Source organism: Brachypodium distachyon, chromosome 5 (genome assembly GCF_000005505.3).
Source record: "Brachypodium distachyon strain Bd21 chromosome 5, Brachypodium_distachyon_v3.0, whole genome shotgun sequence".
Taxonomy (NCBI): Eukaryota; Viridiplantae; Streptophyta; class Magnoliopsida; order Poales; family Poaceae; genus Brachypodium; species Brachypodium distachyon.
In genome coordinates, this window is record NC_016135.3 from 12,046,201 (window position 1) to 12,326,854 (window position 280,654).

The 280,654-nt window shown below is 47.1% G+C and overlaps 25 protein-coding genes, 7 long non-coding RNA genes, 1 other non-coding gene and 1 pseudogene across 56 annotated transcripts; 20 read left to right on the plus strand and 14 right to left on the minus strand.

The window, feature by feature from the left end:
• Positions 1–2,592: 2,592 nt before the first annotated feature.
• Positions 2,593–3,323, minus strand: LOC112269218. The gene is made up of 3 exons (XR_002960725.1): positions 3,207–3,323; positions 2,752–2,842; positions 2,593–2,629 (listed from the first exon to the last, which is right to left on the minus strand). It is a non-coding gene; the product is annotated as an uncharacterized LOC112269218 (long non-coding RNA).
• A 17,239-nt stretch (positions 3,324–20,562) lies between these two features.
• On the plus strand, positions 20,563–21,647 carry LOC112269217. The gene is made up of 2 exons (XR_002960724.1): positions 20,563–21,067; positions 21,138–21,647. It is a non-coding gene; the product is annotated as an uncharacterized LOC112269217 (long non-coding RNA).
• Positions 21,648–21,968: 321 nt separating this feature from the next.
• Positions 21,969–52,168, minus strand: LOC104585321. Of its 9 annotated transcripts, XR_002960719.1 has the most exons (6): positions 51,720–52,168; positions 48,718–50,050; positions 48,488–48,552; positions 23,175–23,286; positions 22,889–23,043; positions 21,969–22,228 (listed from the first exon to the last, which is right to left on the minus strand). XR_002960719.1 is itself a non-coding variant. In XM_024455430.1 (4 exons), the coding sequence occupies exons 1-4, from the start codon at positions 51,924–51,926 to the stop codon at positions 28,727–28,729; spliced, it is 396 nt and encodes a 131-aa protein (XP_024311198.1). In that variant the 5' UTR covers positions 51,927–52,162; the 3' UTR covers positions 28,563–28,726. The 9 variants fall into 9 exon arrangements, 1 of the variants encoding a protein (XP_024311198.1); XR_002960721.1 differs by having other exon boundaries at positions 21,969–23,040; XR_001404667.2 differs by having other exon boundaries at positions 21,969–23,043.
• Positions 52,169–59,562: 7,394 nt separating this feature from the next.
• On the plus strand, positions 59,563–62,162 carry LOC100826191. Its single transcript, XR_138513.4, has 3 exons — positions 59,563–59,760; positions 61,402–61,488; positions 61,602–62,162. It is a non-coding gene; the product is annotated as an uncharacterized LOC100826191 (long non-coding RNA).
• Positions 62,163–69,835: 7,673 nt separating this feature from the next.
• Positions 69,836–71,898, plus strand: LOC100838557. The gene is made up of 6 exons (XM_024456021.1): positions 69,836–70,338; positions 70,466–70,661; positions 70,750–70,848; positions 70,951–71,185; positions 71,286–71,361; positions 71,468–71,898. The coding sequence occupies exons 1-4, from the start codon at positions 69,986–69,988 to the stop codon at positions 71,023–71,025; spliced, it is 723 nt and encodes a 240-aa protein (XP_024311789.1). The 5' UTR covers positions 69,836–69,985; the 3' UTR covers positions 71,026–71,185; positions 71,286–71,361; positions 71,468–71,898.
• A 385-nt stretch (positions 71,899–72,283) lies between these two features.
• LOC112269457 lies at positions 72,284–73,912 on the minus strand. 2 transcript variants are annotated; one of them, XM_024456237.1, is made up of 3 exons: positions 73,822–73,912; positions 73,397–73,686; positions 72,284–73,294 (listed from the first exon to the last, which is right to left on the minus strand). In XM_024456237.1, the coding sequence occupies exons 2-3, from the start codon at positions 73,655–73,657 to the stop codon at positions 72,881–72,883; spliced, it is 675 nt and encodes a 224-aa protein (XP_024312005.1). In that variant the 5' UTR covers positions 73,658–73,686; positions 73,822–73,912; the 3' UTR covers positions 72,284–72,880. The 2 variants fall into 2 exon arrangements, with proteins under 2 accessions (XP_024312005.1, XP_024312006.1); XM_024456238.1 differs by lacking the exon at positions 73,822–73,912 and having other exon boundaries at positions 73,397–73,733.
• Positions 73,913–77,323: 3,411 nt separating this feature from the next.
• On the plus strand, positions 77,324–80,297 carry LOC104585565. The gene is made up of 3 exons (XM_010242493.1): positions 77,324–77,629; positions 77,744–78,244; positions 78,327–80,297. The coding sequence occupies exons 1-3, from the start codon at positions 77,324–77,326 to the stop codon at positions 80,295–80,297; spliced, it is 2,778 nt and encodes a 925-aa protein (XP_010240795.1).
• Positions 80,298–93,908: 13,611 nt separating this feature from the next.
• LOC100839171 lies at positions 93,909–94,545 on the plus strand. Its single transcript, XR_732993.3, has 2 exons — positions 93,909–94,156; positions 94,236–94,545. It is a non-coding gene; the product is annotated as an uncharacterized LOC100839171 (long non-coding RNA).
• A 2,026-nt stretch (positions 94,546–96,571) lies between these two features.
• On the plus strand, positions 96,572–98,442 carry LOC112269359 (replication protein A 32 kDa subunit B-like). 4 transcript variants are annotated; one of them, XM_024456023.1, is made up of 9 exons: positions 96,572–96,812; positions 96,931–97,050; positions 97,161–97,252; positions 97,321–97,362; positions 97,490–97,567; positions 97,665–97,737; positions 97,826–97,896; positions 98,003–98,068; positions 98,167–98,442. In XM_024456023.1, exons 1-9 carry the CDS (start codon positions 96,738–96,740, stop codon positions 98,312–98,314), a joined length of 765 nt encoding a protein of 254 aa, XP_024311791.1. In that variant the 5' UTR covers positions 96,572–96,737; the 3' UTR covers positions 98,315–98,442. The 4 variants fall into 4 exon arrangements, 3 of the variants coding, with proteins under 3 accessions (XP_024311791.1, XP_024311790.1, XP_024311792.1); XM_024456022.1 differs by having other exon boundaries at positions 96,931–97,033; positions 97,141–97,252; XM_024456024.1 differs by having other exon boundaries at positions 96,931–97,033; positions 97,141–97,252; positions 98,172–98,442.
• A 2,860-nt stretch (positions 98,443–101,302) lies between these two features.
• Positions 101,303–104,796, plus strand: LOC112269231. The gene is made up of 3 exons (XM_024455468.1): positions 101,303–101,533; positions 104,393–104,470; positions 104,568–104,796. The coding sequence occupies exons 1-3, from the start codon at positions 101,359–101,361 to the stop codon at positions 104,777–104,779; spliced, it is 465 nt and encodes a 154-aa protein (XP_024311236.1). The 5' UTR covers positions 101,303–101,358; the 3' UTR covers positions 104,780–104,796.
• A 713-nt stretch (positions 104,797–105,509) lies between these two features.
• LOC112269232 lies at positions 105,510–106,821 on the plus strand. Of its 2 annotated transcripts, none has more exons than XM_024455469.1 (4): positions 105,510–105,933; positions 106,022–106,278; positions 106,409–106,484; positions 106,577–106,821. In XM_024455469.1, exons 1-4 carry the CDS (start codon positions 105,844–105,846, stop codon positions 106,643–106,645), a joined length of 492 nt encoding a protein of 163 aa, XP_024311237.1. In that variant the 5' UTR covers positions 105,510–105,843; the 3' UTR covers positions 106,646–106,821. The 2 variants fall into 2 exon arrangements, with proteins under 2 accessions (XP_024311237.1, XP_024311238.1); XM_024455470.1 differs by having other exon boundaries at positions 106,421–106,484.
• A 3,087-nt stretch (positions 106,822–109,908) lies between these two features.
• LOC100839481 lies at positions 109,909–114,115 on the minus strand. Its single transcript, XR_002960751.1, has 8 exons — positions 113,892–114,115; positions 113,697–113,804; positions 113,477–113,584; positions 112,533–112,767; positions 111,731–112,409; positions 111,192–111,649; positions 110,795–111,032; positions 109,909–110,705 (listed from the first exon to the last, which is right to left on the minus strand). It is a non-coding gene; the product is annotated as an uncharacterized LOC100839481 (long non-coding RNA).
• A 477-nt stretch (positions 114,116–114,592) lies between these two features.
• LOC100827025 (acetyl-coenzyme A synthetase, chloroplastic/glyoxysomal) lies at positions 114,593–120,785 on the plus strand. Its single transcript, XM_003579618.4, has 18 exons — positions 114,593–115,268; positions 115,639–115,785; positions 115,876–116,031; positions 116,125–116,247; positions 116,331–116,499; positions 117,260–117,342; positions 117,512–117,613; positions 117,699–117,787; positions 117,902–117,992; positions 118,123–118,236; positions 118,664–118,740; positions 118,970–119,048; positions 119,143–119,211; positions 119,285–119,460; positions 119,556–119,612; positions 119,721–119,811; positions 119,906–120,004; positions 120,243–120,785. The coding sequence occupies exons 1-18, from the start codon at positions 114,960–114,962 to the stop codon at positions 120,426–120,428; spliced, it is 2,217 nt and encodes a 738-aa protein (XP_003579666.1). The 5' UTR covers positions 114,593–114,959; the 3' UTR covers positions 120,429–120,785.
• A 2,416-nt stretch (positions 120,786–123,201) lies between these two features.
• LOC100839786 (7-deoxyloganetin glucosyltransferase) lies at positions 123,202–125,182 on the plus strand. The gene is made up of 2 exons (XM_003581127.2): positions 123,202–123,697; positions 123,796–125,182. The coding sequence occupies exons 1-2, from the start codon at positions 123,202–123,204 to the stop codon at positions 124,764–124,766; spliced, it is 1,467 nt and encodes a 488-aa protein (XP_003581175.1). The 3' UTR covers positions 124,767–125,182.
• A 562-nt stretch (positions 125,183–125,744) lies between these two features.
• LOC104585322 (probable carboxylesterase 15) lies at positions 125,745–127,120 on the minus strand. The gene has a single exon (XM_010241549.3). It carries the CDS (start codon positions 127,048–127,050, stop codon positions 125,995–125,997), a length of 1,056 nt encoding a protein of 351 aa, XP_010239851.1. The 5' UTR covers positions 127,051–127,120; the 3' UTR covers positions 125,745–125,994.
• A 3,207-nt stretch (positions 127,121–130,327) lies between these two features.
• LOC104585323 (heparan-alpha-glucosaminide N-acetyltransferase) lies at positions 130,328–139,719 on the minus strand. The gene is made up of 13 exons (XM_010241551.3): positions 139,530–139,719; positions 139,162–139,370; positions 132,724–132,861; positions 132,520–132,601; positions 132,332–132,408; positions 132,128–132,234; positions 131,899–132,010; positions 131,680–131,796; positions 131,407–131,498; positions 131,240–131,306; positions 131,052–131,130; positions 130,722–130,957; positions 130,328–130,622 (listed from the first exon to the last, which is right to left on the minus strand). Exons 2-13 carry the CDS (start codon positions 139,321–139,323, stop codon positions 130,596–130,598), a joined length of 1,296 nt encoding a protein of 431 aa, XP_010239853.1. The 5' UTR covers positions 139,324–139,370; positions 139,530–139,719; the 3' UTR covers positions 130,328–130,595.
• LOC112269233 lies at positions 136,825–139,154 on the minus strand. Its single transcript, XR_002960752.1, has 2 exons — positions 138,799–139,154; positions 136,825–138,718 (listed from the first exon to the last, which is right to left on the minus strand). It is a non-coding gene; the product is annotated as an uncharacterized LOC112269233 (long non-coding RNA).
• A 2,941-nt stretch (positions 139,720–142,660) lies between the features above and the next one.
• LOC100827330 (chaperone protein ClpD2, chloroplastic) lies at positions 142,661–148,443 on the plus strand. The gene is made up of 12 exons (XM_010241552.3): positions 142,661–143,653; positions 144,192–144,361; positions 144,453–144,682; positions 144,779–144,887; positions 144,974–145,104; positions 145,708–145,809; positions 145,888–146,169; positions 146,259–146,380; positions 146,460–146,754; positions 146,857–147,090; positions 147,455–147,688; positions 147,890–148,443. The coding sequence occupies exons 1-12, from the start codon at positions 143,046–143,048 to the stop codon at positions 148,199–148,201; spliced, it is 2,829 nt and encodes a 942-aa protein (XP_010239854.1). The 5' UTR covers positions 142,661–143,045; the 3' UTR covers positions 148,202–148,443.
• Positions 148,444–149,041: 598 nt separating this feature from the next.
• Positions 149,042–149,115, plus strand: TRNAN-GUU. Its single transcript has one exon. It is a non-coding gene; the product is annotated as a tRNA-Asn (tRNA).
• Positions 149,116–150,596: 1,481 nt separating this feature from the next.
• Positions 150,597–153,624, minus strand: LOC100827945. Its single transcript, XM_003579621.4, has 6 exons — positions 153,180–153,624; positions 152,597–152,712; positions 151,484–151,610; positions 151,171–151,325; positions 150,975–151,037; positions 150,597–150,900 (listed from the first exon to the last, which is right to left on the minus strand). Exons 1-6 carry the CDS (start codon positions 153,495–153,497, stop codon positions 150,879–150,881), a joined length of 801 nt encoding a protein of 266 aa, XP_003579669.1. The 5' UTR covers positions 153,498–153,624; the 3' UTR covers positions 150,597–150,878.
• Positions 153,625–155,773: 2,149 nt separating this feature from the next.
• On the minus strand, positions 155,774–157,134 carry LOC100827631 (momilactone A synthase). The gene is made up of 2 exons (XM_003579620.2): positions 156,982–157,134; positions 155,774–156,893 (listed from the first exon to the last, which is right to left on the minus strand). Exons 1-2 carry the CDS (start codon positions 157,020–157,022, stop codon positions 156,110–156,112), a joined length of 825 nt encoding a protein of 274 aa, XP_003579668.1. The 5' UTR covers positions 157,023–157,134; the 3' UTR covers positions 155,774–156,109.
• A 467-nt stretch (positions 157,135–157,601) lies between these two features.
• On the plus strand, positions 157,602–162,171 carry LOC104585324. Of its 3 annotated transcripts, none has more exons than XR_002960852.1 (3): positions 157,602–157,919; positions 158,069–159,809; positions 160,412–162,160. It is a non-coding gene; the product is annotated as an uncharacterized LOC104585324 (long non-coding RNA). The 3 variants fall into 3 exon arrangements; XR_732994.3 differs by having other exon boundaries at positions 157,610–159,809; positions 160,412–160,577; positions 161,829–162,171; XR_001404868.2 differs by having other exon boundaries at positions 157,611–159,809.
• Positions 162,172–166,604: 4,433 nt separating this feature from the next.
• Positions 166,605–168,690, minus strand: LOC100840389 (forkhead box protein C1). The gene has a single exon (XM_003581129.4). The coding sequence runs from the start codon at positions 168,110–168,112 to the stop codon at positions 166,934–166,936; it is 1,179 nt and encodes a 392-aa protein (XP_003581177.1). The 5' UTR covers positions 168,113–168,690; the 3' UTR covers positions 166,605–166,933.
• Positions 168,691–176,086: 7,396 nt separating this feature from the next.
• On the minus strand, positions 176,087–180,863 carry LOC100828249. 2 transcript variants are annotated; one of them, XM_010241553.3, is made up of 10 exons: positions 180,489–180,863; positions 180,320–180,389; positions 180,116–180,240; positions 179,731–179,839; positions 179,597–179,660; positions 179,414–179,469; positions 178,780–178,887; positions 177,916–178,068; positions 176,570–176,740; positions 176,087–176,426 (listed from the first exon to the last, which is right to left on the minus strand). In XM_010241553.3, the coding sequence occupies exons 1-10, from the start codon at positions 180,755–180,757 to the stop codon at positions 176,193–176,195; spliced, it is 1,359 nt and encodes a 452-aa protein (XP_010239855.1). In that variant the 5' UTR covers positions 180,758–180,863; the 3' UTR covers positions 176,087–176,192. The 2 variants fall into 2 exon arrangements, with proteins under 2 accessions (XP_010239855.1, XP_003579670.1); XM_003579622.4 differs by having other exon boundaries at positions 177,916–178,065; positions 180,489–180,862.
• Positions 180,864–180,963: 100 nt separating this feature from the next.
• LOC100840698 (UPF0496 protein At3g19330) lies at positions 180,964–184,626 on the plus strand. Of its 3 annotated transcripts, none has more exons than XM_010241555.3 (2): positions 180,964–182,394; positions 183,369–184,626. In XM_010241555.3, exons 1-2 carry the CDS (start codon positions 181,247–181,249, stop codon positions 183,379–183,381), a joined length of 1,161 nt encoding a protein of 386 aa, XP_010239857.1. In that variant the 5' UTR covers positions 180,964–181,246; the 3' UTR covers positions 183,382–184,626. The 3 variants fall into 3 exon arrangements, with proteins under 3 accessions (XP_010239857.1, XP_010239858.1, XP_024311401.1); XM_010241556.3 differs by having other exon boundaries at positions 183,372–184,626; XM_024455633.1 differs by having other exon boundaries at positions 180,968–183,576; positions 184,158–184,577.
• A 487-nt stretch (positions 184,627–185,113) lies between these two features.
• Positions 185,114–188,828, plus strand: LOC100840998. Of its 2 annotated transcripts, none has more exons than XM_010241557.3 (7): positions 185,114–185,955; positions 186,089–186,185; positions 186,263–186,316; positions 186,394–186,485; positions 187,659–187,894; positions 188,056–188,229; positions 188,325–188,828. In XM_010241557.3, exons 1-7 carry the CDS (start codon positions 185,246–185,248, stop codon positions 188,420–188,422), a joined length of 1,461 nt encoding a protein of 486 aa, XP_010239859.1. In that variant the 5' UTR covers positions 185,114–185,245; the 3' UTR covers positions 188,423–188,828. The 2 variants fall into 2 exon arrangements, with proteins under 2 accessions (XP_010239859.1, XP_003581179.1); XM_003581131.4 differs by having other exon boundaries at positions 185,117–185,955; positions 186,041–186,185.
• A 588-nt stretch (positions 188,829–189,416) lies between these two features.
• LOC100829251 lies at positions 189,417–191,389 on the minus strand. Its single transcript, XM_003579625.4, has 2 exons — positions 190,468–191,389; positions 189,417–190,119 (listed from the first exon to the last, which is right to left on the minus strand). The coding sequence occupies exons 1-2, from the start codon at positions 190,934–190,936 to the stop codon at positions 189,914–189,916; spliced, it is 675 nt and encodes a 224-aa protein (XP_003579673.1). The 5' UTR covers positions 190,937–191,389; the 3' UTR covers positions 189,417–189,913.
• An 11,971-nt stretch (positions 191,390–203,360) lies between these two features.
• On the plus strand, positions 203,361–208,165 carry LOC112269257. Of its 5 annotated transcripts, none has more exons than XM_024455528.1 (5): positions 203,361–203,473; positions 203,646–203,783; positions 203,873–204,135; positions 204,235–204,305; positions 204,376–207,674. In XM_024455528.1, exon 5 carries the CDS (start codon positions 205,701–205,703, stop codon positions 206,625–206,627), a length of 927 nt encoding a protein of 308 aa, XP_024311296.1. In that variant the 5' UTR covers positions 203,361–203,473; positions 203,646–203,783; positions 203,873–204,135; positions 204,235–204,305; positions 204,376–205,700; the 3' UTR covers positions 206,628–207,674. The 5 variants fall into 5 exon arrangements, 4 of the variants coding, with proteins under 4 accessions (XP_024311296.1, XP_024311295.1, XP_024311294.1 ...); XM_024455527.1 differs by having other exon boundaries at positions 203,873–203,980; positions 204,074–204,135; positions 204,235–207,674; XR_002960801.1 differs by adding an exon at positions 207,947–208,165 and having other exon boundaries at positions 203,873–207,871.
• A 1,723-nt stretch (positions 208,166–209,888) lies between these two features.
• Positions 209,889–213,808, plus strand: LOC112269427. The gene is made up of 8 exons (XM_024456151.1): positions 209,889–210,795; positions 210,896–211,034; positions 211,115–211,243; positions 211,325–212,021; positions 212,397–212,499; positions 212,596–212,631; positions 212,706–212,993; positions 213,080–213,808. The coding sequence occupies exons 4-8, from the start codon at positions 211,815–211,817 to the stop codon at positions 213,688–213,690; spliced, it is 1,245 nt and encodes a 414-aa protein (XP_024311919.1). The 5' UTR covers positions 209,889–210,795; positions 210,896–211,034; positions 211,115–211,243; positions 211,325–211,814; the 3' UTR covers positions 213,691–213,808.
• Positions 213,809–244,294: 30,486 nt separating this feature from the next.
• Positions 244,295–245,777, plus strand: LOC100842204 (acyl-CoA--sterol O-acyltransferase 1). The gene has a single exon (XM_003581134.4). The coding sequence runs from the start codon at positions 244,625–244,627 to the stop codon at positions 245,672–245,674; it is 1,050 nt and encodes a 349-aa protein (XP_003581182.1). The 5' UTR covers positions 244,295–244,624; the 3' UTR covers positions 245,675–245,777.
• Positions 245,778–251,067: 5,290 nt separating this feature from the next.
• Positions 251,068–252,396, plus strand: LOC100842519. The gene is made up of 3 exons (XM_010241558.3): positions 251,068–251,413; positions 251,534–251,920; positions 252,012–252,396. The coding sequence occupies exons 1-3, from the start codon at positions 251,408–251,410 to the stop codon at positions 252,063–252,065; spliced, it is 447 nt and encodes a 148-aa protein (XP_010239860.1). The 5' UTR covers positions 251,068–251,407; the 3' UTR covers positions 252,066–252,396.
• Positions 252,397–257,459: 5,063 nt separating this feature from the next.
• Positions 257,460–259,126, minus strand: LOC100842822 (arogenate dehydratase/prephenate dehydratase 6, chloroplastic). The gene has a single exon (XM_003581136.4). The coding sequence runs from the start codon at positions 258,970–258,972 to the stop codon at positions 257,758–257,760; it is 1,215 nt and encodes a 404-aa protein (XP_003581184.1). The 5' UTR covers positions 258,973–259,126; the 3' UTR covers positions 257,460–257,757.
• An 8,092-nt stretch (positions 259,127–267,218) lies between these two features.
• LOC100829551 (arogenate dehydratase/prephenate dehydratase 6, chloroplastic) lies at positions 267,219–268,896 on the plus strand. The gene has a single exon (XM_003579626.4). It carries the CDS (start codon positions 267,430–267,432, stop codon positions 268,687–268,689), a length of 1,260 nt encoding a protein of 419 aa, XP_003579674.1. The 5' UTR covers positions 267,219–267,429; the 3' UTR covers positions 268,690–268,896.
• Positions 268,897–272,158: 3,262 nt separating this feature from the next.
• LOC100829862 lies at positions 272,159–278,014 on the minus strand (annotated as a pseudogene).
• Positions 278,015–280,654: the final 2,640 nt, after the last annotated feature.

Below are 280,654 nucleotides of genomic sequence, written 5' to 3' on the forward strand. Positions count from 1 at the left end.
AAACGTGGGCTAGTGTGTTTTCTCTCCTTAAAAGGACCCAGAGCGGAATCCTTGCAGATAGATATGCGGCACATCCCACGACAACCAAGTTCCATTCGATAGTGCAAAGCAGGATCAGCGCGTGCGCCCCGAGACGCACGAGAGGGATCGATGCGCGGCTGATATGATCTTTCTGACCCTGTTAAAATATGTTTTGTGCCGCACTGGTGTCATTCGAAACAGTGGGCTTTGATACGGAGAAGCCTTAGCCTTATCCAAGTTTGACTTTGAGTCCCTCGCATTGAGAAATATCTAACTTTGGGTAAATCGCCATTTACATTCTCTCTAATTTCAAACGTCCTGTCAAATTATATTTACCGTGGTTTGAAAATATTTGCACCTAGTAACAACTAAATTTTGCTCTTCTTTTTGCTCAACTAACAGGACAAATATTTTCATCTAGTACCGATATGTTCCTTCACTTTCTTAATTAAGTCAAGCTTTGTTCTTGTTGTTGGCCAATCAAACAACGCACATCCAGACTATGCGCGCCGCACCAAGAAACGCAATGCAAAACCTTCTGCTATTCTGCATCCTGAATCAGCGCGGTTCCTGCTGCCACAGCTACTGTCATCACCAAACTGCCTATGGCTCTCCATCCAAGCCTTCAATCGTGCAACTCGTCCTCAAGAAACTCTAATACAGTACTAGAGTAAATTCTATTTTTGACCCCCAAGTAACAGTTTTTTGACAGTTTACATCTTATTTAGTAAAAGTTGTGCCACTAATGACCTCATTTAAACTTTTTTCAATGATTACCATCACCGGTCAAAACCTCCAAAACTGAACCCTAATACAAACAAAATCTGACTACAGTTTGCAAAGTACACTTAGTCGCAGTTAAGAACGTACATCAATATATCGAAGTGTCGAGCAAGAACAGAGAAATACAATATTTCCGTCAAATAATATAGTTCAGATTTATCCAATGTTGGTGAAGATGGTACTTTATGGCTCCTTTTTTAATAAATTGATCCGCTTCCATTAGATTTGTTGGCGCATGGGAGAAAGATGCGCATGAGTTGGCTTGCCAAGTCCGTCTGTAAAGTAGGTCCTACTTGTCAGAACGGAGGAATTCGGATTAAAAGGTTAAATGAGGTCATTAGTGGCATAAGTTTTACTAAAGGGGTGAAAAAACCGAAATCTCGCTAAATGGGGTGAAAGTTGTCAAAAAATGAAAATTGGAGGTCAAAAAATGAAATTCACTCTTAATACTAATTAGAAGCAAAACAAAAAAATATGTTAAAAGTTTATTTCGGTGTCTCGGCTCATGCTAGAGCTAAACTTCGATCGGTCCACTTCCCTATCCACTTCGGTTTAGATGATGACATGACAGCAGTTCCGCACATACAACAATCATGTGTGTCGAATAGAAGAAATAAACAAAATTTAGAGAAGCGAGGCATGTGCCCCAATCTCAAAACTTTATAAAACTAAATATCATCGTTATTTACATTCGAGGAACCAAACTTATCCAACATAAGTAGTTGTGAGATTTGGTTGTGTGCTTCCTTTGACGCAGAGACCGGTTTTTCTTTTTCATTTTTCCAAAAATAAAAAAATGGAATTGAGAAATCAACCTTATACCCACGTGATTCCCTTGATAACAGAAGATGCATCCACATGATATGAACTAGAAGGAGAGGCGCGGAATGAGTTTGCATTTCTTTCCGAGGTTTTGCTTGGTGTTGTCAGAGCGCTGTCCTTCCGTTCCGATGGCATGCAACTCCGTTCCATATCAACTGACTTTCTATTAAATGTATTTAGATATTTTTAGACATAGATATATCTATATTTGGACAAATTTGAGTCACTTTATATGGGACGGAGAACTTAATATGGGACGGAGAGAGTACATACCCATCCTATTAAAATGTAGGTGATAAATATAAGAGCACATCATGGCACGACCGAAAGCATTTTGTGTGCCTTCATATTTTAGCAAATACACTCTGTATTACGAACACAGTAGAAACATGTGTTTTAAGCATCATATGTATAGCTTGACAAATATACATAATGAAATTCAGCTTCTATAAAGTTCTCAGCTCTTGCACCTAAAAAAGATACCACCCTATAGAAGCGTAAAATAAAATCAACTTAAGGCATAAAGAAGCTTTAAGTACACTTGCAGCTGTAGTATGCTTCTGTGATGAATCATGCTCCTTCTCAAGGGGCTTGAGGCCCTTTATGACTAACAAAGGATCAAGGTATTCACCGGAGTAAATTCTTTTGAATGTCCACACAATATGCAACTTTCAAATGATTGTAGAGATGAAATGAGCATTTCTATTGGAAAATAGACTACACCGTGAACATTTCCTTCTGCATTGCCATGCCATAGCTTTCCCTGGCAAGAAATCCAAGAATAGTATAGAAGATGAGTTACATGTGAACTAACTCATGGATGGAGATCTTACATTGAATTATGGCACAAAATTGGCAAGCACCAACAATGCCTTACCTAAGAACCAACTACTTAGCCATTCTAAGAGGTAGAACTGTTTTAGAACGCCAACCTTGTGAATTGCCATTTTTTATAATATTCCCTCTGACAATGTTTGATCCCAGCTGCATCACGTACTGAAGGCTTCTCATTGAATGGGATAGAACTAAGATTTCAGTTTGCACAGAATGGAGCTGGATATGTGCAACCGTCATATAAATTTGAAAATACATTAAACACCATATTAGTTATTACAGATGCTGTACCTGTAGCAGTTCTCGTCCCGATCAAATATTATCCTGCATTTTGCATGATGGTTTGCACATCAGCGAGATCAACATTTACCAACTTGGGAACCTGCAAAAAAGAAGAACTGAACTTCTGTAAAATATATCCCTCTTACTGTTCAAGTTAATTCTTCTTCCTTTCGTGATAGAAGGGTTGTATTCATAACACCACTTTTGTCATGGCATCTTTAATTAGATACCATCAGAAAACATCTTGTGTTTGAGATTTTTTTTTCTTTTCTTCTGTTTGCATGAGAACCCAACAAGTTATGGCATGGACTGGACTATTCCTTATTAAAAAGTGGTCATCTGCATGTATCCTAAATTCCTAATTAAAATAACCAAAATAACAATATCCTGGAGCAGATCCCAATCCTATGCAGAAGCACATACGCATTAGCTGAACAAATGTCTCAGGTGCAAGGACAATGTACCTTGCAGCAACACCGATCAATGTAACTTTGCATCTAGCCATGTGCTAAACATGATCCTGAAATTGCAAATATATTAACACGTGTGGATATAACTATGGACAAAGTGGCTAGCCGATTAAATCCCAAGAAGATGAGATTAGTTAAAATGAATGCACAAAATGCTAGGTGGGTTATACATAGTATAACAGCTCCAGGACATAAAGTGCAACATCTTGAACCTTGCTCTACCCATAAATTTAAAACAGAGACTACACTGCAATTTGTAGTGAACAGGTAGGGAAGAAACTGGGTTTTAATCACATTTCCCAGTCTAGAATCGAGTAATCTGCAATCGAAAAATATGTATGCTAGCCCATTCTGGTTAACTTATTGTAGCTTGTGATCGTTATATTATGCAATGAAGAAAACTATTAGAACGTGTTGTTACTCCAATATGCTACCATATATGCATATGATAAAATGCATGACTGAAAATATTTCGTTGGACTAAAATGCACATACATGATGTTTGCCAACGATTGATGACCGAGCAAAAGGGAACAAACCAACCAATGAACTCGCTTCAATGCATACTAAACAACCATATCTCTAAACTTTAAGAAAATATATTAACACTCATAATTACCTTTTTCTATCCAAGTACTTGTCCACATAATTTTCTAGAAGTTCAAAGCAATATTTTATACAATACAACATTATGTCATATATCTTTTGTGATAAGTTAGAAACCACAACACATAATATCCACATCTCTCATCCAGGAGATTAGTTTAGACGGCTGTCAGTTTTCAATACTGATTTACAACTGAATGTAAAAGAGTGCACCAGGTTCTTGCATACACCAATGAAGAACCTCTCTATGACTCTATCCGTAGAAATAAAAACTGAAATCCTTGAGGTTTTGTATTAACAGAACTGCTCAAGAGCTTTGCATCAAAAGGAGTACAACATCATTCTACAAAAGAGAGTACATTACCAAAGAAATTTCACAGGCATCATCAGTCAAAGATAAATGGAAAACCAATTCAAGATTTTCTATTTTCTTAGCTACACATCTGATGAAATAAAGCTCGACATTAAGTATGCTATGTCAAGTCCTTTATCAGCATACTAATGAGAACATTCTGAAGATGGGAAATTCACTTCAGACAATAGTTTCTTACTCTTCTCAGCCCAGATACCTATGCCAAATGATAATTTAACTGACCTCTCCTTAGTTTGGCAAACTCCAGGACAATCAGCACTACCTTGAATTCTTGAATTCATCAGAGCAAAAGTAATTTACCACACAAAGAGATTAACTGAAATACCTGCACCGTGGACTTTGTGTGGGCATGCACCTCGATCATTTCACACTCGCAGATGAACTTGAACGCCGCACAAATCAACCATCTGGTTTAACCCTACAAAACTATTTTTAAAAATTTAGATGCAACAATATTCACCACAGTATTAACCATCTGGTTCAGCCCTCCAAATCCAAAAGATCAACGCCTCGCATAGGACAGAGCCGCACAATGGCGCTCGAAGAAGCGACCGAATCCATGACCACTGAGGTGCGTCCAAAGAACAGCAAGCATTAATGTAGCGGCAGAATAAACGGTGCCCAACATAGCACACCAGAACGACAGCCCCCATCAAGACGATTTGAATCAGATCAATTAGATCAGAGGCACGCATGCCAAACTCCATCCAGAAGAAAAGACAGAAAAGAGCCCCATGGAGGGGGCAATCGGGGATCCGGCAAACTCTGGCCGGTCCGGAAGCACGGCGAGCACCAAGCCAGGCCACCGCTCCAACGAAAGAGCACATGATGCAAATCAAAACGCACACCGAGAGGAGAAAAGCGTAAAGAACATGCAACACGCACCATCAAATCGGGGGAGAAGACCAGCGCGGGCAGCTGTGCACACGAAGGACGGCCAGAACAGGGGCAGCAGCCGCCGGGGCAGTGAGGAACCGGAAGACGCCGACGCCGCCGCCTACCGAAAGAAAGGACGGAAGAAAGAGAATGCAGGAAGAAAGAGTAGGCGGAAGAAAGCCCAGGAAGCCCACACTGCCACACGTAGTCCTCGAACCGCCGCGTTCGTGAGGACACGGCGACACGTACCCAAGACTTACCGTCATTACGATAGACACACTGACAGGCCGACCCACCCTACACGGAAAATCCTGCGCGGAAAGCCGCAGGGCGCTAAGAGCGCGAGGATTCTGCCCGGGCGTAGAGATTGTAGGGATTCTCTGCAAATTCAGGTCTTGCGCGAGAGCGACGAGTGCGAGCACCTCGCAACAGACCAGAGCTTCAAGCGTGGTCGGGTCGGTGATGTAAGGGAAGGTCCAAGCCGAGGATCCCTGATGAACACCTCCTGCATCTCTGCACACTGCTGCTGACCCCTTGTGCTGGCCCTTGCCCCTTGGCCCCCCTATGTCACCCCGGCGACTACTTCTCACCCTTTCCTATTTGCCGCAAAAGGCACTGATAATTGACTGCAAAAGGGTGCAAACATTGGTAACATTTGATCAAAGTACAAAATTCAGTGGCATACATGAGCGCATCAAACTTAGGATAAAATCACAAACTGACATTATCCAAAATCACACACTAACAACAACTGAGAGCAGGGGATCACACACTAAAATCACACACATATGGATCTCCATACCCTTACTACACGAACAGCAACCTAGGAGCAAAAACGACTGCACACAACGCATCCGCACATCCGCTCGCACATAGCGCTCGATCTGTGAGATCTCCTCAGAGCCAAACAAACCAGAAAGACAAAATCACATGCAAATGCATTTGCTTGCAGATTGCACTAACTGAATCCTTGGAATTGCACCTCCCAAATTCATGCAATTATAGTTGGGACGGGGTGAAAATTAAAAGATATCCATGTAAAATGATCAGAACAAAAAAAAAATGCAAATTAACACCGATGTTGCGGATACCAAGAAACTGATTAGTAGCACTCACTGGTTGCAGGGGGAGTGCAAAACTAAATACACATTCAAAAGGCATCGTTGCTGCTAGCAGAGACATGGATATTGCACTAAATAGAAGCTATAATTGCAACATTTAAAAAATAATGCAATAACAGTAGTCCAGGGGGTGCAAAAACCAAAAAAAAATCCTATAAATTTGTCACAACAACAAGAACCAAAAATCAAAAGCGCTGTTCCTGTATGCAGAAGGTAAGCGGATTCCACTAACTAGAAGATGTAATTACAAGACAAAATTATGTATTGTATTTAGCTGAGAGAAAGAACCTGAGGATAGACCAAAAAAGATCCCTGCAATTGCACATACCAAAAATCATGCAATTATAGTGCTGGGAGAGTGCAAAAAAAAAATCCCTGAAATTGATCAGAACCTCAAAAAAATGCTGATCCAAAAGAGCGTCTTTATTGATAGCAGTCACTATGCATAAGTAGGAGCTAGAATTGCATCCTTTGAAAAAATGATGCAATTACAGACAGTTGCCAGAGGTTGAAAAAATTACACCCTTTCGAATGTACTGTTGCTGGTCGCATAAACCTATGTAGTTGCACCAACTACAAGCTAAAATTACAACTTTAAAAAAAGTATGTGAAGGTGATTGAAATCCTGAAAAGCTAATAGAGATCCCTGTCATTAATCATAACTAAAAATAAATAAAACTGCGGAGATTGCACTAACTAGACACCTGTGATTGCACTTGCAAAATTCATGCAATTGTAGTTGCGTGGGAGTGCAAAACTAAAAAAATGCCTGTAATTGATCGGAACCTGAACATTCAAAATGACGATGTTGCTGATAGCAGAAACTATGCATGTTGCACTCGTAGAAGCTCGAATTACACCATTTAAAAATCATGCAAAAACAGTTGTCGGGTGGTGCAAAACCCATAAAGATATTCCCCACTAACTAGAAGCTAAAATTGCAGCAAAAAAATATAGACATTGCACTTACTATACACTAGAATTGCACCTCTGAAGCGTGTGCAATATATGCAAGGGGAGCAAGAAAACATATATTTGGGGCAGTGATAAGCAATTTAAGAGAAAAAAGAAATGAAGAGGTAAATGAAATCTGAAATTCCCTTTAACCTCACTAAAAAATAACACTAGATTGTTGAAGAAAAAAGCAATTAAAGGCCTATGCTGAATGATTATAAAGAGCTTAGACCCTACCCTTCAAACCCCAATCAGGGGCGACCCTATACTAACCATACAATTACATTACAAGTTACAAGTCACACAACATCAAACAAATCATAAAACCCCAACAGTCAAATCTACGAACAAACTCCCCCCTAAAAAAGCCAAGTAAATTCATCTCGTTCAAGGTTATATGCATTCAACGTTAAATCACCGGGTTAGAATCACAGACTAACTGAAAAAATCCTCATAAACTACAACCAACGTTAAACAAATCTGAAGCAAAAGGACAGCCCAAAACCAAACACCTCTACCAGCGCACAAAACTCACGGGAATCGAGCGCAAAATAAAACAGCACAACTCCGGTACGCATAGCTATCGATTTGTGAGGTGTCCTCCCAAAAAACTACCCGACCAAACCCCCATAAACACAGCAGCCGCGTGCGGAGACGAGGTAACATGTCCCCTAAGACCCAAACCTCAACGCAGTACTTTCAATACATGGTTTGCTTCCTGCAATTCAACATAAATAATTGTTTATGGGGGTTTGGTCGGGTAGTTTTTTGGGAGAGACGTCCATGGACGATCCATTCCCGAATCCACGGGAACTCGACTCAGAGGGACCCATAGAAATGGACCTGGTGCCGCTAATCCTCAAAATCCTCAAAGCAGCCCACCCATGATGGTTCATTGAATTAATTGTTTTGCCTTACATCTAACAAAACATTTCATATATCCAAAGGCATAACAATATCATAATGTAGTTATTTCTCCCGCGATACTACCATAGCTTAGCATTCAACTACAATCGATGGCAATTTTGGTAGCAAGGTAATGCCAAGGGTAAAACTATACTACCTGGGATTTATAGCTAGCATAGAGGTACGATTAATAATCTTAATGCAACTAATAAAACAACTAGTGCATAGTAACATATTTAGGAGAATGATCAAAGTGAACTTGCCTTGTCCAGAGTTGTAGTGGTTATCACACTCTTCGCAACAACAGGGATTACACTCCACACAATCTAAAATGAAAAAAAGCATACACACAATAAACCCAACATTCAATACAAAATCATGCTATGATGCATATGCCATGATAATGCACACTTGGTTACTTTTAATGTAACAAGTTTTGTTTCTGTTTTGAAAAGCTTCTCAAAAGATTTGGACAGAGTATACAATAATAAAAGAGGTAATTAATATGCATGAAACAAGGATACGATTTAAATTAAAAGATTGTGTGGTTTTTGCGACATAGAGCAAGATTTAAACTTGTATGCCATTATTATTCACAAAATAATTTCTCTTCTGGTCCTAATGGACAGAGAAACATGCTCAAATAATTTTACAGCAAGCTAACATGCTCAAAACCATTTTGAAATAATTCATTTGAAATTTAAACCATATTCAACCATTCTGTAATTTTCTTCTGGCAAAGTTGTTCAAAATTGAAATTGGACTGTGCCAAAATATTCTACAAGTTGTGACGATTCCAGAAAGGTGCGGATCATAATTTTTGGACAAGCGGTTTAAAAGTTATGATGCTTTGAAGTTACATGGGTTTTTCAGCAAAAGTGCAATTTTAATTCGGCCGAAAAATAAAAAATGCTTTGCCACGTGGCGTCCTGGGATTGGTTGGAAGCCTGGGTTTTCCCTGGGCGGCGCGAGCTCGCCGGAATTGGAGGCGATGGCGGTGGTCGGGCGGCGGACGGCGGCTATGCGGCAGACGGGCGGGCGGCGCGGGTGACGCGGGCGAACGGCGGCGCGGCGGGCAAACTCAAATCTAACCGCGTCACTGTGTGCGCAATGAAGAGAGAAGAGAGGGGAGGTGATCGGCGGTGTGAGGAGCTCACCGGAGCGGCGGTGACGGCGGAAAACGGCGGCGGCAGGAGTGAAACTTCGGCGAGCAATTACTTGCAAACCGAGGCGCAGTCGAGTGAACAGTTTTGGGGAAGTGGAGGAGAAACGCGAGTGCTTCGGGGTGACGGGCGGAGATTTGGAGATGGAGGCTCAGGCGCGAAGAAAACGGAGATGGAGTCGTGGGCGGACTCGGGACGTGCTCCGCGTGGACTCCGGAGGCAGTTGGGGAAGAAGACTGGCGGGGCCCGCCGGTCAGTGGGAGCGTCCGGGCGGCTCGGGTTGGGTCCGGTTCGGCCCGGTTTTTTTTTCCTTTTTTCTATTTTCATATGATCTAATTTCTGGAACAAGAATTTCCTCAAAATAAAATATTTAAAAATACATTGGCCTATAAAATGGCTTTTAGGGCCCTTAGGCTATCAAAATAAATTATTTTTCAAAATGATTTCAAAAGTAAACTTATGGGATAGCTTTATATATGCATTAATCTCTTTTTATACCAATACCCTCATGGGTTAAAACACAAATGCTTGAAAGCAAGATCAAAGCCCAAAATCAAATAAAAGCACTTTTGAATAGGGATTCTCAGGGTAAATTTTAGGGTTTTCAAATGTGATCAAATGCAAAGGTGACATGATGATTATGATATGCAATGCATATGAAGAGTTTTGAAATTTGGGATGTTACAGCCGCGGTATGATTGCCGCCGGCGAGGGTTCGTGGATGCGTGTGGGATGGGTAAAGTGCAGGGAGAAGAGAGAAGAGACAGGGAATATTTCTGTTTCTATTTCATCGTTACCCCACCGAGTTTTCCAGCGTTGATTATAGCCTCCCATTCTTGGCCCACTGGAACAAGAACACACACGGCAACATCAGACGACTCAGGCATATCTGTATGTGTTACACTGTCGCCCCCTTGAATTCCAACTTGCCCCCAAGCTGATGCCGAAGGAAAACGTTGCCGGAGCACCGTGTAGTCTTCCCACGTAGAGGCAGATGCTGGTAAGGAAGTCCACTGCACACGCACCTGAAGAACAGCTGCATTGCCCTTCTTGCTCAGCCGACGCTCCAGAATTTCTTCAGGAACCACGTCCATAGTATCAAGCTCCAACGGCACAAGCAAGTCAGTAGATTCGGCTGTATAATTTGGGGTGAAGGGCTTGAGCTGAGACACATGAAAAAAAAAGGGTGAATGAGACTATGAGCTGGTAACTTAAGACGATAAGCAACTTCCCCAATACGAGCTTCCACTTCAAAAGGACCATAGAACTTGTAAGCCAGTTTGGGACAGGGGCGATTAGCCACAGAAGACTGAGCATAAGGTTGCAACTTCAAGTAAACAGAGTCCCCAACTTGAAACTCACCATGGCTACGATTCCGATCTGCATAAAGCTTCATAGGAAGTTGAGCACGTTCCAGATGATAACGCAACATATCATAGCAGTGTTGCCTGTTCTGCAGGAAATCCTTAACATCCACATTATGAACATCTTGCAGATCAGGAAGCATCCCATACTGTGGTTCCTGGTGGTACAATGCCTTAAAAGGAGAACAACCCAAAGACATGTGATGAGAAGTATTGTACCAGAACTCTGCTAAGGGAAGCCAATTATACCAATTCTTGGGCTGGGCATGAGTAGCACATCGCAAGTACATTTGGATGGACTGATTCACCTTCTCAGTTTGCCCATCACTCTGTGGATGATATGCACTGCTCATCTGCAACTTAGTAGTCATGAGAGCAAACAACTCTTTCCAAAAGTTACTAGTGAAAACTTTATCGCGATCAGAAACAATGGAGTTGGGCATACCATGTAATCTGACCACAGTCTGAAACACAACTTTAGCTACTGAGAGAGCAGTATATGGGTGCTTAAGAGAGATAAAGTGGGCAAACTTAGTGAAACGATCAACAACAACGAGAATCACCTCATAGCCTGCTGATTTAGGTAAACCATCAATGAAATCCATGGAGATATCTTGCCACACAACTTTAGGAATAGGAAGGGGTTGCAACAGACCTGGAAGCTTGCAATGTTCATGTTTAGCCTGCTGACAAACTGAACATTGTTTGACAAAATCTTGTACTGCTTGTTTGAGGCCAGTCCAAGCAAAAAGCTTTTTAATTCTGTGATATGTAGCATGAATGCCAGAATGGCCACCCAAGGCACTAGCATGAAATGCTTCAATCAACTTAGTCTGAAGGCCAACATTGGCACCCACTCAGACTTTGCCATGCAACCGAATAAGACCTTGATGTAAGTGAAACCCCTCCTCATTAGTACCAGTGACAGCCAACTGAACAAGAATCTCCTGAGCTTTGGAATCAATAGCATAAGAATTTAAATCTCTTGAACCCAAACTGGAGTACCAGCTGATACAACTAACACAGAAAACACATGTCCCACTCTAGAAAGTGCATCAACCACCTTATTATCTTGGCCCTTTTTATAGTGAAAACTGAAATTAAGTCCTACCAATTTAGTCATAGTTTTCCTTTGTAGATCTGAAGTGAGTACCTGATCTTGCAAATGGCAAAGACTCTTGTGGTCAGTTTTATCATAAAAGCACCACGAGCCAGATATGGTCTCCATCGATCAACAGCCATCATAATTGCTAGGAATTCCTTCTCATAGATAGGAAGTTTCTGATTAGTGATGCTGAGTGCCTTGCTGTAGAAGGCCACTGGATGTCCCTCTTGCATTAGAACAGCCCCAATGCCTATTGCACAAGCATTTGTCTCAATACAGAACGACTTGGTGAAGTCAGGCAGAGCTAGCACAGGTGTCTCACACATAGCTTTCTTAAGAAGATCAAAAGCTACCTGAGCTTGCGCAGTCCAAAGGAAACCTTTCTTCTGCAACAGAACTGTAAGAGGTTTGGCAAGCACACCATATCCTTTCACAAACTTCCTATAATACCCAGCAAGACCAAGAAAGCCTCTAAGTTCCGTGACATTGGTGGGGGGTGGCCAAGCTAACATAACTCTTGTTTTCTCCTAGTCAGTAGCAACTCCTTTATCTGAAATGATGTGGCCCAAGTATTCAAGCTGGGACTGAGCAAAAGAGCACTTACTGAGCTTGACAAAGAAATGGTGTTGTTCTAACACCTGCAAGATTGCTGCCAAATGCTCTGCATGTTCAGATAGGGACTTACTATAAACCAATATGTCATCCATGAAGACAAGCACAAATTTCCTGACAAAAGGAGCAAAAACTGAGTTCACCACACATTGGAAAGTAGCAGGAGCATTAGTGAGCCCAAAAGGCATCACCCTAAACTGGTACTGCCCATGATGGGTTTTAAAAGCAGTTTTCAACTCATCTGCAGGAACCATTCTGATCTGGTGATAACCTGCCCTTAAATCCATCTTGGAAAAGACTGCAGTGCCAGCCAGCTCATCCAACAATTCATCCACCACTGGCATAGGAAACTTGCTTTTGACTGTGATGCTGTTCAATTTTCTGTAATCAATGCAAAAGTGCCAACTGCCATCCTTCTTTTTTACTAACAGGACTGGAGAGGCATAAGGGCTGAGACTAGGGATAATAGTGCCTGCCTGAAGCATGGCAGTCACCTGTTTCTCAATTTCATCTTTCTGAAGAGGAGAAAATCTGTAAGGCCTACTGTTCACTGGGACAGCATCACGTAGGAGGTGAATGGCATGGTCAAACGCTCTGTGAGGAGGAAGAGTGGTGGGCTCCTGAAAAAGATGCCGGTATTTATGGAGTAATGAGGAGATAAGCTCTGGTAAGTTCTCACTAAGGTGCAGAGTGTCCTGTTGTGTAGCACAAAGTTCAGCAACAGCCTAGATATCATTGCCTTTGATAAGTTTAACAAGTTGGTCCATAGTCACCATTTGCAATTCTGCTGGTGGAGTGGGATTAATACCCTGTAACCTGATCACATGTCCCTGGTAAGAGATCTCCATCCATTTGTGCTACCAATTGCAAGACATGGTGTGCCATTGTTTCAACCAATCCATGCCCCAAATGCCATCATAACCACCTAGCTGAAGAATTCTCATATCATGTGAGAAGGTATGGCCATCCTGCCACCACTCAAATCCTGAAATCTTCTCTGTGCAGAGCAAAGTATCCCCATTGGCCACTTTAACTCTTATGTGTGGCAATGGTGTAGTAGTAAGGTGCAACTTTTGCACTATTTGCTTGTCAAGGAAACTATGAGAACTGCCTGAATCAACCAACAACAACAACACTTGATTGCCAACCAATGCCCTCAATTGAATAGTGTCAGCACCTGAAGCTCCTGACAGTGCATTCACTGAAACATGGCAGTCTTCACCTTCCTCACTATGCTGGCCCATCACAAGTGCATCTAACACCTCATCTGACAGAATTTCAGTAGCGGCCAGAGCCTTGATTTGAGCACCTACTGGTGTACATTGGTGTCCAGGAGCAAACTTCTCACCACATTTGAAACAAAACCATTAGCGCGGCGATAGTCCTTGAGCTGTTTGGCCTTCCATAGTTCCCCTTTTTCAAAGCTCTGCTGAGATGGTGCAGCTTCCCCAGACTCTGGGCGGGCAAGAGCCTTCTTATGGTAACTCTTTCTAGTCCAGTGTTTGGTGCGCTCAGTAGCACTTTCCTGAATGGCAGCAAAAGAAGCAACCACTACCACAGTATCAGGTAACTGAACTTCCACCGCTGCTCTGAGCTCTTCCTTCAGACCCAAAATGAACCTCTGTACTAACATCATGCCTACAATGTGGGGATCATACAACTTAACCTGGTACACAAGCATATGAAACTGCCGCTTGTACTCTTCCACAGTGCCAGTTTGCTTCAAAGTTAACAACTCTCGCGTTTTATCACGCTGCATATTGCCCTCAAACTCCAAGATAACTGCAGCTGAGAAAACTGACCAAGTGTGCCAAGGACATGCCTATTTGTACGACTGATACCAATGAGCTGCATTCCCACGCATGTACATTGTAGCAGCAGACACCTTAAAACCCTCAGCAATGTTGTACAACTGGAAAAACGTGTTGCAAGTATCTAACCAAATCCTAGCATCAGTACCATCAAATTTTGGAAAATCCATTTTAGGCATCCATGTGCGCTTTGTCTCTTCACTACCATCTCCTCCTATCTGTCCACTAGCAACACCTGATCCAGCATCTGGTGTAGGGGGTGGAAAGGTTACCTTAGGGGCTGAAGGAATAGCACCCTTCGCTGGCAGAGGTGGCGACTCGTACGGCATCCCAAAAGGCATACCCATGATACTCCTCTCCTGCTGCTGCGGCACATGCAACGGCGGTAGTCCCGAACCTCGCGGAAGGCAAACTCCCGTCGTCTGCTCCTCCTAGAGTTTGTTCATCGAATCCATGGTCAGATCCACCTTGACCTGCATTTGCTCCAGCGCCTCCGCATGTTTGCCCAGTTTCGCATCAATCTCCCCCAAGTGATTGTGCAACTTCTCTACCGCCTCCAACTTGGTCTCCATGGAGGAAAACCGTGCCAACAACGCCTCCTTCAACTCCTCCATCGCATCCAACACAAATCGAGTTTGTGCGGACGGTTTGGAAGGCTTTGACGGCGCCGTAGCAGCTTCCTCTGCACAAATCCAACGCCGATTTCGGATTTACAGCGAGCCACCGGGGTGTCTCACAACCAATCGGTCGATGTTACTGATGTTGTGTCGAGTAGTGAAGCGCGAGCGGCGGTCTAGGCTCTGATACCAAGATGTGATGGTCCTCAGCCGCCGCGGTATGATTGCCGCCAGCGAGGGTTCGTGGATGCATGTGGGATGGGTAAAGTGCAGGGAGAAGAGAGAAGAGACACGGAATATTTTTGTTTCTATTTCATTGTTACCCCACTGAGTTTTCCAGCGCTGATTATAACCTCAATCGCTCAACATTACAAGGCCTCCGGCCAAACACACACAAGCCCATTCTTGGAACGAGAACACACACCACGGCAACTTTAGATAGCTACATCAACATCAGACGACTCAGGCATATCTGTAGGTGTTACAGGCGCTGTGGGAGGCGGGGGAGGTGAGGGCTCTCGGGCCTCGGCCTGTGTACCACGAGGTGGGTGGGGGAGATCAAAGGACAGGGAAGGGAAGAAACAGAAGGGACTGGGGCACTGTGGATAAGGTGAAGTGGAACAGAAAAAGACACAAAGTCAGTACGGGTTTAGCTTATGACGTGTTTGGAAGTCCTCGGCCAAACGAGTATTTCACGGAAAGCCGACAAGGAATTCCTTTAATAACCGACCGTTATGATTCTTTACAACAACTCGATGAATTTAGTAGATCTTTTTAGGAGGCCCTCAATGACCATAGATCGAACCTATCCTATTTTTATAGTGCGATGGCTGGCTATTCACGGACTAGCTGTACCTACTGTTTTTTTTCTTGGGATCAATATCAGCAATGCAGTTCATCCAACGATAAGACATATGAAATAATATCTACCTAAAATAATATGAGTTGATTTGTATTTTTTATTGTATCTATGTTTTATTTATATATTAAATAAAATAAGGAGTCTATTGATTCTCTCCCAATTGGTTGGATTGTAGGGGCGATGATTTACTTCACGGGCGAGGTCTTTGGTTCAAGTCCAGGATGGCCCGGCTGCGCTAGGGAAAAGAATAGAAGAAGCATCTGACTTTTTCATGCATACTCCACTTGGCTCGGGGAAGGGGGGGGGGGATATAGCTCAGTTGGTAGAGCTCCACTCTTGCAATTGGGCCGTTGCGATCGCTCATGTCACGTTGAGGTACTGCAGAAAAAAGAACTGCAAAATCCGATCCAATTTTTCGTAATCGATTAGTTAACATGGTGGTTAACCGTATTATGAAAGACGGAAAAAATTCATTGGCTTATCAAATTCTCTATCGAGCCGTCAAAAGGATTCGGTGCCATCCATGGATCAAATTATTTCGTGGATTGGATTTCACTTGCCTGTCTACGGTTCCTTTGCGTGTACTCGAGATAGGTGTTTTGTATAAATGTTTCGCCGTATTATTAAGTATTCTCCTTTAGTTTTTTTCTCTATCTAGAAGTGGAATAGAATAACCTGGTTGAAGGGTAATGATCATACGTCTGTAATGCATTGTATGTCCCAGAATAGGTCCTATTCTTCTACCCTTTCCGGGTAGTCGATGGCTATTCACAGCTACTATCTTGACACCAAAGAAGAGTTCGACCCAATGCTTTATTTCTGTCTTAGTGAATCCTGATTCGACATTAAAAGTATATTGATTCTTTCCCTATAAACGAAGACTTTTTTCTGTAAATATTGCGTATTTGATTCCATCAGAACCCCCATTTACCCCCATTTATACCATTTAAGGATACATAAAGCAGATTTTTTTTACTTTACCTTTACTATGCTTTTTTACTTTACTATACTTTTGAACTTAGACTTAGAACACTAACAGGTAAAATTTGAGATTTTTATTAATTAAAAGAAGTCAGTTAATTCATTAAGGTTATGTTTATATCATGTATGAATAGCCAATTCTCAGTAGAAGGTTCCCTCGGAACAATTATTATATATTTCAAGTTATTTCGGATTTCCTGGGAAACAAAGTCATAGGCATGTAAGTTAAGAGCCAGGCCAACTACGCCAATAGCACTCATCCATAAACCAATGGGGGGGACAAATAGCATAAAGAAATGTAACCAACGTTTTTTGATCATTTCTCTTTAGCAAAGAATGACCTTGGTTATCAAAGGATTGAACAACCGGGATCCATTTACTTATGATACCTAGTTGGCATTGATAACAAGGATCTAATGAATTATGAGTTTAATAGATCCTCTTTAGCAGAAAGACGTATATTCCTTGCTCATTATCAGACAATCACTTATTCCCAAACCTCGTGTGGGGCTAATCGTTTTCATTTACCATCTTATGGAAAACCTTTTTCGTTCCGCTTAGCCCTATCGGGTATTTTAGTCGCGCGGTACCAAATCGAGGCAAACTCTGAATACTAGATATGCAAAATAACAGGGGTCAAGGTCGGCCAGTGAGACGATGGGGGATAAGCTTCATCGTCGAGAGGGAAACAGCCCAGATCACTAGCAAAGGCCCCTAAATGACCGCTCAGTGATAAAGGAGCATTCTAGTGATCATTTAGACAGCGTTCTCCATGATCATTTTCAGCTTCTGGGTGGCCTTAGTGGTCACTGGATCATTCTGACTATTCTCAAAGTCTGATATGGCATACAAAATTTTATTCATCTCTGCACTTGTATTTGCGATCTTATCGTCGATACATGTAAAAGCCTGCGAAGAGGAAAACGTTGTTCCCTGTGAGGAGTATAACCATGCACTAGTTTTTTTTACAGGCCTGGTGATATAAAATCCGAAGAGGTATAATATTGCAGTGGAGTAAATCATTCAGGCGGTATATAATTTTAAGGGGTATAACCAGATTCTTTTTTTTTCTTGCAGACCTAGTTCGAAGTAAACATTCAGGGAGTATGATTTATATGGAGTATAATTTGAATGGAGTATAATTTACATGGAGTATAATTTGAATGGAGTATAACCAGCTTTTTTTATTGCAGACCTAGTAAACATTCAGGTAGTATAATTTAGGGAGTACAATGTACAGACCTAGTAAACATTCAGGTGCTATGTAAACATTCAGGTAGTATAATTTAGGGAATATAATTTATATGGAGTATATCTTACAAGGAGTATAACTCAGGTAGTATATGTTTCAGGTAGTATAATTTAGGGAATATAATTTATATGGAGTATATCTTACAAGGAGTATAACTCAGGTAGTATATGTTTCAGGTAGTATAATTTGAATGGAGTATATCTTACAGGGAGTACAATTCAGGTAGTATATGTTTCAAGGAGTATAATTAGAATGGAGTATATCTTAAGGGAGTATAATTGTTAAATGAAAGTCGAATGGAGCATACTTGCAGAGGGTATAATTCGAATGAGTGAAACTTGCAGTGAGTATTGGATGAACTATTAATTTCTTACCTTCATTCCAATGATGTCTGAAATTTTATTTGATTTAAAATGGGACAACACAAATTGTGAGATGGTTGATACACGTGGTTGTCTGCCGACTGAACTAGGAGTCCCATTCTTGTAACTCTGAAATGTCTCTTCAGCTGGTCGCAAATAAATGCTAGGCTGTTCCCTCAGCTTGCATTTAAAAAAAAAATTAATTAGTAAAACAAAAAAGCTAGACAAGTCATGCATGCCATTTTCTGTTGTGGAGTCATTACCTGCAGCTTCCCATACTGGGGGAAAGGGGACCCAGGGATTATCTTGCCTTTTATGTCCCTCGCGATCATCCGGCTTACAAGGGGATCATCAAAAGCCGCAATGCGAGGGCTAGTGTTGTAGTCAATGGTCTCCTTCACCATCTGAAGACCATAGAATTAGTGTGATGTCCAATTTAAACTATTAAACAAATATGGAAAGTACAAATAGCACACCTGCAGGAATAATATGCACCCATTAATTGATACTTGGAAGATCTACGAGATCGCTTGGGCATCTGCTTCGAAGATTTCATGAGGTCATCAATGACAAACTGAGCCCAGTTATACCGGCAAATATTATCGACATCGGCCACCCTTCTGATGTACCGTGTAGAAATGTTGTTAGCGAACGACTGTGGCGTCAGGAATTTGGTGATAACATAAAGAATGAATGCTGCCTTGAAAGATCTCTGATCATTACATGAAAGAGGGCTTGCGTGTTTTTTGGTTAATATTCCCTCAATAAATTGCACGGTGATTTTTGAGAAATCTGAAACACCAAAAATTGCACAGAGTATTTCCTTATTCTTCTCTACTTCTTCTTGTGCACATAATTCAATAGCATCCCCTGCACAAGGTATACCCAAAACTGTGTTGACATCCTTCGAGGAGAATGGAATCAGTTTGTGTGGTTCGATTTGGATTGCACAATCTGCCGGGTCAATTTTGCTTAGGAGCCAAGCACCAAATTGCCTGTTCACCTTCAGCAAACTGAGATTCAGGAAGCTGCCAAAGCCCGTTTGACATACCAGTTCCCTCTTTGCATCATCAAACTGATTAATTATATTTACTACACACCTTGGCTGGCATCGCGAGTTTATTTTGATCTTGGTAGGCTTTTCACTTCTCAAGTTTCTGATTGAGCTCTCATGGCGGTATTTATGCAACACATGTGTTGCGCTAAAGGACAATATACTCCTTGGCGGCGTGGAATATTGATATGCTTGGGAATATTGATATGCTTGAGACGGCGCGGACAGTAGCCATGCTCCGGCTCTCGTCACTGTCCTTGTTACGGCGCGTCATTGTGCAGTCATCCGACACGACGACGTGAGCAACGACTGTTTTTCCGTCATCAAAGGAGCGTTGCTTTACTTTAGACCACACGATCAGGATAAGGCCGTTGGTATATCCCGGCTCCAGCCGAGATAAGATAACTCGTGCTTATCCTGCAATCACATGAGACAAGGTGACGCCGGCATACCTGCTAAAAAGTCGGCTTAATGGTGCCGCCCGACTTGCTTATGCCAGTCTTGTTCTTGTTTAGCCGGCCAATATGTGTCATCATGACCCTACACGGGATCATCTCCCGACATCCACGGAACAGTACAACACAAATCAGTTTAAATTATCACTACTAGACGAGGATAAGTCCGTATGAATTGGAGACATAGGAAAAAATGAAGTGCAAGTGTTGCAAAGCGATCTAAGCGTGTCCGAAGTGTGTTGCGAACAACAACCCATATACATCCTTGAGAAAAAATTTAACTCAAATTTGTCCACAATATGAATGTATCAACAATTTTGTATCGGAAGGAGTAACTACCGACTGGCTCATCCACAGCTCATGATTTGTTTTTCCTCGCCTCACCTTTTCATCCCCAACGGTCACTGACGTTCGCCATTGGGAGGCACAATGCCAGAACCGAGCTAGGAAGAAAATATGTTTAACGTACTCAATCGCGTCAAGTTGTAGCAGTGCTCCGATTTGTCATGCATGAAAAATAGAGGAGCTAGCTAGTGGTCTGGATAGACAGTAGGGCTATTTCTCCGTCGATCCAGTAGCCTCTACTCAGCATTCACGGAATCTTTGATGAGCTTTTGTATTGTACGGTGGTCTCTTTGATATATGTCGGCACTAACTTATGCAAATGTCCACAAACTCTTCCCGATGTGTGGATACGTGACGCTATTTTTTCTTTCGATAAAGGGAACATGATGCTTAACTGTTGGAGTAAATTGAGAAAAATCTCAGCAACGAGTACTATGCAAAGTTTGAAAGAGGCGGAGTGTGTTTTCATTCACTCCCTTTAAGGATGTGTATAATAGACTTAGTTGACTGTTGAATTTTTCAGAAACATGCCTTGATAAGATATCTTGCTTCTCTTGGAACCGTCGTTATCTTAAAGAGTATACTCCATTTTAAACCTTGTCTTTGTGAATGTCACCTCTGAATCCCTGAAATTGGCACTTATACTCTTGATCCCGGTCAATAGGCTCTAAAATGTGTTTTCCAAACAAACATGGATTGTTCACGTGGCACCATGGGACCCACACATCAGTGACACCACATATATCTTCGTCCTCCTTCCATTCTTCCCCAAATCCAGCCTGCAACTCCCTGCTCCTCCCATCGATGCTCGCTAGCCCGCAGCTCCCTGTCGTCCCGCCGATGCCTGCTGACCTGCTCACACCCCCCACCCTGCTGCTGCTCCCAGGCGCTCATGCCCTCCCGCCCTGTCCTGCGGCCGCTCCCGTGCGCTCCCGCGCCGCCTTGCCGGAGCGGAGAGGGCTTCACCGGCGGCGACCGGCCTGATCTCCCCTCCGACCCTCTCGCCCGCGCATGCGCCTGCTTCGTCGACGAGCAGGTGAATTCCACGACTCCATCGAGGTCGGATCGACACAAATTTAGATGTATGTTGTTGGCGCTGTGGGCAGACGGCGACCAAGCGCGGGGGAAGTTGGCGACGGAGGCGAACCTGAAGCTCCCGGAGGAGCAGCCAGCTGCCAGAGCCGGAGGGGAAGAAGATAAGAATCAGAGGCGACGTCGTCAGATCCCTCTACATCGCCATCAGCTCGTTTGAGAAGATGGCCGGGGTGCGGCTGCATTGCGGAGGAGGACCGAGGCAAAGCATTGCCGACGGCGGCAGGAATGTCGTGGGACAATGACCTTGTCTTTGGTGTTCATGGCTTGGGGCCGGCTGGGTTCCCTCGCGTCACCCACTGGCAGCACCGGCGTGTTCATGGACGCGCTGCCGAACGCCGTGAAGCACTTCCATTTTGCGACCGAGCCATCTAGCGGCAATAACTCAAATCCCAGCCTCTGTCTCGCCACATCAGTAAATCCAGCCCGCAACTCCTATTTCATCCTCTGTAGACCGGGATTTAAGAGTATAGGGTGTCAATTTCAGGAATTTGGAAATCAAGATTTGATATTTCCAACCTCTACAAAGACAAGGTTTAAAATGGACTTTACTCTATCTGAAAAGAAGCAAAGGCAAACAAACAATTCGGGCGGGCAAACATATATGCATCTCCTCCTAGCTTGGGCCTTAAGACTTGATCCTCACAGCAATCACGATAAAGATCAAAGAAATTGAATCACTTGATCAAGGAGTTGGTGTGCTCTTGCTACAATGCTCATTAAGGACAACTGTCGAAGACAAAAACTAGGAATCTCAGCCCTTCACCTCGATCTACTGAAATGTTCCGGCAAAGAACATTTATATGTACAAAGCACATGTCAAAAAAATTGTCACATGCATCCAATTCATAAACACAAACTTACTCATGATTCATCGAAGTCTCGCATACAATATATGCATTCATCCATATGTGAAATATAATTCAAAAACGAAATACTACTCATACCAAACCCCGTGGTGCAATGGCTATATAGACAAACTTATCTTTGGACTAAAGATGAAGAGCCTAGCCAGTTGAAGAGTGCAGTAGCTTTGAATTGGAGACATCATGAAATCGGCAGGTGCTCATGGATGCACCCAATGCATGGCACTTCCTAGACAGAGCTATGAGCGATCCAAGTTAGTTCAGCGGTTCATTGAGGTACGTTGGTACAGAGCAGCTATCATCATGGTTCAACTTGAAAGGGGATAAGCAGGAGAGCTCTAGAACACCGAAGGACACAGACGACAAGTTTATCTCCATATAAAACCACTAGTACTTCAACAGACCGAAACTATTTTGCTGAATTGTGTCAACAAGAACAAATTTCTAGGTCTAGACGACAGAAACGATTACATACACTTTATACAGGATCAAGCTCCTCACCAAAAGAAGTAAAAATACACCAGTTGGAGATTCATAGTCAGATGTAAACGGGCAAGTAGACATGTAAACTGGTCTACGGATGAGATGAAGTACTGTTTGCATAATAAATTAATCAGTACAAAGAGAAGAGGATCAAACCCGGCCCAAATGATGGATGTGTTCCAGCTATATATTGTGTAACCAACAATTACATGGTCGTTAGCTTAGGTGAAGATGAACAGACATTCATAACTCAAGTTTACAGTTCATCCATGCTAAAGGATTTGACCACAGATAGAATTTTGAACAATCGATCTTACAAAAAGTGTTAGAATATATGGCATGCCTTGCTCTTACAAACAAGAACAATTAGAGAATTCAAAATGCAAAGCATGGAGAGTGGGACATAGTTAACTTACAATAAAAGCATGAACGCCTGGGCTTCAAGTTAATGTGCTCCCGAGGTATGCTGCCTACTCAAGAACCGTCTCATCGATCTCTTCATATTCAATGGTAACTAACTTAAGGTGCACACTTGCAAAGCATGATTGTTCCATCAGATCATGACTTCCTTCTGTCCCCATTGTGTTAAAGATAAAGTCCAATAGGGATACAAAAATTAAATATGTAGTGTCATCAGCATAATCATGCATATATTGCGCCATTATAGATATATGAAGAACATCACACGCTGAACATATATACCTCAACATTATAAAAATGAAGCGCGAGCTCCCCAAAGATCAGACATTGTTGGAGAATGGAAAGTAGTCCATGTAGGTCCACAACCGCACACCAATCCGTTGAGCAGCATAGTCTTCAATTTGAAAAATACAGGGCAAGATCCCTTTCATAGATATACTAGACAAATTGCACAAGAATTTAAAAAACTCGCAGACTAGCTATTGTCTAGCTGAATTAAGTTGACAAACATATAATCAGAAAAACTAAAACAAATATCAGTAACTTATAGATTCTATGGTAACCAGAAAGTTCATCAAATGATAGTTTATGCCACTTGTATATGGGAAGACATTGTATAGCATGGCTCAGGATATCAGAAAAACAGAAAACGGATCATTGCAAACTCAAATACAAATAATAATGGCTTGATAGCACAAAGTACACATGAATAGTTCAGTGTCTTAAAGTGTAGGTTTCTACTCCCTCGGATCCTAAATTGTTGTCGAAATATTACATGTATCTAGATGTTTTTTAAGAATAGATACATCCATATTTGGGCAAATTTGAGTCAAGAATTTAGGATCAGAGGGAGTATTTAGTAAAAAACAGCAACAACAACTGTTCATAACTCATGGTGCATGGTTAAGTTCCTTTGCATCTAGACGTACTGACCATGCAAGCAAAGTGCTCAACTCTGAAGCTATAATGAAATTAATAGTAACTGATCAATCCTACATTCCCAAATTACACGACGTTCAGAAGTTTGAAAAGTACAAACCACATTTTAAGAATGCTTTATCATTATAATCCCTAAACTTAATAAAGTATGTGTTTAGGTGATACAAACAACAAACAAAATTAACCAATGAAATAGCAAACAATGATAGGAGTGGAAACAATAGTAAATATGATAACAATTTTAGGATGAGATATCAACTCCAGATGGATAGCATTCGACAAGCCACTGAGAAGCACACTCTGATAATCGCCAACAGGACAACCAACGCAGCTTTCGTCTGTACAATCTCCATGGTCTTAACTGTTGATGTCTATCCTGACGTAAGTTGTTTCTAGCAATGGCATGTTTTCAAGAAAACGAGTCCTGCCTTGAAACTCATCAGATAGAAGTGCATGTAGTAAAGACATATCATGGTGCAGGAATCAAATCCCGAATCTCATCATCTACGTGACATATAGAAATGCTCAAATGTTATAGCAATTTGGATAACATGTCCTATGTCCAAATGCCACATTCTTCCAAATTTACATCTTTTAGTAGACGCAAATCGGGCGTATCCGCAAAGAAATCAACAAAATGAGTATCTACTTTTATTCTGTCACCAATACCGTTGTAGACTTTGATTTCAAGCACCTGAACCTAGCGCATTGGAGCTTACTAAATCCACATTTCTATGTATGGATATGCGTGACGGGCGGCATCTGGATAAGGACTGATTTGGCAGTGGACAAGGGGTGACAGTTCGTGATGGAAAATCAGATGGTTGAGGAACTTGTTGTATTTTTGAGGGCTCTTCAATCATGTCCCGGGTCCGGCATAACAGAGGAGAAGGCTGGTCGTGGACCTCCAGAGGTGGTGCCACCGGCGGGACAACACACAGTTCCACACAACCCCATTTAATTTGGGGGCAACAAGGAGAGCACTTGCTGCTCGAGCTCATTGGGAAGGGTGTTGATGCAGTCCTTGCCACTCTACTCAGCTCCTCTCTTGTTGTTACACCCTTGCCCATTCTGTCGAACAGGGAGGATCTCCATGCAGGAGAGGAGAAACATGAGAGGACCAAGCGAAAAAAAAGGAGAAGAGTCCCCATTGATTTTAAGAATATCCAGAACCACAAAGTGAACGCAAATAACAGCTCTGGCAGCTAGAAGCTACAGGGCAGACGAAAGACTATTATGGTGGCTAAATTGACAAGCCTGGAAACACCTCAATATATGGGCTAAGCAGATCGTTCCGGCCTTTGAGGGGGGCTTTTCATTCGCTGGATTGTTGAAACGTAGGAAAAGAAAGAATGCAGGATCAAGGTTTGGTTGTGCACAAGAAAAACGTTGGATTCTTTCAAGAGGTTGGAATGGATGTAAATTTTTCTATGAAATCTAGTGCACACGAACTAAACGATGGTTTGCAATCCTATGAATCAAACGATGGACTTAGGAAAAATTCAAAGGACTAGAATCCTCCAAAAATTCTTTGGATAATAGAGGCCTTGAACGGGTTTCCAATTTATTTTCTCTTATCAATTTTTTCTTAAAACATATATAATTGAGTGCCAGACCTTGAGGGGTAACAATGTCATCCGTGATGGGACGCCAAGGAAAAAAGTCTTGGATGTAGGGATCTCATGCGGATCCACGGACAATGCGCGCATGGTGGTAGTGGCAAATGCGACTCTGGCCCAAGTCGCGGCGACCGGCAACATGCAGATCCTGAATGATGGAGAGAGGAGAGCATACCAAGGAAGAAAACCTCTCGGATGTTAGGGCCCAGGGAGGGGCTGTTTAGATTGAAGGTCTTCTTCCCGAAGGCGCTGGAAGATGCAAGGTTATACTTGGGGGAGATGAGGAAGATTGGTCGAGGGTAAAGGAAATTGGAGGGTTGTTGGATCTAGATGCAAAGGTGAACAAAATTGACACACGTGCATAATAGGTTGTTCCGAAGTTTTTTAGATGCTACCAAAATTGGAACCCTCCTCTTTGTTATCAAACTTGAGGTACACAATTGACTGGAAAGAAGAAAACGGTCACGTGCGTTATAGGTTGCTTAGAGAGTATCCTCTCGTTATTATTATAGATTGTACTTTCTGCCAGTTTCTCATTTTGGTGGCATAGATAAACAACGGAACAACCTGACAGTTTTTCCTTTCCAACCAATTTTCTTGGCCTTTCTATCTAGATCCAACAAACCACTTTCTTTTGTTGGGATTTGCACTTTGTGCGAGATCCGCTGAGATCACGGGCCAAACTCGGCTTTGCCTCCATCACCATGTGCACTTTGTGCAAGATCCGCTGAGATTACTTCACCTGAGGCATCTGTCTTTAGCATCCCGTCGCGGCTGCCACATTGCTACCCCTTCTGCCTCAAGGTCTAGCACGCGATTATGTTCTACAAAAAAAATGTTAAGTGAAAAGAAATCGGAAACCATTCAGGGCCTCTTTGATCCAAAGGATTTATGGACGATTCTAATCCTCCAAATTTTCTCCTACATGCATTGTTTGATTCATAAGATTGCAAAACATATCATTTTTTTCCTTAGGGTTCATTTGCACAAGATTTCATAAGAAAAATTCCATCCATTCGAACCACTTTGAAATAATTCTATGTTTCCTTATGCGCAATGAAGCATTATTTGAATTTTATAGTATTCAAGATAACATATATATGACTCGTTGATCCTACATTTTTTTTTCCTTTTCCTAGGTTTTAAGAATTCTGTGAGTCAAAAGGCTCTCAAAGGCCGGTGTGTTTTGCTTAGCCCATATATTGAGCCCCGCAGGCTGTTGGAGCTGTTGACTGCCTGCACTCAGTGGTCTCAATATTCTTAGTCTCAACGAGGTTTACTCCATTTTTTTCACTGGGTCTTCTTATGTTTCTCCTGTCACGCGTGCAGATGCTGGGTAAGGGGTGTAAGAACAAGAGAGGAGCTGTTTGGAGTGGCAAGGTCCGCAATAGGGCCCTTCCCCATGAGCTCCTTTATCAAGTGTTCTCCTTTGTTGATGGCAGATGGGGCCATGGGGACCGGTATGCTCTTCCACCGGTGGCGCCACCTTTAGAAGTCCAAGCCGAGCCTGCTCCTCTCCTTTGTCAGACCTGGGATATGGTTCAAGAGCCCCCATAAATACAACAAGCTCGTCAACCATCTGATCAGTCCTTATCCAGATGGGGCCAATGACTCGGCCTGGACGAGAGCCGGCCCGAGCCCGGCTCGGCCCGAGCTCGAAGATGGCGAGCCAAGCCCGATTCAAGCCTGGAATTGAGGCTCGGCTCGGGCCTGCAAGAACCTCGGGCTGAGCTCAGGAGCTCGAGGAGCCCAACAGCGCAGCACAGGGGTTCGCCTTTGACATCATCAGCGCTGTCATCATCTTCCCCCCCGGCGCGTGGTGGCGCGCGTGGTGGTGCTGGTCAGAGGAGGCGGCGGCGCAAGCTAGGGCAGAGGTGGCAGCGGCTCCGGCAGAGAAGGAGCGAGGGGAACAAGAGGAATGAGGAGATCGAGGACCGGGATGTGCCGCTAGGGTGGGGAAAAACCTAATCGAGCCTGAGGACTAGGCTGGGCCGCTGGGGTGGGAAAAATCCGTGGGCTGGATGCCTGGGCTGATTATTTTTCGGGCTTTCACGAGCAGCCCAAGCCGTGCCGGGCTCGACCCGAAATTAAAATCAGGCCCAACTTACATGCTTGGCTCGGGCTTTGGGGTACGGTGGGGCATCCAGGACGACTTGTGACCTAGGAAGCACGGATACGGGGATATCGCGATATATATATATATATATATATTAATTATCAGAAATAAAGGCTGAAGAAGACAGGAAATAAGCAATTAACATTAAAAGAGGCAATCAGGCAATGGTCGAAAAGATCACAAGTTCACGGTGGGACTCACACCCTACAACCCAGCCAAAAGGCCCCACAAGTTCACAAAATAACAGCCCACAAGGCCACAAGTTCACAAAATATGAGCAGGCAATCATGCGATCATCCAGTAGGCAGTAGCTAATTAAATTAAGGAATTGCGATTCACAAAAAACAGCAGCAATTAGCAGCAGGCCAGTAGCTGAACCTCTGGTTGCCATGGCCTAGACACTGGACAGAGAAAGGAGAAGGAGAACCAGAGAAGAAAAAATCAGAGAAAGGAGAAGTGGAGAACCGGAGAGGATCAGAGGAGAGAATTAGAGAAAGGAGACTGGAGAAGAGAAGAGGGGGAAGAAGGGTGGTGAATCACCTGCAAGCTGCAAGCTGCAGAGGAAGAAGCGCCGGCGGCGTCGGTCCGGCGGCGGCGCCTGGGGTTCGGGAGTCAGGACTAGGGGCACAAACACGAAGCGTCGAAGCCTAGGGTGCCTGGAGTCGGGTTTATCCCCTCCGCATGGGCTGGGCTTATTTCCAGTCGGGATGGGCTTTCCCGTATCCAGCCTGTATCCAGGCCGAATCGGAATTATTTTATTTATTTTAATTCGGAAAAATATCAGATACGGGCAAAATACGTATCGGGCCGTATCCGGACGTATCCCCGGATCCGTGCAGTATCAGACACGGGTACGCCGATTTCTGGCCGTATCCGCGTTCCCTAGCCTGTGTGTGAGGAACCCGGAATTAACTTCCAGACCCTCCATGTGTTTAACTTCATCAGTCCAGGATCAAGCTGATGAACACATACAAAATGAGTACTTGCACAACAAACTAAAGATAAAATAAACTTTACTATAAATATGCCAAAAGACTTACAAAATGCAATGTCTCATGACATCAATACAATCAGAAAATCAACGGAAATAAAATGCGTAGAGACTCTATCTCAGCCACAGGTAATCGAGGTAGTCCACGTGACCTCACGTCGGGATCCTCCTAGTAGTTGTAATCGGCATCCTCATTTTCATAGAGCTCTGAATATCAACAAAAATGCAATGCGATGAGTACATTACGTACTCAGCGTGCCCCCTCGGAAACCTGAATAACTACATGTATGGCTTCAAAGGAAAGCTATATGGTTCTTTTGCATAAAAGCGATTTTATTTGAAATACAATGATATTTTTGATGAAAACGATTTTACACCAAAACAAGTTTTATATGGTATCCATCCAATGACGTTCAACAACGACACCGAATAAAAGCGGCGACGGGATCCTCATGACCTGGCGGCACAATCGACCTCTGTCGATCGATCAACACACTCACACACCAACACGAGAAAATAGAGAGATGACAGGTAGATGACCCAAAGTGCCACTTCACTCGTCCATTAACCGCGGACACGGCTATTCGAATAGTTTTGACTCTGCAGAGTTTGTACACTGGACCCACATGAAACCGACGTGTTACCCCGCTGCTGTCCTCCCGTCGGAGTAGCAATGGCGTTGATTACGTGACCTTTCAATCAACGATCCTTGGTATTGTCTCAGCCCGCTAAGGTTTCCTACTCGAAGGTGTGTACATCCACCTGCTAAAGGCCCCTCTTGCGCCAAACAACGGCTGCAGCCGCTAGGGATAGCAAGTCCCTCAAGTCTCCACGAGACCCAATCCACCACTTGGCCAAGACGCCACCAATTCACGCTGACCTAGTTGGTACGCCATACCCATATAGGCATGTGGTTGCACTTGTATGGTGAAGTAAGCGGAAATCAGGCATTTTCCCTTATAAGGTACAACGGCAACCACAAACTTGAGGGACTCCAACCCACTCCACCAACAATCCGATGCCGCCATACCCTTGGTAAGTTAATCAGAATAGTTTTAAAACACACCATTGGCACTTGTCTCACAAGCCCGACCACACTCAGCATCCAACATGCTCACAATAATTCAGTTTTAAAAGAATAACTCACACTTGAGATGACATACTCCAAAGAATGTGAACTAATTTATTAAGCAAGGCAAAGCAATTCTACTTTGTGCAAGAATACTAAATAAAACTATTCCAGGTATTAGGAGAAAGGCGACAAGCAGATTATGGCATCATGGTAGTGTCAATCGACACACTAGCTATAAGAATAAAATAGCATGCATGTTTATAAAACAATTAAATAACTAACTAATGCCCATTTGAAAACATAGGTGAAATATGTTCAGAGAGAGAGAGAGAGGGGGGGAGGGCATGCCTCCGTTGATGAATCTTCTTCTTCAACCTTTTTGTCATTGTTCCACCTCGTCACTCTCTATCCGTCGTAACGATAACAAGAACAAACAAAATAAATACAAAATCGATAAAGCCAAACGAAATAGAAATAAGAGAGCGAATAGACAACGAGGTCAAGAATATGTTTGGAAAAGGCTAGGATCAACTTGGATAGGATTGGATGGTGAGATAGATTCTAACAAAGATAACTATATACCCGAAAGGAAGGATATATCTGATTGGCCATACCCTTTAATTAGCATCAAAATAAATACTAAAGTATAAAGCTAAGCACTCTAGGACAAGGCAATACACATTATCATGCTAATTCGCAAGTAACAATCAACTCCTAACATACTACGAGTAGAGATAATAACATCTAGCATGCATGCAGCAGGAAATGAAAGGATTATAAAGCTGAGCTTGCTCTCCACACATGATAAACATATAAAAAAAGAACAAGGTATAATCCAAGGCTTGGTCAAATACAAAGCATGATTTCAGAGGTAAACAATAAATAATCAAAGCAGATAAGTTATGAGTAAAGCATGTCAACACGATTCTATACAAGTAAAACAAAGCACATAATCTATGCGAGTACTATGAGCATAATTACAACTAAGACATGCATCTTAATTATATTCAACTTTATAAATGGAGGTATCTGCAAGCAATCATCTACCTGATGGAAGCCACAACAAACAATGCTATCATGTGAGAATAATTAATAGGGATAAAGCATTCTAGAATATATATGCTCCTTCAGTGACAATAGGCTATCATGTGATAATATGGCCATATGCACCATAAAGCACTAAGCATCATGGCAGCAAGCTATTGGACAAGGAAATAACATCGCATATATACAGGAACAATTAACAACTAACATGTATCACTAGAAAGGAAGAGGCTAACCATGGATAAGCATACCATACTAATTAAGCCAAGTCAAACTACAACAAAGTATACTAAGTACTCTATATTAGACAAGCAATAAGAAAGCGTGTGCATATTCTTTCTATCTATAAATACAACCAACAACATGGCATTGGAATTGTACAAGCATATATACTCTCTGTAATACAAGCAAGGAATATATGCAAACATGAAAGCATGGCATATGAACAATATGCAGAGCACCAAAACACCTAAGTATACTGTTGGAATGGTACCATAAGATAAACAATAGTATATACATTAACAAGCACTTCTATACACTAAACATGGTATTCATATGGAAACAATAATGGTAAAAACAAACTAGCAATCCATAAATACTCAGAGAATTATTGACAGTACTTGTAAGCATGCAAAATCTATATAAATAACTAAAACAACTATCATGGCTGTGCATAAACAAAAACACAAGCAAGGATGCTACTTTTTATAAATTCTAAAAACTAGCTATCTAGGCATGTGTATACAAACTTCAGAAACATTTGTATAGCAATACAATTTGTCACGTATGCTAGGAATACTACAAGCAGCCCATGACATAAATCTAATCCGCAGATATAGAAGATGGCAAACATATGCAAGAATGACCATTCTATTAATGTGTGCAAAATAATATACATCTAGCAAAAAAAATATAAATATGGTTGCATTGAGTAACATGTTCAGAATACTCATAAATGTATCTAAAATGCCACACGATGCAGTTTAATGCAATGGAATTCATGCATATGAATTTTTGATCATACCAATGAAATACAATGCAAACATTTGCCTTTTAAATAATAGAAGACTTGCCTAAGAAAAGAGATTCAGAAGTGAATGTCTAATTAACATGGGTGAAAGTAAGACTAACTAATAACATGATCTTAAAGACAATTAAGCATATTTTTTACAGAGCAAGAACATGTATGATTAAAATGACTAATGCACATGAGATAATGACTTTGCAAATCCTAGTATCTTCAAATCTACCTGTCCGAAAAATGTGAAATTATTTGTATGCAAAGTAAATGAATGCTATACCATGATACACACTGTAGATGCAACAGATTTCAGCCAAACAAAATAAATCTAGCAAAAAGATGAAATCAGCCAATTTGACTCTAAGCAAGATAGGCTGATTTGAGTTTCTGAGTCCCAACCCTAACCGATTGGTCTAGGACCTCTACCCAGTGCTAATGGCGTCCAGAGATGGTTACTAAAGCAAGGAAACAAGATTTGATCGGTGGAAAATATTTAGGAGTCAACGAAAAAGGATTTGGGGCTGTTAGATCAATTGGTCCAGGATTAATCCTCTCGAATTTGTGGATGGGCATGGGCTGGGTGAAGAAGCATTCAAAAGGATGATGGTGGGATCAGATTCTCACCAATTTGATGAACACGCAGTATATCAGAGAGGAGATAATTTGCTGGTTGTTGTAGTCGATCAGGAGATGGCTTCGATCTGCAGTACTCCTCTTCTCTCTTGGTGTGCAACGCGCTTGTCCTTCTCTTCCTGTGCGTACTGCTCCTGGTCGTTGCATGGCTGCTGTCCCTTGTCATCTTCCTCGGTGCTTTACCATGGGAGACCTTCGGTTGAAGAGTGGAGAGAGGGAAGAGGAATGGCCTGCGTGTTGGGGGAAATGATGGAATGCAATTATGCAACCGCTGCTTTGAGAGGAGAGGGAGTGGCGTCTTGTCGTTCTGGAGACAGAAGGCAGGAGGCAGGAAGGAAGATAGAAGCGAGAGAGATGGAGAAGAGACGCAAGTGTGGGTTGGGGTGGTTCAGCCTTCCGTTGGGCTGGGTCTAGACGTGAGGTTGAGAGGGAGAGAAAGTTAGGCTAAGAGGGAATTTCACCCCAAGGCTAAACAGAAAAAAAGAAATGCTTTTCCTTTTATACAAAGCTAGGAAATCAGATGAACTTCAAATTAAATACCAAATCAAATTCTGAAAATACCAGGAAAAATTTAGAGATGCATATTTGAATATGGAGAATTAAACCAAACAAATATCGATCAACTAAGAGCAAGTATAAATCAAATTTATATTCCAGTCGGTGTTAAGTCAATTTAAAACCAAAGAATCGAGAAATTTCCAGGGAAGCTTTGTTTAATTCAAAGAAATTTTCAAGTAGTCTTTTTTAGGAAATGGATTTTGGAACTCCGAAAACCAGTATGTTACACTGTGACGCTTACCCAAACATGGAAATGTGGATTCAGTACGCTCTAGTGCGCCAAGTTCAGGTGCTTGAAGTCAATTAATGGTTACAATGGTATTGGTGAGAGAATAAAAGTCGACATGCCTTTCGTCCCACAATTTGGGTATCTTAAATGATCACTGTGTTGATTTCTTTGTGGATATCTCCAACTTGCCGGTATTGGAGGATCTAACTCAGGAAGAATGCAGCATTTGGATGCTAGAGATGTCATCCATATCAGTACTTTGTCTGAGCATTTCTACCTGTCACGCAGATGATGAGATCTGTGTTTTGATTTCTGCACCATGTCTTAGTTCACTTCTTGACGATTTCATGTCAAGATTCCCTTGCTTGAAAACATGCCATTGATAGAAACAGCTTGCATTAGGCTGTAAACCGAACTATCAACGTCCAGCCACACGTAAGATGTTTCTAGCAATGACATGTTTTCAAGCAAGGAAACCTGCCTTGAAAATGGTCAAGAAGAAGTGAAGTAAGACATGGTGCTATCCTTGTTGCCGGCAAATGGGGCTGTAAGGACATGTGCGCTCTCCTATCGGTGATGCCACCTCTGGAGATCCACCCCAGCCTACTCTCTACTACAACGGACCAGGGACATGGTTCAAAAGTCTAGAGAAATACAACAAGTTCGTCAACAAGCTGATCTTCCTTCGCGAACTCTCACCTCTTGTGAACTGCGAAATCAGTCCATATCCAGAAGAGGCCCATGACGCATAACCATACATGGACATGGATTCAGTACTTTGTAATTAGACAAGTTCAAGTGCTTGAAATCAATGGTTACAATGGTATTGGTGACAAAATAAAATTCGACATGCCTCTCATGTCCCAACATTTGAGGAACTTAAATCTATAGTTTGTTGATTTCTTTGTGGATATCTCCGACTTGCCGGTATTTCTGGATCTAAATTTGGAAAAATGCACCATTTGGACGCAGGAGATGTCATCCATATCGCTACAACGTCTGAGCATTTCTACATGTCGCGTAGATGACGAGATCCGCATTTTGATTTCTGCACCATGTCTTACTTTACTTCTGCTTGACGATTTTCAAGGCAAAACCCCGTTGCTCCATTGCTAGAACAACTTATGTTAGGCTGTAAACCAAACTGTCGATATCCAGCCTAATGTAAGATGTTTCTAGCAATGACATGTTTTCAAGCAAAGGAAACCTGCCTTGAAAATGGCCAAGAAGTGAAGACATGGTGCAAACATCAAAACGCGGATATCATTATATACGAGAAATGTAGAAATGCTCAGACACTGCTGTGATATGGACGACATCTCTTGCGTCCAAATGCCGCATTCTTCCATATATAGATCCTCCAATACTGGCAAGTCGGAGACATCCATAGAGAAATCAACAAAGTGAAGATTTAAGATCCTCAAATGTTTGGCGGAAGAGGCATGTCAATGTTCACCACTAACAATGTAACCATTGATTTCAAGCACCTGAATCTGGCACATTACATCATACCAAATCCACACGTCCATGTATGGGTATGCCTCATGAGCCTCATCTGGATACGGATTGATTTCACAGTCACTAAGAGGTGAGAGTTCACGAAGGAAGATCAGATCATTAATGCACTTGTTGTATTTCTCTAGGCTCTTGAACCATGTGCCCAGTCCAGCATAGCTAAGGAGGAGGCCGGGTGTGAACCCCTAGAGGTGGCGCCACTAGCGAGAGAGCACGCGTGTCCGCACAACCCCATCTGCGGGCAACAAGGAGAGCACTTGCTGCAGGAGCTCGTCGGGACGAAGTGCGCAGATGTTCTTCACTACTATAGAAAACCACATCCGTGATCCCCCTCCAGTGGCGGTTAAAACGGACCAAAAAACACACCGCCACTGGAGGCCTCTCGAGGCATCCACGAGCGCCACCAGTGGCGGTGATAGTCACCGCCATCACCGCCACTGCTGCCCAACCACCAGTGGCGGTGATTATTGTCCCGAAACATGTCACCGCCACTGGTAATGGCCATGGAAACCTTAAAAACCACCAGTGGCGGCCGTAAAAAAGACCCGCCACTGGTACACCATCCGATACATGATGGTATTACTCAGTCTCAGTGCCCTTCCCTGAACCCCTTAAGCACCGTCCGATCACTCGTTTAGAACTCAACCGGAATGGGGAACGCACTGAGCACTAAGTAGTAACCACCGGTAGGTGGTGCGGCGGAACCCTTTTTATGCTGGTCGGAACTCCTGTAAACTAGCGAGGTGGGATTAAAGTGGGAAAACTGGTGGGAGAGCACCAGTGGTGGGTCTAATATTACCCGCCACCGGTGAGTCCTCCAATGGCGGTTTATTTTTCTGCCCGCCGCTGAAGGTCACCAGTGGCGGTTTATCCGTAAACCCGCCACTGGTGACCTGTCTATATATAACCCCTGCGCGAGCCCCAGCTGGTCGAGCTCGCGCGTTTGTCTGGACCAACTGCGGCTCTCTCCTCACTGGCGCCGGCGAAGCCCTGTCAAAATTTGATGGCAGCGGCCGGAAGGTAGCTCTCCCCCCTTCTCCTTCCTCTTCCTCTCCCTTCTTCCTCCTCCTATTCTTCTCCAATTTTGCAAAATGGCCATTAATGGTGCCTTGGCCGCCGGCAGGAAATTCGGCCCCGATCTCTCTCCGGTGGCTCTCCCGGACTGCCCCCGCTGTCTCTGGAGCTCCCCCTCACCCTAGTGATGATCCTCCCTCTCTCTCTCGCTTTAATTTTGCTTGGATGAGCTCCCTCTCTCTCTCTGCAGTTCTCTATCTAGCTCTCTCTCTATATATAGCTGCTTATGGGGGAGCTTAGCCCCGAGGGTTAGCCCTAGGGTTAAGCTTAACCTCGGGACCGGTGTACGTGCATGTTCAAACATATAAAATGTGTGTGGACACCGGCTTTCTTGCCGTGTATTTTCTTATGTGATGTGATACCGGCCGTCGTGCCGATGTGGGTGGGGGTAATTTGTTTTTGATGCAGGCATCGATTTTCATAGTGCAAAATGCTATTTTTTTAGCAAATGTCATGCCAAAATTTTCCATTTTTGTCGATCAAGCTGATTTGTTTATTTTAAAAAAAATTGTGTTGTAGCTCGATGGGCCGTGCTTGGATGTACGAGGACAGGTTACGTGTTGAGTGGATAGAGCGGCTGAAGACTTTTGTCGATGCTGGCGTGGAAGATATGCATAGGAAAGAGGGTGATAAGATGTGTTGTCCCTGTGTGAGATGTCGGAACAACAAGTTGTACGAGCCAGAGGATGTGGAGATGCACTTGCTCATGCGGGGATTTGTGTCAGGTTATTCAAGGTGGACTTCTCACGGGGAGGATGGCATTGAAGTAGATGACGGCATTGTGATGGAAAACATGGAGTCTGACAACCAGCCTGGTGAAGAAACATACCGTGGCGAGGTTCCAGTACAGGACGTTCCAACCGGCAGGATGGTTGAAATGCTGAACGATCAGCATCTGCTGAATCAGTTGGATGACCCCGAGGATAAGAGGGTGTCCCGTAAGTTCGAGAAGCTGAGGGAGGATGCCGAGACACCGTTATATGAAAATGCCGGCGTGGATAAGAGTGTGCTAGAAGTAACGCTCGAGCTTTTTGCGTATAAAGGCAAAATACAACATCATGGACTCGAGATTCACAGAGATTCTGAGTTACCTACGTACGGTACTTCCTCTGGGCAACAAGTTGGCTAAGAGCACGTACGAGGCGAAGAAAGTTACATGCCCACTCGGGTTAGAGGTTATCAGATACCATGCTTGTCAGCTGTCCAGTATGCAAAACATCCCGATACAGGAAGAAAGACCCGAATCCTGACGGCGGCGAGGAGAAAGAATTGAAGTGTGGTGCGGCGGCAAAGACGGTCTGGTATCTCCCATGTGGCACTAGGCTGGAGCATTGGTTCCAGAACGAGAAGGAGGCCAGGTGGTTTATCTACCACGACACAACTGTTGGGTTCGTTGCATAGGAAACAAAAAATTTCCTACGAGAAGTGCGGAAGAAAACCCAAGAATATATATACTAGATGTATTCAACGAGAGGGATCATGAACACCATACCCTCGTAGACCGCTAAGCGTTACGATCACGAGATCGTTGTTGGTGTAGTGGAACTTTCAATGAGATTAATCTCAGTGCCGAACGGACAGCACCTCCTTGGTATCCACACGTTCAGCTTCACGTCGTCTCTTCCTTTCCTTGATCCAGCAAGCGAGAGGGAGAGGTAGATGAGATCCCGGCAGCACGACGGCGTGGTGACTATGGTGAATATCCCCACGGGCAGGGCTATGCCGTGCACGTGAGAAGAGGAGGAGAGGAGGGCTCAGGGGAGAGAGATCCAACTGAAGACTTGGTGTATGCTCCCCCTTGCCACCCCCCCTCTATTTATATAGGGGTAGGGGAGGGGGTGGCCGGCCAGATCTGCCCCCCTTTCCAAAAGGGGGCTGGCGGCTAGGGGAGGGAAACCCTAATAGGGTTTCCTCCCCCCCCCCCCAAGTTACCCTTTAGCCCTAGGGTGGGCTGGCCGCATGGGCCTTGTGGGGGGCAGCCCCCTGGCCCATTAAGGCCAGGGTACTCCCTCACAAGCCCATGTAGCCCAGGGATAGGTGGGCCTCAAGGTGGAAACCTCCGGATCCCTCCGGAACCTTCTAGAAGCTTCCCGGTCAAAAACCGGAAAATATTCCGAACTTTCCGGAACCTGAAAACAACTTTCCATATATAAATCTTTATCTCCGGAACATTCCGGAGCTCCTCGTTACGTCTAGGATCCCATCCAAGACTCCGAATCATAATTCGATATCATCATCATTTATCTCATCTAACCCAAGCAACATGAAACGTTAAGTGTGTGACCCTACGGGTTCGAGAACATGTGGACATGATCAAATATCAATAACCAATAGCGGGACCTGGATGTCCATAATGGTTCCCACATATTCCACGAAGATCTCATCGGTTGAACCACTATGTCGAGGATTCAATTAATCCAGTATCCAATTCTCTTTGTCTCGCGATATATTACTTGCCCGAGATTTGATCGTCGGTATCGCCATACCTAGTTTAATCTCGTTACCGGCAAGTTCTCTTTACTCGTTCCGTAATATAATACCCCCGCGACTAAACACATTAGTCGCATGCTTGCAAGCTCATTAGGATGTTATATTACCGAGAGGGCCCAGAGATATCTCTCCGTCACAAGGAGTGACAAATCCCAGTCTTGATCCATACAACCCAACAAGCACCTTCTGAGATACCTGAAAAACACCTTTATGATCACCTAGTTACGAGATGACGGTTGATGCCCACAAAGTATTCTTCCGGTACTAGGGAGTGGCATGATCTCATGGTCTAAGGAAATGATACTTGACATAATAAAACATAAACAACTTAAACTTAAGTGACACGATCAAAAGCTATGTTTAGGTTTGGGTCTGTCCATCACATCATTCTCCTAATGATATGACCTCGTTATTAAATGACAACACATGTCTATGGTTAGGAAACCTTAACCATCTTTAATCAACGAGCTAATCTAGTAGAGGCGTATTAGGGACACGGTATTTGTTTATTTATCCACACACATGTATTTGAGTTTCCAATCAATACAATTATAGCATGGACAATAAACATTTATCAAGAACAATGAAATATGATAATAACAAATTTATTATTGCCTCTAGGGCATATTTCCAACAACGACTCAGGCGGATATCGATCCTGAGGGTGTGTACCGCAGATGCGGCTCAATGGAGGACTCTAGACGACGAATTCCCCGAGTTCGGCGCAGAGCCCAGGAACATCAGGTTCAGGATGACTACGGACGGGATCAATCCGTTCGGAAACTTGAGCAGCAAACACAGCACATGGCCGGTAATCCTGTTCATATACAACCTCCCCCCGTGGCTTGTCATGAAAAGGAAGTACATCCACCTATCAATGCTCATACAGGGCCCTAAGTAGCCTGGAGCTGATCTGAACGTGTATCTGGAACTGCTGAAGGATGAGCTCAAGGAGCTTTGGGAGAAGGGTCGAAAGGTTTGGGACACTCATAAGAAGGAGTTCACCCTTCGAGCAGCTCTCCTGACATGTGTGCATGACTACCCGGCGAACGGGAACTCATCGTGCCAGTCAACACATGGGTACAAAGCGTGCACAAAGTGCAGGGACGAGACAGACGGGTTGTTCCTGCCAGAATAAAAAAAGATTGTGTACATGGGACACCGTAAGTGGCTGGAGATGAAGGACCCGTCGAGGGATGATAAGAAAAACTTCAACGGGAGGGCAGAGAGGCAGCACAAACCGAGGAAACTGACTGGACACGAAGTATACGAAATTGTCAGGGACCTCAAAGTCGTGGCCGGGAAAGCACAGCCGGCTGCAGGTCCAGATGGTGGCGGCCTTACGTACAAGAATGGTGCTGCAACTCACGCCAGAGGTCGAGCCGTTCATCGACATGCACATCGAAGAACTTCGAAACCTCAACCCTAACAGGAATGATGATTGAATCCAGCAAAAACACAATTCTACATTCGCCATGTGGCTCAAGGATCTTTAGTATCCGAGGGCTGCGGCGAATGAAGATGAGAAGATTGTCCAGAAGTTGTCACGGCTTCCCGACCGCAACGTCGTGACATACCAGCCGTACACAATGAATGGGTACACGTACTACACCAAGGCTCAAGACCGTAACAGTACGTACCAAAACAGCGGTATAGTGCTCGTAGCTGAGACAGGGACCGACAGCGAAGGCCAGACTGAAGCGTACTACGGCGTGGTCGAAGAGATCTGGGAGCTTGACTACACCTTCACCACCATCGCCATGTTTCGCATCAGATGGGCACGCGATGTCAAGCATGAAGATCATAGGTTCACAACTATGATTCTGCCAAAAGAGATTCCCCGTCATCAGGTGAACGTCAAAAGAATCTCGGCACTGCATGAACCATGGCAGTTTGCTTCCAAATGCAAACAAGTCTTCTTCGTAGAAGACCCGATAGCAAAAAACCGCGTAGTCGTGAGGAGAGGTAAAAGGAGCATTGTTGGGATCGACGAAGTAACTTCACAACAAGACTATGAAGGTTTCCCCGATCCCACGACCAGGTAAGAAAAAGAGGTGGCAAGACGGACGATCCAGACAAGAAAGAAGTCAAATTACCCACACAAGACGGGGCCTACGCCAGAAGCAGCCACGATGAGGTTCAAACGTATAAGAGGAAAGAGAAGACAACAAAGAAGAAAGACAAGATTGTCCAATAGTTCACTATTTGTGTAATTTTGATCAATTATGCTCGTTGATGATTTTCAATGTAATTTGAATTCTAACGAGGTTTTAATCTTAACTTGTTCAAATTTGAAAACAAATGCCGTAAATTTGTTCGCAATATTTTTCTACTGTGAATGCATATTTGATGCATATTTATTTGCTTGTTTCATCATTATAAAGAAGAAAAAAAAAGTTTTTAAGCCCGCCCGGGTCAACTAGGCTGTTCGGGTTCCGGCCCAGCCAGGCGAACTCGGGAGCAGCCTACTACCTACTAGGCCAGAGTGGACCCGGGCCAACGGGACTGTTATCCGAGCCCACAAAGAACAGTACAGGCACCGGGCCCAAGGGCCAGGCGAGGAGCACAGGAGACCGGCGAGAGAACTAATCAGAAGCTGATGGGAGAAGGGTGGAAAGCCTTATATGCTGGTCGAACCGCTTGTAAACTAGCGAGGTGGTACTAAACTCCCACCTCGCCTCGCGCGGAGCCCGCAGAAGGACACCAGTGGCAGTTATTACAAGGAAAACCGCCACTGGAAGGGGACCAGTGGCAGTTATTACCAGAAAAACCGCCACTAGAAGGAACACCAGTGGCGGTGATTTCCGTGAAACCCGCCACTGTTGTGTGCTACCAGAAAAGGAGGCAAAAAAGATTTTTAGCCCGCCCAGTCAACTAGGCTGTTTCGGGTTCGGGCCCAGACAGGCGAGAACCCGGGAGCTGCCTACTACCTACTAGGACAGAAGAGCACGGGCCCACAGGGCTATAATCCGAGCCCACCAGTGCACACAGAGGGTACCGGGCCCACAGGCCAGGCGAACGGGAGTAGAGGAGAGAGAGCGGCATTTGATTTTATTCGGAATCTGCAAAGGGAAGGGGAGGAAGCTATTTATGCTAGTCGAACCGCTCGTAAACTAGCGAGGTGGGACTAAACTCCCACCTCGCCTCGTGCGGCAGCCCGCACAAGGGGTACCAATGGCGGTGATTACAGGTAAACCCGCCACCGGAAGCAGCCACCAGTGGCGGTGATCTTCTGAAACCCGCCACTAGTGAGAGCTACAGGACTTAGGGATTTCAGAAATCTTGTCCAACTCACCAGTGACGGTTATTTTCCTGAAATCCGCCACTGGTAATGATTTCAGAATGCACTATTATAATCCTATTATATTCTCTGCGTTCCCAAAAAATATAGCGGTTGTACTTTTGGGTGTATAGTAATATTGTTTGTTCCCGATACAAGTTTTAGACATTAAATCATAGTATTTCATACAAATTTCTGTGATTATGTGTGATTTTGGTGCTAATTTAATTCCATAAAATTCAATTTTCATCAGAATGAGCTGAAACTTGGCATGGGAACACCTCTCAGTCCAAAGAAGCCACATGGAAAAAATCAAGCCCAAAGTTGTTATAATGTTACCATTTGGATGTTGGCTTAGAAGGTATAAGAGATATCTACCTAGATGATCCCAATATGTTATTCTTATGGGCTTCATTTGGAATATTGACACCGAACATCATATACAGGCATATTGTTGTGTGAGCAGCCTCCATGCCAAATATCAGACCATTCTGAGCAATTTTGTAATTTATAACAATTTTTAACCATAGTAAACACTACAAAAGCATAAATATTTGAATTTCAGCAATGTATTTAGCATTGAAATCTTTAGTGAGACAAGAAATAATTATTATACACTTGAAAGTATAGGTGGCATAATTTTCAGAGAGACATAGAATATAATAAGAATATAATACTAGATCCAAAATAATAACCGGTGGTGGGTATTTGCAATACAACCGCCACTGGTGCTTCGAACAGTTACCAGTGGCGGGTTTTTCACATACCCGCCACTGGTGGGTCGCCAATGGCGGGTATCCGGAAATACCCGCCACCGGCGGTCTCCTGCACCTGTAACCCTAGGAAGGTCTCCAGTGGCGGGTATCACGAAATACCCGCCACTGGAGACCCTCCCCATATATATTACAGGGCGAGACTTGACGAAATTTTTCGTATCCGAAGCACGCGTCTTCTCGACCAGCAGCGCTTCCTCGAGCACCCCGACGGCGAAGCGCTGCCCAAATCTCGCGCCGCCGCCGCCCTTCTCCCTCGCCTCCCCTCCCCTCCCTCGCGCCTCCCTCGCCGCCGCCCTTCTCCTCACCTCCCTCGCGCCTCCCTCGCAGAAACCCTAGCCGCCGTCGCTGCCACCATGTCGGAGTCGCAGAAGGGCGACAGCGGGGGGTCGCAACGGACGACGAGGAGTGGGAAGCCCCTCGCCCCGCCGGCCCCCCCGCCGGCCGCCGGATCCGGCGGCCCCGCCTTGCCGCCGCCCGGCCCGCATCGCCGGGGGCGCGGCCAGGCCACCTCGACGCCGCCGCCTCCACCGGCCGCCTCCGCCCCGCCTGCCCCAGCCGCCTCCGCCCCGGCCCCCTCCGGCCCGGCCGCCTCGGCCCCAGCCCCCACCGCCCCGGCCGCCTTTGCCCCCCGGCCACCCCAACCCCGTCCACGACCCCGACTCCGGCGACGGTATGGCCTCTCTCTCCCTTGCTGTTAATTAGTGTTAGGGTTTATAATTTTTGAAATTTGAAGTTAATTAGGCTTTTTAATGTTTAGTTCAAGCTATTTAGGGTTTAAATCTTGATGTTTATGTTTACTTCTAGTTACTTAGGATTTTGTATGTTTAGTTCTAGCTATTTAATGTTTAAATTAATCTTGATGTTTATGTTTAGTTCTAGTTACTTAGGATTTTTAATATTTAATTCAAGCTATTTAGGGTGTAAATCTTGCTGTTTATGTTTTTTTTCTAGTTACTTAGGCTTTTTAATGTTTAGTTCTAGCTATGTGGTTGCTGTTTATGTTCGTTATTGCTGCTCTTGGTGCAAAGATTGATACACGCATGTGATCTCGACCATCGTATTAGTTGATATGAGGAATGTGGGCCCGGCCATCGTGCCGGGTCGTTGAGAAGGGTCCGGCCATCGTGCCGAGAGGGTATATGTGGGTGGGAGTTTTTTTTATGCAGGTATAACATTCGGGTAGACTCATTTGTTGTTTTATAGCAATGGTCATGCCGAATTTTTCTTGTTTTACAGCATAGGTCATGCCGAATTTTTCTGTTTTTTTAAATTACTTTTATAAGTGTTGGATAGGAACCTCAGGCTCACGTTGAAGAGGTGCCTGAGCAGCCACCGGTTGTGGCGGGACAAGTCGAAGAAGAAACGGGGTCTTCGTCCTCGGCCTCGGAAATTGCCATGAGCGAGGAGCAGCTGTTCCTTGAAGGAGCCGAGGAGCAGCTGCTCCTTGAAGGAGCAACTAACGAGGAAGAAGCCCAGGGCGAACAAGGTGCGGCGTCGACTACTTAGTCGAAGTCCAAGCGGGGGGTGAACAAGGTGCCGACGGAGTCGTGGGTCGTCACCAAGCTGAGCAAAGAAAACTACCCGGAGGAACCGGTGGAGGCCGCAGAAAAATTCTCCAACACATGCAACACCATCGTACGGGTACGCACTCGGATCTATCAAAGATGGAGCGACGTCCCGAAAGCTGTGAAGCAGGACTGTTACGAGGCGGCATGGAAGCGGTTCGTGCCTGCCAATGATGAGATCAGGAGACGGTTGGAGTGGCGGATGCACCAAGCCATGAGGAAGGGCCAGAGCACGTGGCAGTATAACTGCCGGAAGCTCATCGGCAAAGACTGGAAGACAGAGGTGAACAAGCACTGGAAGGGGATCTCGGAGGTGACTGGGAGAGGTTCAAGGAGTGGGTCAGGTCAGATGAATTCAAGGCCAGCCAAAAATGGTACAAGGAGCTTCGTGAGAAAAGGCCCTTCGACCACCTCCTCGGCAGTCGTGGACGCCCCGAAAAGGAGAAGGTGTGGGCGAAGGAGGACGCCGCATTGGACCAAGCCGGTATACAGCCGAGGGTCCCAACTTTGCTTCGCGATGAGAGCTCCAGCAAATGGATGCGGTCGTCCATGACCGCAAATTAGTGGGCGGGCTTGGAGCCTATGTCAGAGAAGCAAGAGGCTGCACTCGTAAGGCCTCGTCCTGACATCTTCTTTTATCGGTTGGGCTTCTTATACTCACATATAACATTAACACCGAGCATGTTGTTTTTTGTATACAGGGTGCAATGGCAGAGTGGGAGTCGGATGGCTCCCACTCATCTATCAACCAACAGTGGGATGATGCCATCAGCTACGCTCTGCAACGAAATGAGCACGAGGGCCATATGCGAGGTGTCGGTTCTGGGCCCTTTCGCAAGCAGATGGCGAAAGAGCAAGGTTCCCGCAAACGCAGAAGGGCGTCCAGCAAAGAACAGAGCTCAGAGGAACTAGATGAGAAGATCCGGGTGTTGGCGAGGGAGGAGCTCAGGAAGCTCATGCGGCTTGCAAGGGACCAGCGTGACGTCGACAACTTCATCGATCACGGTGTTTTCCCGGAGGCGCCCATCAAACCAACCCCACCCGCATCGGATCCGTCCCCGCTGCGGAATAAGACCACCTCATGTCCCGGCACCGAGTGCCAGCTTGACCCGCTTGGGCCACCCGACGAGAACCTCACGGTAAGCCGGCTACACATGTCCATTAATGATGTTGCCATGTTTGTCATGCGCAGAAGGGCATCAAATGCCGGCTACACATGTCGACGGTGGGGAACCCTCTGGGCGTGCGCGGGTTGCTGCCGCGTACGGCCGTGGTGCACCACGTGACCCTGCGAGACGACATGGTCAGGGTGCAGGTGGACTCCGTGCTCAGGGGCTTCAAAGACGAACCCGTCCCTTATCCTCCGCACGAAGAGGCGACGACCCTAAGGGATTGCGTCAACTCCTACCTCATCTGGCCTAGGAGGTTGGTGGTCCTCGCTACGGAGTCGTCTCCATCTCCGTCCCCCCGCCTCGGTCCGTCTCCACCCGCCCGGCGCGTGACGTCTCCGTCGCTGCTTGGCGCCTCACCCGGTCCTTTTGACTACGAGCCTGCGGAACGAGACTTCTCACCTGCGGCGGAGTGCAGCGACGACAATGCAGGCGAAAATCCTCCGTCGCCGCCCAAACCCGAAGCCCCGAAGCCATCCGCACCAAGACCCATCCCTCGGAGAGCCGCAGCACAATCGGCCCCGTTGGAGAGCCGTCCAAGTGCCCCTGCTGGGATGCAGGTCCCCTAGAAACCGGACAGTTCCGATTTCTTGAGACGCAGGAAAAACAAAAGGGGGACAGGCGGCAAGGCAAGCAAGGGCTCCTCCAAGGAGGCGAAAGAGTCGTCTTCTACGGGAAGACAACCAAAGACCGCGCCCCAGATAGAAGGGATTTGGGAAGAGCGGCTAGACATTCTGAAGATGTCCACCCACCCCCGTGTTGGAGATAGATTGCCTGATGGGTCTTATTTCGTGGACGGGCGATTCTCCCAATTTTTGTTGTTCCACCCCACACAACCAATGGTGACCCAGGATGACCAGCATCGCCTGCCACGGGAGATGCAAGAGCTCCATGATAAATACATGAATGTGGCATCATCAGGCACAGACCTCCAGAATCTGGAAATCAGGGTTCGAGTGCCAAAGCATTATGGCTTCTTCGACTCCAATACGGGGGAAATCTAGAAGGAAAACGACGTTACCTTCGGCATTGACTTCCTCGACTTGTTTCACCTCTTCAACCGCAAGTGCCTCGACAACGCCATATTACGACTGTGGTGTGTACACTACACGAGAGAGGCCTATAGGGTGAAACAATATGGGATGGCCGTCACCGACCCCCTTCTCTTCAACGCCACTTTGCTTGGTCCAGACCCATTGTTGGCCGAAAGTAGAAGGTTGGCGATTGAATACCTCACTCAATTCATCTTGAAGCACAGAGACCGCCGTTTCGTAATGATATTGTACCATCTACAGTAAGTTGTTTTCAATTCGCGTGAATACATAAATCTTTTTCCGTCGGAAGAATTGCTTGTTATATTATTTGGCTAATACAATGTGCGTCCTTTTGTGAAACAGCGGCCATTGGGTGACAATCGCCATCTGCCTCGATATGGGAGGGATCACATATTTTGATCCACTAAGACGCAAGGGGAATGAACCACAACGCGACTTTGGGCTGATCAAATATGTCATCGACTCAGCCTATCGCGACGCGGTGAAATGGTACGGGATGAATGGCTTCAGCCGCAATCCTGACGCTCTCCTCAGGCACAATTTCAACTTCCCCTGCGAGCAATAGCCTGAAGGATCCGTCTACTGCGATTACTACTGCGCGCACAGTATTCAGCAGATGATCAACGACTTCAAGCCGAAGGGGAAGAAGACCTTCGAAGAAGTGAGGAATTGGTTTCTGGCCAACACCGAGTGAGGGCACAACTTTGAACTTCTCGTGTACGAGATCCAGAAGGACATCGGCGAAATCCTCAACAAGGAGGTCCTCAAATCGAGCGGGGATTACTACGGCGGCGGGATTGTCGCCAAAAGTGGCTAAATTGTGTGGAATACTTTTATTTGTGGCTCATTCTTCCAAACACTTTGTATACACATGCATGTGACTTGAATGTTTAACTCGTGTGGAACTTTGTAATATATTTGCTGCTATTTCTGTTTCTTTGGTGTTCTATATTGTGCTGCTGTATTCCTGCTATTTCTGTGCTACAGGAATATTCATTTTTATACATAATTCTTTTTTTTTTCAGAAAAAATAGTACCAGTGGCGGTTAAAAGCCACCGCCACCGCCACCGAACACATAGCAGTGGCGGTTAGACACCATCGCCACTGGGAAAGGTTCTAATGGCAGTGGCCATAGACCGCCACTCGAAAATGTCCACCATTGGTGATCTCGGAGCAGCAGTGGCGGGTATTTCACCTGCCACCGGTGACGAAATCTCCAGTGACGCAGAGTTGGTGGCGGGCGTGATCACCGCCACCAACCCAATTTTTTGACCGCCACTGGAGGGGTTTTCTGGAGTAGTGCTTACACCCCTTAGCCATCATGCCGAACAGGGAGTATCGAAATGCAGGAGAGGAGAATCATGAGATAACTAAGCAAAGGAAGGAAAGGAAAACTCGTAGGGAGTCTAAGAAATCTAGAGTTTCAGACCACACAGTGGAAGATAGTCAACAACTTCTGCTGCCAGAAGCTGCGAGGCAGACAAAAGACTACTCCGATGGCACAACTAACTAGCATGAAAAATGGTCGATATATGGCCTCATGAAAATGCGATGTCCTTCTAGACAAGAAAAATGCAGTATCACAGCTAGTGTCATGCTATCTTGAATACTGCAGGATTCAAACGATGTTTGATTGTGTATAGGAAAAACATAAGATTCTTTCCAAGAGGTTGGAGTTGATGAAAATTTTCCTATGCAATCTAATGGAAATAAATCCTAAGGAATTTTTTTTGTGGTTCGCAATCCTTAGAATGAAAGGACGAGGTATGAAAATCCAGAGGATTAGAATCCTCCAAAGTCCTTTGGAAATCCTTTGAATCAAACAAGTCCTGAATGGGCTTCCAATTAGTTCTCATTTAACATTTTTTTTCCTTGAGGCAGAAGGGGCAATGGTACACCAAGAACAGAGGCCTCAGAAGAATGATTTGATGCTGATCCGCGAACAACCTTCGCTAGGTGGTGGAAAAAATGAGAGTTTTCACCAAGATGCAACGACCGACGACATCAGATCGCAGCGGTAGAGGCGAGAGGGGACCACACCAATTAAGAAAGAAAACAACTTTGGAGATCGGTTAGGGTTCCTTTAACTAACATCTACTTCGTTCCCCTCCATGGCCCATTAGCATCAAAAGTATGGAACCTCTTTGTGATTCGGATATGGATTGTTGGGAAACATAAATTTTCAAACACTAATAAAAAGGAATTTTGGCTATGGATATGATAGTCGTAACATGCATTTGCAAATGTAATAAAATGAATCAAACCTATCATCCATCAATGGTACCTGCTTATGCACTATGCAGTTCATACATGAAATCTTTTAGCTCTAGAATTAATGACGTGAAACAGTTAAGTTTAAGTAAATAATTGCAGATCGAACTAACGCAACAAGAAAATAATATGAATTTAATCCACAATTAGAAAGCTATATATGCATTTGCAACAAACCTCTTTCATGTCCTCCACCAGATTTTTCAATGCTTCCACACCTTAAGCAATGATGACGCCCAAACCTTCATTGCATGCATCACATTTGACAAGATAATTAGTACTCCAACCTGGAATTAGCAACTCAACCAAGCATACTATTTCCGGAAAAATGCTACCACTGTAAGTGTATGACACAATCCATTTGATCTGTAAGCTCATAAATGCATTTTTTTTTTCAAAAAGAATACCTGTCTGGGACATGCAGAATAACCTTCCTGTTGAATTCGATGGTACCTTGTATTTTATCCTAACGTGCTGCGATTATTAGCTGATTTGGAGGTAGTCTCCCATCAAAAGTATTATTTGCATTTAGTAGATGCACGATAAATCAAATTAGTTCAATATCCCGGATGGAACAAAACCCACTGGTTTACACAAAAGAGTAGATATGATTTTACACAACAAAATGAAGAACTGAATAATTATTTTATGTTCGGTATCAAAGATGAGACAGGATACCATTTGAAAATCATAGACATTCATAGGGAAACATGAAGAATCCAGCTTCACCTCTAGCCGGCACCCTGAAAAATGCTTTCGTCGCCTTTCTTAAAATGTATTGTTATTATCTACTAGTACCAACCATGACTAGTACATCAACCCTGACGTTTGTGTTTTGTGTCGAGCAATGCCTCTGCCTCATACCGCCATCTTAAGAATTTTGTTATCAGTTTATTGCTTAACGTCCCTGTTTTTGCCCAAGTGGAGTCATGTGTACGCATACCAATCCTAACTGATCTTTCTTTTTTTGGAAGGAATCGAATGATCTGAACTTCCTAAAAACTTCAGAAAGATTGCAAATAACCCACACCCTCTCAAAATATTAGCAACCTGGGTACCTTTCCTTGCACCAACAATATACAGAAAAGGGACCACAATGTTACAGTGGATAATTTCTGATCAATAATCATCTTCCATTGTGTCTATACATGAAAAGCTTTCTAATGCGATAGCATTAATCGTTCAATTCAAAATATGGGTAAAGTTAATATTTGTCTAAATTCAATGAAGATGCCCATAAATGAGCTGGCATAGCACAAGAATGAAATAAACGGTATTCTAAATTCTTGCTGTGAAGAGTATTTTAACCTTAAGAGAAATGCAAGTAGTCTTTTGATACAACTTGAGTATGCAGCAAAATTTGCAAATCAGACACATCTATCATCACTAAGTCATAGATTTTTTGGATAATCTCCTGAAGTGGCAGCATAAATCATTGAACTCATGCTCTCCTAGAACATATATTTTGAAGGAAACATGACAGTGTTCAGACCGGTAACAGCATCCTGGCGGTTAGTCCGGCAAAGGGGAAACATTGTTGCCGAGTTTTATCGAAAAACTAATGAAGGAAAGTTTGCAAACTAAGCAGAGAAATAAATGCCACCACTCCAGAAATAAAGATTAGAGATAGAAACAACACCATGGCAAGGCGCACATTTTAGTCACCATCAGTGGTTGAAGCTGAGTCTGGCGCTGGAGTAGATCGAACCAGCTGCTCCGGGAGCCTCCCGAAATTGAAGCCTTAAAGTCACAATAAGTTAGGTTTCGTGATCTCCTAGTCGGTATTTAACATGCATCTTGACAAAAATTTCTTCATAATCCGGAATAAAGCCAAAAAATCTGATTGCAGGTCAACAGCTAGCCAAGCATCAAGTGTGTTTCAGGCTTAGTCAGTAGGGGAGATGGTAGCATGGCTATCAAATCCTGTTGAGAAGAGCAAAATAATGAGGCACCACTATCTAGAAAGAAGTGCAGGACCATTATATCCTTCCTGGATGGATGAGAAGTGATACATTTTTTGATCTCTCACTAGAGTCTGAAGTTCAAATTGTTACAACAGAAAAAAAGCACAATAATTGGAGATTCCGAGTAAAAGAAATGGGAGAAAAAAAATGCGATTGAAGATGAGAACAGTTATAATTTCAACCAGTAATTAATCCATGATCAAAGAAAAAAAGGGGAATCAAACCCACCAAATGGTTTTGCATGGATGACTACAGCATTATAGGCACTGTGAGTCAATGACAATTTACGCCAGCTCTTGTAGACTTGTAGTGTGCCACCAGCAACTACAGATTAACTAGAAGAACTCCATCAGCTTGCAATCCATCTCTATTAAAGGATGATGGACGTTCAATATGTATGGATTGGTAAAGGGTGTGTGTGTCATACACCCTAGTTGATGTTGACATCTGAGAATGTAGAAGTTAGAAGTTCTTTGTTTCAGAAAGGAAACAACTCAGAAATTGCATTACACAAGACATATGAAGTTGATACAATACTTGAAATAACAAAAGGCAACTGCGAAAGCAACAATAGCGAGTTGGATCGGTAGCAGCTAGCAAGGGCATAGAACTTAAAGTTAATTATAGTCTTGCAGATGGACTTCACACAATACTTGAAATAACAGAAGGATATCCTGATCGGTATTAATTTAGTGACAAATTCAAAAAAGAAAGAGAACACATGAATTGTGCTAGGACCACGAAAGAAGGAAACATAAACAATAATGATACGACAAGAACAACAAATGTGCTCTATCAAAAGTCATTATAACCTCTCAAAAATAAAGTTATCACAAGATGGAACTAATGCAAATGAATGCACCGCCAGCCTTCACATGTACATCATCAATGATCTTAACTACCCCCTATACATGGATACATATATATACAGACTACCCCATCATCACTTGAGTCGATCAAATAAGTTTCGTCACATGTTAATCCACCACACTTCACATTTTGAAGCCACGGCTATTTGTTTTGAAAATTTTAACTATGTTAAATAGGTGGGGGACATATCCACGTGACACTGCTACATATATCAGTTTAAATTATCGCTACTAGAATGACATTGAGAATAAATATATATGAATAGGAGACACCGGGAAAAAATGAAATGCAAGTCTTTCAGAGTCAGCTATGCATCTCAAAAAGTATTGCGAACAGCCGCAAATTTACATCCTTGGGGACTAGATTGCAACTGCCCACTGGCTCATCCTCAGCACATGAACAAACGTTCATATTTGCAGCTTAGCAGCTCTATTGCAAGCTCCATGAGGATTTGTTTTATGTCGGAGTAGGAAAATGAACCTGGTTAGGGTTTATAAAAACATGGAAACCCATCTTGATTTGATTGAATACATCTGTCCTCTACGTCAGTGAATCGGTCAAGAAGAATTTAGCACCTTATAAAGGATTGGTCCAGCGAGTAGAGTTGACTGATAGATGCGGCTGTGTCTACAGGCTGGGGAGGGGTAGGCCCAGAGTGGACACGAGCCGAGGTCGGCGTCGACGATCCTGCTCGGTCCGAGGCTGCCGGCGAGATGCGCGGAGCCAGGGGCGAAATCAGCGGCCGACGGCGGGCACGCCGAGATCGGGAACGAGATGTGCATGTGAAGGCTGCCGGCTCGGGGCAGCAGGAGCGGCGGCCCCTGCGGAACAGCGGAAGGGACGAGAAATGCGAGGACGAGATGCGAATTGTTTTTGTTTTTTTTTTTGAGAAAAGGAAGAGATGCGACTATGCGAGGAAGGCTGGAACTGGTCTGGAAGAGACGTGGCTGCCGGAGGGCCAGGACGAGCGATGTTGGGCTGCGGCCTGCACAAAATTGCACAATTGCCTATTGGGCTTCCAGCGAATTCAGCTCGCCGGCACAAAATTGCTCGATGGGCACGTAGTTTTCGATGACAAGAACTCACCATCACTGACTCGGTTTTTTTTTTTTGAAACGGGACAAATTCAATTACTAAGAAATGAGTGCCGTATTACAAAACTGTCGAGTTACATCCTGCTCCAGAACAGGGGGCAGGCCAACTGACAATCACGTCGAACAAGAATCTCTAGCGACCTGAGCCAGGCAATGTGCCACCGTATTGTCGACTCTAGAGCACCAGAGAAGTTTGTCGTTGCCAAACAACGAAAGTGCATGGCGAACCTCCTGATAGAGGAAGCATAGGCCAGAACGGTCGTCCACCGATTCCCGAAGATGCCGGACTAGAGATTGGCAGTCACTCTCCACAATGAGACAAGCATCCTGATGTTCCAAACACGCTCTGAGGCTTGCCAAGCAAGCACTAGTTTCTGCCTCCAGGGCCGACGAGCAGTTACCCAGAGCACCCCAGGCTGAAGTGATAAACCCTTCCGTTACTGCACCTCAGGGCAGCTCCCCAGTAGGACTCCCCCGAGGCAGGTAGGAAGCCCGCATCAAAATTCAGCTTCAGGCAACCTTGCTCAGGCGGCTTCCAGCGATCAACCGGACTTGGCCTGGTGTCTAGAGCAGGTGTGCTGTGACGGTGCACAGACATGGCCAGCTCCTTTGAATCAACCGGGATGTCGAGACACTGGAGCAGCACATCATCATCCCCTTTAATGTTTTCCATTGCCTGGGAATAGCAGCTGATAAACACAGCAGACTCTTCCACAGGAGCTCTGCCGGATCCGAAAATTGAGTCATTCCTGAGGTCCCAAGCTCTCCACCATAAGAATAGCAATCTTTGTCTGGTGAGCTCGTTAACAAAATCAAGGAGCACCAGGACCCAATCCTTCCCGGTATATCTGAGCTTTTCTTCCGGCGGGAGCTGCCAAACCTGTCTCATACGTTGCCGGAGGCCGATTGCTTTGGGGCATTCCATGACAGCGTGAAAAGCATTTTTGTTTCCCTTACCACAGATTCCGCAGGTTGGCAGCGATTTTTTGATCCTTTTGCTTCTCTCTTCTTGTACAGCCAGGGCATTTGTCGCTAGTCTCCACCCAAACACTCTGACCTTCGGAGGGACTCTGGCCTTCCAGATTGTGCTCCAGAGCTTCCTCTCTCCACTCGGGCTCGCACTTGAACAGCCCTCCCTTTCCTCAGTCACACAGTCCATTGCAAGCTGGTATGCAGACCTGACGGTGAAGCTGCCTGTCTTGTCAGGGACCCAAGCCAGCACGTTATCTTGTGGGGTTTCCGGGAGTTTGAGCAACAGGATGGCATCGGCGTCATGGGGATAGAAAACATGGCGAATCAGATCCTCATTCCACCGGTGATTAGCTGGATCAATAAGATCGGAGACGCGACGCAGACGTGTCTGCGAGGCCCTTCCAGAGACTCGGAAGTTCCCTCTCGGAAGCCAGTTATCACGCCAGATATCCACCGATCTCCCATTCCCAATTCTCCACACATACCCTTTCTTAAGCAGGTCCAGAACGTGGGTTATACCTTGCCAAACAGAGGAGGAAGATCTTATAAAGGCAGTATCAAGGAGATTCCCGTGCGGGAAGTACTTGGACTTGATGAGGCGGGCGCAGAGGCTGTTAGGTTTTGCAAGGAGCCGCCAAGCTTGTCTTGCAAGTAATGCCTGGTTGAACTTTTGCATGTCCCTGAAACCGACGCCGCCTTGACTCTTAGGCCGAGTGAGCTTGTCCGAGGATAACCAAGGAACCTCTCGTCTGTCATGTTCGTCACCCCCCAGAAATTCCTTGTAAGGTGTTCCAACTCTTCGCACAGCCCATTAGAGAGCTTAAAGACACTCATGTAGTACGTCGGTAAGGACTGAATCACTGATTTGATGAGCACTTCCTTTCCCCCCGCTGACAAGTACTTTTCTGCCTAGTCGTTCATTCGCTTAGTTGCCCTGTCTTTATCGTTTGGAAAGAGCCATTCTTCAGTCTACCTTCGGGAACCGGGAGCCCCAAATATTTCTTGTCAAAAGTGGTAGAGGAAATATTCAGGATAGCCGCGATTGCAGCACCATCCTGGGGGCAGCAGTTCTTTCCAAGCAAGAGAGAACACTTGCTCGGGCTTAGTAGTTGGCCAGTGCCCTCCTCGTACTGGTGAAGAACTTGTTTAATAACCTGTGCTTGATCAGTGGTGGCTTTGAAGAACAGCAAACTGTCATCCGCGAACAGCAGATGGGATATACCCGGACCATTTCTCACAATCTTCAGTTCCCTTAGAGTAGCCAACTCGATTGCTCTCGAAATCAGACATGAGAGACCATCTGCAACAAAAAGAAAAAGGAAAGGCGAGAGCGGGTGACCTTGCCTTAGTCCCCTCGATGGCTTGAAACGATCGAGGATGTGGCCGTTAATTCTCACTGCATATTGGACCGAAGTCACACACGTCATAATCCAGGAGATCCATCTCTCATTGAAACCCAACTTCCGAAGCGCAGCCTCCAGGAAAACCCAATCCACCCGGTCGTAGGTTTTGCAAGGTCGAGCTTGTAGGCACAGAAATTGCCGCTCTCCGAATTTTGCTTCAGTGCATGGATGCATTCGAAGGCAATGATAGCATTATCGGTTATCATTCTTCCAGGGATAAAAGCACTTTGGGTACCCGAAATGAGCTCTCCAAGGTGGGGGCGAAGTCTATTTACCGGGCATTTTGAGACAACCTTGTATATGACATTGCAAAGGGTGATTGGCCGGAAATCCTTTAAGCTCAGAGGATTCTTTATCTTTGGAATCAGCACAATAGTGGCGCCGTTTACCCCCTCAGGCATAATTCCAGTGATGAATTTTTTTTTAACGGCTCTTATGATATCCGTCTGCGAAATGCCCCAGTGACGCTGGAAGAAACGGGCATGAAAACCATCGGGCCCCGGCGCCTTCAGGGGCCCGATCTGGAAAAGGGCGTTGCTAATTTCTTCATCACTGAAGTCCCGGCAGATATCTTGATTAATTTCCTCGTCCACCTTCTGTTCTAGCAGGTTGACCAGGTAGTCAGGTCTCACATTGTCATACTTGGTGAACAGAGAAGCGAAATAATCAGTCGCCATCGACTCGATTTCGGCGATATCTTTTGTGATGGAACCGTCATCCCTCCGAAGGGCAACAATGTTGTTTTTGCTTGCTCTCCAGGAACATTTCTTCTGAAAAAAGGAGGTGTTTCGATCCCCCAATTGAATCCAATCAATTCTTGATCTCTGGTGCCATTTCATATCTTCTTTTTCCAACAATTCATCCAATTCCGCCGAGGCTTTCCTACACTGTCTGCGCCCCTCCACATCATTACGTCTCGCCAGCCGCTTCATAGCCGTTCTCTTCTTCTCGATGTTCTTTTTTAGGGAGCCTATGGAGCAGCTGCTCCATTTGTGCAGATGTGACATCACAGCGTTGAGGGTATTGCTAACATCCCCCAGATCGCCGCACTCCGGTGTGAGCTCCAAGCCCTGGTAACTTCATCTGCCAGCTCCACCTCCCTTTCCCAGTGAGTCTCATACCTTCGCGAGGCCTGCTCCCTTCTGTTCTGCCCGGTTTCAGCTACAGAGACGAGTAACGGGCAATGGTCCGACCTAGACGTAACCAAATGTTCAACACCATAAACAGGGAAAATTTGCATCCAAACTGGGCTGGCAACCGCTCGGTCCAGTCTCACTCTTATGCTCTTCTCCCCATCTTGCTGATTATCATAAGCCCAAGCGCCCCCGAGTAACCCAGATCGTGGAGATCACAGGCTGACAGAACATCTCTAAACTCCCTCATCTGTTTTTCGTTCCTCTTTCTTCTCGAAAAGTGTTCAGTTTGCCACAAAACTTCATCAAAGTCACCAACAACCATCCAAGGCTCGGTCCTTATCGCATGCAGCCGGCGGAGGAGCTCCCACATGTGATGCATAAGATGAGCACGGGGCTCGCCATACACAAAGGTGCACCTCCATTTTATTCCGATTGGATCACTGATTATTACATCGATAAAACGACTATTGAGTAAAAGTAAATCTACTTGAACATTCTTATCCCAAAACAAAGCTAACCCCCCACCGTTTCCACTCTTGGTGATAGTGATCACATGTTTAAGGCCCAGCCTCCATTTCAGATTCTCAACAACCTTCGGACGATTGCGAGTCTCTGGCAGGAACAACATCTGAGGTTTATTAGTCTTCACGAGACGCACCAACTCATGAATTGTGCGGGGTCCCCCAATACCCCGACAGTTCCAGCATAGGAGTTTCATTTCTCCTGACGGGCGCATTCCTCCGCGTCCGTCAGTTTGCCAGTGGCCCCAGGGCTGGTCGCCACCTCAAGCTCAAGACCTTCCTGCATGTTCTCTCCTCCTGCTTTGCTCGCCTCAATCCCCAGTCTTGATTTCTTCTGCCTGTCCACTTCCCCACCTGTGTATTCATCTCCCTCTGCACTGCCTCTCTTGCCCAGAATCTAAGTTTTCCCCTGCATTGCCAGAAGCGCCCGGTTCCTAGAATCCTTTTCCATCAGGTTCATAACTGCATCATCAGCCAGTACGGGCCTGAACGGAGGCGAGGCCTTACCACTAACGTGCTTCTAATGCCTGCTCTCTCTGACCCTGGACCACTTGGATTTTTTCTTGTTTGTTTTCTAGGCCACATGAGCAGGAGCCTCCTTCCCAGCCACCTCTTGCTTGTCTTGATTTTTCGCAACAACAGTGAGCTTCCCCACTGCCGCTGCCACATCCGTTACCGCCGCGATCAGGGGGTCTGTGTGTGTGTGTTCTGCAGAGGTCTTGTCTTGCCCTTGCTCACTCGGCACGTTGTCACAGATCACGAGGGCGCCCCCCTGTCTGGCCCACTGTGGTGTACCTCAGTTTCTTCTTCGCCTTTGTCTGCTCCCCCGGCAGGTAAAAGCTGCGGTGATCGTACTTCCTGTACGGAGATGCGATCTGGTCCGAGCAAAAACGGACCGTCTTCTTCTCTTCCGGCAAAAGACAGGACCTGGTGTTGTGGCCAACGATACCACAATAGAAGCAAAAGCGAGGAATTCTTTCATACTTCACGTCATACCTCGTGGGGAACTTGTCATTCTTGCCCTGGATGCATACGCAGCTCTCGATCGGCTTGCTGATGTCGTGCTCGATTCGGACGAGGAGGAAGTCATCCCATATCTTGCCGCGGTTGTCCGCGTGCACCATCCTCACGGGGCCCAGGAGTTCGCCCACCTCCCTACCGGCGACAACGTTCATCATGGGCACCGGGAGGTCAAAAACCCGCACCCAGATGGGCATGGTACGGATTTCCAGGTCGGCGAACGACGAAGTGCCGTCGTACGCAACAACGAGCAGAACATCACCGATGTGCATCCACGGCCCACCCGCCAGCACGTGGAGATAGTCGCCCTCCTGCTCGAACTCGATGATGAAACGGGCGCCGACCAGCTCCTTGTACTCCATATCCCCTCTGAGGTGCCATATCTCCCTCATGCGCTGGAAGAGGCGGAACGAGCTGAAGGTACTTGATGTGATGAAGTGGTCGATGATGATCCATTTGCCCGACATCTCCTTGCGCATCTTGTCGAAGTCGACGACGAGGACTTTCGCCGGCCTTGCAATGAAAGGCCGGCGGTTGGGTGTTTCGTCCTCCGGCGCAGCCCGGATCACTTCACCAGGACGCAGTGGACTGCCCTCCACCACATGCTCCTTCCTCGGGCGGCGGATGTAGTCCGACACCACATCTCCTGCCGCACTCCCCTGGCTCTCCCCAGCACGTTCACCCTGCCCCGCCATGCTGCAGATCCAGGGAGGTACCGGAGGAGTGGTGTTGGCGGCGATCTGTGGTGGGAGGTACCGGAGGAATGGTGTTGACGCAGTAGTGCTCTGAACTGTACCGATGATGATCACGAAGGGAACCTTAAGAAGGCCGAATCTCGCCGTCAGGATGGAAACCAAATCACCAGATTGCAGGAACCTCGCCATCTGAATAGCAGCCGTATCATCGCGATCCGCCATCACCGCCTGAGAACTGTGCTGTGTTCCCTCCGTCAGAACAGCATGATCCTTCTTCATATAGGGAGCAATCACCGGGGAGGAAAACAAGGGAGATTCCACCGCGGGCGCCGCAAAGGCCGTGGATCGCCCATTCAGGGGGTGCCTGGTGGCCAGGGGGGAGCGCCCCACCCCGACATCAGCGTAAATCTTCGGTCTTTGTAGGAGATCGAGCATTTCCTTACGCAGATCGGCTATCTCCGGCAGGAGATCTGTTCCTGGAGGAAAGATCTTCTCCGGATCCTCGCCTCTCTTCACTCTCTCGTGTGCCCGACGGCAGACACACCGAAACCTTTCTCTATCGCCAAGTGCGTCCTCATACGGGCTCTTGACCCTGGTGGCCGCCGAAGGGCCAGGCGTCGCCGGCGTCTTTGCCAGATCCGGAATCTCCGGAGCGCTCATTTTTGCTGTTTTTTCTCACTGACTGGCTCAGTTTTGATTATCAATTTAGTCACCGTATTTCGGAAATCGAAAGTTACGGTGTGTGAACTTGACGAATATGTCATATGCGACCAATGTTTCAATCGGCAAACCTTGAAACACTAATGTTTCAAGTCAAATTCCGTGGCCAAATCATTAAATTCTGTTTCAAACCTCTATAAAACACATCATTTTCAAATTTGTTGTTTTGATCCGAAATTTTTTCTACCAGCTCGCATATTTGTAAGATGAGCCCATACAAAATTTGACGTCCTCTTTTAATTTAAACCAAATTTGAATCCCAATGATTTCTGGATTTTCAAACTTGCTTGAATTTTTTTTAAACTTTTTCTATAGGTGGGAAACACCATCTTAAACAAACCTTTAATTTTTTATCAAATTCTGAGTTCGTTTGAACTACCAAATAGTTTGTACAAATATGAAAACATGTTAGTATAATACTGCTCCTTCCGTCCCATATTAAGTGACTTTCTATTACATGTAACTAGACATATTTTAGTATATAGATGCGTCCATATTTGAATAAATTTGAGTCATTTAATATGGGACGGAGGAGTACCAAGTAAACGACACATTCCCTCCCCCAACCAGGAACCACGCACCTGCGTCCCACTTGGGTCCGGAAACTATCGAGTAACATGGTAGGTGCATACCCGGCTATCGTTGCCGTTATTGCGTCTCGGGATATGCGCTAATTACTCAGATTCCAGTATACCTTTTGCGGGTCCTACTTTGCTTCCAGCCTGCACGCAATCTGTGATCGGCCTATGCCTCGTAGGCTACTGTTGACGATGGGTCCGAGTTCGACTGGATTCTATGTGAAGCGTGTTTGTGTAGCGTTGGGTATCAACAGCTTGGAATACGAAGAATCTCACACCGTCTCTTTATATCCAATCAGAGGCACTGGGCCGAGGGGCATCGCTCGCCCCGGCAAGTGACCTCTCGTATTTCACCTCTACCGCCGCCGCGGTCTCCATCCCCAGTCTCTGCAGGCGAGAATCACCAAGATAGTCCATTGCGGGGAGACGGGATCCCGGTGATATCCTGCTTCTTTCGACCGCCGGACTGCTGTTCAGGTACGGCTCCCCTGGATCTCCCCTCCGGTAGACGTGATGCGTTCAGTTGTCGTGTGATGCTTATTCGTAGATCTCTTTATTCAAAGGCGGAGCGCACAAATCCGGCGTGTTGATCATTTAGCTCTGGTTTTCCTTGTGTGTTTTGCTGTGCTGTTGGTCAGATTTCGAAGGCCCGATGTCTGTATGTGATGCATTCGTAGGTAGTTTCGGTATTTGAACAGGCGCACTCTTTTCGCGTTCATCTGTTGATCTATCCTGATTATCCTTACCAAGAACATGTACAAACCACCACCATGTCGTGCAATTAGGGTAGAGTAAAATGCACCCAAGGTCCCTATTCTTTCTTTCGCGATGGTGTCAAGTAGGTCTCTAATCTTTGAAAATGCACATTTGGGTCCCCATTGTTTGTTAAGTGGTTCATCCCAGGTCCCTCGGCTGTATGCGCAGCTCCGGCCACATGACGTGGCTGCCACCTAAGATTTGGGCCCACACGTCAGGCGAGGACGTGGCGTTGCAATCTTACAGAAAAGTAGAAAAAAAACCGCGTGTGAGTCTCTTGCATTTCACGGTCCAGCCATCCTTTCTCTAGTTCTCTCCTGCATCCTCTCCTCTGCCTGTGCAAGATTTCTGTTAGATTGCAACACCACGTCCTCGCCTGACATGTGGGCCCAAAGCCTAAATGGCAGCCATGTCATGCAGCCGGAGCTGCGCATGCAGCCGAGGGACTTGGGATGAACTGCTTAACAAATAATGGAGACCCAAATGTGCATTTTCAAAGATTAGGGACCTACTTGACACCTTTGCGAAAGAATAGGGACCTCCGGTGCATTTTACTCATTAGGGTACATCTCGTGTATGTCGAGACCAAGAGCATCATGTTTTTCAGGGGAATCAAGCATACCCTAGCAGCCGTTCACAGATACATACATTGGAACCATGATACTACAAATGGCGACCCGTACTGGTTCAGTGATGTATTGACTTCATATATAATCATTTTATTCGTGGTCGATGAATTCATTATTTGTTTCTGTTATGTGGAGTTGGGGAAAACCCAGTCACCTGTCAAAGGTGACTCAATTTTTAAGCACTACCTTGATCTGAATTATTTTGGCAGAATGATGCATGACAGGTAGTTTTGTCAAATCCATCATGACATATATTTTCAATGTATAATTATTTGATATTCTAGTTGTTGACACACTTTATATTAATTTGGACATGCCCATTTTAATAGAGGATGTAGTTGAATTTAGTTATGTCAGGGAAACATTGTTTAGCTGGAATGTCAGCTCTGTTTCATCCAATTTTGGGACATAACTATTGTATCTTACCTACCACGACAGTTCTGTTGGCGAAGCAATATAGTTTCATATATTTACTATTTTAATTACGCATGTAGAATACTGGGTAGCACCTGGTTACTGCATCAGACGTCCAACAAAAAGTGTTTATTGTATTGTATGCCGAGATATTACAAAATAGGCCTAGCCGTTAGAAGAGTTGTACAGAGTAATTGGTAACTAGGGGCGCAAGGAAAGGAGGAACCAGTCAACAGGTTACAAATTTTACACATTTTTCCTTTGAGTCACTGGTCAGCATTTCTACTTGACAATGTTTTACTCTACATACACATTCCAGACCTTTGCCAATCTGGCATTTTATATTGGGCATGGCTTTACCAGACCTTGGGTCCACCAGATCACCTTACCTGACATCACTAGAATGGTAAGCTGACCAGCTTGATAACTCAATTAGTTATGATCGTGAAGGGATTCGTATATTCGTGTCGCATTTGTATTCTTCCAGTTCTAACATCCGCAGTCCACTGTATACTGCAGAGGATATCTAGCAGGGTCGGTACGAATGGACTAGGATCGAATGGTGAGTTCACACTCGTGCGGATGTTTGCAGAAGATGGCATGGAAGACAGAGAATATGACGCTGTGTACAAGATTGCTCGTGGGGACGGACGTTTGGAGATTACAGGAGGATGGCAGCAGTTTGTCCTTGAGAACCCGGGTTGGGGATGTAATCGTTTTCACTTTCCACATGGAATCAACCCCGACTGCTCGAGTCATGAAGATTCAAAGTAACCCGGGTGTATGCATCAAGTGCCAGCTGGGCTTTGACAACTGAGTTAACTAGTGCAGCTATGCAAATAAAAGGTCTGCAGGATTTATGCATGCAATTTGTACCCAACTAGGCCCTGTTTATGACTATGTGATGCTCCCACCATAGCTATCTTTAATTTACAATTGACTATGGCGCCGAACAGGGCAGATGCTATTCCGTATCCTGTCTTGAGTTGAGAGATAAGAAAATCTAGCAGACGAGCAAGGTCTATTTGTGGTTCATCACTGACGGGCAATATTTATTTGGTAAATGTTGTTTACGATTGAGACATTAGTGAAGCAATACGATAGTGCCTTGTGGTTTGTGAGCCGTCGGTCACAATCTTTCCAGATGAGCCTGTGCATCACAATAGGTAATGCAGAAACCATAATCGTGCACTCAGACGCTATGCATTATGATACAGAGCAATATAACTAGTCTAAAAACATATTATACTATTGTTGATTTCGGTAGATTAACAGTTCACGTGTCGCAGTATAACAGTACTGTCTATACGGTTGGTAACGACGTCGGCGAGCATGTTCTGTCCATGAGAAGTACATGGCTGTATATGTAACACATGTCTCGAGTATCAGGCTAATTGGCTGCCGTTGGTCTTGTGTTATCCAGCCCATGGTTACTCGAGGTCCTCGTGTCTGGCATGTGGTGAGAGGTACGTAGCGATTTTTCTGAAGTAGAGGGTACAGCTTACATCTGGAGGGTACCCATTATGATGGCAGATACACCAATTACAAAAAAAAGAAAGATGGAATTTCATTGTAAAGCTTACATTTAGAGACACCCATTACTTTGGATAATGTCGTGCGGTTGACAAATTGACTCCAGGATGGCAACGCACGATTTTATGCAGATGCAACGTCAGTGTGCCATTCAAAGCATATTGGAGATAGCTAATCAACTGAACTCGAAACTGTCACACAAGAGTATGGACAGGAGTACATATTATCGAAGCCATGGTTTACAAGACGAATGGCACTGACACATACCTTCACGAATGCCTTATTCGTGAACAACTTTTTAACCACATACACGAGATGTACCCTAATTGCACGACATGGTGGTGGTTTGTACATGTTCTTGGTAAGGATAATCAGGATGGATCAACAGATGAACGCGAAAAAGAGTACATATTATCAGTTACTTGAAAACATATCTCTCCTGCAACCATATCGATGTGCATTGCTTATTGCCATAGTACAGTGAAGCGATAACAGCTCGAATACGTGTCTTTATTCTAGCTGCGATAGACTTTTGCTTTTAAAAATTATTGATGCCACGGCTCGTCACACTATTTTGAAGGAGTCCAAACCGAATGGCACATTTTATTCAACGACAGAGCGCGCCTTTGCCAATCTGGCATTTTATACATGTGCCACGAGACGTCACGATCGGCTGGATGAACATTGTAACCTGAGGTTGCATGTGGATGGTAAAAAGAACCAATGTTCCTGCTTTGACATCCCTGTTGTTGAGCAGAGACATTTCCCAACCCCCTTTGATCTCAATTCTGTTATCCATTCTGTTTATCTTGAACCAGCTGTCAATCCTGTAATAATATTGTTCGAAGGTTCTTGAAAGTGCCTTACAAGTAGGATCCTCCCTATTTCTGGCAGGCCTTGTGTACCGACACTCAGTGAAATTCTCTGCAGCAGCAACAAGATGTCATGATGTTAAAGGATATTATAACCAGGTAAAGTACGAACTGCACGAGTTGTTCGGTTGGAACAGCCGACAATATTATACAACATACCATCCTTGATATATCTTGGTGCCTAAGCACATGCACCCATGGTCTAGCGACACCAGGCCCCTGTGTCTGGAGCATACAGGAAATCTGGTCCATTTCAGCGACGTCAAGGTGCGTCCCACGGGACCAAACGAGTGAATCAACAACGTTTTTGGTTGTAAAGTCCATGCGGTGGTAAGCTGCAATAAAAGATTTTCCCAAATTTTTAGCGTCTTAGAAAACAATCCTGGTGGTGAACGCCAGAAACAACAAGCTGTGTCGTAGTTAATATTACCGACGCCGTTTATCGGCAGCAGAGGAGTAGCCGAGTCAGGACGAAGAATCTCTACTTCAATACGTCTCGGAGTAGCGGGGACAGTGAAGCGGACAACATCTCCTCTTGACACGCAGTATTGACGCGACAGATCAGTCTACCCCGGGCCATATAAATAAGGCTGGCAGTTGTCGTCAGCAATAAGAGCGATGAATGTAAGTCCTTCAGGTGTAACTAATTCAGACTCCGTGCCGTCATGAAATTCGAAGGTGTCAGGTTTGTCACACGGAACGTACTGCAGAATAAGACAACAATATAGCATGCATCAGTATAGACGAATCGTGGTTCCAGATAACGCTGGATGAGAGCAGGATCTCACGGCATAGTTAATAGATTCGGGGGTGATATAAACCCTGAACTGTTTATCACCGACTGTTTGGTCACCACACGTAATCCCCAGCAAATTGTTGCAGTCGATGCAAGCCATATCTCTTCTAGGTGGCATCCTGAAGCTGGCAGAAGAGAGCAATACGAGTGAGGCAGAGGTTTGGATGAAAGCAGCATAGCCAGCACAATATCATTATCCAAACACCACCGACTAACTAACGACGATACACTATCACACGTGGACTGGTCCAAGGAATTTTTTTAAACTTAGTTTTAAGACACCATAGTTTTTTTTATTTTTATTTTTGTTGGCTGGAGATGTATAATATGTCGTTGTGTCATCACATTCGATAATCTAAAATAAAACTGTATAAAGAAGCAGCATGCAACGATAACGAGTCTCGGTAACCACTGATTTTATCAGTCTGTAAAACGTGAAGCATGCAGGGTATGACAATTTCGTCTCTACTAGGGAGCAGTATATTGTCCATCCAGCATGTGCCAGCAATGGTTTCTGGCGAGAATGTATGGCGGATTCAGAAATCATGTCTTTAAGTCTCCAGTACCAGAACTACCAAATTGAGGGATGGTTGTGCTGCATGCAGCATCATTGGCCTCTATTCAAGCATGACATCCAGCACATTCAGCAATTAGTCACGGTAAAAGAACAAACTATTGTGAAATGCGAACCCACACAGGATATGAAATGATACAAATGACTTGTAAGCGCCGCATGCTCATGTATCTGTTCCATAGAGGACATACCCAGCTCTGACGGATGTGGCATCCATCTGCTGAAAGCAACTAGACGAGTATAGTATACTCGGGATAACATGATTCAGGAGATGCAAACAAACACATCCGATAGCACACAAATACAGATGCTTGTTTATGTGATTAATGATAAAGATCTTGTGAGTATGCGAGCAAATCAACATTCCCAAGCAATGGAATCACAATATACTCTGTTATCCCGCCCTGCAAGCAATTGAACGCAATAGATATCAGCATGCAGGAGGAGATGATGCATTGCAGAGTTACCTGGGACGTGATATCAATGGATGCGGGTGGTTTTTCTCCTTCTACAACGGTGAAACAGAGATACAGAAGTCTCAGAGTATGGTTGTGGGTGAGACTATTGTCTGGTATGGGTAGGATTCCTGGGACAGTCCTCGATCGGGTTGTTATTTATTTGAAGCCCCAGTACTTCTTTTTTTTTGCCAAATTGGGCCCATACAGAATCGAAGCCCAAGTTTACGATAGCCAGACACGTGGCACAGGAGGCCACGGCCTCTATTCCATAGCTTTAATGCGTCCACACAGTGTCGTACTCAGCAGAACTGTCTGCTTATTTTCATACATACGTGGTTAGCTGACCTTGCTCATATCATTTTTCTTCTTGCGAGTTAACAGTTTGTAATCTGATTACGCCACATGTTTGACATTGTGTTATTGAATTCACGCACAGTATTATGCCAGAGAGAATTTCGAATCGGGTTGGTACAGAAGGATGGGTCAGTTAGACAAGAACAAGATCAAGCTGAAGGAGGGAGCATGCGACTATGAGCATATTAGCATTTTTTGGGAGTAGATGCAGCAAGTTTAGGTCATTTTTGAGACAATAATTATGTAACAGAGGGAGCATAGCCGGATGGTCATCTATCCCACCGCCGGCCAAGCGCATTATGTTATATTATGTCTAATCGCGTGATATTCCTGCGAATAGTTGATATGTAACTTACCCATCTTCAAGTTTTAAAACGTAAGTTGATTGTGAATTTTTTCGTGTTGTTGGACCCGTGTCATACATTCATGTCTGGCCGTGTATGGTTGTAATCATTGAAAAAAAATTCCATCACACGCTGAATGGATTGCACCGTGGTCTATTGTGTGACCGATGTCCATCACGCCATCTATGTGGCTCAGATGATTATGCTAGAGTCAAGAATGTCTGGAAACTGCAACTGCATTGTTTTGTTAGGATCATAACTTTTTTTGTATTTTTTTTATTGTAATGTTATAACTACACGTGGTCATACGTGATCCAACCCATGCATTTTCAGTTTGCCCGCCATGAAACCCGGTATATAGGGACCGGCACCCCCTGACTAACTGCTATGTCCAAAGTGTAGACTAAAAGTACATGAAAGACAATGATGGCATATATTTTGTATATTTTTGTACCGGAAGAAAAAAACCGTGAGAAGTAGTCTTGAAAATGTATAACATGTTGTTGTGAATCAACATTCTAACATTTATCTGTACCGAAAATCAATATTTTAATATGAAGGATTATATGTGTTTTGGGATAGTCAGAACCAACTTTGTAGTATACACACATACATACATACATACATACATACATACATACATACATACATACATACATACATACATATATACATATATATATATATAGACATATATATATATATGTATATATAGATATGTCTATATGTATGTATGTATATATATATGCGAAAAGTTATATATGTACGGATACGTAAATGTGTATATGATTTTTATGCACGTGTCCCCCAAGCGGATGGGTTTCGCACCTGTCGCACTACCCATGGACATTTTTTTTCTGTGTAAGGCGCATGTTCTAGAAGGGCCACGCTGCAAAAAAGCCACCCACCGTCCGACCGAACCTACAGACCCCGAGCAAAAACAGTGAATGTGGATGAGCGGCGGCGCTGGTAGGCTACATGGATGCGGGGATCTAGGGTTCCGATTTAGCTCCACCATTCTTAGAACCAACATCTTGCGACCATCAACCTCGCATCTGGTGTCTCTTGCGGAGTACCGCTGAGTCGCGGTCGGTCGATTGGCTCGACGTTCTCGGGGAGGCAACCGCAGATTCTGTTGGTACTTGCCGTCGATTCAGCTTCCCCGACTGCGAGAAGAAGAATCCCCCTGAATATTTGTCCATCCTCACAGTCGACAAGGAAACAGAGGTAAGTCTAATGAACACACAGTTCGGCGATCTAAATTACATCAGATCCTTCATCCCGTTAACCAATTCCCCAAATGCCGTCGGTAACCACCAACTCCGGCATGCTAGTTGACGGATGCCACCGGTTGGATATTTGCGTATGATGAGTGCGCAGATTAGGGAGACGACAATTCGGCCGTAGGTAGGAATTAAGGTCGAATACAGAGTATGCGGCACCGCAACGTCATGATTAAGATATTTGTGTGGCGTAAGGAGCAACGCTAATTGTACAAAAATGACGGGAAGTAACACATCATAATTGTCTGGCACCCAGTATGTAGTATAACTAACGCACGACTATATGTCACCAACATTGTGTATAAATGCCGTTTAATCATTTGATTTCAACTTGGGGTATGTGCATCCATTGATTGTGCATATCTCGAAATCACTTGTTCAGCCACCCACAGTGCATTGTTCAGGGTGGTATGCTGCGGAGTTGGAGCCTATTGACCATCGTTATAGTCACGTGTGTAATTCGTCAATGGCAGCAAACATTCATTCAATTGTTTTTTGTCCTGTATATTTGGCAGTATGTATTTGCATAATGTTTTCATTTTTTTATAACTGTTATGCTGCGTAAATGTAGGGACTTATAGCAAGGCAACTTCAGCTGGATAAGGAAATGGCATGTAACGACGACACCTTATTCAAATGTGAGATCGAAAATGATGATTCAGAAAACATGTTCACGTTTGGGGGTGCAACATCCAGGGGTTCAGTCAAACTGGTGCACAATGTGATTGCAAGCTTCAACCAATCAAAAAAAGATATTGTGAGCAGTGCCAGTGTCAGTTTCAGTGGTCTGCTCTCATTCCCCCAACTCACAAAGTTGAACCTGAAATTCTCAAAGTGGTTGCTTACCAGGGTGGACGAGCCAACGACTTCTATTGTGGTTGACAAGGACCATGTTTACAAATTCTCACCACAAGATGTTCACAGCGTGTTTGGGGTGCCTGCAGCTGGACGTGATGTACAAGACAAGGATCTTGACCGATCTAACGCAGTAGTTAATCTGGTGCGGTCTCGTCTTGGCTTAAATGGGAAAGAAGCTCGTTCATTCAAGGCTGCCCAGGCCATATTAGTAAAGGATTATGGCGAAAAGATGCAACCACATGAGGTTGATGCATTTAAGACTGCATTTGTAGTTTTTATCATGGGTCATTTCTTTGCACCTACATCAAAGCACAACTACTGCAATATTGATTATTGGCCTGCGCTAGCTGACCCTAGCCTAATCAACACTTTCAACTGGGGCAAGTACATAGTAGAAGAATTATGTGATGCGGCGAAGAAGCTAAAAGCTGACATCCGGAAGAACATATCTGTTTCCAACATAACCGGGTGCACACTGTTCTTGCAGTTAAGGAACTGCTCCTGCAAATTGGATATGCAAGTTTCTTATACACTTCTATCCAGTACATGGCCAGTCTAGTACATATCAACAGTTTGTTGTTCTTATCGGCAGGTCTTTTATCTAAACAGTGTGAATCTTGGTGCACTGAACATACCGGACGGTACTTTCCCACTAATAAAGGCTATAACATTAGAAAGGCTCAAGGCAATGATCGCAGCTGATACTGTTCCTAAAGTTGGGCTAAAACATGATATTGAGTTTGGCGCATGCCTTGTCAGCACCAATTCCTTTTTTTTGTATAACACCGTTCAATCGTTCTGCCTTATGATCTATGTTCATTTTATTTGAATTGTCCACGCCCTATTTGTGTACTTCTTAAACGAAGAGCCGAGGATGATTCTTTCAGAAGAACAAACGGGTCGGTATATACCACTCGAAGAGAACGCGTGGGAATGCTATAGAGCTTTGCCATCTGCTCAAACTGTCCAATGAGGTAAAAGCAATGCCCATTTCTATCGTTGTCCATCCTTCAGCACGTATGGCCCGGTACGTGTATGAATGTATATCAAAACTTGCAGGCAGCACCAAGGATATATCAGAGCATGAAGAAACAGAGGGAATACATATTGTATCATGCCCGTCTAGGCAGTAGCAATTTATTCTCTGACACAAAAGATTTGGCGCTGAGGTACGGGAAAAACAAAGATGCAATGATGCCGGGTGATGCAGCTCCGAGCCAAATGTGCAGCGGTACAGGTATTTTTCATATTTCCTGTCCGAACAACCGTGTGTGATCACTAATAATCTTTTTGGTAGTTCGTGAATTTTGTTATAACGAATATATTCTGTGATGTACCAGCTGTTGGCAGTAGCGTACTGACATCATATCCGGATGCATGACAAATGAGACGCGACCACATAAGAAGATATGCACATCAATGTCTTGCGACACATCCATGGTGGATGTCTTTGCTGTCGAGCGACATGGATATTCCGGTCCAGACAGGTCATTTAGACGACGTGCAATGCGAGCTTTCTCTGTTTTCACGGTAGGACACACAACTAGCCCATGGATACACAAATAATGCTGCTGACAAAGGAACTGAAATGACCATGTCAGGAGACTTAGACATGAATTCTACTGATCCGTTGGTCACACCAATCACAAGAGTTTAGAACAGCAAAACAGCCGTCCAATAGCATAGCAGCGGAACATGTGGGAACAAAAAAGACCAATTCCGGGCACTAATAGAGTTCACCCCAAACTTTGAACTTGGGATCGATAGCCCACAAGACGAAGCTGCCACTGCAAATTCGACAACAAAGGACACCACTGATTTACCATGTGATATGAATGAAGTTTTCACGAAGACACCCACCGCTTCAGCATCCGAGAAGCGACCTTCGTACTGGCAGATGGGTGAAGAAGCCAGCAATTATTCGCCAGCATCGATGAACAAATTGTTGCAGAATTTCTTTGCGTTTAGCTACGACACGCAGCTAATGGATGACATCAACCTTAATGCGAAGACTATTGATTTTGAGCTCAGCACTTCACCATTCAACAAGCGCAAGGCTCGCCTCGTACCGGTCGAGTGTGTACCAACAACCATTGTTCCTGAGAGAAATTATCCAGAAGCTGTATGCTCAGACTTCCACAAAATGGTGTCAAGTATACAGTCTGGAACCCCTGCAGGGAAGAGGTAACAATCACATATACGCTTGCAAATGAGCAATTGTCAATGAATACAATGGACAACATGAATTGACAGGTCTTTTCTTGCTGGTGTACCTTATTCAACTTTCTCACATATATTTTGCCTTTTCCAGTCGGTGGGTTATGCACCTCGTCCCTAGCTGCATAGAGGTGAGTGCACAGCACTTGAGCAAGATGTTCTCGGGAGATGTGGACTTCGACCATGACATAGTTAACTTGATGATGAGATGTTTCAAACAAGCCGAAGATCTTTGTGATCAAGCTGGCATCACTCATAGGCGGAAGCATTTTATGGAGTCCAATTTCCTGGTACTATTAATTTCCTTTGTATCGACTATGTAGTTAAATTGATCATACAGAATAAGAAACCTATTAAATGGTTATCCAAAACATGCAGATGAGGCTCCTAGCTGGTGAAGATCCTAACAGCTTCGTGCCAATCCGTGACCAATTCATTGGAGACCATGTGGGGTACGACGTACCAAATTGCAAACTGGTCAGTACTTAAATACTCATATATATATATCAGTCGATGATCGTCTTGACCAGCCGGTAATAATTCCTATATGAATGGCTTACGCTGTACATTTTTCTACAGATAATGCTCCCTGCATATGTTTACGCCATTGACCTGATTGAGAAGAATCTCACTGTATACGAACCTACTATGTGAGGGAGGATGAGGGCAAACACAGAGATCTGCATGTTGACATATGTGCCAAGCTTAAGCAAGCTATGGCAGCAGCTGCAGCAAAGTTTTTTGTTTCATGGAATTTTGATTGGGAAGGGCTTAATGTCAGATTCATATGCGATGGTGCCAACTTGACTGACAGGTACACGAGAAGCAAATTCCCAACCCGACAAAATAGCGATACAATTATTTGAAATTGACAATGCTGATGCACCGGTATCATTTTTCACTCATCTTCACAGCATAAGGTCGGGAATACACACTCTAAACTTTATCAAGTTCTTTGATGGGAGCGAGCACCATGTCCGGATACGCAAGGTCAAAGCAGTTGACATATCTTGTTAAGTAGTCAATACTTGTTGCTTATTATCTATTTGACATCCAAAGGAATAACTGGGCGTGATGCTTTCGGTTTGTCATGTAGGATGATGAGATGAAGCACGCGTCGTACCTGCTTTATGACCTCATGCATCTGAGGGGTAACAACGCTCCTCGCCCACCCGGGTTTATACAAGTGGTGGAGGACTAAATCAACTCTTCTGCGATGACGTCGGGATTTTATCGATGTGTTGTTGCTGGAAACGAACACTTATCTGCATTCGTACAAGTGTTTGTGTAAAAACATGCTATTTTTTCATACTTGTAGCAGCAAGACATCCACTAAATAATTAGGCAGCATGCCTGCTGTAGTGTTCGGAACTTTGTTTAATTGGAGATTTATCGGCCGCATCAACCGCAACCTGCATTCGGTTATCGCTAGCAAATTAGTTTTGTAAGCAGTTGACGATGGATCATTTTCTCTTAACTTTCCTCATGGCGCTATAATCAAGAAGTTGGATCGACATCTCATCAAAAGTTTCGTTTTTGGTATGTAGGTGGTTGTCTGGTATGTGCACTACGTGCCAAAGCTGGGAACTGATTTGGATGTGCATGTTCTGAGATCAAACATATGAACGTTAACATTATGTTACTTGTTTTGCAAGAACATGTTCAAACCGACAGATCGAACACTCATTTAAGAGCACGTTTTCCCTGAAATTTTTAAGATCGAACGGTGAACAAGTTCTAAACAGGATATATCCAGAACAAAAGCCGTGCATGAACATGTTCTTGTTACCCAGCGTCCAAGACCAACTCCAAAGCGCATCGTGATTTGATATAGTACTACCTAATATACTTCCCGCCAAACAGTCACCGATATAATAGGTTGTACATAAATAGAAGCACAACAGCATACCGTTCGAGTACCGGTTTTACATAAATTCAACAAATAACTACATGCATACCAAATTAGCCCCAGCCACTACAACGTCTCACATCGCTTATGAGGTACCACATAATACGTACGGAGAAGTGCTCATCAGCTTCTATGGAGTATAGCTGCATCGCATACGATTAGTTTGATTGCACAACCAGTCCTTGTGCAGTAACAGTTAGAACCCAAAAGGACAAAATAAACCTGAGGAGCAGATACGGAACTGATCGACCATCTGGCCTTCTACAGGAGTTTAGTTCTTATCGTGGCTCGGGACGCTGATAAAGGCGATCAATGGTCGGCGCTGCCTTGATCGGCAACGTCTTCCTGGTTCGCAGCCAGGTTCTGCTGATGCAGCTCCATAACTCGCCTGTCATTGTTCGAATGCACTGCACCTTGATACGTCGGGTTGTTGGCCGGACGGTACTCTGGGAGCAGCTTCCTAGCGTACGCACGTATGCCGCAGGGATTGCATAGTGGCGACTGGCAATCAGGGCCATGTCTCCACTGAACTGATTTCTGTACACCACAGTGCACGCAGCTCTTGTTGTCCCTGTATCTCACCCTGTTCGTGCTACGAAACTAGGTGGAACCCCTGCGCAGAGTCCGCCGACGCCTGTGCGCACCACCGCTCCGTGTTCGCCTCGCCACCGCGTTCGAATCCTCTGCTTCGTCGTCCCCGTACAGATCTTCACTACCGTTAACGGATGTGGCCATGTCGGACGACGAACTGCCGCCGAGACCCGGCAGGTTTCCACCCCAAGTAATGCTTCTTCCGCGATTCCCGGTCCTAGCAGCAACCGAGCTCCATGTATCTCCCTCTGGCACACTTTGCGCAATGGCAAGTGGCGCCGGCGCAATTGGTTCCAGCAACCCAACTTCCAATGGGTCACCAGGAACCATCACTGGCGATGCAAGCAGAGATGACATAGTTGGCGAACCGAAAAGGGTATCTTCGTAGTCATCGATGGCAAGCAAAGTATCAGGATATGGGATCTGTGTAACAAGATGTAGCCAGGACAATTACAGTTAGCGGCAGGAGAAGTCGACATCGCTTGAACTACAGTACTAACAGAATACAAAGCTGAAATATATCACCTCATCATGCAGATCCACACCAATCTCGTACAGGACCATCGCCAGTTGTTCTGGATCGTTCAGCAAGGAGAAGAGAAGATCATCACTGACAAAACCACCGGTTCCGGCAGCATGGGAGCCTGGTATTGGGTGTGGTTCCAACTGCCCATCAGGGTACCCCGTGAGGTTGAGGTAGTCATCGATTAGGAAATCTCTGTTCGGATCACCACCATCTGGGTCATTGTTCCCCGCAGGTGCGGGCAGATGATCGAATCCGGCCATCGGATGCACTCCCAAGCGATCCTGTGGTCCTATCGGGAATAAACGCCGGCAAGTAAGCTGGAGGTGACAAACAGTAGCTAGTACGAACAAGTAGACGTGGAGAGTGTGGAAACCCTGGATCTTCAAAGCAACGGAACAAAAAAAGTGGATGCCCATGTTCTTACCTTCCCGGGGAAGACGATGGCGACAGTCTTCGGCCGAACAAGGCAAAAAGAGGGTGGGAAGACGACGGCGCAAGTTTCTCCAAGACTGCTCTTTTTGGAAAGGGATAAAAGCTTGCTGGACCCATCGCACTATGCGACCAAGACTAAAATACAAGAGTGTACACGCCGACACGCGTCCTTTTTTTTGCACTGCGGCCCTCGAAAACTGTCCTTCTGCCAAGAACATCCTTCTCACGCGTTTGTCGCTTCGGTCCCACTGGCAGTCCTTAAATAATGTTCAGTCCGTCAACGCTACGACTTAAAATTCATTTGGTATTGTTCGCCGACACCATAGCACCGGCGGCGTCCCAAGACATGTGAAATGGTGCCATCAAACATCAGCTGTAAACCCGACTGTGTTGAGCACAACTTACTAGGAAAGATAGACAGTTCAAACACGAGTAGTATCGAAGGTTACGCACACGAGTTCGTCTCCACAAGGAGCAGGTTCAGGAACGAGGAGTGTTGATGAGCTCTCCGCTGCTCACGCCGCGCCACTGGCCACTCCGGCCGTGACGGCCACCCACCTCCTCACTGCCGCTGCGCCCTCTCCACGCGCCCCGGCCACCACGCGCCCATGAGGGCCTCTTCGTCCCCTCGACCCGTCGGTTCCTTCAGTTCCTCTCCCAGACCCGGTGGTCTCTTGCTGTCTCTGACTGGAACTGCTGCTGCCTTGAACTCGTCAACGCCCTCTGCACCCACCCGGTCCTTCAACGATGTTGTCGCCCTGGGCGGTCCGAGCGTGGCTCCCGCTCGTCTGGGGAAGGCTCACTCTACCCCATCCTCTCCGCGCTCGGTCCGGCGGTCCGAGGCACTCTCGCGCCTGTCGTCCATGGTGGTCGGTTCGCTGCCTTCCCTTCCAGCAGCTCCCGCTGCCGAGAATGGAAACCCGTGGATCTCGGTGCCGTCCAGAAGTCGTCGCCCTCCGCTTGACGGGCGGCCGCCCATGCTGCCTGGATCCTCGCGCCTTCCCAGCCGCGCCTCTCCGCCGAGTCCTGCCCGTGCTGCCTTCTTAAGGCGCTTCAGGGGCCGTTGTTTCCGTTGCCTTAGCACGGACCACCGCCGCGCTGCCTGCCGTGACCCTCCCCGCTGCATAGAGTGTTGGTCCTGGGGTCATCTCGCCTCCGAGTCCTCCCGCTGCCATGCTGCCCGCCGGAGCACAGCCGCCGCTCCCGCCCACTCAAGCCTGCCAGTTCACCAGTGCCTGCGCTTCCCCGTCCCACCGCCGTCTGCCGCCATGCTCAGCAGGGCCCTCACCCTGCCGACGCCCCGCCGCTCGGGCTCCTCCCGCTCGGTCGTCATGGCCTCGCGCTACGTCGAGCACCAGGTGTTCATCCTGCGCAACCACGGGGTGCTCGTCAACGCCGTCGACCTGCACCACTCCGCCAGCCCGATCCTCGTCGGCAAGGCGATTGAAGAGGAGCTCGGCATCCAGCCGCACTCGCTTCGTGTCACCCATCACCACCCCGAGGCTTTCTACATCCACTTCGACTTCCCTGCACACCGCGACCGCGCTGTCGCCCTCGGCCGCCTCATCGTCAATGACTCAGCTTTCATCCTTCAGCCTTGGCGTGAGTTGGACCACGGCTCCGTCGAGCGCTTCAACCTCCACGTTCGTGTCGTGATTGAGAAGATGCCCTTGCACCTGTGGTCCATCGAGGGCGCCGAGTCCGTCTTGGGCAAGGATGTCATCGTCGATCGCCTCGACAGCCGCACCTATGCCAAGGAGGACACCCAGCTCTTCAGCTGCTGGGTGTGGTGCTGGAGCCTTGACAGCATCCCCAGCGACCACGTCTTCACCATCTTCCGCAACGGCGCTGGCCGGGTCGAGGAGATGAATGGTTACTCCCCGCCTCGCCGCGCCGTCGCCCCGCCACCTGAGGGTATTACCTTCACTGCCCTCATCCATATCGACCTTGCCGAGGATTGGACTGTCAGGGAGTCTCGCACGCCGTCGAGCCGCCAGAGCGGCATGCCTTCGTCAAGCTCGGAGGAGGTGCCCCCAGTTCCTGCCATCCAGCAGTACACGTGGTTCATGCGCTGTCGGGATGGGGAGGAGCCCCGCTCCGGCGCCCGCCGCCGCCTTCTCGGTCCCTGCAGGGACTTCTTCACCTCTACGCGGCGTGACGATGCCGATGATGATGCCGATGACCGCCGCGGCCCTGGGCGTGGCCTTGGCTCCCCCCGCGCCCTGCCGCCGCGCACCGTCATCTCTGCCCTTCACGATCAGGGCGGGAGCCGTCGCCGTTGCCGCACTCCGGTCAGACAGCGCCGCCGGGCTGCCTCCCCGCCTCACCAGCTCAACGTTGTGGTGCTGCCACCCCCGCCCCCGCTCCCCTCTGACGGGACTCTGCCGCTTCGCCTCGTCTCCATGCCGGCGGAGGTGGAGGTGCCCGTGGTGCCCACGCCACCGCTCTCGCCTCCGGCGCCCGAGACGGCTCTGTCTCCTACTTCTCCAGACAGCTACTTCTCCGCCTCCAGTGAAGACCCCTTGGCCGAGCTGATGGCCGCCGAGCGCCTTGACGACTTTGTTAGTGTGCAGGATAGCGTCGACCCCATGGAGTTCGAGCTGAACGCGTTCTGCAACAAGATCGTGGCTTCCCCGCTGATGTTCTCGCCCACCGGTGGGCTCGGACGCGCCCCTTACAGCCCCTCCCTTCTCAGCCGCGCCTCGCCACCACCCTCTCCGGCCGTCGACGTCGACTCCGAGGCCACTGACGGGGCGCTCCGCGCTCTCTTCGCCGCGCCCCCGACCTCCATTTTGGGTGCCTCTCCGCCCACGCCCTCGCCGATCGCCAAGGAGAAGCCCCAGTTCACTCCTCGTCGTAGTGCTCGCCAGGCTGGGAAGCCATCTGCCACTCCGGTGGCACAACGCGCCACCGCCCGCCTTGCAAAGGAGCTTGCCGTCGTCGAGCTTGGCGACCTGCACCCTGACTCTGCCGCCACTACCCTCGTCCAGCGCTTCAAGGAGCCGCTCCGCGAGGTTGACGTGGACGGCCTCGCCGTGCTGACCCGGATCGACCGCGACGCGCTTCACCGCGCCGCCGCCCGGGCTTCTGCCACTAGAGCTGCCACTCCGGCACATTAGTTCCTGATGCTATGCAACCTTAGTTTGTTTAGGCGACGTCCGGCCTTAAGCCGGTTCTTTAGTAGCTGTGACGTGGTGTCAGTGGACCGACTTCGGAAGACGTCTTATTGGTGGTTTATTAGAACTCGTCTCCGCCCCCTGTATGCTCGGTTGGTGTTTTGCAATACTAGTTCTAGTTCGCTGCCATTTCTTCATGAGTTTGTTACTGTTCCCCCATGTTCCCCCATGAATGACACCCTTTGTCCGATCATGTGCTGGAATGTGCGTGGCCTCAACACCGCCGCGCGTCGCGCTGCTGTCTGCGAGCTAGCCTCGGCCGCTAAGGCTGGGATTTTGTGTCTTCAAGAAACTAAGCTATCTGCGATCGATGACACGATGGCTCGTGAAATTGCTGGCCCCAGCCGGCACTGCTTCATCCATCTGCCCGCCGAGGGCACTCGCGGAGAAGTGGCCCTGTTTTGGAACCCCGATCTTGTCGCCATTTCCAACCCGCAGATGCACTCCTTCTCCATTTCGGCTGTCGTCACCGTGGTGCAGTCTGGCCTTGCTTTCGTCCTCTCCACTGTGTATGGTCTGGCCGACGACGGTCGCAAGGCGGCCTTTCTTCAGGAAATCTCTGACATCTCTCCGCACCAGGGGGTGCCCTGGCTGATCGCCGGGGACTTCAACCTAATCTACGAGGCAAGAGACAAGAACAATATCAACCTTTGTCATCGTCTCATGGGCCAATTTCGCGCTGCCATCGACCTCGCCGAGCTCTTCGAACTGCGCTACTCTAATCGCAATTTCTCCTAGAGTAATGAGCAGCAACAACCCACTTTGGTTAAGCTCGATCGCATCTTCTGCAACGCCGCATGGGATGCCCTGTTCTCTCCTTGTGCCGTCCACGCCCTCTCCACGTCACACTCTGATCATTGTCCGCTGCTCCTCGCCGGTTTTAGTATGCCGCCCCAAAAAGCGCGTTTCCGCTTCGAAAATTTCTGGCCGAAGCACCCGGGCTTCTCCGACGTCGTGGCCTCCACCTGGTTCGAGGAGGTGTCCTCTGCTAATCCTCTCCGCCGGCTCCGTGTCAAGTTGGGTCGGGCGGCCCGCGCCCTCCGCCGTTGGAGCAAAGGGCTTTTCAGTGATGCTCGTTTCCAGCTCCACCTTGCTCTCGAGATCACTCTCCGCCTGGACGTCGCGCAGGACTCCCGTCCGCTCACGGCCCTGGAGTTCCACCTCCGTCGTGCTCTCAAGACCAAGGTGCTCGGCCTTGCTGCCGTCGAGCGCGCCCGCCGCCGCCAGGCGTCCCGGCAAGTGGCTTCGGGAGGGCGACGCGAACACCAGATTTTTTCATATTAAGATCAATTCTAGGCGCCATAAAAACTTCATTCATCAGATTGCCTCCGGCTTCGGTATACACGTTGCCCACGAGGACAAGGTCAGCGCGCTGCATCAACACTTCTCCGACATTCTTGGCGCCTCCTCTCCGCGCGGCCGTGATCTTGCCTGGCAGGAGCTGCACCTGCCCTCTCTCCCGGCGGCTGGCATCGATAACCCTTTCTCCTTGGAGGAGATTTGGGACGCCGTCCTCGATTCTCCGGCTAAGAAGGCGCCCGGGCCCGACGGTTTCACCGGCACGTTCTACCGGTCTTGTTGGGCTTTCATTCGGCTTGATATCCTCGCTGCCTTCAATCATCTGTACCACCTAGCGGGAGGGAATTTTGCTTCCCTTAATTCGGCCTTCATTTTCTTGCTCCCCAAGAAAGCTCAAGTGAATTCCGTTCACGATCTGCGTCTGATCAGCCTCATTCACTCATTCGCCAAGCTTTTCTCCAAGGTCCTTGCTCGTCGTTTAGCGCCGCTCATGGGGGAGCTCATCTCTCCCGCTCAGAGCGCCTTCCTAAAGACCCACTGCATCCACGACAACTTTTTGTTTGTTAGGAACATCGCCCGCGCTCTGCACCGACAAAACAAGCCCACCCTGCTGCTGAAGCTCGATTTTCCGAAAGCCTTCGATTCGGTTTCGTGGGAGTACCTGCTCGAGCTCCTCTCATGCCTCGGCTTCCCGGCCCGTTGGCGTGATTGGATCTCCATGCTCCTCTCCACCGCGTCCTCCTCGGTGCTGGTCAACGGCACGGTAGGTGACATCATCCTTCATCGCCGGGGTCTCCGGCAGGGAGATCCCTTGTCGCCCCTCCTTTTCATCCTCGCCATCGACCCGCTGCAACGTCTCCTCCTCCGCGCTACGGAGCTCGGCGGCCTCTCCCCGCTGCCCCTACTGGAGGCCTCCATGCGCGCCAGCCTCTACGCCGACGACGCCATCATCTTCATCAACCCGATACAACAAGATGTTCGCTGTGCTCTTAATCTAATCGATGAGTTCGGTCTCGCTTCCGGCCTTCGCATCAACATTGGCAAATGCTCCGTGGCTCCGATACGCTGCAGCGACATCGACCTCGACAATGTTCTCTTGACGTTCGCCGGCATCCGGGAGGCGTTCCCTCTGCGCTACCTCGGTCTCCCCCTCTCCCTGGGGCGGGTCAAGGCCGTCCACCTCCAGCACATCATCGACCGTGCCCGAGCCCGGTTGGCGGGCTGGCGTGGGCGTTGGTTCAATGCCGGTGGGCGTCGGGCGCTCTCCAACTCTGTTCTTGGCGCCCTCCCAGTCTTCGCCATGACGGCGTTAAAGCTCCCCAAAAATTTCATCTCCTCCTTCGACAAGATTCGTCGGCATTTCCTCTGGGGTGTCGACGATGACGCCACTGCCGGTGGCAAATGCAAGATTAACTGGATCAAGGTGTGCTCTCCTTTGGATTTTGGCGGCCTGGGCCTCGCAAATTTGAGCTCCTTTGGTCGAGCTTTGCGGCTGCGCTGGCTATGGCTCGAATGGCGTGCTCCCGAGAGGCCATCGGTTGGTACTGCCACTCCCTGCGACGAGATTGACCGTGACCTCTTTGCGGCAGCCACCCGTGTCTCCGTTGGTGATGGCAAGATGGCGATTTTCTGGCACTCAAACTGGATCGGTGGCCTTCCTCTACGGCTCACCTTTCCCTTGCTCTTTGCTCGCTCGCGCCGCAAGTCCTGGTCGGTCGCTGATGCTCTCCGTGGCCATCTATGGATTCGCGACTTGCGCCATGATCGGTCTGAAGTGTTTCTTCTCGAATTCGTTCTTGCTTGGCGAGAGCTGGCCATGGTCACTCTTCAGCCAGATGCACCCGACTCCATCAAGTGGATTCTGACCACGGCGGCTCCTACTCTGCGCGCTCCGCCTACCAGCTCCAATTCGCGGGTCGCGTCCCCTCGCCAATGCCCGAGGCAGTCTGGCGCGTTTGGGCTCCGCCGAAGGCCAAGTTCTTCGCCTGGCTGATGCTTCAAGACTGCCTCTGGTGCGCCGATCGGCTGCAGCGACGAGGCTGGCCTAACTGCTAGTTCTGTCCTCTTTGCCGTCGCAACCTCGAGACATCCACGCACCTCTTCGTCGAATGCCCTTTCTCGAGTCAGCTCTGGTGCGCCGTGGCGCTCTGGCCCAATTGTCGTAGCATCGCCGTTGCTATTCGGGACGCTGCTTCTGTCCTCTCGTTTCGCGATCACCTGATGGCTGCTACTCGCGCTGAGCTCAGGAAAGGCATGAGCTCCCTGTTCCTCCTTGTTTGCCATTCCATTTGGCGCGAACGAAACTCCCGGGTCTTCCACGACAAAGCGCTTGCCCGGCTCCAGCTCGCTAGCTTCATCAAAGACGAGGTGCAGGAATGGGCCTTTGCCGACGCCAAGGCCCTGCGCAAGCTCCTCTGGGAACCCACTTGAGTTCTTCCCTCCTTCTCTAGCTCCTCTTTTTGATTTCTCTCTTTTTTCTCTTTCTGCCTAGGGCAGCTTTTGTAATTACTTCTAATGCTAATACATAGGAAGCCAGCTATCGCGAAAAAAAAAGTTACGCACACTGTATCTGTTTCCATCTTAGTAGCACATATTCCTTTATTTCCGTGGCCTACCCGTATGCTCATGTTTTGCTTTTTTTTCTGGTAGCTGCAGTGTGACGAGGAATTTTTTTTGAAGATGTTAAAGTTGTAATTCCTCTGTCAGTAAATTACTTACTCAAGTTTGATCAAAAATGGTTGTATATTCTCTTGGTCCATTTTGTGAACACATGTAATGCTCCAACTGGAAAATGACAGCCGATGGAGAATTTTTCTTGTTGCGATCCGAACACAAATTATTAAAAACCTCGGGCATACACATGAGTGCACAATGACATCACCCGTGAGACATAGTATTACTTGGATGGCATAGGTAATGCACAGATGTAACATGCTATTATCAATGAAGATAAATTATTGTATCCGACACGTTTTCTCCTTAGATCAGCGGATGACACTTGCTTTGCGACGGATGAACACATACAGTGGATGGCTCGACGAACCAAGATAAAGAAATAATAATGCAGTAAGAATCCATCGGAGGTCATGGCTCCACTGGTATCTGAGATTAATACCTGGGTCACGACACCTCACGATATAGGTGGCATCTTGAAGCTAGTAGTACAGAGCAATATGAGTGATGTAGCGGTTCGGCTGAAAGCAGCATAGCCAGCACAATATCATTATCTAAACACTACTGAATAACTAATTCCAGGCAAACAGTGTCATGTTCTGAGATTAATCCCTGGTAATTGAGATTAAGGCATTCGTGTACCATACGTGAAATAGTGTCATGTTTTGTCATTGCCAATTACTGATTAAATCCTATCGTCTGCCCCGTGCCTTAAGCACAAACCTAAGGTCCGCCCGCTCTCACACGGGTTTCGGTGCCGCTGTGTATGGTGTGGGGCAGGGGTTATGGGGGTTTCTCGACCTGCGTCAGAAAGTGTTCTTCTTAGTGCAAATGGCTATGGAGTTGATTACCCCTTTGGAGGTCAAGTTTTTTTTTATTGCCAATTACTTCGACATTTATTCGTGTGATAGCACCGAGTGCGCCACGCCCAATAAATTTTGTTCAATTTGGTTTCTAATCCGGACGGGAACCCCCGGGATGAAGTATGCTTCCTTTGACATACGGGACTGCGACGACATGTCGCACCAGTGACACCCGGGGTACCACCGCCGCATGACGCGTGGGCCACCTCGCTTACTCTCCGGAAGGATCGCACCCCGGGCAGCACCGCACAAGCTGCCCGGCAAGTCACCAGCCCGGCAGGGCTAGCCGGGCTGCGGGGGTTGCCCTGGAGGGCAGCGAGAGAATTCCCGCCTGGGCGCTTCCCGGGGAGGTCACTGGCCGGGAAGGGCGTTCCCGGGCGTGGGCACCCGTTACAGGAGCAAGACCAAGGGGGAAGGACAACGACGCCACGTGGCCGCTCGGCGGGCTCCCTGTGCGCAGGGCGAGGAGTGAAGCACAAGCAAACATTAAATGCTCCAACAGAAAGGGGATTCCTCGTCCAGTCAGCCTACAGTGACTAGCCCGGTGTGAAGTCTAGGCACGTAACGCCCTAGCTGGAGGGCTACTCCCCATGCATGCAAGCCAGCGCAGTGAGGGCAAACTGCTCGAGCTCTTTGCTCGCCACTTGTTGTCCATGCACCAAGGCACCTGTGGTATCCCCTTGAGTATAAAAGAAGGACCATTGCCGACGGTCAAAGGGTTCGGTTTTCTTTTTTACTAGTTTTGGCCAGAAATAGCAAGTAGCTCTTAGCAGAAAACGAGAGAACGCCCGGGAACTCCCCCGGCAACCTGTAAACCCTTGTTCACTGGCTAATAAGAACGCTGAAGCAGGACGTAGGGTTTTACACCTCAGGGTGGCCCGAACCTGGGTAAAAACGATTGTGTGCATCCTCACGCTTGACATTGGCTTCGCCGGCGATCGCCGGAGCGATCCCCGACGCCCTCTGCCGAACCTAAAAGGGGGTGCCGCTCACCCCCGGTGTCTACGCCCCAGGCTACGACATCTAGCGCCCCAGGTAGGGGGCGCGTGTGGATAGCTCGCCGGAGATCGCCGGCGCCGTCGTCTGCAGCTACATCGGCAACATCTTCTTCACTGACAGGATCAGCCCTCATGCCTCCCAAGCGAGCTGGTGACTCTCGAATTGATCCGCGTGGTGCCCTAGCAGCGCACACGCGGTCACACGATGCGCAACACGCGTCGCAGGGCCAACAGAACCCTGATCCCCCTCGGGTGCAGCAGTCGCAGCTGCCTCCCCCGCCTCCTCGGCCGTCTGCGGACAACCGGCTGAGGGGGCCGGCGGCTCCCAGCACCGAAGCCAGTCGCGCGAGCGAACACGATGCCGCCCACGCCGGCCAGCGAGTTTACTCGCGGGCCGAAGACGCGCAGCGGCAGCTACGCCACGAGCACACCGTGTCGCGAGCGACGCCGTCGGGGTCACACCCTACCCACCCGGGTGCGCTGGAGAATCTGCTGCCTCCAGCCCAAACCCCGGCAAAAGCTATCATCGCCGCGCGGGTCATGGTGCGCGACGAGCCGCAGCAGGGCACGCCGGAGCACGAGGCGTGTGGTGCGGAGCTGGACGCGCTCCTCGCGCTCGCCGCCCAACAGCCGCAAGGCGAGGGCACCCCGGCCGATTCGGGTCGGGGGCAGAACCCGGGACGCGGAGACGCGCCACGCGTCTCGGGGCAGGGAGAAAACCCTCAGGGAGGGCCGGGAGCCGAGGATCCCTTGGGTCCTCGGATTCGTCACCTACCGTCACACGGGGTCATGCGGCTCACCCGGGAGGTGTGCGCGCTGTTGCCGGACATGGAGGCACAGCAGCCGCTGAAGTGGTCGCACGTGCCGATCACCTTCAGCGCCGACGATCACCCAGCCCGGCAGCTGGGTTCAGGGGTTTTACCCTTCGTGGTCTCACCGATCATCAACAATGTGACGGTGACTAAGGTGCTGATGGAGAACGGAGCGGGGTTGAACCTCCTGTCCGCCAAGTTGGTGGAGAAATTTCAGCTGAGAGGGCGCACACGCTACCGGTTACCTTCGGGTCCCGGGAAGCGTTCAGGACCGAGCACCTTGTGTTCGATGTGGCGTACACCCCGTTGCAATACAACGGGAAACAAGGTCGGCCGGCGCTGATCGAGTTCATGGCGGCGACTCATTGCGCCTACGGCGTGATGAAGATGCCGTCCTCCACGTATGGAGTCCTCTCCATCAGGTGCGATCTCAAGGACGCAGCCTGGTGTGTGGGTGAGGTCATCAAGGCTGCCGCCGCAGCCGATTCCGGTGATGAGGACGTCGCCGGAAGCGAAGGCTCATTGCCGAGCGATCACCCCGTAGCAAAGAAGGCCCATGCTACCCCGCAAGAGCTTGTCGGGGGAGGCGCAGGCTCGAGCTCGTGCCCCGGCAAGGGCCAGAAGCTCAAGGAGGAGGCCGCCAAGGTGAAGAAGCTGCCCCTCCAATCCGGCAACGAGGAGCGTACCGTCACCGTCGGTGCGAACCTCAATGCCAAATAGGAAAGCGCCCTCATCACTTTCCTCCGGGAGAACGCCGATGTGTTCGCTTGGGAACCGTCGGACCTTCCCGGGGTCCCTAGGAAGGTGATCGAGCATCGACTCGCGGTGCGTCTAGACGCCCGCCCCGTCAAGCAGAAAATCCGCCGGCAAGCACAAGAGTGTAAAGATTTCATCAAGCTAGAAGTGGACAAGCTTAAAGCTGCGAGGGCTATCAGGAAAGTACTGTACCCCACTTGGTTAGTTAACCTTGTAGTAGTACCCAAGGGGGAGGAGAAACTTCGCATGTGTGTAGATTTTACTGATCTTAACCGTGCGTGTCCTAAAGATCCTTTCCCTATACCTCGCATTGACCAAATAGTAGATTCCACTGCCAGTTGTAATTTGTTGTGTTTTTTGGATACTTTTTCCGGCTACCATCAAATTAAGATGGCAGTCAAAGACGAAGAAAAAACGGCGTTCATCACCCCGGTTGGCTGCTACTGCTACACGTGCATGCCATTCGGGTTGAAGAACGCGGGCTCAATATTCCAGCGTGCTTTACGTGACTGTTTGAGATCCCAGCTAGGCCAAAACATTGAGGCCTACATGGATGATATCGTCATCAACTCAAAGCGCGGGGACTCGCTGATTGATGACCTGCGGGAAACGTTTGATAACCTCCGCAGGATCAAGCTCAAGTTGAACCCTGAGAAATGCACCTAGGTGTAGACTCCGCAGGATCAAGCTCAAGTTCAAGCCAACCCAAAGAAGATAGAAGCTATCAAGAAAATGGAGGCTCCCCGCAGGGTGAAGGACGTGCAGCGCCTCAACGGCTGCGTAGCCGCGCTGGGATGTTTCATTTCAAGGCTGGGCGAGCGCGCCCTCCCTTTCTTCAAGGTGATGAAGAAGAAAGGCCCAATTGCTGGACCCCCGAGGCTGAGGCGGCGTTCCAGGATCTCAAGCAGTACCTGAAGTCGTCGCCGATCCTCGTCGACCTCAAGCCGGGCGAGTCGCTGCTACTCTACCTAGCGGCGACTGACCAAGTGGTCAGCTCGGTGCTAGTTGCCGAGAGAGAGGGAGACCTCCCGGAGGCTGAGCTTGCGGGGCAGGGGGCTGAACTAGCCCCAGCAACCGCCCCGGACTCAGGAACTGCCGTCGAGCCGGCAGCGTCAACACCGCGCAGGCGGCTCGTGCAACACCCGGTGTACTTCGTCAGCACGGTGCTGTGCGATGCCCGCACGTGGTACCCGCAAGTGCAGAAGCTCTTGCTGGGGATCCTGCTTGCATCACGCAAGCTGCGCCACTACTTCCAGGCGCACCGCGTCACGGTGGTGTCGGGATTCTGCCTCGAGCGGGCCCTCACCAACCGTGAAGCCACCGGAAGGGTGGCCGAATGGAGGATGGAGTTGTCAGAGTTCGACCTGCACTTCACCAACACCAAGAGCATCAAGAGTGCGGCTCTGGATGATTTTGTTGCGGAGTGGACTTCGACGGGCGTAGAAGAAGAAGAGCCGGAGACCAGCCTGCCTGGCAAGCTGGACGAAGGCCACTGGATCCTGTACTTCGATGGCGCGTTCAGCCTGCAGGGAGCTGGCGCCGGAGTCATCATTGAGTCATCCACAAGAGACCAGCTGAAGTTCGCCATCCAGCTCGACTTCCTCAACTTTACCAACAACACGGCTGAGTATGAAGGGTTGCTCGCCGGGTTGCGGGCGGCGATCGCCCTTGATATCAAGCGCCTGGTTGTTCGCAAGGATTCCCAACTCGTGATCAACCAGGTTAACAAGGACTACGACTGCCTGCTGATGGTAGCGTACGTGGATGAGGTTCGCAAGCTGGAACGCAAGTTCAAGGGTTTGCGGTTCGAGCACATCAAGCGCAAGGATAACTTCGCGGCTGACGAGCTGTCCAAGTTGGCAGCAGAGTGCCGGAAGGTTCCGGCGGCGGTGTTCTGGCACAGGTAGACTGAGCCTTCGGTTGCCCCCAAGCCGGCTGCCAGGGAAGCCCCCCGGCAACCGAAGGAAAGCCCGCAACAGCGGAGGTCCATGAGCAGGGAAACCCCTCCTTGGGCGGTGGATATCGCCCGCTACCTGAAGGCAGAAGCCCTCCCGGAAGATGATGTTGTCGCGAAACGCGTAGCCCGGCAAGCGCCCTGCTGGACGGGAACCTCTACCGGAGGCGTGCAAATGGAGTGAAGGTCCTCTGCGTGCCCCAAGACGAAGGGCGCGCACTCCTGGAAGAGATACACCAAGGCACATGTTCCCACCATGTGGCCTCCCGGGCTCTGGCCGGCAAGGCTTTCCGGCATGGCTTCTACTGGCCTACAGCGCTAGTCGATGCCGAGCAACTGGTCAAGACGTGCGAGGCATGTCAGTTCCATGCGAAGAAGAGCAACCAGCCGTCGCAAGCCCTGCAAGTCATTCCATCCTCCTGGCCGTTCAAGGTCTGGGGCCTGGACATCGTCGGCAAGTTGCCGAGAGCAATTGGCGGCTACGAGTATCTGCTCGTGGCCATCGACAAATTCTCCAAGTGGGTAGAAGTGGAACCAGTGCGGAAGGTGACCGCTCAGGCGACCGTCAAGTTCTTCCAAGGCATCGTGTGCCAGTTTGGTGTGCCTAACGGCATCATCACCGACAACGGCACACAGTTCACGAGCGCAGCATTCCAAGCCTACTACGAGAGCATAGGCACCAAGATCCACTTCGCATCGGTTGCTCACCCGAGGAGCAACGGGCAAGCGGAGAGGGCCAACGCAGAGGTGCTGCAGGGGCTCAAGACGCGAACCTTTGACAAGCTCAAAGGCCACGGGAAGCACTGGATTGAGGAACTCCAGCCCGTGCTGTGGTCGATTAGGACCACACCTAGCCGGGCAACGGGTGAAACCCCTTTCGCCCTTGTCTACAGGGCAGAAGCGGTGCTGCCCCTCGAGTTCAAGCATGGATCCCCTCGGGTACGCGCGTACGGCAACCATAGCCAACACGAGCAGAGGGTTGACGATCTAAACTTCATCGAAGAACTTCGATGCCGGGCTGCACGCTACCAGCAGGGACTCCACCGTTACCATGACAGGCGGGTCCGTCCCCGGGAGCTCGAGATCGGAGATAAGGAACGAAGACCGGGAACCAGCTGGCTCCGAAATGGGAGGGGGCCTTCCGGGTAGTGCAGGTAACCATGCCAAGGGCTGTCCGGCTGGAAACTGAAGAAGGCTTGCCGGTGCAAAACAGTTGGAACCTTGAGCACTTGCGTAAGTTCTACCCGTGAAGTGGTGGAGCCCGACCCACAGGTGATGCTCCGGCAGCATGCTTCTCGAGATAGTGTAGCCGGGCAACCCCCGATTCTATGAATAGAGATAAGTGTTTTCCTCTGAGTTTCAAGCTGTCTCGATTATTTGCATGTTTTTTCTTCTGTCTCCTGCTTTAGGTGCACCGAAGTCTCGTTCCATCCTTGGTTGTGAGCAGGGGGCTGTCGGAGCCTCGAAAACAAAAACCCGTTGCCGGATCGCTCTGGCACGGGCCCATGCCGTTGCCGTGCTCCCCGCAACGCGCATCACACAGAAGCTGTGTCCTGGAATGGAAGAGTGCTCACACCCAAGTTTGGCATCGACCCTTCTGTGCCCGGGGGTTGGGAGGCAAGAGGGTTACCTGTGCTCTATCTGTGTTGTGTCTTTTTTCGTGCATTTCGAAAGAAAATTGTAGCATCTTGGGCTCAGTAAGAATCTGTCATGCAGTACAAGGACGGAATTGCGCGCACTGTGATGCTCGTGGAGCGCTCACGGGCCGTGTCATTTAGCGGTAGCCAATGGTGCATTGCGACCGCTTCGAGGTTTTTACCGCACTTCAAGGTTCTTGCCGCAGGAGGGTGTCGCCACGTGTGCCGCGGTGACTCGGCGTGCATGGTGGCAAGATTCTTCACCGCGCCTATAAAAGGGCGTGGTGGCCATGGAGCAACTCAGAGCGAAGCTAAGAAGATAGCTGCGAAGGCGAGGGAGGCCGCGGAGGCACGGTGGCGGTGCATGCCATCAGCGCTCAGCGCTGATGGGTGCACTGCCGCCGTGCCCTTCTCGCATCCCTCCAGCGGGTGTTCCTAAGGTGGTTCCGAGGCGAGGGATGCTGCGGAGACGCAGTGGTGGAGCCGCCATCCGTGCTTGGCGCCGACGGCGGCCCTGCCACAGCGTTCCTGCCGCATCCCTCTAGCAAGCGTTCCAGGTGCGAGAACAGACAGCTAAGTGCATGATGCTAGCCACCTAGCTTTCTGACACTTAACATTGGCTCGTTGGTGTGGCTCGAGTCCTGCCTGTGGCTGGGGTGTTAGAAGGACGCTTGTGGGGGGAGTGCGCTCCTCATGCGGCTTGCGGGTTCATCCCGTGGGCGTGTGCTTGGGAGTAGCTATCCCGCAAGCGGAGCGGCTCGCCGCTGCTACTTGACCCCAGGTTGGCACTGCGGGTCCGTCCCGGGTCCCTGGTCCGGTTAAGTGTGTGGCGCGCGAGTCCCCGGCAACACAAGGCATAACACAAGAAGGTCAGAAGATCCACCCCACGAGTCAATTCTGGGAACAAGAAGCAAGTACCAAGTAGAACCAGAAAGCGAAATTCATAGAAACAGTGAACAATTACATAGACTAATAAAACATCAATTGTTCAACTACGCCAAGCACGATACTTGCAGGAATCAAGAACAAAGAGACAAAGATAAAACGAGAACCGGCAGGGGGCGGCGGCGACAAGTTGCCGGGGTCTTCGGTTGGGGGCTCCGCCTCTGGCTCCGGCTCCGGCTCTGGCTTCCTCTGCATCCAGTCCACCACCTCCTTGACGAACCTGCTCACCGCCTTGCAGTGAGTAGGGCCGTCCTCGCTGTCCGACCAGGCGTCCAGCAACGTCTCGAAGGGGAAGTCTGGGTGGTGGAGGTGCACCCGAGGGAGGATCGTCTCAGCGATCTCCCTGGCGCACGAGGCTATCTCCCCGTCGCAGAACTTGGAGATCCACACGTCGAGCGCCCTGAGCTTCCCCACCATGTCGGAGAAGAACGGGATCAGCGTGCCGATGTCCGTGCCGTCCACCTGCGCGGCCTGCAGCTTGAACCGCGGTAGCAGGTCGCACACCGCCCGGGCGATCCCGAGCAGCTTCATGGTTTCCCTCCGGCGCTGCTCCACCAGCGTGGCGTGGTTGCCGCGTGCCAACGCCACAGCCTGCTTGGCCTGGCGGAGGAGTTCCGCTTGCCGCGAGATCTCCGAGGCCTTGGCCACGTTGTCCTCGCCCATCTTGACGAGCCCGCCCCGGGCAGTGGCCAATTCGGACTCGAGTTGGGCGCTCTTTGCCTTGGCGGAATTGAGCTCCTTCTCTCGCTGTGCCAATGCCGCTGCCGCGTCCTCCGCGGCCTTGGTCTGCTCCTCCAGCTTGGTGCGCAGCCCCTGGAGCTGGCAGAGGTAGCTGCTGACCAGCTCGCTCTTCTCGTTGAGGCGAGCTTGGGCCGTAGCGACCACCTCCTCGTGCTCTTTGTTGGCCTTTTCCTGCGCCGCGGCCAGCGAGTCCAGAGCTTGCTGGTGCTCGGCGCGCTGGGCCTCCAGTTGCCGATGGATCGCTGCCTCGAGGACGACCTGCGCTGCGGCTTCATCCCTGGCCTGCCGGGCCAGGCGCGTCTCCTCCCGTAGCCAGGAGAGCTCTTGCCGTTCCCTCTCGACGGCTTGCCGCACTTCGCCGAGCTGTCCCTTCGCGAGTTCGTGGCGCTCCTTCACCTGGTTGAATGAGGTGACGAACGCCAGCTGCTGCTCCTTGATGGCGTCAAGGAACTGGTGCCCCTGATCGTAGATGCTTGTGTCCCAGCTGATTGGGTCCCAAGTCGCCCCGGCAAGGATGCTGAGGTCTGGGCCGGAGGTAGCGGCAGATGACGACGAGGCCCTCGCCGCCACTGTTTGGCCGGGGGGAGCGTCGTCCACTTGGAGCGGAGCCGCCTGTTGGTCCCCTGCCGCAGCCTCCTCCACACCCGCACCCATAGGTTGCGGGGCTGGTGGAGTTGCCGTGCCCCCAGCAGGAGACGCCTCTTGCTGGGTGGCCGCGGAATCCGTGCCTTCGGCCTGCGTGGCCGGGGACGCGCCGCCGAGCCCCGCCTCGGTAGCGACGGTGGGCGCTGCCACTGTTGTGTCCGGCGCGGTGGAGCTTGGCACGGGAGCCGCCTCCGGCTCCTCCCTCATCTCCGCATCCTTGACGTCGGAGTCGAGATCGACCACCGCATCGCCAGTTCTTGCTGCGGGCACGGTGGGGGCTGCGACAAAGAAAAAATTAGAACTTAAAGCTAAATTGAGGTACCCGGTGACGGACGCGAGGAAGCTCTGAGAGAGTACCTTGCGGGGCCGCCGTGCTTGCGGGAGGAGCCTCCTCCCCCTCTGTCCCAGCTTCTGCTGCCGGGCCGCCCGCCGCGAGCTGGATTTCACCTACGGGTCAGGCAGGTGGTACGGTTGCGGGTCAGTGGGCAAAGGAAACATAAACAATGGAACCAGAAGAGGGATCAGTACCTGTTGCCGGCTCCTCCTCCACTGGGATTTGGTCGGCGGCAGGCGCGTTGGCGGCGGCGCTAGCCCCTGCGCTGGCCGGGTCAGCGCTGGCACTGGCCCGGGTGCGCGGCTTCTTGCTCGACACGGCAGGTGGCGAGTCGGCCCTCCCCCTCTTGCCGGCTCCCGTTGGGGTGCCGTCCTTCGGGGGGTTGAGCTTGAACTCGTAGCCCCGGAAGAGCCCCCACTTGGGCGGGGCCGTGGGCGCCCGTGGGGTTGCCGCACCCCCGGTCGCCGCGGAAGCCGCCACGGCGCTTGCGGTCACTGCAGAGGTGGCCGCTGCTGCGAGCGCTCTTGTTCTTCGCAGGATCAGGGGTGCGTCGTCCTCCTCCTCCTCCTCCTCCTTCGACACGGGAAGGACTGCTCGGGTCTGGCAAGTTGACCCGCCTCGTCGCCGGAAGACTCGAGGTCGGGGTCCGCTGAGCTCCGACTCTCCCTCACTCTCCTCGACCACCCGTTTCCCACGAGTTGCGGGTGGAAGGGATCACAGGGTCTGAGCGGGGGATTCCGACATCAGCCCCCACTAATTGCAGCGCGGTTAGCTGCCGATGATGTGGTGCAGCCCCTAGACGCCGGCGTAGAGGGAGGGAGCCCCCGGCGGCAGCTTCGTGAAGGGGGCATCTTTGCCGGTGATCCCCTTCACCCACGCCCGGATAGCATCCGGGGCCACGCTCCCGTTCTGGAGGCGGGGCCACGCCCCCGTTCTGGAGGCGGGTGGTGTCCCCGGGCCCCGTGTACATCCACGCGGGGCGGGAGCGCAGCTGCAACGGCGCGATGCGCCGGCTGATGTAGATGCGTGCCACGTCGAGGTCGGTGAGCCCCGCTAGCCACAGGGCCTTGATCCTCTCAACGATGTGGAGGAGCTCGGCGTCGCAGCTGTAACGGTCCCGCCAGCTGTCGTTGGTCACCGGCAGCTCGGTGGGCGCGTAGATGAACTCCTTGGGTTCCTCCACGCGAACCCAGCACCAGTCCGCGTGCCATTCCTTCTCGATCTTCTTCTCCGACCGGACGATGAACTCAGACTTCATCCGGTCGCGGGCGCGGAACACCACCCCCGACGACATCGCCTCCACCTGCTCGATGCGCAGGTAGAAGTAGTGCCGGAATAATGTCACCGATGGCATTACTCCGACAAACACCTTGCAGAGGAACTGGAAGACGGCGAGGAGGAAGAGGGAGGTGGGGTGGAGTTGCGCCACCCGAAGCTGGTACGCCTCCATGAGCGCGTGGAGGAACAAGGAGTATGGAGGCACCAACCTGGCGAGGGTGAAGAACGCGAATATCCAAAAGTCGTTCTCCTGGTGCTCGGCGCCGGCGGGGAAGATGAGAGTCTCCTCGTACTCGTTGAGCCGAGAGGCGACAGCATGCCGGACCTTGTCCAGTCCCTCGCCATTGTAGCAGGGTCGGAAGAAGGCGTGCGTGGCCCTCAGCGCCTGTTTCTTCTGGTCCTTCTCCGAGATGGGCTTCTTGGGATCCTTCTCGCTCTTGCCGGCCGCGGAACTCTTGGAGCCTTTCCCTTTCCTGGGAGCGGTGGGCGCCATGGGGAACGTGGGCGGAAGCTAGCAGGATTCAGGTGCGCAAGGAAGCTTGGGGACGAGGAGGAAAGGCTGGGGGGCTAAGTGTTTGCTCCTCAGCGTAGCGGTGGGGTCGTATAACGCCCCGGCGATAAGCAACGGCCACATCCGCATCCTACGGGTGTGCTGGGGATAACTACGCTTCAAGAGGGTAGTGCAGGGCGTGGCCTTAACCACCCGTCTTTAAGGGGGGGGGGGGGTTAGGGCGGAAATCTCGCGCCCACTAACGGTAGAGTCCCTGGAGCAGCGCATAGACAGGGACCCGAAACGGCTCGGGACCCACGCGTCGGTTAAGGGCATAGCCCGGCAACCGACCAGGGAAGATTTCACCCGGGAACAGGCGTTGCCGGCCCACGCCCGGGGGCTACTGTCGTACCAGTGGCACCCGGGGTACCGCCGCCGCATGACACTTGGGCCGCCTCGCTTGCTCCCCGAAAGGATCACACCCCGGACAGCACCGCACAAGCTGTCCGGCAAGTCACCAGCCCGGCAGGGCTAGCCGGGCTGCGGGGGTTGCCCTGGAGGGCAGCGAGAGAATTCCCGCCTGGGCGCTTCCCGGGGAGGTCACTGGCCGGGAAGGGCGTTCCCGGGCGCAGGCACCCATTACAGGAGCGGGACCAAGTGGGCAGGACAACAACGCCACGTGGCCGCTCGGCGGGCTCCCTGTGCGCAGGGCTCGTCACGGCAAGGAGTGAAGCACAAGCAAACATTAAATGCTCCGACAGAAAGGGGATTCCCCGTCCAGTCAGCCTAGAGTGACTGGCCCGATGTGAATTCTAGGCACGCAGCGCCCTAGCTGCAGGGCTACTCCCCATGCATGCAAGCCAGCGCAGTGAGGGCAAACTGTTCGAGCTCTTTGCTCGCCACTTGTCGTCCATGCACCAAGGCACCTGTGGTATCTCCTTGAGTATAAAAGGAGGACCATTGCCAACGATCAAAGGGTTCGGTTTTCTGTTTTACTAGTTTTGGCCAGAAATAGCAAGTAGCTCTTAGCAGAAAAGGAGAGAACGCCCGGGAACTCCCCCGGCAACCTGTAAACCCTTGTTCACTGGCTAATAAGAACGCTGAAGCAGGACGTAGGGTTTTACATCTCAGGGTGGCCCGAACCTGAGTAAAAACGATTGTGTGCATTCTCACGCTTGACATTGGCTTCGCCGGCGATCGCCGGAGCGATCCCCGACGCCCTCTGCCGAACCTAAAAGGGGTGCCGCTCACCCCCGGTGTCTACGCCCCGGGCTATGACACGACGCGTGTTATGTTGTGCTTTATAGTGTCTAGTACGTACCCATTTGTTGTGTGCCTTTACACGTCAGACTGATACGGGCTAACCGGGGCAATATGGCCCACAAAGACACGTGCCTCCTAACGCAGCTGCAGGCTGGCCGACAGGTCTATACTATACACATAAATGACAACGCACGTTGGAGCAATGGTTCGACGGGCTTATAAAGCTCACCAACGAATCTCATGAAGCCAGTGCACACACATAGCCTCACCCCCAGTACCGAATCGGTAGTCAAATCCTCCGAGCACTGGGATGTCGTCGTCCGGCTCATCCTACCGGTTGAACAAAGCCGGCCATCTGCTGCTAGACAAGTGCCCGTTCTGTGGGGAAGGGGAGGTTGAGGTGATTACATCCTCTCAGCCTGGCACCCGTGGCCAACATTTCTACAAGTGCCAGCTACACACGGTGAGTTTCTCCCTTGTCTTTTGTGCTTCCGTACCGGTGAACATCATGTATGGTCACCTATAGGTATCATGAATCACAGGGAACTAAGACTGGTTGCCGTTTCTTCAAAACGGAGGAGGTTTGCGCCAAGTTCCTTGCCAAGACGGAGACCACAGCGCAACACGCATGCATCCCGGAAGTAGTTGGAAGGGACGCAATGTCTTTCGAGGTTAAGCATTTTGCCCAGTCCCATGAGGCCATAATCAGGATGGAGATGCGCTTGCAGTCGATGGAACACAAGATCGACAGCCTGAAACTGATGTACTACTTGTTATCTTTTGTTTTGGCTGTTCTCATATGTTATCGATGAAATATAAACGAGCGTGCTCCGTAGAAATGGTGCTGACCAATCCGTGTCTCCCGGCCATTGCCACGGTGCGATGCCCGAAAGAAAAAAAGAAAGTTTGTAAACAACTACTGTCCGAACTGCTACCGGAATCGTAATGTTGTTAAGGCTCAGAAGAGTGGTCCTGTTAAACAATAAATACCAAGTAATTATCTCTTTCTCATATTTGTTCGCCATTTGCCGTCGAAAACGCGTGGCGTTGTTCGGGTTCGGGCTACTGTATGACAATACATGTGCCTTCGGTAAAGCTGCGCGCACCTTACAGGTGTCACCCGTCATATCCATCACGGTCGGACGGTAGATGGTGCTACTCACACGGTCCAGGATTCCACGCTATAGGATAGGCCTGACACAAAAACCATGACTCTAGGCCCAGGCCCTATGCTTGCATGTATGGTCGTGTCATATGGAACAGTTTTGTTTTCAAAGATTTGTTTTTATGAGACAAGACTATTCAGGCGCCCACTTGTTGCCAAAACCGGCTTCACCACCATGTCGTGCGATGCAGCAACAAGCAGCAGCAGTGCTAGGCGTGCATGTGACAGGTATCTATGGCTATAGGATTCAACACGGAGATTTAAATGTTATGGTGCAGAGCTAAATCAATGATCCACTGTCCAATTCCACTTTTGTATGCGCATGAGTTGTACTCCCATTTGAATTCATTAGTCTACGTATCCGATTGAACGAACTCCGGATGTACGGATTTGTACAGTTGTGTCCTTAGCCAGATATCGGACTGCGAATTGTGGCGGTTTAACCATTTAGTGTGACCATTTTAGGGCCTATTTGGGTCATAAGTTATTTAATGAAAAAATATATGAATCCAAACATAAGGATTAATTCCCATAGATGTCACTCGGATCATGAGATTTGCACCAAATGATTTTCATAGGACATGAATTTTTCATGCATATTTTTGGATGATTTCAATCATGTGGTCTAACCTCCATGAAAATTCCCCTAGAAGATTCCAGACCATCTTCTGTCTAGCTATTTCCTGACTTACTCCATCTAATCTCAAAATTCCTACACATTTCCCATGTAACATGCAAATACTAGTTTCAAACAATTACTTTGTTCCGCATCGATATAGTATTCAAAATTCCATTGCACTCCAATCCCATGTTTGTCCTTTCCTATGTTTTTGTAATCCTCTGATCAAAAGAGGCCAAATACATAGTGGATCCTCGAAGTATCATGTGGGTCTGCCAAAACTAGAATAAGGGTGCACCGTGTACATTATATAGCACGTGCGAAGATAATGAGATTTAGAGGAGAACGAAGCAAATACGAATAAGAGAGCAGAGAAAACAAATTCAAATTCTCTGTTGCCGAAGAGTCAAAATGGAGACATCGGATGATGACGTACCGACCATATGAATTGAACCGAATATAACATTTTTGGCACAACAATCTACCACAGAGTATGCATGCAACATATAATTACTTGGTGCTGTTTGGTTTGAACCCAAATTTGCTGAACCATAAAATTGGTCAGCCAACTAAACTGTGATTGTGCTGCGAGACGATGAGTTGGTTTTATTTTACCACGAAAACAAAATAAAGATGGTTATGATATATTTGTTAGCTAAATCCGTCCAACATCTAAACAAACAACAAATATTGGCCACGACTAAAAAATTACATTTGTATCTTTTCGTAGCAAACATACAACTGCTAGATTATGCTACTCATATTATCGATATCGTGAAATGTAAGCACAGTTATGATAATACGGTGCTGGCATTCAGGCATGTATTGCATAATATGGTGTTGTCACATCAACTCGCATGATGTAAGACACCACCATCCCATTGGAACTCACATAGTTGTCATCCAGTGATTATCAGCTTCCGTTCTCTGCGAATCAGCCGAAACTTAGGTACTGTATGTTTATTGAAAAAGTATAGCATAGCTTGGGGCATCCCGTGAATTGATCATCCGTGGTCTCAGATTGATATGCCCCACGGACTCAACAGCACAACGCACAATGCCACTCGTTGGTGTATAAATAAGCCCACTCGAGTACTAAGTGATATCAGATACGCAAGGTAGGAATCGTACCTAGCTAGATCTTGGCCTCGCAGCATTGTGGTGATGTCCGGTGACAACAACACCCCTCCATACTTCAGCCCACAGTTAGCACAGGGATCGCAGAACTCGAGAGCTCCGTTCTCTTTGTCCTAGTTTGAGATGGGTAGTTTATCTAGAGGGACAAACAATAGCCAGACGAGCCAGCCGGCCAGATATTCGCATGGACCACCAAGAGTAATAACAGAATCAATTTTGATTGTTGTGGATACCTGTTTTGTTTATGCACGGAATAGTGATTGCACCTCACATATAATTGTCTTTTAACCGGTCGTTCATTTCCATCCTGATTCAGCGCCAAGTACCCAACAGGGACGAGAGGATGCTCCCAGTGACTGCGAGGCAGCTCATGGAAGCTGCGATGCTAACACATACATCGCACCCTCCCGAGATATCAGGTGTCAGACCAACCACGGTACATATAACATTCCTGTGTTTTCCATGGTAACCCTGCTATCAAATATATTCTAATCAGTGGTTCATATATTCTCACATAAAAAAAAAGTTGTACATTCTGCAAGGCAGTTGGTAGGAATGATGTGGAACCTTATTACGGATCCAGCGAAGGCCACGTTTCTGTTGAATGACTGCACAGGCGCAGTTAAATGCACATACTGGTTAGTAGACGAATACACAATTTGCCTGAATTAGAATGGCTGTCTCCTGATTGGTTAAATATATGCAGGATGACCGGTCTCCAGATGGATTACGACATCAGTACCATTGGGTAAGCGTGCACCAACATGTTTAGCCTCATGCAATTATGAATGTCATAGTATCCAACAACGATGGAATTTGTGATCCTGTTGTATGTTCGTTCATTTCTTTTGTTTTTAACTTATTTCTTGCTGCAGTGAAGGAGACTATGTCGAGATTTTTGGTTGGCCGGAAGTGAATGATTCGGTTCGTCACCTTACGGTATTCAGTTGCAGGTTCGTCGTAGTATGTATAGACTAAACTGTTGTACGTTATTGTGTGCGCTACAACCGGCATGATAGCAATACGTATGCCTAATTTTTTTTTCCATAGGAATGTCACAAACTACAATCTTATAACACAACACTTCTTGTACTGCATATACACACATCTCGACCTACGGAGGGTAACCATAATATCACATGTTTTCAGTTATTTTTTAAGGGATTACACTAACCCTGCTTGCATCGTTTTTAATATGGATTGTTGTGAAGCCCCCGCCAGCGCCGACACCACAGCTCATCAAGGAGGTGTACAACATCATACGCGACTACACGGACCAGGGGTTAGAGTAATGGAAACCTGGTTCGCAATCACGTTGGCTCTGTACTGACGTGTACCTTTTTTTTATTTTCCGGTGCTTACTCGTGATCGTGGAATCATCGTTGCAGCGACCCTGGACTAAGTTTTAGGTTCATCAGGAACAGAGTAGTTGGCCATGCGGAATCTGTCGTGAGGTAGGTTCACAATTGTAAAGTGTTGATGTTCGCTACGCCACTGCTAATATGATCCACCACTCATCCACAAGCAACCCATAAACACCCTCATCGCCCAGCGCAGGGTACTACAGGTCATTGGAGAGGATAGATATATCCTTGCTTTCCGCACATGACGGGGAATGCTACGCAATAATACGTTTGTCCGGAAGCTGGAAAGGATTACAGCGATCTGAGCGAGCCGTGTGCAATGTAATGTCATACTAGGCCGTAGTAGTGTTGTTATCCAATAAGATATCGTAGACTTGCGCCTGCGTGCGCATGCGGATGTGTTTGTGTTGCTGAAATATCTACGTTTTACACGAATGTACGTTGTGTTACTGTTGGCACGTGTCCACCTGGTCGACTTCGGCGTTACTTCCTAGACATAATATTCTTGAAGCCGCAACAATAAAATGGGTCCGCATAGAATTAAAGCCGGTAAAAAGAAGTATATATTTGCAGTACGTGTGGCATAGTCTGAAACCATATTCGAGAATATGTTGGTAATCGCTACACTCAAAATAATGCGATGCATTGAACTTCGGGGCAGAAATGAATATACATATTATGTTTACCTTACGAGCACATGCATTACCGTCCCTTTCGGAAAATATGGAATTACACTGTATCCAGGTCAGGGAAAACACATTACAAATAGTTAGATGCGACCTGCAAAAATTAGGCTGCCCCACACCCATCATCCTGATTATATGGTTCGGTATATGATTGTGGTGACAAATCCTCCCGTTTGCTTGCTTATTATGGCGAGCAATTGCACGACCTGCCGCAAAGATGCAAGTACCATTAAAATCATCGACCGTTTGTCAAGTGCATGGAAGTGAATATGCACCGATTATGCCGAAATCACGACATTAAATACAAAACTTTTTTTACATCTGTATTAAGGCAAACCATAATTTGCAGTGCAACCTCGCTATTGGCCAGGTACGAAAAACTCGGTTCACTCATGTTCCCCCTTTTTTTCCTAAGATCTTTGTAGATTAATATTTAACACATGACCACTGCAGCACGCATAAAATGCCTTCATCATCAAAATAAAAACATGAGGTGGACGGTATCGTGTTTTTCACAGTTCTGGAACACAACAAACCATGTATTCCAGGAAACAACCTGGGAGAGGTTAGCCCACTTAGCTACACGTCGTTCACGGGCTTGTGCATTCAGATTAAAGCAAAAAATGTGCGGTGTACACGACACATCTATGATTGCAACAACGCAATATCGACAGCTAGACGACGGCGAGACGTACGCAACAATCCCTGTGCCATGGACATCTTCCACGTGTCACGTGACAGTGCTCACTACCAAATTTATTTGGCCATCCTGGATGCCTGTATCTAAGATCCCGGCATCTTAGATCTCTGCATCCAAGATCTAAACATCCTAGACACTGGCATTCCTCAAGGGGACGGAAGGACACAAGCAAATGGTAGTCGACAAGTGGCACTCACAATGGACGCGTGGTAACTCCTTCGGATATCTCGCTCACCCGGGTGTACGCTTGGCGATGTACAACTGTCGGACATACGTGCACCACAGACGACTTATGCGTGTACCATGTACAATATATCGGGAAAAAAGTTGGCCACCTGGCCCAACGGGCCATACATGAAGGCCCATGTGTTGCTTTAAACGTTTACCCGGATCTATATAGTAGCCCGACTTGTAGCGCAGGTCACATAGATCGCACACGCCAGCGCCACCCAAAGACATGGGACCGCCACCATCACCAGCACTTAGCGCGAGTTCCATCCACTCCACACACAGAAACCCATCCACAATGAGCTTCTCTGTCGACATCGGAGATAACGAGTACAAACCAGAACACATAGAGTCCGAATTCACTAGCAAGAATATCCGAGAAATGAGAACGATGGTCAACAGCCTCAGCGACACTCAGAAAGATCTAGTTACGAGTGTTGATTTTGGTGGCATGATGAAGTTCCCCCAATGCGATAAGCTGGACCGCAACTTCTCTGCATTCACCGTCACGCGTGTTCGCCCGGACATCATGGTTATGCATGACGGGCACTCGACGTCGGCCACCATGACCGCTGGGTCGGTGAGCTACATTTTGGGTATTCCCAATGGCAAGTTCCCGATCCCGAGGTGCACTGACCCCATACAGCGCCAAGACGCGGCATGCACTATGCACGCATCCCGCCTGATATCTAACCAAGCAGCACGTCAGCAGCATCGCTGGAAAAGTGATGAAATTCGCAGAGTACGAAGATTTTATTAGAGCATTCGTGGCGTACAGCTTGTCCACCGTTCTAATCCCTTGTGCTGAGTTACCATGGGAGGTTGTGATGGCTTTAGAACACATACGGGATATAAGCAACTACAATTGCGCCGGATATGTACTCCAACATATTCTTACGAAGGCTACATCAATGCTTGCAGACATCGCCGAGAAGAAACCAAGGATAACTTTACACGGTTGCCTACTGTACCTACAGGTATGTGCCATCTTTTTGCAAATGTTTCCTCCCTATATGGTGTGATATATTGTTTTTCACTAAAGAGAACGACTCACGCAGTAAGCAAACACATCACCGCTCGAACCCATCTTAAATTTCGCTGTTGGACGCAGGTTTTTTACCTTGAACTTATCAAGACCGGCAGGGATGGCGTGGACACGTCAATTTACCCCAGGATGGAGGCTTACAAACCAGATATCCTTAGAAACATGATAGGAACGACAAAAAAGAACAATTCCATGGGCTTCATGAAGAGATATGGCCGACGTCAGGTTTGCTTAACTTTCGACATTTCGTAAATATAACGTCTAATATTTTGGTCCTGAACCATTCAACAGAGAGCCTGTTCGCGTGTGAACACAATAAACAATTCCATGTTGTACTAAATCATTCGTTTCATGGACACAGCATCTTGTTTGACCTTTGGGTTCGTGTGTGTATTAAATCTGCTTTCTACCAACGTACAGTTTACCAGAACAGAATTGGCCGTAGAAGAACATCACTCATCAGCAGCACGCACAAACTGTATCAGCCAATTCAGGTGCGAAGGAGGATGCAAGCGGAGGAAACCACATTCACATGAAGACGACGACAGTGATCATCACTCCACCAATACCGTGGTACCATAACACATGCATAATATTCAATGTATAATCATGATTCATTTATGAATTGTCAAAGAAATACACGACGCCAGGATCCTGGCAAGATTTGTTAACAACATAATGAATTTCGTATTGTTGGTTGACGTGTGCACAGAAAGCATCAATGATCGCCAGGATGACTGCTAAGTACGTCGCTGAGGAAACCAAGAAAAACATGGAGTCGTTCACTCAGAGAATTGAAAAAGCAGCTGGGAAAAGGGTACTGGATGTTGGTGCTTCCTGTTCGGGACTAGGTTTGCCCTTGTTCTTCACTGCTGACGAGACACCAAATGAGCAGGGTACGCGTGCTGAACCAGTCATGCCATCACCTACCAAGTATAATATATCTGCGTAGCAACTAAATCATACAGTTTGATCGAGGGTCCAACAGTTAATGTAAACCACCACGCATATACTGCTAGTTTGATTTTTTGATGTAGTCATGTACTTTTTACACGAGTTAGGAAAAGGAAATCTCGTGCCCGTACGATAGATGATTGAGTTATATCGCTTCAATTTATGACAGCTAGCAGTGTATAATCCGGGGTGTGCTATCCCTCAGTTGTGAACATTTGCGCCTTTATCTGCTATATTTACACCTGTATGGAAGTCGTTTTTCCAGAGCGTAGTGCTAGAAACCCAAGCTCTATGTGTGTCGTGGATTTAATGTCCAGTTAGTGTGCCCGTGCAACGCACGGTGGACTAAATGCAAAGGTAGGGTATAATGATGAACATTAAGGATAGAGTTAGAATTTAGGATTACAGGATTAGGCCGATGGAAACACCTGGCCACCAAAACCAAACATGGCACCATGGTCGTTATCTTATGGCATACAGAAAAAGGTCAACAATTTGTTATCTTTTCTACCCGCAAATCATTTACCAGCATTGAGACCTCTGATCTAGCAGAATGCTAGACGAAATGAATATTAATTGCCGGCAGAATGAACATGTGCTACTGGTGGTCCTTGATTGTAACTCCACGAAACTTAAAGACAATATTATGGTGCTTCAGTCATTTGATAGTAATATTCCTAAAAATTGGTTGGAGATGTTCTAGCAAATTCCATTTTAGCATCGTCGGAAGCTCATTTGGAGGCAGTGGTGTGCTCCTTCTTACAAATCATGCACAGTTCATCCTTCAGAAATTGACCTATACCCATTATTAACAGCATGTCATCATCCATGATTCAAATTAAAGATCCTCAAGAACCAGGATACAAGCTATCAAAAGTTCTTTCTAAATTTCCTGAAAGAAAATGGTCCTTCTGCACATGGTACAATGTAGACAGAAAATATAGTTTTGCTGAAAATTTGAACTGTAAGCACATGTAGATATGGGATCAGGTTTCAATAAGTAAAAACAGAACTACTTACCCTGTTCAGACCATGATGGTGAAGAATGATGTTCACATACATCTATTAAACTGAAAATTTTCACTCCTATACTCCACCCTCAGTAGCATTAAGATTCCATCATCATTTCTTAAATTTCCAAGGAAGCATTTAAAAAGTGAAGTCCAATGATAAAGTCTCAATGATCAGGTTTCTTTAAATTCTCAAAGAAGCATTCATTCATGACTAAAAATTATAGAAGTATTGTGATCATTCTTAAATATTCCATAGAGTAAATCATGGCTTCCTCCAGAAAGACACCAAAATTTACAGCATGCATAATTGGCATATAACATTTCCGACCAGAACTATTCTGGGAATGCTACAAATTCAAACACTTCCTATTAGACAGAAATTACTGGAGGAAATCATTGAAATTTGTCAACAAGGGCCGGGCAACAAAAGTTATTACATTTGTTGGACCGTCTAGTGCAAATTTTGTGAAGCTACACGAATCTCCTGGACCGGATACCTGACAGAATCCGGATCTAAATTCAACATTAGGAATTGGGCAACAAAACTCAAACGACAGAAGTTAGGAACTGGACAAAGTTTCCAATGCACGTTTGAGATCAGAAAAATTGTGGGAAACCGAATTGCCATGGAATTTTGGATGGAAATTTATCAAGAACACATGATGAATTAGGCATAAGAATTAGGAAGAACATATCAGATGAATAGTAATATGAACCATTTGAAAATCTCGTCCATCAATCACACGAACAAATCTCACGAAGAACAGACTACAAAATCTCGTAGATTAATGGCTTGCCCATATCTCCAACTTCACAAGATTCCAAGGCAGGCAGCAGCTCAGGAGCAAAGGATCTAGTGCCTGGCTTGATGCATGAATCGATGGAAGAAATCTAGTGTTGGGTGGACACAGTGCTGCGTGAGCTGCTAGGAACCCACGGGGCCAGGAGCTGACCAGTCGAGCGCGGGGGTCAAGTTGGTGCGCGTTTTGGGGCTGCAGAGGAGGCAGGCGGCCTCGTCGTCTGGATCGCCGCAACCCATCGCCCAGACGAACCAGATCTTGAAGATGGCGGACGGCAACCTGCTGCGGCGGCACTGGAGGAAGCCGAAGACGACGACACCGAGCCGCGAGGGTCATGCATGCTGACGACCCGCTGGATCTGTGTCCGCCGCGCACAACTAACCCGCTGAGGAGGCGCCCTACGGCCTGCTGAGGACCAGTAGGCACGAAGGCGGATGGCAGCGGATCGTATGCGGGGTCGCAGGTGGAGGCTCGCGGGCGAGGCAAGCTAAGGCGCGGCAGAGGAGGGCCGCGGGGGGAGGCGGCGGCTGCGGCCTCAGTGGAAGGGAAGGAAGATGGGGGTGGGCGTGCGAGTCAGGGCAGAGGTAGGAGGCGGCGGAGAATAGAAAGTGAAAAACGGTTCGGGAGGCTGAAAGATTCTCTTGCGGGGTGGAATTTCAGCCTCAATAGGTAATCACTAAGCGCACACGGTTAGCAAGTAATTCGTGGTTAGTGAGTCTGATTGCGGGGCTATTAGTACTCCGTATACGTTTAGTGGGCGTTGGGATGAATATGTTGGTGTCTTTATAAGTAGTAGAGATGATGCATTTCGTAGGCAAACGGATGAAGTCTATCATGGACTAACCCAGTACTGAGTACGTTAGTGTTCCAGCTTACAACAGAAGATGTTCAAAAAGGTTTTTCGTTGGTGCTCATTACTTCTACGTTGTGGTAGTTAATTGTTCGTAATGTTCTGACATACGTGTGTTCTGCTGACGTTGTGACACAGGCACGGTATTGGAATCAGAGCCGCACCGGAAAGATCCACTTGCACGCCTTAAACAGAGGCTGTCGTTTGACGGCAAAGGTATAGGTTGACACATGATGCAGCATATTCCGGATTGTGTCGATTGAAATCTGATGGACATAACCATTGTTCTTATGTAATCATTTTTGTTATGCAGATAAATGTCATGGGCCGTCTGTCAACTTGGCAGATCATAAGGTTGTAGTGGACTCTGCCAGCAACGGCAATCAAGCGGTGGACTTTGAACTCTTCAACTTGTCCCCTTTAGGAACCGCTGAAGTTCCAAGTATCAACGAAATAATAGACGTGGAACAGATAGAGGACGACAGCAGGGACATGCATGTTATGAACAGCGCACAGAACCGGTGATAACAAACCCGCCAAAAAGCGTCCATTTAGTGGGCGAGGCCGTCGAAGGTACGTGTCAGACTATAAGAGACATAACAGCATAGGACGTAATCTGACACCACGCATTTTTGTTTTGCATTATATGTTTTGGCTAATTATAACTATCGGACCAATGAACGGCAGTACCTAATGTTGATCCACCGACAATATATACTATGGTGTCCATGGCAGCACAAGGACGGGTCCATCTCGAGGCATATCTTCCACAAGCTGACCTGGAAGCGTTCTTTCGTCAGCAACAGTTGAATGAACTTCAGTCCCAAGGCAAGACCTATAAATCACAGCACACAACGCGTAAATGAACATAAGCTAAAAAACAGTTTAACTCTAAGCTCCTATTTTCATCTCACGTTGTTCTGAATGACAGCATCGAGAGTAATGGAGCACAGTGAAGGGCAAGGGAATGCAAATATGGTCGCCCAGGCAATTCAAAACAATATGGAGTTCCACATAAACTCATCTGTCCCCATAAATACCATTAGCCTCAAGACACTATGCCCAAAGCTAGCTACAAAGAAGTTCTTTAATGCGCTGAGGAGTGACGAAAATCCAATTTCTCTGTCCAGGTATGCGTGCGAAACAAAACAACTTTTGTTTGTTCTTTGGTTGACTATGAACCGTGACAGTAACCAAAATAGTTGTACAATATTGTAGTACATTCGTGGCTATTGATAAACCCGAGATTGCCATACTCCCTGGTATCCGGATGAAGCTGGAAATGACCAAGATGGCAGAGCTTAGCAAGGAAACCTTCTCATTAATAGCCAGGTTGTACAATGAGATTGAAGGGACCTCCACATACCGAGAGGAGAATCCGAGCTGGAAAGGAACATACTACTTCCCTCCAACATTTGCGTTTAGTTATGTATAAACCATCCAACATATTAACTAGTATTTTAAATTTATATAAGGGAATACTTATTGGCTTTTCGAAAGAAAACATAATGGTGCTGTAATGACTGATATGAAGTGATAACACAACCAACAAACCTGCTGACAGATGTACTGCCTTGTAGGAAATCATAATGGAAGAGGATGGTTGTCCACCGCCGTACCGTGTAATTGACATGTTCACCATGGGCACTAGGTGCAATGACCCTTCCAGATGCTCCAGGGTAATGTATTTTTCCCCGCATCGTATACCTAACAAACAACCGCAGACCTTCCATCATACGATGCAATTAACTGTACTTCACAATGCAGTTTGTTGTACCCTTTTTCGTCAATGAGACGGATGTGTGGGCTACATACGTGTACGACATAGAGGATAAAGTTGCATACATGGTGGATCCAACACTTACTGAAGCTAGGACAACTGATGAGTTGCATACTGAGGATGCGAAAAATATTCTGGAGGGTATACACTATTGCCTGTGGAACATACTGAAAAAACCCAAGTGGGATGTGGATGCAAGTTGGGAGTACCGCGGTGTAGACCATGGCCAAAAACAGTTTGCACTGTAAGTTGTTCATGCATGATCAATAATATCTAGCTGATTTTGTTATAGAGGAATGTCCATTCTACATAACCACCAGTTACAAAATCATAAATTCGTTTGTATTTTCTTACGTTGTGCTTATGCAAAATAGTGGGCTCCACAGACTTGAGTGCGCGTATGCTATGTGGCACATGAGGAGTGGTGGCGTGAAACGACACACAAACAAGGTAATCGTCACTACCCGCTAGACTGTATATAACATTTATCTCTCAAGTTGTAAGGAAACAATGATCGAGGTGTGTTTTCCCCATTTACGCAGGCTCTCCTTGGTTTTACAAAAGTCCCTCGCATACATGCTCACCAGGATGGATTGCAATGTGCAGCATGAGCATGGGCCCCCGCCGTACGCGTAATCTGTTCGTGTGTGAGGGGACCGCCACCTCCGATCTGCTAATAAACCATCCAATCTAGCCTATGTTCGGGTGTGACCACAATAATCTAGCGATCGAGTGATCGTTATGCTCATTTTCAATCAGACCGTAGGTGCTTGATGTGTGTGTGTGTTGCAGACAGTTTATTGGTGAGTCAGGTCAATAAACGTATGTCGTTGGGTTATAACCGTCGAGTTGAGACTAGTGTGTTATAAAGACTTAATCTAAAATAAATTACTAGATTGAATCTATTTGCATTAAAAAAACCGATCAAAAAAGGGCGAGCGAAGCAAGTGATCAAAAACTTTGTTCGTCCTATCTATAAGAGGAGAGCATATGAAAAATGTAACCCATTCTTTCGGGTTTTTTAGCTCACTGGCCATCCCCTGGCAGTTTCGGGCTTAATACTGATATTTTAGCAACAAATCTAATAAATCTAACTGTAGTGGTTGGTGTTTTGATTTTTTTTGGAAAGGGAGTGTGTGCGAGTTGTCTATTTCAAGAATAGGTCGGATCTATCCGACTGCACTTTAGAATATTTCGTAGTATTTTCGGATAAATAAGGGTGCGCAATCACGACGAATTACTTCTGAATAAATTCAGAAATCATATGGAAGAACCATAGCATTTCGCGACTCGTTGGTAAATCAACTTTGATTCTCTATAAACCAATAATGTGAGACTATTAACACGGTTAAAGCTAAACTGCTTGAAGTCTAGGCAAAAAGGGGTACTCTTTCTACACCTATATTAGTATTAGTACCAAAATGCTTTAAACAGGAAATAGCTAATGTAGAATTTATCTGATATAGAACACTCATATCGATAAAATGGTTTGAACTATTTACTAGAAAAAAAGAGGCACCCTCCCCTTTTTTATCGAATGCCGAATCGACAACCTATGTATAAAATAAAAAAAGAGAAATTTTTTGGATTTGAAGAAAAAAAAGACTTCGATTCATTTTCTATTTATTTCGTTAGTTTTTCTTAATGAAATTGAAATTATTAAGTAAAGTGCAAATACAAATAAAGAAACAACTTTGCTGACCATGATAGATTTTTATCTAGGCGGAAGAGTCCTCTTAATATTTATCTAATCTTATATAGGTTTCAGTATATTGAAATAGAAAGATAAAATAGAAGAGAGAGGATAGGCTCATTACTTAAAAAAAAGATATGGAAATAGCCATAGCAAAAAAAAAAGGAGCGTGAGAGCCAAATGAATCGAAAGATTCATGTTTGGTTCGGGAAGAGATCATAAAAGTTGTAAACTTAATAGCAAGATAATCTACTTTCATTAAAAGATTTATTAGATAATCAAAAACAGAGGATCTTGAGTACTATTCGAAATTCGGAAGAATTGCGTAGAGGGACCTTTGAGCAGCTCGAAAAAGCTCGGATTCGATTACAGAAAGTCGAACTAGAAGCGGATGAGTATCGAATGAATGGATACTCTGAGATAGAACGTGAAAAAGAAAATTTGATTAATGCTACTTCTATTAGTTTGGAACAATTAGAAAAGTCTAAAAGCGAAACCCTTTATTTTGAAAAACAAAGGGCAATGAATCAGGTCCGACAACGGGTTTTCCAGCAGGCCGTACAAGGAGCTCTAGGAACTCTGAATAGTTGTTTGAATACCGAGTTACATTTCCGTACGATTCGTGCTAATATTGGCATTCTCGGGTCCATGGAATGGAAGAGATAATGAAATTAATAAGGCCTTGAGCTTCTACTTTCGTTTAGAATTTAGGCATTATTTTTCCCCTTAGCTTTCGAAAAAAAAGAGTCAAGAAACACTAATGGCAACTCTTCGAGTCGACGAAATTCATAAAATTCTCCGTGAACGTATTGAACAATATAATAGGAAAATAGGGATTGAGAATATAGGTCGTGTAGTTCAAGTGGGGGAGGGGGTTGTTCGTATTATAGGTCTTGGTGAAATAATGTCAGGTGAATTAGTCGAATTTGCAGAAGGCACTAGGGGTATTGCTCTTAACTTGGAATCCAAAAAGGTTGGGATTGTATTAATGGGCAATGGGTTGATGATACAAGAGGGAAGTTTTGTAAAAGCAACAGGAAGAATTGCTCAGATACCCGTGAGCGAGGCTTATTTGGGTCGTGTTATAAATGCTCTGGCTAAACCTATAGATGGGAGAGGTGAAATTATAGCTTCGGAATCTCACTTAATTGAATCCCCTGCTCCAAGTATAATTTCCAGGCGTTCCGTATATGAACCCCTTCAAACAGGGCTTATTGCTATCGATTCGATGATCCCTATAGGGCGCGGTCAGCGAGAGTTAGTTATTAGGGACAGACAGACTGGCAAAACAGCAGTAGCCACAGATACAATTCTCAATCAAAAAGGGCAAGATGTAATATGTGTTTATGTAGCTATTGGTCAAAGAGCATCCTCCGTGGCTCAAGTAGTAACTACTTTCCATGAGGAGGGAGCCATGGAATACACTATTGTAGTTGCTGAAATGGCGGATTCACCTGCTACTTTGTTTGTGGGATACCTGCATTTCTCGATATAGATGGTGCAAACCGTCATTTCTTTGACGCTGCTACTAAAAAAATCAAGAGTGAGGAAAAAAAATCACTGCCTATGATTGTGTGTCTTGCAAAATTATGTTGGCTAGGCTACAGTATGAAACAATCATGGGTTCAAGTCTGCATAAGATATGTTGGCTGGCAGATATCAATCAATCGCGAGACATACACGCTGTTTTTTATGTCTTCAACCGGGCGGTCTATGTCAGTCGATATTTCGACGAATTTTCAGATGCCATGGTGCCCCATCGGTGATGCTGGAACCACGAAGGAACCGGGTATGCACAAACATAAAGACAAACATTCAGCTGAAATTTGTGTAGGTATGATTATTTCTGAAACAATCAGGTGGGAGTTACGCTTACAAAGTACTTTCTCCGATGAGATTTTACATTTGAAATTGTCAAGACGTTCGCTCACAGATCTTGTGTCCATATTCTTGGGAAGTGCTCTGGTGCATTTAGGGGATCATATTGAGTTTGTCCTTGTCCAGTCACGACACAACGTCGCAACACCCTGCATAGCCGATCACTTTTTCCAAACGGGAAAGGTAAGTCTACCTGTTTTGGCACTCTAATGGTGGTAAAAAAAAACCTGTAACAAACTGAATTGTGGTTCAATACAAAGAAGCACGCCAACTCGTAGAGGAATACCACACATGATACATTACTAAACATGGCCATTGCACACGAGATGTTTTATTATTACTGGAGAACGCTGGTGCGAACAGTTATTTGTTCCATGATTCAGACTACATTTTTTATTTAGTAGGTGAAGATACACTACATTGGATTGACAAGCAAAATACATATGCTGATACTAGGTCAAAAGAAGGGATCAAACACCAGTGAACAAAGTAGCAAAGAACACCGCACATATTACATGCCGCGCTGCTTGCACTTGGATCGATTATGCCCTGTCGCATGACACAAGGAGCACTTTACTGGGCGCTTAATCATCTTGCTTTCTGATCCAACTATCTCCGTTGAAGTCCAACAACTCTTTGCATCAACACCTTCTATGCCATATAGGCTGTCCACTGCTCGTGTCTTTCTTTTTACATCAGATATGTACTCCATCCTTGATCGTGGCCTCACAACCGATGGTCTGCCAGGGGTTCTTTTTCTTTCCGGTGGCTTTAGATCTTGATTCGCAACATTAGCTGGTATTTCCAGCAACACACGTTTGTCAGCGAACGCATTGTCCTGCTTCAACTTACCCACGTCTGCCCGTATTTTCCGTATTCCTTTCATCGCAACATATAAAAAAAGCCGTGTGGCCAGCTGATTCCTTTACCATTTCGCGAGCAGCTAATGTGAGTATGTTGTGGCCGTACGATGGGTCATCAACATATTTCCCTTTTGATACGATATCGTTATCTGACTGAGAAAAAACTCTTGCGTTCTTTGTGCACCTCTTCATGATATTTTTTGGCGGGATGTGCAATACATCATTACGCACCAGTACCTGGAACACAAGTGTGAATATAGTTGTCAGAATAACTAACGTCCCAGTGATTACTTTTTTAACATTAAGGCGAATAACGGAAATAAAACCTTCAGCGCGTGTCGGCACAGCATCCTCTATGGATACAACATATCTTTTCGCGACTTCTGATTGTGCATGCTCAGTTGGTGCTAGTGTTACCAGAAATGTCTTCCTGTCACCTCCATCATTGACTACATACGAACCAGACAAGTACAGCTCCTCCTTGAACATTTCAAACATAGCCCTTGTGTATATTTGAGCGGCATTTGCTTCTATCGGTGTCGTCGACGTACATATACGTCGTCTCTGCACATCACATGTATGGATTGTGTATGTAAGTTTTGTTCACAATATCCAAGTCTTGTGAATGCCAAGAACGTAGAAATAGTCAAATTTTATAGTCGAATTTGATATCTTAAGTTGTTTGTCATGTAGTAAATGTCACGTAAAGAACGGAACACCAACCTGAAGCGTGGCATGCTCTTCCCGTCCTTCATCGGCCACACGAGAACTGAGTAGATTGTTGTACTGCTGGACGAAAAGATGCATCGGTGATGACCTTGTAATGTATTGCTTTAGCAATGAATTTGCGCTCTCGCTCCTTTGTGTGCTTGTCATACCGGCACAGAAAACACCAAGAAAATATGGTTTTGCCCACATATTCCTGTTTGCAAATAGCCGTTCGATATACACATTATCTTTGAGTTCGTACCTTGACACCAGATCAGTCCATCTATGCTCGAAATCCTCTGGCGGCATAATCTCGTTAATGAGTGTGTGGAACTTCTTCTTGAAAGCAGAATACTAGCTGTAGATGTGACCCAGTTTTTCTTTTGCATTCCTCAGAACATGCCACTTGCGCCACCGGTGACGTGTGTCTGGTAAAGTGCTCTGTATAGCAGCACGCATAGCTTGACACTGGTCTGCAAAGGAAGAAAATCACACGTTAACAACCCGTACAACTGGTAGCTAAGTTTTGTACATCATGTCGTACAGACTTTAACCTGTTAGTATGGTGCTTGGGTATTTGGTCTTCATGATGGATACGAAGCTCCTGAACACCCATTCAAAGGATGTGGTTGTTCCTTCCCTCATAAGAACACCGGCAAAAATCACAGATTGATAATGGTTGTTGACACCAACAAAAAGACCAAAGGGCATGTTATACAAATTTGTCTTGTAAGTTGTGTCAAATGTGATAGCATCGACAAAACACTCGTAGTCTGCCTTGTTCCGTCCAGTACTCCAGATCATTGTCTTTACCCTTCCTTCGGTGTCAATATCAATGCCAGTGTCTCGTGTTCTCATCTCCTGCAGTAACGTAACGGTCTTCGGAAGATCATCTTCCATGGCCTCTTGAGATATCTTCGAACAAAGGTTCCGTAGTGCTTGTTTCCGAAATGGTACAGAACCGTTGTTCCCACCTGCTGATCCCAGAATGTTATAAACTTTACCAACACTGATGTTGTTCTGCCTTAGGTTTTTCACGAAATCTAGGTCCAATGGATCAATTTCGTTGTGACAGTTCCATTGCCTCTTCTCATCACAACTTGGTGATAACCTATGATTGTGATTTTTGTTGAATATTGAGATGTACCATCCATGATCATGGGTATGGAGCAACCTAATCATAGCGCCACAGTCAGTTCTGCACGATGCACTGTTCTCCTTGTTTGGCTTGCCCTGTTTAAGAATCAATTAATTAGAATGATGCATCTGAGCACGCCACTATAAAGTACAGTAGTTAGATGATATGCATATCCCGTTAGATGAAAATTTATGGGAAGCTGGTCAAGTAATTCATACCTGGCATTGACAAACAATTTCATGAATGCTCCTGTACCCATGCTTGTTTATACGACTGCGCCCATGATGAATCCCAAACCCTTGCTCCCACGAGAACAAGTTGTATACATCAAACTCTTCCTGTCTAGAATCAAATTACATCCCTACGGAAGGTGTAAAAATGTCTTTACTATCACAACCACCAGCTCCTAAAATTATCCGTTGCAGAGCCGTGTTGCCCTTCATGCCCTTGTTCCTACCAACACCAAGACCATGATATCAGAAACACTTAATTTATGACCACAGATCTTCGAACATAACGGCGCTCAACGGCAGTCGAATATGTAAAAAAAAACTTTACGATATGCATACACGTGCAATTTTTGTTAGGACGCCAATACAATGTCGTCCGCTTCAAACAAAATCAGGTTACACTGATACGCAGTTGTATTCCATGCAAAGGGGGAAAAAAAGTCATATGCCGGCAGTCTTAGAGATAAGGATAAGTGGAGTTAGCAATTTATTTTATCCACGCATCTGATGTGTATAAATTGATCAGGACTCTCCATGTATTTTTCTTTATATACAGTAATCGGATAAAAACATATACACAGCAACGTAATTCTTGAAGCTGTATGGAACAGTCAACATCAGTAACTCCATAGCATGCTCAGTATTGGATTTATGTTAGCATACCGGACAGCTGGTAAACCATTGTACAAATGATGCATCATGCTAAGATAAACGAAACCAGAGGTCAGTCGCAATTCATAGAACTTTATGGAACAACCAACTTCAGTATCTGAATAGCACGCTCTATATTAGGTAACTGTTACATACCGGACAGCTGAAAAACTAATGTACAACTGACGTATCATGCTAAGATAAATGCAACCAGAGGTGATTTTTATGATGGGATCCACGCCTGGTAATATGATCTAATTTTGTGTTGTCATCAAATGTACCTCTTCTTCCAGCCAACAAAATCGGCCGACGGCAGCGTCTCGACGTGTGTTCTGACGACCACCGCATGAGACGCATCATCAGCGTCTCCGGATTCAGATTTGTGCAGACTAATTCAATTCGGTACATCAACAGTACGCAATATTAGTCGGGGACTATCGATTCCACCAAAATGGTGGCGAATCAACAAAGCACAATTACGAGTAAACAAAGGGATCTCACGATTCAGGTGGAGGTTCCAGCGTAGCATGGCAACTCGAGGGAGCACGAGGCTTTGTGCGTTGTTCGCTCGAAGCAGCAGCCAACTGCGCAATTGGATCAGATGGGGTGCTGCGGCGAGAAACCAATGGGTCAAAAATCGAGCCTGCGGGCTGGATCTGTTGGTAGTTCTGGAAAGAAACATCTGTGTTTGCATACCTGGGAATTTCCACTGGAAGCATCGTCGATGCAATCGCGCTGCAGCCCTTCAACCGGTCGTCCTCCGAACAGGGCATCAGATCTTGGACCGCCGGAGTTTCCATGTGTTTCTGTGTCGATAGCTAGATGTGAGCATGGATGATAGCTAGCTGTTCCGGCTTATTTGCGTCACCGGATAGATGGGCAGTGTAGATCCTGCTGCTCAGTTCGTTCATCACAGGGAGCAACACCTGTCGGGCTGAAGGACGCGTGTTGATGCCAGGAGAAGAGGACCACCGGCCTATGTGAACAGTCACCATAGGGTTGTTTCAGGCCGATTACTGTTCACAATGCTTATTTTAACATTACTGTCGTGCTGGCAACCACGACATTTATGGAACGTTGCGGTGTTGCGACGGAGCAGATAGTTGTATGTACGTACCTATTTGGGTAGAAAATTAAGTCCTCACTTGGGTCTCATGCCCTGCGAAATCACGTGAGGCATTTTTGTCTTTGCAAAATCCGTATTGAACTACCGCGAATCTTGACAAAATTTTATGGTGGATTTTATTCCGATAGGTCCAGTAGCCGGTAGAAAAAATTCCTTATGGCCTCCTGGCAACATCAAGCGGCGACGTAAACACCCAGAGCCACGTCTGCCCGCCCGCTGTTCTAACGGTGGACCCCAAGAGCCAAGTCCAAATACCGTCAGTTCACCCAACACAAACCCAGCTTCTCCATCTCAAAAAAAACTTGTCGAAATCCCACGCTTCCACGCAGACGCATATAGACATGCCCGCCCGCCCGGCGCGCGCCACCCCCACCATTCCTGTCGCCGCCGTCGACGAATCCTAGGCGGGAAACCCAGTAGGCAGAAGAAGCAGCAGAAGCACTCTACAACTGCGTGCCACCAGAAAGGCAGCGAGACACGTACGCACACCAACCAGGCAACCCGCCTGATTTGCCTCCTCCACCGGAACGCGGCCGAAAAGTCAGAGAGAAATCGGCCCACGGCCGAGGACCAAAAAGGCGAGGGAGTTAAGGACGGTCTGGTAAGCCGTGGCCGTCAGGCCGGCCGCGAGGCCGTCAATGGCCCAGTATATATACGCCACCGCCACCCGCCACTGCTGCTCCCCGCGCGTCCACCCCGCGATCCCGCTCCAGGTTCCCGCTCCTCTAGCCCCGCCGTCGTCTCGGCCGCTTCGGGTATCGCCGCTCCGGCGGAGGTGGGCCATGGGCGCCAGCGATCGCCTGAAGGTGGCCGACGCCAGGCCGCGGCATGCGGGGCCATGCGCGGCTACCATGCTGGGCGAGCCGCTGCCGGCGTCCGACGACCACGGCCTCGTCCACCCCAGCGCCGACTTCTCCGCCCAGGCCCTCGTCTCCTCTCCGCAGCAGGTGCACACTGCACACACGACTTTTTTTTTTCTACTTCCCATTGAGAAAATTTGAGATTATGTCGATTGGATCCCAAATTCGTGCCGTACATTCGAAGACCTTCCGCTTGTGCCGCAGAGTATGCGGCTAGTTGCGATCCATCGCTACCCACGGGACCAGATAAGGCAGATAGGGACTGACTGGACATAAGTAGACAAGTACGGAGTACTCCAGTAGTATGATTGAGGAATTGGGGTCATGCGTTATTTTCCTATTTAGTAGGGTCTGTGTACTGACTACAGAGTACAACATCCGGTGATTGTGAATTTAAGTTCTATGCTGGTTTGTTGCGACGAATGATCTGGGTGTTTTTGCTATGACTGGTGACCAGTACCAGGAGATGTACCAGCGGTCTATCGATGATCCTGCAGGATTCTGGTCGGAGATCGCAGAGACGTTCTACTGGAAGCAGAAGTGGAGCCCTGATGAAGTCTGTACCGAGAACCTTGATGTGACAAAGGGACCGATCAAGATCGAAGTAAGAACATGTTCAAGTAATGTTTAATTGAGTTGGTACTTGTATGTGATGGGACGTCAGGGTGCCATTGAACTTGTTGGTGTTTGGCAGTGGTTTAAAGGGGGCAAAACAAACATATGCTACAATGCCGTGGACCGCCATGTGGAAGCTGGAGATGGTGAGAAGATTGCGATGTATTGGGAGGGGAATGAACCTGATCAGGATGGAAAGCTCACATACTCAGCACTCTTGGATAAGGTTTGCCAGGTAAATACGCTGTTATGATGAAACAATTGTATGTAGTATGTCAGTGATGTATGCATACATGGTTTTAATTTATTTCGGTGTGCTCCATGGCAGCTAGCAAACTACTTGAAAAGTGTTGGAGTTGGAAAAGGTGATGCCGTGGTTATCTACTTGCCTATGTTGATGGAGCTGCCTATTGCAATGCTTGCCTGTGCACGCATTGGTGCTGTTCACTCTGTAATTGTTTCCCCACTTTGCTTGCCATTTATTCTTATTTACTCTATCAATGCTTCCTTGTTATGATGCTGAATTATGTTCAGGTTGTGTTTGCTGGCTTCTCTGCTGATGCACTTGCGCAAAGAATCACTGACTGCAAGCCTAAGGTTGTGATTACATGCAATGCGGTGAAAAGGGGGCCGAAACTCATCCCTCTCAAAGATATAGTAGATGCATCTCTGGTTCAAAGTGCAAAGAATGGCGTCTCTGTAGGTAGGTATACACTATAATCTGACTTCCATGAGCATTGACTATCAGCGCTTTTTTCACTGTTATTTATAGTTCAACTTGCTCATTCTTCCAATTCATATTAGCTGTAATTGTTTAAGCCTCTCCGGAATCAGGATGATAATTGATAAAATTTCTAGAGTACAAGCAAACTTTATATTACTACCACATTTGTATCTGGAAAATGCGCTGGAGCATGTGCGCCTTGGTGAATTTGCATACTTCCAAATTTTTGAAAATTTCAATAAAAACTTCCTCTGTGCATTGTTCGATAAACTCTGTATCTACAAATTTAGTGCAAAAATACGGTCATCTGTGATACACAAAACAAAAAAAGATGAACAGTGTACATTTATGGTTGCTGTTTAGACTCTACAACCTTCTTCTTTTTTGTGCATCACACATATGACTGTATTTCTTTCCATCCATATTATGCATCTGCAAAAAAATCAGATTATCTTCAAAACTTATGGGTGTTACCTTTTAGTTTTTTTATTTTAAAACCACCGGGTGTGTGCACACCCAGGTCAACATAAAAAAACTACACTCATTTTTATCCCTAGAATAGTGGCCACAGTTTTCAGTTTTAACGCCTTGGTGCACATCAGGTCTTGCTGTTGATCATGGACATTGCTTCTTCTGAGAAAATAGTTCTCACTCGATGAGCATGCATGGAATTGGTTTAAAGGAATGCAATGCATAGTACTGAAATTTTCTCATGTCGTGTGTTTTCTGTGCGGAGCAGGCATTTGTTTGACATATGAAAATCAGTTAGCCATGAAGAAAGAGAACACACGATGGATAACAGGAACAGATGTGTGGTGGCAGGTACATCCAAATCAAAGACGTTCAAAATGTTCAATATATATCAGATTTTTTTTTAATCACAGAACCCTCAGAAACTTCTGTATCAATCAGAAGATCTTATTTCGACCTTTCTGTTTTGTGTTGTATTACAAGTATTTGAGTTATTTCTTAATACAATATGTTCTCCCAGGATGTTGTGCCCAATTTCCCAACTAGATGTGATATGGAATGGGTTGATGCAGAGGATCCATTGTTTCTTCTATACACAAGTGGCAGCACAGGAAAGCCAAAGGTACTGTTAAACCCATGTAACACTAATATACCAGCTGAAACACTAATGTATTTGTGAAACACTGATATACCTGTAAAGTGTGCAGGGTGTATTGCATACAACTGGGGGCTATATGGTGTACACTGCATCAACATTTAAGCATGCATTTGATTACAAGCCAACAGACATATACTGGTAAGATGTAAATTTTTTGGGGTCTTCTGGGTGCATAAGTTTGTTCCTAATGCTATGGGATACTCCTCTAGAAACTGGGTTTTCTTACTGGTTTCCCTGTTTCACTTACATCAGGTGCACTGCAGACTGTGGCTGGATTACTGGACATAGTTATGTGACCTATGGTCCTCTCCTGAATGGAGCCATAGTTCTTCTTTACGAAGGGGTAACTTCAGAGAGTATTTGAGTTGATATTTTACATAAAATCGTAATCAAGGGTGACCCTATGCTTTTCTAGGCTTGTTTGGATTGGACTGTTTGTAATTTGTAATTTATTTGTTCAATGCAACCCATAGGCTCCAAACTACCCTAATCCTGGTCGGTGCTGGGACATCGTTGACAAATACGGGGTGACAATATTCTATACCGCTCCAACACTTGTCCGTTCACTCATGCGTGATGGTAGTGAGGTATGCTGTTTGTTTCTTGTGTGCTCCTTTACACATTTAGGCTAATGGCGCAGCCGTACAGCCATGCTTAACTTTTTTTTCACATGATTAATTTGTTCAGTATACTGGGAAGCTTTCTCTATCACATAATATATTTTTTTTGAAAAGTAATACTTCCTCCGTCCAACAAAAGATGTCTCAAGTTTGTCAAAATTTGGATATATCTAGACATGACTTAGTGTATATATGCATTCAAATTTAGTCAAAGTTGAGACATCCTTTGTTGGACGGAGGAAGTAAGAAAAACATTTGTTCGAGAGTGAAATATCTAATTATTATCTATCCGTTTGGGGTGATATATTCCTGAGAATTTAAATTGTACTTAATGAATACTGTCCCACATATATATTTTGTGTTTATATCCCTTTCCTTGTGATGTATTTTGCAGTATGTTGACCAGTACTCTCGTAAATCTCTAAGAGTTCTCGGAAGTGTGGGTGAGCCAATAAATCCCACTGCATGGAGGTTTGTGGTTATGTTCTGTGTCTTAATTGTAGTTATTGAACCGAGCAATACTCGATTGGCTAGAACGCATGTGTGCATGCTCGCTCACCCGCGTTCGTGGCCCAGCCTCCACAGGGGTGCTTGCTTTTTATTAAAAATGCCCTGAATGCTAGTGCCAATGGGTCAGGTTTTTTTTTAAATGTAGTGCATTGAAAAGGTCGTATATCCAGTGCACTACTGTTCATTTCAGGTGGTTCTATAATGTTGTCGGGAACTCAAGATGCCCCATATCAGACACTTGGTGGCAGACTGAAACTGGTGGTTTTATGGTAATTGTGTATTCATATTTTGTGTGCGAAATTTTGGTGCTCTTAAAGTGAGTTTCATCTTACATAATTGAACTGTAATGTGTCTTTTTGTTAGATTACTCCTTTACCTGGTGCTTGGCCTCAGAAACCAGGATCTGCGACATTTCCTTTTTTTGGTGTACAGGTATACATGACTCCATCAAAATGAAAGTTTCATCCCTTCTCTTATTTGGAATAACTATGCTCATGGTTCACAGCCAGTCATTGTTGATGAGAAAGGGCGGGAAATGGAAGGAGAATGCAGTGGATATCTTTGCATAAAGAAGTCATGGCCTGGGGCTTTCCGGACTCTGTTTGGCGATAAGGACAGATATGAGACAACATACTTCAAACCATTTTCTGGGTATTATTTCTCTGGTGATGGTTGTAGGAGGTAACTAAACAAATATTTTGCGAAGGTGAAGAAGATATCTGGCATGTCCAGGATTATAAGTTCAGACCTTGACAAATTTAAATTTTGCGAATCAGGGACAAAGATGGTTACCATTGGCTGACCGGAAGAGTTGATGATGTTATCAATGTCAGGTAAATAAGCTAGTTACTATATTATTTACACTCCTGGATTTGAAATCAATGCATGACCTTAAAACTCTTTCAAGCTCTAAGTAATTGGCACATCTTTTAAAACTGTAGTGGACACCGGATTGGTACAGCAGAGGTCGAGTCAGCTCTGGTTTCACACCCAAAATGTGCTGAGGCCGCTGTTGTTGGAATTGACCATGAGGTCTGTTCCTGTACTTATTTCCCCCCTTCTTTCTGGCTTCATGTCCCTGTAGTTTCGTCAAACTCAAGTCTTAGATCACTAATACATGTTTCAGGTCAAAGGTCAGGGAATCTACGCATTTGTGACTTTGGTTGATGGTATTCCTTACAGTGATGATCTGCGCAAAAGCCTCGTTATGACGGTCCGCAGCCAGGTATTTTTGTCTGATATTTTGTTATAGTGATGGTACTACTGGAAAGATCCATGTGTGATGTAAAGTAACCTGATAGCAATGCTTCTTGATCTAAAATAATATTCTCATGCTTTTTCAATAATAAGACCTAGAATTTCAATATGCTTTTCTCGGATTTTTTAACCTTCTGAGATTGGATGGAATCTTTCTCCTGGGGAGTTTTGTCTCAACACGAATACATGGTGTCATTTTGTGCCAGATTGGCGCGTTTGCAGCACCTGACAAGATCCATTGGGCACCAGGACTCCCAAAGACACGGAGCGGCAAGATCATGCGAAGAATATTGCGGAAAATTGCCTCCAGGCAGCTAGATGAGCTCGGTGACACCAGCACGCTTGCTGATCCCGGTGTTGTTGACCAGCTGATCACGCTTAGCGATACCTAGTGTGTAACGACAGAGATGGCACATTGTCACCTGCACTTTCATTACCTTTTTTTTTCTTGCCTAGTCTGTGATGAGTACAGAGAATCAGTTTATATGCGGTGCATCGCTCACGGTTCCCATGATCTATTTAGTGCATAGGGGAGTTGCAACATGCAAGTTAAAGTGAGATGTGATAATATTAGTGGTTGATACAGTGTCGAACTGCCTATGTAAATTGTTGGATCATAGCAAAGAGAGAGTATAGATGTATGTATCCTGCAAAAAAGAGAGTATAGATGTATGTATTCGTTACATAAATAGGGGAACATGCCAATGCGTCTACAATGGGTATTGAGCTGATATCTTTTTTTACATGCACATACTTGTCAAATCTGTTTCAGGGTATCTCTTTGACGAGTTTTGACGTGACACCAGGCCTGTTCTTTTCTTAGTTTGTTGTCATTTTGAGTTGTAATATTTGAGATCTAAAAGCTATTTGTGACTTCAATAATAATGGCTGTGCATTGATCGATGCAGAGGCGGGAGGAAATGCCCTCTTTTTTGGAACAAAGAAGAGAACATTTAAATGATGCCAAAGGTACAACCAAATCACAGACAAAAACATAATCAAAACGAAAAACAAGGACGGGACAGAACATAAAAAGGACAATCTGGGGCAAAAAGCTGGACAAAAATAGCAGCCACATAGCCAATATAGTACTAGGCAGTGAAAAACTAATAAGTTGGATGAAGAGCCTGGCTGCCTGGGCAACAAAGAGCATGGAAAAGACCCAGCAGAAATAGGCCTGCAAGTGTTGAGTGTCTGAGATCAATGACAAAATGGTTGGTGGTCCGGTCCCAGGGCATAGTATGGCTGCACTTGCTTATCAATAGATTGCTTCAAAAGGAGATAACCCTATGGCGACTGCTGCCCTCCTATTCCCGACGAGAGGCAAAGAGCTGCGGTGGCGGTGGCGACGGCCGTGGCGATCGGAGGTCCAGGGTGCTTGATCTGAGCCTGCAGCTGCTCCCTGCGCCGCTCGACCGCCCTCCTCTTACCGACGAGAGGCGGTGGAGCTGCGGCGGCAGTGGCAACAGGTTGTGGCGGCCGGACGTGGAGGTGGAGTGGTGGTTTCGTCAGATTGGTGGTTCACTTTGCCAGCATGTGGCAGTCAACCAAGTCACACCTACCTTACCAAGAAACAGGCAAAGGGGGTCAGGGTGCCCGGTCTCAATTGTTGGGGAGTTAAATATCTGGTTCCACAGTTGAGAGTGTTTTTTGAATTTCGCGATAAGTTAACTTGCTTCTAATCCAAATAATTTTGATTATTGACAGGGTCAGCGGTCATTGTCATTATGATTATTATGAAGTTTTGTGAAATTAGCTTAACCAATCCTACGAGCGAATCCCTTCCAATTTTTCTCAAGTTGGAATAAATGACTCTTGAGGACTCTGGTTCTCACCTATTCTGGCATGATCCTTGGATCAGAGGAGAAAGATTGGAGGATGTCACTCCTCACCTATTTGAAGCCAGACCTCGTGCTATTGAGATGATGACAGTGTCTGAGGGGATGCTCAACAATTTATGGATACGTGGCATAAACCCTAATCTCTCGGCACAGGGCATCCAGGAGCTGCTGTACTTGTGGGACTGGGTGTGTCGGCATTCAATCTGTGTGGGGAAATGATGAGTTATGTAAATGGTCTGAGTCTGGGAAGTTCACTGTAAGATCGGCGTACCTAGCTATGTTTGAAGGAAGAAGAATTCGAAGGGCATGATCTGATTTGGAATTCTAAGGCTCCTGCAAAGTGCAAAATATTCATGTGGCTGGCATGTTGATGAAGGTGTTGGACGGCTAACCGTCTTCAACGAAGAGGGATGGATCACCCGAGAGCTTGCCCACTGTGTGACCAAGTGTTTGAGAATATTGATCATTTGCTCCTTGGCTGCGTTGTGGCCCGACAAGTCTGGACTTTCTTCCTTCGCAAGTGGGATCAAGAACAGTTTTTGCCGAGTCAGAATTTAGTGATCGCAGAATGGTGGTCCTCCATTCAGTTGCCGATGAAGATGAAGAAGGTTTTGGCAACAAAATGCACGCTTGTTTGCTGGACAATCTGGAAACATCGGAACAATGTGGTGTTTGAAGGCACGACACCAAACGCTAAGGGCATCATTAGCGACGTTGAGAAAGAGTTAATAGCAGCGCTGCAAGCAAAACTTGTTAGAGGAGGGTAGCAGCGCTGCAAGCAAAACTTGTTAGAGGATGGTAGCAGCGCTGCAAGGTGAGTTGTTGCCATGGCGAGATGCCGGCTAATGCAACGTAACAAACTTGTATAGCTGCTTCTCAGCTTCCTTTTCTATAAATGAATGCTAGGTGTATTCTAGAAAGTAAAAAAACACTGGTTCTAAAATGTTTGTACATACCAAAATTTAAAACAAGAAGCAAATACGTACGTGTACCAAAATCTAACACTGGCTCGATTTCCAGACGACAATCACATGCAACAAATTCATGTACAAAGCATCCCTCAGAATTGAACGGAAAAAAATCCACGGGATCTCGACTGTGCACATCGGCGGGAATTACGGAGTATTCCATATGGCAGCCTGTCTATCTCCCTTGGAAGAAACGGATTCTGCACACTTGCGACAAGATCGACAAATCCAACACTCGTCGCTGCAATGGATACATCTGCTTGGAAAACATCACTCCCCATAAATCGCCGCGGGCCATCTCCTAATCAAGGGGACTGAGCCACTCTCGAGGCAGCAAAGCAAATATACACAGGAATATGAAGACCGGCGAAAAACCGCACGTCGTGTGTCTGCCGGCGCCGGCGCAGGGCCACATAACGCCGATGCTGAAGCTGGCCAAGATACTCCACGCCAGGGGCTTCCACGTCACCTTCGTCAACACCAAGCTAAACCAGCAAAAACTGCTCAGCTCGCGAGGACCGGCGGCGCTCGACGGCCTCTCGGATTTCCGTTTCGCCGTCATTCAGGATGGGCTCCCGCCATCCGGTGCAGACCCCGCCCAGGTATGCCACTCCATCACGACGATCTGCCCCCCGAACTTCTTGGCACTCCTTGCCGAGCTCAACGACCCGGCCAACTCTGAAGTACCGCCTGTCACCTGCCTTATCGTGGATGGTGTCATGTCATTCTGCTACGATGCCGCAAAGGAGATCGGGGTGCCGTGTGCCGCGCTATGGACATCTAGCGCCTGCGGCTTTATGGGCTTCCACCACTACCGTCTGCTCTTGGAGCAGGGTCTCGTGCCTTTCAAAGGTACTTGCTGCTTTCTCAGGCTTATTTTGGATCGGCTTATTTTGGATCGGAGGGAATACTTGAAGATTATGTTTTAACAATATATGGCTTGCCTAAAGATGTGGCACAGGTCACGGACAACAGCTACCTCGACACCGTGGTCCACGGCTTTCCCGGCCTGTGTGAGGGCATGCGGCTGCGCGATTTCCCCAGCTTCATACGTACCACGGACCGCAACGACATCATGCTGAACTTTGTCATGGACTTTGCCGATCGGTTATTATCGCTCCCTGACGCGGTCTTGCTCAACACCTTCGACGAAATCGAGAGGCCGGTCCTGGACGCCATGCGCGCCATCCTCCCACCCATGTACGCCATCGGCCCGCTCCATCGCCGCGCTAGCATCGAAGTTCCCGCCGGGTCCTCGCTTGATGGCATTGGCTCCAACCTATGGAAGGAGCAGCACGACGGCCTCCTCGAGTGGCTCGGCGCACACGGCACCAGAACTATTGTCTACGTCAACTATGGCAGTTTCACCGTCATGACGAAGGAGCAACTCCTCGAGTTCGCGTGGGGGCTGGCGGACAGTGAGTACCCATTCATGTGGAACATCCGGCCAGACCTCCTTAAAGGCGACACCGCCGTGCTCCCGCCGGAGTTTCTGTCGGCTGTATCCGGCCGATCCATGCTGACAACATGGTGCCCACAGGAGAAGGTGATTGTGCATGATGCTGTAGGGCTATTCTTGACGCATTCGGGGTGGAACTCGACTCTGGAGAGCGTCTGCGCCGGCGTGCCGATGCTCAGCTGGCCGTTCTTTGCTGAGCAGCAGACCAACTGCCGGTACAAGTGCACGGAGTGGGGGATCGGGTTGGAGATCGGCGGTGAGGTGAAGAGGGCGGAGCTGGCGGCGATGATAGGGGAGGTGATGGAGGGGGAGAAGGGACGGGAGATGAGGAGGCGCGCAGCGGAGTGGAAGGACGAGGCAGTGCGAGCGACTCTACCAGGTGGTCCTGCCGAGGCCAGCCTGGACACGGTAATTCGTGACGTACTCCTGGCAAGATTCGTCTCTGGTGATGATGGAAATTAAACCAATGACGATGGGAGCACCTACAGTTGGTTGCTCCTTGCCGGTGGATTAAACGAATGCGGGGGTAACACATTTTAGTTGCAAAAAAAGAAAAACGAAGTCATTTCAAGCAGAGATATAATAACCAGATACTGCATTGGTGATTCTCCAAACTCCAAAGCAACTAACAAGTATTATAGCTATGGATGGCAATGGGTACCCATTACCCACATACCCGTCGGGTATTTACCTATTAAGATAAGGGTTTAGGAATATTTTACACCCATGGTACGTAAATGGGAAATATCTTGTACCCGCCGGTTATGGAGGGTATGGGTATGGTACTATGATACCCATATCCTTATATCCTTGTACCCACCTATTTACAGGCGGATTGTACATGTCATAGGTAGAAGTGTTATGTATCACTAAAAAAATCCTACTGCAGGTAAAGCATCTCTTTGCCTCCAAACCCGATAAGCCCCCCTTCCCCCACATCTTACCCAACCACTCTTAACTATCCTATTCCTGGGCATCTAATCGTGACTGTGCACGTCACACTTTTCATTACGTCTGCAGCCTTCCAACATTCTAGTGTGGACTTGCAAACCTGAACCATTCTCCATTGCATGATGCTGATATATTGCTCTTATCATGTTAAACTATCAACTATCTGTAATTTTACCATCTTTCATGCATTTTTTATGCTTGCACCGTATTCTCGTTATATGCTCCTGCGGGTAAGGGTTACCCTGTGGGTAAGGTTTACCCTGCGGGTGGAGGGTATGGGAAACGATTGATACCTGTGTGCGGGTACGGGTACGGGTGCCGAGTATAATTTTCGGCGAAGGGTACGGGTTTGGGTGAACTCTACCCGTATCAGAACCCTGCAGGTGCCATCCCTAATCACAGCGTACCACCACCAAGCAAGCATGGTACGAAGTGTAATTCTACCCGCAAAAAAGAAGAAGTGTAATTCAAAGTATGGAGTTTTGAGAGTTGAGACAAAGTAAACTTATTAGCTCGACAGCATAGAAATTAGACATGTATCCATTGTCAAGGGAAAGCTTGACCGCACCAAGGTACAATTTTTACAAATCCTATGCCACATGGACGAATGGTTATCTTGTCTCCGGAAACTAAATTACAGAAACATAGAACACATCAATCCATTCCTGCCTCAACGGCCGCTGGCTGAACCCGAACTCGATCAGAATCGGCTGCGACGTTGCTGTCCATGAACCCAAACTCAGTCAGAACCGGCTGCTGCGGCGTCTCTGTCCATGAACCGCCCGATGGCACGGACGACCTCGCCGCTCGCCTCTGACCACGGCTTACTGGAGAAGAAGCCGTGCTGCTCGCCGGGTAGCACGAAGAGCTCCACGTCATTCCCGGCCGCCCTCATTTCCTCCGCGTACCGGAGCTGGTTATCCTTGAGCATGTCCTCGCCGCCGACGACGACGAGCACGCGACCGCCGACACGGGCCAGGCCGGGGCTGTCCGGCCCCAGCGGGTTCATCAGCGGGTGGTCCTTGTTGGCGCCGGCCGGCAGCGCGAGCCGGTTGTACCGCTCGGCCACGTCCCGGCTCAGGGCCGCCGTGGCCGGCGATTCGAGCTCGGACTCGGTCGGCGCCTCCGAGGTGAAGGCCGGCATGATCAGGACGTACCCTGCGACCTTCACCACGGGGCCGAGCCCCGAATCGCCGAAGCGCGCGGCCATGTGGTGCGCCATGTTGCCGCCGGCCGATTCACCGGACACGAAGAGCCGTCCAGGGTCGGCGCCCGAGTCCGCGAGCCACGAGCCGACGCCATCGTCATCGTCGTTGTTGGGGGTAAGGGCGAGCCGATCGCGCAGCCAGAGGAGGGCGTCGGCGGCGTCTTCATGAGCGGCGGGGAGGCGGTGCTCCGGGGCGAGGCGGTAGTCGAAGGAGAGCACGACGGCGCGGGCCTCGTCGGCGAGGCGGAGGCAGCAGGCGTGCACGGACGGCCACGCGCGGCTGCCGATGCAGAACCCGCCGCCGTGGAAGTATGCCAGCACGCGTAGCAGGGGCTTCTTCCCTTGCCGCTCCCGGGGCGGCTTTGGTCTGTACATGCGCACGCCGAGGCCACGGCTGCCGCCGTACGCGGCGTCCCTCCACTCCACGCGCCCGTCGTCGCGGTCCTCCACCGCGTACGGCGACGCTGAGGACCGGACGACGGTCCCGTCGCTCAGCACCTGCAGCACGCCGCGGCAGTCCTCCACTACGTGCGGCGGCGCTGTCGCTTCCACCTCGACGACCGCCGGCTCCATGTCTCCGGTACGCATACGCAGGTAAACTAGGACAACAAGCTACTACCCAAACAACTTGATTGGTTCAGAGGCAACTGGAGTTCATGTGTCGTGGACTGTTCAAAAATCATTTTTTTAAGGAACAGATCCGTTTTTGTTTTCTTTTTTGAAAAGGACGGATCACCTTTCATTTTTGAAAGGAACAGATCAGCATTCCATTTATTAGTCTTCTTTGACGAAGGCAGGAAGTTTACCAAACTACATTTCATAGTGGTAGGCTTCCGCAAGGACACTATGCGTAGCTAAAGTGTGTGCATCACCCTTTTACGCGCCCTTGGGTAATTAAGACTCTTACATTGAAACCAAGGCGTAGATGAATTTATTTGAAAGTAGATGAAGTTTAATTTTTCCTAAAGATGGCTCCCAGGGAAGATAAGTCATAATCGACTATTTTCTTACCACTGCAGAATAAGTTTTTTTTAGAGGAAACACTGGGGAATAAGTTAAGGATCACATTTTGGGATTTGAGAAGCAATGCAATGATCACTACTTGTAGCAATGCATGGGCATCGGCATGAGGACCAGACACTCGCTCCAGGTCAACTGCCATTGCGGCTAGTAAAGTCTCATCCTCCTGAAAAATACTTCTCTCTGAATTAGCCACCAGTGTTGATCTTCACGACAATTTATGAGAATTTGCACTGCTTGTTTCCTTTGATCTTTGCTTCACCTTCAAATAATTTGTGATTTGTAAAGTGGAAACTAATAGGAAACAATTCTTTGACGGTCGTCGGGGCAGTGCCGTGCGCCGCGTTAATTTAGTTGCTGCGGCGGAGGTTGTTGTTCCGGTGGCTCATGCACGCAGGTAAGGGGGGGGCCTTAATTCCATCTGCCTCCACGGGTGCTGGTGTTTTCGTCGAGCAAACGCTGCATGGGTGGTGAAGATGACGGTGCGGTAGCTTACTGTGTTCAGTCGCCGGTGCCGATGGGCTTATGTGGGGCCTTGATGCCCTATAGAGGTGCTGTTGGGCATGGAGGTTATGATGGCACTGGCTTTTGGCATGGTCCTATATGAGGGTCATGGTCAGTTCCATGGCCGCAGTGGTGGTCGTGGATGAGGCCAGATCGGCGGCTCGCTAGAAGAGGGGCAAAATTGGCAGTGGCATTACTAATTGAGCTAGTGGTGCCACCCAGGCCATTATCTAGGAATAAGTTGATGGCCATGCGAAAGTCCTCAGCTATGAAGGTCGAGCCAATGTTGACAATGCTTTTAGCAATGTGACGATGACTGGTGGCACCATCTGTTGCTACTTTCAATGGTGTTGATGTGAAGAATAACGATGAAGATAGGTCGGAAAAACAACATAGGAAGGCTAATGATTTTGGACTTTTGGTTTTGGGAGCCCGTTCATGGTTTTTCTAAGGGGTTCGTTGACGAAGATGTAACTTCGACAATGTCCATATTGATGGACTTGTATCAAGAAAAGATTTCAAGTGTGTGTTGGCGAACTCGTCGGCTAACAATGACAAGGGGATACGATTTACCCAGATTCAGGGCCCTTGATGAGGTAATACCCCTACATCCTGCTTGTCGGATCTGTATTGATGAATCGATTACAATGGGGTGCCGCAGAGTCTAGATGCACCGAGTCGTCGAGTGCGTCTAGGCGACTTCTCTGTAAGTTGGGGTGTCCTCTTGGCTCCCCCTCCTGGTCATTTATATATGCAGGAACTTAGGTCTCAGGTAGAGTCCAAGTCGGTTACAATGAGGAGATACACTCTAATTAATCTTCTTATCTTAAATCGTAAGACTTGGCATGTAGACACCTGGAGTTGAACTAGGCTTCCTTGTGGGCCCCAGTTGGGTTGTACCGGGTATAATCAAGTCGAGTACGTGGTTAGTCATAACCACGTCATTCGTTTCCTTTCGGTTGGGAAACAGAGTCCTCTCCGTTGAAGCTACTCATGCGTGTTCTTTTACGTGTTGTAAGGTGACATGAGGACGATTGGCTATGTGGAATTTGTTTTTTTTCCTTGCTATCATTTTGAGTTGTAATAAACAAGATTTGATCGTCATTGTCGACTTTAATAATATTGTGGTTGTGTGCATTGATGGATGCAAGACACGGAAACGTCCATCTGAAAAAAACAAATATAATCCATACTTCTAATAGTTTCTCCGATATTCGGCTTATTCTTTTCGTGCCACCAAAGCTAGAGCAGAATGACAAATCTTTAGAAACATCCTCATTCAGTTCCAATATTTCTTTCACAAAAGCTTCCATCCTCATACATATATAACACATAGGACATGAGTATCTACATTCATATCTATCCTTTGGGGTTACATCGGACTGATAGTTGGTCTCTCAATTCCAATTCTCAATGTAAATCTTATTCTCATCGAGTAAACAAGCACGCACCCCCTCAACTCTATCCCTCTTTTTGACCTGCCTATGCATAGCACACGTGCGTTTGACTAGCCGCAAAGGTACAATCCCATTCCCACGGTCTTTTCTCGGAAAGAAAACGACCCTACGAGCAAAAACACAACGAACTTGTTGAATATATCAGCCCTTTTGTTCGGCTTCCAGCATGGGCTTCCGTTCTCAGAAAAGCCCGTCCTGAAAGCCGGGAAAGAAAGGAGCCACAGTTTACTGTAGCTATTGTAGCTGCCGATGGAGTCTGGATGTTCAGCGGCAGCGTCCCTAGGGATAAACAGTACATCGTATAAATTTATGTGACTCATTGGTGAAATCCACTTAGAAAACAGCTAGTTACCGTGTGATCATTGTGCTTAGTAACCGGTGCCAGTACATGAAACAAATAAAGAAGTACTGTGTAGTCGTTACAATCCATCAATGATTGGATTTCTTTGTACGTACCTCCTCCTCCATTTAGGTTTATAAGGTTACTGTTGAAGTTTGTGCCACGTTTTGACCAACAATTATTCAAATTATATTTAATATATGCATATAAAAGTTATACCAGTAAAAAAAATTAAAATACTAATCCAAGAATATATCTTTTGTGTCACAATAATCTCATATTGTCAATGTTATTTTTTGTCAAAAATTGGCATAAAATTATGCATGGGCATTATAAACCCAAAGAGAGGGAGTATACGTTTTGCTCTATGGACAACCAACGCAATCTCCTCTGAACTTTGGGCGGCAGCTTTGATATGCAGTGGGTACAATCCAGAGCAAATCATTCCTCACTGTCCAAATACTCAAGGGCCCTAGGATACGATGTCCAAGGCAAACCATGCGCCGACCGGTTGAGTGCAACAGACGTATTTGGAGCTGAGATATAGATATATGTACTGTACTACTCCGTATATTTCTTTTGAATGCATTGTTATCATATACACAAATGCTTCTTTACCATATACAAAGAGCTGTCAGAGAAAACAACCTGGGCAACTGAAACAACTGTACTTCCTCTTCGCAGGCAGCTGCACAGATGATGAAGCTCTGGCCCTATAGCAAAACTAGGCCTGCATCCATCTCTCGCAATCTCTGTGCAAATCGGGTCCTAAATATCTCTATATGTGTCTCCTAGCTCGATCCACCATTTGCTCATGCCCTAATCCCAATGAACTTCAACTGCAAACACATAGGCCACCCATAAGCCATGTGTCAGTTCAGGTTGACATCAATGGAAATTCAGACTGAAAAAGCCGTGTATCGCCTGCAGAAACTTACAAGGTTGTTCTTGGGCTCTCCCCAGTAGAAGCCATGGAGGAAGATGGGCAGGATGTTGCACGCGAGAAGGACAAATATCATCAGCGCGTGCATCCCCATCCACTCCATGGCGAGGGTCGGCCGCCGCAACCCGTACAGGTCGACCAGGGTGTAGATCCCGGCGAAGAGGAGCCCTGCCGCACCGGCCGTGGCCAGAGTGTAACTTACAGTGTACAGTGGTTTATTCATACGCATTCCTGGAGAGGATATCAACGGCATAGTGGTCAACATCACTGTCCAGCCGTTCAGGATGATTGGGAAAGAACTGTTAGCGTTAACGAGATCCTTTACCAAAGAAGTCCATTGCGAAGGCCAGTACTAGCATGCCGAAGGAAGGGAGAAGCCAGTGCATGATTCTTTCCCTGTGTTTCTGCAATTCAGTTGGGGAGAAAGATAATTCAGAATTATGTTGCACTAATCCACAAAGTAAAATGTTGACCAAACTGACTGACATTGCAAGCAAGCATCATTGTATGTACCTGAAAATGTACAATTATGTGCCCGTATTGGAGGCCGATCAAGCAGGTCACAATGGCCATCACAGAACTGGTGAGCGTGGAAAGATGGGACATTCAGAATTCACCGTTGTCTCAGAAATGGTATTACATTTTTTTAAAGATAAAGAATGAAGGGTTTTGTTACTGACCTGAGAAGCCCCTCGGGATCAAAAGGTGCCTGGCACCATGAAGGAGCGTCAGGTGGAAGTGGCCCATTTTGCGGTGAATCTATGCTACATTGCTGTCACAGGAGAGAACAGTTACTCCCTCCGATTCTAAATTGTCGTCGAAATATTACATGTATCTAAATGTTTTTTAAGAATAGATACATCCATATTTGGGCAAATTTGAGTCAAGAATTTAGGATCAGAAAGGAGTACTATTGATCGGATAAACCTGACATCTTTGCACTTCATTATTACCTTCGATCGCGCGTAAACTGGTCGGCCGTAGAGATGCTGGATGCCTAAGATTTTGCGGTCAATCATGCCAACCGCGTTGCAACCAGGCCCAGAGTCCCCTCTTACACCGCATGTTACCTGATGAAAGTAATGGATTTTTTTAAAGTCGTTAGTTCCCCTGTAATCTACATGATACTACTAGATATCTCTTAGCATGAAGAAGAAGTGAGTGAAACTTACAGAGAAGGTTTTCTGTGTGGAACCAGGTCCGGATATCTGATACTCCCAGTCAGGAACGTAGGTGCCATACAAGAGGACCATGTAGGTGACTGTAATTAGCAAGCCTGCGAATCTAGCAGAACAAATAGCCAATGATAATTTCAGAAACACACAACTTTTTCATACAATTATAAATTCCCAAGTCATGTAAATCAAATAGGCAAAATGGGGGAAAATGGTTTAAACTCACAGTTGATATCTGTATCTCTTGATCAAATCAAATCCAGAATCTACATCATTGTCTCCCTTGAGCCAAATCTCACATAATGCGGTGAGAAGATAAGCTATTGCGATTCTCTGCAACAAAGGAGATACGACATCAATGTACATCCTACATTAGTTCGGTGCACATGCTGATGCAGAATCATGTATCGTACATATCTTGCATTTGTACCTGCAGTATACCCATAAAACGTATTTGCGTAACATCAACCCCAAATGTCAGGCTACGAACACCATGAAAAAATCCACCTGTTCATCACAGCAGCCAGAGAAATCGTTAACATCAAACATTGTGTCGCATTAAGTGTGCCATCGTTAAGAAATTCAAGAACAATCGATAGCCGTCCTAATATGTTGTACCTTGGAGAACAAGACCAACACAGAACAGCTTCAGTGCACGAAGTGTCGCCTTTCCAGTTGCCTCCAATTTGTCCGGTACTCTCTGCACGACAAAATGACGCAATTATTAGGTGTAAGCAAGCTGTAAATGTCACATCGGTGTTGATTAGCTTCAGAAAACGAAGTAAAGGTCATGATCTTGACTCTTGCGCTGTCAGTGTGTACCTTGTACGCCAGAGCTAGAGCGACCCCAACGATGAAAAGGAAAAAGGGCATGACGAAATCGGCTATTGTCACACCTTCCCATGGGGAGTGGTTCATTGCCGGAAGAAATGATCCAGCGTCGTCCACGATGATCATAAGCTGCAGCAATGATAGAAACAGTTAACCTTGCTTGTGGTTATCTTCCGAAATTAGGTTTCATATTTCTTCTTTTTCACCAGATAGAAGAACATCAGGTTTACTGTAGAGCCAAACAGATGTTGTTGTTTTTTTGCCTTTAGGTATCAGTGAAAATGACTAAACATAATGTTCAAAGTCGTCATTAGTAGACTAGTAGTTAGGACATTCACTTCATGCTAAACCAAAGCATCTGCAAATCCCATGGGGGTACCATATAGATTGAATAAGATATAAATCAATGTATGTTGGACTTTGAGCCGCCACACACACAACGCCCTAGCTCAGGGCTGACCCTAGACATAGAGGCAGGGAATTTTGCTCCTTTTAAAAAAGAAGCCAGATACGCTTCCATTTAACAATATTATACCCCTATATTTGTGGGTTTTTTTTGTCTAATTCAATACACCCCCTTTCCCAAAGTCAGAAGTATAGGATAGTCTTTTCATCTTTTTTCTTCTTCTTCCTACTCTTTATTTCGTCCTGCATCTTCTCTCTCGCAAACTATCCGTTGCCTCAAGAACTATTTCGACGATCCCTCCGGTGAGAATGTTTAGAATTGTCTCTTCTACGACGTTGTGAAATTTAATCGCGATCCAACGGTGAAATCTCCGACCAATACCAAAATATCGAGTGTTGTTCGGATTTCTCAAAGCCATTCGTGATAGTTCGATGTTCACATGTTTCCCACTGATCCGTGCAATGTTTTAACGATCCCTTCGGTGATATCGTGCTGAATTTTGTCTACCATTACAATATGAAATTTCATCGCGATCCAACGGTGGAATCTCCGCGAAATTTTGAAACACCGAGTGTTATTTGGAATTCTCGCGACCGTGCGGGACAGCAAGAACATCCAACTTGTTCGCATGTTTCCTGATGCCTCGAGAATGGTTTCGCTGATCCCTTCGGTGGGATTGTGCGTAATTTTATCTACTATTACGATATGAAATTTCATCGCGATCCAAGGGTGCAATCTCCGGAAAACTTCGAAACACCGAGTGATGTTTGGATTTCTCGTGTCCGTGCGGGACAACACGAACACTTGTTCGCCTGTTTCCGGCTGACTCAAGAAACTTTTCGCCGATCCCTTCGGTGGGACCGTGCGAAATTGTTTTTACTACTATCTCGTGAAATTTCGTGAAGATCCAACGGTGCAATCTCCGGCAAAATCGAAAATACCGAGTGTTGTACGCAGCCAGGCGGAAAAGAAATGAGGAAATATTGTTTAATGTCCATCGTACCCTTTTTACGAAGGGGGTATGGAGTAATCTGAACCGTCCTTATTTTTCGTAAGATGAGGAGGGTGTATTGAATCAGAAGTGTCTTCTTTTTGTGGGCCCTATATTTGTGGTTCTTGCATTGCTGCCTTAAAAAGCAGAGTACCAAATATCTGAGAAAACAAAAAGAACACGATGCTGATAGGCGATAGTTACATCTTCACACTACACACGGTGGTCTGGCTTCTGGCATCCTATTCGATCTCCAGATGCATTTCACCACGAAAGCCAAAATATTCTAACCTGGAAGAGAGAAAGAGCCCCACGATCAAACCCACCACGAAAACGAGCGTTAGATTGCAAGAAGCAGCGTTGCATGCGCTTTAGGCGTTTGTCATTGCCCCTCGGCAACATCAACCGTTCCATACAATCTGATTTTCCTCACCGTTTGTTATGTCTGTTCCCTTTCTCTTTCGTAACACGCGAAAGGTGACCGTCATTTCATTATCGTTAGGAATAGATGAGAAATGCGGCCAGAGAGTGGTTTCGTGGCACGCACGAAGGGCCATCGTCATCGTGACTCACTCTCCAGATCGAGTGTAAAGCAAGACACTGAGCTGAGACCATTTTCCCATCCTTCAAATAAAGTTCTCCGGTTGAATGGGTCACTTCTTCTGAGACACCTCCAAGTCCAACGCTAGGATACAACTCGACACGACCTAATTTCAGCTTAGGACGCACTTACCAGGTCTGCTTCTTTAGAGTAGTAATTAAAAGCAGTAGGTGGAGAGATGAATCACAAGAGTCTACAGCGACGCGGACCTAACGTTCTCCCATTGGCAGCCTAGTGCTAATTAAACTGCCAATGCATTCTACTGTGGCATGGCTTAGCTTTCACGTAGGTTTGGCGGTGAATTGTTGTGGACGAAACAGAGTGTGGGGGGCCAGCAGGGCAGCAGGCAAAGCTATGTGGAAGGCATGGATTGCTTCACGATTTCGAGACGAGGCATGGCCGGTCGTTGCAGCTGGGCAAGAGCTACAGGGAATCAATCACTAATGTACATAGTACGTGTGGTACTCTTCACACATACAGGGCTGTCATTTTCGGTGGGATATTGGACAGCCTTGCCGTGTTTTCTCAGGAGCAATTGGTTGAGGTGTTACCATCGGCCACGCGCGCTTGGACCGGTTACAAGGAACGTGTCCTTCGGATCTCCTTTTGAAGATGTCCTATGCACCTATATTGATCGATAACAACTCACTATGATCGTGCCATCCAAGCTTATTGCTTTTCTTTCTAGCTAGTAGCTGCTTGTTCATTTTCTGCAACATGACAACCCAGGAAAAATGTACGTGTTACTTAATTCAACCACTGTTTAAACTTTCAAGACATAGCTCTCCCGAAAATAGAAACTTTTTAGAGTAAATTTCACAGAACTACATTTTTTGTGGCAGATGTCTCACAAAACCACGGTTCTTTGTAGTCTTACAAAATCACAACTTTTGGGGCAGCTGGTCTTAGAAAACCCTAATCTTGATAACGCGGGGCCACCAATCAGATGTCACGTCATCTTTCCCGACCCGTTTTCGACGCCACGTCAGCTGACTTTGCTCTAGTGAAAGCTGGTGATGTCTTGGGTCGGGTAGAAACCGACGTGGCGTCGAAAACGGACATCGAAAACGTGTTGGGAAAGATAACGTGGCATCTGACTGGTGGCCCCGGGTTATCAGAAACGTCACCAACCAGCTTAATTATCGAAATTAGAGTTTTTTGAAACCGGCTGCCTCAAAAGTTGTGGTTTTGTGAAACTATTACAAACAACCGTTGTTTTGTTAGACAGTTGCCACAAAAAACGTGGTTCCGTGAAATTTACTCAACTTTCTAAGACACGGCTTAAACAAGGCCATGAATCGACCGCAAGGGACCAAAAAGGGTTGCGAGCCCTTCTTGCAAATGAGTTCAAACTTAAGTGCGGATCTAATTGATGGCATGTATTTTTCGTCTGACGTCTAGCTCTAAGTACCCAAGACCCATCTAACTTCAAATCTATATTATCTTGCACCGCTCGTGGAGGAAATTGCACATTCCACCACCTATGGGGGACGTTGCGCAAAACACCACTTTTACGAATTTTTTGCAGATTTCACCACATATTGGTCTAATTAGATGCAGATAGGTTCTAATAGCATGTTAGACGAGTTAATAACGTTTCTGACCTGTGGGCCCCGCATGTCAGTGCCAACGTGTACCGAATCCTTTGCCACGGTGGACCGGGTCAGGTTTGGAGCTAACTGGTTAAAAGAAAATCACGTCTAATTAGGTTCCAAAATATGGTAAATCAGGTCGGGCCGGGGCTGACTCCACTGAATCAGGCATGATTTCATTTTAATCGGTTGGCTCAGACCCGACCCGGTCCACCGTGGTAAGAGGCCCGGTCCACGTTGCACTAACATGCGGGGCCCATAGGTCAAAACGTGATTAGCTCGCCTAACACACTATTAAGACCTATCTGCAACTTATTAGGCCAATATGTGGTGAAATCTGCAAAAAATCCGTAGAAGTGATGTTTTGCGCAACAATGTCCCCAATAGATGGTGGAATGTGCAATTTTCCTCCCGCTCGTGCGGTGGTGGTCGCTTCCATTAGACATTAGTCTCACGCACGCACGCACGGTTGTGCCGTATTAATCTGACACCGACATCTGCCCTTGTTTACTGCCTACTTCTCCCCCGATGCTATCGGTGACGGGCAGTATTGGAGACGCGGGCACCGAAGGTGAGAAAACTATTTTTTCTTTGAGAGAACTAGTGGCCGCGTCGGGGTCACGAATGACGCCAACCTTCAAAAAGAAGGGAAAACTACCCGGTGCGGGTAGGACAGGGCTACGCAATCTGCACGCCTGCGACAGCCCAGGCCGCCGGTCCAAAGCCCCTCGACACCACACAACGACGACTAGCGCCAGCTGCTGCTTGCTCCTAGTCGTGCGTAGTACGTACCAACGTCCAATAAAAACAGCAATTATCTACCCGCCGGCCTCGCCTGGCAAATCAGGACGCTGGCTTTTATGCCGGTGGAGCGTGCGTGTCGGCCTGCGATCGGCGTCGCGGACCACGCAAGCAAGCAGCGACAGAGAAAAACGGATTAAAGAAGAAGCTAATTAACAAGCGGCCAGGACATCCCGTGGCCATGTGGAGCAGCTGCATCCGTCTCATGCGCCCGGGTACAAAGAACCGATCGATCCACAAACCAGCAGTGCTTGCCGGTGGTTTTTACGCGGCTTTGGGTTATATCACACTGCTCCTTAATTATGGTAGTGCCGGTGCGTCGATTGTTCGGCCAGGGCCTTGCCATTTGTCAGTGGCCACCCACCAACAAGGCAACAATGTCCCACCCACAACGAGCTAATGCGAAGAGTTAGCCAGGCAGCTTTGGCAGTTGGCGGATTCGGCGTGGCCGGCCGGTCGAGTCGGCACGCCGGCCGGGAGAGGGACACGACGCACGCCACCGCGTGATGTAAAGTCTTCAGGGGAGGGATTTTCCGATCGATAGATAGATAGATGCCTTGCGGGGCCATGCCGTTCACGGCGAGCGAGCACGCGTCACATGCAAAAGGCGCCGCACGGCTCATGGGGCTAGCTTGTCTCGACGTGGAGGTGCCAACGGCCGCCGGCGCATCGTGCCATGCCCCGCGCGTCCTCCGGGGCCAGGGAATATTGGCATTTGGCAGGCTATGCTGCCAAACGTAATCCTCTCTCTCACACATGTTACGTTTCTCCTGCGTCCAGCTGAAAATGGGTAGCTGCCTGTAGCTACCTAACATTCCTCATCTTTTCTGCCCACATGCCAAATCCGATCCAGACAACTTCTCTAATACTAGGAACAAGTACACACTAGGGAAATCTTATTCTCGGTTATACCCCCCTTGATCTTCGACCCTTCATCCATCTGCTTTCTCTAATCTGGACCTCTCTTTTTTTTTGTAATACAGTACTATTTTCGTGCATATCGTATCCTCGCTGTTACTACTATTATCTATACCATCAGAAGTGGCGTATCATGTTAGCTGCATCTCGACGTATATCTTTCCTTTTCCAAGCATCAATTATGAGGATACATGCGCTCATCAACTTATCTAGCCAGCATAACATGGACGGCCGGTGATCAGCAATAGTTGACATTATATATACCCCTTTCTTTCCCTATCCGACAAATTCAGATACGGAAGCAATACTGACTACTGTGATGTGCAATGCATGAACTCTGCCGTGTGGTCTTGGAATCGGTCTTGAGCCCAAGAAGCAACAGCTGGTGAAATTCCCTACGGTGGCATTTTCTTAACGTTACTGCGAACCTGAACCGGTGGGCCACTAGCTAGCTAGCACCGAGCCACCGACGATTCGAATCGCATTTGGCGGGTGTTGGGGGGATTAACTCTTCGGAATCCGACGGGACACGCCGGCGATTGTTAATGGCCTCCGTTGTAAAGAACCATATCCCATCATCATGATGGGTCGCAATTAACTAGCGTTTGCGATGATGATCTGATGGGCTGTGTCCACGATGCATGGCTACAATGGCTACGGAGCAGAGCTAGCAGAGTCTGTTGAAAGAAGAGAGGTATAAGCCAGAGGAGACAATCATAGGCTTGTCATCTGTGGGAGCAATGACTGAAAGAGCAACCTGTCATGTCGATCCGTACAGACCTTCGCTGGCCAGTAGTAATGTTCCCTGAAGCTAAAAGCCTGTACTGCCGATGAGTTTGTTTGGTTTAAGCAACTCTGCTTTTTCTTTTGGTTACTCTAGTTTAAGTGCAGACAAAAAGGGAAAGAGGAAAAGAAGGTGTAGTAACGACTACTGCATGCTCGATGATCATGATTCGCGGAGAGAGCACGGTTTGGCTTGGCTGTGGCACCAAAACCGCCGCAAAATCGACCGGTCGATCGCGCGGAGACGGAGCACACAATTCGATTCGGCAATCACGAACATGGCAAAAGCAGGGGCAACAAGAAAAGAAAAGGCAGAGATTTGTTTTGGTGGACATACCAGTACGGTGATCCCTCGGAAGACGTCGAGCGAGACGAGCCGCTGCCGCGACGATGCCGCCGGAGAGCCCTTCGGCGGCGAGGGGGAGCGCCGGCCGCCGGCCTCCAGATCCGCGGCGGGGCCCGCGGATTCGTCGCTCCGGACGAGCTCGTAGACCCCCATCCCGCCCGCCGCGCTCTGCCTGCCGCACCGCCCGTCCGGTGGCGCCCCTGCATTGGTCACAGCGCCCATCACCTCCACTTTCCCCCCACCAATGGCGAAAGCGAAACAAGCGAAAGGCTCGAAAGCAGCCGCAGCGGCAGGAGGAGAGCCCAGGGGGCGTAGCAACAAGCGTGTGACGAGATGCGGCACGGAAGGCGCCCGCTCACCTGACAAGCACACACAACCACTTGCCTTCCTTCCCTTCCCTTCCCTTGATCCCTTCTCCTCGATCGCCTCGCGTGTTTTCGCTTCGTTCGTGCGCTCTCTGCTAGTATCCCCCCGCGCGGCGATCGTTTTTTCTTGTTACTTCGGCCCCGCGGGTGTATATATAGGAAAAAAAATCCTCACCTGCAACAGCGCGCCTTCTCTCCGTTCAGGGTTCCATCTTTTTATCGAGGGGTCTCTCTCTCAAGCCTCAACGCTCGCGTGATCGTGTCGTGGATCTCATGCAATGACGTGTCCACCTTCCGCGCGTCCCGCCTCGTCGCGTCGATCACGTGCCGTTTCGAATCGAGCGATCGATCCCCCGCCGGCCGTCGGATTGAAGGGTGTTTGTGCGAATCGGGGGCTGCCTTTTTCAGTTTTCAGTGGAAGTGGTGATCGGCTGGCTTTAAAGGACTCTCTCTCCCGATCGGGATCGACATCGGATAAGAGATGCTTCCGTATCGGAATACGGGCGATCCTTAAGGTTACGGTGTATATTTGCTGTTGCGGTTTTGCTTTTTGGATCGGAGTTGAGCTTTACTTTTGCTGCAAACATGAGTTCGTTAGTCCTTAATTGATGGCACTCCAGCAACAGATCCCACGACGCAAAAAAGGCAGGTATGGGACCTTCAGACGAGATCTATCGGAAGGCGCGGCCGTTCGGCCAGTTGGGTTGGAACTTGGAACGGAACGGATGATGCCGACAGAGCAAGATCCTTGGAGGAACACGCAATCGCTTTTATCACTTCGCGGCTGTTTCCAGCTCTTTTAGCGTTTCGTGGGCCTTCACAGCCTTGTGGCCTGTTGCGACTTTTTTTTTTTAGAAACGCGGCCTGTTGCAACTGTGCTGGGCAATAGCTGAGTTGTCTGCTCCAGAGCCCAGATCCAGACTGTTTTTTTTTTGCGAAGAGCCCAGATCCAGATGGGACTACGGTGAAGGTCTATGTGGGCTGACCTGCTGGGCCGGCCTGCCTATCATTTTTTTTCCAAAGTTCACCCGAGTCAACTCAAACAACTTTGATAGACCTGTTTTGCTCCGCTTAGATTCAAGTGTGCACATCTACTATCTCTCGTGTTTCTAAAAAAAAATCTACTCTCTAGTCCATATTACTTGTCACAGTTTTATCCAGACATGTATGTATGTAGACGCGTTTCATTATGTAGGTACATGCATATCTAGATAAAACTGTGACAAATATGGATACTTACTTTGATGACGATTTTGCGGCACAAGAAATTATGTGAACATACTCGGTTTAATCAGTTGTGGGATCGCAGGCACTCGGCGGCGAGTCCTCCGGAAGCGGCAGCTGGCAGTGAAAACTCGAGGAGAGGCGTGACCAAAAGGAGAAAGACTACGGTTACGTTGGTTGGGTTTTTCTCGTGTGAGAGACATAATCCTAGCAAGGTCAAGGGGGGATAGGTTGCATAAGGGGCGAAGCTAGGATAAATAAGAGTTGGTGTCAAGAGCTTACTTGCAGTGGTTTATAACTATTTTGGATGGTGTCAATTTTAGTTTCGTGCTATAAGTATAAGCATTTGTAATATATAATATCTATAAAGTTGATCCCCACTATCTTCATTAAATGTTTGCAGGCTTGACATGCAAGGTGTCCACATTAGCATCAACATCATGCGCATCATGAGCATGTAAATTGTCCACATCACCATCCACATCATGTGTTGTAGGCCATTAGAATCCATTTTGGTGGTCATTTCGAATTAAATATTTTGATATCTAGGATTTTCATCTTCACGCTGTATATAAATATTTTATCAAATACACATATTTTCATGATATGTAAATCTTTCTAAGATCTGCAAGTACACATATTTTGATGTTCATGCACATCAAAATTACTCCTATAACTGTTATGAACGATAAAAAATCGTTTTCTCCTACAACATTCATATTTCTTTTGCATTTAATCATATTATTATCATTTGTTCTTAAAATTATATCCAGATATGCATATAAAACTTTCTGTAGCAATGCGCGGGGATCACCTAGTTTTCTCTATGTGTTCTGCCACCTACTTTTTACAATATTTTGTCCTAAAATCTTCGCACACATGCTTCTTTGGTCCAAAAAGACAAGCTTTCGAAATAGGTAGTGCCGTCCGTTCTAATTTTCTTTTTCGAAAAGGAGGGAATGGTCCCGACCTTTGCATCTTTTGTAATAATGACTAGCACAATTCAGAAACTCATTGCTCTCAAGTGGAACGTTTAACTGATGCACTTCCGAGTCGATGGCTTTTTCATTTAAAACTGTTGATTAAACACATGATGAACAAGCTTTCGGCTCTTAAATCCCTACTCGAGTCTAGGGCTCAATTAGCCACTCGGGGGCTCCCCATCGGGATCCTCAACTTTGGTGTACCTGCTACGGCCCAACAGGAAGCCCGCTCGATGGCCCACTACGGCCCGTGAAGTCCAAGTACCTTGGATTACGGCTGAAGGTAAGAAAACCGACTTAGGGTTATTTCTAGTTGTAACCGACCAGGACTCTGCCCAAAACCTAGGCTCTTATATAAAGGACTAGAAAGGGGAGCCGGAGAGGACACGCTACTCACGCATACACATCACGTCAGATCCAATCTGCGCACCACAACATTCCAACGATCTTGTAATTAATCATCAATGCAGGCTCAAACGAGCATGAGTAGGTATGTTAAAAACATTTTCACTATTGTCTTTGTTTCGATGAGATATTCAAAATCAGATTCCAATTGCCTATGTTTTTGTTGACTTTTCCGTTGTGTTTCTACATTTTTGTAAAGTTGGTAGTCATTTTATAAGAGAAGAAAAATCAGATTCATGTTTTCTGTTAGTCCAAGTTGTGCGTATCAGTTACCATTAACTGTGTTCGTGGCTTTCTGTTAGAAGAGCAGCAAGAAGTGGGTTTCTATGTAATTTACTCAAAATCTACTTCCGGCACCGGTATACCGCCCGGACGCATTTCCCGGTCTCACGCCGGAAACGTTACCAGCAGGGAGCACCGATGGCACGCAGCGATCCAGCCATGCCGTTCTCAAGAACACGAAGTCCCGAACTACCGGCGCGCAACGCAAACCGACCACCCCCTCGTTCGGATAAACCCGCGCCACGCGCGCGTCCCGACCGGAGAGTCAGAACACCATTCCCCCGCCCTGCGGTGGAATCGAAGCCAAAACGATCCCTTTCTTCCCTCCGCATCCGCCATCCGCATCGCCTCTCCGTCCGCGCGCGCCGCCGTGCCGGTTTCCCCACCCTCCCCTCCTTCCTTGCTTGCCGCCTCCACTTCCTCCTCTCCACGCTCTCCCTCCCCTCACTTGATTCCTACCGGTAGCACACACCAACTAACCGCCGGACACTACTCTATTCCGTCTCGTGCAACTTTTTAAGCCAGGTCGCGCACCTTACAGCGGGTGCGACTCCATACTTTAATCCAAGGAGAAGAACAAGTGTCCAATCATACGCCGAGACGGAGGAAGACGACGATGATGGAGGCGTGCTGCTGCTCCTCGTCGGTGCCGTCCGCGTCCATCCTCGCCACGGGCGCGGGCCTCCGCCGCCGCTTCTCCCCCGCGGCGGCGGCGGCGGGCGGGAGGGTGCTCGCGCTCGCTCACCCGCTCCGCTCCTCCTCCGGAGCTCTGATGGCGGCGACGCCTCGGCGGGGGCAGCAGCGGCGCGGGGGGGGCGCGGGCGTCGTCGTCAGGGCGGTCTTCGAGCGGTTCACCGAGCGGGCGGTGAAGGCGGTGGTGCTCTCGCAGCGGGAGGCGCGCGGGATGGGGGACGAGGCGGTCGCGCCGCACCACCTGCTGCTGGGCCTCGTCGCCGAGGACCGGTCCGCGGCGGGGTTCCTCGCGTCGGGCGTCCGCATCGAGCGCGCCCGTGAGGCGGGCCGCGCCGCCGTGGGGAAGGCCGGGCCCGCGCAAGCGGCCACGGGGCTGGCCACGGACGTGCCCTTCTCCGGGGCCAGCAAGCGCGTGTTCGTGGCGGCCGTCGAGTTCTCCAGGAACATGGGGTGCAACTTCATCTCCCCGGAGCACATTGCCCTGGGCCTCTTCGACCTGGACGATCCGACAACCAACAGCGTCCTCAAGAGGTTGGTGGCCGTGTTCTCCTGTTCCATGTTTCCCCAAGAGCTCGCGTTTTGTTGGTTAATGTCAGCTAAAATAACAATGCGTCAACTATCTCGTGATCGCCTAAGCAGCCAGCAACATTTGATCTTTTGAACCTGTTAAAATATGAACTAGTCACAGTTAACAATTAGAGCCAACCAGCAGAAAGGCTCGTCGAAAAGAAAATTTTATGTGTACTACCCAATGAAATGGGAATTCAATAAAGTGAGCATTAAATGAAATGCTGGCATCTCACATTTCTAATTAGTTATTCCATCCGTTCCTAAATGTAAGAAATCCTAGCTTTGTTCTAAGTCAAACTTCTTAAACTTTGACCAAGTTTATAGAAAAGTCTACCAACATTTGTGACTCTAAATTAGTTTTATTAAATCCATCATGGTATATGTTTTCATAGTATACTTATTTGATATTCTAGATGTTAATACATTTTTCTATCAAAACTAGGACTTCTTACATTTAGAAACAGAGTTAGTGCTAACTAATTTATGATGTTCATTGTAGCTTAGGATTGGATCCACGTCAGCTAGCAAAGCAGGCTCTTACACGAGTCCAAGGGGAGCTTGCGAAGGATGGCAGAGAGCCTCTGGGACTATCTTCTTTCAAAGTGCGTGAGAAATCTACTGCTGGAAGTGGGAGGTCTCCAATAGTCAGATACTCGAATAAAAAGAAAGGTCAGGAGTCAAGAATGCTTTGTTGATGTTTATGCTAATATTCCTGATGGCATGGAGTGGAAAAATTAGCTTCTTTTGTTTGTCATTTCAGAGAAAAGTGCACTAGCTCAATTTTGTGTAGATTTGACCATGCGAGCCAGTGGGGGATTAATTGATCCTGTTATTGGTCGCGAGAAGGAGATTCAAAGAGTAGTTCAGATTATTTGTCGGCGAACAAAGAACAATCCTATTCTTTTGGGTGAAGCAGGTGTTGGTAAAACTGCCATTGCTGAGGGGCTGGCTATTAAAATTGCAAATGGAGATGTTCCTATTTTCCTTGTGGTGGGTTTCCATGACCAGCGGCAGATAAACAATCATGTTTCGTGTAACATTTTATTAGCGCAACAACAGTTAACACTAATATACATTATATTGTAGGCAAAACGTGTACTGTCATTGGATGTAGCTCTACTGATGGCTGGTGCGAGAGAGAGGGGTGAATTGGAAGCCAGGGTTACTAGTTTAATACGTGAAGTGCGCAAAGCAGGTTATCTGATTTGTACAGTATGAATGGAACAGATAAATTTCTATTCTTGGTTTTTTATCTTCCCATATCGCTACAATTTCATGCAGGTGATGTTATTCTCTTTATTGATGAGGTTCATACTCTTATTGGGTCTGGAGTTGCTGGAAGAGGAAATAAGGGATCTGGTCTTGATATTGCTAATTTGCTGAAACCTGCACTTGCTCGAGGTGAATTGCAGGTATCATTCTCACAAGAGGAACTCATTTGTGGCTCAGTCTATGCTGCCCATCTTGGTACAGCAAATAAGCAGTAACTTGTGCATGGATTATATCATTTTAATTACTATCTGCATTTAGGATTTGTGCATTCCCTTATTTCTGTTTAAACATCTAATGAGGTGGATGGTTTAGTTCCAATTTCGAAACAGATAAGAAATACAGTACTGCAGGTCAGGTCAGGTCAGGTCAGGTACTCAGGTAGTCAGGTCATACCCTGTGTTTGATATTTTATAAGTAGCGTAGGATGCATTACATACCACTATTATTGCAGAGTCTATCTGTAAGTTTTTTATTAAAATATGTAGATCAGTTATAGTTGCTTATCCGAACAACTATTGGTGCTGCTGGTACTAGAGTATTAGATTGATGCTTTACTGCTGCACATTCTCTTGATGTTGTGCTTTGCAGTTTGTCACTTGAGTGACGTTCCTTTATGTGAGCTTTTTGTGGTAATTACCAGTCATGATCCTGTGGACCACATGGGCCATGTCTATGCTGAGTATTAAGTGGTTGCTTATCCCATGATGTAATGTAATATAGCATCTCATCTTTATTTTACACAGTGCATTGCATCTACAACTCTGGATGAACACCGTTTGCATTTCGAGAAGGATAAGGCTTTGGCCCGCCGATTCCAGCCAGTATATGTGAATGAGCCTAGTCAGGTAGCGCAGAATTTCATTTCTGAACTAGGACACTCTTCGGTGTCTGCTTCGTTTAATGTTCCGTCATGCTCTCTGCAGGAGGATGCTGTAAAAATATTACTTGGTCTGCGTGAAAAATATGAGACTTATCACAAATGCAAATATACCTTAGAAGGCATCAATGCGGCAGTTTATTTGTCAGCAAGATATATCCCTGATAGACATCTTCCTGATAAGGCTATTGATCTGATTGATGAAGCTGGTAGTAGAGCTCGGATGGAATCATTTAAAAAGAAGAAGGAAGAGCAGTGCTCTATCATTTCGAAGTCACCAGATGAATATTGGCAAGAGATTAGAGCTGTCCAGGCCATGCATGAAGTGGTAATATAAGATAAATATAACTGTTGCGAAGATCTCTTTTCTTTGTCCATCTGCTGGTAGATGTTAATTCATTTCGGAACACATCTCAGGCACTGACAAACAGGTTAAAATATTCTCTAAATGAAAATGACCAAGAGAATGGTGTCGATGTTGAAGTGCTAAGTGATGGCAAGATTATGCCGGCTTCAAAACTGGCAGCTTCAGCTGATGAGTAGGTTCTCTCGTTCACATGGAGCAATTTATTTTGCAATTTAAGCATCAGAATATTTAAAACACGCTTAATGATGCAGACTATCTATGGTTGGATCAGAGGAAATTGCAAGAGTCACATCATTGTGGTCAGGCATACCAGTCCAGCAGTTGACTGCAGATGAAAGAAAGCTTCTAGTAGGACTAGATGATGAGCTCAGAAAGCGTGTCATAGGTCAAGATGATGCTGTTGTGGCTATATCAAGAGCTGTAAAGAGATCGCGTGTTGGCATGAGTGATCCTAACAGACCTATTGCTACTCTACTTTTCTGTGGTCCAACAGGAGTTGGAAAGACTGAGTTAACAAAAGCTCTAGCAGCAATTTATTTTGGATCTGTGGGTCATTCTTTCCTGGTTAAATCTGTCTAGTATCAGCCCTTGACTTCAGAACATGTTACAGGGAATTTATCTTAAAAAGTTGTTTGTTTTGTTTAACAGGAGTCATCTATGGTTAGATTAGATATGAGTGAGTACATGGAGCGGCATGCTGTCAGCAAGCTCATAGGCTCTCCTCCAGGGTACATGGGATTTGGTGAAGGTGGTACTTTGACAGAAGCAGTCAGGAGAAAACCATTCACTGTAGTATTGCTTGATGAAATAGAAAAAGCTCACCCTGATATCTTTAATATTCTTCTCCAAGTATTTGAAGATGGTCATTTGACTGACTCACAGGTGCTAGATCCTGTCATTTCTGATATTCCTTTCTGCACTCCACAATTTAAATTTACATTGCATTTTATTTCCCTCACATGATTTGTGATATCATGCACCTAGAAAATTAGGCTAACCTCTAAGAACCTTTTAACTATGTGACGAAATCGGGAGCGTGCTCCTTTTTCTTATGTGAACTATTTTTGCAAACTCAACAAGCTGATTGTTCATTGTTATGTGTTACTCCGTATGATTTATGCCCAATCCCATTGATGAGGCACAATCTGATGTGCATTATTAAATCTTTTATGTGAAGAATTTTTAGAAACCTGAGGACCCTGACTGCATCTTATTAAACTTAAACCAAGATTCTCTTTTTGTACAGGGCCGTAGAGTTTCCTTCAAGAATACGTTAATTGTTATGACATCAAATGTTGGTTCTGCATCGATTTCCAAGGGAAGGATGAGCATAGGTTTTCAGACACAAAATGATACAGAAGAAAACACATATAATGTGATGAAATCTTTGGTAACAGAAGAGTTGAAGGCATTTTTTCGGCCTGAATTGCTCAATAGAATGGATGAGGTAGTTGTGTTCCGTCCACTTGAGAAGACTCAGGTCTGTTGTTTACCTTAATTCCTTAGTTTGTTGTTTTGTATATCCTATCACTTCTGAAAACAGAAACTGCCATTCCATTTATACTCAGTTGATAGATTTACAATATCTTGTATGTCAGATGTTTCTTTCCTTTTGTGGAGGAATGATGTGTTGTACTTTTTAGCATTTAATGATGCACTGATACTTCTGAATATTTTCCAGATGCTGGCCATTCTCAACATAATTTTGCAAGAGGTGAAGGGTAGGCTTTTAGCCCTCGGGATCGGCTTACAAATATCTGATGCAATGAAGAACGTGATTTCTCAGGAAGGATACGACAAGAGCTACGGTGCGCGGCCGCTAAGAAGGGCCGTCACCCAGCTTGTTGAGGATGCCATCAGCGAAGGAATTCTCTCTGGGCAGTACAAGCCCGGTGACACCATAATGATGGATGCTGATGACAAGGGGAAACCTTGTTTGAGCCGGCTGAATGACCAGACTGTTCAAATGTCTGATCGCACGCCAACTCTTTGAAGGCTCAAGCACCTGATGTATAGTAAAGCTTACTCCGTTATTCTTTGCTACCAATAACCTTCTTGATTCTTTCACGTGTAGATTCCGTATTTCATGTACATAACCCCCAGACACTGGAGTTTCTCCCTGAATATACTGTAAATTTAACTCTTTGGTGACCTGTACATACTGCTGCGCTACTAACATATGTATATTCTTTACGTCAGATGGTGGAATATACACACTCTTCTTTTTAAGGTGGATATACACATTCTGAAACAGTGAAAACTTCGTATCCTTCTGAACACCTACTGAGTTTTGCCCGGATATATTCTGAATTGCCCATACAGTTGATTTCTGCTGTGAACTTTCTAAATAATTATTGAACTTAACCAATGCGTAGAGCGAGTATTCTGAAGAAATATTTTTGCGTTAACAAGAGCAAACAGTAGATCGACTGAAATATCTATGCACATCGACGCATCTAACGAACCTTCCTAAAGGTGCTGTTTGGGATATTGGTATTTATTTGGTAAAGTTTAGGTATATTTAGTTCAACTTTAAAAAATATACTTTTCCCAAGCAGGCCCTAAGTGAGGTATCATAGAATACTAACAACGAGCATATACACATTTGAATTGAGTGTCTCATACCTTTGATATTCCGACGTAAGAAGTACTTCCTGCGATTCATATTACTTGCAATTTTGTTTACAGATCTAGTCAAAGTTACACAAGTAATATGAATCGGATTGAGTTCAAACGCTGTCCTAAATCAAAGTTCTCCATAAACGCTATAAGAAATTTGATTCAGTTCTACATGTTCATTAATTTAAATTTTTCATCGCTATGTGGACGCCAAGCTGGAATAGCTCAGTTGGTTAGAGCGTGTGGCTGTTAACCACAAGGTCGGAGGTTCAAGCCCTCCTTCTAGCGTCTTTATTTTTATTTATTTTCCTAAGGATTATCCATGTTTTAAAATTGAAAGCCTCTTACGGAGGGGCGCGGGATGAGCTTTTGTGCCAAAAGCCTGCCTGCCTATCTCTGAAATTATTCTGGTAACGATGGTTCTAACCAGCGAGGGTATTCTCGCTGTTCCTATAGTACAAGCTACAAGGTGTAAAAGACAACGTACTATATTAAGATTAGGGGATTATCCATGTTTCAAAAATGAAAGCCTCGTATGGAGGGTGGTGGGATGAGCTTTTGTGCCAAAAGCCTGTCTATCTCTGATATTATCCTGGTAACGATGGTTCTAAGTTCTACGTCAGTGAGTCGACGGTATTCTCGCTGTTCCAAGATACTACAAGGGGTAAAAGACAACGTATTAACATAAGTATTGTCTTATGATTATAATTTTGTATCACATATTAATAACATAAATGTTGGTTAGAGACATGCCTTAGCGAAACAAAATACATCTCATACTCTTTTTCTCGGTCAAATTTTGTACTTCCTCCATCCAACAAATGATGTCTCAACTTTAACAAAATTTGAATACATCTATACACTAAGTCATGTATACATTCAAACTTGAGACATCTTTTGTTGAACGGAGGAAGTATAAAACTTGGTGGTACCGTAGACACAGTGTAGAAAGAATTTTAGTTATGAAAATCTGATTGCTGCTGGATGGAGATCTGGCAAAACGAACCACTCCGCACCATCTGACCCCCTCGGGTAAGTGGCAGTAGACACTTGGGAGAAGAATGACAAGGTTGGATTGGAGCTAGGACAAAGCGAGAGGGGCAACAGTCGAGAGGAAGAAGGCGGGTGGGAGAGGCAGATGGAGATTGAAACTTCGTGTGTAATTCATGTTGGCAACTATTTAAGGGTGCTACTGTGCATACAGATCACTATAGACTAGTAATAAGTTCTGAAAAACGAGTTCGTATCCTAACATTGATTTATAATGTCATAGCTTATCCTTGCTCAACCTACACCATTTATCTCTACTTTATATTCCCTAGAAAAACAGTACTACCTCCGTTCCATAATTCTTGTCGAAATCTTACATGTATCTAGACACTTTTTAGAAACAGATACATCCATTTTGGAGCAAATTTGAGACAAGAATTATGAAACAGAGGAAGTACTAGTTATAAGCTTTACGGATCTCCTTTTTCAAAAAATAAGCTTTACCAAAGTATAAAAAGCCAGTAACCAATTAGAGCATGGAAATGTGAGATTTGCAACTAGTACTGTTTATTAATTTGAGATAAATGATATGTATTGAGCAATGTTAGACCTATATTTCTCATGGGTGCTCTACATAGCTCTTGCAGCTATTCCTATGCAAAACTATGGCTATTCTTTATGTTGAAGTGTACAAGCCTGCAACACCATACTGATGTACACTGATGGTATAAGCACAGAAGAGAACATAACTACCATAGCTAGCAGCAGCTCGCACTAACTCAGAGTGAAATCGTCCATCTTGAATTGCCCAAATGACTCGGAATAAGATTCACGTGTTCTTGAGAACAATCTCTGCCGTAACACATAGTTCAACTCAAACTTCAGAACAGATCAACACATGTAATTTAATCAGTCTAACGACTACAAAACATATACTAGTTATCTTTTAAAATCATACTGCTGCCTAAGAAGCTCATCATTGATTCGACTTCCAAGAACATAATTTATGCAACTTGAGAAAACAAAAACGGTGCTAACAGGCAGTGGCAATCACTTCAATTTTATTTCGTCAAGCCAGGTTCTCTGCAAATGGCCAAATAGCTTATTAGATCAAGGAAACATGCTAGAAACTAGAAACTTATGCGATCATTTCAAACCTTTTAATGTGATCAAGGATGACAAGTCTTGGACCAGGGGGGATATTCACATCTCTGAGTGCACTAGAAGATAAGGCCAAGACATATGTAATGTTTCGTCAATTATATAGCCAAATTTAGTAAGCAAGTGGCCATTTTTAAAAGATTTTTTCCTCTTCGTAGTCGCAGAAATTCAATTTAATATAGAAACATGTACCTGTCATTGAGGAGAGGCAATGTTTCATCAGTCAGAAGACCCTTCTTGAAATTCTTTTCATAGTTCTGAAGACCTAATTGGTTCAACATATTTCTTCCACGAGAATAGTTCATATCCTCATTCTGTCCCTTTGGCTTTGAGAACTTCTGCCCAACCTACAATCGAGATAGATACCATAAAAACTAGAAATCACAGCATGAAAGCATGTAGACTTAGTGGCACCTCACCAACACATTCGGTAATAAAATCTAGAGGTTTAATTCAAGTGGAATAAAATGACTTTCATCTGTAGGAAATAAGTCCAACTTATTACCATGAAAAAGCCACCTTGAAATACTGCAAAAGCCATACCAGTTGTAATTGCATTAACAACTGGATTTGGTGTTCCCATTCCGCTCACAATGGAGAATAGAGCACCAGAACCAAAAGCTGCTGCCATGCTATACAAAAGAAAGCTCATCAACCATGTAGGTGAGAAAACTTATAGCAAAATATGTTCGTATTGTTAACAATCAGCCCCCTAAATTTGTAAAGCCTTTCATGGTTAACTGAAGAGAAGATGAAGGGTGTGATTCCACTTTGTGTTTTCCTTGTACAAAGTTTACTATTCGCTCAAGTCATAAGTATACCAAGTTTATCTTTGCAATTGTTGTTATATTTCTGTTTATAGCTCAGCAAATAATTATGAGCATATTCAAGCAACCATATGAAACCCATAATGTAGAGAAGAATTAAGAACTAGCTAACATGTCACAATTATCACACCCTGTCTTATTTATCAGTGCACAGGTGACCAATAAATCTAGAAACTCCGCATACAACATTTTCATTAGCAAAGAATATTTACAGGCCATACATAGTTGTAGGAGCTTACACTACATTAATGCATTACCTTTACTACTGAAAAGAATCGAGTGGGTGGTGGTTATGATATGTTCTCTTTGCCTTTTACCAAAAAAAAGGAGAGTAAATTTCCCAGTAGTGTTGCAATTGTATTGGTATTTTATCTTATGTATTGTGATTCCGTTGCAATACAGGGGCATTTAATTCATAACTTTGAAGTAACACTACCAGATAATGATTTTGCATAGATATAATTTAACTGTTTGACCTTTTAAGCGATTCTTTTTTCAAGATTACATGAGCTGTGTGGGGTTTATGACTAGTTTTTTTTAAATGGCTTACATAACATCATGTTTTTTTAAACCGCTCCATTACATTCCACTTTGTTCTCAGAACCAAACACAGCCTTAGGAAATGTAAATTGGTTATATCCTAGCCAGCTGATAAGCAATTCACGAGTGGCTACGGGAAGGAAAACATCTTATGTGAACAGAATAAGCTCAGCTGTTCTGCGTGATGTGTTGGATCTCTGTTTAGTTGCAGACATTTACATAACTACAAACAAGAACTTATGAATGATTACCTGCCCTGGACATCCTCCACTCCTCTTATCCTTCTCATAACACAAGATATGCCTGCGTTTGCACCAGTCATAACTGCAAAATTTCGAGCTTGCACCAATGGCCCTCCTGCCAAAGCCTATAATAATAAAAAGAAACTATTTAATCTGACGGCTTAGAGGATTATTAGATTTAGATGAACCATGATAACGTTGTACGTATTAGCACAATGCAATCGTTGGGCAACAATATTCTTAGTTCCTGCATGCCAGACAGCCTTAAGGCATAAGGATCAAAAAGACTTTGCTGCACTAAAATCAAAGGAAGAGTGATTGCTTTAAAAGACGAAAAAGGAAAAGCCATCACATGAGAATAAAAAGCAGATATCTTGATTTGCTCTTTGATAAAGTTCGGTTGATTCAAAAAGATAAAGCAACTAATCTAAGTCTGAAGTAAGAACAAACAACCTTCACGATGTCGATGATCTACTGTTTATGGGCAAGCGCTAAATTGCTTTGCATACTAAACATATATCCCAGGAAATTAGCAACAAAAAATTGAGGGTCTCCGTGTAAATCTGTAACGACGGGAGGACTAAGAGGATACCTGCGCTTGCTTGAAGGTGGCCATGGCGTTCGGGTCGACCCCGGGCGGCGGCTGAGGCACGGGCAACCCCGCTCCTCCGTCCGGCGCGAACGTACCCATCAGCCCTCCGAGCGCGCCGCCCTGCACGGCACCGAACGCCGTGGTGACGGCGGCCTCGATATGCGTGGGCTGCTTGGCCATCCAGGCGCGCACCTCCGCCTCCAGCGACTTGACGCGGTCGCCCAGCTCGGCCAGCGGGTTGGCTCCGCCCCGCGACACCGCGGTCGACGAGGAGGCCATCACCACCAGCGGCCGCTTCTTCTGCCCAATCCCTTCCATCTCGAAGCTCCCCGCCGCTCCGGTGCTTCGAAATGCTTAGGGGAGAAGAGGGGGAGGAAGGGAGAATGGAGATAGCTTGCGCTTCGGTCGCTTGTTTATCCCCTTCCCTTGGGTGCTCCGTTAATAAGGTTGCTGACCCCCTCGGCGTCGCCTAATATTTCTCTCGAGCTGTTCCAGGGTTTCCACCAAATCCCAAAACTCTCGTGGATGACATGGGCCGGTTATTCTGGGCCGGCGCCTCGTGGAGATCAATATTTTGTTGTTTTTTTTAACTGGGGAATGGGGATACTCTAAAAAAAAAACTGGGGAATGGGGATCGATGTTCACACGGCTCGTTTGGCTATCATCTGCTCATCATCTGTGCTGGAATACTGATATTCATTTTTTTAGCGTTACTGATATTCGTTTTAGATTTTAAAAAATCAACTCGTTTGGATGGCATAGAATTCTCAAAGTTTATAAAATCACATCTATGCCCAATCACAATTCCTCTCTAAAGGCATACCTTTTTGAAATTGCCTCACATTGTACAAATCCATATGTTAAGCAAACATGACTTTTGAATTCAGAATTCAACCAAATGAGATCTTATAAAAAAAATTATTTCATTTCATTTGGCTACCAAACGTCATAAGTATGAGTAACACCTCCTGGTGTGCTGGTGGAGTTGTGGGTGCATGACTCCACCCACCAGGGTTTAAATCCCGCTGCTTACTTTAGAGGTTTCCTCTACAGTCTTTCCCTAAAAAAACATCGTAAGTATATTTTCAAATATGAAATCTCCCATATTTCGTGGTTTTCTTCCATGAGATCCACCCAAATGAGAATAAGTGCGATCCTGATAGCGAGTTCTCCTAAAAATATAGAGATGCAATCGTACTCGAGTACAATCTCCGATGGGGGCATTGCAAGGCCGGCAAAATATGAAAACCATTTTTCATGCCGAATCAACAAATTAATTTGGCAAGCTAGAATCAGCATGATGATCAACCTTGCATATTTACTAGATGATTGATGATGTTGAAGCCATGGGAGTCCACGTGCCGGGGTAGATGGGAATATAAGAACACGAACAACAGTTCGGTAACATCTCGTCGGTAGTGTGTTAGTCATAATTGATGGGTCACCGGTACGTAAGAGATACGTTATGACTAACAGGTTAGGCAACCATAAGCCTATAGTAAAGTCACTTTTGGGGTGAGCTCTGAAGCCTGTTGTAGTAGTCACTACTAACAGGACACATCAAAGAGCCCCCAACAAAGAAAGTTATCCCGTAACAGGTTGTAGTAGGCCGTTCGTCAGCAGTGACTATCTCGATTGACGGGCCCTTTTGTTTCGACCTGTAGACGGTGACATATATATTAGATTTGGCATGAAAAATGTCAGCATTATGGGACTTGCTCGGCCGTGCCTCCAAGTGGTGGCATGCTTCCTACTAGGCTGCAGCTGCTAGGAGTTCATGAACAGTCCATTGCCACTGCAGCCCCCACACATATTACACATTTGTTTCATTACATATACACATCACACATTCATCCATGATATAAACAAAATTACCTTTGTGCAATGATTTTTCGAAGAATCAGCAGTAACATATCCTTTAGGTCTCATAGACATTTCATTTGTGGTAATTTAGTTCATTAACTACATAAAGAAAAGCATAGGTTATGCCCAGCAACTACGTAAAGATCGAGTACACAAGTCATACCGTGAGAACTTCTCAAAACTATTCTTAAAAAACAACTTCTCACAACTACATAAAGAAAACACATGTTATACCGTAAGACCAAATAAGTAATCAAGTTATTATAGATTTCTACAAGCTGATATAAGACAATAACAGTGGCTTTCGCAGGAATCCATCGGTGCTAGAAGTTTTATGATGCCCCGCCGTGGAATGTAGCTTATGGTCGCAACACATCATCATTCAACAACAGTGGGTTTCAAAAGAGATTGATCCTTCAACGCCACAAGTTTCATTCAACATCATTTGTCTAATGCGGTGTTGTCTTCAAGTTATCATATTCCAAGAAGTAGAGTTGTTGTTGGGATCACTTGCAGTTTTAAGGGTGTTGAAGTGATGGACAAAATCTCACGCACAAATAGAACCCACATGTCATCGACCGAATGGGTTGTTGTATAAAAGGAAATTGAAGGGGACCGGTTTGGTGGATATATCCCTTGTTGCAATAGGCCTTTCATTCCGAGGTTCTAAATTAGAAGAAAGCTTCTTCGACTAGCTATTTGATATTATTGAAATCTCGTTTGCTATTGCCTTTCTTAATCCCGTTGCAACAGCGGACCAAAGCAAAAAAATAAAAATGAAAATAAAATTGTTTCAAGCCGTGGAGATAACAGTCGCTTTGTCTTAAGAACGTTGTCGTATACATGTCCCCCTGTTTTAATGCCCGAGATAGCATGTGTCATGGCGATAGATGAAGGAGCTGACCTCACACGTGCATACATGATTTCCTCACGAAAAGCAACAACAAGGACGTTGAAACAGAAACGTGCGTGAACCCGGGAACCAATCACGGCAGAACGTACAACTCCAGCTAGCTAGTACTACCTCTGCGTGATCGATCGGTTTCCAGGCACGTACGAGACGCATATCAGTCCTTGAAGATGCCGAAGGCCGGGGTGGAGACGGAGATGCCGCCGTCGATGAGCAGGTTGTGGCCGCTGACGTACCGCGCGTCGTCGCTGGCGAGGAAGAGCACCGCGGCGGCGATGTCCTTCACCCTTAAGCCCACGCCCTTGAGGTTCGCCAGGGACTCCATGACCAGCTCGAACGCCTCGCCGTCCAGGCCCACGTAGCCCGTGGCCAGCGGCGTGGCGGCCGCCGCGGGGGAGACGCAGTTGACGCGGATCCCGTGGCGGCCCAGCTCCGCCGCCGCGTTCTCCGTCAGGCCCACCAGGGCCCGCTTGGCGCACGTGTAGGCGTGCGACGCCACGCCGCCCATGGCGGACGCCAGGCTCGACGTCCCGATGATGCACCCGCCGCGGCCCGCGGGCACCATGACCCGGGCCGCGTGCTTCGTGCCCAGGAAGGGGCCGACCAGGTTCACCGACAGCACACGCTCGAAGTCCTCCTTGGTGCTCTCCCGGATGCTGTGGCACGCCGCGCCGCCGATGCCCGCGTTGTTGAACATGATGTCCAGCTTCCCGAACCTGGCCACGGCGTGGTCCACGGCCGCGGCCACGTCCGGCTCGCTCGTCACGTCGCACCGAATGTAGCTGGACGCCGCCTCGCCCAGCTCCGCGCAGAGGCGAGCCCCGGCCTCGTCCTGGATGTCGGCCACCACCACGCTGGCGCCGTGCTGCACGAACAGCCGCGCCGTGCACTCGCCGATGCCGCTCGCGCCGCCCGTGATCAGCGCCACCTTGCCCTCCAGCCTGCAACATACTCTCACATGACAAATTAACCAAGATTGCCAAGTAGTTCGACACGCGGTACGAAAGTAACGGAACGAAATACGCTTACTTCTTTGCAGCGGCGGCAGAAGCGTCGGAGCTGCTTGCCATGGCTACCTTCAAAGAAGATTTTCTCCTATGTTCTGCCGTGAGATAAGTGCTCGTGACTTAGTTCAGTTCTAGCTCGTGTGTAGTCTGAGAACTTTATACTAGTAGTACGGTATAGCTGCTAATCCACTGATCGAGTACCTAGGAAGTTTACCTTTCAAGTCGTATATTTCGTAATTAAAATACGTAGTATTAGCTAGTAGATGGGCATCTCCAGGTTTCAAGATTCGTCCCATGGAATCGGCAGGGCGCCTTGGACGTACGCTTCGAAGTGGCAGTAGGTGCGGTAACGACAACGGTGGCCGGCCTGCCGTACGTAGGTACGCCCGCCGTCGTTTTCTCCTATGCCTGGCGACGGCGTTACGTACGATCAGGTCAGAGTAAAACGGATATACAGATGCATGCGAATTGGCTTGTGCGTGCGTGCGCAATTGGCCATTGGCCGACGCCCGTCGAAAGATAGTTTTTTTAAACCGTTTTGCTATACAACATGCGTCTGGTTTTTTCTGAAATTCCAGTCGATTTCTAGGCCGTCGATTAGTGCGTCAAGATTCGAGTCAAATTTCAGTTCGGTCCCTTTTTTCTCTTGGCTCGGGGACAGGTTTTTGTCCTCTCCGCTTCCTCTGCTTTCTGACGACGGAGTTTCCTGGAGGGCGAGAGGAAGAGGGGAATGGTGAATCTGAGGCGACGTTTTGCTCGATGCTTGCGGAGCTCTTTCGCGCCGCCTATTCCGGTGATTTCCCGGCGTTTCTACCCCTCGCCGACCATGTTTCTGTGGCTCGGTAGCTCGCTGAATTTTTTGGGTCTTATCGGTGGCTCGGCTGTGGCGGAGACGGCAGAGGCGAGGTGGGTGGTTCTATCATTTTGCTTCGTCGGCGGTGAGGTCTAGCCGGCTGACCGGTGAGTTTGCTCCTTCTATTTCACTCGTTCGGTTCGTTTTGCTCTCTGGTGATTTGGAATGGATGATTTGCTCCCCCTTTTGGTGGCTCGGAACGGACTTGGCGATGCGATGTTCCGTGCTTGTCGGCGACGACGTCTGCTCGTGCCAGTCAAGGGGGCGGGGTGAGGTGGAGAGCTGATTTTCCCGTCGTTGCCGGCGGTGGAGATTTGCTCGCCGGAAAACCGCTGTGAGCTTCCCCCTTCTCACTCGTTCCTCTCTAATGGCTTTTAGCTGTTCTCTGTCTTGCGTTTCGCCGTTGAGGGGGGGGGGGGCTGGATTTGGTGAGGATAAGAAAGTACAGGAGAGGCGAGGGTTCCGTGCTCGGCGACGGTGTTGCTTGCGGTCAGTTGTTGCCGTTGTTTTTACCCGGGAGAGTGGAGAGGTGGAGTGGCCATTCGCTGCTTGTGAGTGGATTTGTGAGGTGAACTCAGTACACAGGAGGCGTTTTTGCTGCTTGTGTGCTCGTCACCGGCGAGGTTTTGGTCTGGGGTTGGGGCGGCGCTCCTTTTGAACTTTTGCTGTTGTTTTACCGCTGATTTTTGCTCTCCCTGTCGGTGATCTGTGTAGGTAAAGACTAGATGCTCATTAATTAGAACGGAATTTGCATCTATTTTCGTCATCGACGGCTTAGGAGGGTCACCACCTCGCAGTAAGCGCGGTGCTAATTACGTCTCCATTTATCTGGGCTGTTGTATCTTCCTCTGTTCTGGTTTATTTGGTCCCATCAGCAAGAACGGAACAGCAGGTATCTGCAGTATGACAAAGCGTCTTTGGTGATTTTCATCCCCATGGTTTTGATGCCAACAGTGATAGTGTCTTTTGTGAATGTGATTGTTGCCTGGATGCAGTAGGGTGTAGGTGGGGTTTGATATTCAGTTCAGTTTAATATGGTTATGTGTTCCTGTTACCTGGACTTGTATTGTCTGAAGCATGGTTTGACAGTCATATCATGTGCTTTGATAGAAGTGTTATGCCCTTTACCCCAAGGGCAAAGTTTGATGAGTTCTTCTTTTTCTCAGTTTGATCTGTAATTTTTGGGCCACATCTTTTGTGTTGGCTTTTTTATTTTCCTTTCACTTATTTTCAATGCTGCAATTCCAGTATCCCCTAATAGCAATTGCAGCTTATTACCAATTCTGTGAAGATATGGTCATTGGACCGAAGTAGGAGCCCATAAGAATCTCAGAGTTCAAGCCCTGTGCAGAAAATAGCCCATTAGTGAATTTGGAGCGTTTTGGGACATTGCTTGAATGGTCTTCGGGAAAGTGTCTGGAATTTTCCCCAATTCCATTCGATTTGAACTAGGACAAATCTGGGCCATCGGATGATTTTTGCACCTTGTATATGTTCAAACGATAGTTCTCTTTTACAATTTCAAGTCGTAGAGAATTTTGTTGAAATTGCAATAAATTTGTATGGGCTTCGCACCCTGTAGCTGTACAAATTAATCGCGTCTCTTTTTAATTTTTTCATTTGAAGGGGATATTAGTTGAAATTGCATCCAAATTATATGGTTTTTGCACCCCGTAGCTGTGCAAATTGCAGCTATGCATTTCCAATCTTATTTTTTGCAAAGCTTTTTTTAGAAATGCATCTGCAATCTTGGGTGGTTTTTATCCTTTAAATTTTATTTCTGGTTTTAGCTCGCAAGTTCTGGTGGTTGCCGGCCACTCGCAGGTAAGGATCATGCACTCTTATGCAGGTAGCGGGCCACTCATTATAGGGCTGCTTCTCAATTTTTGTGCTTCTTAATTACTTAATTCAATCTATTTTTGCTGTGTTCAAAGGGCTGTTAAAATCACAGAGATGCCCCCACCTACTCACATTTTCCCCTGCTGCTTATCTTCCAGGTTTGATGCCGATTCCCCCTCTTCTTGTTTTGCCCTTTTTCCCCAGCCCTACTTTCTTTTTGATTCACCATTCCCCTTCCCCCCTTTTTGAACTTGTCACGAGCTACTACATGAGTTAGCTAGCAGCTAGCATTTGGCATTTTTTAGGCTGTTCATTTGAATTTTGTTTTCTGTTCTTTGTGATTGGATCTGTAAGTTTTTGTCTGTGTCATCTAGATCTGTATTTCACATATTGGTTTGGCTCACATATATGTGAGTGTGCCATTTAGGTTTTGTTACAGATAATTCTAAGTAAACCTTACGCATTTTTTTGAAGCTTTTGCTGGCGCATTACAGATAGTTGCAGCTTCTATAATATCAAATTCAAATTCAAATTCAAAATGCATTGAAGATTTTTGTGTTGCAACTATATCCTTTTAATTATGAATTTCATTGCACTTTTCTTTACAGTGCAATCTAAATTATAAACAGGTGTAGCTGCATCATGGGTTTAAATCCATTGCATAAAATCTATATGGATTTTGTAACTATAGCTTCCAAATTTGCAGTTCTTGCAAATGCAATTTCTGCTAATTTAATTGGATTGCATTTCATACCTGCAGCTATCCAGATTTTACACTCCAGCTTTGAAATCGCACCTGTAGCTATCCAGATCGTGAAGTCCAGATTGGAGGCCTTTTTCATGCCCATTTTGCAATCATATTGTATTGTTTGAGAATTAGTGGGTGGACTCATGAATAGCCCCAGCCCAATCCTGAATAGACCCAGGTACACATTTTTTGCCCTGTCGTGTTACCTTTTTCTTGCACGTACAAATGAATTCTAAACAAATTCTGTAGTGGCTTTTTTGAGCCATTTCCTGCACCTTGTTCAGTTAGTTATGGGTAACTTACTGCATGTAGCACACACTATGCGCAATTCAATGTCTTATATATGAGATGCATTTGCATTTGTTTGTCTACTGTTAATGATAGGTACAAAGTGCAATTCTCCAGATTTTAATTATCACAATGCTTGTCCCATTCTGATCTTTTTTTCTCAATTGCACTTAATTCACTATGCGCAATCGGATGTCATACAAAATGCAATTGCATCTATCCCTGATATAGCAAACCTGTAATTTGGCGTTCGCTTTTTTGTCGATTCCTTGTTCTTGTCGAGAGGATGGAAGCTTTTTTTGGATTCTTTTGTCTGAATTTGTCCTAGTATCAAATTGCAAAAATCTGTAGATCAAGGCACTTTGAGTTCATTCCATGGTTTTTGTCACCCAGCTAGGCTAGTGTTGTTTTTATCTGGCATGCGGGGGGCAATATCTATAGGGTATGATGGTTAGATGGTTCTTGTTATGCTGGCTAAAAAGTTTCGCAAGGGAAGCTAGAGCCCCACTTGAATCACTAATAAAAAGGTACACTTTTTTTGACCTGTTGTGTATGCTTTTTATAAACATTTTTGTTCACAGCAAGATCAATTGCATGTAGTTTATTTTGCGCAGTCTGGCACATAATTAGATGCAATTGCAGCAGCTCCTTTCTTGAATTGCATCCCCATATTTTTGGGATACTTTTGTCCCTTTTTTTGGTCTGCGCAACCTGGTACTCAATCTGGTCCCATTCTTTGTTTGTAAATACTGAATATCAAGTGCACTTTGAAGGTTTTAATCAACACAAAAAATTGCCTATTCTGATCATTTTTAATTGAACGTAGTTCATTGCACTAGTTCACCATGCGCAATCGGTTGTCATACGAAACGCAATTGCATTTGTATTTGACTGGAATTGCAAACCTGTAAGTTGGCATCCCTTTTTCCTGTCATTTCTTTGTTCTTTTCCAGAGGATGGAAGCTTTTTTGAGTTCTTTTTTGTCTTAATTTGTCACTGAGTAGTCACAGTGTGTCTTATCCAAAGAGCATAAATCTGGTTATGGGTCGATCAGGCCACTGTTCTGTGCTAGTGTTTTCATTTCTTTATGTGCCTAGTTTGCATCAAACTATCAGGCGACTGTTTTCTTCTGTTTTTCTAGGCGCCTGGTTTCTTCCATCCTGTTGGGGTCACAAAGCAGGCGCCTGTTTTGGTATCCAAAAACAGGCGCCTGTTGTATAGACAGACCCCTGCTTTGACAAGCTTTGCCCGGCGCCGGTGGCCCGTGTTTGGGTCGTTCAAATGCTTGTTGCGGCCGCATTCAAAGACCTATTTATAACTTTTATTACTTTCAAGACTCGTTGTATGATAATAGATGATCGGACCTTTATGTAAAAAGAGGTTACGGGCTCCTTTTTTCTAGAATCACCTGTAACTTTATTCGAACTCAAAAAATATTTCAAGTATAGTGCTTCGGATCATAGACACAAGAAATTACAAAGTAACCCCTATGACTACGAATTACAATGAAATATCTCGGAAACATATTCTCAATGATATCAATCTTTGCAACACGAAATACTATCCATACTTCAGCAAATGTCTTCAATTAGACTGGAACGGCAACATCGCCACTTGTACCATGTACGAACTTGACTATGAACAAAGGTTTCAAAAAGCCTCTTGAGTCGCTCATCTAAAAAGATGTGAAACCGTAAGCGTTGAATGTAATTGGGCCAGGGATGATCCCCTAAAGGTGCATGTCGTTGAACCATAAGATCTTTACCAGAACCCTAGAGAATGACTCCAAGCCACAAAGGATCAGACCAACAAAAGCACCATGACACACTGACAAGCACTCATCAAATCGATAAGAACAAATCTGCAAGGACATAAACTCAAAATCCGCAAGATCGGTGACGAGGGAATGACCCTTCGAGTCCTCAACCTTCATATACCTGATACAGCCCAACAGGGGGTCCACTCGAAGGCCCATCAAGTATATGCAGGTCGACTCCCTCGAGGAACGTAATCTTGCTATACCAGAATGTACTGATCTGATTGTAACCTTTCGATTATCACGCCCGAGACCTAGCCGCCAGTATATAAGGCTAGGAGGGGGGATCGGGAATTGGCATCCTCTACACACACGCCAGATCTCATCTGCGCACCATAGCTTCAGAGCTTCCTTGTAACCTTGATCAATACAATACACCAAAGCAGGACGTAGGGGTGTTACCTCCTCGAGGGCCCCGAACCTGGGTAAACCTTGTGTCCCCCCGTGTCCTTGTTAGTCGACAAGGTTGCTGGTGCATCCCGTGATCTCCTTAGTCGAAAACCCTCGAGTTTGGGTATTTCCGAAGTGAAACTTCGTCAATCGGACACACTGAATCTACGGTGAGTAAAACTCTCTGGCCACGTGGCACTGCCTGATAAGGTACTGCTATAGCAGAGGAGGAATCATAGTAAATTTATTCTCAACGACATCGCACCCTCCGTCTTAGCGTTGCCGATGAAGACCACATGACTCGTTATACTAAATAGTAAATACTCTTGAAACGTTTAGTAGAACCCGTGGTTTCTCCCACCTCGCAGCGTCAATATGGAAACAAAGATAACCGACGAATCCTAATGATAGCGTTGTGCTCTATCTCGAGACCCTAGTTTTCTCTCTGTAGCGGCAGCGGCGAGAGCGAGATACATATCAGGTTGTGGGCTATCGATGCCCGTCCCCTCCTCCTAGCTGAATCGGCATTGGAGGTCAGAAGAACCGGTAGTTGCACACGGTGGTGTTTTATTGTAGTCCAAACATATAATGCCACACTCTCACAAAGATATAATGGCACACATCATTATGGGCCAAATCCGGTGTACAATTAGAGCCCATTGAGGTTTTCAAGTCTTATTTGCTTTTCCAGAACCATGCATGAAAAAAGGGTTTCATAAAACGTTGCATATGGGGCACCGGGGTCATTTTATGAAACCCTCTTGTGATCAGAGGTATATGAATTTTCATAGAATACGTATAAGTGATTAGATGTTCTATCCTTCATGTGATCTGTTAATTTTAAGTCTAATGATTAGGATTAAAAAATCATTTAGTAGAGGTTTTCACGTCTAATTCATTTCTCTAAGAGGTAAACACGGACCACACGAAACCTCCTCCCGAAACTCCTCTCCCTAGATCGCCACCCCCTCCCTCGCCGCCGAGCAAAGCCCGGGCAGCGACGGTGATGGGGGGAGGGGGGGGCTATCTCTGCTTTTTCTAACTTCTAAGTGCTGGGGATTGGCGAGGCCGGCCAGATCCGTCATCTGCAGGGTTCATCTATGCTCCTTCGTCTGCCTGTTGTTGCTCCGAGATGCCCTCATGGTGGCGTTGTCGCGGAGGCGGCGCGGGCTGGACCTGGGGCCGGCGGGCATGCCCTCGGCCCTGGAGGCGCGCGGGTCTGGCACGAGAGGCAGCTGACGAAGGGGTGACTTCAACAATGTCCAAATTGGTGAACTTGTATTTAGGAAAGTTTTGAGTGTATGTGTTGGCGATCTCGTCGGCTAACAAGGAGATAGGGGACACGATTTACCCAGGTTCGGGGCCCTCGGAAGGTAATACCCCTACGTCCTACTTGTCTAGATTGTATTGATGAGTCGATTACAAGGGAACCACGGGGGCTAGATGCACATATTCGATTTGGCGAGTACGTCTAGGCGGCTTCTATGCTAGATTGGTTGATCTTAGCCCCCCCCCCTCCTGGTCCTTTATATATGTAGGACCCCAGGTCTCAGGTAGAGTCCAAGTCGAATACGATGAAGAGATATACTCTAATTAAGCTTCCTTATCTTTGGTCGCAATATTAGGCATATGGACTTCTAGAGTCGTAGTAGGCTTTCTTGTGGGCCCCAGCTGGGCCGTGATAGGCATACTCGAGTCGAGTACGTGGTTAGTCATAACCAAGTCAGCAGCATTGCTGGGGGCGATCATGTCCCTGGCGACCGAAGGGTCGTTGGCCTGGGTGCGTTCCTCTCCGCGACGGGCGCGTTCTTCACGGCGGTCGTCTGGATCTGTGACCTCATGCCCGGATCCGGCGCTTGGAAGCATCCAGAGTTCGGTGGCTGATGATGGCGGCGCTCGCAGGTGTCGTTACCTTTTCGAAGGGGTCATCGCATCGACTCTCTCGCCTCCCGTCTAGCTGTTTCGGGGGGAACCCTAGATCTGGGTCTCCTAGGTCGGATGATGGCGACATTTTCGGTGTCGCTTTCCCTCTTGGGGGCATCATTTTGGAACAAGTGCTTCCTACTAGGGTTTGGTCCTGCTCGTCGATGCCAGGTCTGTCAATTTGCTTTGCTTCGATCCTTGTCCCGAAGATGGGTTGGTGGAAAACGGTGGCGACTTATTCTGAAGCGTGAGCAGCGGCACACGCTAAGGATTTGTTTGACCGGTTGTGTCCAGTGTGGCCTCTGGATTTCGATGTTTGGCGGTGATGTGCGGTCAAGGCATACGGCCAGATAATGGCCACCCCATTCGTCAGGCTTGTATGGATAGATGGTGGCTTTGGGTTGTTGGATCGGTGTATTCATTTTGCCAGACTTGTTAATAAATCAATAAAATATGGATGTGTGCATCATTTTGATGCATGGCCGGAATTTCAACTTCCTTTTTGAAAAATGAAGAAAAAAAGTTCCAATTCATTTCTACTCCGTCCTGTCTGGTGCGAACTTAAGTTCCACCCACCCTGTCCGCACAAGAAAACTACGCTGGGCGCGGGCTCCCTGCTGTCGTGTCACATGCTCCGTGTACTGTTGCATGTGACGTAAGTATGAAATGCGATCTTCGTGGCAATTGGCAACTGTGCTACTGCTACCGCAGCCTCGCATACCTGTGCATATCATTCGTGCAAACAGTCGTGCTCTTGTTCCGTTCCTTTAATTGCAGGTAGAAAATCGGACCATACATTACTGGCTGCATATGGCTTAACCATCTGCTAGATTACCACGATCAGCACACACTCGTACGTTACGGAGTACGTATGATTACCAATATATGTGATTCCACCGGTTTTCACTGATCATACATGTGCCATCCACCGGTTTTCACTGCATAAGCGGCGAATTTCTTACTTTAACCTGCCCGTCACGATCACGCATCCAACGGAACCGAGCAGTGTGCAGTGCGTGTACGTGCACATAAAGCACTGCCACCAACCATGGCCCGTGGACGGCCATAACAGTGTGCTCCATGTACAACACACAACTACACGGAATAATAAACTTCCCAGCACAGCCAGGCAATCAGTCGCACGTAGTGACGTAGACGTACGTACACTTCGCTGCAGGTCTGACGTACGTACACTCCGCCTTTTCGCAGCAGCGAGCGAGAACCGATCGGAAACACAGCGCAGTGTCCGTACCCCCGGCCGGCGCGGGCTTTACCGAGACGTGCACGCGCGTCCCATCCTTCCGCGCCTGGTCTGCCGCTGCCGGCCTGACGCTCGTCCATCATCGGGAGCTGTGCTGTGCTGGGCACGCCGTGCCGTGCCATGCCGGACTGCCGGCTGCTAGGAGTGTCATGTCATGCATGTGACGTGTGGTTACCTCGCTGGTCCCTGCAGGCCGGTGTACTCCGAAGGAGACGAAAGAGAGCTACCATGACTCGCACACTCACGCCAAAGCTACCACAGCGGCAGCCGACGGTCGTCACTCAACTCACATCACAAGGTTTCGAGTCAAACTGTACTAGCAGTAGTACGTGTTTTGTTTACTCTGCGAGTAAATTCTTGGATACATCGCCTCGTTTTTACGGTTCCCAATAACCGTACTAGCACTATGGTTAAGAAAATGTCATGTGCATTTCACTGGCACGCACATGCGCCAACGTGACTGTACAGGGGATTCAGGATCAGGATGAATGAGTGAAGCCATAAAACAGATGGACGCAAAAGGGATCAGCGAATTCACAAGTTTCTCTTTTTGATCTTTTCCAATTCAAGGCATAGGCGCCGTCACGACTCACGAGCACATAAAATTATCCAAAAACAGTTCAATTTCCACGGTAACCGGGAAACGATTCCCCAACTAGAGCTGAATTACAAATGCAGGAGCCAGGAGTCAACTATAGCTTAATCCATGGCACATTTCACACCTTTCACTTCAGGAGCAGCTTCTTGAGGCCGAGGACATAGATGAGCAAGAAAGGACGAGAAATTTCAGGGGGGTACAATTCAAGGAGGAGATGGATGGTTGACTTGATCTCGCAGCTGCAAACCGATATTGGAGCTAACTCGTCGCCATCGTGCCCGATGCGGACAATGCGGCCATCGTCGACATGTTGCCGTTCGTCCCGTTGTTGCCGGCCGCGCGGTTGTGGTGCGCGGACATGATGGTCTTGCTGGACGCGGAGCTCGTCGGCCTCAGCGCCCTCATGGGGCTCGCGAGCGCCCACGCCCAGCTCCGGTGGCTCCGCGCACCAGGAACCCTCGAGCCGCCGCCGGAGCCGGAGCCGGAGCCACCGTTGGCCGCGGAGAGCCAGTAGGAGGATGACGCCGGGGGCGCAGCGCCGCCGAAGAACCCGGCGCACTTGATCCTGTGCTGCCGCGCGTACTCGTCGTAGTCTTCGTCGCCGTCGCCGGCGCCGGCGCCGCCCAGGTGGTGGCCGAGCGCTCCCTTGGGCTTGGGCTCGCGGTGGGACTCGACGCGGCGGAGCGCGCAGTCGCCGAAGCCGGTGGAGAGGCGCTCCAGAAAGTCCCCCGAGAAGCTGCGGCTGCCGCACCCCACGGAGCGCGACCGGGCCACCTTCCTCCCGAACGACGACGAAGAGCCCGAGCCCTCGCTGCGGCGGCTCGGGCTCTGGTCGGCCGGCTCCTCTATCGCCTCCAGCCTCCGCCCCAGCGACGCCGACGCTGCCGACGCCACCGACACCGACTTCCTCCTCGCGGACGATGGCGCGCCCTGTTCCCCACTGGCCAGAGATGACGACGCGCTCCGGTGGCTGCTGGAAGACGAGGAGTAGAGGAAGGACCAGAAGCTCTTCTTGCGTGGGCTGTCAGCGTTGATAGAAGACGGATTGGATGCGAGCGGCGGTTCCTCTGGCCGCGGCGCCACGGACTTGCTCCTCCTGAGCCCGCTGGCAGCCGACGCGGCCTTGTGCAACGGGATCGGCATGCCAGAGGTCGCAGAAGCTTGGAGAGGCACCGGCGGCTCAGAGGACGGCGGGGTGACGGAGGAAGGCGGCGGATGGAAGGGGCTGGACTTGGACGAGGAGACCAGCATGCCGAGCTTCTCCTGCAGGCAGAAGGCGCAGATGCCACTCCCGCCGAGAGCAACCCCTGCGGCCGCGGCCGCGCCGGGCGGGTAGGGGTGCTCGCTGCAGTACGCCACGTCTTGATCCCCCGCGACGGCGCCTGCAACCGCTGCCACAGGCGCCGCCGCCGCAGTCTCCGCCGCTTTCTCCTCCATTCTCGATCTTGGTCTTCTTGGTACCTGGACACGAGCAGATGAGCTACTCGAGTTGTCGATCTCGATCTGCCGCCGTTGCCGCTGCTGCTTTGTGGGCGAACGTGGAGGCGCGCGGAAGGGGGAGGAGAGGCGGATCGGGAGCTTGGGGAATGGAGGGCACGGGCGCGCAAGCGGATGCGGTGGCAGGGGAGAGCATCAGAGGAGGCAGAGGCGGCGTGGTGGGATGCCCTGCTCCGTCCTGACTGCCGCGCCTTATTTTAGCGCACTCCCGCCCGCCTGTTTCTTTTTGTCCGGCTCGTGCGGCTCGGAGGCCGCGGTCAGGAGAGCACGTGGGGGTGTGGTAGTGCACTGGCAACTGGTGTTGCATCTCTGCGCGGGTGGCTCCACGCTCCAGGCCACGCTGCCTCGCTCAGCGCACCCACCACGATCCGTCCACTCCAGCCGTAACGGATCTTTACGCGGTCGCAAAATTACGGTGTTTTTCTTTTCGGGGTGATCCAAATTACGGTGATACCGGTGCCAATGGATGTCCGCACGTGTAATGCACGTGTCATGCCCCTACCCACACCACATGAACAGATTTTTCTTTTCTTATAACAAACTAATGTACTGCAGCAGAGCAATTTTTCTTTGTAGAAAAACGACGTTGGATCTCCGGAGACAATTCAACAGGGTGAGACAATGTTTGACGATGAAATTCGCTCGAAGCTTCATACATGAGTTCGAACTTTTTTTGGGGTTCCGGGAAATTTTGCTAGGTTTTGAAATTATCCACGAAGCCGGTGAGAGTAGCTTTTCGGGAAATCCCGTCCTAAAAGTCGTAAAGAGGAGGATTTGTATAAAATTCTATATATGTATTCTATACAAATATAACAATGGAAGCCTAGTAAATTGTTTAACAAGTTAGATTGGACCGATGTTTGAGAATCGTGAGTTGATTTGCCACGAAACTGATTTTGTGGCATTGTAAATGACCTCTTTAATTCATTGGATCTCCATATCGTGAGAACCGACGGAATATCCGTTGTTTTCTACAATAATTGAAAACACAAATATGGAACAGAAATATCTTGGTGGTTTTGAAGGGAGAAATCGATTTTTCTTTATGGATTAGATGTATCTTAGTTTATGTGGACACGGAGAAAAAGGAATGGATTAAAATTAGTAAAATAAATTCTTTGACGTTGAGTGTTAAATTGATTCATACAAAAAGTATAAAGCATTCTAATCCTACAAATGAGGGGCCTCTTCTCATGGAGATTGCAATGCGTGTACATGCAAAGCAAAGGATTGGGAAACACATACTCCATTAACTTAACTTTCTGAATTGCAGAACAATTGTTTGAACACATCACGTGCTTTTGATTTCTGTAGATTCAACATGCCATAACATCCTATTCATGCAATCTTGCAAATAGAAGAGGCCCTCGGTGGATTAAATTTCCTGCATATTTCATTTGGAACAGGTACCCTTTGCAGCAATCCGCTGAATCAAAATGCGCTACATTAACCAAATTCATTGGGAATTGAACCCCCAGCCCCCATGTTTCCTTTGTTTACCTCTGAATCAAAGAGGTCCTAAACAAACTCTATAGAAAATAAATTCCAATAATTGATATCTTTCAAAATTCATTTGGATTATTATGACTCGAAGATGCCTTCAAATACTGAATTTGTCTACTCTTTGATTCGCGAGATTCTGAAAACATATGAACACTACATGAATGTATTTGCAAAATTTATGGCAAGAAGAAAATGCATGTGCCAAACAAAGAACATACATTTTGAAGACTTTAGGTGTTTTATTCACGTGAATAGAAAAAACACAAAATTAAGTCTCAATAAATATAGATGAATTAAAATCAAGCCACAGGAAAAGTAGGATTAGGGCGTTGGTGTGCTACTAGAAACCCTTTTCTCATTTTTCCTGCGCATGAACTCTTAAAAAGTTCCCATTGACTTGCAAAATTCTTGCGGTTTTTCCGTTGAAATTTCCTAACGTCTCTCTGTTTTGCATTGCTCTCAGTGAGACACATGAATACCAGGGACTGATGAATACCGCCACTTCACAATTTTTTTGTGTCCTTTTTCTACGGATCAAAGAGGCCGTAAAACGTCGCTGTTGTTGTACTGGCATGCTTCCATTTTTTAGTGCAACAAATGTGGCCGGCCGGGTTTCCGCCGTTCCAAGAGGAAAGAGCTAGCTGCTGGCCTGCCACCGTAGATCTAGGAGATAATATTTGGGCCGTTGGCCGTTCCATGCTGTTTGCACGGATCAGGGGCATGATTCCTGGTTAAACATCAACTCGATCCATAGCTGGTTGGTATAGCCAAGAGTCTATCGGCATCAGCCGATGCACTTGCATTTGCCAGCATGAGCCTGCAGCTAGTGAATTTTTTTTCGAGGATGCAGCTAGTGATTTTGACTCGCCACAATATTGTTTTTTGCCGCACACATAAAAATCTCAAGTTTAAGTACGCTTGATCTCCACTATAGAGGAGCTACATAGCAACAGGGTAGGTACGTGTAGGAGTAAGTTGCCACGATCCCATGAGGGCGACAGATCAGAGGCTTCCTCTGTCGGTAGAAACGCCTCTTGCTATCTTTGGTCAAACATACGCAACTAAATAATCTTGGCTAGTTTTATCTCTTGATAGCCATCCCAGGGTGGCAGGCATGGCAGATCCATCGACCAATCTGATGTGTGTGGTACTACTGGCAGCAATCGCAAGTGGTAACATGTCCAGTCTTGGCTACCTCAACAAGCTGATGGATGGATGGATGGACGATGGATCATCGGAGGAGCGAGTAAGTAATTTCCGGTCGGCAGGTTGCAATGCCATGGACGTGGCGCGCACATGCTTGGTTCCATCAAATCAAAGGCATCTGTACTGTACCTTGTGCTATATAAGTATATAACCTCACCGGCGTTTTATAGAGACGGTGCTAACACGCGGAGCAGAGTAGTATATGTACAAAGCTCTGGACCGGCCCATGGCTCCATGTACATCGGGGGAAGGGACCACTTCATATGGAGTTTGTCGTTCGTACAGAGCCCGCTCCTTCTCGCCACTATCCGCTGCCGGCCTGCCGCGGCAACACTTGCACATACGTGCGGTACGTGCCGGCAGCCATTATGCTCTCTAGGCTTTTTGTGCGCACGCACGCACGCCGGATCCTGCGTCCGGCCACGCACCCTTCCCGGTGCAACCTTTCTTTTGGATCTTGGCAGTGATCTTGCATTCCTGGCTCCGTTTCAGGTGACATCGGCATAAAAGTAAGCAGAGAGAGGTCAGACGACCATTTTGAATTCAATTCAATTCGATGGTCTGACATGGTTAAGGGGTAATAATATCTCTCTCTGCTACAGGAGAAGATTAATGATGATGATGGTGATGGCTAATCACGTGCGCACGTTTGAGCACGAGTAGTGCTGGTTTGAAGCCGGCTCAAGAAAAATTATCTTAGATTGGAACTATTGGTTGCACTTACAGTTTTCTACGACAAATTATATCTGCTCCCATCATTTAATCATTTAGGTCTGAAATATAAGAATTCATGTTAGATTCCAGAAACCTATATCTAGCCGCCAATTCCTAAAATGCATCGTTTCTCTGGATCATCTGTCTTCTACATATTCATGTGACAGACAAAAAATAATTTACGTATCCGCAATTCAAATTCATCCAAATGAAATTTGATTTCGTTTCATTTCTACCAAATACGATGAGTGCTACCAAACAAGCGGTTAGTGTAATCAAGTCAAAGTTAAGTCTAAAATTTCATGAAGAACTACAAAAACAATCAAGAGCATTGACACGAGGCACATCTATCATCTAGAAACATTTATATTTTTACACATCAAGGCAAAACAGAAAAAGAAAAGAAGCAATGGTTAATTTGTAGTGTGGACATTTTCTTGTGTCCACAAAAACAAACATGAGATGAATAGACATATGAGTAAATAATTTGAGATTAGAGTCTTCCCCGATGAAACGATGGACGGAAGTCTTGGTGTCGTGGACTTGAGGTTGGGTTTTGGGGTGTCGAGCAACTATAGCGAAACGGTATGTAAGACCGCGAGGCCAATGCTTCGTTTATTCGCCATTGATAGTTAAAGACCGGGCTAGGCTAGTCACTTATTATGATTGAGTTTTTGCGGCACCCCCTCACTTGCTTTGATCCTGGCCTCTTGGGTTGTTCGATTATCGGGTTTTTTAGAAACACGGTACAAACGCAGACGTTCACAACATGCCCGTACACTCATCCCTATGAACGCACGCACGCACACCCTACCCATATGAGCACCTCCGAAAGACTGAGCAGGCAGATATTAAGAGACTGGCGAAGTCATCGCAGGCGCCTCGCTGTTGACGGGTACGTCACCTACCACTGAAAATGTGACACCCATATCAAGTCTAGGACTTGAACCTGGGTTGGCCGGTTCCATCACATGGAACGATACCACCTGAGCTAGGCTCAGTTCACGGGTTGTTTGGTTATCTTCCTGTGAGGGATTCAGAGGTCTCGTTTTGTTTGTTGCTCTTGCATCGTGAGCTCTCGTGAGCTTTGGTGTGCCTGCTCACGAGCACTTGTGGCGCTTCAACCTCGGTCATATGTTCATGCATTGTGCTACGTCAAGGTTGGCTAGGGATCCGTTGTGGTTGTTAGTAGCAAGGAAGGTTTTGTTTTTCTTTCCTTCTATAAACGTTTGTAAATGTTGGTAGTTCACATCATCTTGTATGATTAATATTATGTTCATTGAATATAGATTTTCTCCTAATAAGCCCTAATTTCAAATATGTTTTCATTTCGGTGTATCTAGCAGCTCCGTGAATTTGAATTTCCAGACACAATTAATCTTATCTTGGCTACGTTCTTTTTGACTTCTGGGTCTAGCTTCTCAAGGTCGGATAGATTTCCTAGAGAAGTCTCCCCAGCTTCCTAGAGAAGCCGGCCACCAAATCTGGATAGATTTCCTGTGGAAGCTAAAATATCTTGAAAACTTGACCGAGGTTCGGATTCTCTAAAAAGCCGGAGGAAGACAATTTTCTAGACAAGCCTCGAAAATAACCGGGCCAAGATCTTCTGTTTTGGTGGGCAAGGATTGGATCTGAAGTATTTTGCATTTCAATATTTTTTTTCCTAATGATATGGATTCCCTCTATACGCGGATGTAAATGCACTAGGATTTCCTCCATATTCTTAAGCATCTAGTACCACCGTATCAGAGGCATTTTCCCACAATTCTAACTAACTATAATTGCTTATTTTAATGTGCAACTCTTCGGGAGAAGGTGCAGGTGTATCTGTTTTTCTTACCTGCTAAGAAGTCATCATTGTTGCCGCTAGAGAAGAATGCAAATCTTAGAAACAAGATCTGACATGCTATCTAACACTTCGCCATTAACTTTTCTAGTTGTTTCAGTGATAATAGAGAGAGTACAAGATACAATATCACTCCCTCTGTTTCTTAATGTCTATACATTTTGTAGTTCTCCTGATTTCAACTTTATGAATTTTATCTGAGCTTGTAAAAAGTGTAACACCAAATAACTATAAGATAAAATACATTTTGTAGGTCTGACATGCTATCTAACACCAAGTATACGGGGTACCAATGATGGTACAATGCGTAAACTAAGACATATACGACGGCCTTGTAATGAAAGTCATCGTATATTTGGACAAACTTGACATGTCGATGTTTTTTGCATATGTTTGGTTGAACCTGCGGCTGCGACTTAATCTTATGTAAGGAAAGGCTTCGCAGGGGCCGTTAGCTGAAGTGCTTGGATCGTGGGTCTATCCAATCCACTTAGCGAGAGTTCCGCCGGAGCCATATCGGATTTGGACTGACGTGGTTCTTCCAAGTAGCGAGTCTATGATACCTTTCGAAAAATAACCCAATCTCTTTCCATTGAGTTCGGATCAACCGGGTCTTCCTAGAATCTTGAAACTAGAGCCGGTCCGAAGTTCTAGCCCTCTCTTCTTGAGTTTTTTCAAGTTGAGAGTGAATCATACAAAACTCCATAAGAGGTTTATATAGTCTAGAAGTCCGACAAAAAAAACCATGGCTGCCATTAGGGGAAAAAGAATGTTGGAGCAAGATGTTAAAGTTGGAATCTTGGTCCATTACGCGTACATCAAATGGGAGAGGGGATGATTCATCGTCCTCCATAGACCATATGCCTCTTTTTAGAGGACCATAGACTGTCTTATCCATCCATCAGTTGCCCTCTTCTTTTTTTACCCCAATTAGGTCCTTCCACCAATTTGATCATGACATGAAAACTTGTTGACTTGATCAAGCCTCTCGTGGGCATGTTGAGTCAATGTAGGAAAATGTCAGACTTAGCTTTTGACATGTGTGATTTATGGCCTGATGCATATAAGAGATTTATTTTACTACAACAAGGCCTAATATTGTATGAACTTATGTTTTTTTCTACAAAGTTGGCAAAATTTGACTTACAATAACCCTTGTTGTATAGACATTTCGGACATTTCGAAACAGAGGTAATATTTTTCATTGCAAATCTACTAACACTAAACAGTTCCTATTTGGTATAGTTAATAGCGACCTCAGCTGTATCGCCTCGCGAATGCAAATTAGCAAGATCCCACATATGTCATGATTCTAGGTCAACCTCTAAATTTTCAAGTCAAATTGTAGGAACATAATAATTCAAACTAGCAAGTCCCTAATGGCCTAGAGACGGATCCCTGCTTGCATCACTAATCGCCTTGATGCGACTTCTAAGTTCATCCCTTTTGTTGGAAAAAATAGCAATCTCAACAGAGCAGAGCTGCCATCTAACCCAATACAGATTTCTTTCGTGTAGGTGGGCACGTAATCTCGCAAGAACGATCTTTGTTGTACTCCTGTCTTATCTAACCTTAGAGAACATAATCTGTAATCATATTCATCTTCAAATCAAGAGCTCGAACACTCAAAGAAAACATCTACCTCCTCCGTCCCATATTAAGTGACTCAAATTTACCCAAATATGGATGTATCTATGCTTAAAAAACGTCTAGATACATGTAATAAAAAATCACTTAATATGTGACGGAGAGAGTACATAGGACTAAATATTACAAGCCTATACCCTTTGTCATTAGGAATTGAATAGGGAGGGAGCGGCGCTCCCCAGCCTTACTAAAGAACGTCGCTCCCCAGCCTTACTAAAGAACGAATGATCGCTCATTATAAATTCCTTTGTCATTATTAATGTATAGCCAAAATAACATCTGGGGAGTCAAGAGATCATTTTGCCTTTGTCACTATGGTAAGGTGACATGTTCAGAGACTCTTAGGCTAGGTTTTGCATTTAGATAGATAATGATAATCCAATTTATTTGACCACTTTCTGCCTTTTTTTTCTTTTGTTAACCAATAATTTTCTGATTTCTTATTTATTTTTCCACCGCAGATAATAAAAGAAATTCAATACAACAACACAGTTCAGCAACCCAAAAGACAGTGCCGAGCAGTCTTTCCAGATAGCATTGTGCACCACACGGCACCCTTTCCAATCATCAGTTAGCACTTAGCACCAGAAAACATAATGCGCTCTCAAAACAAAATAGATCACACCTCAGCCGGTATATCTCTGGCACAGAAGCATGCATTTTGCATATTGAAAAAGAATGCCGAGACAAGATAGTAAATAGTATATTCAGTTACATATTCGTGGACGGGACAAGATTGCAAAAATTAGAAAATTAGTGGCTCAGCCCGAGCATAATGCAACAATTTTATTTATAAATTTCTAAGTTTTTTAAAAATTATCTTCAAAGTTCATAAAATACTCTCAGTACATATCAAACATATTTGAGTCCTTTGGACACTCGATATTTTTCTCTCGAAGAAGCGCAAGAAGCTCGAGTACATGCAACAACGCAAAAGCAAAGAGCCTAAAAAAAGAACAAAGAAAGAAAAAGAAAACGATCAAACGACACTGTACAACTAAAATGCAGTGCTGAATGCAAGCTCAAATTTGCATTACTCATCATTCGTCAGTAAATCCTGTTGTTGTCCACTGGTATTTACATCCCCATAAGCATTGTGGGTGGTCATGAACGAAGTAGTTTTGGGCCAGAATTTGAAGCTATCCATGAAATAATTACATCCACAAGTGCATTGACGTCCTCGGGGATCTGTGTTCGCAGAATGCCAGAGTCAGTGCCAAAAGTGGTACCTAACTCCTTAGCAACAGCCTCCCATGGTGTGCCTGTTGTCAGATTTGCGAGGAGTTCACCTCCACGGTTCACTGCATCAGCCATTCCTGGTGGAACGTCAGGAAGTACCTGAAGAAAGAATACACAGTTACTTTGTTGAAACAAGAGTAACAAATCATAATAACGTGTAATCTTCAGAAATATAAGATTCTGATCTTCATTATTGTTCCGTCAAGATATCCAACCATGGAAACCTGAAGGAAAAAAAATACCTGTTGCAATGGCATGCCATGATCCCCAGGAAGCGATCGAATCGACATATCAAGCAGCGAGCTAATAGAAGATTCAGAGCTTAGTACTTGTGCAAGGATAGAGGTTTCATCGATTTGATCATCTTTGAACTTTATTAAAAGGTTTCGAGAAATTCCGTAGTAAGATTTTATCTGCCCAAAAGAAGTGATGAAATCAGCAAGCATAGAGTTACAATGTCACTTCACAGGTATGTAACACGTATCAACATACTACAGTTTCAGACTTGACAAAAAACAAGAACTCAAACTTCTGGATATTATGGACCATATACCAATACTAACATTGCAACTATTACTTTCGAGAATCATTGCTTTCTTTTCGTGGTTTCTGGGCACCAGATATGTGGCCTACATAGTTCCAAACAAATCATCTCATGTTTACGGTTAACATAATAATGGTTTGAAGTTTTGTCTGATAATTCATAATTGCCCATGGACAGATACTGACAAGGATGCCCTCCAGATCACTGGCGGAGCATCATGGAGATTAATCATAGGAAATGTGCACGAGAATCTACCTCTGCGGCCTAGCTCCTTCGATCAGCGATGTGCTGCCAAGCTCTCTTAATTAGCGAGCTGCACAACCGGCCGACTCAACCACATTTACCAATAGATCGAACATGTTGTGTTAGATCACGAGGTCGACTATAATTTAATTTATTTTGGTCTCACGCTATTTTCAGGAATCGCTTATCTCTACCATTTTAGTTAATTACACACAAAGAACAGCTATATATTTTACATACTGCCTCCGGCCGGAATTACTTGTCTCAGATTTAGTATTACAAAGTTGTACTAAATCAGTGACAAGTAATTCCGTCCGGAGGGAGTAATTGTCTTACAGTTTGGAAAACCTGCCCTAATATATATAGTATGGCTATGCATGTTAATGTTTAGATACTTCGTAATATATTTTTTTTTCTCATTCCCCTCTTTTATAAACCATGTCAATTACCATGTAATTCGATGAAACTGAACATCTAAGATTGTATGAATCCAACTAAAAGTTTGATGAGATATTGTGCAAATTCAAATATTTTCAAATAAAAAATTCTTGCCGTTGTCTATATGAAATTAGCCCCTCCTTAACTTTCCGTCACACTCCGCCACTGCTCCAGATCATAAGATGATGGAGGCATTATAAAACAACATCAGTACATTTTATCTCTATGTGATGTATCAACCTAGTTATATTAAGCGCAAAGTTAAGAAAGGGTATAGTCTTAGTACTTTTGAATGTTACAATACCTAATATACACATGTGATGCAAACAGTTCAAATGCTATAACAGAAGAGTGCGAACATACCAGCCGGCGTGTCTCTTCTGGTTTTGGAATGAACTCTTCTCGGCCTTTCGCTAAGTCCATATACAATGGAGGAAGTTGTTGAATTAAGGGAAGAAGTTGCTTAACAACAGGGGGGCCTAGATTTTCAAGTTGCTTAATAGCTGCTTCAGCCTGCTGTGCAAGAATATAATCACCTTACCTCGTTTAGAAAGAGGGAAATGATATGTTCCCAACTATTCTTAATATGACAAAGGCAAATATGCATGCTACATTTGGGAGAGTGGTTATAACAATATTAAAATGGGTAAAATAATCCATGTTCATGATTATTAATTTATTATTATATCCTTGATTTCTTGATAATTGGCAAAACTTCATTTGCAACCAATATGAAATTCTGGTGCTTCCTTTCGTAATCACTGGGATGTGCCTTCACGGTAGTGTAGCTTGAATGAAAAGACATATACAAAACAAGAACAAAAAATGAAGAAAAGCTGGTCTGATAAAACAAATATATGGTCATTAAAAGTTTCAGAAAAATAGGAGACCATCATACTTCAAAGTTCTGAGGCAGGAAAGAGGAACAACCTAAGAGTTCAATATTATAGTAGTTTTGGGTGTTAAGTAGAAGTTGTATTGCTCATCTGGAAGAAAACTGGAAATTCCTACAAATAAAGAAGTGACCAAACCACGATCACTTTAAAAGGTACGTAGCACCTGTGCTTATAAGATACTAATAGTAACAAAGACAGTTCATCTTAAACAATACAGTGATACCTAAATGACAATTGGCAGTGTAAACATGGAAATAGAATAGTACGGAAGTATGGAATGCCTACATTCAGGGAAAATATTTGACATGAAAAATACAGGAACACATTATACCCCAAAGCGAATTGTTGGAGATGATGTCAGCTGGGATAGTATTGGACCAAAACTCTGTGCCATTGGAACAATTACAGGTGAAAACAATGGAACCGCCTGGCTTGCCTCCTGCAAAGGAATGATCACAAAATTACAAAAAAAAATTGAACTTTTTAGTAGCAGTTTTTAAGGAATGACAGTTTATGCAGAACAAAAATGCTTAGGACCACATTCGATGATTTTAAGTAGGAAAGGGATGTCATACAACGTATTAAGGTAAGACGTTCATAGCACACAAATTTGCATGGCACGTTAAAGGGGCCACATTACATGCTAAACATCGACATGGACTGTTTTATGAGGACATGTACAGAAGTTCTCACTTCAGTTTGGCATTTGTACTATGATCTCTTAATGGAAGAATACCCATTGTAAAATATGCAGGAAACTCTTAAGTAAAATGACAAAATCTGGAGTATCTGCTTAATTTCAGGTACACTAGTACTACTATGCTCCCACACTCCAAACATATGGAGATTTTATTGGGAATCAAGAGTAAACTAAAACAGTTTCATATTTATTTTATCCATTAAGCAAATGATAATAACCACTTACAAAAGGAAAAAGAAAAGACCACCAACCCACACAAACACACCTTGTTATTAAAGGCCATCAGTATGTTTCCATTTCGCTGCACAGCATATCTTGATCCTGGTACAGAAAGGAGCATAAGCCACATAGCATTCAACTAGTTGAACAACAATAAATAATAAGAGTGAGATTAAATAAAGAATAAAAGAGCAGATTAACTGAAGTTAAATCCGTCCGAAACTCTTACCAATAAGAAGATGGATGACAGATCCCAAAGAGTGTCCAACACCAAATGTAGGAAGGTCATTTACCTGGAAAAAAGATCACATGCTTAGTACAATGGGCAAAATCCGAGGTTGATAGTTGGAGTGTACCACTTACAGGTTCAACCAAGTTTCTCAAGCACCTGTCAAACTTAAATTGAACTTCATCTGCGATGAAGAAATGATCGAAGCCGCTAGCATATGGTGTAGCAATCACCAAAGCTCCCCTGAATATGAAACTGGGAAATTAGCATTTGTGGGAGTAGGAAATCAAGAGAAAGTAGCTGCAAATCATAACTGCTGCAGTAGGATATATATCAAAGAGCTAAGAAGCAGTTCAGAATTACATAATGATATCAGGTAACTAAAATTCATTGTCATGTAAGATTGTCGTATCACTGAATTCTTCAAACATGAACAAGCATCTCTTGCTTGGAAGCACATGATAGCTGAGTGTCTAGAAATGGAATGTCCTACCCTCAAGACATAGCTTATCAACGTACTTGTCCGCGAGACGCTCGAGGAAGAAGCGGTAAGTGACCTGCGGTGCGGCTCCAACAAAAATCCCGCCAATGAAATGGACAACAAACGAGGGCTCCGAAGACTTGGGCCTCAACACCCACGCCCCCTACAATGACGAGCAATATAATCAATCCAACTAAGAACAGGAGGCAATCGCAATGGAGGCAAGAGATACCGAAACGCACCTCAATTTCGGTCCAATCGCCGGTGGAACCCCAGCCCTCGCTGGACTGCTTCGCCGCCTCCGTGATCACCCTAAGCGCGACGGCCGCCGCAGCAGCAAGAGGTCAGACAGTCTAAGAGAGCGCGTGGTGAACAGATATACGAGGGACCAGGGAATTATCCACCACCAACCTCTCGATCTGGGAGTAGAGCTGTATCGATCCCTCGGAAGGTGCCGTGGGAGCCGGAGCCGGAGTCGGAGGCGCCGCGCCGCGGGGCCCCTCACTGTCCTCGGACGAGCTGCAGGAGATAGCGCTCCTTCTGTTCCTCGTCCTCCTGCTCCCATTTGTCGCCGCGAAGCAACTTCCGGATCCCCTGTAAGGGAGCGCTGAGGAGGAGGCGCCGCCGCAGCCGCGTAGCTGCACGGCGGAAGGAGGCCGCGGGGACGCCACCCTTATCATCTCTCGCGCGCCTTCTTCTTCTCCGATTATCCCTCACTGCACACACCCCAGACTGACACGCGCAGCTTCTGTACGGAACTGCTGTTACGTCTTCGCTTGAACTACCACAGCCGCGCCCGAGGTCGAGTGCGCGGCTATCCCGCAGCGCACGCCTGCACCGTCCGTAGCAACAGGCGTAGCCCAAGAGCCGCACGATGGCGCAGCAGTACGGCGCGCCGGCCGTTCGATCTGTCGAGTGAAAGGCAGACTCGACTCGTCGCCGGGGTCAAAAAAGCCCGAGACGCTTCGTGTCGTGCCGTTGGCCGTTGGCGTACGCCGCACACCACACCGCCCCGCGCGGCTACTCCTCCACTCCCTACGCGCTCTTAGACTGGGCAGGAACGAGGCAAAGCGCGGAGGAGTAGCCGGGCGGGGCTATAACTTGTTGCGCCCACGCCTTGCTTTGCCTCGTTCCGGCTCGTTGCTTGCGGCCGAGGGCAGAGCTGGTCGATGCGGCCGAGGGAACGCCGCTGCGACGCGGACGGAGAGGAAGACGACGAGGCTGGACGCTCGTGCTCGACCACGGACCCCAACACCAGCACGAGCTCCAGTACGGGTGCTAGTAGCGGCGCGAGGAGGAACGGTGGGGGAGCGGCGGCGGGGAGCAGCCCCGTATCGGGGGCGACCATCAACCTTAGCCAGGAGTACACGCTCGCCATCCAGACCAGCTCCTACAACGAGATCTGGGCCAAGATCCACGTCACCGTCGACGGGCAACGGGTTGACGGCGGCGCCGGCGACGAGGATGAGGAGGACAGGTGCACCCTGGCCGGCGTGCTCCTACCGGAGGACCCAGTGGTGGAACGTGCGCTGGGGGACGCGCCCGACACCGAGCTGACCCGCCTCGCCTCGGACTACCTCCGCACCACGCACCACGCGTCGCTGCTCTGCTTGTCCCTCCGCCGGGCACTGCATCGCGCGCGGGCGCTGTACGGTCCCATCACGGACATCCTCGCGCTGATACCGCACGCGCCGGCTCTCACCGCGACACAGTGCGACTGCGCGTTTGACGCCTTCCACCTGTTCGATCAAATGCCCAACCCGTTCCTGCCCCACGCAGCCGGCTTCCAGGGCATGCATCGAAGCTTTGCTGGCCTCAAAACCCATCTTGACCTCCGCCTCCTGAAGGCCCGGCGAAGGCGCAGGTTGCTGCGGTGTGCAGCGCGTGGGTCTGGCATCTGCCTCATCGCCTGCGCAACAGGTGCTGCAATTGCTGGCCTCCTGATCGCGACCCACGCTGTTACTGCATTGTTGGCTGCCGTCCCTGCCTGTGCAGCTTCGCGTGGCTCCTGCTGTCCAGCACCTGCTTGGATGAAACGCTTGCAGCAACACATGGACCGGCTTGATGCCGCAGCCAGGGGCGCCTACGTCTTGAACAATGATGTGGACACCATTGAACGGCTGGTGGGCAGGCTCCACGCCACCATCGAGAGCGACAAGATCTTGGTCCGGATGGGGCTCGAGCGTGGGAGGGGGCAGCACCACACCATCGAAGAAGTTGTTCGGCAGCTCCGGAAGAACCATCCTAGCCTCCTACGCCAACTCACCGACCTCGAGGAGCACATCTGCCTGTACTTCGCAGCTGCGAACCGTGCAAGGTTGTTCCTTGTAGACCACCTCATTGCCCAGTCTGGTACCAACACCGAGTTGCCTGTGTCATGATCTACTAGTCAACAACAGTTTCCACTTTCAACAATGCTTTCATGTAGGTTGCCCCCTCATGACCGCCAAGTGAATTATGCTGCAGCATGTCTGCACAAGTTCTTTTGTCTCAAGCAATGTATGATGCGTTCATTGTCGCTTGCTTTTGCTTGTCACGATGTGTACGTGTGTGTCTTTTTCATCATTGCTTAGTTGAACACTATTTTCAATTTCATACATGTGGCCATATTATTTAATTTTACTATCATTACTATAGTTGAATAATAAAGCTATGGCTCCGAATTGACTTTTCAGTTCAGTCAAGGACATTTCCTGCTGTTAGAGAGTCATGGTACTAAAAGCTAATTACTTCTGAAGAACTTTGGGAAGCTTTAATCTGGCCCATATTTGACACCTCCTGCCGTAAGAGATTAGAGAATCACTATGCTACATGTTAATTGTTTCTGAAGAACTTCTGAAAGTTTTAAATTGGCCCATACGTGACATTCCTGCTGTTAGAGAATCATGGTGCTACAAGTTAATTACTTCTGCAGAATTTTTATTTTAGCCCATACTTTAACATCTTTCTCAGATCAAATTGAATTGAATTGATTTGCCAATTTGAACGGTTGCTTGTATACCACAATGACAGGTACACGACAAGCAATATGTTGCACATGACTATTGAGTATTGACAGCTACCACAAAATATTTAATCATTTAACTGATCTTCAAACTTGAAAGTGCATACTGCTTTTAACATTGATATTGGCGGCAGGTTTAGAATGGAAAACTTCAGATTGCTTAGTATTCTATGAAAAATTGTATAAGATTTTTTTTGCAAAATTGTTCCAGTTGATAAAGGTTTCTCTTGGTCATTAAGTTGCGTTTTGCACATTTTACCCTTTTGTATTTGTATGTTTCCTTGTAGCAGGCACGTCTGATTCTAGAAACAACTGGAAAGAATTCACACTGATAGTGTTCATAATCATACCGTGATCGATCTGATCATAAAGCATGGCCCTGGAAAGTGGAAACAATAACACAGCTTGAAGGTGTGACCTTCATAACTGAAGTTAAGAGCTGATGTTCCAAGCGCTATCTTTGTGTTTATCTGCTACACATGGAATGATTTAAAGGTCAGATCTTTTTTACTTGCTGCTTAGGTAGAGCACCGGACTTCTCCTACCGTTTCCAAACTAAGCAGAAAGGTTGTATATATTGTTTTGTCTTTTGTGTTCCGAACATTGCCAGTACAGTGATTCATTTCCAAGTACAAATAGGTTTATCTTTAGGCTCAGTGGAGACTAATTGGCATTGTAGCACAATGTCATCTTTGGATCCATTTTAGTTCCTTTTCCAAAGGTAAAGGTTTAATCCTTTAATTTGTACCTGGTTGATTTATAGATGAATAATTGTTAATAGAAATTTCAAAATATTTGAAAACATTTCTGTTCATATCATTCCAAATATTACAAGCTTTGTGGTAATTATGCTGCAATCCTGTTGTTCTCAGGTTCAAATGATTTTAGTTTTAAGTTATCATGTAATTCTGCCTTTAGTCGTTTGACAGTTTGTTAATGCTCATTTGAATATCTAAATTCATAGTACTGCATTTCATGCTTGCGGGACCAAGGAAGTATAGATGCTACCACCTCCATCCATACTGACTTTTGTTCACCCAAATTGGTTACTGTTCTCCTGCTCTTCATCCATGCAGGGTGCAAGGGAAGCTCCGAATTCTGTTTTAAACTTTTGTGGCTTGTTTGCTGCAGCATTCTTGGCTGATATTGAGGTGTAAATTGTGACAAAAAGGATCCTAGTTTACCCATAAGAGATCACCGTATGGATCATGGCATTGACCTCAAAACATCGATGGCTCGTGAAATTACTAAAGGTTTGGTCAACGTCAAGATATATGGTGTTAGCCTGACCTCGAGCAAAGGGGACAGATTTGATTAAAATTCTACACTGGGATTATTTTTAACTCTACTTTTAGAAAACATATTTTTTGTCGATTTACACGATATTGTGGTGAACACTCCTCTATGTCCAGCAACACCTTTGCAGAGATGTTATGTAACAGTTGACTCTAGATCCAGAGAGATAAACTGAATTTAAGGAGATTCGGACTCCTCCAGGACTGGTGAATGGTAACGAGTGTACAATGCACTGGTCTTTATTCTTTCTTACAAGGGACACTCACCCTCGGCTAAGTTTCTTAGATGTATCTTTACGGTTTATATTAGGTTAAGTGAAAGCTACACTAAACTTCTGGAAATTAAGATATAAACGACGAAGTATCAAAGCCGAATCGCCAAAGAAAGCAAATAGATGAACAAAAAGAACGGAAACTGAAAATTGGCTGTGCAGTCTTTCAGATCCCAGGTCAAACAAGCGGGGTCTCTGATGATCTGATCTCAGTAAAATATTTTTCCAATCGCCCGCTTGCATGCAGCAGTAAGATACTGTAAAAGGGTGGGTCTCAGACTCTCAGTGCTTCAGTCCGCTTGCCCACTCAAACTCGTCTCATTGGACCGACGTTGTGGGCCCGCTTCATTTCTTTCCGGGCAACCTTCTCTTCCCGTGCGGGTCCCGCCTCACGGCAACGTGTAACGCGCCGAGGTGACGGAGCCGTGAGAGAGCCGTAACGCCCCGTGGCTCGCCTCCGTTCCCCGTCACCATAACCTACCTCACAGCGGTTCTGCCGCGGCACCCAGCGCGCCGGGGGTAACGTCGTCACCCTAACGCCGCCGCCGTGGCCGGAAGCGGAGCCCGCGCGGGTTGCCCTAACGCCGCCGTCCATCCATGGCCTCCTGCGACGACGACTTCGGCCTCCTCGGTGACGACGCCCACCCCGCTCCCCAGCCTTCCGCCCAGCCGCCCCCGCCGCAGCAGGCCCAGACCTTCTGCTTCGTCGACGCCCCGGCCACGGGCTCCGGCTCCGGCCCCTTCGTGCCGGCCCAGGAGGAGGGCAACCACAGCTCCGAGCGCGGGAAGGCGTCGCACCACTCCAAGAGGCGGAGGGAGCGCGCGGAGGAGTTCAGCGATGGGGGCGAGTACTGTTCCTACATCAGCAGCAGCGCCGGGGGGAGGAAGGGCCGTGGCGGCGGCGGCGGCGGTTCCTCCGACTACCGGAAGGACCGGGAGGAGTGGACGGACGGCGCCATCAGCAGCCTCCTCGACGCATACACGGAGCGGTTCGAGCAGCTCAACCGCGGGAACCTGCGGGGGCGGGATTGGGAGGACGTCGCCGCTGCCGTGACCGACGGGCAGGGCAAAGGCGGCGCTGGCAAGAGCGTTGAGCAGTGTAAGAATAAGATCGACAACCTCAAGAAGCGCTACAAAGTAGAGTGCACACGCAACGGCGGCGCCGGTGCCGCCTCTGTCAGCCACTGGCCCTGGTACAGGCAGATGGAGCAAATCATCGGCAACTCCTCGTCGCCCGGCACCTCCAAGCCACTGGCGCCCACCAACGACGAGAAGCCGCGGCAACTGCTGCAGAACGCCAACAAAAGGTGTCTCATTTTTGCATCTTTGCTGTGATTAGTTTAGGGATCTTGGTCGAGAATCCAGAGACGAACTGATGTTTTCCATTTTCAGGTACCCTTCTTCCGGTACTGGCCCTCCTACCATGGTTCCCTGTTCCAGATTGACCCCTCTCTCAAATCCGAAATGGAAGAGGGTGCTCCTAAAGATTGGGGGCACTGCATTGGCTGGAGAAGCTCCTCACAATGTTGACCCAAAGGTAGTTTTTGTTACATATGGAATCATCTTTTCAATGCTGTCCTGAATTTTCCACACACAGCTTTGTGATCTTGCCAGGTAATCATGCTGATTGCCAGAGAAGTTCAAGTGGCGTGCCGCCATGGTGTTGAGGTAAATCCATTGTACAGATCTATTTTGCAAATATGAAGCGATGCTTTTCAAGCTAATATTGCATTTTGTTCAATAAGGTGGCTATTGTCATGGGAGCTCGGAATATATTCTGTGGCGACAATTGGGTTGCTGCCACAGGCACTGATAGAGCTTCCACACACCCTGTTGGGTAATTGTCTCATAATTCAATGTCATTGTTACCATTTTATTTAATATTTCACCATTGTTGTTTTCCTGCTCACACTATGCAATTGGGGTTTCATGTTAGAATGTAAAATGAATTTTGAGGAACCTATAGAAATGGGAAAAACATTATTGTTACATGTGGTATTGAGTTTATTGTGAATCTTCCCAGCATTTAAGCATTAATACCACGTGCAATGTTATGTGCTTATATTACTTAATCCATTCATGGTTTTGAAAACATAGCTTGACCACTAATGTTTTTGTTAATACATTTATAAAACCTGGCAAAACTATAGTATGTCGTGGAATTGTTTTCCGAAAGAAATGTACTCCTATCATTTTCATAGGATATGTATATTTACAAGTATATTGTTTCTCAGAACTAAAATTGTTTGACTGCTTGCGTACTAGGATAGGACACGTTTTTAACTCGAGGGGTAGTATATATAGGGTTTTATCTTTCATTTTGTTCCAGTTCATGGTCAAAGACTGGTCTGATCTGTGTGTCAGCAAAACTACTTTGGAACTGTTCTTCACATGCTTCTTTTTGTGTATCATGAATTTGCGCCCAGGCATCTCTATTAGCAAGTGCAAGTATAAATCTGTAGGTTCCACTGAAGCACATGTGATTAGAGGCGTAATCAGAATTTAATGTCAATGTAGTGACTCACCAATCTTGCAGACCTTTTGTATAATCCAGTTATTATACAACTAGATAGTCCTTTGTGCTTTTTTTGTTGCTGCTCTAGAACGACCTGACAGAGTCAATCTCTTAGTTAGAGTTTTATCCCCTTGTTTTTTTAGTTAATAATTTCATGCGGCATTGGTCCCAAATAAACTCTACAAGAGTTGCATGATGTTTTGTCCTTTTGATCTTTACCGCACATAACCATTAGGTGTAGGCTGTAGGTAGTGCTCAACAAACTATTGTTTGATCTTCATTTCACCTCCATCCTATTGGTTCAGTTCATCAGAATTGGTAGCTTTTATATGTATCTCTTTGGTTCAATCGTCAATTAAGTATTTATTTCCTGCTAATAACAACCAGCAAGCTTGCATTACTTTTCTCGTGGATCTGACTTTCCTTCTGTGCTACTCAAGAATGTGTCATGGCTTGCTACGTGTGTATCTATTTATACGGTTTAAATATTGTCAGAATGATGGCAGCAGTGATGAATGCAGTATTGCTTCAAGCATCACTAGAAAAAATAGGTGTGGAGACACGAGTCCAGACTGCACTGATGATGCAAGAGGTAGCAGAACCATACATAAGAAGGCGAGCCATGCGCCATCTTCAAAAAGGAAGGGTAGTTATCTTTGGTGGAATTGGTGCTTGCATAGGAAATCCACTTTTCACAACAGATACCGCTGCTGCACTGAGAGCTTCTGAAAGTATGTTGATGAGACCCTCTTCCACACCCCTTCCTGTTCCTTCTAAAGGCTTGCTCACACTTCCATCTTTGCTTCCTTATATGTGTATTTTCTTTCCCCGGTTTCTATGAGAACATCAGCTGTTATGGAGACGAAATCTGACTAGCTGTGCTGTCAACCAGTCAATGCAGATGTTGTCCTGAAAGGTATTGCTGGAGATGATGAATATGGTTGTCCTCCTAGAAGCAACAGTAATGCACTATTTGAGCACATCTCATTTAGGGAGTTAGCGGCAAGAGGAACAAGCAGCATGGATATGACAGCAATTACATGTTGTGAGGAGAACAATATTCCTGGTTAGTTTCTCCATGAATTTGTCATTACAAAGTTGTGTCGACACCTTGTCCGGCAGTGTACGTAAATATATTTTTTGCATGTTTGTTTCTTTCAGTTGTCATCTTTAACATGTTAGAGCCTGGTAACATCTCAAGAGCGATTTGTGGAGATCAAGTAGGTACTTTAGTTGACCAATCAGGAAGGATTACTTAAATTACAAGGCATGGTGGATTAGCTGTGGTGTAGCACTGGGACATTCTTATAGTCCCGGTGGCATCATGCATGTTCTTTGCCTGCATGGAAAGAAGGGCCACGCCTTGATTTGCATGAGATACTTGTTGTGTAGTATCTGTTGTAGTGGCAACTCTCTGCAATGAGAAATTGTTTATCTGTTGTGTCTGTCTGTAATGTGATTGTTAGATTAGTTGAAGTGTATGTACCCAGTTCAGAATGTAGCGTTGTAACTCTGTCGTTTGAGATGTAGTGTTGTATTTGGAGAAAAAAATAGTTTAGCGACCTTTACTGCTCTATTAAGTGAGTGTCCAGCAAGTATATTCTTGTGCTGTTGTCTTCAGTGAACCAAGATGGGTATTTATGAGGTAGTAGCATATTTATTTTATCTGGGAAAGGCAGCAGCTATTGTATCTGCAAAATCCGGTTATGGGAAAATGTCACTTTTCCACGCCAGTTAGCCCATGATGCAATATCATTGGTTTCAATCAGGAGCGTCTTACGGAATATATGTTCCTTTTTATTTTTGTTGAAAAAACACTTTTTTACACTTGTTGAAAAGACTCTTTATTAAGTAAAGATGGTTACAACCTTTGCTGAATATAAGTTGTTACCGTTGTGGTGGCGGTATGTTTTTTCATTACATATTAGAAGACTGAATCTTGGTTCCTAATCTTGTGTGGCTCCTAAGCTGACCTGTTGATACTGAACCCTCGAAGAAGACACCTTTTTCTCAGAGATGAATTCTCTGAACAGGATCCGTAATATGGCATATTTTAATTTTGTGAGAGATGATTTGGCCGAGCCTTTGGACTGCTCTTGTGTTCATCCCTAACCTGGCTTGTGCGTCGACATTCAAAATAATGTGCTCACAGCTAACCTGTGCAGCATAATGTGCTTTGTGGTATCTGCAACTGATGATGGTACATCTCGTGTCCATGAAAAAGATGGACAAAAACCAGGACTACTACTGAGATTTCCTTCCCACTTGAGCAGTTTGCATATGTAATCCATACAAGGTCAGTCAATTACTCAATTCCGTCTGCTTTGCATCCACAGGTACAAAAATCAATAATTGAGATAAGCTTTCTGTATGTATTCTGCAGCAAACCTTTCTTCGACAGCGTAAACTGTCCTGATCAAGCAACAACTTGTTTGACATCTCTGGAATCTGGATCTTTCGTGGTCAACAGGTCGAGGGGATCAGGCCGTCTGCATCTAACAACGAGATATTACTAAACGTTACAGTCTTATCCTCTAAATCGCTACCTGCTTTTCTGCCACTTGCCCCGCAAATACCAAATCAAACGGAGAATGGGCTTCGCTGTTTGCATGTCAAATACAGAGTCCGGGAGAAACTCTTTGTATTCGGTTGCACCGTCTTGATGCGACGGCCAGAAGATAGGGTCTTTCATTGTCTAGCAATGGAGAAATGGACGAGGGTTGGCAGTGATAATGAATGATCGGGAGTCGCTACATCGTCGGCCAGAACGGCATGTAGCGCAGCCAGGCCGGTGGTTCGCCTGCTGCAGCCGGAGCCTCCCTGTCGTCCCTGACCGTGCTTGCTCCGGCGGAGGAGCAGGAAGAAGAGCCCGCATGGGCGGCAGCTGAATAAGACCGGGGACACAGGAAGAAGCTCCGGGACCCCAGATCCATCACCTTCTCCCTCGGGTCCAAACCTGAGTAATCCACAAGTTTTACATGATCAGTGAAGGCTAAGAACATAGAGGCGAAATCGCACCAAAGGCAAACTTTTACTTGCTGAATTCTACCATTGTTCAATCATTCTTGGTCTAAGAAAATTTTGTTGCCTCATGAAAAAAATAGCCAAGTGATTGTTTGACCGACTTGCCGTTGGGGTCAACGTGTCAGTGAAACAGAAACTAAGCCATGGGCACGTGGGCCCAGACATTAGTTGCTCAATATGTTGAGGAGTTTTTCTTATGAAATGTTGGTTTGACTTGCTCCAATTTGAAAAAACCTGCGTAAAAAAGGTGCTGTGGTCTCCAGATGCAAGAAACACATACTCTCCAAGCAGAACTGGGAGTAGTGCAGGCCGAAGGCCGACGGGTCGGCTGACGGCAGCAGCGGCCGCCTGCCTTCCTTGACGTAGAGCCCCACAGCGGCCGCCACGAGGTCCGCCACGCTCCACCCTGCCGACGCCATGACGTGCAGCGGCCACAGGCTCCGCTGCACGGCCACGCTCACCAGCACCTTGCTCGGCGTCCTCCTGACGGACGCGAGCTCCGCCTTCGGCGTCTCGGCACCGTCCGCGGAGCCGGAGCCGGAGCGGAAGCTCCTGCCCCTGACGCCGGCTAGCAGGTCCGGCTGCGTCTTGGGCCTCTGCTTCTGCAGCGTCTGGTGCCGCTGCTGCTCCGCCCCGCGCCCGTGGAACGACGCCGATCGCCCCCGCAGCTGCTGCCCAACGCCCTCCTGCCTCTGCCGCCCCCCGGAGCCTGAGCTCTTCTCGCCCTGCGGAGGCGCCAGAGGAGACATCGCGACAGCTGCTGTGATCAAGTTCAACAGAACACAGCTCTAAACCTCCGGGCGACCGATCACACACGGACGGAGAGCAGAGCAAGATGATGGAGGATCGCTCACGGTTGCCGGCGGCAAGAGACGCGGGCGCCGGACGGCGTGGTTGGCCATGCAGCGCAGAGCATGCCGCGTGCAGCTGTGGCCATATAAGAACCCGCTGGGAGAGACGAAGGCGAAACGAAACAGAGCAGTAGCAGAGCACAATTAAAGCTTGAACCGAACTTTCAGAGGAAGAAATGCTCGAGCCAACTGGACGGGGCAGTGACTTGTACTACCAGAGAAAAGCTGAGAACGGCACGGAAGGTATATAGAACACGGAATAATTCTAACCATTGGGTGATCGGCCTGTCAATAATTGGAGTAGCGAGCACCTCTGCTCCACTAGAACTGAAAAATTGCTTATCTTCCACGGTCACCGGCCACTAGCGGTGGTACTCTATTCACTCGTGCACACCGAACACCTGGTAGAAGCGAATAAGGAAACATTTTTTTTCCGTTTTGCGAAATGATCCAACAAAATCCCCCGTACGAACGCCCGCGAAAGCAACAAGGACGGAGACCGGCCGGACTGGCCAACTCGCGATTCCCCCACTCTATCTGTCGGCTCACGCGATCTCTTCCGTATAAGTTAGCACAGATTCCTCTGACACGGTACGCCTAATTAAATCGCCCCCCCTGACGGCTGACGTGTACTGCTACTGATATTCTTTCTTCTTCCAGTACATATACAAAGAGGAATAATTGGCGGCGTGGTGGAGTTCTTTGGGACGGAATGGAGTCTTGTGGATGGAGCAGAGAAAAGGGATTATTAGGAACCGGTCGCGGCCGGGCGGCGCCGGAACCGGAAAGCGAAGGGGAGCGGGCTACTGGGGGCGGGCGAGCTCAGATGGCCTGCCTGATGAGTGTGACGACGACACGACAGCCGCGCGCGCCAATAATGCGCCGACGGCATCTCGTCTCGGCGCTGCCTAATGAATTCGTTGCATCCGTCCTACGGCCCACCTGGGCACCATGGGATCAAGAATCGACGTTTCTCGAAAATACACCGATCTATGAGTCGTGACGCGGGGAGCATGGTCTCACGAACTCAAGACGTTGGGGGCGTCGGGACTCGGGACGACTGCCGGCCCTTTACATCAGCCAAGCCCGTTGCAGTTGGCCTTGGTCCGGCTGCTCAGTAGTGTGCTCACCCTGAATGATCTGATCGTCTAAAAACAAAGAAGGAAGCATTGGTCATCAGTGCATAGACTATTACTTGTGACATGGTACCTGCACGAGCAGGACGAGGCGTGTCGCGTCATCCACAACCTCTCGCCTCTCGCACTCGCCGTCTGGCCCATCTTTTCCTTGGCTGCTTCCCTCGCTGTTCCCATACATCCATCACCAACAGTCCAACACCACATGACATGATGTTCCGGTTTTCGGCCGTCGTTGGCAAGTAAAGGCTCATCATTTCTGTCTCGGTTTCCCTTTGGGTTCGCTGCGCGCGTAGCCTCATCTGGTGAAGGTCTTGCCCTGCGTTGCTCCGTGCTTTTGCAACTTTCCGCATTGTCTATCCGGTTCTCTCGAATATTTGCTTCACCCATGTTGCCCAGTATACATCCTTCGTTCCGGTACATGTCACGAAGATTTAACTAATCTAATATGAGTTTCGTATCACAAAAATTATATGATTAGAAGTGTGGGGGCCCCTTAAACCGGAACGGAGGTAGTATCTCGTTGCGATGTATACACGGTCCCTGGTCCTCCGTTCCGTTTATAAGGCATGCATGTCTTCCTAAATCACCAATTTAACAAATGAGTTACAAGTTTTGACAAGAAAATATATCACTAAAAAAGTTCTTTCCATCAGGATATAATGATATTTTTTTTGTGAAATATAATACATACTAGTGGAAATGCCGCCACAGCCCAACCCACACGTCACGACCACTTTAAAAGATGATCCTGTGTACTAATAAATCATCATTCAAATTCTGTACCAATTTTTCACATTCTAACAAAAAAAGATCCAATACAAAACTTCAAAACATAGAGCAAATTTGTATACATCCAAAAGTCTGGAACCCATAGAAAAAAGATGCTAATTTCTAAGCATGCAGTCGAACTATCAGTAGCTGCTAATTTCCAATCACAGCATGCACATGGTAATCATTCGGTGCATGGTAGAACACTACTCTATCTATTATCCATAGCAGCTACCATCAATCAGGTTGGGAGTACATCCCAATTAGCTATCGAATTATCCGTCGATTAGTGCAAGTCACACAACAAACGAAAACAACAAGGACTCGCCGGATGGTTGAGCTATGACCGGCCACCTACTGGATCTCATGCGTGGATGGCGGACGACGGCCACTTTATGAATCACGCGTTGGGACTGCGGACAGCGGTCGTCGGGTAGATCTCGTGTGGGGTCGGTATGCTTGGAGTGGCCAGGGCGCGAACTGCAGCGAGAAAAGCAGTGATGTCCAGGGGAAGGAAGAAGCAGGAGGTCGGGGGAGCGGGGGAGAGAAGGGAGGCGGGCGGGGTGGGGTGGGGGGTAGCCAGAGAGGAAGGGGGCTGCGGCGGTGGGGACGATGGAGCAGGTTGGGTGGGGCGTCGGGAGGGGATCGAGCAGGTTGGGTGCTGGGGGCGTCCGGGTCGAGAGAAATAACGAGCGGTGGAATATTGGCCGTAATTTTGATGACATGACGTACGGGGGCGGTCGTACCATCACCACCAACTCCAATTGAATACATTGGTATTCATTCGGTGCATGGTAGAACACTACTCTACCTATTATCCATAGCAGCTACCATCAATCAGCTTGGGAGTACATCCCAATTAGCTATCGAATTATCCGTCGATTAGTGCAAAGCACCACAACAAACGAAAACAACAAGGACTCGCCGGATGGTTGAGCTATGGCCGGCCACCTACTGGATCTCATGCGTGGATGGCGGACGATGGCCACTTTCTGGATCACGCGTTGGGACTGCGAACATCGGTCGTCGGGTGGATCTCGCGTGGGGTCGGTATGCTTGGAGTGGCCAGGCCGCGAACTGTAGCGAGAAAAACAGTGATGTCCAGGCGAAGGAAGGACCAAGAGGTCGGGGGAGAGAAGGGAGGCGGGTGGGGTGGGGGGGGGGGGTAGCCAGAGAGGAAGGGGGCTGCGGCGGTGGGTACGATGGAGCAGGTTGGGTGGGGCGTCAGGAGGGGATCGAGACAGGTTGGGCGCTGGGGGAGTCCGGGTCGAGAGAAATAACGAGCGGTGGCATATTAGCCGTAATTTTGATGACATGACGTACGTCGGCGGTCGTACCATCACCACCAACTCCAATTTAATATATTGGTATAGATTTAGTTGATCAAATTGAACATTTGAAAACAAATACATGCCTTATAATTAAACTGGACATAGGTAGTACTCCCTCCATTCAGTACAGGGGTCCGATCTATAAAATTGGCATAACCGAGACAGAATCGATTCCCGGTGGCACAAATTTTCGAGGTGGACCTCTGCCAATCAACATGCTAATTTCATCATCTACTTCTAAACAGAAAATCTCGCATGATTGGGCTTACACCTCTCGCATGGCAAAAGAATTAAATGGCCGAGCATGAGCGTTACTTTTTCTCAGCATGCAAAGGAAAGTTTTTGTGATTGATGCTATTATGGAAAGTATTAACTGCCCGATATAATGACAGTGAACAAAAATCTTGGGAGAGAGAGATCGGCCAGGTAAACTGGAAATTTGGAGATCGGCCCCCTATACTGGGATGGAGGAAGTAAATTTCCAATTTTATAGTTACCTGGTCGATCTCTCTGTCCCAAGATTTATGCTTCCTGCCATTATGCCAGGCAGTTCATCCTTTCCATAATAGCGCCAATCACAAAACTTTACTTTGCATGCGGAGAAAAAGTAGCGCTCGGTAGCCATATATGGCCTAGAATCACGCTCGTCCATTTAATTCTTCGGAGATTCTAAGTGTTGGTCTTATCATACGGCGCCTGTTGGTCCGTTCGATCACATTTTCTCCCGATCTGCCTCTCTTCTGGATCTCTTCTCTTGATCCCCTTCTCCCCTTGGTTGTCCTCCCGATTGGAGTAGGGCGCAGCAGCAGAACCCAAATCCCGAGCAGGGCGCGGTGGCGAGTAGGGAGGACGCGGGCGGTGGAGCAGCGTGCATCGGCGAAGCAGGGAGGCCGCGGCGGCGGAGCAATGCGTGTCAGTGGAGCGGGTGGTGAAGCAGGGCGCGGCTGCATTTGCGGAGCGGGGTGGCGACCACGGCGACCGAGCAGACTCTACCCCCAAATCCCAAGCGGGGGCGGGCGCTTCGGCAGCAGTGCACCGCAGCCGCAGGTGCAGGTGTTTTGAACTCATTTTCTTCCGTTTCCTTCCCCTTCTTTTTGTATCCATGGCGCCATGGATGAGGTTGAGCTAGCTAGTGCTGCTAAGCTCGTGCGTGCGAGCGTGTGAAGTGTGAACCGGGGAGATCGAGGAGCGACTCGAGATTTTAGAAGGGACGAGAGGAAACAAACAAACGAGCAAAGTTATGCGCATATGACAAGAGAAGAGAGATTCTGTGATGATGACTTGCAATGCATCGGAATCTCTATGCAGAGCTGAGGCCTGAAGGACACAGTGATTTGTGTATCAACTATGAATAGCTGATCTAAAAACTAGCTCGTGAGTGGCAAGTTGACTGTTGAGTGAATGTTAACAGCATGCAGTCACATTTAATATGCCAAGGAGGTGCACGCATAATTGGGCAAATAGTTTTAGTCATCCCAACTCATGGATCACCGCTCAATTGTCATGTTTTTTGTTCCTAACGATCAGATTATTTGGTCCATGTTGACATGTTGTTTACCATCGCTTAATTGCCATGTTTTTTGCATCTAGTGACCATGTTGTTTGATTCTACTTGTCATGTTTTTTCTCCCTAACGACCAGATTATTTGATGCTAGTTGTCATGTTTTTTGCTCCTAGCGACCAGGTTATTTGATCCCACCTGTCATGTTGTTTAGCACCACACAATTGCCAGGTCTTTTGTCCATAGCGACCAGATTACTTGATCCTAGTTGTCATGTTGTTTACCACCATTCAATTGCCATGTTTTTGCCCCTAGTGAAAGATCTATATGGTCGACTAGAGAGGGGGGGTGAATAGGCGACTAACAAATTTTTTTCTTTTCTTGAAAGATACAAACACTTAGTCTTAGGGTTCACTAAATTCTCTAAAACGAATGCAACCCTAGTATGAAGTGCAATAGCCGAAGAAAGTATAGATAATGAAGTAAAACAAGTAAGTAAAGGGGCAAGTATGATACCACGCGGGAAAACAAAGATTTCACCGGAGTTCCACCTATTGGGATCGGTGTACGTCTTCGTTTGGAGGAGTGCTCTACCACAAAGGGAGAGACGCCACAGAGGCTCATTCTATTCTCCAACTCATCACACCACAAAGGGGGGATGAGCTCTCACAACATCACAAAGGTGAGATGAGTTCCACTAATGGCTTCCTTGAAGACGAACGCCAAACCTTTACAAACAAGGAGAAGGACACGAATCCACAACTAAATTGGAAGCTCCTTCCCAAATCCTCAAACACCTCTTCACAAGATTGGAGTGCTTGAAGAGACACCTTCTGGTTAGGGATCCCAAAATCACAAGAGTAACAAAATCCACCAAGGAAAACGAGGGGAATCAACTTTTGATTTGGTGAAACCCTAGACCGAGCTCTTCTCAACCCTTCCTCAAAGTATTGGCTTGGGGGATGCACTAGGGAGAGAGATCTTGAGATTTGAAGCTCTTGGTGTTCTTGAGTCAGAGAATGGGGATGAACTGGGTGTGCTCGGGCACGGAAACCCGTTGGGGGCGAAGCCCCTTTTATACCCATCGAAATCCAGCCGTTAGGACACATTTCAGTTACACCGGTACCAGGCCGGTAGTGGACCGGAAGTTCTAGGGGGTAGAACTTCCTCCCTGCTACCGGTCTCCTACCGCTATACGCAGTAGCATTCCAGTAGCGTTTCAATACCTGAACGGTATCAGGGAAGAAACTTCCGTCCACCGGCACCTCCGGCTATTTAGGTGTTAGTACCGGCTATCTCTGAAAAAGTCTGACAGGCAAAGCAGGATAACGACAACTCTCAACTCAAAACTGGGTTTAGACTTTATGTGGGTGCAAATTAGTAGATTTGTGTACGTGAAGTTGATTCACACAAAGCGTTCCCAAATGGACTCCCTCTTTATAGTACGGATTTTCCTACGACTCAACAAAGTAAAAAATCGTAAATCCTTCTACTCTTCTTTCCTTTTTGAGGGCGATGAATCGTGTCACAACACTAGTTATAAAATCTGAAAACACTTGGTGCACGATTAGTCCACAAGTTATGTTGTCATTAACATCAAAACACTTAGGGATCGAAATGCCTTTCACCTAGCAACCAGGTTGTTTGATCCTAGTCGTCATGTTGTTTACCACCACACAATTGCCATGTTTTTTGTTCCTACCGAGCAAATTAGCTGATCATAGTTTCCATGTTGTTTACTACCATTCAATTGCCATGTTTTTTTGCCCCTAGCGACCAGATTATTTGATCATAGTTGCCATGTTGTTTACCACCACTCAATTGCCATGTTTTTTGTTACTTGCGACCAAATTATTTGCTCTAGTTGCCATGTTGTTTACCACCGTTTAATTGGCATGTTTTTTACCCCTAGCGACCAGATTATTTTATACTAATTGCCATGTTGTTTACCACCACTCAATTGCCATGTTTTTTTTCCTAGCGCCCAGATTATTTTATCCAAATTGCCATGTTGTTTACCACGGTTCAATTGCCATGTTTTTTGCCCCTAGCGACTAGGTTATTCGATCCTAATTGTCATCTTGTTTAATATGACATAATTGCCATATTTTTGTCCCTAGCGACCAGATTATTTGATCCTAATTGCCATGTTGTTTACCACATTTCAATTGCCATATTGTTTGCCCCTAGCGACCAGGTTATTTGATCCTAATTGCCGTGTTGTTTACCACCTTTTAATCACCATGTTGTTTGCTCTTAGCGACCAGATTATTTGATCATAATTGCTTTGTCGTTTGCCACCATACAATTGCCTTTTTTTTTTGTCTTTACCGATCAGATTATTTGATCTAGTTGACATGTTGTTTATTATTGCTCCATTGCCGCTCTTAGGGACCAGATTATTCGATCTAGGGCATTTGTAGCGTCAGTTGTCATGTTCGTCAGAACTTCTCAGGCCAGTGAAGAAAGTGGGGTTCATGTGACAAGACTAATTGTTCGGTTGTTTACCTTTGAGGACCAATCATGACAAAAGAGAAGAACTAATCGCTATATGCTCATTTTCATCGAAGGAAAACACAGGTACAGCATCGCCACCAAAAAACATAAGAAAGACGTCGGACATGTCAAAGAGGGAAGCAACGGAACCTGGCTGTGCAGTGGATTTGCATAATTGAACAAAGGATGTAGCCAGCTAGTTGGACTGTGTCCGGCCGGTTGATTCCTCGTTTGGGGCCTTTGGGCCGTGCTTGGGGCAAAGAACTGGCGTACGAGGAGGCGTTCGGGAGATTTACCGCAACGCCGCTGGCTAGCGTTAGGTGGGGCACGCCGCTGTGTAGCATCGTCCTTAATTCTTTTGGCATGCGAGAGGTCTAAGCCCAATTGTGCGAGATTTTCTGTTTAGAGGTACTTAATGAAATCAGCATGTTGATTGGCAGCGGTCCACCTCAAAAATTTGTGCCACCGGGAATCGATTCTGCCTTGGTTATGCCGATTTTATAGATCGGCCCCCTATACCGGAATGGGGGAGTTCAAAATTGCACATAACCTGTAAAACCTATGATTTCTCTTAATACAAATCAGAGGGAATCCCCCTCTATTGTTTAAAAAAGAAAAATTGCTAGAAAAATTGGTAACAAATTGACTACCAAGACGATCTGGTGGCAGTTTGTATGGTACGCTTGTGGTTTCCTTCTTCTAGCAATGGAAAAACGGGAGGGCATAGTTCCCTTGTTGAAGAAAGAAGAGGAAGGATCCTCATACTATACGCGTAGCATAAGTGTCTCTACTCACAAAAAAAATATGCAGAAGACAGAGTCAAATCTTCGTAGTTGGATGGAGCTAGAAAGAGAGAGATTGAATTTTGCTGTACATGCAGGAGCGAAGCCCATGATTAGCTGCAGGCTTCGGTGATTTTATTTTATTTTCGAAAAACCCTAGTGTATGATTTTTACTCCAGGCCTGGGACAACACCATGCCTGTCTCAGCCACTGTGTAAATAACGGTTCTATGAGCTAGCAATTTTAAAAAGTGCATCTCTGAATGAAAGCGCCCGAAAAGTATGTCATTCTGTAGGAATTGAAAGTTCAGAAATATCTCCATGAAAGCTATGATCTTCATGCAAACAAAGTGTAACATCCCAAAATTTCAAACCTTTACATGTGCATTGCATCCATGAGCATCATGCCACAATTGCATGTTTGAATTCAAATTTTGAATCACAAAAGGCTTTAAGAGATTTTGTTTACATCCTTGTAACCTTTGGATTTTCAAACCAATAGGGTTGATGTATAAAAAGGGTTTAATGCATATATAAGCTATCCCATAATAATTATTTGGAATTGAAAAAGTATTTTATTCAAACAGATATATAGCCCTAAAGTCATTTATAGGGCAAATGTACTTTTATATATTTTATTTTGAAGAGAAACTACTTCCAAAAGTTGTATCATGTTAGAACATGATTTTACAAATTTTCTGCAATTTATTTGGACCAATTTGGAGTTCAAACTCAAAAGATATCAAAGAAATGGGAAAAACAGAAAAAGAAAAGGTCCAAGAGAAAAAAAAGGGGGTAAACGGACCGGCGCGGCCGAATTGGGCCGAACCGGCCCACCTGTCGGGGTCGTCCCCTACCTCGGGCAAGCGCCCGAAATCGCGCCGCCGTCCCCGCGCGTGACCGCCGCACGCCATCACCGGGATCCGCTCCTCCGGCCTTCCATTTTCATAGCCGAGCGCGTCCTTATAAGCACCGCGGCCCCCTCCTCGTTTTCCCCCTGCTCCCCCTCGCTATCACGCCGCCAGGCTGCCCCGATTCCTCGCCGAAAAGCTTCGCCGCCGCCGCCGTTCACCGCGCCGTCCGGACCTTGCCGGTGAGCATTACCGCCCGAGCTCACAAATTTCTGGAGCGTCTTCCCCTTGCGCTTCGTTTGACGCGCGCCATCTTCACTCCCGTGCGCTGCAGCTCCCCGCCGCCGACCGCCCGTGCCTGCGCCGCCGTCCGCCGTGCCGCGCCGCCCGCCCATCTCGTCCTAGGCGCCGACCCCGCCGTCCCCGAGCGCCACCGACCGCGCCCCTGTCTCCCCGTGCCGCGCCGCGCCTCCCCGTGTCCTCCCCGACGCCCGAGGTCCACCCGAACGCCGCCCGCCTCCACGCCCGAGCCGCGCCGCCGCCGGTTTCCGTCGCCGGAAGCCTAACCCGCCGGTGAGCTTTCCCCGATCGATCTCGTCCATCCATCCATCTCCAACGGTGTAGATTAGATCGTCCTTATTCATTTAAACCGAACCGGTACCAACGAATAGGAATGCGCCACGTGGCACCCGAGTTATAAAATAAAAATGTAATTTCCCCGGATTAATAAAAAGCATTTTTGCAGATAGGCCCCTGTAACTTCAAATGATCACAACTTTAAATCTGTTTGGCCAAATTTAGTGATCCACACCTTTTTAGAATCCTTAGGAAATTTAGAATATTTTGGCACTGTCCAAATTCAAATTTGAATATTTGAATCACATTCAAATTACAGATTAGGGTTTATACCATTTAAATCATAACTAATTATCTAGAAGTCCTTTTTGAATGAAACCAGTGCCCAAAATTTTGTTTTACTGTCCTCTGTCCAATGGGACAGATAAATAAATAATTTGAATTAAATTATTCTGCAGATGCAAATAAAATCTCATTTTAGGGTTTAAACCCTAACTTTTCCTTTTCGTTTAAAACCCTAATTGCATATACTTAATTTATTTTATGCTTTGGTTCAGTAGATCACCCAAATAAAATAAATCAAAACTCATGTCACATGATTTGCATTGCATCATAGTATACATATTCTTTGCTTGTATGGTGTGTTTTATGTATGTGTATGTTTGCTTGATTGTATAGTTTTCTCGGAGAGCGAACTGTGTGACTGTGAAGAGTGTCTGAATACCAACTACTATCAAGGCAAGTTCACTTTGACCATCATCCTATTACTTTATTATGCACTAGATTTTATTAGTGGCATGGTTAGGATTATTATTGTATCTATGCTAGCTATGATCCGTCCTAGTAGTATAGGATACCCTTGGCCATGACTTCACCACCAATTGCCATCGTAGTAGTAAAATGCTATGCTATGATAATATACGAGGGTGGTATTATTACAATGTGATACTATTGAATTACCATATGATTTTCCTAGTGCATGGCAAAACAAGTAATTCAATGAACCGTCCTGGGTGGGCTGCTTTGAGTTTTCGGATGTAGTGACGTTAGGTCCATTTCTATGGGGCCCGCTGAGTCGTCTCTCCGTGTGATTCGGGAGCGTCCATGGTCGTCTCCCCATGCGATTCGGGGAGCGCCTGCGTCACAATGTGGGATGCCACCCGGGATAACCAGAGACTAGACTAGTTTCCTGTTTAGTAGCTTCCAGTACAACCACATGGTATTATGGGCTCTGCCAGGATGGATGTAAGAAATATGAACCCGGATCCGAGGTGACATCGGTATGTAGCAGTGTAGGTGGGGGCGCGTCCCTCAGGTGGTTTGGGGGAATATGTTCTGAAAATTCCTGTAATCGATGCCGTTGCTACTCCACCTAGAGGACAGCAAGGGATTAACACGTCGGTTTCTTGTGGGTAAAGTGTACCACCTCTCGAGAGTGTCAAACTAAGTACTTAGCCGTGTCCCCGGTTACGGACAATTATGAGCAACTAGATATTGGAGCTGTAAGGAAAGTCTCACTCATTCCAATTTCCTAATAAAACGAATGGATTGAACTGGATAGGAGCATTGATGTTTCTACTCAATGTGCCTAGGTTAATAGGAGCATGGGTGTTTCTACCCCGTGTCCAATAGAATTCAAAACTATTTGTCTAAAAATGATAGGATTTGAATAATGATGCTTTTATGCAAAATAGCCAAACCCCACTTAGCCAAACTATGCATGTATTTGGTAGGTCCTTTATAACTCTAGTGAGCTTGCCAATACATTCAAATGTATTGACCACGTAGTGGCTGCAATTAACAATGCAGGTGAATCCGACGATGAGTGAGATTCGTCGTTTTGTCATGGGTCATGTGCGTACATTCCAACATGCTCTCACCTTGGAGTAGTGTGGCCCTTATGTTTTACCCTTTTCCGCTGCAGTCTTTTGAAACATTGTTTTATGATGTTGAAACAATATTTGTTTTATGCTGGCCCCAGAGGTCATGCGAGGTTGTAAGTACTATTAAATTCTGGATGATGCGATGAAATAAAGTACTTTGACCTTTGCTTCTGTATATTTCACCATGAAACTGTGTGTGCTAGTGAGTCGATCCAGGGACTAGCACAGTAAGCACAGAGATCGGTCCCTAGTAAGGGGGAGGATCGCTTCACAAAGATGATTGGTGATGCAGATCTTAGCTCCCAGTGTATTCTAACAACCAGTCAGCAATTTTCGTCCCCAAGGCTTCAGGGTACTTGGTCACTGTATATGTTAAACATCGAGCTATAACATGGGTTCAAATACATGTTGCTCACCCCTCGGCCGATGTTAATCCACAAAGGGTTTAGGTACGTGAAAACTATATATGTATTCCTCAGAGATAGAACATGATTCAAATACACGTTGTTCATCTTAGCTCTCAACCAATTTGCTTCGAGTTGTCACTTTGATGTTAAAAATTTGCTTGACTTATATTTACACAAACCTTTGTACTTCTATGCAAGACTCGACCAATATGAAACCTAGACTACTAAATACATTAATTGACTACAAGAAACGAGACATAATTTTCTTTACCAAAGGAGAACTATTTCTCACTTCCTTGTTGATCCACGATAGCGCGATGTGCTCGTTTTTTTTGTTTTCTTCTGGCCTCCGCAGCTTGAGGGTGGCTACGTGCATGGACGGGCTGCATGCCGCGTGCGTGTTTTGTCGCATATCGTGGTTTCCCTCGTGCGTGTTGCGTGGCTTTCTACACATTTCTTTGTCCCGTATTGTTGTCATTTTTGAGCCTATTCTGCTGCCGTACACGTGTCATGACACGTGTTGGCCATTCGTGAGGGTGTATGTGCCTATATAAGCCTTGTTGTGTGTCTGATTCTTCCATCGGGATTCATTTCTTGGCTGTGGTGTGGTGGTGTTGGTTGTTTCTGGCCGTCGTGCTATTGTCTGTCGCCGTCATTGCGTGATCTATTGATGGGATTCGGAATTATTCGTCGTCTGCGAGGTAAGCTGATGAATCTAGCCATTTATATATTTGTTTTAAAGCATGGGTATAACAATGGTTGATTATTATTGAGATGTTGTTGGGTTTATATTCTCGTGTTGTTGTTTGTGGTGCTTCTTTTGTCTGTTTGTTTGCTTGACCGTCTTGTTGCTATTGTTTTTTTTATTGATAGGGCGGTGTGCCTTTTGTTTTATGGCTGATCGGGTCCGTGGTCGTGGAAGTCGTTGTGGTAGCCGTGGTGGTTGTGGTCGTCGGGCCGGTGCCCGTGTTCGTGATCGTGGGGGCGGTCGTGGTGGTCGGCGCGGCGAAGGTTGGGATGTCTCGTCTTTTTGTGTCTCAGGTTTGGGTTATTTGAGATCCTTATTTTGCGTGATGGGTTTGTGTTTTTCTGTCTGTCAGTGGCTTACGTGGTTGGCTCTTCTGTCGGCCATGTGGGGACGTCGTCGTCTGCAGCAGCGTTGGTTGGCTCAGGTGCTTTGGTGCCATCTTCTCGTGGTTTGCTGATCGGTATGTGGAGTGCTTGGGTGTTTTGTTGTTTAATTCTTTTGTATGTAGTGGTCTCTTCTTTCGCCATGAATTTGGTTGGAGTTTTCATATTAGGGAATATGGTCCTCGGGCAAATCAGAAGAAGCGGTTGCGCCAATTGAGGGAGCGCTTATTTGGTTAGTATCTTGCTGTTAGGTTGTGTCTTTGTTTTTCATTTCCTCTCTTCTCGGTTTTGTGTTACGTTTCCTTGCGGTCGTGTTTCTCGTCTTGCCCAGGTCCATCTATATGTCGATCCATTGGCGGTGGTTGTCCCGTGCTCAGTAAGGAGTACATTTATACGTGAAAGGTGGGTTACGGTTGTTATGATTGATTTGGTGTTGCGATCTTGGTGGCTAGGCGTTCCATTTTTTTTCCAGGTAGTCTTCATGGCAGGTCACATCATGGAGGTCTGGATTACATGTGTGCTTTTTGCGGCGCTTTGTTTTGGTATTCGGAGAGAGTTGTTGGTGGCAGTGTGCATGGCAATGTGCTCTACAATCTTTGTTGCAAGGGTGGTCGTGTGTGCTTACCACTGTATAAGGAGTGGCCATCTCCGTTGAGAGAACTTGTCAGTTTCAGCGGGGGTTCACGTGTCAGGGAATTTATGAGGCTTATTCGCTCATATAACTCATTGTTTGCGTTCACTTCGATGGGAGTTGCGGTTGACAAGAGTACTAACACTGGTGATGGTCCGTATGTTTTTCGTATTTGTGGCAAAGTGCAATACTTATTGGGACCTTGGTGCTTCCGCCTGAAAAGAACCCGTGTTTTGCGCAGTTGTATGTCTATGACACCAACAATGAGCTCCGTAATCGTCTTGATGTGTTTGGAGTGGTCGGCGAGTGCAAGGACCGGCCTGATGCTCATATTGTTGCTTCATTGACTAAGATGCTTAATGCACAACGTGTTGGTTCGAACGTTTCGTATGGCCTCTCATCGTGTGTGTTCTCCGGTTTGTCCGAATTTGGCTATAAGGATTGTTGGATCGGGGTCGTCGGATCCCAATGTTTATAGTCCTCCTGCTTCGTCCGAGTTGGCTGCTCTTGTTGTGGGCGATTTTACTGCGGAGCGGTGTAAGTTTGATAATGTTGTTCAGCGGCAGGATGGCCCGTTGACGCATGTTTCTGAATTGCATCCGGCGTTAATGGCCTTACAGTATCCTTTGCTGTTTCCGTATGGCGAGAAGGGGTTCTATATTGGCATGAAGTATGTTTCTGTTGGTGGTCGTGATTCTCGGCGGGATGAGGTGTCCATGCTCGAGTACTATTCGTATCGATGCCATTATAGACTGAACCAGCCTAACCCGTATCTATGTTGCGGTAGTCTTTCTGATCAGATAAAGGTCGATGCTTATTCATGTGTCGAGTGGACAGGCCTTTCTTTGTTCTTCGGAACCAAGAAAAGTTGCGAGGCGAGTCGTATCAGGGTTTGGTGGACGCCATTGGGCAAGGTTCTTCCTCTGGCAAGAATTTTGGCGTTAGGGTTTTGCTTCGGGCGAGTTTTGTTGGTTCTCGCCGTTATATGGCTCAGAATTACCAGGATGCGATGGCAATCTGCAGGTTCTATGGTGCTCCTGATCTGTTTGTGACGTTCACCTGCAACCCTAAGTGGGATGAGATTGCTGATGCTTTGAGGCTTGAGCCTGGTCTGGCGCCGGCTGATAGATCCGATCTGGTTTCACGTGTTTTTAGGATGAAATTGGATGAGCTATATGATGATGTTAAGGGTGGCTCTGTGTTTGGTCCTGTCCGTGCAGGTGATGTGTTATTTCACGTGCTTTTCGGATTTTTTTCGTATTTGCGTATTTTCTTTTTGTGCACTCTTGGCTCATATTTGTTTTCTTGTGTGCGGTGCGGCTCTTTACACGGTGGAGTTTCAAAAGCGCGGACTTCCGCATGCGCATATGCTTGTGTGGCTGGAAGGTGGTCAACGTTTTTCTGTCGAATATGTCTCTGATTTGCCTCCGAGCGCTATTGATGCTGTTATATCCGCTGAGCTTCCGGATGTTTTTCTCGATCCTTTGCTCTACGCTCTTGTTGATGAGTTTATGGTGCATTGGCCTTGTGGAAGGATGAATGCACGTTGTCCTTGTATGAAGGATGGTGTTTGTTCGAAGCGATATCCTAAGAGTTTTCATTCTTCGACAGTTGTTGATAACGATGGGTATGTCACCTATAGAAGGCGTGAGGATAATCCTTTTGTTATGAAGTGTGTGCATCGTCTTGATAATAGATGGGTTGTTCCTTATAATGCTTGGCTTCTTAGGAAGTTGCATGCTCATATAAATGTTGAGTGGTGCAACAAGACTCATTTGGTCAAGTATTTGTTCAAGTACGTGCACAAAGGACTTGATCGTGCGAAGGCTAAGGTATTTGTTCCTTCGGGTTCTGGCGATGGTGAGTCGTCTTTGCATTTATCGTCCATGCCTTCTCGTGATTTGCCTTGTGTGGACGGGGCTGCTGAGGCAGTGATGGTCGCATCTTTGTCGGATGCCTCCCTTGTGGTCGTAAAAGGTGTTGATGAGGTTGAGGAATATTTGAGTTGCAGATATTTGTCCTCTTGCGAAGCTATTTGGAGGTTGTTTGCTTTTGATCTGCATGTTTGGTTTCCTTCTGTGGAGCGTCTTTAGATCCATCTTCCTGGTATGAACAGATTGACATATTCTGAGGATGATGATATTGCCAATGTTGTTGGGAGGGAAGGTGCTAGGAAAAGTTCTCTTATAGAGTGGTTTGCTATGAATCGCGAGCATACAGAGTGTCGTGATCTCAAGTATTGTGAGTTCACATCTAGATATACGTGGTATCCTGATGAGAAGAAATGGGCTGCTCGTGGCAAGGGTTATAAAGTTGGCAGAATTCGATATGTACACCCTACCCCTGGTGAGTTGTTTTATTTGCAGATGCTTTTGATGACAGTTCATGGGGCATGTGGCTACAGGGATCTTAAGACACATATGGGTAGGTACCATCCTACTTTTCATGAAGCATGTCAGGCTAGGGGTCTTCTCGGTGATGACAGTGAGTGGGAGCGTGTATTTCAAGAGTCTGTTTTGTGGGCCACTCCGGGTCAGCCGCGTGATCTTTTTGTTACCTTGCTTATGTTTTGTGATGTTGGAGATGCTGGCTCTCTCTTCAATAAGTTTTGGGGGTACATGGCTGAGGATCTCTCTTATCGAATACGTTCAGCTTTGCGAAAGCAGATTATGTGGTGCCAGAGTTTTTGTTACGCGTACATTTGGTGAGAGAGTTGTCCATTCTTTTCAATAATAATGGTGGTTCTATAGAGTCGTATAATCTTCCTGCTGTTGTAGCGCCTGATGGAGGGTCTGCGAGGAACAGGTTGGTTTATGAAGAGACGTGCTATGATGTGTCGGCCTTGAGAGCTGAGTGGGAGTTGCTCTATTCTAGGCTTAACGAGGGGCATCTGTTGGTTTACCACAGTATTCTAGATTCTGTTGAGGTGCGGAAGCCAGGTGTTTCGTTCGTGTCGGGTTATGGTGCTACCGGGAAGACGTTTTTGTGGAAAACTTTCGCTGCTAGGTTGCGATCTCAAGGAAGGATTGTTCTTGTTGTTGCTTCTTCTGGTGTTGCTGCTTGGTTGCTTCCTGGTGGTTGTACGGCTCATTCATGTTTTCACATTCCCGTGGATGTTGATGGTAAGTCGTTTTGTGCTATTGGTTGTGGTACCATGGTTGCTGATCTTATTAGACAGACTTCGTTGATTCTGTGGGATGAGGCTCCTATGACTCATAGGAGATGCTTTGAGTGTCTTGATCGCACTCTCAGAGATGTGCTGTCTGCGGACAATGGATTCAACTCGACCCTTGTCTTTGGAGGTCTTCCTGTTGTGTTGGGCGGTGATTTCCGTCAGGTACTTCCTGTTTTGCCTGGTGCATCTAGGATGGATGTCTTGGACGTAGCTTTATGTAGCTCTCCTCTGTGGCAGGGTTTGAGTATATTCAGCCTTGATGTTAATATGAGATTGCAGTCTCATGGGTTGTCTGATGAGGAGCGGGTGTTGATGTCCAGTTTTGGTACATGGGTTCTTGACGTGGGTGATGGCCTGCTGCCCACCCGTGTTCATAAGGACGACCCTGAACGCTGTTGAGTGGATATACCTGATTGTTTTCTCATTAAATGCGGTCAAGACAAGGTTGCTGCTATAGTTGCCGACGTGTATGTTGATTTTGTGTCTTGTTATCGGGACATAAGTTATCTTGCTGGCAGAGCGATTATATGCCCAACAAATGCGGTGGTTGTCGTGGTGGTGTCACGGCAGATGCCATAGGATGGCTTAACTTGGGGCCGATGGACGAAGGAGGATCCGGAGGAGGGAGGACGTGGAGAAGAACACGCACGATTTGCACAAAAACAGACAGATTTACCCAGGTTCGGAGCCTTCTTGCCGAGGTAAGACTCCTACTCCTGCTTTGTTGTATTAGCCGAGATAAGCAAGCTCTACAATGGCTCTCCTTGAGCTGTATTCTTGAGGAAGAAGAAGAACAAGGGGAAACCCTAGAATGTCTAAGTGCTTGCTCTGCTCTCCAGGGAGGTGTAGTGTTCTATTTATGGGCCAGGCATGTCACACTGACATGCGGGCCGAGTCTAACGTCACCTTCTTTGGGCCCCGCCGGGCACGCGGCTCGGTTCCCTCCAGGCAGTACCGCAGGGGACAAAACAACTTTACTTTTCCCTGCCAGCCTACAACGGGTACAGCTATCCTCTGTCGGCTTCCGTCATAGATTCCCTTTCGGTGCTTCTCTAGCGTGGTCACCTGACACCGGTACGCAGGCGCTGACTGCTTTTCTGAGATGATGATGGCGCTGCTTTACTTTGCACCGCGTGGTCAAGATAAGACCGTTGAAGGATCTCGGCACCGCCGAGGTCAAGGGGCTCGTCCTTCTCCTGCAAACTTACAAGATAAGAAAACTATGCCGGCATACGCCCCGGATGCCGGCTTATCGTTAGTTTAACTTTATGATGCTGGCATATGTTGCTATGCCGGCTTTGCCTTCGTTATCTCGGCTAGAGTTGTGTCGCCATGACCCTACCCGGGGTCATGCCCCCGACACTAGTCCCCGAAGCTGTTGTGGTCCGGCATAGAAGGATGTCGGGCTCCGACAGTTTCCCATAGAGAGACCACTGACACCTGCTTGGGTCCAGCCGAGAGGGATGCCGAGACAACCCCAGGTCCTACTAGCTGAGATCAATTCATTCCGGCACTCCGGGTTGGCGTGCTTATCCAGCCTTTAGCCGAGATTCTTTCTTCTCCATGACCGACAATTAAAAACTTACTTCCGCCGACATAACCGCCACCAACGGGAGGATAAAGCTTGAGTTACTGCCACTGCGCTTTTTGAGGCGAGCGTGCTGTCGTGTCGGACAGTGAGGCCGACAGAGCCTTTAAGGATAGAATTTCGGTTCCCACGCGAACACTTATCCTCCGGATCTCGCGGGATTTTCGGCGGCACACCGCGCAGTAACCGAGTGTGCGCCTTGATGAGCATAACTGCCCAAATCGTGCGCAATCTTCCCATTAGCCACTAAGGTGGTGGCACGGGAAACGCGCACCCCATCACTTAGCCTCGCATATAAAAGGAGGAGGAGGGCGTGGGCAGAAAACCCTTCGCACTCCTTGCTCTCTTAGCCCCTTCGTTCTCCTCTGCTCCTTGTGCACTTCGCCGCCGTCTGCTAACTCCGAGCATCCCCGCCACCGCGGTTTCTCGCCTCCGAGCTCGCAGCCGCCGCTTCGCTCGCAACCGCCTAGCCCTCCGCTGCACCTGCTTGCTAGCTCAGGCTTCACGCAGGCACTTCCCCACCGAAGCTCCAAACCCTAGATCTGTTTCCCTTCAATGGCGTCTTCTTCTCGCAACCCAGCCGTCGACCCTGCTGCTCAGGCGGAGGAGAGGACCAGCTCCGAGCGTGCAGCCTGGGAGGGCTCCGACGTAACCCCGGCGAACATCGAGTGGCTCCGCCGCTCCCGGCGAGTCCCGGAGGAGGTCGAGTGCCGGGTTCCCGGCGGAGAAATCGTGCCGACCCCCGAAGCCAGTGAGTGCGTCGTCTTCCTCTCGCACTTCGAGTGTGGTTTTGCTCTCCCCGCTAGCGATTTCTTTAGAACTTTTCTAGATTTCATTGGCCTCCAGCCGCACCATCTTCCGGTGAATGCCATTCTCACCCTCTCGGCATTCGTCACCTGCTGTGAGGGTTATCTCGGCCTCTGGCCATCCATCAACCTATGGTCCCGATACTTCATGTTCCGGCCACAAGTTCTCCCGGACAAATATAATCCTGGCGCCGCAAAGCCGATGACCCAATGCGGCGCCGCCACCATCGTCCCTCGCCGTAACTCGGCATTCCCAAGGATCCAGGGTCTTGAGTCATGTAAAAAATGCCTCAAGACCTTTTTTTATGTCAAAAACATCTCTTCGGACGATAAGATCAACCTGCCGGGGTTCGAAGTCGCCCCCGGAAGAGAAGAGGAACTGGTCCTTCGATCCTAAGGAGACCAATCCGGAGGTCAACGAGATCCATACCGCCATCCTCGAGCTCAAGGAGGAGGGGATGACGGCCGACGATCTCCTGGCGACGTTTATGTACCGGCGGCTGTGCCCGCTCCAGCGCCGGTTACACAAAATGTGCTTCTACAGCGGTTAGCTTGACCTGGACCGAGTGTCTACAGTCCAGCTTAACCAGGTTGAAGTCCGGCGCTGGGTCAAAGCGATTGCAAAGACCAGCCTGCCGGAGCAGTGGAGCTGGGGTATGCCGACGTACAACCGGAAGCATCGAGCGCCCCCGGTAAGTTTTTCATTTATATGTAACTTCTGCTCTTGTCCGATATAAGATTATACCGGCCTTGCTTTGAATTAACTCGGTGGCACCTGATTTTTCTCTGCAGAGGTTCGCCCATCAAGGGAATGAAGACGGGAGATCCCCGGACAAACGCTTTGTGGCCCCGCGCCTGACCATCGACCATGAAGATCCGGATTCGGAGGACTTCATGCCGATCGCTCATGCCGGCCCCCGCCGTACGGAACGTAAGAATCTCTACCATCTTCTTGTAATCCTTTCGATATTTGTTAGCAATGTACTTATACCTGCTCTATCCCGGACGCAGCCGACTCGGGCGCCGACTCGGGAGAAACACGCTGTCTCAAAGAAGCGCGCCGCCGAGAAGGACCTTTCGCAGAATATGAAGCGAAAGAAGGCTGCGACTCGGCCCCAAGCCCAAACCCTTGGTTGTCGGGTAAGGCCAATCTCACCTCGACCGCTTATGTCGGTCTTCTTCTTTTGTTGTCAAGCAAATAGCTAAGTTTTACTCCTGCAGGGAGGCTTTGGCGGCCACACAATCTCAGACGTGTACCGCGTCTGAGATTCCGGTGGCTCGTTCTTCCCGCGCCGAGGCCTCAAACCCGGCCGCGGGCGGGACTGAGACCACCGTGGATCCGACATCCCCCTCTCGGGATGTCGGTCCAAGCGCCGACGCCACGGTCGTCGGTCAGTCCGAGACTCCTGCGGCCGGGGTCTCGGCAACCGAGGCTGCAGTCGAGGCAGCCCCCTCCTCGGCCGCAGTCGAAACAACAGCGGAGCCGCCGGCCTTCGAGACGCCGCAAGAGCCGGCGACGGGTCCTCAGGAATCCCAAGAGCCGCAGCCAACTCCAACGCCACCTCCATCTCTGTCGCGGCCAAAAGAGGATGCCCAAGTTGCTGCTACCCGGGCCGCGAAGGCTAAAGGCCCTGCTGCCGCAGCAGGGTCAACGGCTCCGGGATCCCCTGGCCCGCATCATTCCGGCCAGCAGCAGGAGGTTCCACTCCGGATGTCCAGCGGACAGAGCTGGGGGTCATTGGGCCAGTCCGTCATGGACTGGAACAGCGCCGACCACTACGAGGTGAATTCCAGCATCTTGCAGTTGGCGCGGCCGAGCCCTTTGGTGGGGGCTCCCCCGGCAGCGACTCCGGAGTCGGTGTCGGCACGAATGTACCAGGCCCGGGTGGCCTTGTTCGAGACGAGCCGAGCTACCGAGGTACGCAGAAATCCTTAAGAAACTTTAACTCTTATTTCCAGTATAGTATCCATACTCCTAGTCCCCGAGGTTTAGGGCGAGTAAGAATTAGTCGGCCCGAAGCTTATCTCGTAGAACTTCGAACACTTATTCCTCGAGATTCAGGCCGAGTTTTAGAATAGTCGGCCTGAAGCTTAGAAGCTGCAAGCACTTATTCCCCGAGATTCCGGCCCGGTTTTAGAATAGTCGGCCTGAAGCTTAGAAGCTTCGAACCCTTATTCCCCAAGATTCAGGCCGGGTTTTAGAATAGTCGGCCTGAAGCTTAGAAGCTTCGAACTCTTATTCCCCATTAACTGCCTGTTATAGTGAACTTACTTGTGCATCTCCATCTTGCAGCTTTGCATGAACAAGCACACTGCAGTCTTTAAGGGGCTGTTGGGCAAGTATAAGAAGCTGGCGGCATCGCACGAGGCCCTGAAGGCTGAGCGCGAGAGCCAGAGTAAGTATATCCTACCAAGATAAAATCTTTGTCCGAGTATCCATATTTAGCATAAACTGACATTTGTTCCTGTTCACAACCGGGACAACGCCCAAGTGGCAGAGCTGCTAAAGCGTGTCGCCGAGGTTCAAGGTAACATTTCGTCCTCAATCCGAGCTCCATGCATATTAAACGTCAGCCTCTGTAATCTACGTCCGTTTAAACAGATGAGAAGACTCGGCTGGTCGATCAGCACCGGGAAGAAATTACCCGGCTGCAACCGCAGATCGCGGTGCAGGCTAAGGCGCACCAGACCGAGGCGAACCAACTCACCTCGGCCCTCTCTTCGCAGGCCGATGAGAAAATCCGCCTGGAAGACGAGGTGAAGAAGGGCAAGGCGCTCGCTGCCCAGCTCGAGACTCGCGCCACCTCCGCCAAGTTGGAGGATGCCGAGAAGGCCGCCCTGCTCAAGGTCGTCTGGCGTGACATCGTCAAGATCGATAGCATGCTGACGAGTAAGTTGAATTTCCTCATTCAGTTACTTGTTTGAATAGTAGCACTAACATGCCGAGACTCACTGCCATTCTTTGGTCTCTGCCAGAGTTCTTCCCCACATCTGTTGAGCATGCTCAAGAGACCGTGAAGATCGCTTGCCGGAAGAGGGATCCGGCAGTAGCGGCGGGGGAGCCCTTCGAATGGGACTTGGTGGACCACCTGGTGAGCATCGCGATCCGGGTGAAGCCACTCAAGTCGTTGGGCGTCGACATGCTGAACGCCGGTATCCGAGCCTTGCGCGCGCTGTGGCCGGGAGAAGAAGCTCCTACGGATAGTCCGGACCTGGCGAAGCGCCTGATGGAGACGGAGTCCCGGCTGAACGACTGGAGGGAGTCGGCTGCGCGCATCGGCACCGATGAGGCGTTGTCGTTTGTATTGTCATGGTACGATGTCATTAACCTCGACGTGTTGCAGTTGATGCGGGCCAGCTCCCCATATCTGACGGATCCGGAGTTGGTGGCCAAGCGCAAGGAGCGGGCCTACTCCTTCATTCAGTATGCCGACGTGCATACGTTTGTAGAAGGCCCAACATCTGAAGCCGAAGCCGAGATGACGGACGACGACGAAGAAGCAGCGGACAAAGAAGCCGTTGTGGAGTTGGCTTCCACTACGGCGGATGCGCTGAGTTCCGTCGCCAACCCCTCTGTCTCTTCCTAGCTTAGGAATAACTTTTAGAAAAATTAGATCCCCGGAATGCTGGGTGCAAATGTAATCGACATACTCTTGTTTGCCAAGTATTATGCTCCTCATTTAATTAAGTCTTTTGTTTATCAAATTCCCGACCGAGTCCCCGAGTTCATTTTTTCTCTTAGTGAAATTTTACAACTTCGGTTCCTTTGTCTGCCTTGTCGACGTTCGACGTATGAATCGCAAAGTAATAAAACCACTCTCGCAAAAAAAAGTAACTCAAAGAATTCGCTCGGCAATAACCGAGTTAAAAAGAGATGCCGAGTTAAGATAACGTGTATCTCGGATCGCCTCTTTGCTTGTTTCCGTAGTCATTTTTCATGTGATCGGTTATTTCATACCCATCTCTAGCTTGCCATGAAGCAGGGTTGCGGACAGCAGCGAAGTTATAGAGGGGTTTTGTCAGTACCGACACACTACTAGATTAACGTAAGATTACGCAATTAAGCCATGCCGACATACAAAAGAAAATTGTAACATGGCATTTAAACGATATGGAAGTCCCCGAGTTTCTTTTAAGAACCCGGCAGATAATTTCATTGTCTTAATTAGAACATTCAACATAAGGAAAAACGATACAAATACTCAGTTCTCAAGTATAGAACGGACGGAGCAACGCTACATTCCATGGCCTCTTGGTTTCCTCGCCTGACCGGTCCATCCTGTTCGCCTTTGGATCTTGCGCATCTATAAGATAGTAAGAATCATTGTGGAGTGCTTTGCTCACAATGAAGGGTCCTTCCCATGGAGGTAATAATTTGTGCATGCCGGCTGTGCGCTGCACAAGCCGGAGGACAAGATCTCCTTCCGGAATACTCACGGGCTGACCTTTCGGCTGTGATAACGCCTTAGGTGCTGTTGATAGATGGCCGACCGAGATAGAGCCAATTCCCGTGCTTCTTCGAGCAGGTCGGCTGTGATAACGTTCTTGCATAGATAGCTGAGAGATTGAGAGCCAATTCGAGTGATGACGAGGGAATAACTCTTCGAGGGCTCAACCTTCATATACCTGATACAGCTCATCAGGGGGTCCACTCAAAGGCCCAAGTATATGCAGGTCGAGTCCCTCAAAGTGCGGTTCAAGTCAAGGAACATGATCTTTTCGTACGAGAATAAACTGATTTGATTGTAACCTTCCAGATTATCACGCCCGAGACCTGGCCGCCAGTATATAAGGCTAGGAGGGGGAGTCGGGAAGGGGGACTTCTACACGCACACGCCAGATCCATCTGCGCATCATAGCTTTCTAGCTACTCTGTAATCTCGATCAATACAATACACCAAAACCAGGACGTAAGGGTTTTACCTTCCGAGGGCCCTGAACCTGGGTAAACCTTGCGGCTCTCCTAGTCTTTGTTAGTCGACGAGATCGCTCGTGCACCCCGTGCTCTCCTTCAGTCAAAAACCCTCGAATCAGGGTATTGCCGAGGTAGCTCCACATCATTGGCGCCGACCGTGGGGAAGAAGTGCATCAGATCTACGATCTTCTTGACCATGTTCTCAATCCACAACGCATCAATCACGGAGGGGTCGATCTGCTTCAGGTCCTTGAGCTTCTGAGCTCACCCACCGGAATTGCGCTCCACTTTCCGCAATCTCGACGGTCTGCTGGACATGTCGTTCGGAGGCTTTAACCTCCGAGTCAGCCGCGAAGGAATTGTTAGCTTCGCAGATCTATCACCCACAAGGCAAATCTGCGATTCTTCGAAGGCGTCATCGACGGATCACTCACCCCTGATGCGTTCACTGGGTGAGGTAGGGCAAATTTTGGCCAAATTTTTTTTGCACCGAGTGCGATTCACATCACTCGATGTTCGCTGAAGATCCCACTCCTTACAGCGTTAATACCTGTTCGAGTGTGGCAATCAACCCCAAGGATACAATCGCGATTCCTCGCAAAACCCTAGCACAGGTTTTCGTGGTGGAAGTAGGCGAGAGTAGTGGAGATGGACGCCGCACTGGTAGAACCATCTTCGCCGAGGCGTGTGCAGGAGACGAGGCCACTGATCGCCCAACAATCATTCTCACGCAGGAAGAGGAAGTGCGGGTCGAGGCCGCTCTTAACGGCACTGCCCCTCTGCCGGTAGACGCCACGCGCAACGAGATGATGGCATATCATCATGCGCTGAATACTACGCATGCTCGACTGCGAGATGAGCAGGCAGAGCTACAGCGACGGTGAGAGATCGCCGACGCCTCGAGTGCCCGCCGACAGCTCTCAGCGCAGAGTTGTAGTGCCTGCTCCCGAAGCACCCCCAGATATAGGGCGCCGTGCTATCAATCTCGGTTGCAAATATCCCCGAGAGAGATCGCATCGGCATGACACGCAGTCTGGATGATGAACTGGTGACAGTCAATACCCAGGGGGAGGTGCTCCCCCAGACGCCACAAGGAGCCGTGGTTGCTGCAAACACGTACCTCCTATCCACTATGCCAACAGATGACAACCCGAGGGCAGTCATTCACAAGCAGGTCTTGGCCGGCTTAGGCCTCATCGGGAATGCCCTCATGGGCCCCAACCCGAACCAGATGGAGGCCCCGCGGCATAGGGACAACGGCGCCCAACGGCAAAATAATCGCACGACTCCTCCACGACGGGGACTGGAAGAACAGCCTAATGGCCACCACAACACCCTCGTGCTAGGAGATGCTCGTGACATTATTACTCAGCAGAGAATCGATCACGAGAGATCAGCCCGTGCTGACCGACTCACAGAAGAAGAGGATGAACCTTGCGGCGCGGCCTGCTTTAGCCATCGCGTTCGCAATTCGAAGATGCCCAACAACTTTTCGGTTTCGGCGAGTGCGATCAAGTTTGACGGATCTCAGGAACCGCGAGCTTGGTTAGAAGATTACCTCACCATGGTGCGACTGCAGGGAGGAACGAAGAACACAGCTATGCAGTGCTTGTAGTTGCAGCTCAAGGGGCACGCTCGCACATGGCTTGCGAGTCTGCCAGAGGGCGAAATCGGCTCGTGGGACGAGCTCTATCAAGTCTTTACCCGCACATTTCGGGCAACATATAAAAGGCCAGTCTCGTTGGAGGAGCTCCGAGCATGCACCCAGAGGTCGAGTGAGTCCATTCGCTCATACATACAACGATGGACATCCCTCAAAAACGCAGTAGAAGAAATATCGGACGAAAGTGCAGTCGACGCCTTCAAATGCGGTTTGAAACGTGTCACTTTTAAGGAGGAACTGGGACGGAGCAGGCCAATAATAGTAGCAGATCTGATGGAGATGGCAAATAAATGAGAGGATGGAGAAGACTCAATCCGAAACGAGCACAATGCACTACCTGATGATGAAGAAGCCGAGAGAGAACACAGTCGTAGCACCGAGAGATGAAAGAAGCGAAAGGAGCAGGAGCCTAACGCTCTCGAGTTCGTAGCGGCAGAGTTCGACCGTAACGGCAGTGGATGAGATGAAGGAAATAATGAAGGGCAGCGGGATAGAAACTACCGTGGCAATTACCGGGATAGCAGCAAGAATCAGCAATGGCAGCCTCGGAGGTTGCGGCGAGATGGGCAACCTGCTTTATCGTTGGCGTAGCAGTTGCAATCTCCCTCCCCCTTCCATGGTACCAGGGATGTCAATGGAAATATAAGGTGCGGTCACATACTACTCGAGTGTCGCCGTTTTCATGAATTGCAGGACACATGCAGCCAGTTTCAAAACTCAACGGCAAGCAAGGACTACCCTAGAGGGCCAGGTCAGCAGTCAACGAGGAATAATCCCAATACTTTGGCTCTGCCACATGCTACTCGAGCTGGGATGGTCGCGCACAATGCACGACCTCCCCCTCCATTGCCACCAAATTTCGCCGGATCTGTGCAACACGTGCAGCCTGCGCCACGGCCATCAGAAGCACCAGCTGCAGCTAACGCGTATCCGATGCCTCTGGGAAATATCTGTATGATACAGAAAGGAAGACCGTCCAACCGACATAAACAAGTCATCACTTGACAAGTTCATCTGGCTGTAGCCGCACCACCTGCCACCCCAGAATACCTCGACTGGTCCGAGGTCGCCATCTCATTCTCGCGGGCAGATCACCCACCTCAAGTCCCCAGACCAAGACAGTCAGCACTAGTCCTAGAAGCTCAGGTGGGAGGCTACGAGATGAGCAAAGTCTTCATTGATGGAGGCAGTGCATTAATACCATATTTGCGGATACACTACGGGCAATGAACAGATGTTTAACAAATCTTCAAGCTACAGACACATATTTCCACAGAATTGTTCTGGGAAAACCGGCAGTACCGTTGGGCCGAGTCAGCCTCGACGTCGTCTTTGGCAACCCCACTAATTTTCGCAAGGAACGGATCAATTTTGAAGTACTCGACAGGAAGTCAAAATACCACGTGCTTTTAGGCTGGCCGGCACTCGCCAGGTTTATGGCCATCCCCCACTATGCATATCTTATGATGAAAATGCCTGGACCCTACAGCATCATCTTCATCCGGGGAAGCTTTACAAGATCGGATAATTCTGACAGAGAATTCCATAAACTTGCTGAGTCATTCGGCATGCAGGCAGAACTCGCCTCTTTAAAGGAAACGATGGATAACGACGTACTTCCCATGACGAAGAAAGCGCCGCAACAGATGGAGTTCAGCACGAAGAGCGACACGACGGAGCATCAGGTACACCCGACGGATCCCAGTAAAACAGTGCTGGTGTCCTCGAGTCTTCCTCCCGCATAGGAAAGCGCGCTCGTCAAGTTCCTGCGCGAGAATTGGAAATTTTTTGCCTAGGTACCATCCGATATGCCGGGTATTCCCAGGGAACTCGCCGAGCACTCCCTGCATGCCGGGTATTCTCAGGCAACCGATGCGGCGTTTTTCAGAACCAAAGCGAAAGGCCATTGGCGAGGAGTTCTCGAAGCAAAGTTTATCCGGGAAATAAAACAAGCTACCTGGGTGGCAAACCTCGTCCTTTTCCCGAAGAAGAATACGAAAGTTTTGCGCATGTGCGTGGATTTCACCTCATTGAACAAGCACTGCCCGAAAGATCATTTTCCCCTGCCTCGAATTGATCAGATTGTCGATTCGACTGCGGGATGTGCCCGGTTGTCATTCCTTGATGCATATTCTGGATACAATCAGATTCGATTGAAGAAGGAGGACGAAGATAAGACAGCATTCATAACGCCTTATGGGTTTTCTGCTACAAAACTATGCCTTTCGGACTGAAAAAATCAACGTTGCATGCAGGCATGTCTTGGGCCGCAGCTTGGCAGAAATGTTCAAGTCTACATCGACGATATCGTTATCAAGACAAAAACTGAAGATACTTTATTAGAGGATATTCAGGAGACATTCCAAAATGCGTATTTTCTTTCTTAACCCGACGAAATGCGTCTTTGGAGTACCTGCAGGTCAGCTTCTGGGCTATTTTCTTTCTGCAAGGGGAATCGTAGCCAATCCAGACAAGATCAGAGCAATAGTTGAAGCGATCCCCCTTCACCAAGGGTTCGATCTCTGTGCTTACTATGCTAGTCCCTGGATCGACTCACTAGCACACACAGTTTCATGATGAAGTATACAGAAACAAAGGTCAAAAGTACTTTATTACATCGCATCATCCAGAATTTAAATAATACTTACAACCTTGCATGACCTCCTAGGCCAGCATAAACAAATAATGTTCAAAACCATGATAACAATGTATCATGAAGCTGCAGCGGAAAGGTAGAGTAAAAGGGCCTCATCTACTCCCAGAGGAGAGAGCATGTTGGAATGTAAGCACATGACCCAAAGAAATATCGACGAACCTCACTCTTCGTCAGTTTCACCTGCATTATTAATTGCAGCCACTACGTGGTCAATACATTTGAATGTATTGGCAAGCTCACTAAAGTTATAAAAAACCTACCAAGTACATGCATAGTTTGGCTAAGAGGGGTTTGGCTATTTTGCATAAAAGCATCATTATTCAAATCTTATCAGTTTTAGACAAATAGTTTTGAATTCTATTGGACACAGGGTAGAAACACCCATGCTCCTATTAACCTAGGCACATTGAGTAGAAACATCAATGCTCCTACCTAGTTCAATCCATTCATTTTATTAGGAAATTGGAATGAGTGAGACCTTCCTTACAGCTCCAATATCTAGTTGCTCATAATTGTCCGTAACCGGGGACACGGCTAAGTACTTAGTTTGACACTCTCGAGAGGTGGTACACTTTACCCACAAGAATTCGACGTGTTAATCCCTTGCTGTCCTCCGGGTGGAGTAGCAACGGCATCGATTTCAAGAATTTTCAGAACATGTTCACCCAAACCACCTGAGGGACCCGCGCTCCCACCTACACAACTACCTCATTACAATCCCTCGGATCTGGGTAAACATTTCTTACTCCATCCAGGCAGAGCCCATATTACCATGTGGTTGTACTGGAAGTTACTAAACAGGAAACTAGTCCAGTCTCTGGTTATCCCGGGTGGCATCCCACATTGTGATGAAGGCGCTCCCCGAATCCACGGAAGAGACGTCCATGGACGATCCATTCCTGAATCCACAGGAACTCGACTCAGAGGGACCCATAGAAATGGACCTAACGTCACGACATCCGAATACTCAAAGCAGCCCACCCAGGACGGTTCATTGAATTACTTGTTTTGCCATACGCTAGGAAAAATCATATCGTAATACAATAGTATCACATTGTAATAATACCACCCTCGTATAAGCTCATAGCATAGCATTTTACTACTACGATGGCAATTGGTGCTAAGGTCATGACAAAGGGTATCCTATACTATTAGGACAGATCATAGCTAGCATAGATACAGTAATAAACCTGACAATGCAACTAAGAAAATCTAGTGCATAATAAAATAATGGGTAAATGATCAAAGTGAACTTGCCTTGATAGTAGTTGATATTCAGACACTCTTCACAGTCACACAGTTCGCTCTCCGAAAAAACTATACAATCAAGCAAACATACACATACATAAACACACCATACAAGCAAAAGAATATGTATGTCATGATGCAATGCAAAACATGTGACATGAGTTTGGTTTATTTTCTTTGGATGATCTACTAATCCAAAGCCTTGAGAATTAAGCACATGCAATTAGGGTTTTTAAGCAAAAGCAAAGGTTAGGGTTTAAACCCTAAAATGAGGTTTTATTGGCATCAGCAAAATAGATTAATTCGAAATATTTGTTTCACAATAAAACAAAATTTTGGACACTGGTTTTATTCAAATAGGACTTCTAGAAAATTAGTTATGATTTAAATGGCATAAAACCCTAATCTGTAATTTGAATGTGATTCAAATATTCAAATTTGAAATTGGACGGTGCTAAAATATTCTAAATTTCCTAAGGATTCCAAAAAGGTGTGGATTACTAAATTTGGCCAAACAGATTTAGAGTTATGATCATTTGAAATAACAGGGGCCTATCTGCAAAAAGACCATTTAATTATTCCGGGGGATTAAAAATTAGATTTTCATTTTATTTACGCAGTGACACGTGGAGGCTCCTGATTGGTGCGTATCGGTTCGGTTAAAAATTAAAACGGGATCTAATCTTAGCCCTCGGATCCGGATCGGACGGACAAGGGGAGTTCTAGGGTTTACCGGCGGCGGCGGCAGTCACCGGAGACGGAGGGGATGGCGGCGCGGGCACGGGCGCGGCGGCTCGGGGTCCTCTGGCGAAGCTGACATCGCGGGGGTGGCCGGGGACGGCGCGGCGCAGCACGGGGGAGACGGGGGCGCGGTCGGTGTGGGCTCGGGCGGCGCGGGTCGTCGCCTAGGTTGAAGAAGAAGCGGCGGCGCGGGTGCGGCTCCGGCGAAGCTTCGGGCGGCGCTGCAGGGCACAAAGATGGAGAAGAAGAGGAGAGAAAGAAGATGGGGGAGGTCCGGTCGTGCTTGGCGTACCGTGCAGGTGGCGGCGAGCTCGGGACGGCGGCGGGCGCGGAGCTTCTCCGGCGAGCGATTCTGGCGGCCTGGCGGCGTGATAGCGAGGGGGAGCAGAGGGGAAGAGGAGAGGGGCGCGTTGGCTTTAAAAGGACGCGAGCGGCTCGGTTCGGGAAGATCGGGAGGGGCGGATCCCACTGATGGCGCGCGGCGCGGGATTTCCGGCCGCCTTCCTTGCGGGGAAGAAGACCCCAACAGGTGGGGCCCACCTGTCGGTGGCTCACGCGGCACGGGCGAGCGGCTGGGCCGGCTGGGCTGCGGCGCGCGCGAGGGAGTTGGGCCGGTTCGGCCCCATTCGGCCGGGCCGGTCTGTTTGCTCCCTTTTTTTTCTTTTACCCTTTTCTTTTTCTGTTTTTCTTATTCCTTTGATATCTTTTGATTTTGAACTCCAAATTGGTCCAAACAAGTCCCAGAAAATTTGTAAAATCATGTTCTACCATGATACAACTTTTGGAAGTAGTTTCTCTTCAAAATAAAATATGTAAAAATACATTTGCCCTATAAATGCCTTTAGAGCCATATATCTATTTAAATAAAATACTTTTTCAATTCCAAATAATTATCCAAAAATTATGAGATAGCTTATATATGCACTAAACCCCTTTTATACATAAAACCTATTGGTTCGAAAATCCAAAACTCAAATGGGTGTATACCATAAGGTTCAAGTTGAAGTTAAAACTTTTGAAGCCTTTTTGAGATTCAAATTTGAATTCAAATATGCAATTGTGGCATGATGCTCATGGATGCAATGCACATGTAAAAGTTTGAAATTTTGGGATGTTACAATAGTAACGATGAAGGAACCAACAAACATCCATACAGTACAGAAGCTTACAGGACGAGTGGCAGCTCTCAGCCGTTTCATTAGTAGATTAGGAGAAAAAGCCCTACCATTCTACCAGCTACTCAAGAAAGGGGACAAATTCACGTGGACACCCGAAGCCAACAGCGCATTCACCGATGTGACATTCCAGAATTTTCCAATTCTAGAATGTTAAATAAAATAATTATTTTAATGAAAATATTGGCTTTGGAAATATTTTGGTTGTGAATTTCTGAAGGATTTGAAATTTTTAGGACTTATTTAAATTTTTCCACACCATGTTTGAGTATTCAACGAAAGAGTGGATTAATATGACTATCCAAATTATACAACATGGCTGGGACATTTATGTAAGTTCAAAGTTATTCTATTTTGGACCCATATGCATCTTATGACTTCCACCGGATTATTCTTTATATCCAAATAAATCCTATGTCATATTTGAAAGATTTACTAACACACTAAGTTTCTAATTTGGATGCCATGACCATATGAGAGCATCGTTGGAATACTTAAATCGATTAGAAATGTTCTCCAACATTTATTTAAATGTTAAAGAAACGGAATAATATGACTTCCCAAGTATATGGTTGGAAAACATATATAATGATTCACCTATGATTCTCTCGATATTTGCTTTGTCGTGTTAATTTTGTTTTCGAGAAGAAGTTATCAAATATTCGAGAATAGGATAACGTGACATCCTGATGTGCAAATGTTATTCCAACATTTATTCCATTGTTGAGAGTGGGATAACGTGACTTTCCAAACATATATAGTTGGAAACATCTGCGATGTTTACATGGTTTGTGATTTGGTGTTATAAAGCCATTTGAGAATTTTATTGAGCCGTATAATTATTATGAGATTTTAGCTAAGGAAGGGTTTTAGTGCAAAGTATGCAAACCCAATATTTTATTGGACTTTAAACTAATTTATGAAACAAAGGTTTCGTAATAGATTTCAAAACCTATTTTATGTATTACTTATAAAGCTCTAATGACATTTATATAAGCAAAAGTATTTTCACTTATTTTATTTTGAAAGAATTCAAGTCCCAAAAGTTCACACTTTGGAGGATTTGAATTTACAAATTTACTGGAGTTTATTTGGACTTATTTGGAGTTATGAATCAAAAGTTATTAATAAAAACAAAAAATAAAAAAATAAAAAGGAAAAAAAAATGGACCGACCCAACTGGGCCGGCCCATCTCCACCGAGCGCCCCAGCCATCCACGAGCACGAACTCGTCTTCCTCTCCTCTGCAGGTAAGCAATCTTCTCCTTCCATATTTTCTTTCTTCGATTACTTTCCTTTCCGCGCGTCTCTCTCCAAAAGGAAACCACCTCATCAATCCTCACCATCCCGGGAACCCATTCAGGAAATCAATTTGAAGTTTCTCTCATAATCGCAGTTTCCAAAAATGGTGCCCCGAATGTCGGCCGTCGACATCCGCGTCCGATCTCCCTCCTCGGCCACTATAAAAGAATTCCACGCGCGTCACTTTGAGCCTTTGTCTCTCCTCTCCCATTTCCATGTATAAAGTTTGGCCTCAAAACCTCTGTACAGCCGGCTATGTCGACGTCTTTTTCCACCGGTCACCGCCACCATTGTTGTCGGTGAAATCACCCCGAACCTCCGTTCTTCGATTCCTTTCACCGGTCGACTCATGTGACCCTTACCTACCTTTGTGACAAGGTTTCGTGACCTTTTGATACCGTTGGCCGCGCCGTCTCCGAACCCATGCCAAAGCCGCGTCCGGAGCTCCGCCCGTCGCCATCCGGAGATGCTACGACCACGCAAGATGCGTCACGGTGTTCGCCTCGACGTCTTCCACCGCCCCATCAAACCCTACATCGACATCATCGCCGTCCTTCTTCAACTCCGGCGAACTCCGTATCTTTTCCCGTGAGGAACTTTTCAGCCGCAACAGTTTTGATTAGCCATGTTTAGAAGCCCATATCTTTTGATCAGTATATTATTTTTGGCCGAATCTTTCTCTGTAGTTAGAGCACGTCCACCTCTCTAGACCAGACCTGATTGTATACCCCGTCCGCATGATCTTCAATACAGAATCTTCGTTGGAAATTGCTATTCACAGTATGCTGTTTCTGGATTAGCCAACTTTCGAAATTAATATAAATTGTTCCATTGATCCGTTTGGTTGCAAGCCTTCTGTAGTTCATCAAATAGATCATGTTCTACATATTAGGGTACACATTGCACAATTTAGGATTCGTCTACAGAGGTGTATCTTCAATCGAAAGTCGTATCTGTTAACACTGTCACATCAGTTAGCTATTTTCCAGAGCCTATATCTTTCGAGCCATTACTCCAAAGTAGATGATTCTTCCTGTCATGTCAAGATAAAATCCAAATCTAAATCCTAGACCTCTTTTAACACCTTTCCAAGTTCATCCACACTAGTGCATCGTCATTGCAAAACAGTACCTTCAGCAGTTTCCCACACCTTGCCAATTCCAAGCCTTTAGTTACAGAAACTTTGTTATAAATTAGTCTGATTTGTAAGCCTGTATCTTTTGACTCACAATTCATATTTAGGTTAAAACAGTGGCTGTTGAAATCTTGTTAGATCTAGTTTAATTCATCCCATTGGCCCACTGTCTTTTGAAGCCATTAGTACCAGTATATTTTCAGTAGAAGTTAGTATCTTTAATCTGTCAGAATCAGACTAGCCAGCTTTACAAGCCAGTAGCTAATTCTCTGTAGATCCTTTTGGGATGAGACTTGTTGGGTTAGCAAGTACAATCTTAATACTATACATTAGTATACTTTTCATCCCATGTTCTGCCATTTAGCATCATTTGCCAAACAGCCAAAGTATCTAAGTTATAACAATTCCTATAAACTTAAATTCCAGACTTAGCCACATTAGTCCATGCCCAACCAAACTTTGTATCTGTTAACACTATCTTATTGATTAGCAATGTTCCAAAGCCCATACATGTTGATCCATATTTTCAAACCAGTTCATTCTTTCTGTAGTGACTAGAGTACACCAAACTCTAATTTCTGGACCACTTTGTACACCTTCCAAAGTTAATCTACAGTAACCCATGACCCCTAGAAAATCGTATCTGTTAACAAACATTGACTTCACCGTTTCAATTCCGATAGAACCCAAGCCTTGTTCCTACCTCTTAGATCTATGCCTAGGATAGCCTAATAGTAGTTAGGAACTGTTTAATTTGAACTTTGTATATTGCTTTGGTTCTTTATTTGGAGTTATGATTTGGAGTTCTCGAATAGTTTTTATTATTGCTTTTCGTTCTTCGCGATAGATTATATGGAGTGCGGTAACTGTGAGTATCAAAAAGAAGAAGAATACAAAGACACTAATCAGGCAAGTTCACTTTGACCATTTACCCATTATTTTATTATGCACTAGATTTTATTAGTTGCATTGTTAGGATTATTATTGTATTTATGCTAGCTATGATCTGTCCTAGTAGTATAGGATACCTTTGCCATGACCCTACCACCAATTGCCATCGTAGTAGTAAATTGCTATGCTATGCTAATATACGAGGGTGGTATTATTACAATGTGATACTATTGAATTACAATATGATTTTCCTAGTGTATGGCAAAACAAGTAATTCAATGAATCGTCCTGGGTGGGCTGCTTTGAATTTTTGGATGTCGTGACGTTAGGTCCATTTCTATGGGGTCCGCTGAGTCGTCTCTCCGTGTGATTCGGGAGCGTCCATGCTCGCCTCCCCGTGCGATTCGGGGAGCGCCTGCGTCACAATGTGGGATGCTACTCGGGATAACCAGAGACTGGACTAGTTTCCTGTTTAGTAGCTTCCAATACAACCACATGGTATTATGGGCTCTGCCAGGATGGACGTAAGAAATATGAAACCTGGATCCGAGGTGACATCGGTATGTAGCAGTGTAGGTAGGAACGCGTCCCTCAGGTGGTTTGGGGGAATATGTTCTGAAAATTCCTGTAATCGATGCCGTTGCTACTCTACCCTGAGGATAGCAAGGGATTAACACATCGATTTCTTGTGGGTAAAGTGTACCACCTCTCGAGAGTGTCAAACTAAGTACTTAGCCGTGTCCCCGGTTACGGACAATTTTGAGCAACTAGATATTGAGGCTGTAAGGAAAGTCTCACTCATTCAAATTTCATAATAAAACGAATGGATTGAACTGGGTAGGAGCATTAATGTTTCTACTCAATGTGCCTAGGTTAATAGGAGCATGGGTGTTTCTACCCCGTGTCCAATAGAATTCAAAAAACTATTTTGGTTAAAAATGATAGGATTAAACATTGACGCTTTTATGCAAATAGCCAAAACTCCACCTTGCCAAATACTGCATGTACTTGATAGGATCTGTTATAACCTTTTGATGAACTTGCCAATACATTCAATATATTGATCCCCTAGTGGCTGCAACGTTTAAATGTTGCAGGTGAACCAAGTGAAGAGTGAGGTATGAATTGTTAGGATTGCGAGTTTACATTCCAACATGTTTCGACTGTGGAGTTGTTATGGGACTCCTGTATCTTCTGCCTTCCGCTGCAAGATTTTCTTTCTTTTGAGATAACCCATGAGGTTATGCAATATGTAAGTTACTACTAAAATTCTGGATCAATGTGGTGTAATATACTTTTGACCTTTGTATCTTGATATTACATCTTGAAACTGTGTGTGCTAGCGAGTCGATCCAGGGACTAGCACAGTAAGCACAGAAATCGAACCCTAGTAAGGGGGAGGATCGCTTCAGCCGATCTAAAACACATGCTATCAACTCCACCGGTCCTCGTAGCCCCACTCGAGAATGAGCCTCTCTTGCTATACCTCGCCGCCACAAATCAAGTGGTCAACACGGCCTTGGTAGTCCAAAGAGCAGAAGAAGGGAAAGCGCAGCCAGTCCAAAGTCCAGTATACTACGTTAGTGAGGTGTTGTCCCTCACAAAGCAACGTTATCCACATTATCAGAATCTGGCATACGGAGTATTCATGACGGCTCGGACGCTGGAACATTATTTTCAACAACACCCGATCGTCGTAGTAAGTGAAGCTCCACTCGCCAACATTCTCAACAACCCAGAGGCAACATGACGAGTCGCCCAGTGGGGAATCAAGCTTTCACCCAGGAATATCACATACGAGCGCCGGAAAGCAATCAAGTCACAGGTCTTGCTAGATTTCATCGCCGAGTGGACAGAGATGCAGATTCCAAGCCCACCCGACTTGTCGAGTGCCTGGACCATGTATTTTGATGGGTCCAAGCGGGCAGAAGTCGTCGGGGCAGGAGTAATATTGATCTCACCAAAAGGAAACAGGATGCGCTATGTTTTTCAGATGCACTTCCGCAATGCCTCGAACAATGAAGCCGAGTACGAAGCTCGGTTGCATGGCATGATGATGGCAAAAGCGTGCGGCGCCACTCGCCTAATGATATATGGTGACTCTAACTTGGTTGTGCAGCAAACAATGAAGACCTGTGACGCAGTATTAGACACCATGATTGCCTACCGAGATATGTACAACACATTGGAGGGTAATTTCGACGGTTGTAAGCTCGCGCATGTCAGCCGAGCCAGTAATGAAGAGGCTGATCATTTGGCTAACTTGGGATCCATGCGGGCAGCAGTTCCGCCTGGCGTTTTCCTGGAAATCATCCAGCAGCGAAGCATCAAAAAGAAGAGCGCGACAGTTTCAGTCAAGAAGGCGCCCAACTCAGATCCCATAGCCGATTCAGCAGTCTCACCTGACAACCCCGCAAATGAGCAAGCAGCAGCCGGCGCAGTCGAAGTCCTGGCAATTGAACCAAGATGGATGAAGCCTTTACTTGCATACATGCTCCGGCAAGAGTTGCCAAAGGATACAACCGAAGCTAGAAGGGTTATGCAGCGATCGAAAGCTTTCACAGTAATCAACAGCGAATTATAAAAGCGCAGCGTCTCCGGGTTATTTCAGAGATGTATCTCACCAGAAGAGGGACATGATATCCTGCTAGATATCCATCAGCGCACGTGCGGGCACCACGCCGGGAACAAGACAATCGCAGCCAAAGCTTTTAGAGCTGGGTTCTACTAGCCCACGGCCTTACTCGATGCCCAGGCTATCGTCAGCAAATGCGAGGCATGTCAGATGTTCGCCACGAAACCGCATGCCCCAACGTCCAAACTCAAGACAATTCCCATCGCCTGGCCTTTTGCGCAATGGGGACTCGACATGGTAGGCCCGTTGAGAAAGTCGTGTCATGGAGGACACCGTTTTCTGCTGGTCGCAGTAGACAAATTTTCGAAGTGGATCAAAGCCATGCCAATCGCAAATGCCACATCTGCAACGGCTATTCAATTCTTCTGGTCTATTGTCGTCCGTTTTGGCGTTCCTCACAGTATCATCACGGACAATGGGAGCAACTTCAAAGCAGCCGACTTTCAAGACTTCTACGCGCAGATGGGGATCTGAATCAACTATGCTGCAGTTGCGTACCCGCAGACAAATGGCCAAGTCGAAAAGGCCAATGGTCTACTCACCTAAGGCATGCGGAAAAGGTTGATACACCCCTGCGGAGAGCAGCTGACGCATGGGCTGAAGAACTCCCTTCGGTACTCTAGAGCCTGAGGACTACACCCAATTCTTCAACGCAGTTTACTCCTTTCTTCATGGTGTACGGAGCAGAAGCAGTGCTGCCATCCGAAGTAACGTACAACGCACCTCGGGTCACAGCATACGCTGGACCAGATTGCAGAGAAGGTATGGAAGATGCACTCGACGCAGCAGATGAGGCACGCGATATCGCCCTGGCTCGGTCAGCAGTCTACCAACAGAGTCTCCGCAATTGTCACGACCGTCGACTACGCCGTCGTTCATTCGTTGAAGGCGACCTAGTCCTTCGGCTGAAACAGAAAGGTCACCACAAATTGGCATCGCCCTGGGAAGGACCCTACATCATATCCAAAGTGATTCCTGGTGGAGCCTACATCCTGAAGGATCCAGCCACCAGCGTTGATTTCGGTTTTACGCTTAGTTTTTTCTGCAAACAGACTCAGTTTTTATCATCTTCAGTCTCTATTAAGTAATATTATTTTCATCAGTACGTCATTCAATAAAGATTAGTTTTTTCCCTTGCACATGAGCTGAATTACTACATTAAATACCTCCGTCTTTTCAAAGACCTAAGGGATGCATCTATATGATACCGCTTGAGTACGGCAACTCCAGCGTCGCGGTTAAAGCTCCGCGGGTGGCACTCACCCAACAGTCAATCAGGACTTAGGGGCTGCACGAGGCACCCGCGAAAACAAACATCGTACAAATCATAATTACACACCTCCAGGAGGGAACTCCAAACCACCAGCTCGACACCTTCATCAACGGACGGCACTCAGGCACAAGTCTACCACCCTTTGTCACGATACAAGATACTCAATATCCGCAAACGAGATAAAGGTACGTATTCAAAATATTTAACTAACAGAATTTTGGTTGCAGAACACGACAAAGAAGAGGAAACACAAGCTGTTCGACACCTAATGACAAGAAAGGACTTGGGGGCTATCCCCCCCCCCAAAAAAAAAAAAACACAAGTGCTAAAGCTCAGGAACGCAATAGAAGTCTATATCATCTCGACATGGTTGACCAGTTCTCGAGCATGCCACTCGACGGCGTCATAATAATACTCCATGTTGACCTCGCCATCTTCAAAAAACGACACCACATGCACTCCCACCAGATCGAGGCCGGGATATCGAAGCCTAACAAAAGCCAGGCCAACGGTGGCGCCAGTTACAAGCTGCTCATGTATATAGCTCTTGATGACAGCCGAATCCATGAACAAGCAGACCAAACTATCAGTTATAATCTGGCGGCACGAGCTCAAACAAGCTTTGGCTCGGGCAGCTCGATCCTGCAGAAGCGCCAGTACATACCCCCTATCGGAATCAAACCAGAAGGAAGGAACAGTTGGCCCTGCCCGTTGAAGCGTGTTCAGGCGATGACGAACACGACCAGTCTCTTCATGGGACTCGGGGATAATCTCTGCAAACACACTTGTTCAAGATGGAAAGCAATACACAACACGCAGTCACAACGGACAATGCTTACCACGCAGATCAGAGCTTATCGAGACTAGCTCCCCCAGGAGAAATTCCTCCCAGGTGGCAGCAGCGCGAGCCTTCGACTTCCACACAACAACCTCCCCGCGAAGCTCCAAGAGCTGACGTTCAGCGTCCCTCACGCGATCGCGAAGATACACAATCTCGTCAGAGCGACTCATCTTGACGAAACCAATGGAATCGCTGATCGAGCGGGATATGCCAATCAGTGAGTCCAAACCCGACTATAATAGTCGAGCATGGACTCGGGGGCTACTCCCATCGGGAGCGCTAATCGCGCACCCGACGAAATATTACCAACTCAAGATTTGTTCGAGTCCATGCCTAACTCCACGCAGTTAGCCACGCACTCGGGGGCTACTCCCATCGGGAGCGCTGTCCGCGCACCCGACGATAACTTCCTAATCCATGATACATCCGAGTTCTATCCTAACTCGGCGCAGTTGACCACGCACTCGGGGGCTATTGCCGTCAGGGATGCTACCCGCATACTCGATGGTAACCTACGCAACACAAACGGACAAAACGCATAGCATCTGAACATCGATTTATATAACAGATCCAATACAACGGCCACATACAAGTCGAATTTTTCTTTCGAGTCCGTCCCCAACTACAAGCAGAACACACACTTGGGGGATACTCTCATCGGGAGCACTGAACGGGCACCCGATATTTTTCCCTAGGTGCCTACGGTAAGACTTGACTTGCGACCTGGTTCGCCTCAAGCTGTGTTTGCTCCGCCTCTTCATGGAGGAAGATGATCCATAGAGCCGGTTGCAGAGTTCAATCCATCTGGGGTCGAATATCAACCGTCTCCCCGGGCATCATAGGCAGTTCATGGATATGGTCAAGATCCAAACTGGGATGCTTCACTAGGGCAAACGCCAACGCATGTTGAGCGCCCCTAATCATCAAACTCCGAGCAAAATCTTGTATAACCGTGCCCCCGCAAAATTTCTGCATCAAAGCTTCGAGTCCAGCAGGCGGTCGACGCAGAGGAAACAAGGATTGGTACACATGCTCCAGCGTCGATCGACAGGAGTCGGCGAAATCCCCTACCTGGTCAACACGGTCTTGCATCAATGCCAAAGTTCGGCCCCTGTCTCTGTCATACCAGAAGGATGGTCTGTTCGGCGTGTTCAGCCTGCTCAGTCGGGAGTTCAACCATTCGGCCTCCGTTTGGGGATCAATTTGAAGGTCTGGAGCATCAGAGTCAATAACGACAACAGTTGCAAAGAAGACAGTCAATGGAAGGAAAGACATTCAGTTACCCGCCAGTTTCTCGCACATCATCGACAACTCTTTCATCAGAAATTCTTCATGGTCAGTGGCAGCTTTGGCTTTTGTTCGCTGCACGGCCCCCTCCCCAGTAATCACCCGAAGTTTCTGCTCGAAACCCTTTAGCTGGTCTCTCAGTATCGTCAGGTCCAGAAGAGAAGCGGGGGAGGGCGCTGGAGTCGCCATGGAGCGGGCACTAGCTGCAACTGCGCAGGAACGGCTTGGGTAACTGGTGTTTCGTGCGTTTCATCATCATCGCTCTACAGCGCCAAGCAAGACAGAAATGAAAATACATCTTCAAAAGAAGGCCAAGAGGGATTCATATTGCATCAAAAAAAGATATTGCAAGCACCATAGTACGGAGTCATCTTAAATGAAATCCTGGCGAAGTCAATACTACCAACTATTACAGTAAAGCAAAAACAAACTTCATGACGAAGGACTAGCTCCCACCTCATCCGTAGCCTCCTGTGTGGATCGGACAGTCGCCGCGTTCAGCTGCTCGATCACGATGCTAAACTTCTTCGCCAATTTGCGTCCCCGCTTGACAAAGTGCTTCAACTTGACGACTTGTCCATCAGGAGTCTTGGGGGCGCCATCAGCAACCTTCTGCAACAGCGCTTGGTCGAGTCCATGCGCGAGCGAAAGGATGAATGCAGCCTCAGCACCTGCCTGGGTCTGCGCGCGAGTGAAGTCTTCGAGTGGGTCTTCACCGTCGAAGAAGCTCAGCACAACCCGTCGAGTGAGCTTGGTGCCTCGACGTCTGGATACATGCTCGTAAATAATGACCTCAGCGAGGAAGTCACCTTCGCGAGCATGTCACCCGCGTGATTGCACAACTCCTCGACGGAGCCCGCCACACCACTCAATTCAGTGACTTGGTGTTTGCCACGAAGAGAGGACAGTGAGCCAAGAGAATCTGCGCCAAAATCATGTCAGTCGAAGACATCAAAGGGGCAAGGAAACAATGTCAGTTACGATTAAACTCACCGGATAGTGCGTCGATGGCAGCCGACAGTCGCGTCATCAACTCATAATCTCGAGTGGCAATTTCCTTCCTCTCGAGTGCCAAGCCCTCCTGCGCTTCCAGCTTGGTCTGCTTGACAGCCGCATCCACCTCGGCGCGAGCAACAGTCACTTCCTTGGCAGAGTCAGCAACCAGCTGCTCGTACTTCGACCGCCACTCTTGACTATTACCAACCGCCACGTCACGTAGTCGGTTGGCTTGTTCAGTCAATCCTGCAAAAACAGGTAGGGTTTTCAGGAGCCAAGTCCGTACAGACATTATAGACAGGGATTAAGTACAAGTTCAAATTGAAAGGTTTTTCCCCTCCAATACTAGGTAGCGGTCGCCAAGGTCCACCAACCTTTCAACAAAAGGCTGCAATGGAAAGAAATACGAGAAATAGTTATGAGCACGAAACGATGTTTCACTCAACACTCCCATCAGGAGAATACTCACATGGTTTTCCAGGGCCAAAGCCCCAATACAAAGCTGGGATGCTGAAGTCGACAGTTGAGCAACAGTCAGAGTCGGGGCCGTCTCAAGAAGCTTGGCGGATGAGTTCCTCGCCGGCGAAGAATCTCGCGCCTCGCACCGAGCTAAGGAGGCACTCAGTTTTGAAGGACTCCGGGCTGGAGAAACAGCACGAGAGTTCTTGACCACGGCGTCACCATCACTATGGAGTTTAACTACTTATTAACTTGGAAAGAAGAATTCTTAACCAACAAAGGAACTGGTCTCTGAACTTACCTGGAGGAACCACTCGATGACACATCAAATATGCGAAGGCGTCCTTTCGGCTTGACAGTGACCTTGGCCTTCTTGGTCAGGGGAGCCGATGGGGATGGTGATCGGAGCTTCGGTTCGTCGGATGCGGCCGTGGCACTCAACGGAATTATCTGCTCAGGCACCTCATGCTGATGAGAGTCTCCAGTCGACTGCTCCGCTTCACTCGACCGACCACGCTTGCGCGAATGATGATCATCTTCCTCCTCATCCACGGCGTCCTTGTAAAGGGCGTCGGAGTTGGAGCAGTCAACCAGCTCATCATCATCAACTGGCACCCCTTCGTCCAGTGGAGGCTGGCTCTGGGTGACCCTGCAACAACACTTTTTCAATATAAACTAACTCGGAAGTTGCAGTGTAGTAAGTGGCGAGTGAGTAAGGAAAATTCACCTCTTCACGCGACCGGTCGGGTCCATAAGGCGGCAGAGGTGACTCCAGATCTTCCAAGGTGATCTCTCTTCGAGTGACCACCCCTACTGTCACACCAGTGGCACCCGGGGTACCACTGTGCATGACGTGTGGGTCGTCTCACCCGCTCCCTGCAAGGATAGTGCCCCGGGCAGCACCGCACGAGCTGCCCGGCAAGCCACCAGCCCGGCAGGACTAGCCAGGCTACGGGGGTTACCCTGGAAGGCAACAAGAGAATCCCCGTCTAGGCGCTCCCCGGGAAGGTCATTTGCCGGGGAGGGTGTTCCCGGGCGCGGGCGCTTGCTACTGAGGCGGTACCAAACGGACAGAGCATTGACGCCACGTGGCCGCCCGGCGGGCTCCCTGTGCGCAGGGCTCGTCAAGGCAAGGAGTGAAGCTCAAGCAAGCATTTAATGCTCCGACAGAAAGGGGATTCCCCTTCTAGTCAGCCCACAGTGACTGGCCCGCTGTGAATTCTAGGCACATAGCGCCCTAGCCGCAGGGCTACTCACCATGCATGCAAGCCAGCGCAGCGAGGGCAAGCTGCCCGAGTTCTTTGCTCGCCATTTGTCACCCATGCACCAAGGCACCTGTGGTATCTACTTGAGTATAAAAGGAGGACCGTTGCCAACGGTCAAAGGATTCGGTTCCTTACTAGTTTTAGCCAGAAATAGTAAATAGTCCTTAGCAGAAAAGGAGAGAACGCCCGGGAACTCCCCCGGCAACCGGTAAACCCTTGTTCTGTTAATAAGAACATAGAAGCAGGACGTAGGGTTTTACACCTCAGGGTGGCCTGAACCTGGGTAAAACGATCGTGTGCATCTTCACGCTTGACATTGGCCTCGCCGGCGATCGCCGGAGCGATCCCCAACGCTCTCTGCCGAACCTAAAGGGGGTGCCACACACCCTCGGTGTCTACGTCCCGGGCTACGACACCTACTCGAGTCAGAAGGTCCTCGTCCGACAAATCTTGAGCACAGACGCGAGTGGAGTCTGACGACCCCAAGTACTCCCACATGGAGTGGGCTATGGCCTAGATCGGCTGAATCCTCCTCTTCATGAAAAGGGCGATGAGTTGCAGACCCCTCACTTCCTTCTCTGGAGTCTGTTGAACCTCAGCCACTTGCTTTAGCAGAATAGTAGCCTCTGCATCCTCTTCAGCTGTCAGCTCGTGACTATAAGACTTCAACTTTCTCACCTGAGCAGAGGTGGAGAACGCGGGCAGACTGAAGTCCTTGCCGTCGACTGGCTCATCTTGGAGATTAAACCATCGACTCCTCCACTACTGTACTGACTTGATTTGGTGAAGGGAAAAGTATTGGACGTCTCCGCGGACTTGGATGTTGGCGCCGCCGGTCATGTAGATCCAGTCGCCCTTACCCTGTCGCTTGATGATGAACAGCTTCTTCCACAAACCCTAGTGAGGTTCCACGCCCAAATAGCACTCACAGAGCGTGATGAAGCACGCAATGTGAAGGTAACTATTGGGCATCAGATCGTGCATCTGAAGCCCGTACGCTAGCAGCAGCGCATGGAAGAAGAAGTGGACGGGAAGAGAGAGACTGTGAATCAAGAAGTCATAGAAAACAACTCTCTCCCCAGGCTTGGGACGGGGAGTTACCTCGTTGCCCGGGATGCAGACCTTGCCGGAGTCCTCGCCGGGAATGAGCCCGTGCTTCCGCATCACCGAGAGATGACGCGCCATGATCCCAGAGTGTTTCCATTCCCCGGTCTTCTTGTCACCGTCGAGCGCGGCATCAGTGGCCTTCTTTGATTTCTTGTCCAAGGCGGGGGGAGCGTCGCGAGACACCCTCTTGCCGTCAGCAGCGGCACTAGCACCGGCGGCGGTGGAGATCTTCTTTCTGCCCATGGTGGGGATCACGCAATGGCAGTGGTGGAGGAAGTGGGGAGCAAGAGCGACGGAGCGGAGGCTAGGTTTCGGGCAAGAGACCAGAGAGCAGAAGGAAAATGCAGTGAAATGGGGAGACAAGGGGGTGATTTGAGGAAGGAAGAAGACAATTGGTAACGGCACGAAGCGGAATCACCGCCGCACCATTTAGGATGGTGCCACGTGTATCACATTCTTGTATGACGCGTGGCCCCGGCAGAAATGAACCATTCCCCCTCCCGTTGGTTCAGGAACCCACTACAACTATCATTGCGCCTAAAATCTCGCGCATGTCGTATGGTCAAATCAAATTGACCACATCCACAGTATTCAATTCAGTCTATGCATAAAGCATAAGGTACGTCCCATCGACTGCTCATATTATTTCTTTAACCACAGCATCAGCTGAGACGTCATGTCAAGCTCTAGAAAACTCGGGATTGCCACCCGACGGTACAGGAACTCGAGGTATACCCCATTCATGGGCACTCGACAGCAATATCCGGGTCGCACAGACTGCAAAACAAACCCGAAGCCACGTTCATAACGTGAAGGTAAGACCCGATGGTTTTTCATTGGGCCTGGAAATCAGCATCATCAGGCGATTTCAGACTATCCATGCGCTAGCATGAAGAAAAGATCCCAACGGACGCGTTGGTTGATCGCCTTACGGTACTGGATTTCGAGTCTGTAAAACCCCCGGCAGGTTTGATCCGAATACCGCCAATTATCCAGGCTCGAGCCTGGGGACTCGAGTGCTGATGTATGCTAACAGAGTTTTTGCCCCGGCGCAATTAACTGGACTCGACCGATCGAGTATTCCAGGCACGTTATGCAACCATCCCACACAGTATCAGTACAAATCACAGAAATGCTTTGTGGCTTCTGAGTCACAAGTTAGGGATTCCTTTAATTCAGGTCTGATAAACGTTCGAATCAATCGAATGGTGAACAGCTAAAACCAGAAGACTATCTGAATCTTGACGTGTGATCAAGTTACTGACACAAAAAACTCTTGAGTCCCTACTCGAGGCTGCACCTCGAACAGGGACTCGGGGGCTAACTGACGAGGGAATAACTCTTCGAGTCCTCAACCTTCATATACCTGATGCAGCCCATCAGGGGGTCTACTCGAAGGCCCACCAAGTATATGCAGGTCGAGTCCCTCAAAGTGCAGTCAAATCAAGGAACATGATCTTTTCGTACCAGAATAAACTGATTTGATTGTAACTTTCCCGATTATCACGCCCGAGATCTAGCCGCCAGTATATAAGGCTAGGAGGGGGAGTCAGGAAGGGGGACTTCTACACGCACACGCCAGATCCATCTGCGCATCATAGCTTTCTAGCTACTCTGTAATCTCGATCAATACAATACACCAAAAGCAGGACGTAGGAGTTTTACCTTCCGAGAGCCCTGAAACTGGGTAAACCTTGCGGCTCCCCTAGTCTTTGTTAGTCGATGATCGCTGGTGCACCCCGTGCTCTCCTTCAGTTGAAAACCCTCGAATCAGGGTATTGCCGAGGTAGCTCCTCGTCAAGTGAGATCTGAGAGATTGCAACTACAAGTGGTATCGGAGCCTACTCAGGTTCTGGTGATCATCAACGATGATGAACTCTCAAGAAGATCGGTCAGCCTCCCCGTATGTGACTCCGCCACGGTCGCGAACATTGAGCCGTGGCCGGAGCCGCGGGAGGCGACGCAACGGGCAGGTCGTCGCGCAGCAGGAAGTGGTGCGCGAGGCGGGCGACAGCGGCGGCGTCACCTTCCCCATGCTGACGCGCACCAACTACTCGGACTGGGCAATTCTCATGCGGGTCCAGATGCAAGGCGCTGGCCTCTGGGAGGCAGTAGAAGGGGAGCAAACGTCGGCGCGGCAGGAGCAGCAGGTATTCGGGGCGATCCTGCGCTTAGTGCCGCCCGAGATTATGCGTGTCATCGCTGCTAAGGATGATGCCCATGAAGCCTGGGAGGCAATCAAGCTGATGCGTGTCCGCGAGGCGAAGGCCCAAAAGCTGCGTAAAGAATACGAGAATCTCACGTTCAAAAACTGCGAGTCGATCGAAGATTTTGTGCTGAGGCTGTTTGGCCTTGTCACTGACCTGCAGCAGGTCGGGGACGACATCACGGAGGAGAAGGACATGAAGAAACTCCTCCGCGTGGTACCACCGAGAATCAAACCGGTGGCCATCGCGATGGGGTCATGTCTAGACCTCTCGAGTATGTCAATCGAGGAGCTCTCGGGGCGTCTCTCCGCCGCCGAGGACGGGCTCGATCCGGAGCCTGACGTGGGCGGCAAGTTGCTGCTCACGGAGGAGCAACGGATGGCCCGGCAAGGTCACTGCGATGGCGGCGGCAGCTCCTCAAGCGGAGGTGACGGGGCGCGCGGCAACTCAAAGCCGAAGCTGTCAGACGCCTGAAAGCGGAGGAGATACCCGTTGAATTTTCTGCACCATGTGAAATTGTTGATTTACATGCTGATTTGAGTGCACCTATTGCTGAAATTAATTCTTCTAATGATTTGAGTGCACATATTAATTTTGATATTGACGAGAATGAATCATGTGAGGAAATAACTAATATTTTGGGAGAAACATGTGATGTAGATAAATTTGGTTTAGGTTGTGTCGAGTTAATTACACATGGAGTGATTGAGAACGATCCACCTATTAATTCTTTGTGTTATATTGCACTTGATAGTCCCATGTATTTGTCGCATGCAATGGATAAACTGTGTGAGTTAACAATTTCGAAATCTTTTGCTGTTCATGGATACACAATTCATTTACTTGGACAACATGATGTGAACAATAACATTTTGGTGCATGAGATTTGCATTACTTGTGATAATTTTCCTCTCTTGGGAGAAAAGAAATTTTTGCACATGCTTAATCATTTTGATATGACCTCCAATATAGGTGTTGATTATTTGCCAAATAGTTATTTACATGCTTGTTTGAATATTAGTGCTTTGACTTGCTTTAAATTTCAGCATATTGTAGTAACTAATTTGGATACTATTCATTATTATTCTCCAATGTTGGGATGGTGTAATGGTGAGCGGTGCAAACCAAATACAAGAAATTGTTTCGCTTATAAATGCAAACAATATTGTTAATCTTCTTGCTGGAATGTTATTCATCATGATTGTTTTACTAATTATCCAATGAGACTTTGTTATAAAAGATTAATTGTGCAAGAAAAGAGATGTATAAAGATGGATGACATATACATATACCATGCACACACCTTGTCTATTTTGTCAGTCTCTTTACAGCACAAACGACGCCGAGGACGGCTTTCCTTTCAAAAAAGGGAGGATGATATGGACATGCTAACCATGGATACGACTTTTGGTACCCTCAATTCTATAATATTTGACAAGATTTATAATCAGGTGAATTCAAGTAGTAATTATTTTCATTGTCATATTTATGAAGAGGCGGAGCTACTACTATCTTGTCTCGTTTTATTACGTAGGCATCTTGTCGAGCTTTTCAAGTCCAAGGTCAAGATGAGATACGATGGAGGCGAACGGAAGGGCCAACAAGAATCAAGCATTCATACAGCTGAGAGGTAAGGATTTCAAGTGTACTTTCCAACAAATCAAACGGCACATGATCCGGAGCTTGCTAGAGAAAGATATCACGAATTAAAGTTGAATCCGATTCAGGTCCGAGCTGCCAGGAGACCCGAATTTGTTTTAATCACCCAGGCCGCATCCGGAGTCTAAATCAAGCAAACAAGTACTTGTTGGAAAGTTAATTACAAGACCTTTCCAACGGATCTGGCCCATCAAGAGATTCTGACTCGTGCTGACCGTGACGGACAAAACAAGCTGACGGATCTGTTTTTCTGTTTCCTAAAGAGTTGTAGTTTGTTAGGAAAGTTAGAGATAGAGTTAGATTTCGGCCTCCTTACTCAAGGTGGACGAAAATATCTCTCCCTCCTCCTTTATATACCCCATGAGCCCCCCCAAAGGAGCCTTGGGTTTTGATTAGATAAAGTTTAGCCATCTTTGCTACTTTCGTGTAATCGCGTGTGTCGGTTAGACCACCTGTTTTACCGTCGTCAAGACTCCAACTTATCGTCTCGTTGAGACATTGGTTTGATATAGTATATTCGCATTTTTACATTGCATCTGCTATTTATCTTGTTCTTGCTTGTTCTTCGATTACTTGCAGGAACAAAGACCTTCGTGGTCAGGTTGATCGTGCCCCCGCATGATCAATAACCCTCTGGAATTGGTGTATCGATTGCTAAGGCGCTGCCTCCTAGGCCGTAGTCGGATCGTCAACGTCACCTCCTACACAAATCGAGAGTTATCAATCTCATCGAAAAATCGGGCCACCCCGACCCGCATCACCTGACAAGTCTGCACGCACCGGCGAACGCCGAAAGGGCAAATGCCGGTACTGTAACATCGATGGCCATTGGGCCAAAGAGTGCAGGAAGAAGAAGCGCGATCAGGAGCGCCAAGAAAATCAAGCTCATGTCGCTTAGGGGGAGGAGCAAGCCCCTGCACTGCTCCTTGCCATGGCCGGCGACTGCGATGATGCCATCGACGTGCAGGAGATGCCCGGCGTGCACACTGCGTCGGAGCTGGTGCACGCCTCTGAAGAAACCGGCTCCGGCGACCAGATCGTGCGTAGATCAGTTCCTGACGGGCATGCTGGGGAGCAGTGTGTGTTCCTCAATGAGAAGCGTTTCGTTCCGGTTCCCACCGACGACGAGCGCTGGTACTTCGACTCCAGTGCAAGCAATCACATGACCGGGTGTCGCAAGATGCTGACGAAGATCGACGAGTCTGTGCGAGGTACGGTGAAATTTGGCAATGGTTCGCTCGTGCAGATACATGGACGTGGTTTTCTGTTCACCTGAAGGAATGGAGAGCATCGTGCGCTGACGGAGGTTTATTACATACCTCGTCTGTGCACAAGCATCGTGAGCCTGGGTCAACTGGATGAAGGAGGCTGCAAATCGGTGATCTGTGATGGAGAGCTGCGCCTGTTCGACCGCGATAGAGCTATTCTGGCTCATGCGCCGAGGGCCAAGAACAGGCTGTATCCAGTCACACTAACTATGGCTGAACCCATCTGTCTGTTTGCCGGGCGGACTGACGACGCGTGGCGTTGGCACGCAAGGTTTGGTCACCTTCATTTCAGAGCACTCCATGATCTGGGTGCAAAAGGCATGGTCAGAGGCATGCCCACCGTTAAGCATGTCGAACAGTTCTGTGAAGGATGCTGTCTCGGCAAGATGCACAGGATGCCGTTTCCACGGGCGTCGACATACCGAGTTGATCAACCGCTCGGTCTGGCGCATGGCGACCTCTGTCGGCCAATCACACCGGCCACCACCGCCGGAAACAAGTACTTCCTACTGATTGTCGACGACTACAGCAGGTACATGTGGCTCGAGGTGTTGCGCAGCAAGGCTCAGGCGTTCGAGTACTTCAGGAATGTCAAGGCGCTTGCTGAAACTGAACAAGGCCTGAAGCTAAGGGCGTTCAGGATAGATCGCAGCGGTGAGTTCCTCTCAAATGAATTCTCTGAATATTGTGATGAGATGGGAATCAGGAGGAACACCACGGCACCATACTCGCCTCAGCAAAATGGTGTCGTGGAGAGGCGAAACCAGTCTGTGGTGGAGATGGCACGCAGCCTGATGAAGAGCATGGGAGTGCCGGCCACGTTCTGGGGCGAGGCAGTGAAGACTGCTGTTCACATCCTCAACCGGTCGCCGACACGCAGCTTCAACGGGATCACTCCCTACGAGGCATGGAAGAAGAAGAAGCCGGCCGTCGACTACTTCCGCACATTTGGGTGCAGGGCTCATGTCAAGGTCGTCGGCCCGGGCGTGATGAAGCTAGCGGATCGATCGTGCGCTGGTGTCTTCGTCGCCTACGAACCAGGCTCCAAGGCGTACTGGGTGTATGACCCGGTGCACAAGCGCCTCTACATCACTCATAATGTGGTGTTTGAGGAGGAGCGCCGCTGGGATTGGAGCACAGGTGTCGGTGCCGAGCCAGGCATCGAGCACTTCACGGTGGTCTATTCCACCAATCCGGAGCCAGCGTCATCGGCAGGCTCTCTGCCGCGGCAGGAAGCGCGGCAGGACTCCATCACGTCATCACCTGCTGATTCTCTGCCGCGGCAGGAAGCGCGGCAGGACTCCATCATGCCATCACCTGCTGATTCTCTGCCGCGGCAGGAAGCGCGGCAGGACTCCATCACGCCATCACCTGCTGATTCTCTGCCGCGGCAGGACGCGCGGCAGGCTGCACCGCTGCCGACGCACAACATGGAGACCCGGGCGCAGCGTGGCATCTTCAAGCTGAACCCCAAGTATGTAAATGAGTTGGAGTTTGGTGAATTCTGTCTTGCAGCCGCTGAGGAACCGAGCTCAGTGGAGGAGGCGTTGGGGGAGCCCGCCTGGCGGGGCGCCATGGATACTGAGATGGGAGCTATCCTGGAGAATGGTACATGGGAGCTTGCCAGTCTGCCACCAGGTCACAAAGCCATCGGGTTGAAGTGGGTGTACAAGGTGAAGCGTGACCCTGCAGGAACCATACTGAAGCACAAAGATCGCTTGGTTGCAAAAGGTTATGCTCAGCGACAGGGGGTGGATTTTGATGAGGTATTTGCACCGGTGGCGCGTCTGGAAACTGTTCGTCTCTTGCTTGGTTTTGCAGCACACTAAAGGTGGAAAGTACATCACATGGATGTTAAGTCTGCTTTTCTCAACGGAGATCTGGCCGAGGAGGTATACGTTCATCAGCCAGAAGGATTCATAGTTGAGGGCAAGGAGCACATGGTACTGAAGCTGCGCAAGGCCCTCTACGGCTTGTGGCAGGCGCCTCATGCTTGGAACGCTAAGTTGGATGACTCTCTGTCGTCGCTTGGGTTCGAGAGGAGCGAGCTGGACCATGCTTTATACAGGCGTGTGGAAGGTACCAATTTTCTGCTGGTTGGGGTGTACGTGGATGACCTGATTATCACCGGCACAAGTGCAAGCATCATTGACAGGTTCAAGACACAAATGCATGAGCTGTTTCAAATGAGTGATCTTGGGCTGTTGTCATACTACCTTGGGATAGAGGTAAAGCAAGGAGATGGACACATCACTTTGTGTCAGTCGAGCTACGCCAAGAAGATACTCGAGGCGGCAGGCATGGATAGCTGCAATCCTTGTCATACTCCAATGGAGAATCGGCTGAAACTTGGGAAGCTGAAGGAAGGGGAAGCAGTGGACCCGAGCAGGTACCGAAGCCTGATTGGGAGCTTGCGCTACCTAGTCAACACCAGGCCAGATCTTGCATACCCTGTGGGAATCGTCAGCCGGTTCATGGAGAAGCCTGGGAAGGAACATTGGGCTGCCGTGAAGCAGATTTTGCGGTATGTCAAAGGTACAGTTGGCTACGGGTGCGTGTATAAGGCAGGATCGGGCGAAGCTGAACTGATTGGATACAGTGACAGCGATCTTGCCGGAGATATTGATGATCGGAAGAGCACATCTGGCTTTGTGTTTCTTCTCGGATCGAGTGTTGTGACCTGGGCCTCGCAGAAACAGAAGATCATGGCGTTATCATCTTGCGAGGAGGAATATATTGCTGCAGCGACCGCAGCATGTAAGGCTGTGTGGTTGAGCCGCCTGTTCGCTGTAGTAATAGGGACAGTGCCGCAGCAGATCAAGATTCGGGTCGACAACCAGTCAGCCATCGAACTCAGCTAGAACCCGGTGCATCATGAGAGGAGCAAACACATTGGTACTCACTTTCACTACATCCGGGAATGCATTGAGCTGGGCAAGGTGGATGTTGAGCATGTTAGCACTGATGGACAGTTGGCGGATATCCTTAGCAAGTCCCTTGGGCGAGCCAAGTTCGTTGAGATGAGGCAAGCGCTTGGGATGAAAGGGGTGAGATCGATGCAACAGGATTAGGGGGTGATTTGTTGGATAATCCCATTGGCATCTTTTACCGTTTCCTAGCTGAATAATCGGCCATGTAGCATGCGTATGTTCACGACATGGTCAAGTAGATCTTTTCAGTTTGTAGCTAGCTGGGCCGTGGCGGTCTTTGCGCGGGATGGCGCGTAGTTAGGATCGTAACGGCTTGTAGTTTGTTGTGTGCGTGCTGAGCGTCGTGGGATGGCACAACCTGTAGGCTCTCCCGCTTCAACGGTTTCCTTTCCTTGTAATTCGGCACGATGATGCTGGTATAAACAAGAAGAAAAACAGAAAACGCTGCAAGTTGTACGCGGCACCAAAAACCTTTGTGTTCGAGTCTACTTCGTGTGTGTGTTCTTGCATAGATAGCTGAGAGATTGAGAGCCAATTCTAGTGAGATCTGAGAGATTGCAACTACAAGGAGTTCCCCGAAAAAAAAAAGCTCTTACGAGGGAGTTCCTGGAACCGAGCCAAGTGGCATCCATGAAAACAACTAAGTACATTAACGTGGCGTCCCGACGTCCAGGACTCCAGGGCCTAGCAAATAAGCTCAGGACAGAACCAATAACTAATGACAGCGATCCGGACCACCATAGGCATGCTGACAGCTCAGATCACATGTCGTACAGGTGCTTAACATTCATTTATTGCCTGATCAGCTGTTTGCACTTTGCGCAGTGATCCATCTTCTAGTTCGATCCGCCGCCACCGAAAAGCGACCATGGAGTTCCTGCAGGACAGCATCCCCATGGTGTACCTGGCCGTCGCAGCCTTCGTGCTGTACGCGCGCGCGTCTTCGTCTCTCCTCCGCCCGGGGCTCCCACGCTTGGTCGCCCTGCTCCCCGTATTTCCGGTCCTCGCCTCCGCCCCCTTGGCCTTCTCTTCCTCCGCCATCCTCCGGGGCCTCGCCGGCTTCTTCCTAGCCTGGCTCTGCTCCTTCAAGGTCGCGCTCTTCACCGTCGGCCGCGGCCCGCTCGACCCGGCTCTCCCCCTGCTTCCGTTCCTCTTCACCGCCTTGCTCCCCGTCAAGCTCCGACCAGCATCCAACAACAAAGCCACAGCCAAGTCGTCCTTCTCCCTCGTTTCTTGCACGGTCAAGGTCGCCATCATAGCCGCCGTCGTCCGCCTCTACGAGTACAACGACCAGCTGCATCTCTACGCCCGCCTCGCGTTGTACGGCGTGCACACGTACTGCTTCCTGGACCTGCTCCTCCCCTGCATCGCGGCCGCGGGGGGCGCGCTGGGGATGGAGATGGAGCCGCAGTTCGACCGGCCGTACCTGGCGACGTCGCTGCGGGACTTCTGGGGCCGCCGGTGGAACCTCATGGTGTCCGCCATCCTCCGGCCGTCTGTGTACGAGCCCGTGCGCGCGCGAGCCGGGAACGCCGCGGCGGGGGTCCTGGCCACGTTCCTCGTGTCCGGGCTGATGCACGAGGCCATGGTGTACTACCTCAGCCTGCGCTGGCCGCCGAACGGCGAGATGGCTGTCTTCTTCGTTCTCCATGGCGTCTGCTGCGTCGCCGAGGAGTGGTTCGTGCGGCGGTGGAAGGCCAGGGGCTGTCCCTCGCCGCCGCGAGCTGTGGCGACGCTGCTGGTTTGGGCGTTCGTCGTGGGCACGTCGTTCTGGCTCTTCTTCCCGGCGTTGTGCAAGGACGGTGTCGAGGAGAAGCTGCTGCAGGGGTGGGCTGCCGTGGCGGCGTTCTTTCGGGACGCCGGCAGAAAGGTTGCCCTGCCCTGTACGATCAACGGAGTGATCAGTGATCAAAAGTGAGATGTTCGCGGTATAGAAAAATCAACTAGCTATCGATGCTTGACTTTTCGCTTCCTGAGACAATCTTGAATTCTTAGCTCCGGTAATCTGGTTAATACAAAAACATATGTGGCTCTCCTTAGGACAAATCGTGGGTGATTGTTTGAGCGTTACTGTGGAACGCTAGCCACCCGCCTAATAAATCTTCCAAGGTGGCCAACGGATCGCTTAACAGGCTCGGCATGGCCCGGGCCCGTTTGGTCTGTTAATAAGTGGGCTGTGCAGCACGGCCAGCCTGCTCGGGCGAATCCCGGGCCCAGGCACGCATATGAGCTGTGCGGGCTGGCGGGGGCCGTTTATCCACGTGGGCGAAAAAAAAGCCCGTGGCTCCAAAACTCCTCTAACCCTAGTATTTTTTTCTGGACATCTCGCTCCAGTCCCGATCCGCAAGCCCCGTGCGCCGTCGCCATCTCCTTCTAGCTCTTCGGACGTCGCCAAGCCCCGTGCTATCATTTTATGAATTTAGATATTTAATAATTTTTTAGGCAACAATTTTAATGCTATCATTTTTATTGGCGAAGAGAGGTGAGACTAAACAGATGGCAACAAGATTGAACGTGTGCCGCGATTAATTTCATAGAATATAAAGAGGAAGAGCAAGTGATATTTTATCACTTGGCTCATTAATCTCTAAGAAACCATATTTTCACCTACCCTGAAACAGAGGAAGTACATAAGTACCCAATGGCAGAGCTAGAAACCGAAAAAAAATAGTGCTAAGATGGGACTAATGGTGTTATACTCATGGTTTTCCATACTTATGAAGTAAATCATCAGTAGATCCTCTTCTGAACATCCTTGTAGCACCGGCCTGGCTCCGCCCCTGTCAGTACCCATTTTGAAAGGAGTTTTTTTCCTCAAAAATTGAAGCTTTTATTAATCTCAATGTTATATGGAGCGATACAATCACAGAGTATCACACCCCCGGCGTCTGCGCTGAAACGCACACAGCCAAAAAGTACGAACAAACTTATTACAATGAAATAAATATAACGACTCAAGCAGCATCAAAGCTGAGACTAGACTGCCACTCATGGTGGGTAAAAATGTCCCTGACAACTTGCTCCAGCTTGTTGCACGTCATCAAAGCCAGTTGACGGTCCGCCGGCTTGAGAAGTATAGACCAAGTACGGAGCCGGTGCGTGCAAAAATACAAAACCTGCATTGGAAAAGTTAAGTTTTTTCTATTAAAAACATTATCATTTCTGTATAGCCAAATGGTCCAACATAAACCTGCTGCACCGAACAAAAAAAACGTGCTCAATCTTTTGTTAACACCCTGTGACAAAAGAACCTGAAAGGAGTTGTTAACAGCACTAGTGCACTGAACATACTAATTCTCGTCCCACGCTGATCCGACGCTATTCCATCACGCTTTGATCAGTTGCCGCATCGAGGCCAGACGCAGGATCCAGTATCGGATGCAGGTCTGACAAGAAACATGGGATGCAAAGCAATCTGAGGCTGTGGCAACCTCTCAGGTAAATGTGAGGGGATTCCTAATGTCGCCAGCAACGGTGAGGTCCCCGTCGGTGGTTAACGGGTTAATGGTTAATCTCGTTTAGGCTGAAGATGCCTACCATTATTTGTCAACTTTGTAACCTTATATTTGATATACGTATGCTCCGATATACTAGCATCTTGTATGATGTACCGTAGATGTTCTCCAGCAATATTAATGGCGTACACACTTAGTGATATCGATATTTACACATTGCTCAGTGATTTTGTTTTCCTCCCATCTTCTTTCATGGAAAGATCATCCTAGCTACCTCTTCTTAGTTCCTATTTTTTTCTCCCTAATTTTTCTTAATAAATTTTAGGCAATTGTAAATTGATCTGCCACTGTGAAGGGGCAGCAAGCTCTAATGGCTGCTAATTGAAAGGCCTTCGGGACCATTTCAGGTCAATACAAAGCAAGTACAGTACTTTTTCTTTGATGTCATTCTACTTGTACAGCCGTAGCACCGTAAAAACGTTGCTTACAGTTCCATTGAGATCTTCATGGAAGCTAAGAGATAAACACATAATAACCTTGCTACTTGGTACTATAGTCAGTACTTTGTGCTAGTTTTGTGCATAATAAACTGTTATTTTATAGTACTTGTGAGGAATGAAGCTGATCTGTGGCACTGCCAACTGCTTGGAACCTGCTACCATGTGATTCTAATTACTTGCATCCCTGCCACCTGCTTTATGCATTTTGAAGTTGAAAACAGAAAGGTCATTTATTGTGCTTCCAAACATTCATGGTTTGTTGCATGTGGTCCATAAAACAAAACAGAGCTACATTAACCGTTCCATTGCAAGTACGTAGTACGCACGCACCTCTCTCTCCAGCCTATTGACATGTTAGCCTTTCACCAACTCGTATCGATCCGTGCCCACTTTCCCTGCCATCTTCTTTTTGCTCGCGAGAGCAAGGCGTCGCACGCCAAAGGCTCACTGCAGGCATGCACACCGGCCATTACGAGCACGTATGCTCCGAACCCATCCCCATCGTCTTGCCACACTACAGCTACAGGACAAGGCGGCAACAATTCACCCGCCCCCACTGAGGTAAAACATTTACTGCTGCTAACCAATTACTGGGGGTGGGGAGCTCTACTACTTCTTAGCCTCTCCACGCCCAAGAAGGCGCTCATGCACTGCACAGTGCACTTCTGCCGCGCGCTGCTGCAAAGGGCGAAGTAAATGTGGTGAGTAGCAGTAGACCGCGCGCTGCTATGCAATGCAATGCATGGAACTGCATGCCACGCAGCAGAACGGCAGGCTGCACTGCAGGCCATAAATTTCCATCCATGATACATTAACATTTTCCACTATATAGGACGTCTTAAGTTGACGCGCACGATCTCTGGTCCTCCATGACCGGCCGGGCCAGAGGCGCCCATACGTACTTACGCATGCACGCGCGCACACGCACTGTGCCGAACCCCGGAACATGCGTGCCATTTGCCCTTGTGCACGCTGCCGAGCGGCGGTGGACGGCCCGGCCGGGCCACCTAGCTACTTCTGGTTCGCCGGGACTGTAGAACCTTGAATGAGTATGGGCATTCAAGCCTCGCACTGATTTTTGCCTCAAACGCCCATTGAGACTACGAGAGGAGGACTGTCTCCTCCCCGGTTTGTTCAGAACAAAAATAGAGCTTATTTAATTTCTCCTCCTTTTTTTGGAGAGGTGGATTTGTGTTTGCTGTTCGTTCGAGATATCTTCAAACGGATCAGCAGTTGCTATACTGATTCTTAAAGATGATTTCAGAAACAGATATGAGGAGTATGGATCAGTTCAGAGCTCTGATGATGCTCAAAAGGTTGAGAGAGCCAGCTGAGAGGCATTGGCACTGATGTTATGAATGATGATACATTGGAGTAGATCTTATCCAAAAAATACATTGGAGTAGAGAATCAATCCGAAGATGCAGAGGTGCAGGATAACGCTTCAAGCTGCAGAATGTCTGTTCAAACCAAAGACCGGACCGGCCAAGTTCTGATGCCCTTTGACCCGAATCGATGTAGTGGGGTCGCGACCACGTTCTTGTCTGGGAGCGAGGATGCATCTCTCGAACTCAGCTCGGATGGATGGAAAGAGAGGGCCCAGCTCTCCTGTCGAAGCCTCTCTGTCAGCTTTTGCTCAAAATGGAGCCGCGGAGTTTTCAGCTCGGTGGAAATCTAACAATGAACATAACCTTAGAAAACAATACTATAGAATTGAGACAGTGAATTTCTTCATTCTCTTGTGGTCTGTCGTCTCTGACAAATCATAGACTTTGGACAACATCACGATGTAGGGCTCTTCCCAATGCCCTACGAATATGTGCGTGCTAGTCTGTACAGGACTACTATAATGTTTACTAGCTTCTTGTGATACCAAGTCAACACACCCTTCTGCATACTTTATTGACTTCTAGTATCACGATGTTGAGCAGCGAGTGTTTTGCTTCCTTGGGAGTATTTTCTTACTCTATCAACGATGCTATGCGTACGGTACTACAACGTTTTTGTCCGACACTGCCAACCACACCATTCATGCATTGGACCAAAGTGCAGGCATTAACAATCGTACTGGCATCGGACACGAAACCGTTGTATGTTTACAGTACTGTAGTCCCGTATTCTTATTGCGCCCATTGGAATGTAACATTTAGGGGGGGAAATGCAGCTCCTAAATATCAATTGGAGTGGCACCATATAATTTCATACTCAATACATGACAGGATCATAGTTTATAAATTTTGGAGAAAACCAAAATGAGCTCCAGCATAATGAAAAATATTCACTCGAAAGTTTCAATACATGTACCTCATGCAATCCCTTATACAACTCATTTTTTTATATATATTTGTTCTCTTGTATACTCTTTCCGATTCTAAATTCTTGTCGTTATTTTAGTATTGATCCCCACTCGCAGACAACAATGCCCACACACGTTTACTTTTAAACCAATTTGGTTGGTCAAACATTATAAATGAGAGGTCGTCTTGGTTGAAATGCACAAATTTATATGAGATGTATTAAAGAACGGAGAGAGTATTATTTTCTCTCTCTAATCAATTATTAATACCTAATTAAATTTTTAAAAAATCTTAGAATTATTCTATGAATTTGTGACTATTTTTCTAGAATTAATAGCACCATACCGTATGTAGGTCTATCGCTTGAAAAATTCCAATCCGAGCCATTAGATCTCAAATAAACTGCTTAGATAAAAAGTGAAACATCTAATCAACAAGAACCCTCACGAGGTGAGATTTTCTAGGAGGTTTCCTAGAATCATTAAGTGATTAAAAGTTCCATCTTTTGTCTCATCTCTTTATTTAAGATCTAAAGTGATACCAACTGAACATGCCATCCTATTGGTTTTTTTTTCAAGAATGCCACCCATGCCATCCTATTGTTGACACGTCTAACTTTGGTCCTGCCAGAACTTTTAGACACACGATGTGTGGATTATCGCCACAGTAAAAAGTTGCTACACCCAAGACACCCAACAAGTACCACCGTAGGATCAACTTTTTGCTAAAGACTTGCCACGCTTGTTCATCGTTTGTTTGTCTTGCTAGAGAAGCCACCTTGTAAAAGCAGACTTCCATGGTAGAGTAGCCAGTAGAAGCGCTGCGTATATCAGTATTTTAAAATACCAGGTAATCAGCCTGTAATCATGCCGAAATAACACGGGCACGACAAGAGGGCTGCAAGTCAGCTGCAACCCCGGTACGACGTACAGAGCAAGAAACGACGCCCCATGTGTAGGAGTAAAAGCTTGCGCGTCAAACAAGGACCACACACACGCAGCGGCAGCCCCTCTCTGCGTCCTCTGTCTCCCCGCAGGCTACCGAGGCTAGCTTGCTGCTGCAGGCTACAGCAAGCTACTGCTGCGGCTCTGAAAAGGTCCCTTCCATGCTGCCCCGGCCTCTTCTCTCTCTCTCTCTCTCGCCGGCCCCAAGGCTCGATCGGCTTCTTCAACGCTACATCGGTCAGGCCGTTCTCATTAGTGTAGTTAGTGTTGGTTTGCTCCTCCGGCCCCCATTCTCGCTATAAATACACGCACATCCAGCCATTGGAGGTTCCATTCCATTCTGTTTAGCTACCCCAGCAGCTAGTACCCCTCGCCCAACTGACCCCAGCTTTCTTCCTCTTCTTCTTCTCTACTCAGCTCATTCTGTCTGCCCCCCCTTGCGCCGTGCACACCAAATGGAGGTAAGTGATATCGATCGTGTGAAGAAGCAGGCGTCCATACAAAGTTATAGAATCGAATCGGAGTGCTTTGTGATAACTAATAATGCATACATTCGTTTTGGTTTTGTTTCTTGATTCCAGAAGGGGAGGAGGCGGCATGTGCCGGCGTTCGGAGAGTGGAACTACTACTACCACTACAACGAGCCGGAGGTGCCCGCGGTGCCGGCCGCGTGCTACGCTCCGGAGCCGGAGCCGGAGCCAGAGGCCTGCAGCGATGTCTGGTTCAGGTACTCGCCGCCCCCGCGCAAACCGACGCCCAAGAAGATGAGGAGGCCGCGGCCGGATGGCGATGCAGCAGCTCCAGTGAAGGGCGGGAGACGTGCCAGGCCGGCCTTCGACTCCGGCAGCGGCGTGGTTCGTTCGACGACGACGGCCAAGGCCGCCTCCAACTCCAGGGTGGTGCGGCCTGTCGACGAGGACTTGTACCAGGTTCCACCGCCGGAGTTCGCCTCCCACCGCCCAAGACGGGTACGTCCGCCACAAAGTTTGGTTTATCAGTTTTTTACTACTGTATATATTCTTGGAACTGAATGTTTTTGCTTTGAATGCCTTTATGCAGAAAGTGAGGAGCCTGTGGATGGGATGCCTGGGCCTCAACTCCTGCGTCGCCTGATCTGATTTGAAGCTCTGTGGATGGGTTGGATCATTGGATGCTTCGTCGTTCTTCGGTAGCAGTAATATTTGTGTTACCTATCTGTTTCCCCCCTCTGTTGGATAGTTCTCTGTCTGTTCCGATTTTTGTGCTATGTCTTCGCTTGTGGCAAGATAATCAGGAGGCAACATCACTAGCCAGTTAGTAGTATTGTGGTAGTAACATTTCTGAGAGTTTCTACTCTTTTCTTGTAATGTGGGTAAGACTGTAAGATATGGATGCAATATGTTGTGCTAGTATGCTAGTAGCATTTTTTGTTACTGTTGAAAAATTGTTCGTCGTTCACGGGGAATGTTGCCGTCCGACTTTCACGCATGTCGTTGTCAAACAAGTCTTTTCAGAGGACTGGCCACACTTGAATGCTATGTGACGCGCCTTAATTCACTCTTCTGAAGTTCTGAACCCTTCATTGACACTAAGGATGATTTTGCGCTGCGGCTTGGAAATTGGCGAAGAGCCTACGGCATGGCTACTGGCTACCAATCAACCGGGAGACTTTCGGTATAGAGGCTGTATATGGTATATGGCCCTTTTCCAAACAGAGAAGTGCATTTTGTTTTGCATAGACAAAACTCATCTAGAAGCAATAGCATTTCATCCCGGAGTCCTCGACTGAAGCTAGACATGTTCAGCGCCTTAACATAATCATGATACAAAGTTGCGCAGAAGTCACCATGCTGTAACAGATATCATTTTTTTTCATAATTGATTCATGCTACGAGGTTACGTCCCTACTTGCTGGTGGTAGTCCTGCAAAATACGCGGCGGCTGGACACACCTTGGCTTGGTGAGTGACAGGATGGCGCAAAGCTTTGCTAGGATTTTAGATAAAGGAGATAAAAAGGCTCAGGAGAAAGAGGACGATGATGGAAAGCTGGTGCACTTTTATTTTATCTGAAAATATTTTGGTCGTTTTGCTCCAAGACTAATTTCATTGACCACGCTTCAAAATCCATTTGAACTCCGAATGATATCAGAACACTTTCTGAATGGTCTCGAATTTTTCATACAACCGGGAGTTCACAATGTCAACCTCTGGTCAACTATATCGACTTAATGTAAAATATATATCTTTATAAGTTTGGGGTATAAAATTCTCCCTCCTTGTAATATTTCTAATATGTTTGGAAATGGATAAAATCACTTATCCGGGTGGCACCGTGGCAGCATGTGTTGTTTGTTGGTCTATGTAAAATTGTGCCTCACATATCCCTACTATAGTGAATGTCGACTGAAGATGTGGGTTTTACAGATACTGAGTACTGAGTACAACCATTTGAAGATGGTCACCTATGAGTTGTTCAGCTAGTATGTGCAGCGTGGTAGTTACATGGTATGTAATGCGTTGTATTCTATTACCTCTTTTGGAACAACTTTCAAAATTCAAATAAAAAAGTTGCTTGCAAGTATCAGTTGATGCACAGATCAGGGTGTCACAGAAAAATTGACAACTCTTTTCCAAGAAAAATTGGAATTAACCGAAACCTTCTGATTGCAACAACGAATAATCTGTACTGTATACTGAGGTTACTCGACTGAATACCGTAAAGCAGTGAAAATAACCGTTGCCTTGTGACTCCTCACTCGTGTATGCTCTGAATGGCTCTATTCTGGATTGTTGTATTTTGTCATACAGAACAAGCTGCACAAGCAAGAAGTCAAACACTGAACTGATTGAAGTGGACAATGTTTAAGATTATCGACTACTGGACATAATCGAGCACTGAGAGTAACTAAAACAGCATAGACAGTAATAGCAAACTTATAAAAAATGTTGGACTGCATACCACTGTTTTTCTGAAATCTATAGAAGCTTGACCAACTCTCTTACGTGAAACTGTTGGCATGTAACAGGACAGCTTACGGGATAACACTCACATCTTTCATTTCGTCATCATAGGCTAGCTTGAGAATATCAAATTAGTTGGTTAATGTTCTGTAACCAGATACAATATAATCGAACACCAGTTATGTACCCGGAATTGACAATCTTTCGCTCTGGGCAAAGAGAACTGATTCCTGCAGTCTATCAGAACTTTCTGATAACTCTGCACTCCTGATTTCCCACTTGCATGGGACCACCACCAGATGGTCCATTCAACGAAATCTTGGAGTAACAATTTGATGGCCCTCTAATAATGTGAGGGACAGTATACCCCGGAAGCAATTAGATCACCCTGGACTGTACCAAGTATGTCTAGTTTGTAGTTCCTCCGTTTCTAAATATAAGATGTTATAGCTTTGTCCTAAATCAAACTTTTTAAAATTTAATCACGTCTATTATATATTAAAAGCAATATGAGGGAAACCGAAGGAAACCTCCACGTTGATCCACATCATCAGAATTATTTTGGTGTTTAGATTTAATAGTTGTAGAAACTCAACCGTTAGATCTACGTGACACGTAAAATTTAGTTTAGATCCTGTAATTAGAACCTGAAACAACCTAACGGTGTCACGTTCCTTTTCCTAAAGTCAAAACGCAGGGTGCATCTGGCCGACTGGATTGCCCGCAGCGCTGGCCCACGCAGGCCCTGAGTTTGGCCGCAACATGCCCTAATTAAGGCTTGGTGCCTTGGTATTCTCTAACATAATACGGAGTACCTGTACTCCTGTACGGATGGGGACAATGGATGGCTGGATGCATTATGCACTGAGGTTATTTAACGTGCCCTTGATCGGCGGAGTTAAAGCACACGTACTGCTTAATTTCCATGCATAGTCCTTAAGATGCTTTAGATAATTGTATTAAGAATCCTTAAGATGCTTTAGATAATTGTATTAAGAATTGAGATTAAGAATTAACAAACAATAGTCTGTTGTATAGATTTGAAACTATTTGTACGAGCCTGCATAGCCACCATGTAGAATAACTATCTATATTCATGTATATAGATGGCATATTCTTTTTATTCTGAGAAACACAGTACAAACGAAGACGCTCACAACACGCGCTTACATTCATCTTTTGTACGCAGCGTATTCTAAGCAATAAGATATGGAACTTCGTGTGTTGCCTCATCCTTTTCGTCAATATGATTGTATTCTAAAACATCTCTCTAATTTCTTTTACCGCGGTAACATATATATCTGACTTATTTTCCTTAGTAGTGCTTTGTTAGAACACTACTAATTTTTGTTTAGGACTGACTAACTTCTTTGACAACCTTTTGCCGATTTTGATCTTTCTTCTGGTAAAATAGTTTCATGAGCAACCAGTGTCTATTTTCCTTCTCGGAGTATGTTCGACATTTATACACTACTAATTTTTGTTTAGGACTGACTGACTTCTTTGACAACCTTTTGCTAATTTTGATCTTTCTTTTGGTCAAATAGTTTCATGAGCAACCATAGTGTCTATTTTCCTTCTCGGAGTATGTTCGACATTAATTTGTAAGCAATCAATTTTACACGCAATTATTCTGGACGATAAATGATATATGAAATACGCACTTAATCCTATCATGATCGCTCTGACCCTTTTTGCTCGCTTCTTGCTTTAGCTGATACGCAATATTCTTCATTCTACAATATTCTATCTATTATATAATATAAGCAATATGAGAGGTACCGAGAGGAGACACTACGATGATCCACATTGTCCGAATTATTTAGACCATTGGATCTTATATTTCACAATCAAGATCTAACGAGGAGGATATATTTGATCGACTATCAAAAACACCAAAGTGGTTAAGGCCCACATAGGATCAATATGTTGGGTTAGTGGCAAAACCGATATTTATTCTTACGCTATGAATGTACCTCCATCTGGCGATCAATATATTATAACCTTTCAACTTTATTTTCCGTTGTTTTTTTCATGAGTCACGAGAATATGAAGTACTAAACTCAATTCCGCTTGTAATAATCAATATTCTATATATCTGCAATAATGGGTTATATATAAAAATGACGAGCTCGCCGTGTAAACTTTAGTCCAATTATTGGCACAATATATAATCACGTAAAAATTTAATCTCACATTGCAATTTAGTTCTCATGAAATCCTACATACTAATATAACTTAGCATACACGCGACCTATCAGCGCAAGCAACCGATTGGCCAATTTCACATGTGAAGTCTAATTCACGCATGATCTGAAATTTAATTCCAGGTATATAAATATAACTAATATCACCTTGAATGATCAATTAGTTTGATGCAGACATTGATCGACATGTTGGCTCGCGTTCTAAACTTCAATTGTGAGTTGCATTCTAAAACAACATACGTATAAGAGGTTGTCTCGTGTTCAAAACATGATATATTTATATACATCTTGGTGTAGTGAGATTGGTTATCGGGATTGATTAATTTCATTTGAGAGTATTAAGCTAATATCATGTCAAGCAAAACATATGAGCTCTTGAGGTGGGGAGTTTGGTAGGAGTGCCACAGGTTAATTTTCCGAAGGTTGGTGCTTCCGGCCCTTGAAGTTATCTTTTTGGTTTGGGAAGATTTTCAGGGTCGTGCTAGGGCGTGCTCCACTGACCTGGGAGATTAGGGCCTTCGGTTCGTTGTTTTTTTTTCTTTGCTCGCCCACTATCGGACGCCTTCCTTGAGAAAAAAACATGACAACTCTTATAAACGCCAAACATACTACCGTGACCTAAAATTTAAGTTTCAAACGTAGACCGTTTCTATCTATATGACACATACATATCATTGATTTGATGTTTTTTGAAATAACATAGCAATGCATATCTATGTCAGACAAAGAAATAAAAACATACAAAGATGTTTCCCGCGCAATTGCGCGGGACACCTTGCTAGTTTATATAAAAAAAAATCTTTCATGATATATATCTTCATAGTACACTTATTCAATATCGTGTATATAGTACATTTTCTATAAATTTGGTCAAATTTTTAAAAGTTTAACTTAGGACAAAGCTAGAACGTCTTATATTTAGCAACGTAATTTGTAGTTTCAAAGCAACTTCTCTTTTTATATATAGCACATGCACACATTGGCCAAAGTATAGCACCCTGCAAATTTATAACTTCAAATTTCTTCCGTGTAGATAATACATAACTGTTGTACCTGTTTAGAACGAATAATCAGTCGAAAGTGTAAATGAAGCTAAATCTTTCCGTACTAGCTAAATTAATGGCGTGCATTGATACACTAGTTTCTTCTTATAGATTAACTTGTTTAAATGTATTTTGTGTCATCGTAATCCTTACATTGTGCAAAGTAAAAGGTTGTCTCACATCAACTCAATCAACTAATCCAAAATTCGTGATACATATGTGCGCTGCAAAGAATTAGATGGCAGTTGCACAATTTTATGATAACTTACGAGGAAGGGGGTTACCATAGCCGTTTGTTTCGACACGAGGAAGGGGATTAGTTCACTTAATCTCATATGCATGTTTAATATGGACTAAATGGCACAATTGCCTGAATCATTTGAAGAGACAATTACCTGAATCATGGCAAGAGAAAGAAGAATACTTAATTACACCAGACATTGAGGGAGGAGTCGGACAACAGGACCATAAATTAACCAGCGTCCCTACTCGACTGATTCTCCTCGGCAGCTCGACTCTAATCAAGAAGAGGAAGGCACGAAAAAAGAAGAAAGGAAGGCACAGACGAGGAATCGGATGATGTCGTGATGACAGGAGGAGGATCCCTCGCGCAGTCAATTATGAGTGATTGGAGTCATGTCCATGGGGTAGCTCCCGAGCACCCGCAAGAATGAGGTGAACTCCTGGACCTCGGCGAGCGCGTTCTGCACGCGCGGGTCGGCGAGGGAGGCCTGGAAATCGACGTAAAACATGTACTCGAACTGCTTCGCGGACGTGCCGTGGTTGGCGTCCTCGACAGGGCGAATGGGCCGGTGCGGCCGACTCTCGATCTTGGTGAGGCTGATGTCACGGAAGGCAAAGGCGGATAGCACCTTGAAGAGCACGGAGGTGCCTTCCTTGCCGTGCGCGAACACGATGCTGGTCTTGAAGGGGCGGTCCGTGCGCGGCACGATGGGCTCCCTGGCCAGCATCACGAACCGCGTCATGTTGCCGCAGTCGTCCTGGATGCCGTCCGCCAGCACCTCCATGCCGTAGAGCTCGGCGGCGCGGGACGACGCGATGGCGGCCGTGTCGCGGAGCCCGTGGGCCGCCACGTGCTCGGCGGCGCCGGCCGTGTCGTCGAAGGCCTCGCGGACCACGCTGAGGCCCATGCGGGTGATGGTGTGCTCGCACTGCGCCAGCGCCTGCGGGTGGCTGATGACGCGGGTGATGTCCTCCTTGCGCACGCCCGGGAGTGCCAGCAGGCAGTGGTGCACGGGGAGCTGCACCTCGCCCACGATGTGGAGCCGGTGCCGGAGCATGAGGTCGTAGTTGCGGTGGATGCTGCCGCCCAGCGAGTTCTCCACGGGGAGCACGGCGCGGTCCGTGATCCAGTTCTCCACTGCCTGGAACGCCACCTCGAATTGATCGCAGGGGACGGCGTCGCACCCCGGGTACGCCTTCCCGGCCGCCTTCTCGCTGTACGCGCCGGGCACGCCCTGGTACGCCACGCGCAGCTCCGACCCGTGCACCGGTGCCGGGCACAGGTCAGCGATCCGCAGCGGCTGCGGCAGGTTACTGGCGCTGCCATTAATGCCTCTCGTGGGGACTAAGTCAAGCACCGCCCCTCTCGGAGCCGCCGCCGGCGCGACGTAGCCGTTGGTGGAGTGGGGGACTTGTGCCGCGACCTTGCTGGAGAGCACCGCACAGCTTGTCAGCCACTCTGTCCGGCTGTTGACGACAGCGCCCTGAAGTGAGCCCCTTACCACGCAACGGGCCCGACACGGAGCGTGGCCCGGCATCCTAGGAGTCGGCCCGATGGGCGCCATGATCAAACTCGCTGCAGCCATGAGTGACCTCACCAATTTGATCGTGATCCACCACTGTTTCTTGTCTCTGTAACGGTAACGAAACCACTAAAACTGGTGTCTAGCGAAGCTTCAGAGCGATAAGCTGAGCAGGGAATAGGATGTGGAAGGGGATAATATAGGCTGCCAATGATTTTGGTTCGAGTCTGGAGGTCCTCCTTAATTTATTTGACTGATTTAGGCAAGTCAAGCCCCTCTGTGGAATGGATGTGCCGGCCCTGCTACCAGCTTCCAGGAAATAGGACAAAACCTTTATAATTCAGACATAATAAGTTAATAACCCACGTTTTTCTCGAAGAACAAGCCGTAATCCCACGTGTGTGGATGAGTTTCCTCTAAGTAACATATAGTTCGGTCTATAATGCTGCCAGTCAACCTGATTACATATGAGCTATTTTTAAAACTTAGCGGACACTGAATTTCTATGCTTTTGGTAATCAATGGTAATCAATGATCGCACGCCGTGGATTCCGAATGTGTTCAGCCGGCGGCCCTTAATCCACTCATAATGCATAGTATTTTAGCGTGCTATTTTAGGTGAAGTAGTTTATAAGTGAGAACTTTCAAAATGCACAGTACTACTTTAGCGTGCTATTTTAGGTGGAGTAGTCTTTTATAGTTGTTGTATCTAAATTTTTTGCATTAATTAATTTTGTAGTCATCTTTGCACGTGATTATAGTAATAAATGCTTTGTCTATGTCCACGTGCCAGAGCTATATCTCCGGTAATTAGCATGCCATGTCATGTAATGTGAGTAAAATGTTTATTACTTCCCTCCGTTTAACAAAAGATGTTTCAAGTTTGTTAAAATTTGAATGTATCTAGACATGACTTAGTGTATAGATGCATTCAAATTTAGACAAAGTTGAGACATCCTTTGTTGGACGGAGGAATACTCCAATCATAGGCAAACACGGTTACAACAAAATTATTACTCCAATCACGTAACATGACATGCATGGCATGCTAACTAGGCATTTTTCCTTCCTCCTATGAAGAGTCGTTGCAATTTCATGATGGATGGCGAGTAAGTGTAACTAGATCGTTAGTACGAAACAAACCATGTACAAGAGGCGTATTCTTGTGATGCATATATATTTTATCACTCGATTGACATTGCCGGCGCTAGCATAGCACGAAGGTCGATGAGGAGTCGAGTGAGCCCCATATGGCCACCGCATGCACGGGGTTCGCAGATGGCTTTCAAGTACGTGCCCGCTCCTCCTCCTGTTCAAGGCACTAGGTCCGCATGACAGAAGCGTCATCATCATCACACCGTTGAATAGGTGGTCCACGCTCGTATGCGGTAGAAGCGGGTTGGTGCTGTTGCATATGTATACCCTGCTAATAAGAAACCGCGGGATCTCGTCGACGACAAGGAGATTGACCCGTGGCCGTGTCATATCGCACCAGCACAAAGTTGCTAATGAGCTGCACCGCGGGTCCGCAATCAACACACGAAGAGAAGGAAGTATGAATGTAGGAGCACGACCTAGTCTCATGGTTTGGGATTTGTGAACTGATACCTCCTTTCTAAATATTAAATGTTCTAGATTCGTTCTAAGTCAAATTTATTTCGTTCTAATTCAAAATTCTTAAAGTTTGATCAAAATTTTAAAGAATATGCTCTCTCCGTCCGGAAATAAGTAACGTGGATTTGTATAAAGTCACTTATTTTGGGACGAAGTGAGTACTAATAATGGCAATATCACATAAGTATGCTATGGTGAAATATGTCATAATAAATTTAACAATACTTATTGCGAGTTATAAATATTGATAGTTTCCTATAGAAAGAAAATTAACTTAGGAAAAGATAGAGCATCTTATATCTATAACGGAGCAAGTAGCTTACAAACTAATAAGTTATTTTTGTTAGTACTACAAACCGTAAAGCTTACAAAGCCGTAGCTTTTGCGTTAAGAAAAACAAAAAACAAAGCCGTAGCTTTAACCTCTTCAAAGTTCAAACAAAACGCCATTTGGCGCTAAGGGAGGAACCAATCACTACTTGGTCTGGACTTAGGCCCTATTTGTTTGGACTTCTGCTTCAGCTTTTGATGCTTTTAGCAATCTCAAAAGCACTTCTTCTATTTACACATGAAGCTGAGAAACACATCCGAACGTGTTTTTGGTGCTTCTCGGCTTCATGTGTAAACAGAAGTGCTTCTCGGATTCATGTGTAAACAGAAGAAGTGATTTTGAGATTACTAGAAGTATCAAAAACTGAAACAGAAGTCCAAACAAACGGAGCCGGAGCAGACCATGCGCCTCCGTCTCGATCTGGATTCTTGTCGCGCCCTAAAGTTGTGCAGTCGTACCACTTTGCCAATGGTGATTATGCTGATTAATCTTAGGTTCACTGCGCAACTTGCTAATTGTGATTAACGGTTAGGTTCGATGCATCATGCACGTGTGTTTTGTCAAGGCAGAGGCTATTATCGGACCATTGTTTTGGCAGATGGATGGTGAAAACAGCTCCAGCCTCCAGAGAAAGCGTGGACGAACGAGACGAGGTCGTTGGACGACGACAAAATTGTGTGGAGGCCGCATTAATTAACACCGCACCTAACACAAATCAGGAGCTTGAGTGCTGCGGTAGTTGTACGTACGTACGTACGTTACGTGGGCGAGGCCGGTCGGGTAGGGCGTTCCACAGGACGAGCGCCCGCCACGTTCCGCTGCGGGTGCACTGGAAACTGGCAAGGCGTCGTGGTGCGCCGCTGTGCGCTGGGGGTGAGCAGAGCTGCAGTGGCTCCCGCCTCCTAGGCTCCTATGACCGACTAGCTGGGCCGGGCAGTCTCGTGCAACGCACTGAGCTCGATCTCGCGCAGCGACCTGACCTGACTGACCTCGGTGGCTCGCTCGGCCGCCTCCTACGTGCATATACGTACGTTTCCTGCGTTCTGGATGTGAATGTGGATTGTGGCGACCGCTCTGTTCGGTCGGGTCTTTGGTCGCGTCTAGGTGATCGTGCGTGTTCCCATTAGTGTGCCGGCCTGACTCGAACAGCAGGGAAACCAAGTCCATTGTGTGCCTGGATGCTTTTCTGTGTTTGCTATGTCCAAATTGTCCGGACTTACTCCTCCGTCCCATAATATGAGCCACCCTAAATTCTTAATTTGATTAATTAAATATGTATGTTTCTTAACAAAAAATATATCATTAGATACATTATCGAAAGAACTTTCTAATGATATAATTATTTAATTATTTAATTTATATTTATTTAGCTAAATCGACAATCTAAAGATGCGGACGTGCCTCATATTATGGGACGGAGGGAGTAGATCCTAATCTGACGGTTGTGATACGTAAAGTTAGATTTAAACTTTTAGTTTTAAAATAAGACGCCTAACACATATTGGCACATCTTCTTTCTTCTTCTAGGATCGTCTTTCAAGGTGCACAAAAAAATAATTCACGTATTTTCACAATGATCTGTATCGATGTTCGTCGTAATTTTGCCTAGGCAGTACAGATGCGTTCAGGAATCCAGCAACGACAGCTCCTGCCCAAAATCTCCTTCCTTTTCAACGGCCACCAACTTTGGCTGTCAATATAATCCGTACTTGTCTTGAAATCCAAAGTAGGACTAGTTTACTCTCAAAAAAATCTTTGAGTAAATTCACAAAACTGCTAGTTTCTGACGAACTGTATCACAGAAATACACCTTTTTCGTTTTTTTCAGTTAACCTGTATTTTTGGACTCATCCGTATCGCAAAACCCGTAATTTTGCTGTCAACGCTGCTAATAGGGAAACTGCCATAAGAGGCCCACCTGTCGGTCTCTGAAGCGAAATCTTACTTACCTTAGTAACACCTGCCCTGCTCCAAGCCTCCTCCCGCAGGTCTTCTTCCCCAAGACCGGCGGAACGTCGTCCGCGCCAATCCCCCTGCTTGCAACCTCCCGCGCCAAGACGACGCCAGCAAAAGCAGCGTGACGTCTCCAAGATCCCTCTGGCGCACTCGCCCTCATCCCCGACTGCCCCGAGAGCCCCCGCACCGATAGGCCTGGCTAACGAGCATGCTCGGCTCGTTATGCTCGTTAATCTTAACGAACATCAAATCCTGTTCGGCTCGGTTCGTTTACTGCTCGCGAGCGCTCGTTAAACTCGTTAGCGGTGAAAAAAATGGACAGCATGTATGCAAAAAAAATGGCAAACAAAGCATGTGTACAACATTATAATAAGTTCATAACAAATAAGACTAATAACCATTACAGGCTACAACACAAATACTCATAAGACTAGCAACCATTACAGCTTCGGTGTCTTCATACGGTACAATACAAAAGCACTAATAAGACTAATATTAGTTTGATGAGAGTACGAAACGAGGAGGAGACTGGAGTCCCGACTGACCTAATGAGTCTTGGGCTTGGGCCGCATTCAGGCAGTTGGGCTGTTCGGGAAGGTGTGCTGGGCCTAGCAAGTCGTAGGTTACTGTGTTTGATTCAACCGCCAGACGCCAGATAACGAGCTAACGAGCATGCTCGCGAGTCTCGCTAGCTCGGCTCCTTAAGCTCTTTAGTGTTAACGAGTTTCAGGAGGTGCTCTACTCGGCTCTTTAGTCTAACGAGCCGAGTACCAAACGAGTCAAGTTACTCTCCGAGTACCGAGTAAAATGTTCAGGCCTACGCACCGAGCTCCTCCGCCGCCGGCTGCGCCTCGCCGTCGACTCGCCTCAACCGGTTTCCTCTTCCCCGACCGACCCCGCCTACGAATTCGTGGTGAGCTTCTCCTTCTTTCCCCCTGTTTCCCTCCTCGGATCCACCCCCGTAGAGCTCTTCCGTATTGGACGCCGCCGGCGAGTTTCTCCCATGAGCGTTCTGCTCCCCTGCGCCATCCATGATGGGAGCATTCCAGCCCAAACCAGGCCCGCAGCCCCACTGCCCCGCCCAGCCGCCCTGCTGCCCAACCGCGCCGCCCGCTCGTCGTCCCGGACAGAGGCGAGGCCACCACCACCTGTCAGTTTCCTGTTAGCATCGTTGACAGCGAGATTTAGGGTTTTGCGATACGGTTTAGTCCAAAAATACGGGTTAAGTGATAAAAAACCCAAAAAATATAGTTTTGCGATACAGTTCGTCAGAAAATAGGAGTTGGATTTTGCGATATTTACTCAAAATCTTTCTTACCGCGACGTCACAAGGTGGACATACAAAGACTGGCACGCACACACGTGCTAGGGAACGGTGCGCTCACGGGTACGGAGTATATCAGTAGCCCCTGAAGTGGCGAGCAAGCGGTCGGTCTATGCGTCTTCACCGTGTTCCATCCCCGGCCAGCCACTAAACATGCGGCTCAAAAAGATTTGTGCTCGCTAAGTTTGCTTTATTGTGGTTCCCCCTCACGTTGCATTTCAAAGTGAAGTTATTCTAACACTATTTAGAGTAGAGTATTTGACACAACATTGATATCTCTTTGTGATTCTAAATAAGGCTCCATCTAGCGTTGCAATGGATAATGGTAATCTTGTTTGACTAAGTAGATTCAGTTTATATTTATTTTCTGACTAACTGACTGTGTATTTGTACATCAACTTTCTTTGCAATATGATACACACAACCAGGAGCGTAGCTAGGTAATACATGTAAAAACCGAGCTTCTCTCTCGCCCCCAACCGCTCTCGTGCTCCTCTAGATCTAGGGCCGCTCGGCCCCTCCCCTCTCCTCTCCAGCGGCGTCCGGCGTTGAGCAGGGTGAGGGTCCCCTCCCTGTATAGCTATTAGCTTTAGTTTTTGTGTCTTCGTCTGGTGTATGCCGTTAGCCTGGAAGATATTGCCGGTGCTCGCGGGCCGCACCCAGCGTTCGGTGGCTCTCCTCCTCATCGTGGTGCTCCTATGGTTGGAGCCACAGGCGGAGAAGAGGAGCGCTGCTGTATTCATCTTCAATAAGCCCGCGATATGCCCAGATCTGGACGGTTTAAACTCTTCGTCTTTCTCTCCTGTTTGCTGTCATGGTGGCGGATTGGGAGTTGATTTGGGGAGATGTGAGAACCACCTAAGATCTTGCATCCCCTTCCTTAGATGTTATCTAGCCTGCAATTTCCCCATGGTTGGCCTGCCGACTGTGCAAAATTTCTTCTTTCGTCGGCAGCATGAAGGTCTAAATTGCAATGCTGGCCTCGCATCTTGCGAGCTACGCCTCCTGTTGAGGTCCATGACCTCCCTCCAGGGAGGCCCAGTTACGGGTCTGGTTCAGGCGTACGGCGGTCTCGCTGGTGGTGTGCTCGGCAGACAATCGTTTGTCTCCGTCGTCGGTGGATGAGCTTCTTCGATATGTTTTGCCCCGACGAAGTTTTCTTCCTCCTGCTCCGACGTGGGCATATAAGGAGGCAGCTATATTGAAGGTTGGCGCCGGCCTTCTCTTTGATCTCTAGCAGTCGCATGTGCAACCCAGATGGTGGTGGTCGCCGGCGAGTAGGCTTCACGGTGGAGTTTGCTTACACGGTGGCTTCCTGTCTGTGACGACGCGTGTTTGTGTACGTGTCCCCTCCCTGCGTGGCTGGGTGGCACGTGTGTTTGGGATTGTAATCACTTCCTTTTAATCTATGCAGGCTCTTTTTCAAAAAAAAAGGAGCGTTGCTAGGTAGGCTTACCCTGGTGCACCTGTACCAGGTTCCAATTTTTTTTACTGGCAATTATGTCAAAATTTTACCATGTGCACCAGGTTCCTTGAAGTAAATTGCATCATGGTACTATAAATTAGCCAATAAACATCCTCTTGATCTATTTGTATGCAGCAAGCTTCATGTTGTGTGCACCGGGTCAATTGTTCCTCTAGCTCTGCCCCTACACACAACCACTTCTACTATTATTTATTAAGAGTTGTTAAGCACCAGTTGAACATACAAGCACAAAAGAGACTACAAAATGCAGTCACACAGCTTGTTTCTAGCACGCCACCCATGCTAATTGAACAAATGGTGGCGTTGGTTGAAAAAATTGATCAATGGATGGCCCCAACGCCGCCCATGCTTGTATCCAGACAGCGCGAGTAAACAGCAAAATGCATTGAGGAAAGAATGAAACCTGGTAGTCCACGCAGGTGCGCCAGATGATATTTAAAGCTTATTTTCTTTAAGAGCATGTGCTACCCATGTTACAAAGGAAAGGAAGAATAAATTACAAATGCAGAAAAATTAGCAATGTTGCCACCAAGCAAGGGAAGCTAAGATGATAAACCTTGGAACCCATGGTAATCTTGTTATATCTCACAATATACCGTACTTGAAATAAGACTGACTATAGTATTTAACACCATCTTGACTCCGTTTGGCCTCACCACAGACCATGTAATCAGATTTTGCTTATTTGTTCTTTTTCTAGGAGTGCTTTAGTGATAAAAAGAAACCGAATTACAATCCAGGTGAGTAGCTCCGCAATACAAGTGGTGACTCAAGTCACAAAACATCAGACTCTACACCATTTTTAGCTAATTGTGCTACTTCATGAGCGATTCTATTACACTCACTCTTCATTAAAGAAAACTTAGCCGCTCGGCGTCAGTTAGGATAGTAGGATAGATTTCAGATCTAGCAGTAGGTGGCCACACCGTGCCATGTCGTATGTCGATGAACTTAGCCCATCGATGAGTCCTAAGCAGTCACCTTCAGTCTCAATAGGCATGTTGATCCATTCAATAGCAACCCGCACACACCAGGCGCATGCGAGTAACTCAGCTTCTTCCACGTGTATGTATCGTACCAAAACATGTTTTTTTTTTTTGCGAAGAGTACCAAAACATGTTTTGCAGGAAGGATGAATTGATCACAAATTCACAATCAATAAAAAGAAATGTGGAATTACATCCAGCTCGCCCATCCTAAAATTGCTTGTTGTCTTTTACGGGCGAGACGATTGAAACCTAGCGCAAAGATCCAAGAGATTCGCACTTTTCGCACGCACGGACCTGGCGCCGTGATTTGCCGGCCGATCTAGGAAACGGCGGCGAAAAGGGGAAGCAGCAGGCGCGCGGCTACCAGCAGCAGCGCACGCGACGGCGAGGGAGGATGCACTGCACGTTCTCGTTCAATTCTACCTCACGACCTTCACCAGCTACGGAGTAAGCTGGTTGGTGAAGTGGCCAAGATATATTTTGATTTGACGCTGACCCAACCAACCCCCATCGTGTCCGTTCCGAGTCCTGATTCCTGAAGCCTTTAACCCCGCGCGTCCCCACCGGGCCGCCACCACCAACCCCCTCCAGCTCCAAAGACCCGAACGAACACAAACCAACCAAGCGCCACCTATATATCTCCCTTCCACCCTCCCATTCCCCTCTCAGCTTCTCGCTCTGAAGCTTTACTCAAACTAGTAATTTTAGTTTTCTCCTTTACCTTTAGATAGTTACCCGGCACCGGCGGTATTGTATTACCAGAAAGATTGTACCAATCCAAGAAACAGAGGAGGATCAAGAGCTAATTGGAGTGGCAAGACATGGCTGCGGCGAGTTTGATCAGGGCGCCCGTTGGGCGGCTGCCGTGCCACGCTCCGGGGAGGAGCGGTGGCGTGGTCAGGTGCTCGCTGCAGGGCGCCGTCGTCGGCGGCCGGACCGAGTGGCTCAGCAACTGTGCCGTGCTCTCCAGCAAGGTGGCCGCGCTCGGCCCTCACTCCGTCAACGGCCACGCCGCTCCGCCTATGGCGCCGGCCCCGACGAACGGGCCGGTGCTGGATTTGATCCCCGTGAGCAGTATTAACGGCGGCGCCAAGAACAACAACCTGCCGGTGCCGCTGAAGATCTCGGATCTGTCCCCGGCGCCGATGCACGGGTCGGAGCTGCGCGTGGCGTACCAGGGCGTGCCGGGCGCGTACAGCGAGAAGGCGGCCGGCAAGGCGTACCCGGGCTGCGACGCCATCCCCTGCGACCAGTTTGAGGTGGCGTTCCAGGCCGTGGAGCTCTGGATCGCGGACCGCGCCGTGCTCCCCGTGGAGAACTCGCTGGGCGGCAGCATCCACCGCAACTACGACCTCCTGCTCCGGCACCGGCTCCACATCGTCGGCGAGGTGCAGCTCCCCGTGCACCACTGCCTGCTCGCGCTCCCGGGCGTCCGCAAGGAGAACATCACCCGCGTCATCAGCCACCCGCAGGCGCTGGCGCAGTGCGAGCACACCATCACCCGCATGGGCCTCAACGTGGTCCGCGAGGCCTTCGACGACACGGCGGGGGCCGCCGAGTACGTGGCCGCCCACGGGCTCCGCGACACGGCCGCCATCGCGTCGTCCCGCGCCGCCGAGCTCTACGGCATGGAGGTGCTGGCCGACGGCATCCAGGACGACTGCGGCAACGTGACGCGGTTCGTGATGCTGGCAAGGGAGCCCATCGTGCCGCGCACGGACCGCCCCTTCAAGACCAGCATCGTGTTCGCGCACGACAAGGAAGGCACCTCCGTGCTCTTCAAGGTGCTCTCCGCCTTCGCCTTCCGCGACATCACGCTCACCAAGATCGAGAGCCGCCCACACCGCCACCGGCCCATCCGCCTCGTCGACGACGCCAACCGCGGCACCGCCAAGCACTTCGAGTACATGTTCTACGTCGACTTCCAGGCATCCCTCGCCGAGCCGCGCGCGCAGAACGCGCTCGCCGAGGTCCAGGAGTTCACCTCCTTCCTGCGGGTGCTCGGGAGCTACCCCATGGACATGACCCCCATGACCGCCGGCTCTTCCTCCACCGTTACATCATCCGATCCCGATTCGTAGCCGACCGGCGCCTTCCTCTCTTCTTCGAGGAGAATGAGAATCAGTAGCGACGTCGGTTAATTTCTGGTCATGTCGTCCTGCTCTCCTCCCTCGTTGCCGGGAGTAATTAATTTTGTTCTTCTACGTTTTTTCTTGTGATAATACGTGTAATTGTGCCGTTTGAGCCAGTTTAATCAGCAGTGAATATACCAGCTGTGATGAGATAGATGAACTCGTGTCATAACATTGTTCCCTCGGATGAACCGAACGCCTGGAAGGTACTCCAATAAACTTGTCGGGCCAAATCGAAAGTCGCAAGGAAATTTGTGGCTACTCCACGTTGACTGCGACCATGTCAACAGGGCAACAACGGGTAGGTAGATCATGGGCAATTGCGTACCCTTCCTTCGTCTTCTCCTCCCCTCGTAGCCTTTTGTTTTGGTAGTTCGTTGCACGTTGTCGTCCCCGGCCGTGTCTCGTCAGGCAAGTTCCCGATGGCACACACACGCATGCACGTTTTCTCGAAATGGAAACAACGGGGAAATGAGTTAATGTGTCGATGCGGTCAGAGCGACCATGCGCGAGCGTAGGTAACTTTTCAAAGAAACGACGGTGAACTAGTCATAGTCATGAAATACCAAGAGCATGTTCAACGCAAATTGCTTAGTCAGGTGTTTGGAAAAAAAAACAGGTTTTGTCTAAGCACCGTCCTATAAGATATCTAGTATAAAAATAAGCACTGATGTTTAGAATAAACGGTTTAATTTTGGAGCACTACCTTAAAATGCTCCAACATACATTAACATATTTGTGCCTCGTTAGTCTTTATCCACATGTTTGTGGTGGAACAAACAATTCACTTGATTAACCAGCCGGACCACCGGGACAGCGACGCCCAATCGGCACGAAACCCACGCAGCTCAACAACAGCAGCCACCATCGTGGACTATTCTTTTTCGTGACAAGACGAAAGGAGCACCGCACCCCAACTAATACTTGCATGGTATCAGCGTCGCTTATAAAAGAGTAGTACAGACGAAACACTGAATAAAAAGATACAGGGCAAAGGTTGCAACGACTGGTTCCGCGGAAAGGCCATCACCTACAGACAGAACCACGAAACAGTCACAAAGAGGCATGTGCTCATTTGGAAATTGAAAAATTATTGAGAATTAACCAGCAGGTTTTCCTTGTAGAGAAAAACAGCGGGTTTCCTAACTTTTCACCAGTCACAAATGTCCTCGATGCATTTTGGAAAAAGAGGAATAGGCGTGTCTTGAGTGACCAGCCTTAAATCATTCATGGATAGTGTATTGAAGTAGTAGTACAGTAGACTTTAAAGTAAACTTATTCTTTTTTTAAAGAAAGTAAACTTATTCGTACACAAAATCAATGGAAAAGCAATCCATCCGGAGTTCAACACCTGGTTGGTGCAAAACATTTCAGCCCATTTTAGCCCATGTCTTAGCTCCAGCCGTCCAGGTACTCGATTCCTACAGACGAGCGAAGAATGTCGCAAGTACGAGGGTATGTTGTAGCCTTGTATGTCTTATGTTTTTGGTTAAACTGATTGATGCATGGAGTAGTACTGTACTGATCGAGCAACGAACACCTTCGCTCCAGCACATACGCCACTCCTCTACAGCGAACCCGAGAGGCCGAGATGTTGGTTCCAGAGTCACCATCCACGATATAAAAGAATTTCTTGGCTTCAATTATGGTGATATCCATCGGAGGACCCATAGATTTGGTCCTAATCAGCTGCTGGGCCAAAGCACGGACGACATTTTTGTCCGCAGGTCCTTGGTGGCCAGACAGCAGCTCTGACGAGAGGACATTCTGCTGAGCATTTGCCGCATTTAAAAATGTTGGAAATACCTGTTTTGGAATTTACCCATTAATTTGGGAATTTACACAAGAAACTACTCTATTGAAGATGATGTAGAACAAAAAGAACACATGTGCAGATAGGACGTAACTGAAAAACAGCTCAGATGAGACACTTAGGCTGCCTTTGTTTATGCTGGAACTGAACTCAAGTTAGTTGGAGCTGGAAAAAGCTATTTTTTTGCTAGCTGGAAAGCTGGAGCTGAACCTGACTTGATGTTCGTTTAGGATGGCAATGAAATTGTGGCTGCGGCTGGATGGAAGTGAAATGTTTGTAATGCCCCCGTTTGTTGCAAATTTTGATTAAGTGCCGAGTTTGATGATGTAAACGCAAATGACGAGTTTAATAGTTGTTTTCGGCATAAAATACCATTATCTAACTTTGACAATGAAAAAATACTACTAATGGAGCCATTCTCATAATTAATCGTAGTCCAAAAGTTAACCATATAATGTCATAACAGATAATACTAATATTAAGTAGGAGTACATTTTTTTTCTAAGTCTAATTTATTCCCTATCTGTACTCTGATGCATAATTCTTTGCCTGTCTCCGCACAGGTACATGCTTTCCGATGCAAAAAAAATGCAACACAATACTAGACACTAGTACAAAATACAATATGAGATGATGGCAACCTCAAATACACTGACAGGAAGAAAAAGATGACAGCAGTAAAGCGGAGCAAAAAATGAAATTCCCCGGCTTGATTTAGCATGTCGACAGTTTGATAGCAATGTCTAATCAATTCAAAGTCTGCATCTGTACTACCTTTCTCATATCATCACAAACTAATTCCCCATTCACCAATACACGGGAGGCATAAATCAAGAACACATGGCGCTGGAGGACATGAACAGGAAGGAGAGGCTAGCAATTGGGGGACGAGGAGGCGCTGATGCAGTTAATAATCGGCGTAGTCTCCATCGTTCTAATTAAGCCGTCGGACAGGAGGAAGGAGAGTAGAACATCAAGCCGCCGCAGCTGGGGGATGGGGAGGCACTGAATCCGGCCACCGCCGCGCCATATCTCTACGAATCTGGCCGCGGGTTGGAGCAGGGCGACAGGTAGGCAGACGACAGAGATGGCGCGTTCTGGCGGCTCGGATCTGATGCGGAGGATGGGAAGGGGCTGCGGCCTGCGGGCTGGCGGCGTCCCGGACCCTAGCGCAGCCGCCGGTTGTGAAAGAGGAAGGGGAGGAATCGGAGGAAAAAGACTGGCTCTGGAGGAAAACGGTTCGGGCTCTCGGTGGCATTTTGGGTGTAAATAGTGCATAAGTGACAAATGTAAAAGGACGTGGAATATTTCACAAGCTCCAGCCAGGAGGAGAATCACCGAAATAGGTGTTTGTGTTCTCTCGTGCAAATTTGGCTAGAGATTCTTCTCTTCAGCTAGCTGCAAATGAGTTGTTTGTTTTGGCTTGTTGGTTTATAGTTCTTAGAAGCTAAATAAACAGAAGTTTCAGCCTAAACAAAGAGACCTTAATTGCAAGCGTGACCCAACAGAGCAGCACAGTATGTCACCTATATCCTTTGTCCCAACTGTCAAGCCCTAGACAATGTAATGGAGGATGATATAACGAACCGTTCTGATGACATGTTATGCTCACAAGTTTATTTGTTTAATGTATCGAGAAAATGAGCATTATTCCATGCAAAAGCTACACATTCTTCTCCTTAAACTCTTGGGTGTTCACATCGGATAAGAAAGAAGAAAAACATCAATAGTATATAGTTTTCCAAGCATCAATTTGACTCTATAATAGATCATGGCAAACAGCAGTCATTTACACAGTTACAGTGGCTTCGATCTCTTGTAGCCTGAGGGTAACAGCTCTCTTGTGCGCCTCTAGCCCTTCCACTTCCACCATCTTCGCAACATACGGACCCAGCCTTCTCAGCCCTTCCTGAGTCGGGGATTGAACGGTGATGTATTTGAGGAAAGAGTTCAGTGACACACCGTTGTACATCCTTGCGTAACCATAGGTTGGAAGGAGATGGTTCGTTCCACGAGTAAATTTCCCGGAACCATCACAAGACAGTTGTTTGCTAATTTTCGCACAGAACCACTGCGATTTAGTGAACTTGTTGCACGTACCACTGATTTCGTTGTTTGGGGCGCATATGCGTGTTTCTTACCGGTCGGGCCCACATGTCGGGTTGAACAGATGGAGCTGACGTCAGAAGCACCGTTAGCAGCGTCAGTGCGGCCTCGGGGGTGGGCTTGGCGGCCTCGACGACGACCAGAGCACGGGCGGCGCGCGAGACGCAGCTCTGGCCCATCCTGCTCAGGTGGTAGGCCGCCCCTCCTATGCTCTGCTTCGGCGAGCTCTCCCGAGCCCTTCTCTGGCCGCCACCCTCTCTACCTGCCCCTGCTTGCGCTCGTCTTCCCCAAGACCCGCGGAATGGGTCTCCCGCGTCGATCTGCGCGCACGTGACCTCCCGTGCCTCTCCATCGGCACCTGAAGGACCGCACGGACGCGGCGAAGCCGCTGGTGCCCTCGCTCCAGAGTTTGCGCCTGGCTCTTCGCGCCGCCCCGCGCGCCGTTGCTGCTCCGCCCCGGCGTGCGCACGGCCCCGCGCGCCGCTCGCGCCTCTGCCTGCTGCTCCGCCGCCGCGCGCCCGGCTCGTCCCTGTCCCTCCTCTGCGCGCGCGCCTCCTGGAGACCGCGGTGGAGGCGTCGACCTCAACGCATGCGCCGCAACCAGGAAGTGCCTCCGCCTCGCGGCCGAGTCCGGCGTCGCCCACGAGGCCATCGACCTCGAGCTCTCCGTCGGCGGCACCAATGGCCGAGCGACGACGGCGCGGGCGATGGCAAGGCGCGCGGTGGCTCGCGGGGCCGCAACGGAGGCGCGCGCGGCGACAGGGGCGGCGGAGCAGAGGCGGCCACGTGGGGCGGCAGGGGCCGCGGCGAAGCAGCAACGCGCTCGGGGCGCCAGGGACGGCGGACCAGTAGAGGCGTGCGGTGCTGCAGGGGCATGGCCGGGCAGTGACGAGATGGCGACAGGATGGGAGCAGTGGCCGGGCTGACGCAGGAACATGGGACGATGGTGGGGCCCGCAGTCAGTGGGAGAAGAGAAAGGCTTGGACACCTGGCTAACGGACGGTGTTAACGTCAGCTCGGCCTGTTGACCTGACATGTGGGCCCGACCGGTCAGAAACGTGATTATACGCCGCAATAGATCGAATCAGTGCTATGTGCAACAACTTCATTGAATTGCGGTGGTTCTGTGCAAAAATTAACAAAAACGGTGGTTTTCGCAACAAGTCACTGAAATTTGGTGGTTCTATGCTATTTACTCTTCGTTCCACTGGCGTAGTCGCCCACACTCTCCGGGGTCCATTGTCCTAAGAAAACTGAACCTGCAGTTGGAATGACAAGGCATGGGATACAAGATCTGTTTGGCAGCAAATAAGTTGCTACAAACCATGCCTACCTGAATTCTCGATGAGCTCCCATCCTTTACATTGATGATCAAATGCTCAGGAGCATACATATTTGAGAATGATATTGCCTGGAAAAAAAGGTAACCGGACGGTTATGATTTTCCAAATGGCTGCCATCAAGAATCCTTGGAAAAGAAAGGTAACCAGACGGTTATTTAACAATTTGATGCTATTCATAATGCATTGTGACAGTGGTACTTCAGAAGCACATGAGGACAGAGGTCACAAATGGATAGATGCATAGCAAATGAGCTGCATAGGTGAATCAGGTGAATACCTCATCCATATCTCTGGCAAACACAGTGAAACTGTGACCAAGTGCTTTGGAAGCAAATTCTCCTCTAGGAAGAGCATTGCACTGCTTGCTAACTTCTGCTTCAATAGCACTCAAATCAACATCAGTGCCCACAATAACTAGAACAACCTGACTGTCCGGGCCATGTTCTGCCTACAAAATTTGACCAACTCTGATCTAACATATATTGAGAATTCTAGGTAGCGTCAAATATTATCTTTATTTGTTCTAGAAAAAGTTTGAGATGCAAATAGTGAACAGTTCTAATGCAGCATACACTTTTCAGTACCACAAAGCAGAACATCAGGAAGAGAAAATACTTGAGATAGCAGATCAGCAGCAACATAAACTGGGTTTGCATATTTATCTGCAATGACCAGAACTTCTGAAGGGCCAGCAGGCATGTCTATAGAGACCATAGCTTCACTGTTCTGCAGTCAAATAAGACTGAGAATCACAAAAACAGATATACAGAAAAGATGCCGGAAAGGCAGATAATGGTCATGTGTTACATAGAAGAGCAGAATAAACCTGAAGAATCATTTTAGCAGCTGTGACATACTGGTTACCAGGCCCAAAAAATTTCTCAACCTGCCAGGCCAATAATAAAATTAGCAACCGAGACACGATCATTGCAGCTAATGTAGAACTTGGTAATTCAACAGCACGTCCGTATTTGCATAGATCACTCAAGCAGGATATGAACCTCTAAGGACATGACGACATAACCCCATGAATGCTAAGTCAATTAGGTCGTATTTATAAGCTTCTAACAAGCACATGTCAATACACTATACAGGGATCATGATAAACATACAAAATGCCCCAACTTATTCTAAACAAGTAACTGATAGTGCCATAGATCTCGAGCACCTTTGGGCATGATGCAGTTCCCCATGCCATAGCTGAGATTGCCTGAAAATAAAGAAAGAACATTAATAACACAGAACTACATTATAAAGCAAACAAAGTCGCAAAATATTCTTCTACCTGAGCTCCCCCAGCTTTCAATATGTGTGTAACACCAGCTTTTTTCGCACAGTAAAGAACCTCCTGCACGAAACAAGAATAATGCCCGGTTCTCCCCACTTTCATCTTACAAAAACAATTACTCCCTCTGACCCATATTACTTGTCTCAAATTTGCCCAAATATGGATGTATCTATGTTTAAAAAGCGTCTAGATACATTTAATATTTTGACAAGTAATTCCGACCGGAGGGAGTACTAAAAAAACAGCAGCAGCTCCATGTCTGACAAAACTTACCTTACATATGCTACCATCACGACTAGGGGGTGTGGCAAGAACCAGTTTTGCATCCAGCAATCTGTGCAGGCTGTTAAAAGAGAACCTTCATGAGAAATTTCAAACAACGACTAAATACAACCAGTTCAGTTGAGAAGATTGGATAAACATAAGCGTACCACAGCGAGCATCAATGCAGTTGAAGGCAACACTGCAGTACCACCTGGAACATACAACCCGACAGAACCAATGCATCTTGTTATCCTTTTACATCTTACACCATTGATACATTTGGGTGAATGCACACAAAATAAGCATAAGCATATAAAAATGGTGAAATGTGTAAATGGGGACATCAAAGAATCACTTATTCTCTTACTTTCATATTCTCAACTGTCTTCTCTGTCATCTTTTGTGAAACATGGAAGGCAAAAATATTGTCATATGCCACGTCAAAGGCTTCCTTTACAGCTGGATCAAGCTACAAAGTTTATGAAGGTAAGAAAGCAAAATTTGTCTAACAAATAAATAGAACATATTTGAGGACCAACATCGGAATCTAAACACAAACATAATACCGTCAAGTCTACCTATTTCTAAGGATTGGAAGCATCTAAATGCAAATAAATAAAGCCTACATAGGAAATCCTCTGTTGTAGAAATAGACAACTAATAAAACCATGTATCAAAATGAACTGTGGAGAAAAAACGTGAAATTTGTTTATTTTGTGTTTCACAATGGTCATGATTATTGTTGCTCTACAAATTGTGGCAGAAAGTTTTGAGGATAAGACAGTACGCCCAAAGGCCATGGTGGCATTGGGGTCTGGGATTTCTGTCTTTTCAATCAGGCTCTCTTGACAAGGCACGATTGGCGCTTATCAGAATTCCCAAACAGCCTATGCGCCGTTTATTAACAAAAACAGTTTGCGTACCACACATTATAAGAACATTACAACTGTTTCTTTTACTCTATTTAGCCCAGTTTTTACAGCATTTCACCCAGTAAAAGCCCAGCACACAGTGTCCATGGTAATGTCATACGTGCGTCGTACAAATTTTGTCGTACGCCAAGCAGTGCTGGTTTACTGAAGGCAAAATAGTTCCCCAGTGGTCATTTGCTCAATACTGTTTTTGCTTGAATCAAGTCACCAAGTTGGCAAGCCATTGAACATGGGCTCAAGCTGCTGAAACAAGGTGTCATTTGGAGAGTATATACTATTATACTGAAGGTTAATATAAGGAGGGGGATAATTGGATTTCTTGGAATTTTTGTCTCAAAGGCACTGGAAGAAGAAATACATCACGCTTGGAATGGGTATCTGATCTAATGCTCTCTGAGTCTAGGGGATGGAATGAGGATTTGATTCGACATATTATGTGCCCACATGATGCAGATGCAGTGTAAGAGAAAAGTGAATTCCATGGCTCATGAGATAGACAAATTCTGTAATAGGTTTAAGAGTGGAGGAGGTATGTTGGTCCGCGGGCAATCCTTCCAGCAAATCCTAACTAGTCGATAGCGGTTGTATGAATCTGATTTAATCTATACATGGGGTTTTAAAAAAAATCAAAAAAGTTGCAAGAAGAGTACCTCTGCATCCAGAAGATCGCTAACACGCACAACCACATTATCGAGTATGACCTTGTCAAACTTCTCTGTATAACTGAACAGACCAAGTAGAGTAAATTAAGAAAAATTTCTGTATTACACCATGAACAGAACAGTCAAACACTTACTCCTTAACCGCAGCATCACCTCTGACGCGCACATCTTCAACAATCGGATTCACCTGAGCGCATAAAAACAAAAAATTCCATGGTTCTAAGGTTGCGACACAATGTTGACTTCCACAAATGAATTATGTCCGCCTTATCATACCGTGCTGAAAATGGAGGAGAAGTCGATGCGAGGGCGTGCCTTTAGGCTGCTAACCTCTACATCACTGAGATTGGACAGTCGATACGATTTCATTGCGCAGCTAACAGTCAACACTGAAACCACCAAGAAACAAAATTACAGTCCGGAAAATCTAATCCAAAAACCTTAGAACCAACAGCTACAAGTACATAATTCAAAACCTCGCACCTTTCGACTTGAGGACTCGGGAAGAGGCAAGACAGAGCCGACAACCACGACCAGCGCTGGCACCCCCGACGGGCAGAGCCGGAGCGCGTAAGCTGCCCATCAACAGAGCCCGATTCAGTTCTGAGTAATTTGTGGAGGTCAGTTTGGGATTAAGTAATCACTGGATGGCTAACAGCTCATACCCAAAAAAGCAATGCCCAACACCGCGGACGGGGTGGAGAAGGCAGGGAGGCAATGGAATTGAACGAGAACGCACACACAGGGCGGCGACTCGCGTGAGAGGCGGGCACGGCACGCGCGTTCGAGCGAATCAGCCTGGGTGTTAGCTAGGTCAGAAGGGAAGAGGAACAGCGTGTTGGGCAAAGTCGGGGAACTGAAGTCCGGACTGAGTTTATATCATTGATTTTGTGGCGATTTCTTTTTTAGCTGGCTAAGGCCTCGTTTGATTCAAATAATTTTCATAAGAATTTTGTACGATTAAATTTTTAGGAAATTTTCCTGTGTTGGTCGTTTGATTTATAGGATTGATCCTACAGTAATTCTTTCAAATGATTCATTTGCACTACATTTCATAAAAAAAATTACATCCATTCCAATCTCTTGGTAGAATTTCTTTGGTGCAATTAACAAAACTTTGGGCAAACAAAATCCTATAGGGTCAAGATAAACATGACATAGTAATCCTTCATTTTATTTTCGTATTTTTTTAATCTTATGAATCAAAAATACCCTAACTTTTTTTTCTGAATCGGGGAAGACCCAACGTGGAGCAGAGGAACTGGAGGAAGTATGTGTGCCTCCTCTTTCACGCTTTGTTTTTTCGACTTATTCATCAGCCACCGTCTATCGGCTCACGTGTCCAACACTTTCAGGCGTCGGATCCATAGATCCCAGGCTCGCAACCGTCTAGCCAGGGCCGTACAATGGCAAGAGCAAGCTGTGCAATTGTTTAGGGCTTTCAAAAATCAGGGCCAACCAGTCCATAAAATTCAGAGTGAACTTATACAGAACTCAAGATAGACTGAAACCGGTTTGCAATTTCTTTTCCAAATGTTAATCTGCTTCCTTGGATTTTTCAGTTTGCTATTTAATGTATCAGCCATGTCTGTATCTCTTATCCAATTGGACCAGTTTGCCTGTATAAGGTTTTTAAACAGTGGTTTGTACTTCCAGTTGTTTTCATATCTGAAAGTAATTAGCCTTTTGGAATGAGCATTCGCATTAACTTGACTGGGTGCAAACTGACGCCAGCTGCAATGTGCAAATTGGAGTCTGTAGTTCATACCGACTTCGGAAACAAAGATTGAACCGAAGTCGGATGATATACGACCCGGCCACGCGGTTTGAGTTAGAATCGACATAGGCTAGCTACTACTATGGTACTTCCTCACGTTGTAAAGTACTAACCTGTAGCGGCCGATCGAGATGATATACGACCCGGCCGTTTCGCTGCTCCTCCAAACCTTTGTACTGTACGATTCGATCGATGGCCGGCGCCGATCATTTCTCTGGCCTCTCGGACGATCTGCTCGTCCGCGTCATCTCCTTCCTCCGGATCAGGGAAGCCGCCCGCACCGCGGCTCTGTCGCAGCGATGGCGCCCGCTGTGGCTCCGCTCGGTCACCCTCAACCTCGACTCCAGCTCCTACGGCGACCCCCGCCACTACATGCCATTCGAGGTCAGGGATCGGCTGATCCACGACGCGGGTCACGCGACCCGCCGGTGCCGGCCCGTCACGAAGCTGTCGCTGTTGGTGAAGGGACACGACGAAACCTTCTGCTGTGGCGTCATGAACAACTCCATCTGGACAACCGACGGCGGCAGGAGCCTGATGAACTCTCTCCTCCTCGACGTCCCGGCGCTGCGGCACATCCCGGAGCTACGCGTCGGGTTCGACGTCGTCGACAGGGAGCGGGAGCTGATTGTCCTATACAACCTGGACCCTGCCGTCTTACCGGGGCACACCCTCCGGGTCTTGGATCTCACGCGCTGCACGCTCGATGTCCCACCGGGCGCCGCCGCCATCTCCTTGCCTCGCCTCTCCGCGCTGCGGCTTCACAAGTGTTCGTCGCCGATGAAGGATCTCCAGGGCCTTATCCATGCGGCGCCCAGCCTCGGCAGCCTGCACGTCGAGGACTTGTTCTGTGGCAATATGTCCCGCGCCGACCGTTTCGTGCTCCACTGCCCAAGCGTCACCACGCTCGCGCTGGCCCCCGCCTTGGGGACTCGCCACGCCATTGAAATCGACGCGCCATGCCTGCGCAGCTTCAAGTTCTCTGGACCCCTCACAGAGTTCTCAATGAAATCGCAGCAACCTTCTGCCAAGTTGACACGAGTCGATTTGGCCCTCGGCTGGATATGCACGGTCAAGACGGCCAACGAACCCAGTCATGGTTCGGCACTTTCTGGCAATTCCTCCGGAGCTTCCAGCATGCCAAGGCCATCAAATTGAAGGTGCCAAGCATTGAAGGCATGGCGGTTGACAAGGACGCGGAGCACGAGCACCTGGCCACTTTCCACGGCCTGGAACGGCTAGAGCTAGATGGGCCGTCTCACCCAGGCCACAGAGATGAAGCAGCTGCGGCCATTGCCAGCCTGCCACAGTGCTGCCCGGTGATCCACGATTTCCACATTCGGATGATTGCAGAAACCTGGGGTTACCGAACTCGTTTCGCTGACGAGAGTGGGGCGGTTCCATTGTCGGATCTTGATGTGTCTATGGACTTGTTTGAGAGGCGCTACTCAAAGGAGATGGCTCCTCTCATGCTGCTCGACCGGGACGATGGTTTCTCACAGGTTGCAGACCTGCCTGGTTTGACTGGCTGTCGATTCAATTGCTTGCAGAATCATCTGAAGAATGTCAAGTTGCAGTTTGAGCTGAAGGGGTGGGATAGCTTTGAGGTTTGCCTGGCCAAATTCTTCGCGGAAAATTGCAAGGTCCTTAAGGTCCTGCAAATTGATGATGGGAAGCTCAACTATTTGAGCCATATCAACTGGATGGTACACAGATGGAGAGCTAATGC

Coding starts and splice junctions, on each gene's coding strand:
- LOC100827945 (XM_003579621.4), bottom strand. CDS start 153,497: ATGGAAGGGATTGGGCAGAAGAAGCGGCCGCTGGTGGTGATGGCCTCC. Junction 151,326..151,483: donor TTCAAGGTGGCTTTTTCATG/GTAATAAGTTGG, acceptor TCTCGATTGTAG/GTTGGGCAGAAGTTCTCAAA. Junction 150,901..150,974: donor ATCCTTGATCACATTAAAAG/GTTTGAAATGAT, acceptor GGCCATTTGCAG/AGAACCTGGCTTGACGAAAT.
- LOC100840389 (XM_003581129.4), bottom strand. CDS start 168,112: ATGGAGGAGAAAGCGGCGGAGACTGCGGCGGCGGCGCCTGTGGCAGCG.
- LOC112269359 (XM_024456022.1), top strand. CDS start 96,738: ATGGGTAGTTTATCTAGAGGGACAAACAATAGCCAGACGAGCCAGCCG. Junction 97,363..97,489: donor TACGACATCAGTACCATTGG/GTAAGCGTGCAC, acceptor TTCTTGCTGCAG/TGAAGGAGACTATGTCGAGA. Junction 98,069..98,166: donor CATGCGGAATCTGTCGTGAG/GTAGGTTCACAA, acceptor CTCATCGCCCAG/CGCAGGGTACTACAGGTCAT.
- LOC100827330 (XM_010241552.3), top strand. CDS start 143,046: ATGATGGAGGCGTGCTGCTGCTCCTCGTCGGTGCCGTCCGCGTCCATC. Junction 144,683..144,778: donor ATGTTCCTATTTTCCTTGTG/GTGGGTTTCCAT, acceptor ATTATATTGTAG/GCAAAACGTGTACTGTCATT. Junction 147,689..147,889: donor GTCCACTTGAGAAGACTCAG/GTCTGTTGTTTA, acceptor AATATTTTCCAG/ATGCTGGCCATTCTCAACAT.
- LOC112269457 (XM_024456237.1), bottom strand. CDS start 73,657: ATGGCCGGATTCGATCATCTGCCCGCACCTGCGGGGAACAATGACCCA. Junction 73,295..73,396: donor GTGTGGATCTGCATGATGAG/GTGATATATTTC, acceptor CTTGTTACACAG/ATCCCATATCCTGATACTTT.
- LOC100829551 (XM_003579626.4), top strand. CDS start 267,430: ATGGCTGCGGCGAGTTTGATCAGGGCGCCCGTTGGGCGGCTGCCGTGC.
- LOC100842822 (XM_003581136.4), bottom strand. CDS start 258,972: ATGGCTGCAGCGAGTTTGATCATGGCGCCCATCGGGCCGACTCCTAGG.
- LOC104585322 (XM_010241549.3), bottom strand. CDS start 127,050: ATGCGTACCGGAGACATGGAGCCGGCGGTCGTCGAGGTGGAAGCGACA.
- LOC100838557 (XM_024456021.1), top strand. CDS start 69,986: ATGAATGAAGTTTTCACGAAGACACCCACCGCTTCAGCATCCGAGAAG. Junction 70,662..70,749: donor TTATGGAGTCCAATTTCCTG/GTACTATTAATT, acceptor CAAAACATGCAG/ATGAGGCTCCTAGCTGGTGA. Junction 70,849..70,950: donor ACGTACCAAATTGCAAACTG/GTCAGTACTTAA, acceptor ATTTTTCTACAG/ATAATGCTCCCTGCATATGT.
- LOC112269257 (XM_024455525.1), top strand. CDS start 205,701: ATGAGCTATATGATGATGTTAAGGGTGGCTCTGTGTTTGGTCCTGTCC.
- LOC100842204 (XM_003581134.4), top strand. CDS start 244,625: ATGGAGTTCCTGCAGGACAGCATCCCCATGGTGTACCTGGCCGTCGCA.
- LOC112269232 (XM_024455469.1), top strand. CDS start 105,844: ATGGAAGAGGATGGTTGTCCACCGCCGTACCGTGTAATTGACATGTTC. Junction 105,934..106,021: donor ACCCTTCCAGATGCTCCAGG/GTAATGTATTTT, acceptor TTCACAATGCAG/TTTGTTGTACCCTTTTTCGT. Junction 106,485..106,576: donor TGAAACGACACACAAACAAG/GTAATCGTCACT, acceptor CCATTTACGCAG/GCTCTCCTTGGTTTTACAAA.
- LOC100829251 (XM_003579625.4), bottom strand. CDS start 190,936: ATGTCTCCTCTGGCGCCTCCGCAGGGCGAGAAGAGCTCAGGCTCCGGG. Junction 190,120..190,467: donor CTCCCAGTTCTGCTTGGAGA/GTATGTGTTTCT, acceptor TGGATTACTCAG/GTTTGGACCCGAGGGAGAAG.
- LOC100827631 (XM_003579620.2), bottom strand. CDS start 157,022: ATGGCAAGCAGCTCCGACGCTTCTGCCGCCGCTGCAAAGAA. Junction 156,894..156,981: donor TCTGCCGCCGCTGCAAAGAA/GTAAGCGTATTT, acceptor AGTATGTTGCAG/GCTGGAGGGCAAGGTGGCGC.
- LOC100840698 (XM_024455633.1), top strand. CDS start 181,247: ATGCGGCCGAGGGAACGCCGCTGCGACGCGGACGGAGAGGAAGACGAC.
- LOC112269427 (XM_024456151.1), top strand. CDS start 211,815: ATGTCCAGCGGACAGAGCTGGGGGTCATTGGGCCAGTCCGTCATGGAC. Junction 212,500..212,595: donor GGCTGAGCGCGAGAGCCAGA/GTAAGTATATCC, acceptor ACAACGCCCAAG/TGGCAGAGCTGCTAAAGCGT. Junction 212,632..212,705: donor GCGTGTCGCCGAGGTTCAAG/GTAACATTTCGT, acceptor CCGTTTAAACAG/ATGAGAAGACTCGGCTGGTC.
- LOC104585323 (XM_010241551.3), bottom strand. CDS start 139,323: ATGGGGGTCTACGAGCTCGTCCGGAGCGACGAATCCGCGGGCCCCGCC. Junction 132,011..132,127: donor AAGAGATACAGATATCAACT/GTGAGTTTAAAC, acceptor TTGTTCTGCTAG/ATTCGCAGGCTTGCTAATTA. Junction 130,958..131,051: donor CTTCGCAATGGACTTCTTTG/GTAAAGGATCTC, acceptor TATCCTCTCCAG/GAATGCGTATGAATAAACCA.
- LOC100840998 (XM_003581131.4), top strand. CDS start 185,246: ATGGCCTCCTGCGACGACGACTTCGGCCTCCTCGGTGACGACGCCCAC. Junction 186,186..186,262: donor CTCACAATGTTGACCCAAAG/GTAGTTTTTGTT, acceptor TGATCTTGCCAG/GTAATCATGCTGATTGCCAG. Junction 188,230..188,324: donor TGAGGAGAACAATATTCCTG/GTTAGTTTCTCC, acceptor TGTTTCTTTCAG/TTGTCATCTTTAACATGTTA.
- LOC104585321 (XM_024455430.1), bottom strand. CDS start 51,926: ATGCACATCTCGTTCCCGATCTCGGCGTGCCCGCCGTCGGCCGCTGAT. Junction 50,051..51,719: donor CTGGACCAATCCTTTATAAG/GTGCTAAATTCT, acceptor TGTGACTTTAAG/GCTTCAATTTCGGGAGGCTC. Junction 28,765..48,487: donor TGGTGGAGGACATGAAAGAG/GTTTGTTGCAAA, acceptor GTTGATATTCAG/AGCTCTATGAAAATGAGGAT.
- LOC100839786 (XM_003581127.2), top strand. CDS start 123,202: ATGAAGACCGGCGAAAAACCGCACGTCGTGTGTCTGCCGGCGCCGGCG. Junction 123,698..123,795: donor GGGTCTCGTGCCTTTCAAAG/GTACTTGCTGCT, acceptor GCTTGCCTAAAG/ATGTGGCACAGGTCACGGAC.
- LOC100828249 (XM_010241553.3), bottom strand. CDS start 180,757: ATGATAAGGGTGGCGTCCCCGCGGCCTCCTTCCGCCGTGCAGCTACGC. Junction 179,470..179,596: donor TGTCATCCATCTTCTTATTG/GTAAGAGTTTCG, acceptor TTTCTGTACCAG/GATCAAGATATGCTGTGCAG. Junction 178,069..178,779: donor CTCCAACAATTCGCTTTGGG/GTATAATGTGTT, acceptor ATTCTTGCACAG/CAGGCTGAAGCAGCTATTAA.
- LOC112269231 (XM_024455468.1), top strand. CDS start 101,359: ATGATCGCCAGGATGACTGCTAAGTACGTCGCTGAGGAAACCAAGAAA. Junction 101,534..104,392: donor CGAGACACCAAATGAGCAGG/GTACGCGTGCTG, acceptor GTTGTGACACAG/GCACGGTATTGGAATCAGAG. Junction 104,471..104,567: donor GCTGTCGTTTGACGGCAAAG/GTATAGGTTGAC, acceptor TTTGTTATGCAG/ATAAATGTCATGGGCCGTCT.
- LOC104585565 (XM_010242493.1), top strand. CDS start 77,324: ATGGCTCGTGAAATTGCTGGCCCCAGCCGGCACTGCTTCATCCATCTG. Junction 77,630..77,743: donor ACTTCAACCTAATCTACGAG/GCAAGAGACAAG, acceptor AATTTCTCCTAG/AGTAATGAGCAGCAACAACC. Junction 78,245..78,326: donor GCCGCCAGGCGTCCCGGCAA/GTGGCTTCGGGA, acceptor TTCATTCATCAG/ATTGCCTCCGGCTTCGGTAT.
- LOC100842519 (XM_010241558.3), top strand. Junction 251,921..252,011: donor CCTCCCACCGCCCAAGACGG/GTACGTCCGCCA, acceptor GCCTTTATGCAG/AAAGTGAGGAGCCTGTGGAT.
- LOC100827025 (XM_003579618.4), top strand. CDS start 114,960: ATGGCCCAGTATATATACGCCACCGCCACCCGCCACTGCTGCTCCCCG. Junction 116,032..116,124: donor TCTTGGATAAGGTTTGCCAG/GTAAATACGCTG, acceptor GCTCCATGGCAG/CTAGCAAACTACTTGAAAAG. Junction 119,049..119,142: donor CTGAAACTGGTGGTTTTATG/GTAATTGTGTAT, acceptor TCTTTTTGTTAG/ATTACTCCTTTACCTGGTGC.